At 46.2% G+C, this 288358-nt stretch overlaps 1 protein-coding gene across 1 annotated transcript; it reads left to right on the plus strand.

Annotated features, from left to right (window-relative positions):
- The first annotated feature begins 9377 nt into the window (after positions 1-9377).
- Positions 9378-194309, plus strand: CHMP4C (charged multivesicular body protein 4C). Its single transcript, XM_069621277.1, has 5 exons — positions 9378-9888; positions 61074-61251; positions 104454-104568; positions 174671-174779; positions 191598-194309. Exons 1-5 carry the CDS (start codon positions 9693-9695, stop codon positions 191660-191662), a joined length of 663 nt encoding a protein of 220 aa, XP_069477378.1. The 5' UTR covers positions 9378-9692; the 3' UTR covers positions 191663-194309.
- The last annotated feature ends 94049 nt before the right edge of the window (positions 194310-288358 follow it).

A 288358-nucleotide genomic window follows, 5' to 3' on the forward strand; every position in this document is an offset into this window, starting at 1 on the left:
AGAGTGGGAGCAATGGTAGTGAGAGGTAGGAGTGTGGTAGAGAAGCTGCGTAGACTAGTAAAGACTAGGGGTAAGAACAGAGAGGTAATAGTAGCAGAGGAAGCAAAGAGAAGGAATTGGGTAGGAGGAGTGGTAACATCAAAGGGTGGAGGTTGGAAGGCAGAGTGTGAGATGGAGGGGCAGTAGTACGTGGGAGGAGAACATCTTAGAGACTGTGTCAGGTAAGTGTGTGCGTTAGAGAAAAGAGTGACACCGGATGAAAGAAGGCACCACCCCTAACTACCTAGAACACTAATATGAATAGATCAGGGAACGTTAGACAATCCCTATAGAGTTATTCAGCAGTTTTAGGAAAAACACCAACGAGTAAGTCTGCGGAGAGACAGGCAGCTGCTACCGTTGGCGAGCACTAATATCCCTGTCAAGGATGCCTGGGCTATGCAGGATGTACATTGGTGCCAATTTCCCTTAGGAAAGACGATTTTTTTAGACCCATAGCGATTCTCTCTGTAGAGAGGAGAAATAAACATCTTTGGACTTGCTATCAGAGTCAGTTGTCACTAGTGGCTGGCACCCCATCACAGAAAAACCCAGTGGCACAACGACGATTGGGCAAATGGTGCCTTAGCCCCCCCTTCCCTGAAATTGTGGGTTATGTTGACTTGACCTGGCTCACCTACAGTGCAGCTGGCAAGCAAGACAGGACATAGACGATAAACAGTGATTGGGATGCATTGTTAACTAGGCCCTGGACTTACAAATGTAAAGCATTTCATTGGTAGCAACTACGTTAGCTCCTCTCCCAATATTTGAAGTGTTTGCCCCCTGAAATCCCCACCTGACATTTAAGTCTAGTTGCACCCCTGTAGAAACCCCAGACCAGAACCCTTTTATGTTGCTGAAAGTCACAATGACTGTCTCCCCCGACCCAACACATCATGAGATAGCTCCTTCCTTCATATCATCCCACACGTAAACTTGCAAATAAACCATCCGAAAAAAAGCTAGGTTTTCTTGCCCGTTGTGCTATAATTTGGGTGAGATTTGGAGAATTGTGAGGAGCCATACTGCCAAGGCCAGCAGTGTGCAAACATACACATAGTTGTAGCTACTTCCATTACTCTAAAAGCAGGCAATGTAGCTAAAACAAATGCCTAGCTTCTCCAGTTTATAATACTGCCATATAAAAGTATTCTGAAAATCACAGTTTGTGCAAGAAGACAATCAGGATGTGTACTAATATCTTTACGACTCCACAACTGGTGCTGTTACTCGTTTGAAATTGATAGTCTTTTGAAGGATATGTGGACATGATTTGTATTAAAGACCGTCATATTAAGGTTATTGAATAAGTTTTGGGAAATGATAACTGAGACATCTGACCGTCACCGGAAGGACTTTATTTTGTTGTTGCATAACTGCTTACCTACACTCTGGGAAAACAAAGGTGGAGACAGATGCAGATATCTGTGTGAAACGTGCTTCTTTCTGCTGCCTGTGACATAACACAGGTGCCGCCAGTTCAAACATTGGTAGGGTCCTGTGATGCGCAGTACCCCCAGATGTGCGATGAACAGACTGAAGTGACAGAAAATGATATACCTGGATTGATAGACTTTTACTGTGGAGTGCATAATTTACTAGTCACGTATAAGCCATCGGAAAAATATCTTTGAGAAGTGCAATACAGTACATGGTCGCTGTTATACATTAATATATAAATACTCTATTAAACCAGAAAGGATTCCGGCTTCTTGTGAATGCCCTATTAGGTCAACATCACTTCCATTCTTGGCAGATAAGGCACCGCGAGATAAACCGAATTGCTCCACCACTGGATCACATTTTTGTAAGGTGGCAAAGCTAGGATTTGAGCCCTGCTTGCAATGTAGGCACTTGACCATTTTATCAGCTCGTTAGTAAAATGTATGTTACGGATTGTTTCTCAAAGACTAAAATATTGCCCAGGATTTGAAAAATACACACATAACAAACGTGGCACGTCTATACTAATTTTAGAAATATGTGTGATCCCCTCAGACACTCATACTTTATATTTAATATGCAGCAATCTCCACCTTACACGTCTAATACTGTGCACAAGGTTTACTTCTACCGATCTCTCCTTATATTATACCATTTTCTGGTTAATGCATCCTAAGCAGACTAAGGCAGGGCTGTCACAGGGTGAGGTGAGGCCCGGGGCAAAACATTTGGTGAGGCCCCTTCATTTTTTGCACTTGGCCAGTGGCACCATAAATAAGTGAAGCGAGAAATCTCTACTTGAGTTTATTTATGGAAGAACTCGAATATGGTTTATTCTTATGACTGCAAATCAACTAAAGCAAAGCCATGTTTCTAGGCTGCTGCTGCTTTGGTCCTCGATGGTCTGGGGACTCCTGACAGTGATAGACTCCTGTGGACAGAGGCCTGGCCTGGCCTCCTGTATTGCTACTTCAGCCAAACATTTATTTACAGGCTTTAGCATCAGTGGACATATTCAGTTTGCACCATCCGAGTTTGAGTCTTCCTATCTATGCTTTACTAGCAGCTCCTTCTTAAAGCTGGGAGTTCCCCAGAAAGTTTCAGACTTGAATCTTTTAATGGATCATAGAGCCAGAATGTCCAGGGCATGGTTCCAGTTCATAGTTTGCGGCATTGAGGATTGTACTTGGGCAGCAATCATGGGGATGTGTCATTGAGGGTTTGTGAATGGGCATCTAAAGTTCTCTACCTGATAGGTCTTGGGGTAATGCAGGCAGCTCAGGGCCCCCTTAGTGTTAGGCAGAATTATATGCAGTACCCTTTGGGAACACCACACACAATTAAGACTACAAGTGACAGTACAAATTCACCTTTGGTACAAGCCTGTACTACACAGTTAAAGTGGTAAAGATGGCTGAGCAGCCAGACTTCTCTCAAGAGCAAGTGAGCAGTATCAAATAGTTACACAAAGGACAGAAATTACTATGATTCAAACAAACACTGACTCAAGGTTTCCAAGTAAAAGAATATACATGTATTTACTCTTTAGTTCGATAACATTTCACTATCATAGCAGTTTAAAAATCACAATCTTAATACACCACAACACTCCCAATAGGTTTCAGATAAGTTAAGCTCACAAAATGAAGTGGGAGCAAAATGGCACTCCAGCAATTTAAAAGGGAGGGAAAAACAACGTTAATAGAAATTGAACCACACCAACAGGTAAGTACTCAGGGCAATTGAGCAAGAGGAACTACAGTGATAGAATCAGGTCGAAAAGGCTTAGGGCCAAAGTCAATGGGTCAAAAGTCTTTTGCTCAAGATCACACAGTTCAGGGTAGTTCGCGGTAAAGTTCGGGCCACGGATTCCAGACAAGGTTGGTTGGTAGAAAAGTTAGTTCAAAGAGAAGAGAAGGACAAACCCTCGGATTGGAGAAAGATTTCACACACTTTCGCCGCGGTTTAACGAAACGAACAACCGGATTTGCACAGTACCTTAAAACGGAGAAGAAGCTGCAGCTGAGGCGGACGTTCCTGGTAGTTCCTGCAGGCTCACGGTTCCTGAAGCGACTGTCGGACTGACAAGAAGTAGGAAGACTGGAGGTTCCTGCACTACCCAGGGAAGAAACAAGCAGCAGAGCGAAACAGAGAATAAAAGGTGCGCTCCTTAAAACCCAAGCAAGGTCTGACCTTCCTGGCTATCCGGCCCACTATAGCTCTGTACAGCCAATTCGACCAGAGGAGGGGTCCTGGCTTGCAGTTTGGGCGAACTGGTTGGTCCCACCAGCTCAAGGAGAGAAGTTTCCTGGAGGATCTTCTCTGTCGTCGGATTCTGAAGATTCGGACCTGCAGCAGGGCTTCAACGGGCGGTTCAGTCGTTGTAGGGGTCCTCTTCCATCAGCTCCTCGTTGGTTCTTTCGTTCCAGTGGCGACTCTGCCTTTCCAGTCCCAGGAACCTGCTTTTTATGCAGTTTTCCCCCATTCACACAGCCTGACTGTCAATCACACAGCGGGGTGGCTGTCCTGGCAAGGACAGTCAACCAGCCAATCAAACAGGAGTGTGACTTGGGTTACCAAGGGAACCCATGCAGGGATCCTAAGACCCCTGCCTCACATCCTGCCTACCTAGAATTTCAGGCGCCTTAAGGAGGGCTTCTATGAAAAAGCCTGCGAAAAGACGGCGCACAAAGGGACCAAACTGGGTTTGGCACACAGAGTAAAACACGAGAAAGACTTTAACAAAAAGAAATGGCGACTAAACCCAGCCAGAGCCGAAATGAAATATATTTGGTGAAGAGGGTTTAAGTTCGAGGCTAATAAAATAGCCTAAAACAATACCATGGTTATATAAGATAACTGTGGTATGAAAAATAGGGTATTTACCACTGCCACCAGCCAAGTCTTGATGAAAAGGGAGCAAAACAGTGCTCCAAGAGAAACCGACAAAAAGGGATAAGAATTAACCCTTTCCAATACTCCATGGTTGTACTGGGTCTGTGATTTAAAGAGACTACATAAAGTTAATGGCAACTTTACATGTTTCTGGGAGACAGTCAGTCCTGGAAAAATTGAGTCAGTGGGAAGTCTAAAAAAGACAACCCTGTGTCGCTGCACTGAAGGTGCTGTGTAACACACATAAAAATGATGCTCATGGGGTAGGTGAGGCTCCAGAGCCCAAGATCACACAAATGGTAAAAACATACACAGCAGAACACATGTAAGAGTGGGAAAAAGGCTCACACTCTTACCCGGTGAAAAAAATAAATCCTAGAAATCCAGCAAAGCTGCTGAGGGACTCAGTAGGTAAGGGGAATTAGCCATTCTGGATAATTCTCCCTAACACTTAGCCGCTCTCATTTTACAGTAGGTTTTCCTTTTTTGCAGTTTGTTGGAGGCCATTATTGCTGTATGTAGGTTGGGGATTCGAAGTCAATGTTTCATGTAAACAGGACATCCAGGGTGTGGCCATCTGTGTATGGGTTTTTGAACACACACTAATCTAACATGTGAAATTAAACACCCTTGTGCCACGCCTCCCACCGGGACCCAGGTAATGGATGCTTCTACCCTTAACCACAGCGTACAAAAAAAAACATTCCTCAGGGATGTAACCAGCAGGCTAGAAAAACCAATACCACCCAGGGTAGGGTTGGGAGCGGTAGGGTGATGGTGTATCCCTAAACAGAGGCCAATAGTCTGATTGATGTGCTTGGAACAGCAACTCATTCCCCCCAAGAATCTTCTCTGTAATTGCTTTTATATTAATCCCATACTCTATGGTAACACCCCCGGCAGAGAGTCCAGTGTAGGTGTGCTTCTAGCTGTAGCTACCTCTGGGGTGTGACTGTCTACATCGGACCGATGAATGTTCCCCAGAAGTGTAAGACACCTACAAGACCTTCTTAATGAAAGGTAGTGTGCAGCTGCTTTCCTTGTTCAGTTGCAGCTGGTCCAATGTGTGTAAAGCAGGACCCGAGTCCTAAAATAGCAAAAAATGACCCATTTTTGCATTTGATGGCATTACCTGGTATGCGAGTGGTGCTCTCTGGGGCAACACGAAAATGGCCTGGCAGGGTTGAAGCGTGCCTGACAATTTTTCGGGGGTAGTGTAAACCTGCCATTGCAATATGTGCTTGACAGTGGTAATGTGAAACTGGCATGGCAGATATTGGACGGAAAACTAGAATTTGGAACTCCAATGTATGCTCGTCTGTGAAATAATGAAACTGGAATGGAAATGTTGCAAGTGGCAGATCTCTGGCATCAGCTTGATGAATTGTAGTATTAGCAGAGCCCTTGATGGGCTTTTAGGTTTTATTCATACTCGATCAGAAGGGCCTGAAAAACTTAAATCTTCATGAGAAAATTCTGCTCTAAACAAATATTTGGGCTTGATTTTTTCAATATTTTCTGGAGAGGGAGCCCTCTTCCCCCACATCTCAATCCTATCCTGTTATCAAGTTTAGGCAGTGAAAGTCAAATGCCGAGGCACAAGGATATGCAGAGAGTATATTTTCTGTTAGTGGCTTTTATAGCCCTTACATTGCCCTGAAGTAGCTTCAAAGCGCTAAAGATAAAGATTAGAGCGGGAAGGGGAGTCGAATTTTACTGCACATAGGCAAAATATGTACACACACGGGAAATTACAAACACTTTTGGCCTATTTACAAGTTTGGAAAAAATGCTAGCCTCACAGACTGCGCTCATGCAAACATGATATGCAACAATGTATTGATTCCATACATTGTTATCTCAACAATAAGAATTGCTCTTATAAAATGATTGCTGTATCAATAATTATTATTGTCTTTACGCCCTGAAGACGGCCTAGTCAGGCTGAAACACGTGTTGGCGTGACAAAGTTCTTTTCATGAATGTATATTTGACTTTTGTTGAGATAACAATGTATGGAATTAATACAACTGCCTATTGTTGTGGCGTGACAAAGTTCTTTTCATGAATGTATAATTGACTTTTGATGAGATAATGTATGGAATCAATACAATTGCCTATTGTTGTATCTAAATACAGGCAACTTATTTTACATACTCACAAAGTGTTTCTCATACTTATTTTCTAATCCAAAATCTTACCAATTAATACGACATTGTCGCATATCATGTTTGCATGAGTGCAGTCTGTGAGGCTAGCATTTTTTCCAAACACAGTTTCCAAATAGGTGATAGTGGAAAATACCAGCCTAACCAAACGGCTGCAGCCACCCCTATACTGCACTTATCAACCAAGGTTCTTTTTACGTTAGCGGTGTGCATCTACAACCTCCCCATGGCCACTTTTTCCACAAAACTTAATATTCTATTTACAAGTTTGACTGTATTTTCAGAGGAAATAGCCCAACATTTAAATACCGTTACTGCCTCAATTGTGGAAAATCTGCGAGATTACAAATTGTGGGTTGGCTGTTTTAATTGGCAGTGGGGGCCGGAGTTACCTCCAGCTCTTGGCTGGAGGTAAATGAGGTAACCCTCACCAGCGAACTTGTCATTTGCCGGTCCGGGAAAAGTGTGGGTCATGGAATTACAGCACTTTTATCAGCACTTTTCCCGGACCAGCAAACTTATGACCCCCACAGACTCGTCTATGAATGAAGGCAATACACAGAGGTAGAAAATCTCTGCATGCATGCACAGACAAGGGACAGATTTGAGGATACAACATAAACACACAGGTAAACACACTGCCACACTGACACTTGAACATACAAGCAATCAGGCGCATGCATATACAGGCGTGCAGGGTAGCCAGATACATGAATACACAAGCACCCAGTCACTAACCTGCTGCTGCATGCAGTGCACCTGCATGCATGCGGACACACACACACACCTACATGACCTAAGATCACTTACATACTGATCTGCAGACACATGAAAGAACACAGGCGTGTACACAGACAGCCTCTTAATAGCCGGCCTCCCGCGATGGCCCCATGCTCCAGTACAAAGCACGATAAACAGGCTGACATCAGCTGACTTCTTGCTCTTGTTTTGATGAACTATGCACGATTGAGATCATGGGTGGGGTGGAGGAGTCAGACTGACTGATGGGGGACAGGGAGATGAAGAGGGACATGGCCCATGCCCTGGGGAGTATAGGAGGCCAGGAACTATTGTCAGTGGCCAACTCCGAGCTAAAACACTGTATTCGCATTGCAAGTCAGATACGCATTGATAAAGTTCGAATTTACAGCAGATTAGGTCAGACTGACAGGGGCCTCACCTCAACCTGGTCCTGGACTCGTCTGGTTGGTCACGGCACGGGTGTGGTCTTTCCTGGACTCCTGCTGGCACACTGGTTCTCCTCCTCCTTTCTGTCTCTGTGCGTGGCTGAGAGGCCCTCTCCAGCCCAGCACCAGTCATGTCGCTGTCTGCAGCACCTGTTGTCAGCTAGTGTGTGTCAGGGCAGCAGGGTCAGAGGCAAATATAGGGGCGGCCCGGCGCCGGGCAGTGTGAGGGCTGGGCTGGTGGCGGCTCGGAGTCCCGCGGCGCCGCATTTTCATTGGCCATTGTTGCTTTCAACTTTGCAAAGTGGCTTGCAACAAATGTGTTGCTAGCTTCCAATGCAAAGTTAAAAACCAACTTTCATGTGCATGATCCACGGCGGGCGGCCGCGGCAGTGAGGCCAGGCCAGCCAGCCTGTTTTTGTGTGTGATTCACACCTTGAAAATAAACACGTCTTCAGTGCACGTTTTGGGACAGACCCACACGAATCTTTGTTTTCTCTTGTGCATGACACCTGACACACACGCAGCTGCACGAGGCCGCCCCTGAGCGCGAGGCCCGAGGCAGTTTGCCCCCCTGCCTTCCCTTGTGATGGCCCTGGACTGAGGTCCTGCTGTCCCTGTGCGCAACTTAATGCACCTTAACTTGGACATGGTTAACGTCGTGCTCTGAGACTACTACGGTGATGAGCTGGCGCAATATTAAAAACCTAATAATAATAATATGTTAATCAAAACGAGTTGTACCTTTGTTGTTGCCATTCTGAAAGGAAGACTACAAGAAGTAGTATGTATGCAGGGTAATGTGAATTTAACTGTACTTTCAACAAACAAACTGAAAAACACACAACAGAAGAAATTGTGTGATACTGTCACTTGCTCGTAGTCATTGTTGTTTTGCAGAATGTAAAAACGTGACGTTCCTAAAACATGTTATATGAGAAGACATCATAGAAATAAAAAGTGTAAAACGTGTGTGGGGTTATTGCACTTTCTAATTAATTGTTTGCTTTGAGACAATGCACATTCTTGGGTAGCTAATGGTGGCTGTGTGGGAGCCCTCAGGTGCCAATGCAGCAATTGGTTATTACAACTCAAACATGAATACTTATCAGGCAGGCTTAAATGTCCACAAATCTGCTGTGCCTGCTAACATTAGCCACTAAGGGATTATTCTTTAGAGCCACTGATAGCAAAGCGAGGAGTTACAAGGGTACTTGCGAGACCCCCATTCCAGATGCAGGGGGGTATTTGTAGTCGTGGATACAAAAAAGTTGTAGTTCCTAAAATATATATCTTTCATGCAAATTGTAATAAAAGTCAAAAAATGAAACCCTCGAAAAACGTGTTTTCTTGGCCAAGATTTAAGGGTTGGGGACTTGCAGTTGGAGTGAACCAAAACCTCCAGAAAATTCCTAAATTGAGATGAGATCTCTGGCAAAAGGTATTAACGGTTGAGAAATTGTGCGTCTTGGTGGACTAAACCACGTAGATAGCACCCTAAAATGACGTCGTAAGTCATAAAATACGGAGAGTTGACAGGTCTGTGCTGCATGTTATTGTTTCCACACAGTGGGATACGCCCTGCGTACGTCTTCCTTCCACTTCTATTCTTAGGGAGTTTCAAGCAAGTCTCTTCTGCGTCACAGTCATTAGACCTGTTTATGGGCGCTGCTGCCGCTGGTGGGCTCCGCCCCCTGGCTTTCGTCTGGTACGTGTATGTACTGCCTTTTAACTGGGGCGACCGAACACACCTGAGGGGGGAGGGCCAAGGACTGGGTAGGGGGCGTGGCGCGGAGTGGAGGCCAGTTCCTCACAGAAACCTTAGAGGAGGAGTTGGTCAGGTTTCACCTGTTGCCAAGTCGGAGTGTCACTTGTGCACCCTGAAAGCGGTCACACTTCCGCCTTGTTCACGGACTGTTGTGTTTTTTTTATTGATCGCTGCCCGGCATATCGGTAAACCATGAGTAAGATCGCCAAGTTGTTTGGTGGCGGCTCGAGTTCATCCCGGGGGAAGCGAGGGGGTCCCACCCCGCAGGAGGCGCTGTCCCGTCTGCGGGAGACCGAGGAGATGCTGGGCAAGAAGCAAGAGTACCTTGAAAAGAAGATAGAGCAGGAACTAGCTACAGCTAAGAAGCACGGCACCAAGAACAAACGAGGTAACATGAGCCCCAGCAGGCAGAGGGGAACTCTGCATATGTGTCTACTCTATGGGCGGGGCGAAACAGCTAGGTAACGTGACCACCAGGAAGTGGTGCTGGATAGGTAATGAGACTCTAGGCCGGGAGTATTCTTGAGTTACAAATTGGAGCCCGACCTTCTTGTGATAACATATTAAAAGGATAATTTGTGTACACTGGAATTGTTCCCATGCTTTACTTTGTTGTCGGCGCCGAAAGGCTATTTAGTTTGCGGAGTGCTCAATATAATTTTAAAAAAATAATAATGGGTGACCCGAATTTTATTAAGAATAAAACCCTCCCAGGTTTGGAAATGTAGCATTCTTCCCCAAAGAACGTTTGTAAACCACAGCACCACTCTAACTTCCCGTAAACATACAATGAAGGACACAATGCTTTTTCTGTTGGAACTGCCAGCATGGTAATGTTGTTATGTGTTGTGTGGGGGGCTGGCTTTGTTGGCTCCTAGTTCTTTATGCAAGTTCGGCTGCCATGTACAATAATACTGATTTTCCATACTAACACTATAGAAAGTCAAGATTCTATTAAAGACACTGAGGTGAAGGATTATGCTTTCTTTCTTTACTTTAAACGCGAGCAGCATTAACCATTAAAATATATATAATTCACACCTAAAAAACATTTCCCAAGAAGGCTCGGGTTATGCTTGTTCAAAGCGTACTCGCCACCAATGTCGACATCTGTCTATCAGTCCAAAGTAAAATTGCTTGACTCTTTTGACCAGTTCGCTGCTTTTAAGATGTCCTCTAACCTAGCTCTTATGTTATATGCTTTTGATGCCATAGCTCCTCTAATTGAATGAACCCATAAGTTCCAATGTCAATGCCCGCCTGAAGCATACCCCATTTAACCCATCTGGCTAGGGTTGCCACCGCTACAGCCTTGAAAGGTTTCCTTAGTGCGATAAACATTTTCATTACCCCTGCGGAATGTTACCTGTCAGCCCACGATAAGCATTCAAACACAAGACCGGACATAACTTGGTTTGGTCTGGGAAAGCTGATTAGGTAACTATTCTGATACCTGTCCTAGTTCTCTTGTTAACAGAAAATGTGACCCCCCGATGGGCTAAAAGATCTGTCTACTTCGAGTGCTTTCACATCTGACACTTTTTTTACAAGATATGAGGCAAAGCAGTGTAGTGAGCTTTGCTGATTTTGCTTTTCTTGTTGGGTGTTCATTGTCCGACCAGTTGTTGAACAAATTCAGGAGCATATTCATGTCCCATGTTTGTGTGTTTGGGGAACAGCGGTCTCAAGTCTTACTCCTCTAAGGAGTCTGCATACCAGGGGGTATTCACCTACTGCCACATTATCAGTCTTGGGATGACCAGCAGATAGGGCTGATCTAAGAACATGTTCACCGTTTGTATGCTTTGCCTTGTGCTGGCAAAGCCGCTAGAAAATTCACTATCTGAATTACATTTGATCTAGTAGGATGTATGTGTCGTTCCACACACCAGCTACTCCAATGTGCCCAGGCCAATACGTAGGCCTTCCTTGTACCTGGTTCCCAAGCTTCCTCAATGAATTTCTCAGCATCTGTCCTGACTTCTGCCAGGCTCCCCGGAAATGTGTTCCTGGCTCAGCAGGTGACTCTCACCCACTGGATTCTGAATCAATTCTCTGAATTGGGGAAAGTGGTTTGTCAATTGACAATTAGAGAAGGTCCGTGAACCATACCTGATTCCTGCTGTCTGGGATCACAAATATTCTTTTTATTTTGTTTTGTTATATTTAAAATGGTTTTGTATGCATTGCAAACTTTACATTTGTAAGTTACAATCAATTAATACCTGTCCTTTTTAAAAACTAATTTTTCATACGAATTAAACTATATTTAGTTGCAGCATTCAAGGTTCACTGTAGATTTGTCTTTTCTTATTCTAAGTTATTGTTTCATTTCATGATTGCTTCCCAGAATTGGATTATTCTACATATCATTTAACTTGTTGTTTCCTAAAACAATGTGTCCAACGTTCATGTAAATCTAATGGTATTGAATATTGTGGAAGCATGGTTGCAGATTTTTCCTATTTTTTTTCTTTTACCGCCTGGCATTCCATGGAAAAAGAGATAAGGGATTATTTCTGATCTTGTTGCCTGAGGAATCTACAGGTTGCTTGTTCTGTATTTGTTTGGTACTCCTCAAGTATTCTCGGGTTGCAAGAATGTTTAATCTCAGTCTTAGAAAGGTGTCTCTAATATGGCGATCTGGGAAAAGGAGTAGATATGAAGGGAGCTCATTCAAGTTTCTTTATTCCAAATCGGGATGTATGTTCATTTGATATTTCGATTTTTCTGCCGATGTTTGTATCCATTCGTTAAATTGGATTCTTAGCTTTGCTTTGCCTGGACAGTTGATTAGTAGTTCAGGAGTAATCTCTGCATTCCTCATTAATTGTCCACAAGTGCCCCCCCGCCCATTTAGTTATAGCCTCATTTATTATGTGGGGTTTTTCACATAGTATGTCCATTGCTGGAATCTTGTCTGTAGTGAGTATCTTTCTATATAGATTAAGATTCTTCCAAATTACTATTTTTCCTAGTGATTGTAGTGTTAACTCTTATCTTATCCTTACAATAGAGTATGCCGCCGGGAATGATAGAATTTTCCTCCAGAAAATAGCTTCTAGTTTTGGCCAAGATTGTGAAGGGATGTTCAGTACAGTTTCACTTCCGTATGTTAGCATGGCAACAACTGTTTGCCGATAGAAGGTCATCACAGGCTTCAATGTGAACTTCCCATATTTTCAGTGAATTACTAGTCCTTGCCGTGCTAGGGATTGTGCTTTTATTTTCAAGTGTTCGGCCCATTTCGTATCTATTTCTGATTGATTTATCCATTCACCCAAGTATTTTAATGCGTTGACTGGCTGGATTTTTCTCCTTTTATGAATATTGCTAATTATTTTTTCAGTGGGTTTGGTCGATGTGTTAACGCCATCACTTCCGTTTTATTTTTAAGCTATTTCTTTCTGTATATTGGACCAGCGCTGTTACTCTTTTCTGGAGACCACTTTCTGTCTTGTCTAAAAGGACAATATCATCCACTAAGAGCATATAAGGAATTTTGACGTTGTTCAATTTTGGTGGATCTCCAATTGTGGCCACATCAGTTGCCAATATATCTGTGGGCAATTGCATGATCTCAATGTGTCCTTTTTAGTTTGTTGATTCACAGAATCGAACGTTTGCTGTAAATCCACATAGATCGCGTATGAGCAAGCCTTCAGTCTAAATGCTTCATGTTTAGCATATTTAGAAGTATCAGATTTACATTTTGTGGCAACATTCTTAGTGAATTCAATTTGACGCGTGTGAGAAGCCCAGGGAGAAACCTTTTTTGAATGACTCCTGCAAATATTTTGCCCAGTGGATCAAGCAGGGCAATAGGACCACCGTTTACAGGAAGGTTTCTATTGCCGTGCTTGTGGATGGGGAATTAAGATTGCGGTTTCCCATGTCTTAGGTATTTCTGCGTGAGTACTTGCAGATTTGAATAGGTGATGGCAAATGTCTGTCTACTGTTCAGGGTTCTTCTTCATTATTAAATTACTTAGGCATTCGGGCAATGGGGCTCTTGAGCTATTTAGATGTAGACTTTGATTTAAGATGTCAAGACAGTCCCATCTAAATTCCCATGACAAACGTTGGGTTTACTCTTCTTCTTTCTTAGTTTAGTTTCCACTACAGTACAAGTTTGGGAAGTGTTCTGTCCACTCTTCTTCCATTACACCAGAGATATAATGGTTAGTCTAGTTTTATTCTATCCATAATATTTGTATCCTCAAATGAGCCCTTCAGTGTTGTTAACTGTGTGTCATCCTCAGTCTGTAGGAGCTGTTGACAGATTCCAACGTCGGTATTTCAATCATTTGGGTTTCCTCATGTATTAGCTTCCAAATCATTGATTCTTTGTAATGGTCACTTTGTTCTGTTGGTACTTCTATCCTAATCTTTGTAATCAAGTAAGGCTGCTGATCCATTAACATACCAGGTTCGTTTAATTTTTGTTTCATCTGTACCAAGACTATTGAGTATCATATTTAGTTTTTCCATATTCTTGCTTTTTGATGTTGGGTTACCTTCTGGGATTTCTTGGCCATCTGTAGTAAATAGATGGATATTCAAGTCCCCACATATTATGATTTCATAATTATTAGGTGCCACCTGTAGTTCATCAATATGTGTTAAGACTGTATCAATGAAGGACGCTTCTTATATACCAACTATGCTCCAATATAGGTTTATTAGGGCTATTCGTCCATCATTTATTGGTTTGGTAGAATTAGTTTTTGGTATGTGTTCTTCAACATTGTGATTTGAATAAATGGGTTCAGATTATATTATCGATGATTCTGATATTATTCTCCGCCTTAATAATAGTTAACACTCCAACTGATGGATGACCCCTCGTTCTTATAATTGCAGGGTTTATCAAGGTTTGATATCCTTCGCAGGTTGGTTGTGTTGTTGGCCACGTTTCCTGTAAGCATATCAGATCAAAGGTTTGAAGGTTGCAATTATTATATTTAAATAGGTGATTTGCATCACGAATATTAAGTGTTGCGTGCTGTCTCCTGCCCGGAGTCCCTGTTCTCTGAATCTTTGTGAATTGGGGAAAAGTGTATTCTCTCTACAGACCCCACTTCTGTAGAAATGCGTCGGTTGCTTCCACTTCTAGATCCGGCCTCCAGCTGAAGAAGCATTTTTAGTTGCGCATTCAACCTGGATGCAAAAAGATTTGTCTTGCATGGTCCCCTCATCTCCATTAGTGTTAGAAATACTGTTCTGTCTAGTTGCCAGTCGCTGGCATCTCTCGGGTGTCTCGAATTCCAGTCTGCCACCTTGTTTTGAAGACCTGGGAGATCTTCGGCTGTGATGCTCATCTTGTTCTTTACGCACATGTGCCAGAAATCTTTTGCTGTTTCTGCCAGCAACTTGGACTTCGCCCAGCCTGTTTATCTCGCATACTGGAGAGACGTTTTCCATTTTCAGTAGTAAGCAACAGTTCACCTTGTCCTGGGTCCAACACCTTACTGCGAAGGACCCTGCCATCGGGCCTAGACAATTGATTTGGAGCTCTAGCTCCATCCCTGACCACCTGCCCCCTTGCCCCCTGTTATGCTAACGGCGCTGATGCTAGACCGAATGGGAGGAATCTGAATTGCCACTTCTGACCTCCCCACCAGAATTCAAGGAACTTCTGATGTTCCTTCGGGATTGGGCTCGTTAAGTAGGCATCTTTGAGGTCTATCCTCACTAGCCAATCCCCTGCTTGTAACATGTCTCTCAAGAGATGGATACACTCCACCTTGGAATGTCTGTATATGATGAATTTGTTCAAACTTCTCAATTTTATCCCTGGCCTCTGTTTGTTTTTGCCCTTTACCAAGCACATATTGCTTACAAACCCGATCGAAGAATCGGACACTAGTGTGATGGCACCCTTTCTCTCTAGGTCTATTTCTTTGTCTAGTAACGTTTCGCCTTTCCTGCTTAATCTTGTAGGTCTTGGGTACTGTATCTTGGCAGAATTCTAGTTGGAAGCCCTGTACCGTTTGTTCGACCCATGCATCTCCTGATAACTCTCACCACATTTCTGAGAATAGTGCAGTCACCACCCTTCGCTATTATTGGGATCCCTGTATCTGCTGGTTTCCTCTGTACTTGTGTGATCAGTCTTGCTTGTGTTTGCCTGCTGGCCTGTTACTGCCTCTGCCTCTGCCTCTACCCCTTCCTCTCGACTGAAAGAAGGGATTGGGTTTGTGCTCTTCCTGGCTTCTTCAGGCATTCCTGCTATTGTAGCTGGACCTGTATGAGAAATGGCAGCTGACCAGAGCGCCCCCGTCTTCTGCCAGCCCTTTTTTTTTAATGATGCTTGTGCTGTAAGTATTTGTGAGCTTTGCCATGTCCTTAATGAAGTCATCCCCAAAGAGTTTATCTTTACTGCTTGACGTTGATTCAGCTGTGGCCAGTTCATTCATTTTGGGGTCTATTTTGACTAGGCTAGGCCTCCGTCTTTCTGTTGTCAGCGCATTGTTAGCATTGCAGAGTAGGCATATTGCCCACTGTGGCTCTCCGGGTCCACTTTCTGTTCTGGCTGTTTCGCCTCTTCCGCCATCTGTCAGAGTTTTGTTTATACGGCCTCGGACATCAAGGAGTTTATCCTGGCGGGATCTATCTATGCCCTTCTTGATGTCCCTGCCATATCATGCCATCCATGAAGGACAACATTTTATTTTTTGAAAAAACTTTTTCTTCAGCGATTTCTAGCGTTTTCGCCATATCTTCTGGCACTTTGGGCCTGGAGCATTCTGCCCAGAGCTTGCTCCTGGCCTCTTTCGACAGAGTATTTCGAAATCCACCTCTTTATATAATTGGCAATCTTGGTGGGGGGCTCCCACTCTGCCGACCTGGGAAGCATGAGAGAGTCTGGGTTGAATACCTCGCCCGTCTCTTCTTCATCCTCCCTTTTGTCTGTCCCTTTTGTTGGCAGCCTTACCCTTAATAGGAAGGCTCTGGGATGATATATCACGCTACTCGGAGATTTCTTCAGCCGTCTCGTCCCACTCTTCCTCATCCAAGTATTCCGAACTGGACTCTTCCTCTGTATATCCTTTGCCTCTGCTTACCCATGATGTCACTCTTCTCTTGCCACCTCTTTTTCTGTGCGACGTGCCCGGGGGACCGGGAGGTTGGCTGCTGTGGGCCTTTCAGGCTTTTTTTCTTGCACCTCCTTGATATCTCTCTGGGGCTTCCAATCATGCACCCAGTACTCTCTGTACTGCTTGCCCCTTGTTGGACATTGTGCACTTACTGCTAGTATGGGGTTCCTCCTAGTCCTCACTGGAGCTGTGCATTATTGGAAACTGGTGGACACTGGTGGGTCTCTACAGGGTTCCTGGGCTTATACCCATTGTAAAACAGCTTATGTGGGCCTGGGTTGGCGTAACCCGATGCAGTTTTGCTTTGGTCTGATTCTGTCTACAGTGCTTTGCACTTGGCAATGTTCGTAGCTGCTGCCTTCCCTGCCTTTACTGCAGGTCTGTGAATCTTGACACTATTCATGTCAGTTATCTCATAACCACTAGGTAGCGCTGTGCTGGAACACTGCAGTCTGAATTGCGTTACATAGTGTTGATGGCAGTCCCTCACTGTGTCTCGCGCTGATGCGTGTGCCAATGAAATTCTGTTTTTGTAAACAAAAGTGCTCTGCACCTCGCTTTCCCTGCTACCGAGGACGGGTGGCTCGTGCGGAAATGAGACAGGTCGGCGCCAGATGGTTACAGTCGAGCCCCTGTGTCTCAGTGAGAGCTCTGCCTCCTCCGATCATAATTGTCGCCAGGCCCCTGCAGGGGTCTGTTGCGATTGTTCCTAATGGGCACACGGATATGCTAATCTAGATGCCCCCGCGCTGTGAAAAGCTAAATCTATTTGTTCCTGCGTGTGCGCTGACACTAAAACATTTCAGTTAAACTCATCCACTCGTACCCATTTTAGAACAAGCTAATATTACTTAACTGCTGCCCGAGCAGCAAAGAAAGAGGAAGGCCAAGCGAGGGGAGAAGATGATATTGGAGTAGCAGTGAGAGGATTGGCTAAGGATGCTACATGTTCTCAAAATTGGATTACAATTTCTGGGGAAATGTAGTTTTTTTAATTGTGTGTCGATATAATTTTCTTATTATTTGAACGGTTTATCATAAACTTTTACCAAAAGAAAAACGTGACATCATAATCATCAATGTCCATAAAACAATATCTTAAAGTCCATTTTATCTCTCATTGTCTATTGCTGTTTTTCGCAACTCTGATCTCCCACATTTTTACCACCTATTACACTGGTCACTCAAAATTGGGATAATTCTCAAAGTAAATTTCTTATCATCTCCACTTACAATGTGTGGCCATCGTTGCTGATCATCAAGTTCTGCTCTCCTAGGTGGAATCGTATTTCTAAATTATATCATTTTTCATCAACGGCTGGGCAGGACATAACATTTGAATCGTCTGTTTGGTCCTTTACTAAACAAAATCTACAGAATGTCATTGATTCTGGAAGTTTTTTTGTTTTCGTCAAAACCTCACGTCTTGGTAGTAAATTGAGGCAAAGCCGTAAAAGGGTATCTCTTATTGATTTATCTGGGAATTTGTGCAGGTATTGAGGCAATTGGTTTAGAGCACGCACTTAAGAGCAAGTTGGAATCTTGCCTTTTTTCAATGGTTAGAATCTAGTCATTACATTGCAGTCTTTTCTTTGCAGTCTTTTCTTTGCATGTTGTGGTCGAAGAACTAACATCTTTCGAAATACACTTTTTTTTTTTTTTTTTTTCCTCCATTATTTGGTTACATGAGGTCTTCCACATGTTCAGAAAAAGTTTTGATGAGGATTCTTTTTGCCTCAGAATATCAATTGTTGGAATCTCGTCTGTGATTAGCATCTTCCTATGAATGTGATTTCCACTTCTTAATGGATTCAGGAGGTTGTAGAGCCAATTCAGATCGTATTCTTGCAATTGGATATGCAGGGGGCAAGGACAGGATCTTGCGCCAGACCAAGCCTTCTAGGTAGTTCGTCAGTCATTTGGGGGTATTCAACATGGTTTCACACACACAGCTTAGAATTGCTGTTATTGTCTGCCTGTAGAAGGTAACAGTAGGTTATTTTTTAAAAAATGTTTTAATTTGATTTAGTTGATACACAACTTTTCAAATATTTACAAGAATGCACAGTAATACAAAAAAATAAGAAAAGACAAGGAATAAAATACCAGGGGTACAAAAGATGCACAAATTAAAGAGAACCATAGGATAAAAACAAAATATTTTACATTTCATGTACCTTCCAGATAATTTAAACAGAATATCAAGAGATAAAATTACCAAACACACATCACAAACCAATAGGACCCCATACAAAAATTGCAGCAGCCGAGCCGGCAATTTGAGTCACCTAATAATTGCCGGCTTAGATGTCCTTATTTAAGGAGGCCACAACAGGCAGAACCATTCTTAAATATTGGACAATAGCTATCTGTACTTTTTCTCTTGAGGTCGAAAACATAATTTGCCATTTATGATCAGTCGAAGTGCGAGTGTGGAAGGTGATAATATTCTTAAAATATCTTTTTCGCACCATCATTAGAGACGGACAGTCTACTAGCAGATGTTGCAGAGTTTCTTTTTGGTGAACATCAATACAATATCTGCAGTAGTTTTGTTCCTGAGGGATCAGTTTCCGTCGAGATAATACATCTCTCGTATCCCATAGATTAAATCTAAACCTTTGGAATTCGGATCGTATAGCTGGAGAAGGGCATTTCAGCAGGTACTGAGCAATGATACCATAGGGTTTGACACCAAACACCCAAACATTAAAGTCTTTATAGTGCAAGCACTTCGCTAAAGTCCCCGCCCAATCGGTGCAGTAAATCTTTACTTTAGCGCGGTCAGGGTTCTGGAGTAACAGCTGTATTGTTACATGTGCCTCATATCATATGGCTAAATACACACTTCAGCCATTTCATTGGATATGTATTGCATGATTTTAACCAGGCAGAGGCGAAAACTTCTAGAACTGTCCCATTATTTATACCAAACAGGCACTTCCGAGGTAGGGGCACACTGTCTCCACCTTGCCTGTGCATACAAAGACACTAACCCCAACTCGTAACGTACCATAGCGATCGGAGTCGCATTAGGTAAGCTTAAGATCACCTTCCAATACTTAGCAAAAATTGCCCATGGGAAGCCCTAGAGGCTAACGCCATGCTCTCAACACCATACAATAAAATCGGGACGACTTTCATTTTTATAAAAGTCTTCTGCATGTTTCAAGGAGAATTTTCCAAATTTTTTAAATGATAATTCTAGACTGTGAGGTCAATTGAAGTAATTTACTCTGAACCATTGCTCTTAGGTCACCCTTAGATTGCCTGTTTTGAGATTTCTATCCCCAAATATTTATATTCAGACACCTTTTCCAACTTGATGTCTTGTATCGACCATGAATATGTAAAGGGGGGGCCTCCTTTTGCTTCCCAACTTAGGGTAACAGGCGATTGGTTATTAATGTTAGTAAATCACAAGTAATCTGTTTTCACAAGCATATTTCCCTAGCCTTACAAGCAACCGCTGGAGACCTTGTGGAGTCTGTGACAATAAGACAAGGTTGTCTGCGTATAACAGATACGGGATCTGCTGTGCACAGAACCTAGGAGAGTCACCATTACAATGTAGAAATTAATTCCCAAGATCTAAAATAAAGAAGTTAAACAAAAACGCGGCCAGCGCACAGCCCTGTTTCAAGCCACGTAATGTTTCAATTTCTGGTGACAGCTTCCCATCTAAGCTCATGTGAACCTGCATCGATGTGTTAGAGTGATACAAAATGATCAGGAACAGTAGAGAGGTAGGGCACTCATACGCTTTCAGTTTCTTAAACAGCAGATCGCGATCGACCGAATCAAATGCTGCCTTGAAATCTATAAAGCCCATGTATAGGGGTTGAGAACTCTCTAACTGCTGTGCCTGGAGCAGATTGAGTATCATTATGTTAGGAATTGTTCCTAAGCCCTTTACAAAACCAGATTGTAATGGATCAACCAATTTTTTTGACGTCACCCAAGCTTGTAGTTCTTTCAGAATTAGCCGACAATATAGTTTTCCTGGCACATCGAGCAGCGAGATTGGCCTATAGCTGCTCGGTTCTAGTCTATCCCCCTTTTTAAAAATGGGGATAGTAATCTCTTGCGTCCACGAGCTTGGGAGGCTCTGAGATACATTTATAAACTTAAAGATTTTTTTAAAGGACCATTGCCCATACTTTAGGAAATTTTTTTTAACTCGAAGTTTGACAGACCATCCGGACCACAAGCCTTTGAGTTAGAGGCAGTAACAATCAGATATGTCGTCCAATTCAAATGTCAAGTGAAAGGGCGCCAAGGGCCTAGTGACTTCGCTAATGGTCATAGGGGAAGGGCAGGCATAAAGATGGGAGAAATAATCAATCCATTTCTGAGTAGACACTACATTCACCTTTAAGCTTATCTGGGAACCTGTGGTTGCATGATTTATAGTTGACCACGTTTTCGCTGTGTTCTTGCTCGCTAAGGTTACCAGCATACTAGCCCCATCCTCCTTATAAAGGATTGCACAATGTCTTCTGACCCAATTTCTATACCCCGTTTTCACTCTCGTGGTCAGCGTTTTCCTGATCAGGAGAGATGCATTACGGGCTACTCTAAGATCAGAGCGGAGTCTTGTTTTCATTTCTTTTACATCCTTATCGAAGACATGAAGATGTAACAATGGTTGCTTCGATTTGGTGCCTTGTTTTCGGGCACTTGCATTAGATCTGGATGTTCCTTCATATCATTTCTTAACAACACAGTGTAATCATGGTGGTCTTTCTCCAATAAACGATCAAGGATGGTTACTTCATTCTCTGACCATCATAGTTTTTTCCCACCCGCATACACTGTACAGATTGAATCCTTATATTTATTCACTTTTGAACTATTTAGCGGTCCCCATCTCCATTGGGTTTCCAATTTATTATGATCGCTAGCCTCGGTTTTTATCACACAAGTTCATTACAGCAGGCCACAGATCCATACTTACATAGATATAATCAAGAACCGATTTGCTGTCACCTTTTTGCCATGTCGGGCCGGTGGTATATCGGCTTGGAAGGCTCCATTAAGGATTATCAGATCTCTATCTACAAAGGAGTCCCATCTTTTCCATCTATATTTTTATTTTTGCTTCCCTCCATACTCACAGTTTAAACTTAAATTGCCCGCGATTACAATTCCTCTTATCTTTGGGTCCAACACCACAAGATCTAGAATATTATTCAGGTCTTTAAAAAAGGAGTCATCCGACATGGCAATGGGGTTCCAGTATATATTCACAAGAGCATATACCTCTATACCAGCCGTTAATTTCGCCAATATCATGTAGCTATTAGGAATGGCCCAAAGCCCAGAGCTTAAGCCTCTGCCCCTTTTCACGGCTATCACAACTCCTGACATTGGGCAACCCATTTGAGGTTTCACTGCGGGGTTCAGATGTAGTTCATGATTATCCCATATTGGGACATCTGTAAGCCATGTCTCCTGTAGAAATGCAATATCATATTTACACAGCTCATTCTGGTCATTATTTATGAGGTGGGAAAAACCCCTGGTGTTCCAGCTTACCATTGACAACAACTCCTCCCGCCCCCCATCCTCACACTAGTTCTGTCCAGGAGCCTTAGACCTCGAGCCATGGGGAGGACAATCATGTGTTGTATCCGATATCGGCTCAACCACAAATCCCGATGCAAACAACTCATCCTTAGCCTGCCAGGTTATATTTTGCACCACTCTAGATTTGAACCACAGAATTACTGAATTCAAATTAGTTCGAACAGGGAACTCCATTAATGACAAGTCCGAAGAGACTATATCCTGCAGTTGGCGGATCTCTGAGAAAATTGCCATCACCGCCCTCCTATTAAGATTGTACTGCGTGCAGGGAGGACTTTTGCATGATCGCCTCAGGGGGAACGATGTGGGCAAATTTCTCATAGGCGGTTTAAGTTGGGTACTTTTCATCTGCTTTCCCCTAGCCTGCAGGGGCGTTTCATCTATATGAGAGTGGGGACCCTGCAATCTCTTAAGGGCACTTTCGATCAGAGCGATAATCGGCCCCGTTATTTGTGTAAGATCCCCAATGTTATCTTTCTGGACCGGGTTGCGTAGGGGTTGGTCTGCCAGGCCAGACAGTTGAGGGAGATTTGCTTCCACGGTCCTAACAAGGACACTGGGGGAAGCTCTTATCTGACTTATCAGATTACCCGGTTGAAATGGCTCAACTCCCACAGCTCTTTCCAAGGCCAGTCTACTTTTCCCACTGTCGGCCTTTTCCAATACACTCACCACACTCGTGTAAGAAGATTCCATTCAACACTACAGCTAAGTCAATGCCTAGTCTGGGATACTGAATGGAAACCCTTATTGATATATCTTTATGTCCAGTTCATGAGTTCTGGATGACTACCCCTATATAACACCCCTCTCTTAGAATCCCCCTGACCCCACTGAGCCAAGAAGTAGTTCTGTTTTGCAAGTTTAAAAGGTTTATTTGAGAATGTAAACAATATATATATCACACTTTATAATAAATTAATAATTGAATATCACTCTTAATCTGAGCAGTAATCAATAATGGATAGTCTGGCACTAGCACACTTCTTTATAATCAATGATGAGTGGGTATAGGATGGATAAGATAGCAACAATACTTTTATGGTTTCAAATAGATGCAATGTGGGATGAAAATGCAGTACAGAAAATACTCAATATGATTTCAACAAAACAATGTAATCACTTTTCTCTGGCAATCCACTCCCCCCCCCCCCCTTATGCAATGTAAGGAAATGAAGAGTAGCACACAGTTCTCAGACATGCAATGAAATGTAATTCAGTTCACCCCAGCAAGCTTAGACTACGGATAGAAGTTGAAACACAGGCCCAAAATGCTTTTAAATGTGCTGGCAATGAAGTGAGGAATATGCTAAAAATGGTTTTAATTCCCTTTAGGAGGTTCATGGTGAATGAAAGATACTTGGGATGAGCTCAGGCTCCCTTTAACAATGCTCTAGGAGTAACTAGCAGGTTAAACGAATTTTTGGCAAAGGAAAGCAAGGAAGCTGCTGTTTTCACACGTGGCTGGATTTTTAACCAAATCGCGAATTGCGGCAAAATTCGCGAATGCATGAATCACGATTACGGCAAAAGTATAAAGAGTAGCACGTCGGTTCTAAGATTCTAAGCTTTCAGAGGAAAGTTAAACCAAGTTTCTAGCCCAAACGGTTCCAAAGATATGAACGATTTTGTAAAGGTCGTTTTTCAAATTTAAAGTAACTCAAATTGACAGGTGACAGCTTTTAAAAATGACATGTGACAGCTATGCGGCTGCAGAATTGACAAGTGACAGTTAGGAGGCAGTTCTACTTAGATTAAATAGATTGAATTATATCACTGGAAACTAAGAGATTTGGTTTCACACCGTCTTAGCTGTATTCACAATGTATTTGGAAGGTCTAGGTCTCACGGAGTCAAGATGGCTTCGGTTCTGGTTTCGCCCCGGACGGTCTCTGCGCACAGCGTCTTGTCTCTGCTCTGCTGGTCTGGTCTGACGCTGCTCCTGGCCCGGCTCCTGGATCTCTGGGTACAGCGTCTGTGCACAGCTCCTGGATCTTTCTGCACAGCTTTCTCTGGACACAGCGCTGATCTGCACGGCTCCTGGATTCTGCTACCGCTGTTAGGTTTGCTGGATGCTGAGGCCTGCTGAGAAGAGTTCTCAGTTTGTGGGTTTAGGCCCTTGCTTTGAGTTCTGAATCAAGTTCTTTGGAGTTTTAAAGTCTAAGTGTTGGATCTGGTATCTTCTGGATGTTGTGTGGTCCGGCAGAGCGCGTTGCAGCAACTGGATTTGAATGTCTCTACCTGTCCCAGCAGTCTCTTTTTATGTGTTTTGAAAGTGGGTGTGTGCCTGGGCCTAGCTAAGCCTGCCCCTTTCTACTTGTCATTGGCCCAATTCTCCCCTCTCCCATGATTGGGGGAAGGAAATGTGAGTCGGAGTGATGCTGTAGGTTTTATCGGTTAGAGGATCCTCCCCTGGTCAGTTTGCCCACAAATCTATATTTGATTCAAATACATATTACACAGATACACAGTTGTTTAAAATTACATGCACCCATCACATATCACATGAGGTATACTCTGTTCAAACTCTGCTCTTCCTGGGGGCTTGCATTCAGAAATGGCAACATTTTGCGCTTTTTAACTGGTTTTGCAATATCGGACATTAACCCAAATTTACACACATGTGCGCAAGGAGTATGGACATTAATTGATGTGTCAGATTTTTAACATGCAGACATTTGGAGTGAGACCCTATTTTCCCCTAGCAGCCCCCCAGATCATACCACCAGGTCCTAAAACCTCTTAAAATGTGGGCAGGAAAATCACAAGAATTATAGTATCATTTAGATAATTTTGACAAGTCCGCACCATGAGTTATACATCTTTCTTAAAATCATATTCTGGCCAACAGGGGTGTGTCTTCCCAGGTCACATGGTGGAGAAACCAGTCTATCCACTTTCTTTAAGCTCAGCCTGTACTCAGAGGGGCTGCCCCTCCCCGTTTCTGCCAAGAGGAAGCCACTTTACGACCTCCCCTATAAACCATCTACCTGAGTCAAGGAAGGGCTTTGTTCAAAAGGAAGCCATTTACGACCACCCTAATGTTAGAATGTTAGAATGTCCACACTTAGATGGAATTATGAATGTCAGCATGTCCACACTTAGATGGAATTGTGAATGTTAGCATGTCCCCACTTAGATAGAATTGTGAATGTTAGCATGTCCACTCGTAGATAGAATTGTGAAAGTTAGCATGTCCACTCTTAGTTAGAATTGTGAATGTTAGCATGTCCCCACTTAGATGGAATTGTGAATGTCAGCATGTCCACACTTAGATGGAATTGTGAATGTCAACATGTCCACACTTAGATGGAATTGTGAATGTTAGAATGTCCACACTTAGATGGAATTATGAATGTTAGCATGTCCACTCTTAGATGGAATTGTGAATGTTAGCATGTCCCCACTTAGAATTGTGAATGTTAGCATGTCCACTCGTAGATAGAATTGCGAACGTTAGCATGTCCACTCTTAGATAGAATTGTGAATGTTAGCATGTCCCCACTTAGATGGAATTGTGAATGTCAGCATGTCCACACTTAGATGGAATTGTGAATGTTAGAATGTCCACACTTAGATGGAATTATGAATGTTAGCATGTCCACTCTTAGATGGAATTGTGAATGTTAGCATGTCCCCACTTAGATAGAATTGTGAATGTCAGCATGTCCACACTTAGATGGAATTGTGAATGTTAGCATGTCCACACTCAGATGGAATTGTGAATGTTAGCATGTCCACTCGTAGATAGAATTGTGAACGTTAGCATGTCCACTCTTAGATAGAATTGTGAATGTTAGCATGTCCCCACTTAGATGGAATTGTGAATGTCAGCATGTCCACACTTAGATGGAATTGTGAATGTTAGAATGTCCACTCGTAGATAGAATTGTGAACGTTAGCATGTCCACTCTTAGATAGAATTGTGAATGTTAGCATGTCCCCACTTAGATGGAATTGTGAATGTCAGCATGTCCACACTTAGATGGAATTGTGAATGTTAGAATGTCCACACTTAGATGGAATTACGAATGTTAGCATGTCCACTCTTAGATGGAATTGTGAATGTTAGCATGTCCCCACTTAGATAGAATTGTGAATGTCAGCATGTCCACACTTAGATGGAATTGTGAATGTTAGAATGTCCACACTTAGATGGAATTATGAATGTTAGCATGTCCACACTTAGATGGAATTGTGAATGTTAGCATGTCCACACTTAGATGGAATTATGAATGTTAGCATGTCCACTCTTAGATGGAATTGTGAATATTGGCCTGCGTCGCATCTAGATAGAAATGTGATTGTTAGCACGTGAAAGTTGCACTAGAAAGTGTGCCCTATAGCCTCTCCGTGAATTTAGAAATGTGCCCAACATCCACGCTGGTAAATCGAATTTAGAAGTGTGCCCAAGACCCTCTGTGAAAGTTGCATTTAGAAGTATGCCCAATAACCTCGCTGTGAATTTAGTAGTGTTCCCAATAGCCACTCTGTGAAAGTTGCATTTAGAAGTGTTCCCAATAGCATCGGTGAAAGTTGATTATAGAAGTGTATCCAATAGACACTCTGGAAAGCTGCATTTAGAAGTGTGCCCAATAGCCTCTCCAGAAAATTGAATTTAGAAGTGTGCCCAATAGCCTCTCTGGTAAATTGAATTTAGAAGTGTGCCCAATAAACCTCTCTGTGGAAAAGTGTATTTAGAAGTTCGCCCAGTAGCTTTGCTATGGAAAATTGAATCTAGAAGTTCGCCCAGTACCCTCTCTGGGAAAGTTGCATTTAGAAGTGTGCTCATTGAAAGAGCATATAACCCATCATATCACACCACCACGCTTACTCTCTCCTTACATCACCACTCAACTAGAACACAGAGATACTATGACACCATTCGGTATATCTGTTCTCATACCAACATCCGCCGCTTACTCCACATCATTCTATGTAAACACTGCTGGTATCACACCCCCAGCCAGGCGTTTTCCTCAGGCCTAACGCAGCCACATCCGTTCCGGATAAATCCTGCCAGAACGAACACATTCTCCTGATCTCTAAACCACCACATCTACCGCTAAGAAGCAGCTATTACACGAGTACCGCACGAGCTGCACACATACCCGGTGCTCACACGCACCTTTTTGACTCTCCGTTCTCTCTCTACTGATCTGAACTTCGGTTCCCAAGGGCGTTCAACCTACCAGCGCCTTCAGACCATACCAATGGTATATAAGGCGCTATATAAGTGCAAAATAACAATAACAATAACAATAACAATAACTAATAAACCATCTGCCTGGGCCCAGGACAGGCCTTTGGTCAACTCCCTGTAGCTGCTCCACCCCTAATCTAATCAGAGAGGTGACAACTCCTTTTGGCAAGGGGAAGAGTGGCTGAGCAGGTTTTAACTCCTGTGGGGGTAGATGTCAGGCAGAATTCAGTTTCATTAAGCCAGGTTTCAGCTAAATGTCACTTTTTGTCCCCCAGTTTAAATCACTTACGATTTTTACAAACACATTAAATAATTACTACTTTCAAGTCATTTCAGAATATAGTTTTACATTGTAACCACCTCTTAGCAAGTCTTTCCTTGGTCTGGTTTTGTTTCATTTGTTCAGTTTTACACAAAAGTCTGGTGGTTTTAAAACGCCGGCTTTCTGATAGTGGTGAGTACTGGTAATGCAACCATTTTTGGGATTTAAGAAAATGAATTCCCCACAGTTCTAGGTTGCTTTTGGCAATCAGCATTGCCATTCCCAATGGTTTCAGGCTGCTGTGTGGGTAGCCCAATGGTGGTTTTAGGCAGTGCCCTTCTGTGCCCATAACATCGGCAAAAAATGGGTGGCAGCCTATTCTTCATGCATTTCCCTGTGCATTTTCTGGGAAGCTCTGGCCATCATGATGTTTTCAATGCCAGTAATGCACAGTTTTTTTTTTTGGTAGGGCTCGGATGCATGGGTAAAAACATCCCACACTCGGTTTATCAGGTGGCAATAGTATAGTATGTGATGCTTTCGCCATATACTCATCTACTGCTTTCCTGATCTCTGCGCGATGTCCGATGAGTGCAAGATCCTTAGCTTCCAACTCTAACGAAGGTTTAAATTGGGGAATTACCGAGTTGGCTTCCCGGGGAATTGACTTTTCCTCTTCATTGTCCGACATTACAAACTCCCCCACTAGAACGTCTAAGGGCGGATAGTCCAAGGCTTGGAGGGGATGAAAATTTAGAGTCCCATTTTTAAGAACAAGAGCTCAAGCTAAGTATTTTTGTTTAATAGCCTCGGATGCAGCTATGGTGGTGCGTTTAGGCAGTGAAATTACCTTAAAGAAATGTTTGACTGACGATTTTCCTATCGTCTTAGGGGTCTGTTGGTTTTTTGGTAATTTTTTTCTCAGGTATTTTTGGGGTCTGTTTTCCTTGCTTACCTTTTTGCTTATCGAGGGATATAACTACTTCAGGCGTTTTAGCTTTCAGCTGTTCCCCCAGGGTTTCCTCTGAGGAGGATTGTAGCATTTTTAAGCTATCTCTCCTGCATTATTTTCAGCAAGTATGTCTGTTTGAGCCGCTACAGTGATCATTTAAGGTTTCAATTCCCTTGCTGCAACCGAGAAATCCCAGATTTTAGCTAAGGCAGCCTCATTAAGGACTTTCCCTTTCATAATTTTTTCCATCCGTTTACTCTGGAGGGTTAATTTCTGTTCACATGATAACAAAGTACTTGACATTGTGGTTGAAGCAAGGTTCATGGCCTGTAAAGCAATCCCCCAACCATTTTCCGAATGCAAAACTACCACAGACGTGTTCATACTCTGGTTGTGGGTTGACAGAGTTGTCACTTCCTGTTCATCATTAATGGTATTGGATTCTCTTACAGACATTACTGACTCATTTGCCCAACCTTGTTCCTCGCTCCTAGAGTGGGTTGCACTTATAGAACTCTCTGAAAACATTACCGGGGAGGCTGATAAGTTCGAAGGGAAGAAATTGTTTGAGAATACAGAATCGTTTGCCTCCAGATCTATCACAACAATGTCAACTTTCTGTACCTCGGAGGTAGTGGGTTTGCAGGGTCCATGAGCCAGGGCGTCAGTTGCCGGTATTGATTCCAATAGGGCCGTATCCGATATGGAGCAATCCTTCAACGGCCACTCGTTTGGCGGCTTCTTCAATTGGTCCTGTGTTTGCAAATTGTCGGGGTTGTCACTTAATATGTTATTAGAGCCAAAAAAGTTACCACCCCCACCACCATCCTTCTCCAAAGGTTTTGGGGCCATGGTCCCAGACTGTGCCCGAAAGGCAGATAGGGACCCATTGCAGAATTTTTGTATATCTGTATTCCCTTGATACCGGGTCTCTTGAGCCTCTCCGCCTCGGGGTAGAACAAGACAGGCCAGCATCACCCTGTTTTGTAGCCCCCCAGTATTCGTACTCTTTAGGGGGCTCCGTGCCGGCATGCCCGATTTTAAAGATATGCGCATACTGGATGACCTGATCCAATCAGCCAAGAACTAATCTAGTTGGGGCTAGTGTCTCTCCCTCCCCCCCACCTCCCCTCGTCAGGGGCGAGCACGTTTAAATAGCCTCTCCCAGCAGTGTGTAACAAAATGCCTGCTGGATGTTGAAGTCTGTTTGATTCCAATAGCTCTAATCTCAATTCCAGATCGAGAAGCTGCTCAAAGGGAACCTGCAGCAAAGCGGGACTTACAAGGGCCTTCCCGGGTGAGTCTTTCTATTGTCCTCCAAGCATGACAGCTATCGGGTCAAAGGCTTTCACGCCCACAGTCCCAAAAATAGCTGCTGACATGTCGGACAGCTGAGCCCCGTGGCTTCAATACACCACAGGTACGGCACGGCACAGCAGAGTTCTAACAGGCAAACTACGAGATACTGTGGAAACTAACTCCAGGCCCTAAACCACCGTGGGATGGCTAGCACCCGGGCCCAGGGTGGCTGTAAGCTGTATACCACGTAGGCCACGGCCCTAACTCTTCAGGCAGGTGGCAGGAGGTAGGGGACTACCCAGGCCTTGACGCAGGGGGTTCTCTCCTCAACTCACCCGTTGCTCCCACTCCCACACTGCAGACTGGCCAGCGGCAGTGCTGTGGGTAATCACCGGCAGTCACTCGGATGCACCGAGCAGTTGTACGCCGGACCTGCCGAGCTGCTGGAAGCCTCTCTCTCTCTCTCGTCACTCGCCTCTCAGCTTGCTCGCTCATTCAAAAATCAAAGGAAAGCACTCTCTGACGCAGGGTAGCGTGTCAAGCCGCACCTCCAACTCACGAACCAAACCACAGAGGCCGCTTCCGACACTCCTCCTCCGGTAGGTTGTAATGAATAAGATCCATATTTTTGATGTATGCTCCTTGCCTGACGAGCCAAGGAAAGAGCCTATGATTTAATTTGTTCTATCCATTCGTTTTCTGCCTGCAATTGATTCAATAACCTACCCAAGTATTTAACTGTATTTGTTTGGTTAATTCCTTTCCTTCTTGGATGATCAAAAGAGATCTTTTTTCTTATTTGGTAGGCGTGTTTTTGTTTTATTTATCTGCAGATCATTATCTGATGCATAGGTTTCCAGCTGTCTGTCTTTTTTTTGTAGCCCGACTTGTGTACAATCGAGGAGGCGTAAATCGTCGTCATACATCACATATGCTATTGGAGAGTTATTCAGCCTTGATATTCTGCAGTCCCCTGTATAAAGGTTGAATAAGGTTGCAGCGAGAGGACGACCTTGTTTGTGTCCACTCCAAGTATGAATTTCTTCAGCCAGAAAACGTTCTTGTGACAGTCTAATTCTTACTGTTGTGTTTGTATAGAAAGATTTGCTCGAGTATTTCATTTGGACATTATAGTTATATACTAATGGTTAATGCTGCTTGAGTTTAAGAAAGAAAGCATTATCCGAGCCTCCGGTCTCGACATAGAATTGCGTTTTAAGGAGGAGTGTGGCTACAGTTGAATTATCTTTTGACATTTCGGAAGGGAGACAGTCAATATACGAACAGTCAATATATGAATTGGCGGCCTTGAAGTTGATATAGCATTACTCATATTAGCACCTCTTAATATAGCATAAAGTCTGGAGAAAGAATGTTTGCATGGATATAAATAAATGAATGTGTCCAACTGAGGTTTTCCAAAATGAAAAAGGTTGTCCCCAGTTGTTGTTTGGAGGTCTATAGTTCCACCTCCCACCTTAACCAACAACGCAACTCGAGCTCCAACATGAAACACTACCATAGAACGTACACCACCCTAATACATGTGTTTCGCATTTGTTGTAACACCACACCATCACAAATATAGTCTATACCCTTCTTTTTTTTTTTTCTTTTTTAACCACGACACCGCCAACCATGCAATGTATTGCATCAACCTAGAGCCTACAATAAACATTGGCCCAGAAATTATTTTGAATGCAAACACCAGAGAGCCCTGTCTTTTCAGATCTGCACACATCACTGAAACAAATCATGTCCTGCTCTTTCTGCTGTGAGGAACTCATGGTGACAACAAGTAAGACGGACACAAATGATCACAGTTCAAGGGTGTTTATTGAACAATGATAAATGGTATGCGCGTTGGAGAAACGCCTAATCTAAACCCAACTCTAAAATGGGGACAGTTGTCGACCATCAAATGAAAAATAAGGCAGTCCTAGTGGTGGTGTATCAACCAAAAAGGGTTCTAGACTAAGAAACCTATTGCCAAGCTTCACAACTAATACAAAAAAGGGGTGTGAGAATTCTTATGAAAAGAAAGAAGTGTTCTTAAATAATAAGCCAGGATGCAGTTTCCAGGGTCTTCCTTCCCCACGTTTTGGCCACAGGGTAAGGTGGAATTGGTGTAGCACAGTACAGTCTCTGGCTTTTCTAGCACGAGACAACGGTTCTAATCGCAGTTCTCAGGACCATCGCGGGCCAAGTCTCGTTCCCTTAGAAAGGCTCTTGCCTTCAGGCATGAGGTGTTTAAACCATAAGTCAAGAGGTTCCTTCAACCAAATGATTTGTTTCCAAAGTTCAACAAGGGTGATGGTTTCACCCCCGTGAGTCCCCCTCTTCTGGGCTGACCTTTTCTCAATTTGCATTTCTTTGCGTCTCTTATTCTTTTCTCCTTAAACCTTCGGTGATAGCTTAACTCCTTGGATCTCCCTAATTTGGGTTCGGACCGCTTTTGACTGCTAGCCCTTGGGCGACGGTTTCACCCCTGGATCTCCCCCACTCGGACCTCTCTCGACTGCCAGTGAGTTTTTAGCTTCACCCCAGATCTCCCTCGTCTGGACTCGGATCCTTCGGTCTTTTCTACCGGTTTCAAATGTTTGTGGGATTCACTTCCCTTGCTTTCATGCCAATTTACGAATCAGTCTTTCAAATGTACGGGGCTTTTCCTCGACCCTCGTGTAGGACCACCTTCAGTTTCTTTGGTGGCCTTCCTATGGCTTTCTGGTACTTGTAGTTTCTCTCTTATATGGGGCTCGACCAGAGTCTCTTGAATTATCACCCTTGTGATGCCGTTTCCCTCTGTACCCGGTCTCCTCTTCACACTTAACAGTTCATTCAAGGTTCATCAGCTTTGTTTAAAAAGTTGCCACTTGGCGGTTCATACTCCACACAGTCCGGGTTTTATCGACTCACTTTATCAACATAGGCTTGCCCTGCATACCGTTGACATCTGCAGCATAACACTCGGCTGTTGTCCACAGTCTCAGATTCCCCTCGACGAAGGTTCTGCGGGTCTGGGACAAAAGGGCAAGGTCACTTCTTCTTCGCCACCCTCTCTCTTTCCGCATGCCTCTTCTCCTTCTTTTGAACTGCTGCTTGGTAGCCGTCTCGTCGTGCTGTCTGCTGTACTTGCCTTCCTCGGACTGTGCTCTCTGGCTCCACTTTTTTTATCCCAGTAGGGAAGGAAAAGGGTTGTCGGTATGTATGATTCTGATCAATTGCCTGACTTTGCCTGACCTGGTTTTGGGACATGTCAGGTGCCGCTCTAGTGTTAGTCCGTTGTGTTGTGCGGAAGTGTTTGCGGTGGAAAAGGGGTAAGGGTTTAGTGGTTCGGAATATCCTACATGAGAGGATGGGGTAAAGGTGTTAAAGGAAGGGGGATAGCGTGTCTCACCCGTCAGCATCCCACTCCCCGAGGAACCCCCCCTTCCAGGTGATCCTCCCTCACTGATCCACCCCCAGGAACTGGATCCAATAGCGATGGCCGGGTCCTGTCCACCTGGATGACAGGTCCTCGAGGTTTAGGTAGGGAGACACCTTCAGGTTTCTCACACTGCTCCTTTGTTAGTTCCTTACCCCTCCTCTTGGAGATACTTAGGTGCTAAGGATCCATTAATCTGGAAAAGGTTGTGCTGTACAAGCCTTGCTAACGCAGCATAACTGCTAAGATTGTGACTCCTTTTTTTAGTTGGCTATTAGGTGGTGCTGAAAGCACTACCTTTTAAGCCGACTATTGTCATTTGAAATAAGAGCGTTAACATAAGAGCTTGAAATAGGGGATTTCAATGGGATTCCCTAATGCTTTTCAATGCCAGATGACATATTCGGATGGATTTGTGTTTGGCTATATGTCCCACCCATTTAACCTGTCTCTAAGTCAAATCTATATGATTTCCTTTTTGTTTTAGTTTTTTCCTCCCATTCTTTCAGTCAAATGTATATAATTTTTTTCCTTCCATTCCCACCCATCTTCCCCTCAAACCACACCCCTTTTTGCACTCTTTGCATGCACTTGTAGTGTGTGCAGAATGAGTCGACCATTTTCATTTCTAAAATGGCAGGTGCCATTACAATGTAATATATTTGGTTTTCTACTGTTGGATATGTGTTTTGTAAAATGGCTTTCAAATTGTCCATGTACTGATTTGAGGGTGGTGGTCTAATTCTTGTGATGTAAACACGACCTGATGTTAGTGATGTCAGTATAATGTGATTGGATCCGTGGGCACACACACACAGTCTTATCAGGCAGTCTTATGTTTCAAATGGCCGTCACCCGAATCTGAGCCCTGGGTTTGATGGTCCTAGGCTGTTAGAAGAGTTCTGCACCACCGCCGCCGCCGCCCACGAGAGCAGAATGCGTACTGTACCCGATGCTGTAGATCTCCAGTGGTCTCCTGTCAATTGAAGCCAGCTTCAGTTAATGGGACAGGTCCATTTTCTACACATCTTTAATTAGTAATAATCGCAATTCCAAAGCCACATTAATAGAAACCAGCAATCCCGTTCCCATGAGGATTACTTCAACTCTAATATTCTCCCTGCATGAGCCAATTGTCTCTTTCCCCGCAGTTTGAGTAGCGCAGTCGGTCATACAAAAGCTACACTGAGAGCATACATTGTACGTTAAGCTCCCCTCCCCTGCGTGAGCGCTGGCAGTCTTTTATGGAAATGGTTTACTTCGCCTCACTTGTTCTCATCACCTGGACATTTCTCAAGATATCGTCAGAATCTTCCTTGCCAAACCTTGACACACTTGTGCATGTGGGTTCAAGTATGGCAGTTGTTAAAAACTCAGAGCATCAGTGGAAAATGGTATTCCAAGGTAGGCTGTTACGCCCTTTGAATGTTCAGTATACAGTGTGGGCCACTGGTTTCACTTAACGGGGCCGAACGCTGCTTTAATTTAACAATGCACTTATTCACTGTCAGCGCCTCAATGGACCTGTTGCATTGGTGCAGTGTTTGCCTTAAATGTCGATTTAACAACACAGGCTGGATTTGCATAATAGCAGTTTAGCCGCCTGGGAGAACCTTTGCAGGCATAGTTGCAATCGCTGCATCTGCTTCAAAGGCGGCATGTGCTCTTCAGGCCTGCTTCAGACAAGGCACAGGAGGACACACATGAGGCAATTCACAGGCTCTGGACACATTCTCAGGCAATTGGAGCAGCCCACGTTTCAGTTCAGGACCTTCAGCCAACATTCCCAAGTGCCTTAAGCATTGACCTCTCGCATCTCCCTCCGCACATCTACATTTGTAATGGGCCATTCATCCCAGGCTGGAACACTTACTCTTGAAGCAATGCACACAATATGCACCGGGTCATCTATGCCCTAAAAAAAAGTGGGCCTTTTTATATTCTTTTTTTAAAATCATTTTTATATATATTTTTTTTGTTTTTTTTTAGACCGTTATTTTGCTTAACATTAACTTATCGTCTTGTGGGCACTTCAGGGTGCTATTACAGTCCGCTTGGAGCAGGTGGAAATCCCAGTGGTGTGTGCCTGGTGGTTTGGCAGATATTACATCAGGAATCCTGGTGGTGGCGGCCACTGGTGGGTGAATCTTTAGGGTGCTTGGATCGCTGTCACGCGCGTGCAGCGGCTGTGGGCGTCGCAGGTCAATTATGACTGGAGTGACTCTGAATATAACTGCTTCAAGCACTTTCGGGGCGAGCAATACCTGCGCCCTTGAAGAGGTTGGAGAGCGCTACAATGTCTGGCATCTTTCCCCCCGGATGTGGGGGGGGGGGTGTGGGGGGAGGGGTCTTTCCTGCCTATGAAGTGATTGGACCTGAAATATCTAGCCAGAATTTTATTTTGCACTAAGGCTGCTATATCTTCTTGTTGCTCTCTGCCTCCCAGTGTTGCATATCCTCACTGCTCATCCAGGAACATGTCTAGGGATTTTAGGGTTCTGGGGAAAGACTTACATTTGAACCCCAAACCAAATAATTGAAGGACTCAATGAATCTCTTGTCACTTCCCCTTCCTACTTCGTTGCAACCATAATCCATGCACTGGCATGCTCCCCTTGTAGCGATTTTAAAATAATCACTGAAGCAGCTTTCTAGTCCTCTCTCCCCCCCCCCCCCCCCAAGCCCTTCATCGATGTACACTGGCATCAGAGTAATAAACTAGTGCCATGCACGCCAATCTTAGAAAGTCTTGGTTGACGATCGGATGCTCAGCCAAGTAAAAACTTCCCCCGATTTGGTATATTGTATCTCGCATTCCCGCGCCCCCTGTTCCACACACAATTGCAGCTTCAAGCTGTTTATCGCTGCCCCTCTAACTTGTGCAGAACACACATCTGTTTTACCGACCACCTTCTCTTCCCTCTGCCATGGGGATGCTGGAATACTGATGCTTGGGTAACTAAGTGTATTGGCATTTCCCACGTACCAGCGGAAAAATACAGGCACACTTTAATGTCTGCTGAGTTGATACTGACCTGTTTAGTGTCCTGGTATCCCCTGTGCGGGGGTGAACGATGGCAGCACCCATGTTGAGGCATGGAGGATGCAAATGCACAATCACATTTCCTGTTTCTCTAATGTACAGACAAGAAATGTGTGTACAGCAGGCCGTCACCCTTTCATTAGTCCCTTAAAGTCCTATAGCCTTGGGTACACATACAGCGGCATCAGACAGATTGTGAGTGCATGGAGAGCAGTGTGAGAAACCTGAGGGTATTCTCCCAGTAGGACTTCGAGTATCCCTTATTCAGCTGGATATATATTAGCATACATGCCAACATTCTGATAAAGATCTGCAGACTTATTCAAAAATAGTAATTAGCATTATGATGTCATCATAGGAAACTGTCACGTCAAGCATTAGCAACACAGTCAGTATAATTTTCAAATGTAATACATTGGCCGTCATTAACCGTTTGGTGGTATTCCAGTTGTAAATCCACCGGAATACTGCCAAACGGAATTACCTTTACCGCCACTTGGTCTGGCAGATTTTCCACGGATTAAAAGTGATGGTAGGCGGAGTTGGACCTCCTTTTTTGGAGTTTGCAGGACTCCATGGGGATTTCGGCACTGCCGATTTTTCGACGAATGTTGAATGCTCCACTCGAAGGTCCAAACTCTTTTTACCACTCTGCCATACTCTTAATGAGAGACATTGACTTTTCATCCCCCAAGCCTAGGTAGTCTGACTGCTTGCTATTCCTCACGTTCACCGAATGGCATTTCTCCTTTTTTTTACCACTATTTTCTTTTCTTTTTACCGCAAATCTATATGTAGTAAATTGAGGTATGGTGTGTGTATATACAGGCGGTTGGAGGCAGAAGTAGAGGTGCAGGGGTTCTACCTCTTTCCCTTCCCCGCATAAAAAGCAGTAAAATCAGCAAAAAATGCATTGAAGTGACATTTGGTGGAACAAATATTAGGAAACCTAATAAATCAGTGTGACAAACCTTATTTCACTTCTCAATCCATTCCAGTGCCACTGAATGCGTGGCCAAAACCCACAAAGCGGGGCGGGGGGCGATGGAGGATGAGCACCAAGTCCAGCATCCAAGGCGGAGCAGGTGAGCTGCTCGCCGAGAGGACAAGCAGATGGGTCCTTCGCAACCAAGGAATCCGGAGGCTGGGGAGTCCGAGCACAAATGAGCTGCAGATGAAATCTGGGTCAGGCACACCAGCGTCACAGGGACAGTGCTGCGCACGGCCACCACTGCAGACAGCAGCAAAGACTTTACTCTGATTTCGCCCAAGGTGCAATCCTCGTCTTAAAAGAGAGCCTTGTGTCATAGTCACTATTATATATAGTTCCCTAATATATAACGGTTTGTATCACCCTCTATTGGTTTCATTCTCTCATTTTTTTCTGGAAGATTAAATGCCCTCGTGCATTTATTTCTTGGTCTTGATGTACGGCTCTTTGAGGCTTGATTCATAGAAACCACAAGGATATGGCCCTCTTTGGCTTGATGTGGCGCCTGTAGCGGTGTCGCGGTACAACAGCAATGCCATGCTGGCTAGCCATTGACAAGCTATCCCCTCTCGCCTCTCTGTTCTGGGTGGATTTTGAGGCTGCAGTCATTGTTGTCGTGCCCCTCCTCCTGCCACAGGTGGTGCACGTAGGTTCCAGGGGTTAACCTTTCCCTCCCTTGAGTCCGAGTATCTTGCTTCCAGCCAGCCTTAATTTTTGCTCTTACTCTCTCTACAGTACACTTAAAGCCCCGAACATGCATTGAGCAAGGATCTCCCGCTCCCTTCCCCACTGCTGCTGAATCGGACTGAGCAATCCCCCTTCAGTGTCTCCCGCTCATTTATAATTTTTTTTTTCATGACAACATTTTATTATGTTTTACATATGAACATGACATTAACAACAACACAATAGCTAATGATTGCTATATTTCATTGGAATAAGTTCATAGGGATGACGAGGGATCAGCTGATGATATCTAGTGCTCCATTGTCCAATACAATACCCATTCTTGATAGTTAAGCAGACTGCTGCACATATGTAGAGTGTCTACCGTTGATGTCTGTGGTTTGGTTAATAAAGGGGACTGCTTTGTAGCCATCTAGTGATTGGTGGCCTTCTGGATAACGCCGGGAATCTGGATGCATATTCCATGAATGGGTCCCAAATGTTCATGGTCTTGTTAAAAGTATTAGATCGGATTGCGGTCACCTTTTCGGCCACCGTGATGTCTCAACACTTGGACCACCATAGAGCTACTTAGGGGCCGTCTTCATTTTTCCATAAGGGGGCCATAGTAATTTTTGCTGCAAGGAGTAAGTGCGTGCACAAGCGGGGGATGTGCCCCGAAATTGGTAGTGCCCCCTCCCCGTGTCCTCTAGTAGGATAATTCCCGGGTCCCAGGTTATGGTAAGACCAGTAATGTCCTTGATGTGTTTAATTATCTCCCTCCAATATGCCTCTGCTTTTGGGCAGGTCCATGAAATAGGGATTCAGGGGCGGGACAGCCGCGTCAGCAGCAGTCAGAAAGATTCGGGTTAACTCTGTTGATCTGGACTGGGGTCACATAATACTTATAGCAGAGCTTGTAGCCTCCCTCCCTGTTTGTAATGCATTGTGAGCTTTTATGCAATCTGGCCCAGATCTAAACCCATTCCTCTACCTCTATTTCGCGACCCAAGTCCTTCTCCCACTCGATCATGTATCTTTCTTTTTTCGTGAGGTCAGCCCTATCCAGAAGACGGTACAGGGCAGAGATTCTGCTTCTTTTTGTTGGGCTTGTGAGGGAGGCCTCTAAAGCTGTCAGCTCTCTGGCGCATTTCTCTCAATCCGCCTTGTGGGACAGCCAGTGCCTTATTTGGGTATAATGGAATCTCTCCCGCTCATCTACCCCAAACTTTTTTTTGCACCTTTCAAATGAGCTGGGGTAACCCTTGTAAAGACCGGTAGGGGGTGTGAGGCACAGCAGACCCCAGCCAAGATTCTCTATTACGGTAGCAATGGACGAGCAATCAAGGCCTAGCTTCTCAGGAGATGATGCAGGCTGGTTCGTAAGTACAGTGTAGTCCCCAAACCCCCAGAAAGGAATGTCCACACACTGTATTACTGAAAACACAGTCTTTATATAATTAATATTCAAAGGTATGTACACGATCACAAAAACGCACTTTGTACTTGGAAGTCAATAATGATAAATATATACACATCTAGAGTGGTACCACTAATGTTATCAAATCTCATTAAAGTGCATCAACTGTACGGTTAAAATGTCACACAGATCAATAACGAGTAAACCAGCAATAGAGATGGGCAGGAACGTAAGATGGTTGAAACAATAGGCAGAATGCTGGCCCCGTTACCTAGAAACAGTTCTGTGTGGAGATCCCTCTCCCCCCCCCCCCCCCCCAACCTGGGCAACCTGTAAATAAAGATATATAGCACAAGCCCAGTCCAAATGTTCAATATTCTTACTTCTTCCTGTTAAGGTTTTACCCCCCCCCCCCCAATGGGCCTGGTGGAGTACAGTTCTCCGACGATGCGCCGACCGATCCTCCTTGAGTGCCTCCCTTTCAGGCGGGAGCCACGGATCGTTAAGGGGTGTCGGGGGAACTTTGTCGGGGAATCGACGGCCCTTCTTGAGTGCCCTCCCTTTAAGGCAGGAGTCACAGGTCGTCGAACGTCCGACGGTTAACAGGGTGAACTACGGCAAGGAAGTGGCAGCTTCGTTCCTAGCGGTGCTCGTCGGCGACAGAGCGTTGGCGTCCTGCAAGGAAGAGGCGTGCGGGGCACCTCGGTGACAACAGTTCTGGACCGCAAAGAGATGAAGAACTGTGGCCCAGCAAGGGCGTCGAGTCGTCGGCGTCTCTGCGGTCTGTAGGTGGCAGGAAACCCACCGGTGGATGCTCCTCGGCGCGTCGACGGTCGGGCCTTCTCCAGCGGGAGACAAGCGGGTGACGATGCAGACGAGAGCGTCCGATGATCAATTGAAGTTCTTAGGCAAACTGGAGCACGGGGGCTCCAGTCGGCGACAGCCGTCATAGACAGTGGGGGACAACAGTCAAAATGCTTCTCCTTGGAGTTCCGCAGCAGTCCCCGTATCGGGTCGGCAGCCTGTCGAAGGTCTGTCTACCAGGGAGCGTTGGCAAAGATCAGCTGTGCATGATGGTCCCTCGTAGCTCGGGAAGAGGGTGCCTTACCAGGTCCTCTCTGGGTCAGTACTTGGAGGCACAGCAGCTTTCAGATTGTGAAGGAGAGCAACAGCAATTCTTCTCATCCAGCAGGGCTTCAAGGTCAAGCGTCAGTTAATCCAGTTACTCATCGTAGTGGACTTCAGCTTCTGAACACGATTCCTAGCAGTGAGAGGTCCCCAGATATACTGTTGATCTCCCATTCATTCCGCTGGGTCACGCTCAAGCATCCAATCACGACTACGGGCATTCATGCAGGCAGGCAGCCAATCAGGCACACAAGGTATTCAGGCCATTCACTTCTCTCCAGACACTCGCAACAAGTTATGTGTATTGGGTCAAGTACCGAGCCATTCAAAACTCCAAGCTGCATTCATACCGGTTTCGGGCAGGGGTGTCTCAGTCATTGTGTCAACCACCAGATACTAGACACCCACAACACAGAATGCATATTCGTCACACATTCTATTCACCCAGGTCCCACCCACAGGAGGTACCCACAACATACATCACCGGGAAGGCTCCAGCTAGTCTGACTGGGCCTTCACAACACCATATATGGCACTTCCATCCAACAGCCAGTCAGGGGGAAGGGACAGAGTCAGGGCTTCCCAGGACTTTGGGAAAACAAGGTAATGGGTAATAGAAAGCAAGAGGCCACCTGGGCCATCTTGTTTTCCATCCGGAATCAACTGATCCCAATGGCAGGGCCGGGGTATCCCAAAATTGAGGATACTCTGCGCACCTGTCAAATTCAGCATGGAGCTGCCACCAGCCCATACCCTGCTCTGTGGGCCACCCACAGGTGCCCAAAAACATACACTAGGGGTACAGGGTTGTACCCCCACCCATGGGTGCCATAAGGGGATGCCATAAGGGGATCCCACGGGTCCGTTCACCAAACCAAAAGAAAGAGAGCTGCACCGCCAGGAGTCCCACATGAACTCCTGCGCGGAAAACAGGACAGAACACACGATAAAAAGCAGTAAAGGACAAGGATACGGAGGCCCTGTCCCTCCGATGCATTTCCAGCATCACAACCCTCCTCCATAAAGTCGCCCATTTTGAGTAGGCCTCCCTCCTTCCAAGATTGGAAGCTAATGGGGCACCAACCTGGCAAAAATTCTAGGTTATTCCAGACAGGGTTTAGGGGGCCCAGAGTGCCCCCAATACCCCATTTCCGAGCTGCTGTCTTCCAGCTTCGGACAATTGTGGCCGTGGCGGAGAGGGGTCCTTTATTCATTTTCGCTTGCTTTTCTGGCAGGTGCGGACGATCCGCCGGGTTGCCCTGGCTCCAGGCCGCCTCGATCTGCGTCCATTTCGGCGCATCCTCTTCTTGCACCCAGAAGAATGCGTGCGATAATTGGGCTGCTAGAGTATATCTAGCTATGTCCAGCACTCCCAACCCTCCCTGGTTTCTGTCCCGGGTCATTATTCGCTTGTTAATGCGAGGCTTCTCCCCCCCCCCCCCCCCCCTCCCCCCTTCCCTGCCCCCAGACAAATCCCAATAGTTTCTTTTGCATGTCCACCAGTACCGGGCCCGGGATACGGGTCGGCAATGCTGTGCAGAAGTATAGCCACCTAGGGAGTAAATTTTCATTTTTATGGCTACAATTCGCCCGAAACATGAATTTCCTGAGAAGACCAGTTTTTTAAAGTCTTTCTTAAAGTTCGCAATGAGTTGTGGGAAGTTGGCCTCATATAAACGGGATGTGTATCTCTAGATATTCAATTGCTTCCTTCGCCCATGGAATCAGCATTAGGGGGCTGAGGGCGGCTCTCTCTTGATCGGGGACATTGATTGCCAGGGCTGATGATTTGTCTAGGTTAATTTTGAACCCTGAACTTTCCAAAATCATAAATTTCCTTCAGAGGGATTCAAGGGATGATGCCAAGTTTGACACTGTTATTAATACGTCGTCTGCATATAGTGCGATTTTATACTCCCGGCTTCCCACCTTGATCCCCTCAATCCTATTGTTCTGCCTGACTTTGGTTGCGAAGGGCTCCATTGATAGAGGGAAAATCGGAGGAGAGAGTGGGCACCCCTGTCTCGTCCCTCTTGATATCTGTATTGCCTTAGATCTCCTACCATTGATTCGCAGCTGTGTCGTGGGGATTTTGTAATTGGCCATTACCCATGTGATGAAATTAAAATTCGGACCAAATCTGAAGTGCTCTAAAGTTGCACGAAAGTACCCCCAATCCACCAGATCAAATGCTTTATGAGCATCTAATGATATTACGGCCATTCCAACCCCAGATCTATGTGCATGCTCGATGTGTATTCTCTGGATGTTATCATGAGTCCCTCTCACCGGCACAAACCCTGTTTGGTCATTGTCAATAAGGCCTGGTAAGACTGCTCCCAGCCTGCCCGCTAGCATTTCAGCAAAAATCTTACCATCATTGTTCATAAGCGTGATCGGGCGATGAGAGGTGGCCAGTTCAGGTGCCTTCCCGGGCTTGTGCAACAGGACAGTTGGTGACTCAGCCATTGACCCGGCGACCGAGCCCGAGACCAGAAAGGAGTTGAATAATGTCACCGGCTGAGGGACTAGGAGCCTGGAATATTTCTTCTAGAAGGCTGCAGATAAGCCAATTTGGCCAGGAGTCGTGGATTTTATGGACCTGATGGCTTCGATTATTTCCTCTGCGGAGATGGGTGCTTCAAGGTGCTCCAGCCGCATCGGGCTCTGCTTGGGTATTGACTGAAAATATTTTGGCAGATCGTCCAGTGCCGTTGGAGAACCATTCATAATGTCAGTGTGATGTCTCGACAGGTCGTCGATTTTATCCGCCTCATTGTAAAGGATTTTCCCATCCGCACCGGCTATTGCTATTGCTAGGATATTATTTCTGCTTCGAATTTTTTGCAGTTTTTGCACTAGCACTTTGTTTGCTTTATTCCCTTTCATGTAATAAAACTGCCCTGTGAAGGCTAAGGATTTGGCAGTCCGATCTGCGCAGTGCATTTCCAAGGCTGTTTTGGCCTTTCTTAGTTCTCTCTCCGTTTTTCTGGAATAGCGCCTTTTCAGATCGGTCTCCAATTGGTTCACCTTCTCCTCCAACCTATATGCCGCTATGGCCGAGACCCTTCGTTGTTCAGCCCCTGCGCTGATCAGAGCGCCTCTAACAACTGCCTTCATTGCATCGCAGATAATGTTGTTAGGGGATGTCCCAGTCATATTTTCATTAAAGTAGTTGACTGTTGTGGTCTAAACTTCCATGTTGATGCATTCATCCAGTAACAGAGAGTCATTCAGTCTCCAGTGTTTTTGGGCTGGATGTTTTTGCCCCGATATAGCTAATTTTCCAGTCACTGGGGCATGATCCGAGATCATGCAGATGTGTATTGATGTTGCATCCAAGCATGGATAAAGGGCCCCTGAGACCAATAGGGATCAATTCTCAAAGCCTTTATGTACCTGGGGAATAATGGGTGTAGTCTCTTGAAGTTCCGTTGAAGAGCCTCCTGGCATCTACGGTTTCCATTTCCCTTAAAAGCTTGGCTAGTGATAGTGCTTGTGTAAAGTCAGCTTTAGTGGGTCGAAGAGTCTTATCCATTTGGGGATTTGGCATCGAATTGAAGTCCCCGCCCATGATGAGGTGCCCTTCTTGGAATGCTAAAATAGTTGAGATTAGGTTTGTGATGAAGTTGGATTGGGCGGAGTTGGGACCATATATTGAAGCAATGGTGATGGGGAGCTCCTCGAACAGCCCCTTGAGCAGGAGGAAGCGCCCCTCTGGATCTCTTTTTATTGTAATTTTTGTTAGTGGGACTTTGTCGCTCAGAAGTACGGCCACTCCTCTTTTCTTCTGACCAGAAGAGGCAGAGTATGCTTTTTTGTACCTGTTAAATCTGACTCTGCGTTCATATGTTTGCAGCAAATGAGTTTCGTGGAGGCATACAGTGTCCCCGGATAATTGCCCTAGCCTGTGTTCGACAGATTTCCGCTTCCTTGGCGAGTTAAGTCCCTGCACATTCCACGATAGGATTGTTATTTCGCTAATGTCAGCCATAGTCTCCTAGTCCAATTTTGGCTGAGCTAGGACTTATGCCCGCCGACTGATCCTGCTCGTTCCCTTCCAAGATTCCCTCATTGCGATCGTGATGCTTCAATGGTGTTGCTGGTATGTCGTTAAGTAAGATTAAACACTGGGCCGAGCAAACAGAACTCCAAGGCCCAGGGCATGTGTTTGCCTTTCGGTAAACCCTTCCCTCACCCCCACACCCTTTGAAATGAACATGTAGGAAAAATGACATCCTACTGCCACTGGGAAACTGGTGGCACCAATGCGCTCATCATGGCCAACAGGGCCGCCGAACGAGATGTAAATTAGCGCTGAAACAGTATGCCCCCACTGCCAGGTCATTGATCGCTGGACTGTGATAACAGTTAGATCAGATGTGAGGCTCTCTCCTTCTTCAGAGCGAGTAGATCCATCCGTCGCGCTCATCGTATATCCACTCATTCCATTAGCTGATTTCTGTGACCCGCCGACCTTAACGGGTCTTTGAGTTGATCATCCCGAATTGGTGTTTTTCCCGGATGGGCCTCGAGGCCTGCGCCGTCGGGTTGTCTTCGACCATGGTCCGTCAGTGGTTTTGCTGTGCTGAGCTTGGGATGATGCTTCGGAGTCCGAGCCCCCCCTGGCCTTCCAATGCCCATAAACTTGTCAGCTTCTTTTGGTGACTGGATCTGTTTCTGAACTCCTTCCCATATGAACCTGACCGAGGTTGGAAAGACCCAGTGATATGCAATCTTTTTACCCCAGAGCCATTCCGTGAAGATTCGCAAGGATCTTCGCTTATGAAGCGTGGAGTTCGCCAGATCCTGATAAAGCGATATTGTGGAACCTTGAAATGTTATTTGGCCCATTTGTCTTGCTTCATGCATTATTTCTTTCTTGACTTGGTAGAAATGAACCCTTACCAGAACATCTGGGGGATGGTTGGATGCCGATCTCGGGGACTGAGCTGTGTATCCGATCTAGCTCCAGAGGGGCCCCATCCGGTAGGGTTATGATAAACCTGAGCAGCACCGAGACATAACTTCTTAGTTCTGTATCTGGTATAGATGATGGAATCTCCCTGATGCGAATATTATTTCTTTCTGACCGATTCTCTGCATCTTCTTGTTTAGCCTGTAGGAGGTCACATCTCGCTTCCAGAGCTTTAATTCTGTCTCTATCCAGCTCATCTTCGAACCGCTGATCACATACCTCTGATTCGAGCTCGGCCGTTCTCCTCTCCACCTCCACTACTCTTTTGTCCAAGGAGTTTATTTTCTTCGTCACCTCCTCTGTACTCTTTTGAATTTCTTTTGCCAGCGCAGTAAGTAGCTCCTGCAAGTCGGCCTTGGTTACCATTTGTGACGGGATAGAAGCTAATGTTGCAGTGGTATGGGCGTCCTCGCTGGAGAGACCTTCAAACGCTCCCCCCCCCTTTTTGAGCTCTCTGTCGAGGCGCCAGCCATTAATGCTGCAATGTCTGTTTGTTTAGATATCTTCCCATTTCTGGCCATTTCCTGCTCACAACTACTTCCTGCTCTTCCCCCCCCCCCTTAAGAATGTGTTAGCTTACTTGGCCTCCCATCGGATGCAGGGGCCGGGTACGCCTCTATGTTCGCAATATTGCTGGTTAGGGACTTTACTTGATGGGCTACCAGTGCAGAGGTGTATTCAAATGATCCCGCTCCTTGGTCTGTAGTAAGAGGATGGCCGTGACTGTATCCCTCCCTCTTTAGTGCTCTGTGCCAGTGGAGACACTAGAGTAGCGTTTGACAGCCTTATGGCTCTAAAGTTGCAGAGGCGTCGGTGTGTATAAACGCGGGCCAGGTTGCTCGATTAATTGCACCAGAAGCACACGGGGCACTGCTTCTCTATCCAGATTTCCCCCCCCCCCCCCCACTGCTGTAGCTGGTCTCTCAGACCCCGTAGTGGGATTATGTGTAGGGGTTCCACTTAATTCAGTGTCCCTCACTGTCCCACTTCTCACCTGCTATCAGCCGGACTGCAGGTCTGATGGTAGTCTATCTCCGGCGCAGCGAGTGCTCTGATGAATTATCCGCGATTGCCAGCAGCTTGAGCATATGAGCCTGCAAGCTCCTCGCTGCCCTGAGTCCCAACTCGGGGACCGCACCGCCTCACCCGAACCTCCCCTGCACGCTCCGAGACGAAAGCCCACCAGACGTGAGCAAGCAAAGCTCGGAGGAGCAACGTGCCCAAGCACCGCGGATGCAATGTACGCCAATAAGCCCCGGATCGCGAAGCGGATGGGACACCCACAGCTCGTTGAAGAATGCCTCTCTCGCCTCTCCGTTGCCCGCCAAGTCCAGGGAGCATAAATAAATGTCGGAGACCGGTCCCGGGGAGGAGTCTCACCAAGCGACCCGGGATCGGGCACCATAAATCCTTCTCTGCATGGCTGCAGGGCTCCGCTGCGCTCCTCCTCACGTGTGAGACCGGGCAAGCCCAGCTGCAATCCCCCCGGGACCCACTCTTAAACTACGGGCAGGCGATGGCATACATCAGGGCAGCACGGGCTGATCAGCTCCAGTTCGTTCGGCAGCTTGCGCTGGCGGTTATCAGACGCCTGCACCTCCCCCACATCGCAGCTTCGCGTAGATTGGAGGTTCGGCCGCCAATTTGCCGCAGAGCGATTGCCGGATCCGAAACTGGGTCCAAATTCAGAGATTCGATCACTGTTCCAGGAATCACTCGCTGTGTAGCTGCTGCGGGCCTTCCTCCACGCGGTGTCTAATTTTCGTTGAAAACCGGAGGCTAGGAATGGCGTATTCGCATATTGCGCACCGGGCCAGGCAGGAGCTCCTAAGAAGACATGCCGCTCCAAGCCAAGCCCTCCCTCCTCTCGCTCATTTCTTTCACTCCTTTCTTTCACTTTTTTTCTTTTTTTATTTTCCCTCTAGTACTTACCGCCTGCTTGCATCTTTGCCCTGCTCTTTGAGGCAGCTCCTCCTTCTCTTCTCCTTATCATTCTGCTCCTCCTGCATATCATGTGATGTTCTTTCTCCTTCTGGGCTTTCAACGCAGTAATTCCAATTTGTTAACCATTGCAATGAAGAAGTGCTCGTAAAATTCTACGTTTGTAGAGGAACCCTACGCTATCTGAAAGAAAATGGAAGATCTTTGTGCTGTGGGTACCATAGTTTGCTGCCTGACGGGGCCAATTGGAGACCTTTTTTAAGTAAATTTAATTGTATCGGGAGAATAGTGGTCCCCTGCCTCAAGTGACAGAAGCATTTCAAAAATGTTTTTTTTTTTAAACGTTTGTATTAACTTTTTCCAACAAACAATACAAACCAAACTTACAGTGCAAAAAAGAAAAATAATCAAATGTACATTGCTGCGTCCAGGTCCACTGCTTCTCCCGTTCCCACCCCCCACCAAGCCTAATCCCCTCCCTTTCCATTGCTACATCCTGCAAAAGGGGTTCCTCTCCTACGATACTCGTTGGATCCCGGTTGCTTAATTCTTCATACATGGGCCCAAATAGTTCAGCTATCAGTTGCCTCCAGCCTAATAAGGTTCCTGCCTCTTCTCACCCCCCCCCACCTTTACACATTTCCTGCCACACCGTAGTTTCCGCCTCTGCTCATTGTTGTAGATCTTTCCACCACGTTTCCAGTCTTGGTTTATAACATGCCTTCCATCCCATAGCAATTCTTCTCTTTGCAAGAACATACGCCAGATCTTTCAGCTTGCTTACGTGCTAAGTTTACGTGGCCTGGGGAATCCACCTATCAGGTAAGCCCATGCTGTATCCACCCCCATTTTTATCCCTTTTTCATCCATTTTCTGTGCTATTTTCCCCCCCAGAATTTCTCTATTACTGGACATGACCAAAACATGTGCACCATTGCTGCATTTTCTTCATTACATTTGGGGCATGATTGACGTCCTGCGTTTTTGAATTTGGCTATTCCTTGGGGTGTCATTTACGCCCTGTGAGTTATATATAATTGTATCTGTTGTAATCTGGCGTTTCTTGACACTTTTCTATGATATCCTTGAGCTCGCTCCCAAATCCCATCACTCATCGGGGCCCCCACCTCTTCTTCCCATTGCAGCCTAAGTTGCACCACCTTCTTTCCCACTTTGGTCATTATCATCTCTATCGTGTCTATGGTGGGGTTCGGTTCCTCTGCTAGTGCTACTTCTGACCAGGTCTCTTTAATTCGCCGCACCACCCCATGATAAGCGATATACTGTCCCGCATGCAACCCTGTGTCCTCCACCAGCCCCTCAAAATCCTGATTATTCCCCTCCTGCCACGCATCACCCATTGTAGCTATTCCCACTGGTTCCCAGTGCTTTCTAATCATTAGTCTGGGTCGTCTTTCTTTTCCGGCCACAGCGACCAATGGGATCTGCGGGGAGCATGGGGTTGGGTTCTCCATTAGCTGACAGGCTTTCCGCCATATCTCCCACCCGAGCATCATCATCCTCCTCGGGCGTCCTTCCATCTCCAACTTGGGCAACCATATCACCTCTTCTAAAAAGAATGGGGCACAGTCCATTTGGAACAATCTGGATTCTGAAGTCGGCTCGTCGGAGAGCCATTTAGCTACATATTGTAGTTGGCTTGCTATATAGTAAGTTTCATAGTTTGGTAGTTTTATGCCCCCTTTCTCATATGGATTCTGTAGCTTCCATAGGGCCATCTGTTCCTTGTCCCGTGCCATAGGAATTCTCTGCATATGCGGTCTAACCTGGCTAAGAATCTTCTAGGTATCGGGTATGGAAGTGCAACAGTCTGGCAATACCACCAGTTTAAGCATTGCTCCCCATCCCATCATTGCCAAGGGGAGCTTTGCCCAAAACTTCATACTATACTCTATTTTCTTAACTGTTCCCTCCGTATTATGTTTCTGTTCCACTTCTACCGTATGGTATATATCTACCCCAAGATATCTGAAAGTGTTAACCTCCCATGGTATCTGCAGGGTTGGCAGCTGCTCTGACGGGATCCCCCTGTACCCGCCCAGTGGAAACACACAGGACTTTTCGGGGTTCACAGCTATGCAGAGAGCTTCACAAATCGCTCCATCACCTCCAATATGTATTGGAGGTTCGCTTCCGGATAGCATAGATACAACATGTCATCAGCATACAGGGAGATTGGATGCGGGTCCCCTCCCATGGTGATGCCTATTACGTCGTACTGCTGCCTCACATATATTGCCACGGGCTCTAAGGCCAGAATGTACAGCATAGGGGACCATGGGCATCCCTGCCTAGTGCCTCTACTTAGTTGCTATCTCTCTGATATTATAGCTCCTGTCTTGACCCTGGCTAATGGTGCGCTGTATAACAGCTTAGCCCATTTAAGATATCCCGGTCCTATACCATAATTGGCCACGGCCGCAATCAGCCAGGGCCATTTGACCGAGTCAAATGCCTTTATCGCATCTAGCGATACTATCGCCATCTCACTCGCGTCGTCTTTCGCATATTCAATGACTCGGTGAAGACGCCTGAGGTTGTGATATATTCCTATTGGGGACATAGCCTGTCTGCTCAGGGTGTATTAGCTTATTGATGACCCTCTTCAGTCTGTTTGCCAAAACCGCAGTTAATATTTTGCTGTCTTGATTTAACATTGACAAGGGCCTGTAAGAGCTGCAATCACTTCCAGGCTTATTAGGTTTGGGAAGTGGTATAATAACCGCTTCTCGCAGGGACTCCGGTAGTTTCCCTGCCTCGTATGCTTCGTTCAGCATCTCTAAGAGTGGGAGGGTGGGGGAGAGATTACCTCGTTTCCGTATGTTTTATAGAATTCACTTGGGAGTCCATCAATCCCCAGGGTCTTACTAGTAGGCAGTTGCCTCACTACCTCCTCCAGTTCCTCTAGGGTAATTGGTACATCTAGCTCTTCCCTCTCTTCCGCACTAATCTGCGGTAATCCAATATCTCCTAGCATTGCTCCTATTTCTTGGCTGTTGCTTCCATCCTCGTCTCCGTACAGGAGCCTATAATATTCTACAAATTCCTGGTTAACCCCCTCTTGAGTGTCTACTATGCTGCCATCATTCTTCGCTATCGTTCTGATTGTGGGTCTAGGGGTCTCGTTTTTATATAGCCATGCCAGCACTCTCCCTGGTTTATCCCCTCCTGCATGCTGTCTCTCTATATACTTTTTGTAGTTGAGGTTACACAATCTTTCGCAGTATCCCGACAATTTCTGTTGCAGTTCGAGTACTACCTCAGCGTCTTCTTTGGTATTACCTCCCCTTTCCAACACTATTTCTAGCTCCGTTTCCACTTCTTTTAGTTCGGTCAAGATCCCACCTTGTAATCCTTTGGACTTAGCTATGGCTATCCCCCTCACCACCACCTTGAAGGCTTCCCAGAGAGTGCCCGCTATCTTTACGCTGCCAGTGTTTATCACAAAATAACTTATTATTTCCTCTCTCATGTCCTCCCTATATACATTGTATTTCAGCGCCATTGCTCGCAGGCGTCATGTCTGTATCCTTGCTCTCGGGGGGCTGAAATTGCCATACTATCATCAGCGGCGAGTGGTCAGAAAGGACCCTCGCCGTGTACTCTGCTTGCGCCATTTCTACCATTAGTTCATGTGTAACAAACACATGGTCTAGTAGCCTAGTATATAGGTTCTGAGGGGCTGCGTAGTGTGAGTATTGTCTATCCTGCGGATGGCGAGACATCCATGCGTCGTCCAACCCAAAATCTACTAATAGTGACTGCAATGTCCTCGCAGCTGGTGTGGGTCTATCTAGCTTGGTATCTGATCTATCTATTTTTGGATTCAGTACACAATTGAAGTCCCCCTCACCCCCCCCCATGCTCCCACTGAGTTTGCCATATAGGGTTCTGAAGTATGCCGCCGTATCCTGATTTGGGGCATAGGTATTTACAATGCTTATCTCTCTGTTCTCCACCAGCCCTTTCATTATCCCCATCCTCCCGTCTGGCTCCGCTGTAGATTGTAATAGCTGGAACGGGGCATGCAGTGCCACCCAAATAATTACCCCTCTGGCATAGGCTGAATATGCTGCCCCACGACAGTCCCCCTCCACTTCTTCTGTATAATTTCCAGCTTTTCCTGCGTTAAATGGGTCTCTTGTAGCAAGGCTATGTCAATTTTCTGCATGCGCAGGTACATCATGACCTTGTTTCTTTTCAAATAACTATTGAGTCCCGTAACGTTCCAGGAAATTGTTGTGGGAATCTCCTGAGATTGGTGTTGCGTATCAGGCTTATAAGTAGTCTTGGGTACCTGAGAATGCTGCGTGAATATGAATAAAGAGCACTCTTGTTCCAAGTTTTTGACAATGGGGTTTTATTGTTGCTCGAGGTCCCGACACGTGTTTCGACCCCACAAGAGTCTTTATTGAAGCAAGGTTTGTGTTTCTACATGGCCGATACGTTTACAGGCCTCAAGCCTTACCTAAAACTGAATAGTTTGATCGGACGACGACTGCGGCAGAGACAGACCGAGGCTAATGGGCCTCCTGAGATCACTATTCAGTGTTACATTATAAGAACCGCCTACAGGCCTCAATCATTACCTATCGGGCCATTTAGAGACACAAACCTTGCCTTGCTAAAGACCCTTGTGGGGTCGGAACACGTGTCTGCACCTCAAGTAACAATAAAAACCCAATGACAAACACCAGAGTGCTCTTTATTCATTGTGACACAGCATTCTCAAGTATCTAAGACTACTTATAAGCCCGATACGCAGCGCCGATCTCCAGAGATTCCCACAACAATTTCCTTGCTCAATTAATTTGGGGCATTTGAGCACTGTCCTATGGGAATCTTACAACTGGCATCTCAACATATCATTACAAATCAGGCCAGTTCAGCGTGGTATTATGTTCCTTGTGCTCTCACCACTTTTATAATAGTTATTTTATAAGTCATGGCCTTAGTAGTCATTTCTGCTTGAGCAGAAGTGGGTTTTGTACAGAATATTTGCACCGTTATATGATTTTGCAGAGATTTTCAGAAGGGAAGGGTACCCAATGTTTCTCAAGCACAATAGAAGTGACCACTGCAACTGCATTGTATGTCACCCATAAACCAACAGCACGGTTGAGCAATTTAATCAACTGATGGTATATAGGGGGCACTAAGTTCAGAAAAAGATTGGAAACCGGCGGTTATCCACATTATAATAGTGAAACACAGATTCACACTCCTTTCAACTACTGGTGTTTCACCATTTGAAATTCTCAGAAGCAGAAAACCAGATGCCAGAGTGTGCCTTCCCATGGCTTGGGAGGTCCAATAAGCCACTAGTGTATCTAAAAGAAGTAAAACAAATTATGGATGGGCAATTAAATAATAAAGGAATTTATTTTATATCTGTAGCCAACAAAGGATATTTGATATGCATTATATGCACTAGCAAAGACTCTAAAAGAGCATGTGCAGCTTTGAAAAATAATACAAAACCTACACGGGGAAGTTGGAACAACAGATGGTAGAGTGTGTCAAATGGGCCGAGTACGTATAACAAACTCGGAGGAAAAGGAAGTGTAGAATCACTACTTCCGAGTAGTAAACTTAGGAGTGCACAAGACCTGGAGAAACAAATGGAAAAAACATACAAGAGAGTATGTTCCTTTGACAAGATACGTGTATTTTGCAGGACGTGAACGCCTGACTGCTCAGAAGTTTAAGTACATTTAAAGGCGTCGGCTCCTCTACCTCAATACCAAGCAATTTCATAGCAGCCATTCCCGTACATACCTGAAGACGCATCTCAAACCACATCCACATCCTGCCTGCCCTGCACCACAATCCAATCTTGTAAATTCACTGACTTGTCACTCCACTGCTTGTTACACTCTGTAGAGAGGGTGGAGATGTGCTACAATGAGTTTGAGAACGAATGGGAGGGAGAGTGTGGTTGCAGGCAAGCTATACAGATGGACCAAATTGATGTGAAATAAATCTTTGTATACAGACTAACGAGAGTCTTTATTTCATACTCAGTTTTATTGTTTAAACAATTACTAAACGTCGCAATGAGGATAAAAAAAAAGTTACAGCATCTTTATAAATATATATTATAAAGGAGTTACCCTCTACTTAACAATTCCGGATGGGGGATGCAATCATTTTTTTTTACATGCATTTTAAAAAAAGAAAAAAGGGGGAAAAATCATGAAACTAAATGGAACTTTAAATTCAAATCTTGATAGCCAATAAATGGCAATAAACCTAAGAATGCATGTAATGACAAATTTGTGACTGGTTCAATTATTTGATTGAAATGCTTAATAAGGAATATTGCACGTGCATTTAAGGTAAATGTGAAATATAGAACCAAAAGGTCAATTATATTCTAATATGCCACAATGTCAATAAACGCATTGAGGGTGGATGGGACCTTATTTCTAGGCAATTCAGTTTTGTGTGTCCCATGCAAAAGGCAGAGAGTCATTTAACTTATTGTCACCCGCATAAATACTGCATTCTACGTTTTTATTGGTAAGTAGCATTAACGGTTTCTAGCATAACAGTTTCTAACCTACGAGTCTTGCAAACTTGATTTGACCACGGAGCATAGAGCAGTTTTGCAGCCCCTTTCCAACAGGAACTTCTGGTTTTAGGAACCGGGGCAACAAACCAAATGCCTAGTTTCCTGATTTCGATGTGGGCAAATACTGAATCATCCTCACAATGTGTCACCTACCCTGTTTTTATTTTCCAACAGACTGCTGTGTGAAGTGTGTTTTAGTCCGTGAGGTTTTTGCAACTCAATGGAAGATGCGGGATTGCCAGCATCATTAATCATGCAACATTCTCTTGTTGCCTATTGAGCTGGTTTTCAGTCCTTTTCATGATGCTTAGCATCTACAAAGGAATGTCTGAACACTCAATCTCTTGTATAATTAATTTGCTACCATTGCAAGAACAGGGAATTGTAAATTAATTGCTCCAGTAGTTGGACCTTACTTGTGGAATTATCATATAATAATCTGACCCCTAACCCTTCAAAAACTGCTATTTTGAAATTTGGCACCAAACAGAATAGCAAGGGATATCGATGGGAGATCATGAAAACGCAAATCCCTAGTTCCACTAGTGCGATTTATTTGGGTTACAATCTTTCAGCTCAAAACTCAAAGTTTGGACAGACTTAATTAAAAATAATACTCGCCCATTACTGTCACAACTAAAAATGATTTACTCAAAATTTTGTAAATTCTCATTAACACCAATGATTGATTTCCTGAAGTTAAAAATAGAAAGTGACATCTTCTATTCTCTTGACATGTGTTTGTTTGTGACATGAGTGCAACCTTAGATTGTATCCAGGGGTCATTGATAAAAAAGTGCTATGAACTACATGTCCGTTCCAAATGCAGTGATTCGTCACGAGTTTGGGCTTGTGGCATTATCTGGACGCTGGAAATGGCGACAATTATGTTGCTATGTAAAAATGCATTTTCCTCCAAAAAACTCATTATACGAAGATTTGCTGAATTCCCCTAATTTGGTATTGAGAAAAGGAGGCCAATCTAAAATGGAACATCTACTGAACACTTTATGCATCTCAATTGAAGATGTCCATCAGCGTCCAGGTTATGCCAAAAAGAAGCTCTTTGAACAGGACTGGCGGTTGACAATAGAAAGAATATCTTCCTATAAAATGTATAGGGAGTATGGTGCATTCATCAAACAACGCATGCCAAGATTTGATCATGTTGTTTTATTTCCATGTAATCGTACTAGAAAAGCTTACATATGGTATAGAATGAACCTTAGAATGCTAAATGGAGCAACAAAGATGAACCCAAACAAATTAAATGTCATTTTCCCTCATGCATCGAGCCCTTTGAAACTAAAACATCTTATTCTTGAATGCCCTCATTTCAAAGCAATGCAAACTAACTGTCTGATGAAATTTGTAAACATTGATTTTAAGGACTGTTTGCAACTTCTATGGGCCCGGCCCGTATGATGCAAGGTATGCATAAACCCCTGATTTTCGAATTGGTTAGCCTGTGTAAGCATATTGAAAAAGAGCTTCTTAGCTTTAATAACTAAAAGATATCCATGGCGTGTTGTGATAACTTTTTTTATTTTTTATCTGTAATAATGAATGTAAAAATTTTATTGTTTTTAAGATGTTTTTTGGTAATTGAACCATAAACAAATAAAAAAAATTTCATATAATACGTTTTTATATAGTGCTTGTTGCCTTACCCCTTGCGTTTTAAGTGCTCTTATATTCGGCTTTGTCACCACCTAACGTCAGATGGCTGAGTTTGTTTGGTCGCATGTCATATCTATGATCGTAGGTTGCTCCAAGGTAAAGTTTCTTCAATGTTTATTTTGTAGTTGCCAGAAGAGAGCTGAGCATCGATCAAGGCATCGATCCTAAATGTAACCCTTTGCATTTCTTCATGCGCACTTTCATCAATTTCCTCCAAAAAGAGCTGCAGTTTATCCGTTTTCATCTCTATTGCAAATACCACAGTTGCGTTTAAAGTTTGGCCCTTGCCATATCTGGAGACTTTGAACTCTGTCAGGGGGTTTTGAGCAGTAAACCCCAATAAATACTGCGTTTTCTTTTTGCTGTTCACAGTTGGCAGAAGTGCATGATTGTTAGATGGAACTCTTGTATCCTTTGCCACAAAGCCTAATTAATGACGCACTAGGCCAGATTGTTCTTGCCGATTTTAAAAACAACTAGTTTGGGACAGAGGGATGGAAAAAAAAGAAATTTGATGAGCAGAACTTAAAAAGAAGCTTTTGGGTATCCGGCATAAACCAGTGAGCAGGAGCTACCTCAGAGGAACACGGTACAAGTGTAGAACGTGCCACAAATCTAATGTCACTCACAAGCTGCAAAACTATAAATATTTCACCATAGTCCAACATTTTTGAAACTTAGTATATTGATGTCCTATTGCTTCTTTTGTCACATTCTGGCATGTGGCAATGTGAGAACCACAAATAGTCCAGACATGTCAAATGGGTATAGAATCTTTATTTGCAACCAAGGAGATCGCCATTGACGCTTCACCAATTCCACATTCATCAAAGGCTTTCGCTCCTAAGGAAGCTGTTCGTCTGGACTTGCAAATATCTCTCATTTTCTATGTCAAATTCGGAAAAGGGTAAAATGCCTATAAGGGTTTTACGTGATATACGTGATATTGCTTTTGGGAGGTAATCTCCTTGTTCCACTAGATTCCCTCCTTATAGTAGACCACACCGAAGACCCATATGCACCCATTGCTAATGCTATGTGGCCAAAGAATCCAGCAAGGAGGTGCTCGAGGTTCGTTTTAGGTTTTGCATATCGAAGCTAGTCAAAAAGTTACGTTATCCACACTTTTATCTCCACTTTCTTTCAAATTGGTCAATCTCTACAGATTTCCAATGGGGGCAGAACTCCTCAAATTGTTATTTTGGTGCTAACTAACAGGCGGGACATTAGCTGGGAAAATTCTTCACTTTCTGTATGAGGCACAATAATCGAATTGGAGTAAATTAAGTCGTTGGTGCTCTTTGCATTTCAAGGCATTCTAGTGAATGCCCCTGCTTTATCAACATGCATATGCTCTTTTACAGAGTAGAGCTGAAGATGCTGAAATAAAATGTTCCCCACTCTATTGCTGGCTCTTGAACAGTGGAAAAAGCCAGACTAATCAAGTGCACTTCATTCCCAATCACAATAAAGTGGATCATTGTGGGAGGGTATAGCATATAACGGTAAAACATTACAGTAACTCTTGATCCTGAGTTGCTTTCCACTACAATGATCCGCCTCAGGACGGGAAGCAGAGAGACAGTTGCTCCAACAAAGACCACTGTGTTTCAGCAAAGTATCTAGTCCTCCGTTCCACTGACTTTTCGTACGTGGGCAACCCCCTTGCACAGTCATAGAATAATTTTGAAATTCAAAAATGGGTGCCATGGTCCTCCTGTAGGCGCATATTTGGGAATAGTTTTGAGAACTAATTCAAAAGACGGTAACCTGCATCATTCTGTACATTATGTATGCCTGATAAATTCCAGGAAACCAGAGCAAATCCTCGGAACAATTCAAATACACTCACTTCTTCCTTTGCAGGACTCGTAACCAATTCTATTTCAGTTCCTGCCAAACACTATGGTCGGCGGAACTGGGTGAGCAAGGTATTGCTTAACAATTTGGCTCTGCTTACCTATATAAAAAGGTTACCCTTTCTCTACTCCTTCTCCCCTCCCCCTTGAGCCTTTAATCCGAACATCTCGCACAGTGCCTCCTTGGAAGTGAAATCTCCATTTCACTGCCCTTTTAAAAACTACCAAAAACAATGGAGCAGAAGTAAACAGTAAAACATCCACTTTAATATATTTCTGCATAAAGATCAAAACGTTATCGAAAGACGGTAATTAGTCTATGGCTCTGTAGCTTTCTTGGCCCACCAAACGTCACTGTAATCTGATCACCTGTTAATCCTTGGGGGGGAGGGTGGGAGGGAGCACTTGAGCTAATGATTCCAGTACTTGTCTCTGGTTCAGTGTTGAATGTACAGACAGGTTCTCACTAAATTTGAATATGATTCGAGAACACTGCAAGTTTACTCGAGGATATCAAATGCCAAATCGAGCCCAGGTTCACAGACCTGTTTTTTTTCTTTCTCTCATAGCATTATTCTTAATGGGAATCATTTGACCATCCTTATCAGTCCTGTGGTCTGCTCTTAAAGTAAGGTACCCCTCTTTGCCCCTCCCTCCTGGTGCTAAGGCAGGCATAACCCACATGCTTGCCTTTTGCACTGCTATTTATGCTCTAGGGACTTAAAAATCAAATTTGCAATGTCTGTGTTTTTCATGTTATTGGACACCTGATATGTACCTTATGACATGCGTGTTGTCAATCCCTGCTCATCGCGTATGCAGAAATATCCCTTGGTTTCTCTGGCTCTCATACAGTTTAGCAGGAAGAACTAAGGTAAGGGAACATGTGGATTGTTTCTTTTAGCCCAGATACATTTGACTTCTAAAGCGTTCATCCTTGTTCTTGCAAATAGACCTCTTTCTTCTGCAATAGCAGTTACATTATTCTGCTGAGCATATTTGCATTTCCTGGTTTTCTTGCCACACAACCTGTCGATCTGTTTAATATAGATCCAAAATATATTTGACATCAATCCTTCACATCAAATTGCTGCAAAATACTTTAGATACTGTTCACCTCTAGGGGATTATAATTCGATCCACGTTATTTTTGATGTTCCTCCATTTATCCTAATATGCATGACTTCTATGATTCTATTGAGTGCTACCAGGCTTGTACCTACGTAGTCCAATTAAGGACTCGCTCATTTACTGGAGCTGTATATTTTCCAAGGAAACCTTCTAGAGGTTACTGTTTTTAATCTCTTGTCCACCCTACCCCGAAACATACCAGATTGGCCTCGGGTGGAGAAGTGATAACAAGTGTCACACTTGCATGCAGTGATTTGTTAAATAAAACACTGGAATGCAGTATGAGCTATGTAATCGGAGGTAATGTTGTGCTATCTTAAAGGAGACATTCACATTAATGACAACACTCTAGGAGGGTAACCAATGCCTGTATGCAGTCTGTCACCTTGGGCAACAGCTTTGAGTTCTTTCCGCACTGCTTGTGTGTTAAAGCGGTGCCCACGAGTACAGGAGAGCACATGCACGTCTACCTATGCCTTTGGCTATGAACGGTTGGGTTCTATAGATGGAAAAGCTTGACGGAACGGGAACTATTAAATGGGGGGGGGGGGGGGGGTTGGGGAGGGGGTTGGATCTGTGGCTCCTCTGGTAGCAAGGTCCTGGACTGGGCAACCGGGAAATTCGTGAGGGTGGTAAGTTCCTTTATGCGGATGGCAATGGTGGTGTGAGAGATTCGATGCTTCTTCGGCTGAGTTTGGGCCCTTCTGGGATTTATCTGCCCAATTTAGCCCCATCCACCCTTCTCATGGACTGCAGTTATAATGGCAGCAGGGGAGTCTTGCAGTACAGAATGGATGTACAGCCTTCATACCAGCTTACATGTTCTAAATTGGGCGTTCTGGCTGCTTTCCTGAACAGAGTGACGCTAAAGTGTACTTAATTGACTGTTTGTGGAGTGTTGCAGTGTCGCCTTCCGTCTACCGGATGGCCCTTGTCGGCCTTGTACTGAGAGACATGACCGGTTTTGTAATTTTTTTCAATTGCATAATATAACATGGCATACCATAAGGTGTTAGTACAACAAAACCACCACTATGCCCAAAAATTGAAAGATGGATAAAATGAGCAAAGCATCCTTAAAAACAAATGTCCTTCAGTAATATAATTAACATTTGGAAGGAGGAATTGGAATAAAATAAACAGATGGAAAGTAGTGGAAGTCCAAACCGGAGGAAGAAGGGTCGCCCCACACCTGCCCATCTCGCGCACAAACACGTCCACAAACACTTCCAGGCACGCATGCACATAAATGCCGCCAGACCCCCTTCACCCCCCACCCCCCCCGCACCCCCCCACTCCCCATCCCTCTTGTTCCAGGTTGCAGTTGGGCACGGAAAGTGAGGGTTCTTGAAGAGCACAAGTGAAAAGGAAAACCACCCCTGATAACACTGCCCCATTCCAACCTGATGGAAATAGCTCGTGGCTTTCATCTAAGACATGTGAAATGCCACCTATAGGAGAACATTTGGGGACCTAGCCTGTTCTGCTGAAAAAGCCCGAGTGTGAGAGTTTCACAGTGACACTGGCTTCCAAGGATTTAAAAAACCAAGATGCAGGTCCTTTTTTAAAAGGATACAAGTGTGCAAGAGGAGCATGATTTGTTTAAAATGTATTGTAAAGTGCTGCATATCGTACTGCTTTGGTGAGGCGTACTAGATTATTCAAATGGGTTTAAGTTGCCATGGCCTAAATGGGGGAACAAGGGTACATATAAGGTGGTATGGGGGCTTGATTTTTTTTTTTGTTTTTTTTTTGTCGCAAGTGGCACATTTCTACATCCGAATGAGGGATGCAGAGTTAAGATGACTACACCAGAGCCATTGAATACCCCATCCCACAAACCATGTCTGGTCCAATCCTTCTGCTACCCATCTCCTTTTACAGCCCATTATTTACCTCTGATCATTTACTGCCACAACTTCAACATTTTATTATAAAACTACTTAGAACAACTGCAGTTCATTAAACGTCCAGTTGTTTGTTTATTAACTGAAGTTTCGACTTCAAAAATGTGTTTAACCCCTTAAGTGCTGAGCTTTATGCAAGTCTATGCAAAGAGGACAAGCATACACGTCCTTGGCACTCCACATGGAGTAGTTGAGGGAGTCCTTTTTTTGTTTTCTTTTACCAAGGACAATTTTCGTGCTACCCCAGAATCTCAGGTACGTAGGAAAATGTTCTTGGCCCGACGCAATTTGTACCCTGCTCTACGAGAATCCACTCCAGAAACTGACGTATTGGGACATGTTTATTCTTGCTGCCCATTAAACAGCATGAGGCCAACTAATAATGCATTTTTGTTGCTTCCACAGCTGCTTTGCAAGCCCTGAAGCGAAAGAAGAGGTACGAGAAACAGTTGGTGCAAATTGATGGAACGCTTTCAACAATTGAATTCCAGAGAGAAGCACTGGAAAACTCCCATACCAACACTGAGGTTTTGAAGAACATGGGATATGCTGCCAAAGCTATGAAAGCGGTTCATGAAAATATGTATGTATTTTATTTTCTACAACACTGTATTTTACAAACTGTGCAAAGCCTGTGTCCAAAAGTAAAATTATCCTTTGCAAATTCTCTGGAGTATCCGGCATCATCCAATGAGCAGGTGTGATCTTTGGGGAAACTAGAGAGAGGACACTAGAGAGAGTACGCAGCATTCTTGTCTTTGTTTATACACCTTGCCAAATTATTTTGTTGGCATCTGTTGTTTTGGGGAGTCCATAAGTTGGCCCTAGCTGTTGGTGTCAAGTTAACCAGGCTCTTCTAAGCTGCAAGTATAAAGAACTTTCTGCCTCTGTAATGGTAAATCAAACTGAAATAGCAATAATTGAAAGAACTACAGTACTTCCTGTGAAGCATGTAGTTATTGAGTGGCTTGTATAAATATGTGAAAGGTATTGGCAGACTGCTTTGGCCTAGCAGCCTTGCTTTTAAAAGAAACCAGCTTTTTGCTTCCCTGAAAAGATGTTGAACATTGATACTGGGCCAATGATTTGAACAGCTTTTTGCTTCTGAAAGATATTATGCTAATGTGGGGAGTTGGCAGATGAGGAAAACGGAAGGCTGGAAGGGAGACGTCCCATTTTCCCTTGCTCTATTTTAAAGCCTCTAAATTGGATTTATGGCTGTTTTGAGGCATTTGAGTCCCCAAAGGACTCTGGGTATTGGCTTTTGAGATGAACTATTGATTTTGACTGAGCTGTATGGGGAATATGTTTACATTTCCACCCAATGCAAATCTGCTCACTGCCTAGGAACAGATTTTATTCTTAATTGGCTAATTCTGGCACCGTGGTTGATTCCAATTGACGTTTGACTCTTTTTGAAGCAGTTTGTCCTACTTTCCTGCTTTTCTGATAAAAATAAAAGACCATGGTGATTTTAATAGGTGGTTTTTGCTATTTTCTTTCTTGCAATTTTTCTGCCAAGTGTAAACTACGCCAGGCCTCTCTCACTGCTCTGACTGCTCTTGCACAGCTCTCACTCACTAATCCCTTTTGCTCTGGCTCCTCTCTTGCTCTGGCTCCTCTCTTGCTCTGGCTCCTCTCTTGCTCTGGCGCCTCCCTTGCTCTGCTGCCTCTCTTGCTCTTGCCCTCCCTCCGCTCTTGCGCTCTCTCCCTCCCTCTCTCGCTACCGCATTCTCTTACAATCACAGCTCTGCACTTCATTAGGTACCACTCTCACACACAATACCTCACCTACACTCCTATCCAGCTGTTCCATAGAACTCTCATCGCTCCCCTCCGCCTTCTGTTCTCGGTCCACTTGAATGCCTCCTGACGCCACATACATTCTGCAGCTGTCACATGCCTTTTATAACCCCACGTCTTCCTGTGTTTTTTTTTTTTCACCCCCAAATCCCCAACTATCTGCGCGCTCCACTAGACTATGGGGCCCCGTCTGTGTTCTCCCTGGGGTGAGTCACTGAATTGCAAAGGCACAACAACACCTTTTAGCCATGCCCCCTTATTCTCTGTAGTGGTCCCAGCTTGATCCTAGTTCGGAGCTTTGCGAGGAAGTTGCAGTGAGGGTTGCATCTTTCCCCTGATCGGCACTGGGTTTTTGGAGTCCTCCTGGAAGGTGGTGGTCGCTTTTTTTTTTTTTTTTTTCAGCTGCCCACTGAACTAGTTAGTTTTGGCAGTGGATTTTGGCCCTAGATGTTCTGAAAAGAAACCGAGAACTCTGGCCAGAATGGAGAGTGCATGGCATTGGGTGACCAAAAGTGCCACTGGTGAACATATTCAGAGGGCGTTCAAGGGGAATTTCAGGAACTGTATCTCCTCTGCCCCCCCCCCCAAACTCCGTCGCCCCACCTCTGGGGTAGGAAAGACTCTGGCATTTGCTCTGTGAGGGTCATGAACCCCCACCCTTGCAAAGCAATCCTTATAGTGGACTTGGCCTAAGCAACATAGGTCTTAGCTGGCTCAATACAGTGGTGAATCATCTTGCATTGGTCTTTTTTAATCTTCAGTGCCCGAGTAGTAACTTGTTTGAGTCAAATGAATTGCAAAGTGATGTGATTAGCTATATTGGCAACGCGTGTTTATAAGTCAAGTTTAGTTAGGTGGGAATTTGTAGTGGGCCGAGCTGACTGACTGCATAATCAATGCACAGTTAGACACATAAGCGCTTGCTAATTAGGGAAGGAATCGGCAAATGAAGGTCAAGTTGATCAGACAAAGTCAGAGGGCTGGTATATGGAGCGCCTAAATGGGCATTTGTAAATAATGATCCAGTGCTGTTCCATCTTTTAGGGGAATTCAGTCAAAAGACTTTAAAAAAAAATAAAAAAAATAAAAGAAATTCATGGTTTGCTCGCTTCTTTTGGTAAAACAATTACATTTCAGAATGTTGAATAGTCAGGAGGTTTTGGGGTCTTGCAAGCTCTATAGCACAGACGATTGCAGCTATCATTATGTTGGAAAATAACGTGCATGCAATACTTCTAGTTCAACACAGAGCAATCGCATACCTTGTAGGGAGTTACATTCTGAACGTTTGAAAAAGCAAGTTTTGACAATGAATATCTCGGCTACTGATCTTAATTTTTCTTTCATTATGGCAAACGTTCTGTTTGAGTTGGTGAACATTCATTAAATGTATCATTTCGAAAAGCGTTTTAGTATGTTTACATCTAGAAGAGTCCTGAAAGTGCGGACGCTTCCCAGTGACCTGCTCTTGACATCCATAATTCAGTGTTATTCACATATTTTGAAAAGAATATTCATTCATACGAAGAAATAATGTTCTCCACGTTCTATGCTTGGCCACTCTGTGGATGGGGTGGTAATACCATGAATAGTGCTTTGAGATTTTTTTATTATCTGACGAAGATTTTCTAAGTGATTACATGTTAAAGTTGTATAAGGCCTCAAAATGTGTGCTCACAACTATCCGTTGACCTGTGATCATGGACTATAGGCAAGTAAGAAATGAGTGCTATGCAGATGAGAACTGAGGGAGGGTGCTGAAGCAGCATTTGTATTCCTGGCTAGAGGTTTGGAAGTTTAACGTTTTACCAGTGGTGTTATATTTGAGCGCTAACTGCATAGCATAATGATTCCTCCTCGTCTCCCAACAAGATATCTACAAGCAACCCGTGGGGGGAGTAGATTTCTCAGGTTAGGTGGGGGGAGTTGACGGTGTGTTGACCTAGTTGTTGGGCAGTGCTTCTTGTTATTTTTGGTAAATTGCAGAGGTATGGGAGCACCGAGGTGTTGCCCAGATGGGTCTTGAATTCTTTACTGAAAGACTTCTGTTACGTGCAAGTCTTGTTTGGGAGGTTATCGTAGTGTGAGGGGTCAGAAATGTGAGGCAATAAAATCTTTTGTAGAGGTTTGTCATAAGATACCATTTTATTAACTTAAATGGGTTTGACAAATGCCTCACTATCCCTATACTAACAAGGATTTCCCTGCCTTTCAAAGTAACTAAAGGAAACATCCTACCAAAGGAATCTGCCCCTCTCACTTTTTCATTTCCCAATTTAAAAGGTAATGGATGGCAAATTCAAATAAAATATAATTTATATTCCGTATACCTTTTGCTGACTGAGGAATCCGAGGGCGTCCTCGCTTCTTTTGCCAACATATCCTCCTCCCAGGTGGCTATGGGAAGGCTGTCCCGATCGGATCCTGATCCTGGGGGGTGGATATGCGGTGGAAGGATCACCTGGGTGGGGGAGACTTTGGAAGTGGGTATGAGGCACCCTTGGGTGAGACCTGATCTCTCCCCTTTCCCTTTTCTAATGAGTCCAGTGTCCCCCAGGCCTTTGTAGGTTACAACCAGTTCCAACCCTATCTTTACACAAATCATCTCCCAGTAAACACCAGTCAGGTACTGGGACGAGGAAGAGAAACACACATACATCCTCTCTTTATTGATTCTTGCGCACACTAACACCACTTTGGTACTGGGACGAGGAAGATACAACAAAGATTGACAACAGACTACAGAGCTAATCCTGCGCAGTCTAGTTGCTGAGTACCTAATCAAGCTGGCAGGATATTTCTAGGCCAGTACTGGAAGAAGAGCAGGGACATGAACGAGAGAGCAGCCGTTTGGAAGCGAAACCCTGAGAAATCCAGAGAAACTGAGAGGTATGCAGATCAAGCGCAGCAGGAAGTGTGGTGGAAAGTAGGCCGGAGCGAGAAAGCTGTGCCGAGAAAAACTGGTGCTTCCCTCTGACTAGGAGAGGATGGGTGAGAACCTTAGGAGCACCGCCGAACGAACCGAGAAGGGGCTGGCAGAGTCACATAGGCAGTGAGGTGCATCGGATATACTGGCGGGCGAGAGAGAGGCTGTCCATGAAGCTGCAGGATGGCCAGCAGGACAGTCAGCCCCACACCATATGTCGGACATGCCAAGCGACACTGGTGAGTCTGCCCAGGAGCGCTGGGAGGCCGCGCGGGGCGTATTGACATGGGTTTCAGTGGGGAATTCACCATATGACAAACTGATAAAAGAGGACTGTATTTATGTGAAATTGCTTACTTAAAATTTGGGGATCATTCCGAATAAATACAACCACGAATTAATGAACTGTGATAAAACCAGAGGAAACGTGAATACCAGTGAAGTGAACTGGTTATGAACTAACATGAGAAGTTATGTGAAACCAAGGCAAACAAGCAAGTATAAGTCAATAATTGTGAACATTGCCAAGAGGCAAACTAGCATTGCCAACGGTCAAGCAGACATTATTGCATATTAATGAAAGAAATTATCATTAACAACAAACTTGAAACCGGGAATGTTTCCTAGCAGGAGTGTACTAGGAAGCTTATGATGTCTTGTGCAAAAGAACTATAGCAGTAACTGAGTCTCCTAGCCGGAGAGTATACTGGGAAGCCTATTCTGACCTTTGCAAGTGAAAGCTGCTAAACAAGTGAAGGATGACAAAACAAGCAATACTAAAGCTTCAAGGGCACTTGAAAGGACAGTAAGTTGAGCCTTATTGTGAAGCTGAAACTGTGCAAGATACCTGTGAAGCACATACATGTAAGGTATGTCGGTTGCGTGAGCTGTAATGGGTGGACCGTGTGGTCCCCCAATTGCGCCTAGACTGAATACACCCACCTAAGGAAAAGTCACTTTGGGATTGAATAAACGAAAACCTGTGTGAATTGAAATTGAGGAATTGCACTTTATAAATGATAACCAAACCCGAAGAGCTGGGAAGCATTCCAAGGAATTGGTGCATTGGAAGACTTGAAAGCTTGGGGAAAGGGAAACCCCCCTTCCCATGTGATGCTGACATCCCTACACATTGTATACATTAGATGTGAGGGAAAGTATAGGTTTTGGACACAGACATTTGCTTTGGACTTTGACACAGACTATCATTGGTTTCATTTAGGTAGGAAAATCCCACTTTCGCATTGGGCAAGTTAGGCCTCTCTCCAACACTCCTTTTAGTTAATAAATGTTTATATCCCAAACTATTTTCAGTTATCTGTGTCTACTTCATGATGCCTTCCCATACCTGTTTCTCCTTGTAACCTTGGTGAAACCCCCTTCCCTAGATTCGACAGGATTTTTATGCCATTGTTAAGAATTGTTTTTTTCCATCTTGTAACAAATAATGAAGTTCCACTTGTTCCAAGAAAGTCTCTTACTCTGAATTGAATCATCAGCTCCAAATATCGAACCAGTCTTTATCTCTGCACTGCAGGGTTGTTGCTAGGTCTGGAAAAGATCAGGGGCTAAGCTAATGTGTGGACTGGCGGGACTTGGGGCTAGCTAGCATTTTGGTTGTAGCACCTGAGCTTCTATCCGGGGCTACATAAAAGACTATAGCCCCCTCACCCGTCCCCCCCCCCACCCCTAGCAACGTCTCTGCTCCACTGGTATTTGAGAGTTTAACACAAAACCCTTTCAAATAAGGATAATTCCACAGTTAATCTGTATCAACAAAAGATTCTCTATCGGGATGACTCCACAACAATTCCCAACATCTTTTAGCGGTCCAGCCACATCCTCTTCACAGAATTCAACCACAGTATAGTACATACATTTCTACTGGGCCACTTACCTGCCAGGTCTAGCACTACGCTAAAGTCCTTTCCATACTCGCCTGCCAGGTCTAAGTACTTCTAACAGAGCGGGGCAGGTCCTCGTTGTCCTGATCGCCCTGCGCCTCATTCGACAGGTCAGGATCCTTCTGAACTGTGTCAGGCACTGCCTTGTCCACTGGGGACAATGGGGGCAATGGCGGAAGGGTCGGCGGAGGCACCATAGGCAAGGGCGGCGCCGGCGGAGCCACCGGCGGAGCGGGTGGGCATATCTCCCTAAAAAGCCCCTTGAAATATTCCCTCATGCGGTCGGTACGCATGAGCGTCTTTTGCCGACCCCACAGGCAACGAAACATTGTGCGGAAGGGGCATCCAAGTGTCCCAGTCGTAAACTGGGCGAAAAGGATGCGCACAAGTAATTTTATGTTCACCCGCAGAATCAAGCCCTACACCTGAGGCCGATGGCGTAGTTGTAGGAGAAGCGCCCAAAATGGCCGCCATCGTCGTGGTGGGATTGGCCGCCATTTTGCCATCACCTGAGGGGAACTGCGGCACGTGAGGAAGTGAGGCACGGGTCCCCATCGATGGATCAGGGGTCTTAACTTTAGCCTTTACGTAAGGAACCTCGACCGAGTCGGTACTATGAGGCTTGTAATGTTTCTGCGACATATCAATAGCCAAATTAGCCTTCCCTTACGCTGCCGTTAAAGGAAGAACTTTCCTTCTTTGCCCCCTCAACAGTTCTGGCGTCGCCACAAGAGCGGGAACGGTGAGAAACAACTTTCACCGATCAGGCCTCTCAGAAATGTTGGTAACTTTAGACCCAGGTCCGGTAACAGCCTTACAAACGCGGGCCTCCAACATCCGTTTGGTAACACCAAGGCTTCGGGGCGCACCCTGGTTTTATTTTTGAGGGAAGCCGATAAAGAGGCCTCAGAGCTAGCTCCGGTACCCTACGACTAGTAGAACTGGGTCTGCAAACAGCCCCCACAGAAGGGGCCTTGGAGTGTACTCCGGTATCCACAGGCCCCTTACGGAGACCCTCAGAGAAAACTCTGGTACAATTTTTAGGCCCAGGAGGCACCTCAGGGCAATCCCTGGTGACAGAGTGACTAACGCTCCTCCTGGCTCGGGAAGAGCCCGGAAAGGTATCTCCCGGCCGGGGTGCTATAAAAAGTAAAGAACTTACCGGGCGTTTCTTCTTTTCGTCGATAAAAGCTTGAAAATGCAAGGGAGGGGCACGTCGAAACACCTCCCAGCGCTCCAACCGACGTTGAAGTGCCCAGACCGAAAGGGAGTCCCAACGGTGGTCCGGACCCAAAAACTGGAGACAAAGAGGATTGGGGTCCGCCCTCGCGAAGCCTCGGTGACATGATGAACAATCTGGAAAGTCTAGTTTGAAGGTAATAGGCAGACTAGTACACGATCACTAGAGAGGGGGAAAAAAGGGAAGAAAATCTTCTGCGGATGCAAGTGCGTCCAGTCCCGAACAAGCGGAGAAAAGGACCGATGGGCGATGCATGGGGCAGAGCCCAGATGGATGGGGTTACGGCCGCATGCTGGGCCCCGCACAGAAAGAGAGGAAGGACTAAAAATGTTTTGCAAAATCTTTGGATGCTTTTTACAAAGTGCTCAGGTCCCGTCCCACAGGACGGAGGAATGTCCCATAAGTATGGAGAAAAGGGGACGGTACGTAGGAGTATGATGGAATATATTAATTGGCTAGCAGGGTATGAAACATGTGTGGTTTCTGGATCAAGTGTTTCTTGGTGGTGTGGGTATCAAAATGGGAAAGAGGACAATCCTATGGCCTGACCAGATAATGGGAAATTTGGTGATTTTGCCTTCTTCCAGAGATCATGTTGAAGGGCAGCATCCAAGCCGTGTCTCGTTAGAACAATATTTTGGATTTCCAGGTGTAGGTCTTTGCATTGGTCAAGGAATTCATCAGATGAGCTGATGGAGTTATTAAATATTAATTTCCTTTGGACCCAGTGGTTTGTTTGCCATGGCAGATGGTACAGCTGTTAGGGTCTGTTTTATCAATGTTGGAGGAGGGTGTGGGGGACCAGGAGGGGGGGGGAGAAGACTTTGCCGAACCATGTTTCAGTGATGAGACGTATGCCCTGTTCTCTTTTGGCTATGAGGGAATGGATGTTGTGGAACTGTTTAATGGCTGATCTAGCATCGATGATGCAGCAGAGCAATGCATGTGCCGCATCATTCCCTTGGCTGGTCTGTTAATGGCTACGGGCTCAGTCCTTCTGGGCTCTTGAGTATTCTCTGGGTAGCAATGATTGTAGCAATGAACCTCTAAGAGGGGTATGTTGAATAACCTGCATCATATTGACTCCTTGCACTACTTGACAGGTATGCAAAGCGGTTTCCGAGCTTGTACACACCTACTTTGAAGAATGGGTAGTGTGTGCCTGAATTGTGGAATAGTGCCAGGCTAGCTCTAGGAAGGGTAGACTCTTATTGTGCAGATGGGCACTTTATATCACTCAAGTATAGGTGATAAGTTGTTCTGCTGTTTTATTTACTTAAGGGTGACCTTTTTGTGAATGTGAAAGGCTTTGATGGAGGTTAATGGAATGGGTCCTTTCATCACAATTCTCAATCTTGTAAGCTTTACAAACACCTGGGTGTGAGTGAGGCTGATAGTTCATGCTAACACTATAAAAACAGCAGATGGCAAGAAATGGCTGTCCCTTTCCTCCACAATCTCCTGTACCATCTGAAGCAGACGAGGTTCAGTATGTGATCAGAGCAGTATTGGAAAAAAATATCAAATGGAGCAAAATCTCACGTAATAACAATTTCATGGTTTAAAATCAAGAACAAATGGTGAACTTCATCGGGCAGTAATTTTTATAAAAATAAAAACTGAACATTGCAGTAAAAATAGTAATTTGCCTGGTTGGGTTCATGAGGCACTTTTGATATACTAGCTGATAGTTTGCTCCTGGCCCTTACACTGATTGATAAAATAGGAAGATAATTTCTTAGCTAAGATATTGTGCGGTTAATAGACAGATGACTTTTTGCAAGGCACAGATGCTCCTATTCAGCTTGGGCTCCTCCATTTCTGTTTCTTGGGGAACGCAGAGCTGGAGGTGATCACGCTACATAGATATGTTACCCTTCACTCTTTCATGCAGTAAGCATGATATATGCCCAAATATCACCACAAGAAAGCAGTAATGTTGGGCCCACTAAAGTAGCATTTTGTTGCAGGGTTGGGTAGTTAAATCATTCCATTTAATCAAGCCTATGAGGTTACCCTTGTGATCTTGCTGCTGCATGGTAGCCTTCTGTGGGAACTTGGTGATGCTGATCTTGATCCCAAAGCCTGTTAGGCTGTGTGTGATGTCTCTCCATCAGCTTCATGTGTGCCATTTTGGTTGGAAGAAGGTATTCTTCCATTTGAGCTAGAAATTGATTGATGGACTGGATGAAAAAGTTAGCCAGGGAATAAATAAGCTGGTAGTCAGTGTATTTTAGTAATAGGGCAAGCCTGCTTGACAGCTAGAACCTTAAATGTGCCAGTAAACTGTACACAAAAATGAAGACATCTACTTGAACATTAAACTGTTTGGTTCAAATGTGAGAGAATGAAATGCAGAATTTCCTAAACTCTTAACATTTAAACATTGCTAAAGGAGTTTGGAGGTGATTTCCCCCCCCCCTTTTTGTTTCTCCTCCGGTCTTCCACCTTAATTTTAAGAATAGAATGTTTAATGAAACAATCATGACAGGACACTTTCTGCTCAAATGTGGTCCATTCAATAGTACTTGGGCTTAATGAAATGTGAATACATGCAACATTAAACTGTATTTGTTTGAGTCCTCCGATCTTCAGTAGTAGATTGATACTGGAAATAACCAAGATTCGTACTGGGTATGATACCGATCCTAAGAGCCCTGATGCGAATATTACGCATATTCTTCCAGAGCGCTCTTCTTAGGAACAATCATCCAGAACTCTGCCCCTAAGAATACAGAGACTCATTCAGAACTTTGCTCCTGATAATTTTGAGACTGTCAGATCTCTTCTCTGAGTTGGTGTGCAAAGTATAACAAGCTCACATTGTAGATTACAACCAATCCCTCAAAGCCACAATTGGGTCTATGTTCACAATTTCAATACCCAGATTCCTTTGAGTTCTCCTCCTAATAGTAAAAACCTCATTACCTATACTAATACCTGTACTCTGTGCCGCTCCAGAAAATGCCAGTGCCTTGCAGAGTGCTTGCTGCCCATAATGCCCACACTAACTAACCCGAAGTTCTAATCCTGATATCACTTAGTCTTCTGCAGTACTTTGCTTCTAAAAATATTAAGACCCCCTCAAGCTCTTGTAGGTGTGGACCTTCAGCTCCGCCCCTTAACACAAATTAGGCCCGCCTCTAAAATTAGTAAGTGCGCCTTTTGTCCATAAAGCTAGTTTATTGTACAACAGCCGGGAGAGAGGCTTGGATGACATCTAAGTGTCAGACTAATCCTGGGCTCTCTGAACCACACAAAGAGCACATGTTCTATACTGTTTACAACTGTTAATACACTCCCCCAGATAGCGTTACAAAATCATCCCTCAAAACATGATTGGTTGCCCTGTAGAGAGAAATCTAAAACCCACACAGTTCATTGGACACAGACATTGGAACACAATCCCCTAACATGTATAATTACAAGGTTTACATTTTCAACACCCCTCTTCCCAAAAGCCTCTCTATATTTTGGTGGCAGCCTTGCCTCTTAGTTACAAAATAACAGAATTCATATTGATGATGCACACAGACATACCCCAAAAAAATACCTAAGCACATGAAGACGAGAGAAAGACGTAAATTCCCCTTTGACCTACTTGTATTTGCTAACCACATTGCCCAGTCCTGTCCGGTGTCCGATTTTTATTATTTTTTTTTTATGACTCTTACATGGCTGACCTTTTCCTACTAACATGAGTTCCACCAACTCTTTAACAACACAATTAATCTCCTAAAATGTATTACTACTGGTCTCCTCAAGTGCCCCAGGAGAGCCACCTGCTTCAAACAACCCCACGATTTCACAAGATGCCAGTATCTTACAACAATGAGCTCTCAAGTTCACCGGAGATCATATCTCCGCTTGCCCTCCAACACTTGAGCCATCTGCAAACTGACTGCAACCACCCCGTTAACCAGCTTATGAAACCTGTTCCCTGACTGCTGACGGTCCTTTCAAACCTTTGTCATGATGGCAAAAATCACCCTTCTGATTAATCCAGCATGCAGAGACCCTTGATACACAGAGCAATCGCACCTCATATATTTCATATCTTTTACTACATTCGGAAAACACTTCCCATACAGGTCTCCCTTATTTGTGCATTTTATACCTATTATGATCTTCATCTCATGACCGCCATTCATACAGTTAAGCTTCACGTGCACATATTAATCGCCTGCTTTACCTGAATGTGAAGGGGCCCTCCGTGTGACAGTGTTTCATCATTGTTTCTGCGTGCATGTAAATCTACAATTACCTCTACATAAAATAACACAAGGTAACCTAAATGTAACACTTATCAAATTTACCATAAATATTGTAACATTTGTAGCAATTTGCAAAAGTGACAGAAATGACGACGTGTCATTTCCCCCCCCCCCCCCCCCCCCCCCACTCCCCCAGTCAGTGGTATGGTGCTCAAAGTCCGGTTTTTCCAATTGCCCAACACTCTTCCCCTTAAATGCACTGATTTAGAACTCTTCCCCTCATAACACCAAAGACGTACACTGAGCTCCGATCCTAATGCTAACTAGACAGACTGGAAGCTCCGTTCCTGTGAATGCAAAACCTAATTGGGATCCAGCTTTTGGATATTGCACCAGTTTGGTTAGAGCTTTGCATTGGATAACTAATGTTTTGCTCCATTTATGATAAGGGCCATGTTGGGTCTTGTCTCTCCCTTGCCCTGCATGAATGTTAGTGAGATGGAATGCTCACCTGTGGAATGTTGTGGTGCGAGTGTCCCTGAGTGTTCTATGAATGTCAGTTGGTGGATGACGCCCTCTGAGAGTGTGGGAGCCGGTAGATGTTTCCTATTCCTTCCTTATTACATACCTTTTATGTTTTTAGTTCACTTCCTCACCTGAGGTGTCAGGACTTGTCCTTCACATCTTTACACTGGTGACGAGCTGGCTTGAAGGGAAGGGCCAGGAACCTGCAGTGGTTGTCCAAGGGCGCAGCTCCTAGAAGAAGACAAGGAAGAGTTCACACTGGAGGAGAAGCTTCCACCGCCCCATCCCGCCCTGAAGGCAAGCTGACACTGGCGAGGGCAGTACTGGTTGACTGGGGGCAGCAAGGGGCGAAACCTGGTTGTAGGGGGCAGCAAAAGGGCCCTTTAAGCTGCTTGGACCGTCCTATGTGAGCCGGGCACTTCTGGCGGCTGAAGAAGCCTAGGAGAGATGTATCTAGTGGTCTTAAAACGCCTGGCAGAGACCTATTGAGACATATAAGCCTAGGAGTGGAGCACTGTTTCGGCCGAGAGGCCTGGGAGAGAGACTCGGGCGGCAGGAGAAGGATGTGAGCTGCTTTGCCTGTTTTCAGACTGGTTCAGCGACTGTCCCTGTGAGGTACTTGGGGGCTTGGGGCTGACCTGTTACCAGTCACCAAAGGCTGTGATAGCCTGGGAAGAACGTTATGGAGCTGATCTGCAGGTGTCATCTGTAGCCAGTAATAATTAAGTTGGCTGCCATGGAGCATCAGAGGATTTGTGTGGCAATCGGAGTATCTTGGAAGTCGGCGTTCTTGTGCAGCGGGGTACAGTAGTCTGAGTACTGGAGAAGCTGGGGAAACGGCATTGGGAAACGCACGTTGGTGAGGAGTGAGAGCTACATGCTCTTGTCTGTAGTTCCTATGATGACGTCGGCCTCTGGAGTAACGGACGTCATGTCCTCACGCCAATTGGAGGTCCCTTCCTCTAACATCCTACTGTATGCCAAACACGAAAGGAAAAGGTTGTTTTCAGAGCTGGTGCTTGAAGGGGGCGACTGCATGATGATGATGGAGGAGCTAGGCCATATCCAGACAAAAGGAGACAGCAGCTATTGAGGAATGTGCTGCAGTGGTTTTCGGGGCCAATACAGAGAGGTGTGGAGTTCAGCCTCTGGAAACCTCCAGTTCAGGAAACCAGTCAAGTTGGCCTGGGAAACCAACAATCTGCAAGCACGCCAGAAGGCTGCATAAAGAGGTATTGTTGTGAAGATACAGTTTTGTGCCCTTCATGCAATTCAGCCAAGGATGAAGCACTTGCTCATCGGGGTGAGCTTTGGGGCTTTTGCCATGGGTGTGGGTCTCGGTTGGGGAAATCCGGAGGACGGGTACCTCATGGTACTGGACAAGCTAGACACGGATTTCGTGGAATTTTTCAGGAAATTGGAATTCTGGTCCCACAAGCAGTGATGTTAGTTTGGATTCCTGTTCAATGCCTCACTGTTAGCATTATTCTTTTTTGAGGTCCGTTGTTATGCAAGGCCTGTAGTTGTATTTCTGCATTGGGAATATCTGTACATTGAACTTTATACCCTGAGTGGATGTTTTAAAGTGAGATGTGCTGAGTGACTCCGGGTGGTGGCTCCCATGTTTGTAAGACGTGCCCTAATGTTAGAAAGTGTTTGCTCAATTAATTTTTGACTCCACAGGACTATCTATATTATGGACTTTAAAGTTAAGGCTTGGACTTCTGAAGGTAGCCTTCCACCGCTAACCTGTTAACAGTATTATCTTTTCCATCTAATTTCTAAGGAGGCCTTTTTGTGTGTGCGTTTGTAAAATCTGGCTTGTGGCATAGCAAACCATTTAAGGGGGTGGGGGGGACATTTTTTTGGGGGGGGAGGGGGGAGGTGTGTGTGTGTAGGTGTGGGTGTAGGTGTGTGTGTGGGTGTAGGTGTGTGTGTAGGTGTGTGTAGGTGTGGTGTCGTGTCCGCTTGTGGGCCTGACCTCTTGGTGGAGCAGTGTCTGCAGCGCAGTTGTGCTTGACCTAGCCACGGGGTGTCGGAAAATTGCCACTTTCAGAGCTGGAAGGGGGGGGTGTCAAGGACCCGTGCATGTTCTATTTGGGGCGTTGGACACCCTTCGGGTTACCTGCTTGTACCTTTTTGGATACGCTTTTTTGGGGCGCCCAGTACCCTTGAAGGGGGCAGTCTGTCTTCTAGAGGTTTTGGTGTTGGTTGTAATTTGTGACTGTTGTTTCAGTGCACTGTAGTTGGTTGGTGGTGCGATGAGTAGAGGGTTGTGAGTTATGGTGTTGGGCTGGTTCCCTTGATTGGAGTGTCTCTCTGCAGGGCCACCATGCATAGACTGGGGTTGTATTGGCTAAGTTGGCCTGTTCTTGCTGCAGGAATTTGAGAGAATATTGGTTTTGTGGGAGCATGGCTCCTTGTTCCTATGGCGGAATGGAGTGCAAGGTTGTGGGAGCTTTTGCTTTGTGTCTGCATGGGATTTGGAGTGTTGGTGGATATGTAGACTTCAGGTCTCTGTCTCAGATGGTTTCCCAGTGTGCTCTTTTCCGCACCCCCTTTCCTGTGTCTGTGTTGATGAGGGGGGGGTGTTGCGTCTTGTCTCCCTTGCCCTGGTCGTGCATGAATGCTAGTGAGATGGAATGCCTGCTGGAATGCTCACCTGTGGAATGTTGTGGTGCGAGTGTCCCCGAGTGTTCTATGAATGTCAGTTGGTGGGTGAGACCCTGTGTGAGTGTGATTTGGTGGATGTTTCCTATACTTTCCTTATTCCTCACCTTGGACTTACCTTATGTTTTCACCTTGTCATCTTGGAACTGAAGTAAAGTAGTTCACTTCCCCACCTGAGGTGTCCAGACTTTGCTTTCACATCTTTACACGCCAGCTTTGCAAAGAATTCTGCTCTTGATAATGTTCAAACTCATTCAGAGTTTTATTGCAGGACTCCTTCTTGGCTCCGTTTCTGGCAAAATGAATTTCGATCAAAGCCTTGTCCTATAAAAACGGATTTCCACTGACTTCAACTCCTGTTCATGTACACGCCCTATCAAAGTGCTGCTTTATTTTAAAGATATTGAAGTTTTAATACCCGAATGTACACAAACTCGCCCCAAGCTCTGCTGAATGAAACCCAGTAAATTCTCTGAAATATCCAGTTTTTGTGATTAGAGTAGAAGCAGTGCTGCTTGCACATTGCTAACTAAACCTTTGTGGTTGGTTTTTGAGATAGCCCGGAGGCACACTTGGACTTGAGATGTTCTATGGGCTAGTGTCTGTTATGGGTATGGGCAGCACTTGAGGTTGGCCTGGGTTGGGCTGAAATGTTAGTCATCTGTGCTCCAGCCTGGACTGGGTTGCTTGTGTCTGCTTTAGACTTGGATAGGTTCTTGGTAAGGCTGGTTTGTGGGCAGGTGGACACCTTTTTGGCATGCCAATGTGACACAAATGGCTGAGCTCCTCATATGACTGGACACTGGTTGGTGTATGGCTCAGGCCTAGAGTGATCTCTGTGCAAACAATGAAACGGAGATGGACTAGACAATTTGTTCTATGGACCTGGGATGGGTGTGGCTAAAAACAGTTACTTTGGCTGTGTTCTGAGCTTGTGAGGACTATGGCCAAAAGTGGTATCTGGTTTCATGCTGGGCTGAAATCGAAGAAATAATGTTCTCTGATCTGGGTGGTTAAGGCAGCCCCAAGGCTGGACACATGGCTGAACCCATGAATAGGCCCCTAGCATGGTTAGTTTCTGGTCCTGCTTTGCCCAGCACACCAGGCCGAACCCTGGGTAGGTAGGCAAGTCTGGTTTGGGATTGGCATGGCTGAGCTCTGGACAAAGATGCTTATCTGGGATGTGCTATGCTCTTGACAAGTGTAGACTCTAGGATGGACTCCATGTGGTGATGGATTGGGCTGTGGCTACAGCTTTGGCTATGCTCTGGACTTGGATAAACTATGGGCCAACTTGCTATCATTTCTCTGTGCTATGCTGGCATCCAGATATGATTGGGCAGGGATCTAAAAAGGGTACCTGAAGATGTTGGCAGTGTTTTGAGCAGAGCTGCTGTTCAGGTTCGGTTGGTTTGTGGCCTTGTCCCCACCCTGGACTCAGACAGAGACCGGTCATGGATTCCAATCTGAGCAGAACTGAGCTTCAAGCAAGGCACTAGTCTGAGCTCTAGGACCCACTGACCTTCTGGGTTGGCTCTTGCAACTCTCTCATTGGGCACGTTTTTTGAACCAGTCTCTGCAAGGCTAGGTTTAGGGCCAGTGGCCGGGTTTGTCTCTGCATAGAGTTGATTTGTGAAAGATTGCTCTGCAAAAGTGGCTGGCTGCCGTGAGAGCTCGACTGTGGACATAGCTTTGCTCCGCTCAAAGCATGGGCTAAGAGTGTGACAATGGTAGAAGATGCCCCTAAAGCAGACTGCTGTATGGATGTTTATTTTTGGTTTTATTTTTTATATTTTGATTAAATCTAACTTGGTGGAATGCTGAGGAGTTTTTTTTGTTTTTTTTAATAAAATAAGCTGCTAATTTTAAGCACGCACCTTGATTAACCATGAAATTAGTAGCAGGCTAATGGTGCTGAATTGTGCTAGATGTCGTATTCTGCTAGGTCTAAACTGGATTTAATAAAAACTTTGAGGACCCCATACCAGTGAGGCAATTCATGTCCAGCACCGGTCTGTCTGCAAACCGCTGTGTTCTGCAGCTTGTGAGCATGATGTGCAGCGAGAACACCCGCCTACATACGACCTCTCTCTCTCTGGTCCAAGTTAAGTCTTATAGAGCTGCTTTATAGAGGCACTGGCAGTTCAGGAAACCACCCAGGCTTCCGATATAGGCCTTCTCCCTTTGTGAAATGCAGGCACTTCGAATATCATTGTTGGTTCACTGTGGTGTGTGGGAGGCAGGATAGTGTTGCATTGCCAACGGCAGGGCGTTGGTTCAGTCGCTACTTGTAATAAACCTGCGGTTCTTTTGCAGGAGGAGGTAGTAGTAGTAGTAGCTTGGACAGTTCCCACTGGGTAAACAATCTTTAGTTAAGTGAAATAAAATAAACGGTCAGTGCAATAAACTGTATGCTGCCATCTGCACTATGCTGGTAGTCTCCAAAACTAAACGCTGCGTGTGCGACAAGATGCCTGTGGCCAGTCAGAACTACCTTATTGCCATTTTGAAGATTCATTTGCTGTTGGATAATAGTTAAATTCGGGACTGGGACAACCCCTACTGCTGTGTACAGATGGAGAATGACGAGTGGTCTAAATAATGAATTATTCTGCTTCTGTATATGTCCTTTCTTGGGCACCACTGTGCATAGGTTATGATGTTACTGCCTTATTACATTCATCGTAACAGCTAGATCTAAAATGCACATCTGTTAAATAAGGGGTTTGATGAAGAAGTGATGCGTGTACCTTTTTCACTAATGGTCAATTTGCCCTGCTGCGTTTCCCTGGTTGGGGGTTCCTTCTGTGGTGCGCGCTATCAAATCTCCCAATCGTATCCTGTGACTGGAGCATGTTTAATTGCTTACTCCTCTGAGGACGTGGAACCTGCTGATGAATTTGTACAGTGATATGTTATTTTGAGTTGCAAATGTTACTGGGGATAATCTGCACCGACTGTACTAGCTTTATCTTTTTGATTATCTACAGCACAGTTGGGCATTTTCATCGAATGCGAGATTTGTTTGTGAATATATGTGTAATGCAACTATTATTCCTAAGTGCTTTACCTTTTTAAACCAACCAATGTTTAGAGTGATTATTTTTGCATTTTTATTTTACTCTTTGAAATTAACTATATATAAGCTGGCTAATATTTTTAAAATTGTTAGTAACACAAGGGTGGTGTAAGCAGGATATTGGAATTTAACAAAAGAAAATGTAAATTGACGTACGTTGCACCGCTGCTCCAACCTTGTAAAAGGCATAACTGATCCATGTGAGTGGGTAGGTGCAGGTGTCTGCTCACTGCAGTGGGACTCATTTAAGAATTGCTAAGAAACCCCCCATTCGAGCCAAATATAAGATCCTAAGAGCAAGATAGGATTTTAAGAAGGCAGTAAAAGATCGGAAGCTAGAACTACAGAGGGAACAATGTTTCATGTTGGAACAGCCCACCCTTTCTTCTGACATTGGCGAGGTTGTGGCAAAAGGAATACATTTGGCACCAGTTATTTCAAAGACACCAGAAGCAATTGTTTTGAAGAGCTAGGTACATCATTTAACTAACTTGCAGAATAAAGATCAAACCTGAGCGTAAGGGATTATGGCGCAGGGAAGACCTATGTATAGCTGTGTAGATGCGGACCGGGATCGTGTGCCCATCTCGTTCACTGAAGTAAAAGCCGCATTGTCTTCCATGGCTAATGGGAAGGCGCTGGGCTCAGACTCTGTTCCAATTTGAACTTTTAAACCTTAAGCCGGAAGTCAGGACTGCAATTCTCGATGTATCATTCAATGCCCTGCTTGCAGTTGAGTTTGTCCTACTAGTTGAAAGAAGCAAAACTAGTCTCATTCTTTAAAAAAGGGAGACTCAAATAATCTCCCGTATTGAAAGGTCAGCAAAACTGTTTGAGAGAAATGTATTCTCCACTGCCCGAATTGTATCCCCAGTACTCTGCCATACCTCCAATATGGCTTCAGGGAACGAAGGAAGGCTGTGGACAAAGTATTGACTGATTCTAGAGAAGTACGTAAACGGAAATCGGTCCGGGATTTACTTGGGTTTTATGGACCTCTCCTCCACGTGTGTTAACTGAGATAAACTTCGGCTTTTCCCATGTGAAGGTGGAATGCCCTCTACATTTCTACTTTGTTTAATTGAATTGCATAGAGATTTAGCGGCCTCTTTGGCAACAAAGGCCAATAATCATCTACATTTTAACCTATATAATGTGGTGCAATAGGGCTGTGTCTTGGCCCAACTGTTATTTTAATATTTAGTCAATTCTTTATTCATAAAATTATGTCAATTAACATCTGACATTACAAAAATGTGGCGTGCAAAGATTTCTGCCCTGGCTTATGGAGACGACGCAGTTTTATTGCCATAACACACCGCATTGCAAACATTGAGTGGGTACAAATCCTACCTGGAGGAAAGGGATCTTAATTGAATGTATCGAATCAAATTTACGCATCATGGCTAGGCTGAATGGTGCCCTTGTAAACGGGAGAAGAATTGATGTGCAATTAGGGGTCACTGTGGCCACGTTTTGTTTCTGTTAAAAGCAACTGGTGTTCATTAATTTTTAACTATAATGTACTTGCCCCAGAACTTCCCGACCCTCCCAATTCACTGAGAATTCACCCTTAATTATACTCCAGATTTGACTGCTCTTAGTCCAATTTTCTACTGGCCCCGATTATGGGAGAATGAAATCTAAACTTAACAGTTTCTTCAAGACGTGGCATACTCTGACGTGTGCTCACGCTCTTCCTGGCTGGCCTACATCAAAAGGGAATTGTTAAACTAGATTTCCCTTCACTCAATACATTTATATGATATGGCATTTATAACGCGCCTATACACAAGTGTTTCAAGGCACGACAAGGCAAGGGAGGGGAGGGGAAACCTAGGGAGGACAAAACAAAGATCTTCTAGGCTTAGTCACATTCAGTGAGCGGGGAGGGAGAGGTGATGGGGGCTGGGGGGGGGGATCAGGGGGAGGATGGAGAAGTGCAGGACAAGGAGTCTGGAAACAACAAGTAGTGCAGCCAACAGGTGGTAAGTGCTAGTGTTAGGGCAGACAAGTGTCAATAAGTGCCGGAGAGGGGACTGTAGGGTTACAGATACAGGCCACAAGTGCATGGGTGCCAAGAGGCAGTGCGGGTTTGCAGCTGGACAGGCGGCTGGGCCCAAATTCAGAGGGTTGCCACGTGACCAGTGCGTGTATTGGACAGATCAACAGGGGAGAGAAAGAGAGAAGGCAGAAGCAAAGAGAAAGGTCTTGAGGTATTTCGGTTCCGCTCATGTTTCAGAGAGGTTGAGAGGCCGTTCCAGAGGGAGGCACCAGCCGAAGAAAGAGATCTTCCCCCAAATTGCTACTTGGCGAAGCAACTGACCCTCAAGGAGTTGGAGGTGGAAGAGCGAAGAGCTTGAGAAGGAAGATATTATGGTAGAGGGAGTTGGAGGTATTGCTGCCCCAGGCCCCAGAAATCCTTCTGTACTATGCAGAGGGTCTTGCACTTGATCCTTGCCGCCACTGGGAGCCAATGAATAGATTTCAGCGCTTGAGAGCTACGGTCCCTGGGCTTGAGGCCAAGGACCAGTTTCACAGTCCTGTTCTGGATCAGTTGTAGGGGACGGAGAGTAGAGGCAGGTAGATTTAGAAAGAGGCTGTTGCAGTAGTCCAGCCTATAGAGAACCAGAGCTCTGAAGACAATGAGCTTCTGGAAAGTGAGGAAAGGAAGAATACCTCTGAGGAGGTGCAGCTGGTAGTTTGAATTCTTAGAGACATCAGAGATGTGAGGAGAGAAGGAGAGCGTGGAATAGATGACCCCAAGGCTCTTAGCCTCACAGGTAAGAGCAGGAAGAGGGCCCAGAGTGGGCGGCCGGAGAGTGAGAGGAAAGGAAGTGCTGGTGAGGATCTCCATCTTACTGGCATTAAGGCAGAGATCATTCGCGGCACACCACTCCTGGATTGCGGACAGATAATCCGGAATGAGAGAGGGAAAAAAGGTGACTGAGGGGCACCTGAAGGCAAACATAGTGTCATCCGCATAGCACTGAATGTTGGAGCAGAGAGCAGCTATGCGGTGGGTGAGAGGTGCGAGGTGTTGGTTTAACAGCCAAGGAGAAAGATTAGACCCCTGGGGAACACCGCAGGTAGAGAGAGGGATAGAGGAGAGAAGGGGCCCAAGTTGGACCTTGGAGGGATGTACAGAGAGAAAGGTCAGCCAGGCCAGGGCCTCATCAGTGATACCCAGGTTATCGCGTAGCCGGTTGAGCAGGATGGCATGGTTGACGGTATCAAGAGCAGAAAAGAGATTGAGGAGGATGACAGAAGGTTGGTTAGTGTCAAGGGATGAGAGCAGGTCTTCACAGATGTTCAGGAGAGCAGGTTCCGTGCTTCTGGCTGCTCTGAAGCCAGACAGATGGTCATGGAGACAACCAACGGCTTTTCCAAGTGTTTGCCCAGAAATGGCGTAATGGAGATCGGGTGATAGTTAGCCGGATAAGAGGGGTCGGCTGAGGGTTTCTTATGACGAGGGTGCAAAAGGAAGCGCTTCAGGAGGGTTGTGGTGAAGAGTGGTTGCTGAAGTCGGGCAAGGCTGGAGCGAGGCTGTCAGAATAGTCCTTGATGGTTTTGGATGAACAGGGAAGAACCTTTTTTGATGACTTTCATTGATCGGACTTGTCTAGAAACCTCATTGGGGGTGAACAAAGGAATAAAAAGAGAAGGGAGGAGGACAGGTGGCCATAGGAAGGCCAGACGTAGAGGAAAACATATAGGAAGGAGGAGAGGAAGAGGGGGTGGACAAGATGTCGTAGGTTTTAGAGATGAAATGTGAAGCCAAGGCAGTGCAGAGGGCCTGGGAGGGAACAGGAGAGATAGCGTGGGCTACATTGACCCACTGAACAGAATTTCTCCAAAACCAAGCTGCGCTTCAGCAGAAACGGCAAAATGGTTGCGCTGGGTCCAGTGAGCACAATGGCCTCAAAACTGCATTTTGCAGTGACAAAAAGATGGCTGCACCATCCTCCCAAGCACATATTGGGCTGGATGGAACAAGGGGGCACATTGAGGAAGCTTGCCAGTGTGTTCTTACATATACATAAGAAATGGAGTGGAAAAAGCAGCACTGCTTTGCTGAAAACCCAAAGTCCCCATTGAAAAAAGGAAGCATTTCACCTTTAAAAATGATTCTCTGACTCCATCTTAATCTGTTCTCCCTCAAGCTACAAGGCCCTGCCATGCCCATTCATATCCCCATTGCGCTTCAGCAAAACCAAGCATGACCCCTGAATGACGGGCTCTGTCAAACCAAATCTGAAAAAGAAATCAACAAAGAAACCTCCCTTTTAGCCGCACAGGAAACGCGTTAATTTTTTAGTTATAAAGTGTCAAAGATCAGTAGTTCAAAGAAACTCCAGCTATCTGGGCTATGTCGTTTTCAGTGCATTTGTACTTCAAATAAACTACTGCCCGCAAGAAAATAACTATGGCTGCAAAACAGTGTGGGAATCCAGATGGAAAGTCAAATAACCGAATTTAAAAAGCAAAGTGCTAGCAGCTTGCACCACATGTGTAAAATGGGCTTTGCAAACTAAAGAAAAATAAATGGCAGTTTTAACAAAGTAAAATGTTGAATGAAAGATTGTCTGTGCCTAACAATGAGAAGGGATTGGTTTCTGGGAAACGCATATGGGCTGTCTATTCAACAGGCTTGTTTTTTATTTTTTATTCAGGACCAAATAAAAGAAAATAAAGGTTTAAAACTGTCTTGGCTAGATTTTGCAAGCTTCCAAAAACTGGTTATTCCAGTTGGCAGAGCGAAGGTTCCCCCCAAGAAAGAGAACCACCATAAACTCTCAGTAGATACCAACACCTCTGTGATATTTACTAGGTTGGACAGAATCTGGTCTGAACCCTCTGACAATGGAACTGCCAGGACAAGGAAGTGTGAAGTGGGGGAAGGGGCAATAAACCTTCAATCAAGCTGGGAAACCTCGCCTTACTCTGGAGGACAGTTGGTGGCATCTGAAAAATAGTCCAGTGACAGACCAAGAACTGGCATTTGCTTCCAAAGACTATTTATTAATAAAAATGTAAAGACTTTTATCTCTGCAGCAGGACTTTGTAAAACTGTGAAAATATTGCAGTTTAAAAGTGATTTTGCGGTTTATAATTTGAGACATTGTAGAATTCACTGAGACCTTGGGAACAGAAATGGCAAAGAATTGGGGATTATAAAGAAAGTATCCATGATGCCATTGCAAATTTTAATACTTGCCTCCCTTATGATAATCCACACATGTGTATAACGTTACAGAATTTTAGGCCAAATCTATCATACTCAAACAATGTCTCACAGATTGCAGGGTTGGACTGCAATACTCTGCATAATATAGGTAACCTGTTTAGGTAATTTGCTTAGAGACTTCAACTGTGTACATTTACCATTTGTGGCAAAATCAGATTTTAGCTAAAGTAACTGTGGGAGGTATTTGGACATGGTAAAACTCACATCATAAATCTGACACCAATCCAACCAGCTGAGAGCGAGGCGGGGACTATCACCCCTGACCAACTAAACACACATCTAGTCCCCTGGATTGAACTTCCCCAGCATATACTTTGATGATGTCACTATGCACTTTAAATAAGAGTCCCTGACAAGACTCTGGACACACTGAAGGTACTGCGCTGCGTTCCAGATCTGCTCCATCCATCTTGCGGATTCCAACTACAAGGCCTAAACATGTCACCCACGCCAGACAATAGAATTAACCTTAAAACAGCCTCCCTCTCTTACAAAGGGGCTATCCTCGAGGCCAAAAAAGAAGTGTATAACAGGATCATACAAGCACAATCCAATACTAAGGAACTCTTTAAGATCCTCAAGGAACTTGAGTCCCCAGTCGCCCCTCTTGATATGTGCACCCCTGATGTTGAATGGTGTTCCAATATACAAAAAGTACTATTAAACAAAATTGCCTCGCTCCAAGCTAAAATTAACACCAAAAAAGCCATCTCTCAGATTCAGCAGGTTACCCCCTATCCTTCAATACCACTCCCCTTAAGTACTCCTTCAAACCTTTCAGCTTCTCACCACTTTCCATTAAGGAAGTGGAAAACATCATGAAGCTAAAGCCCTCCAACTGCCAAGGTGACGCCTGCCCTGCGCCGATGGTAAAGGAAGCAGCGCCTGATCTCACCCCATTCATCACCTCCTTCATCAACTCTTCTTTTAAATCGGGCACAGTACCCGACAATCTCAAGGATGCGTGGGTCATCCCTCTAATTAAAAACCGAATCTAGACCCTAGCAATCCCACTAACTACAGGCCCATCACCACAGTGCCTTACCTTCTCAAAATTCTGGACCGTGCCGCGTATCTCCAGATCCAAGATTACCTTGACACTAACAACCTACTTGGGCTTAGGCAATCTGGCTTCCGTCCAAGACACGGTACTGAGACAGCCCTGATCGATTTTTAAAAACACAAATCGAGGATCTGAAAAACAAGGGCAAACAAGCGCTCCTACTCCTCCTTGACCTCTCTGCCGCCTGCGATCTGGTCGATCACCAAATCCTCTGCCAGTACCTGAAGATTGCTGCTCACTTCTCTGATGCAGCTACCTTATGGATTAGCTCCTTCCTGTCAAATAGGTCCATGAGGGTCTTCTCTCCCTTAGCCGATGCTGATGCATGTCCCATGCGGAGTCCCTCAAGGCTCTTGTGTATCACCCATGCTTTACAACATATTTACTAAACCGCTTTTTGATATTCTTGACCATCTGGGTGTCACCTACACCAATTATGCGGATGATACCAAGATACTCCTCCCCATCACTGGCGATTATGTAACTGATGTCAAAGCACTCAATGCAGTTTACACGGTCATCCAGGTTTGGATGGCTCACCACGGCTCTGCCTTAATGATGAGAAAACTGAGTTACTCATCCTAGGCTCTCACTCCAAACTCACAAAACTTGACCCTAAATACAATTCCTTCATCATTGATGGCAATGATATCAAGGTCACTAACATCACCGAAACTGTTGGGATTTACTTGGACTCCACTCTCTCTCTCAACAGACAAACCAATTCAGTAGTTTCAGCATCCTTGTATGCGTGAAAACTCATTACTGCTTGTCGCCCTTTTTTGACAATGGACAACTGCCTGATCCTTGCCAGAACCCTCATCATGTGTAAAATTGACTATTGCAACGCCCTTTACCTAGGGACGAGTCAAAGAAACCTTGTTAAACTTCAGGTCACCCAAAATAACGCCATTAGGGCTGCTCTTAACATACCCAGGCGCGCCCACATCTCATCAGGCGCAATTTACATTGGCTTCCCATTACATAGCGAATCGTCCTCAAAGCACTTGTTCTAAGCCACAAAGCACAGAATAACGCTGCACCTGCCTACTTGTCCACACGATTCACTCAACACACAGCTTCCAGACCCTTGATCTGCACAGGCGCACACACTAATCATTCCTAGCTTCAGACTGCCAGAGGCTCGAGCTTCCCAGTCCTTGCGGCAAAGCTTTGGAACACCCTACCCAATGATCTTAGGAATGTTCATCCCTCCAAGCCTTCAAAAATAGAACCAAACGGTGTCTTCACGAACAGGATGATGCACAGGCCTCCTATATGTAACCTTTGTGTTCCACTTGCTATCTGGTTACTCACTGTTTATACTGTATCTGCTAGCCGTTAGACTGGACCATGAGGTATAACAATACACATGGTGTCCTAACTAAATTTTTTTTGTATATATATTTTTGTATCCTCCTATGTAACACTTACTTGTAACTACCTTTCCAAACATGCGCCCTGATGCCCTTGGGGAGCTTGCGCAATACAAATAAACAAATACAAACCTAGCTGATTTTCTCCTAGCAAGGCCATTGATCCAGAACAAACCCACTAATCTCCCATTAACAAAAAGGGGAAAACTGTGGTACCTTTTGCATCCTGAAATCAGGCTGGCTTGCTGCCTACTACCTGCATGCCCACTGCAATCCTGCCATTCAGCAGTCCTTTGCTAGGAAAATTACCATCCAGTGACCCGAATTGCCCAGCTGTTCACTACCATTTTGCCGAGCTATCTTTTGCCAGACACGCCAGTCGTGTGGTGACCAGAACCTGTTGACTGTCCAAAAATCCCAAAACTAGAAAGTGGACTGTGAGTATAATCCCTAACCCTTAGAAATACATAGCCTATCTTGTCTTACCTTTGTCGTTATCCCACTCTTTAAGCAATCCTATCTTACCCTGATAACTTGTTAAACTCTGAAATGATCCTCGCATCCTGTCCTTAGTTTTTCAGTGCTAGCGCCATCTCTTTTCAATTTTTTCTTGTGTAATCCTAAACCATTAGTCTTATTTCGAGTGATCAGACTGGTTTCTGCCAGGGTTGGGCGCTGGGGTGACGGGGTTAAACTCACAAATCAACTTTGGATCTTACTGTGTCCATCTTTGGTGGTCTAGTCTGAATACTCTAGTTTAAAGTAAAACTGCTCTTGTCACAACTGATTTCCTTTCCTATTTCACGGCTTCATTTTACTCAAAGCGCACCTTTTTATATCTTGCATAACTCATCCAGTTTCATAGCTAGAGACCTTTTTTCAACTCTATAGTGTCCCTGTGATATATATCTATGCCCCAACCCAAAAACCGTACTCCAAATCAATTATTGAAAACCGTTTGGGTAATTTAAAGCAGGAATTGAGAAAATTGCAAGTTTTCCCACGTGTCATTTGGTTGCAGCATGCTCTTTCCACTCATTTTCGAATTGTATGCCTTTTGCTGATCCAATGCCTTGTGATTGCCAGTGATATAACATACATGCTATTGTGATAAAACATATGTATATTATAATTTAACCACACATTAATTATTTGTCATTTCCGAGTGTTATTTTAGGCCTTTGTTAAGGATTTTTAAAGTCCGGTTTTGCCTCTTATTCTGTGAGGGAAGGTCTGTCTTCTGTCTTCTGCCTTTTAATCCTGACTACCTGCTGCTTCTTTCTATTCGGTTATTTGCGGGTTGAGGGAACATTGCAGGGGGAAACCCTAACTTGGAGGCTATCTTTCCTAAAACCAAAAAGTGCTCCTATTCAATTGTTCTGTGTATGTTCTAGGAGAAGGGTAACCAAGGGTCTTGCTTCCATTTTCATTTCACCCCATTAGTGATTGCTTCCCCAAATAAAAAATTGCGTGATTTTTTGTTTAAAAATTGTTTTAATTTTTTTATTGCATTTCACAAACCAGCCTGGTTCATGGTCCATTGTGACCTAGGGTACTTTAAAAAGGGGGTGGGATACGAGTTGTTGTGTACCATCTCAAATTGAATCTGCATAAAATAAGGATAAAGGCATCTCGGCCGTGCGCTACATACTAGGCCGAGACCAAGGTGTGTCTCGCCAGATTGAAATCCTTAACAGTAGAGACTGCAGCAGGATTGTCCAGCTCCTTGTGGAGTTCCATTGAGTTGTTGGATGCCGCAGAGACGCGGGCTTCGATGTGAGCTCTCTTCTTAGAGTGGACAGAGTTGGTACTGCCTTTGAGGCAGGTGGCAGTCCAGTTTGTCAGAGGGTGCACATGATACCTGCCATTTCCTCTCAGCCACCCTACACTTTCGTTTAAGGGTGACTAGGTCTGAGTCGTACCATGAGTTGCACTTGGCTTTGGGCTTCAAGCGGATCCTCATGACAGGGGCAAGTACATTAAAAGTGTCAGAGATGGAAGAATGGAGGTTGGAAAGGGGGAGAGAAAGTGGCAACGAAAGCCTGAACTGACATGCTTCATGGGCTGGATGACTGAGAAGCTGGGTGGCAGTGCTGGAGTGGGCCAGATCGGAACATCCAAGAGGTGGGTGCCAAAATAAAACACCCCCACCTGAGGAACGACCTGCTGCCTCATGCAGGCAGCAGGGGGAGAGGTAACATCACTGCTGTGGTGCTGTGGTGAAGGTAAGCCCTCTGAAGGGCTTGGGGCTCATTTGGAGCATGCAAGGAGGCGGGTGCTGTAATTCTTTATTCTGGGCCTTTTATGCCGCTTCCCTCCCCTCCACCACCCCCCCCCCCTTCAAGAGTGCCTGGTGTGGCAGTAATTTAGCCCAGTGGGCCATTCGGTCCCTTTTGTGAAATTGCACCTCCATCACGGCCACTGTCTCTCTGGGCACTGAGTGCTAAGCTGCCTGCACTACCTTTAATCTGATTGGCCCCTGACATAAAGGCCCACCAACTAGGGCCCTGTCCAGAGTTGGCTGGAGCCCCCCCTACCACGCTGCACTCAGATCAAACGTTCTGTTTCCCTGCATTCCGGCACTATGAAAAATGTGCCTCTACTCTGCTCCGGTAAGCACATCAGACCATCTGCCCTGGACCACAACCCTCTGTCTCCTGCCTCCCTTGTCTCACAACCTGACCGCAAACTGTATCCAAACTCCCACTTGACATGTGTATTTAATGTACATCTCACTTCTACCTGCTTTCTGCTGCCTACTAGTGCCAAACCCATATTTCCTCCTTAAGAGCACCTTAAACATCTTACCCTCCATTGTGCTATATTAGTGCTCTTTGGCAAAATCAATTGTTGCAGCCTCCATTTTGTGCTGTGTATTCTGCAAATTTCGAATCTTGGAGGGTCTTTCAACCGGTGCACTGAATGTCTTCCCTGCACACCGCCTCCACTGTGCCTCCCCGGCGGTTAGGCCAGAATTCCTGTGCACTGTGCAGCTCTGTTCTGTCCCCCCACCCTCCACCCTGCTACTCCCATGGCACTCCATCTCTCTCATCTATTCTAGCTGCTATTTTATCACTTATCCTTCCTCTCTAGTGAAGTCTGGAAGAAGGAAACTGAAAAAAGCTCACCTGGACTCTAACCCAGGCCTTATTATCGTGGACACTTGCATCAACACCACTTCCAGCCAGACTTTCACAGGCATCCCCTTCACTATCCCCTCTCCTGATCAGTGGACCCCCCCCCCCCAAATCTGGTCTCCACTCTTTCTCCTCCTCACCCATTAATGGTGGCACTAGTTGGGAAGTCCTCCTTGCTCTCGCTGCTCTTCACTATCCTTCCTGAGGGCTACAAAATCCTCACCAAACGCATATCCAACAGGACTGGAGGTGGAGTGGCCCGGATTTTCCTTCAGTGGGTCCCTGCCCCCATCATTCCTACTCAACCCCTACTCCTGTTTTGAATGCCTCATCTGTAGGCTGGGAGTCTTGCCCCACTTTCTCTCACCCTCGCCACTATCTACAGACCCCCTGGCCCTAGCTCCCTCTTCCTCTCTGAATGGGCCGACCGTGCCTCATCTCTTTCAGCCTCTTCTTCTAAACTCCTCCTCCTTGGTGACTTCAACATCCACCTCAACTCTCTTGAATCATCCACCTCTCCGTTTCAGGTCCTCTGACTCCCTCTCACTATTCTTCCTTCCGGCCTGACTCGCTCTGCTGGCCACACTCTTGATGGCCTCATCACATACTTATCCGGTAACCACACCCCCACCCCACTTGGTCTGATCACTCTCTCCTTTCCTCCGATCTGTGACCCCTTGGCCTGCTATCCGAGCCACCCCCTGCACTGTCCGCCTCCTTCACCGTCATTCGACCGATGAAACAAGTGTCAGCTGCTGATTTTGCCTCCACCTTCATCTCCCCCTCTTCCCTGCTCTGGACTCATCCTCTGCCCTTGCTAATCTGCATCTTGCCATCTCCAATACTCTTGACATCCTTGCCCCTTCCATGAGGCTCTGTCTAAAACCTGCCACCAAGAACAGCTGTTACAACTCTGATCTAGCATCTCTGAAGCGCAAGCGCAGAGTTTTTGAATGGAACTGGCAGACATTCGGCTCATCCTCTGACAAACTGGCCTGCTACAAAGGCAATATAGCCTCTCTGCTCCAAAAAATTGGGCCCACATCTAACGCATCACTGAAGCCTCTAACCACATCGACAAACTTTTCAAAATGTACAAGGAACTTGCCAATCCGCTTGCAGTCTCCACATCTCTCCTTCCTTTCCAGGCCCTTTGTACTGCCTTAGCCTCCCACATCACATCCAAACGTCAGGACATCCTGTCCTCTCTCGCCCCCCCCCACCCCCCATATCCTCTCCCTCTCCCCTGGCCCCCCTTTCTCTCCTCCCTCCTGCCCATAATACTGGACGAGATCTCTAGGGACCACTCTATAAAGGCCCCCTCCACAGGTTCTCGCCTTCTCCTCCAGAACCATTATGGACATCCCCCCCCACTTTGTCCCTGCCCTTGCAGACCTCTGTAACCACTCCTTCGCCATTGGTTCTTTCCCTCTATCCCTCAAGCACTCCCTTGTGGACCCTCTCTTAAAAAAGCTTCCTGCTGACCCCTAACTATTGCCCTATCTCTATTACCCCCTTCCTGGGTAAACTCTTGGAAAAGTTGCCCCCACCCCTCCCCCCCAACTGATCCTTTACACTGATCTTGTCATTCATGACCTCCAATCTGTTTTATGGGCATCCAGAGGGATGGAAACTGCTTTCCTGAACACTTGTGAAACCTTGCTCGCAAATCTCGACTCGACTCTCCTGCTGTTCACATTGTCCTTGATCTCTCCTCTGCTTTTCACAGTCAACCATTCCATCCTCATAAAATGACTGTGTGGCACCTTCAGCATCACTGACCGGTGACTGGATTGGCTGACCCCTTTCCCCACTGACCACCCTTCCGAGCTGCATTTGGGCCCTTTCTCCTTCTTCACCACCCTTTCTACCTGTGGTGTCCCCCAGCGCTCTATCCTATCGCCTTTGCTCTTCAATATCTATCTTGCCCCTCTTGCTCATCTGATCTTCTCACTCTATCCTCATTTCCAGTGTTATGCCGATGATGCACAGCTTTATTCAAACTTCCCTCAACTTCCTCCTATTCTTCCTCTCTCATCCTTGACGGTCTGTCCGCCATTCAGGCATGGTGTTCAGCGAACGATCTGTCTTAATAAGACGGAGCTCCTCCCCATCGGGACACCTGTGCCCTCTTTTCCTCCTACCCTATGGCCTTCCTCTCTGGGCCCTCTATTCTCACAATCTAGTGAGGCCAAAAACCTTGGGTCATCTTCGACTCCGCCCTCTTCTTCACCCCCCACATCATGGACCTTAGCAAAAAGTCCCACTTCCAGCTCCACCTCCTCAGAGGCGTTCTTCCTTTTCTCACCTTCCCCAGAAGTTCAATGTCTCCAGAGCTCTGGTCCTTTACAGGCTGGACTACTGCAACAGCCTCTTTCTCAATCTCCCTCTCTCCGCCCCCTCCAGCTAATCCAGAATAAGGCTGCAAGATTTATCCCTGGCCTCAAATGACCGTACCTCTCCATCCTTAAAATCTGTCCACTGGCTACAAGGATAAAATTAAAGACCCTCTGCATCATCCACAAGGCCTTCTGGGGCCGGGACCACGTTATCTCCAACTTTCCCTCCCTAAATACTCCCCTGCTCAAACCCTACGCTCCTCTAATTCCAACTTTGTCAAATGCTTCTGTAAGCAGAGAGTGGGGGAACGATCTCTCTGCGCGGGTGGTGCCTCCCTTTGAAACAGCCTCCCTGCCCTTCTCAGATTTGAGCCGGCCCACCTTAACTTCAGGAAACTGCTCAAAACTCTGCTCTTTTCTACCTCTTTCCCTTCCTTGCTAATCACCCCACTGCTGCTGTGACCGGTGGCCTGATCCTCATGAACCTTGCAGGCTCTCAGGCCCTTCTCCCGTCATTACCTGCAGCCTCCACTGCATTGCCCTGCAGGCCACTGCCTAGTTGCTCCACATACCGCCCTTGAGAGCTGCCTTTACTAGGACTTAGCCTGAGGTGCTCCTCCTGGCTCCCCTCAGCACTTACCTCTTGCCCCCCCTCTAGCACTTGTCCACTCTTCTGCTCCCCTTTCCATCCCCCCTCACCCGCACTTCTCATCAATGCGCTTGCCAAGTTCCACAAGACCTAGTAGGATCACGACTGTAAATATATTATTGTTTGTTGTTTCTTGCCACTGTTATTTCCCCTGTTCCCTTCCCATTTAGCCTTGTGGCGCTTTGAAATACTATTCTGTTGTATAAATCACCTTACAAGTGATCAATTGAATAAAGAGATATGGAATCAATTTCTAACGTCCAGGGACAAAGCGAGTGAAGGAGAAGTCTCTCAAATCCACAGTGAAATATTCTTTCTTATTCAGGACATCTGACATGTAATTCATATTTGGATTGGATTGGCCGACAAAGCTAAGGGACAGAGCACTTTGTATCAAATTTAAAACAAACACACTCCCTTTAGCCGCATACAATAAACTGGGGCACTGGGCCTGGAAGTAACTGTAAATGCTGCTGTAGTAATGTTTTGAATTCATATTTAATTCCTTATTTTATTCTGCCCACTTAAAGGCATGGTCTAGTAAACAATTGTATTGTCCCTACAGGTCGGCCATGTTTTTTTAAGCCTAAGTGGCTCGATTTTAGAAAACTTTCCTATGGACCTTACCCGAGTTTTCGTCCATTAAACGCACGTGAAAACAGGCACCAGGGAGCCGCCATTTTGTGATAATCCTATCACTTACCGCATCGCCCTGGCTGACCTGCTTCTGCGGCACTAAATCAATTCCCCCGCCCCTGAGCCTGTCATCAGCAGACTCGTACCGCCCATTTCCCAATGCCAAAGCACGTCTTGTGTCAACATTCGCTGCGCTTCAGCTAATGACGTGTCGCCATGGAAATGGCAGGACGCCTCTTTCCTCAATAAGTATAAACAGACCGTTTCACAACACACAGCAGCAGATTTTCGATTCCATTCCTCTCTCTGTGTTACTTAGAGTATTTTGTGACTCGTTTCTGTGCTCTGGTCAGCTACCTTCGCCGCTTGTAGCCCATGTGAACACCTGTACCATCTCGGTAAATTATTTTACTTTGTTTACCACACAATGGCTACAATAATGCCCTACATGTACGAGCCTGAGTATACCGAGGAGGAACTACTGGAAAGGGAAGCACGCGAAAACGATGGGGATTCGGACGGCAGTTGGCAGGACGAATCAACAGATGAAGAGCCTGGGCCTAGTCACATGGATGGCGTCTCCACCTGGTGCACATGCAATCGGTGCGAGCTAATGCCAACCGAGGAGGAGAACTGCTGCTGCCGAGAAAACTCGGGATACCTGGCCTACATTTCGGAAGGTGAGCCACGACCGCAATGCATCACCGAGCTGCCGGACTTCAGGGCAGCCTGCCTCACACGGGCCGTGTTGAGAATAATGATGGTGCTTATGCACGAACTTCACGCAACTGTTCGTCCTCGTAATCCGAGTAACGAGTAAGTATACTCTGCTTGTCATGCCACTCCTATTTCATGTTCTTCTACTATATCCAAAATTACATCTACATATCATTGTAACGCATGTAAGTCGTTCAATAGTGTGCATTGTCTAGATAGCATTTCTCCGTGCAGAATTCCATTAGTTACAAGAATTGTCATTGACAACAAACGTTTATTAAACTTATCTTGGTCATTTGAAAACAGTTTGTTTCATTCCTTTTCACAGGTGGTACAGGCTGGTGGCCTATCGTTCCTTTACATGGTGGCTCCACGGGAGGCTTAGACACCGCATTCGAAGAGTGATACCCGCCTGTGCCGTTTGTGCCATTAGAGAAACGTTCCCGAGTGACAGCGGTCAGTACAGGGGATTTTCTCTCGCTGTGCTGCAACCTGACCTGTATAATCTTTAAAGTCTTGTATTTTTGTGTCATGAAAAAAAGATACAAAATAAAACACCACATATATTTTAACAAAGGTTGTTTCGATTTTTTTAAATGAATCAAGTGTGTCTCCATTCAAGGATGGACGTCAGACATCTGTGCTCCGAATGGGTGAATGTCTGGTCGCTGTGAAGCAGGGTGGTCACTATCTATCTATCTAAGCTAACATAACATATACTCGATAATGCATGCACTAAATAACACTTGTTCAAAGTCTTTCAGTAGGTTATGTCTCTATAAAAGTCACACATATATCTATACTAACAATTACCATTGGATTATACAGGCCTTAGGGTCTTGACCACTATAATACACTGGTTGAAGTGTGGGTCTGTGCTCACAAGAATCTCTGGTATGTGGCATTTGTTATTGATAAGCAACGATATACTATCAAAGGCGGTTCACGCCAGTGGATGAGCGCTGGCATGGGGGGCTGTCAGGGGCGCGAAAGGCCAAGGTGCCAAACTGCATGTACACTTCAAAAGGTATCCCACGCCAAGAGGCCATCGGTCACATGGCCTCCTCAGGCCCCGTGTCTCCAGCCAGGCCTCCCCTTGAAGCAGGCCACCCCCCTGCAATCCACATAAGTATGTCTCCATTCAGCAGTCTTCCTGTGCCTTATCTGCACGCCCCAGGCCCATCCATCCCCCCCCCCCTCTATGAAAGGCGGTTCGCACCCGGGGATGCGCGCTGTCAGGGGCGTGAAAGGCCAAGGTGCCAAACTGCATGTACACTTCAAAAGGTATCCCATGCCAAGGGGCCATTGCTCACATGGCCTCCTCAGACCCGTGTCTCCAGCCAGGCCTCCCCTTCAAGCAGGCCGCCCCCCTAAGACCACGACATACATACGTCATTCATTCACAAACACACCCCTGTTTCTAATACTTTATAAACCACTTGATATGTCTCATGAGAACATCTTTGTGCTTTGCAAGTCAACTCCTGAACGTGCTACCTGGCAACCACTGAGATCTACGCTAATCTTCCTCGTCGTCGTGCTATCCGTGAACTTCTGTGACCGCTTAGAGCAAACCCATCAGTGTGCTACCTGTGGCCACCCACCTATTCTCCTGAAACATACTGCTCTGCTTGCTGAATCCAACTGTTTGTTGGTCAAGGTAAGGCCATGTATCCTAGTCATATTTCGCAGATTTTTAAATTTCTATCTATTTGCGAGTAGAGTACACAATAGTGCTATGTTCATTGGTCTCATTGCTATTGACTTGAGTTTCCATTGCTATGCTATCAATAGATCTATTTATTTTCATCTGTGTCTGTTGACATCGAATTGCATCATTCGGGGGGGGTCCAGTCTATAATGTAAGCATGTTTCCTTCTCGTGCAAGACAGAACATCCAAGGGACGAGTCACATGTTCAGATATTAGTCACATCATTTATACATTTCTGCAATTTATGAAAATACTAAGCCGCACATAATGAACTGGTATAGTTCCTGCGACCAAAACAAACCTTGCATTGATCATTGTATGATTCATTTACTTTTGTATCAAAGCTGTCATGAAGCCTGCCCCCGGAAGACCAGAGCAGGCCCAGCAGCCCCGGAAGCAGGCATCATGCCACTTGGAGCATGCCCAAAAGCCCCAGTTAGGGGCTGTTTGGGTGCAGTCCTGGCGCCATGGGAGCCAGGCTCATTATTGATAACTTACCTGAAGCAGACCATGCTGCATACTCACCTGAGACAGACCATGCTCCATGAAGACTCAAGCCAAATGAGGCTTAGGAGGGACTATTTTACTGAAGGTACTATTTTGTTACTTGGGTGGGGCTGTGGAAGAATACTTACCTGGATCTTCTTCCAAGGCTATTTAAACCACTCCCGGACAGCCACATATGCTTCGCGTTATTCTGCTTGCTGCAGCGTAACGCTCACCGTGTTTTCAGCAGCTCCAGTCTTCAGCCACGCCCACTTCAGTTCTGGGACTCCTGAAACAAGAAGACAAGAAGGATAAAGGTTAGAACAGGAGTTTTAACTTTAATCCTTACCTGAATCCTGACCCATCTCACCACGGAGCTGAAAGACAGAAGTCTTTGAAGCATCGCTTCGCATTCCTACGGCGCCGCGCTGAACTCACCTGCTTGGCGGTACTTCAGCATTCCATCACGCTCTCTCCATCTCGCGGCCGCCCTCCGACACCTAAGGAGACAAAGACAGCAAGGTGAGCAAGGGGACTCTCTAAGGCTATACAAGCTACCCCCAAGGACTTACCTGATTTACCACGGGAGGTACTCACCTCATCTCGGGTCGGCGCAGTCAACTCTGCTTCATCGCCGTACCCTAGCCCCTAAGGGGAAAACCACAATAGACTTACCTAAATCTTACCGAGTGCCATTTGGAAATCTTCGAGTGGATTAATCGGCAACCTGCAAGGAATCAGACAGAGTGAAGAGCTGACATTTGAACTCTTATGAACAATTGGACTTTAGAGTCAATACTGGAACTCACCAATTCCTCTACACCAGTGAAGTAACTGGTCATCAACGCGCCCCTGCGGTCGACGCAGGATGGAGAGCTCATCCTTCCAAACCATCAGGTGAGACTAAGGAGGGGGCATCAAGAGTGATCTGTGGGAAGACAACGGGAGTGGGGAAGGTGGGTTGACACTCAATTCCATGGGTGATTAATTCCTCTTCTCCTTTGCAGAAGAATTTTCTTGCGAGCCAGACAAACTAGGCTGAGCGGGCCAGTCCAGTCAGTCATCTCGGCGCTACACGTCACACTGGTGGAAATAACAGCGGCCCAGTTCCGGTCGACGCCCCCGTGGGAACCAGGTGAGCGTAACAAAATCTTTATTCTTGAAGATTGTATAATAATGTCGATATTTACTTTTCACATTTATCAACATTGCCTGCCTGTTCGATTAGCGGTTGCCCTTCGAAGACTCATGCGAAATCTGAAGGCACTACAATGCATGTATTCCTGAAAACTGTTGATCGAATAAGAGAATGGGTCAGACATTGCGGATATCCACTGGATGAGCTGGAAAGTAGAGTCCAACAAGTCTTAAAGGACAAGAGGGGTGATCGATACCGCATCTGCAGCCGGCACTTTTCCTTGGACATGTACACAACATCTTGGGTAACAAAGAAGAATAAACGGCGAACGACAACGGAAATTGCTCAAACGCTATTCCCACTCTATTCGTCCACATTCCACCACCGGTGAGTCAAGTGTCCGGATTTAGCTTTAGGCCTTGCGGTAGTGTGTAGGTAGCCGAATGGATTAATTGATATTGTAGATGTTCTATCCCTTGTAATAATTTCGATATTGATATGAGTGTATAGTTTTTTGAATAATGACATTTATCAATATATTCTTTTTCGATTTCATAACCCACAAACGCAATGTATATAAATGGGAACAGGGAACTGTGCTGTATTGAGCATTTTTCAAGTATTCTGTCGCCTTACATGGCTATTTTTAATATTGGCATTTCATTATCAATCATTAATTTACCTTTACAACTCCTTGACTATCCCTTGAATCTGAAGCAAGCACATTCTATATCCTTGACGTGGCCGCAGTTATCAACCACTTCTAGCGCGTATCAGGTAATCTTACTAGGCTAATCCGCTACAGACTTGTTTTATGCATGTCAAGTAATAGTTTTATTCTATCGTGTAATTATTTTACCGAATGTTTGGTTAGTGCTTTCCAATTGATATACACCTTAGTTATCGTCCACTAGTGTTTGTTTTCAGTTATAGTTAGTGTTATCCATACTAATGAAAGTACTGTCTTTCAGGGAGATGCTGAAGCGTCCACCACATCTACAACATTTCTAGATGTTCTTCACCAGCAGGAGGTATGGATACTGACGGCTCCATCGAGCGTCATCATCAGAGCTGGAATTCTTGTCGTTTGATTGTTCTACACAATGTTTCATTCGTGGTTAGCCGTTGATATGTACCTGTGCTGTCGACCCCAGGTGTGTGTTATGTTTTCACTATTGTAATCCTCACTAATGCAAGTACCATGTTTCAGGCAGATGATGGAGCGTCAACCCCTGCACTTGATGCAGAGACTGACATTCAAGTAATTCCAGGTGAAGTGGAAGCGGGACCATGCGTATACGAATTGGCGCAACATCTTTCGGAAGTGCGCACTACATTTGCAACATCCATAGATATTCTTCAGCAGCACGAGGTATGGATACTGACAGCTCCATCATGCGTGATCATATAACGTGATTCCATTTGCTATACTTTCTTCCCTATTAACGCAAGTGCTGTGTTTCAGGGAGACGACGAAGCTTCCACTACAATCACAACATCCAATTTAGATGATGCAGATGTAAATAAATCGGACAAATAAGTCGATGAAATGTGATCATATTTAGATTTTCCTTGATTCTTTTAGACAATGCATTATTTGTGGTTATCTCTTAATATGTACCTGTGCCGTCGACCCCAAGTGTGTGTTATGTTTCCAAATTGAAAACCATACTAATGCAAGTACTGTGTTTCAGGGAGATGTTGATGCCTCCTCTCCAATACAACCATTCATGGCAGTCCATGCAGAGCCAGAGGTATGGATACTGACAGTTCCATCGAAATAGATCATCACTGGTCGAATACTTGTCGTTTGATTGTTGCACACAATGTTTAAATCGTGTTTGGCTATTGAGATGTACCTGTGTTTTATGCTAATAATATTTTTATACATAGTAATGAAAGTACTATGTTTCAGGGAGATGATGGAGCCTCATTCCGTGCTGTCTATGCGGATACAGAAAATATAGTCGTTGCAGCGCAAGAGTAAGGGAGGACATGCGGAAACGAATCGGAGCTACAGCGTGCAGATGTTGAAGGTCGAGTCAATAAAGTTGCAAAGAAAAAAAAACAAAAAAAGTTAGTTACAAACAGTTCATAATTTTAAAAAAATGTTTGTGCTGGGGACTATTATGTTTTTTTCCAGTCAATTCTACTACACTCCATCTTGTGTTTAAACTGAACATCCCTTTTCCAATCTCTCCTCCAGTTACCCGTGGGTGTCAGAACTATACATACACAGACAGTGAAGCGAATGAGAGATGTTGCTTGCCAGACCATGTACACTATGGAGGAACTATTAATTGAGGCGAGGCGTGTTCAGGCTCGAGATGCTCCTGTCCAATGGCCAGAACATGAATTAACTGTGTTTGGAGAATACAGCAAAGTTGCATTGGACCATTGCTACAGTGCGACCGCACCACCACAAGAAGATGTTATTGAATGTATTGAAGATAGCTCTGAAGTAGTTGCAGATCAATTTACACATTCTACACCCGCCAAAAATTTGCCACCCAAAAACCTGTCGACATTGTTGTGTTCTCCCATCAATGTTGAAGTAATAGATGTCAAAATGACAGAGAATGAACCAGCCGCAGCATCCATAGACGCATCAGAACTTGATATCAGCGATATTACTTTCCAATGTGTCAATCTCCACAACGTCACAGGCCGAAACAACGTTGACGCAGGATGACAGTCTAATGAAAGCGAGCAAATACATTGTATTCGACAGTTGTTTGATGGAAATTATAAGTATGCTGAAATGTGTGCATTCCGTTAGAGGGAAAGTACGTGGGAAGCCATTGATTAATGTGACTCGTCAAATAAAAGGCAGTAACGTCAAAATGAATGCCGCCTGTAGATTAAATCATAGGTTCTCATGGTCTGCACAAACGATGCTGGGAAAAATGCCAGCAGGCAATCTACTGTGTGCAGCTGCATCACTTTTTAGTGGCTCCAGTTTTAGAAAGTTAGAGGCTTTCTTTCAGTTTGTGGGACTCCATTTCATTTCTAAATCGCTGTACTACATATACCAACGTGATTATCTGTTTTCGGCCATTAGTGATACTTGGAAAATTGATCAATCGTCTCTAGCAAGTACATTCGAAGGCAAACGATTTCAGGCTAGCCGGCGATGGACAGTGCGACAGCCCTGGATTTTCTGCCAAGTACTGCACCTACCACTTTCAGGACATGGATAGTAAGAAAATTGTGAGTTCGGTGTTCGTGCAGATAACACAATGTACATCGTCAGTGGCCATGGAGAAACTAGGATTTATAAAATCGGTGGAATATCTACAATCAAGGGGAATGCACATCGACCTCATAGCCACGGACAGACACGTTTCAATTGCCAAGACAATGAGAGAGCAGTTTCCATATATTAATCATCAATTTGACGTATGGCATCTTGCTAAATCAATCAGTAAGATAATCTCGGCTGCAGGAAAAAAAAAAGGTTTTGAAAGTATTTTGCAGTGGTCACATTCTATCACCAACCATCTTTGGTGGAGCTCAAAAACTTGTGAAGGGTCAGTGGAAATACTACTTGAAAAATGGCGGTCACTGATGCACCACTGTACCAACGTTAACCGCTGGACAGAAAATCAACATTTAAACCAATGTGAACATGGCCCTTTGTCCCCAGAGGAGGCATGGAAGAAGTGGTTGATTCCATATTCACCGACACACAAAGCCATTGAGAAGATTGTTTTCGACAAAACTCTATCAAGAGATTTGAGAGGACTGACAGAATTCTGTCACACAGGAGATTTGGAGGTGTTCCACAATATGTGCCAAAAGTACAGGCCAAAGCGCTTGCATTTTAGCTTTCGGGGCATGAAACATTGCACTCTACTAGCGGTCTTGGCCCATAACAGCAATGTCGGACGTGAACAATCTAGGACTAGGGGTAAAGTAAGGATGCCTCGCTACACTAAGGTGTTTTCAAAACGAAGTAAGCAATGGGTGATCAAACCAGTCTATGATGAAATGCAGTTCGACTTTGTGAAAGGCCTTATTGTTGCTGTGTTAGAGAAGCACAGATGTGGAATTTTGGACGTTTCTGTGCAGAGCAGTGATCCATTGCCACCGAACATTGTGACTGTGCCATGCCCAGCCGAAGCACAGCTGGTTGTGAAGTACAAATCCGGTTTAAATAATTGCAATACGATTGTCTTTTTGTAAATAAATGTTATTGTACAGTGTACCTGTAACCCTAACCCCTACCTTCACCATCATGGGTGGCGAACAAGCTGGGTGTCATCTTTGAATTCTCTCTATTCACCTCATATATGTGTATGTATATATTTTTCTCATGTCTCATCTCATGTAAATGTAAATGCTGCGCACTGTTGCGCACTGTTAACGGAGGGGAGGCTTGCGTATTGCAAATAATAAAACAAACAATAAATCTCACTTTTAACTGAACTCCTGTGGTACTTTATACTTTCCCTGACCTTCCGCCAAAAATTAAATGTCTCAATTTGGGCTGCAAAGCTCGCAGACAACGGGGACAAAATTGGGGGACTTAGAACGCGCCAAGCTGGCCGTGGCATTTGGGAGAGAAGCCAGTTCGCATTTGCACATTGAGGCGCACTACATAGAGGGATTCTAAACTTCAAGTTCTCACAGATGCCTTTACTACGTGATGTTGCAAATAAAGAATGCGAAGGACAGCGGCTTTGATTTTCAGCTCGCGCCCAGATGAGGCCCAAAAGTCGCACCGGAAGTATAAGGGTCTATTGTTTTTTGACCTTGAGACAGGGACCATGCCGAAAGAACTACATTTGAAGGGGGTGCGCAATAACGTAAGACGATAAGGCAGAAAATTCAGAAACTAGACCGAGTTTCATTTTAGTTCAGTATACGAAAAATCGTTGTCAAGAGCACGGTCCATTTTACAGACTGCATTACGAAGAGACACAATGGAAATTTCAAATATAATGTGAGTAACTCTGTACACCGTTTTTATACCTGAATGAAGATTTAATGAATGGATGCATGAATAAATGAATTAATAAAGAGCTAGGAAAAGCAAGGAAAACGTGTTTGTAGTGGGCACATGGGCATGCAGGTCCACTGGTCTCACCGATCTCGGTCCTTGGCCCAGCCACTTTTCCCTGCACTGCCTTACCTGCACTACGGGACTGTCTCTGTATCCTTCAGCCCCTTCACCCGGCATTTACCTTGCACTTGCCACCAGCTGGCCCTATTATTTATCTTGTATTCGACTAACCATGTACAGCACTTTTACCCCCCCCTTTCCCCATGCGCAATCAGAAAGACACCTGGCCTAGTAGGATCGTTGTCTGTCTGCCCTTGTTCCCCACCTGCCTCGTCACGCCTTGAAACACTTGAGTATTACAAATGCCATATCATATATCATATCATTCCTCACGCATGTAGACTAACTGTTGTTTATCATTGTGTGTTGGCCTCGATTTATTTCGTTACTTTTCGCATTGATTTTAGAGCCGAACATACTCCATTGAACTATCCTTACAAGCAAATAGTTTCTGATCGGCTGTAATAAATAGAGTAATATTAATGAAGATCGGCTGGTGAGACTAATTATCATTTTTTTGTTTTCATAACAGGTTTTTTCTCCCCTTCTGCTACTGCCATCGGTTTGGGACACCAGCAGATGGTTTCTTCGTGAGACACCTGCAGCTTCGTGTGAACAACTGGAGCACACTGACAATTTTATGGGACGATCGCCAAAGGCCCACATGCCCTTACGCTGTACTAGTGGCTAGAAGCAACATATCAACCTTTATGATGGACTAGTGCCTAGTTGATCGAACAGCCTTGCGGTTCACCGTGCTTCCAAAGTGCTTCTTTTAACAAAAAGCAACACCCTGTGTGCCATTGCGGATACAGATGAACGAAAATAAATGGCTTTCAGAGTTCATATGGCAATTGCTGAATATTCTCTAAACATTTAATGTCAAATAAATGTACTTTACCAAATGTATCGTGTTGCTGTTTGATTTTAAAGTACAGTTTCATATTCCGAATTGTGGCGCGCTGTGTTGTGAGATGGTCTGTGTTGGTTTCCGGGTTCTGTGTGAAGTCGCGTAGAAGACTGGGCGCGTTTGCCTACGCAGCACAGTAACGTCACGGAGAGAGGCGGGGAATATGAATGTTTTGATAATGTCAGGCTCAGGGGCGGGGGAATTGATTTAGTGCCGCAAAAGCAGGTCAGCCAGGGCGATGCGGCAAGTGATAGGATTATCACAAAATGGCGGCTCCCTGGTGCCTGTTTTCACGTGCGTTTAATGGACGAAAACTCGGGTAAGGAAAGTTTTCTAAAATCGAGCCACTGAGGCTTAAAAAAACATGGCCGACCCGTAGGGACAATACAAATTTTTACTAGACCATGCCTTTAACGCAGCAGCAAGAAGGTATTTATTTCCTCTTATATATATGCTGGAATTAACTAGGTAGAGTTGACGTTGAGTTTCATATTTGCACCACCAGACCAGCACTCTGCAAATGTATCTTTCGCTACATCAAATACGCACCATAAGAGACACAATGTCAACCAATAACATGTTATAAATATACAGTATGAACCTGTTTTTAGGTTTGAAATGTGGTTTATTAATTCATGCAGATACATTTATTCGTTCTTGGAAATATTTTACTTTGCAGCTGATGATTTTAATGTTGTGTATATATATGTGTTTTGTACTTTCTTGGAATTTAGTTCACTTTCTGAAATAAAGATAAGTGACAGTGGGTAGAAAGTGAATGTTTTGTTACAAATTAAATCACCTGTTATGTTGGCATATTTTTGTCACATTCGTTTTATAAAAATGTTGACAAATTGAACTCTTAATATGGCTTGAAATGCATTGAAATATTAACTCCCCTGAGGTGGATAACCAGCCATGTTCCTAACCAGTGTGCTTCTTTTCCAGGGATATTGACAAAATCGATACATTGATGCAGGATATTACAGAGCAGCAAGAGGTTGCTCAGGAGATCTCGGATGCCATATCCCGACCAGCCGGATTTGGCGAAGAATTTGATGAGGTTTGCAAAGGGATGGGTGGAAATAAACTGTTTGGGAGCTCTTATTTTTTTTTTTGCAAAGTCAGTGGGAACACCGAAACTGTTTGCGTGTGTGTATTTGTATTGAGCAATGTTTACTTTCATAACGTAATTCTCGCCAATAAATGCATCAATCCCATGCCCTTCTTAACATCAGTGTTGTCAATTTTAACAATAAGGTCAGTTCAAGACAGCCTTGCAGAAGGCTGATATAGAGGGCATGCAGCTTCATCTCCGTTTACTTGGAATTTTTACAAAATCCAGCGCAGATAAGCAATTGTTCTGCTGAAGTATACATTTTATTTTATATTTAATCACACATTGGTTAGGCTTAGGTTGTTAATCTTACACAGTCTACGAAAGTATTAATTCATATTTCCTTTCATTACTTTCTTCACTGCACACTCATTCTCTCACACTAACCTGGCATGATAATTCTCTCACATGGTCTTACTCGCTCTTTCTACCCCTTACCTTTTTTCTGTGACTCTTTTCTTCTGCACATTCCCCCTCTCTCCTCTCCAATGTTGCTGTCTTTTGAAAGTGACGAACTAAGTTGTCTGGTCTAACCTGAAATAAATGAGCAAATATATTTGCCGGATTAGTTAGCCAAACTGTGGCAGAGATTTGTTTTAATTTTTTCATGCCTTCATTTTGGTTTTCCAAACATGTTGGTCATGAGTCCAATTGGCACCTGCTGGACTGAATTAAGTTGGGATGTCATTAGATGGCTAAAGACTAAACCTCTTATCTATTGACCTGCAGACTGCCACTGCCAAACAGTTTCTGCATTAACGTGAAGGAATGTGGTGGAAACAATTCTTTTTAAATCTGTAGCATATTGATAAGCATTAACCACCTAAAAACTATGCAGTAATTTTTTAGGTGAGCATTTGTCCATGAATGGCCAATATTTAAATCTGAAATCTATTCTGTAGTACTGTGGGTTAAGTAACATGATGTCCATAACTTTTACCCAGTGACAGTCTTGGTCACTTATAAGAAGTCACTTTACTCGGTATTCTCAAGATGCCATTTTTTTTTTAATGCTTCTATCTCCTTGTAGATTATTAGCACACTATACGTGCTTTACAAACGGTTCTCCCCAACAAGATCTCTGAAAATTATAGTATTACAGAAAAAGGGTGTCAGTGTGCCATATAGTGATGGATAATATTCTGATATGCTGTACAGTTTCATAGTATATCATATAGGTAATCTGTAAAAAGGATGGGCTCATGAAGGAGTGGCACAGACCACCCTAGACTAGAATGTGGTCCCATTCAATCACTGATCATGGAATGGGTATTACACAAAAAACTGTTTCTAATCACAATTCCTCAAAGCAGTTTTAGTACCCAAAAGCAGAGACGCCATCTTTGCGAGTATGTATAGTGGGGTTGAAGGGTCTATTCTCCTCCTTGGGTCTCGGAGCAGGAGTAGTGGTCTCCACTTACCCCACCTTCTATGTGAATGTCTGTTGAACTTGGTGTGGTACGGGCTGGGATGTTGTGGGTGAGTCATCGAAGTGATTTTGTCTTGGTCTGTCTGGGTGTTCAGTCTATAGTGTCTTCCTCTTGTGGCTATCTTTCAAGGTGTCATAAGGTATGTTGTGGGGTGCATTCCTTGGATTCTGTTCATGCTCGGTTGTTTGGTGGGGACAGAGGTTGGTCTCTTATCGTTGTTTTCGTTCTTGTGGGTTGTCCTCTAGTTACGCAGTGAAGAACCAGGATTTGAGCAGTTTCCTGAATACTAGGTGGTTTCTTGTGTTCCGTATATTCTTTGTAGGTCATTCCATGTTTTCGGTGCATGGTGAGAGAACAAGGATCCTCAGTTTTCTTTTGTTATAGGGTTTTGGTTCTAGGCGGATGTCGTTGCTTGATCTGAGCGTTCTTGTCGGCTGGTGTAGGCATAATTTGTGTCTCAGGAATTCTACGCCTTGTTTGTGTATAGCTGTGTGCGTGATGCACACGGATTTGAATTGTATTCAATGTTTTATTGGTAGCCAATGTAGTATTTTTAGCGCGGGTGTGATGTGTTCTCTTTGGGGTAATTTGAGAAGGAGTCTGGCTGCCGTTTTTTGTATGCATTGTTTATTTAGAAGTCGTTCAGGCATGCCCAGGTATAGGCTGTTGGCATTATCTACTCTGGACATGACCAGAGCGATGATGGTAAGAGTTTTGTTGGCGAGTGACAGGAACAGTAGTATCCTTTTTTGCCGCTCGAAGGAGAAATAAGCATTTCTAGAGTAGAGCGTTTTCTTGTGGTTCTAGGGTGAGGTTGTTGTCTTGTCCATCAGGACAGTTTTTTTTTTTTTTTTTTTTTTTTTTTTTTTTTACAAAAGACGATGGAGTTGGTGTCGTGCCGCGTTCTCTTGGCCAGGGGATGTAGTTGATGTCTCCTCCGTTTTTTATGATGATCATTCTCTGTTTTACCTGGCTTCATTTTGAGGTGGTTCATGTTCATCCAATTTGAATATTTCACGAAGGCAGATCTCTAGAGTTTTCTTCCCGAGTGTCTTGTATTTTGAAGCTTTTTTGTGTGTCGTCGGCGTAATTGTAGCAGTTGAGGCCATATCTTTTGATGATTTTGTTTAGTAGATATAGGTAGATGTTGAATAGGAGCGGGGAGAAAGATGATCCTTTTGGTACTCTGCATGTTGATTCTCTTAGGTTGGATTTAAAAGGTTGCATCCATACGGTTTCCGTTTGTTAGGAAGGATTTCATCCATAGTAGGGCGGTGTTTGTTGTTTCCAATCCTTCTAATCTCGTTATGAGGATGTCGTGGTTGACCGTGTTGAATGCTGCAGATAGGTCAAGAAGTAAGACTCATGTTTGTAAGTGTGCAGAGCCCACATGAGAGGCAGGAGACTATACCAGGCAGATGCAAGTTGTAAGCATGTTCATGTGAGAAACCCCCGGCAGGAAAGCATACCAGGCATTGTCAAGTTGATTAGTTTGTAATATACAGTACCCAAGGAAGTACTGATAAGGGGACATCAGAACTAGCAAAAGGTTGTGGAAACATTGAAGAGGAGAGAAAACCTGATAGCAGAGTACACCAGGTATCCTAACAAGATACAGAGTAACAGCCAAGTTGTTTTGGATACGAGTTGTTTTGTTGATAAAGAGAAACTTAAGGAACTGATATTCTTGAATATAAAAATCCAGGGGAAGGGAATCGCCCTCTGGAACAAGGAACTCTATCCTTCTAGAACTTTTTTTATGTTGGAGTTACGCATTTTGATCATTTGTACACTACTAAAAGCCAGACCTTTTCCCTTTTCACCTTTTTAAAGTTGATTTCTAGAATGTGACAGACAGAATAGTTCTTTGGACCTTCTGACATTGACAAACCCCCATTTTTTGTTTTAGGTAGAGATCCACCCTTTTAGAGCAGGGGCAAGGAGGCATTTCTCAACCCCCTTTTATTTTAATAAGTCTTTGACCAAAACCATGAAACCCCTGTGTCTGTGCCCCATTCCTGGCTCCTCACAATTGTTTGTACGCAATCTCTGGATTTGCGGGAGTAGAACAAATCATAGCTAATGCTTCAAGACCCTTATCTCGTTCTCGTGAAGGGACCCTCGTGTATGGAAACAAGGCACAATCACCACACACAAACTGATACGTCACACACAAGGTTGTATTCCCAAAATCTAGGGTTTATTGCAAAGCAAATAGTCTCAGTTGGCCAACTAGTTTCACGCCCTGCGACGTGTGTCTACCAGACCTCGGGGGACGCAAGAACCCCGGAGATCGTACAACAGTTACATATATTGTGAAAACAGAAAAATATGAGGCCTGGAAGCCCAAAGGAAACACACCAAACACTGGTTACAAAGGAACATACAAAGTTCTTTATTTTAAGCTCAAGCAGTGACAAAGTCAATGACAGATCGGATAGCCATCGGCCCTCAGTTTAACACAACAAATTTCACTGGGGTTCGATGTATTCAGTGAGAGACTGTACATTGGGACATTCAGGCTTTTATACATTTCTCCAGCCTTTTGTCCAACCCCTTCGCGGGTTAACCATTCCATGAATGTATTACTGGTCTAGGATCTCTGCCAGGTCAACTTTTAATATGTACATCAGTATGTGCCTAGATCAGTTCCGTTGATACAGGTAATCCATTTACGCACAGGTCAACAGAAGGACAAGGTCTCAGTTCACGACCCTAACAAGTGGCCTGCAGGCAAGTTACACGTTAACTGTACAGAGGTCATGACGACCAGATTCTGTTCGGAATGGCATCGTCCACCATTTTGATGTACAGGATGACTTTTACACATCAAGAGAACCTAAAATGGCGGCTTGATTCAAGATGGCGGCTTACATCAATTTCTAAGGTCAAGACCTTGCCGTAGAGAGTTATTCGCGTACAGTTTTAAGCAACTTGGCGTAGGCCAATATACATACAATCGTTACAATAGGAGGCATAATTTTAATATCCAGTTTGACAAACTCTCCTTTTGGCCTATGCCAAGTGCTAAGACTACTTCGGATCTCCTTGCAAGTAACTCCATAGGTCATCGTCCATACACCCTGAATAACTGTCAGAGACATCTAAGGCCATCAGGTCGTTCACTAAGATCTCTTTTAACACATACTACTTGGAAGTTTTATCCGGGGCATATACTTTATGTCCTATGTACCTATCGCCTGAGCACAACATCCCCCTAGCATCGAACATATACTAGGGAGACATTGGATAAAACAACAAAGGAATAGCAGAATTCCCAAAATGATCAGCAAGACTGAAAGCACCTTCCAACCTCAAGATCGCAAGAAATCCCAAAACCAAGCACTAAGATGCCAGTTCCCCTCGGGAACATGCACTTCTGAGCTAAGGACGTGCAGATTCTGAATTGCTTTGAAAATGGTTGGGGAGGCATCTGGTACGAAAACACAGCAAGCGGACCCCACTAATTTACATACTCCACCATGTTCAGCCAGAATGACATCTAATGCCATCCGGTTCTGGAGTGCTACTAATCGTATCGCTTTCTGCTCCAATGTCATGTTATAGAGTATATCTGTGGTCCGGTTGATGGTTCTCTCCAGTACTCTCGCTAGTCTCCCGATATCTTCGGAATTTGCTATATGCCCCCAAAATGGCACAACTGATTTTGCTACATCTCCCAGGATTTCTGCGGGAGTATCACCATTCTCGTCCCGCCATGGACGAGCCTTTCAAACTTCCAAAGTACTTGCTATGAACACCCCAGGTAACAGGATCCCTAAATAACAGGTTCCCTGCCAATCCCTGGGCAACCAAGGAAATGCTACATTACCGCAATCGAAATAGACAGGTTCGCCTACATACAAAGGTCTGTTTTCTCCAGTCAAATTTGCAACGTTGGCACAACCTTTAAAATCTCCCATTGACCGGGTGCCATTCCTCTGTATGCAGAAAGAAACTGAATCGGGGCTATGGTTAACAGAGTAAGAAGGAGGCACGGATCCTTATTGCCTATCAGAGCCATTTTAAAGGAAATCAAAGATTGGAAAGGACGAGATAGTCTATCAGAAGGCCTAATAGAAGCAACATTGAACTTACTCCTATTTGCGAAAAGCGAGCATCCCAGGGGAGTCGGAACACGTTTTTCAAATAATTAGTTGCATCAAAATTCCCTGAGATGCTAACATTCCATCAGCCAAAGAACAGTGCTCTAAGAGAGGCATAACAAGCAGTCATCAAAGGTAAGGGATGAATATACCAACCTAGCCCCTTATCCCCATGTTGCGGTAAATGCGGCAGACCCAGCAATTGGTTTTGTTAAAAATGGCATGTGTTGAATTCATAATCAACATCAAAGTATTGTTGTGATTGTGATACTTCGGTCTATGCTGAGTCCCTAGGTGACAGAGTATGCAAATGTACAAAGGAGTAAAAACAGTAGGTACAATTTCAGTTGGCAAAAGAGGCTCTAGAGGATAAATCTCCTCAACGTACCAGAATCCTAAAGCAGTTACTATAAAACCCCAAAATATCATCATCAAAACACAGAAATACGTTTTCGGGGCCCAGGCACATTGTCCAAGTTGGTCACCCCCTTATTTACAAGTCCAATACGAGTAGTAGCGGTGGCAGGCATCGTAGTCTTCGGATGGAAACCCCAATGTTCGTTGCTGGCGACCCACCCTTTTCCCCCCCCCAACCCCCTGGTCGCGCGGCTTCTTAGTCCTTCCCCAACCCTAGCCAACAGAATCCCCTTTCTGAAATTTGGGCAAAAGCAAGCCCTCGATGATCCTTACCTTCTTTGAATGCACAGTCGAACCGTGCCATAGGTCTATTTTCTCCGCCGAAGATTATATCTGGTGGTTCCCGATGCTGTTTGATCCGGAAATAAGGTAACGTCACTTCCTAAGGGAAGCAACGTATCTGGGGCAACGGAAGTTGCAGAATTCGGAGCAATGGTTTCCGGAAATGACTTTTCCAAAGAGTGTGGAGACAAAATGGAAGGTTCCCCAAGCCCCACGGGCTCAGAGAGATTCTCCGACTCACACTCAGTGCTATTTGCTGCTTCAGGATCATCGATTGCAGAGTTAGCGAGGGGTTCTGCTTCTTCTGTAAGGTGAGGAAGTTTCTTGACATGCGTCGCGTGTATCCAATTCTTCTTTCCAGCCACCCGCACTGCCGTTTGGGTGACGAACAAAACCTGCAATGGTCCCCGCCAGCGAGGCGCGAGGCAAGAAGACCGCTCGTATGCTCTCACCAGGACCCAGCTTCCAGGCCGGATGTTGTGACCTGGGCCCTCGTAGCGTACAGGTAAAGCTGATTGTACCTGATGATAAATGAAATACAGATTTTTAGTCAACTGGTTACAGTAGTCTGAAAGCAATACATTCTCAACACTCCTCAGTGCTTTAGGTTTCAGAAGACCCCAAATATTGGCAGGCCTCCCCATCACCACCTCAAATGGAGAGAGCCCAGTCTTAGTTTGAAGGGTAGTGCGTATGGCTAGTAACACAATCGGTAAGGCGTACGGCCATTTTAGTTTGGTGCCGGCACACTTCTTGGCAAGCTTGTTCTTTAGGATACTGTTATGTCTCTCTACCAACCCGGTACTTTGAGGATGTCTAGCCGAATGAAATCGCTTATCAATATGTAGTGCCGTACATATCTGTAAAATTACAGCAGCAACAAAATGTGGACCATTGTCCGACCAAATGACTCTTGGCAACCCAAATCGCGGAAAATACTCCTTTTATCATAATTTTCGCAGTGGTCATGGCTGTAGCATCTTTGACAGGGAAAGCCTCAACCCATTTACTAAAGGCACAAATGACCACAAGGACATATTTTAAGCTATTGCACCGCTCCATCTCAATAAAATCAAAATGAATCGCTTCAAACGGGACAGAAGGAGGCCCAAAGCTACCCTTTGGAGTTACTGTCCCCTTCCCCACATTGTGCTGTAGGCAAATCATGCAATTTTGGACATAATGCTGAGCAATTTTTTAAATCTTATCATTTACCCAGACTTTCCCTAACATTTTCGTGATCTGCTAAGCACACACGTGTAGGACCGAGTCCTATAGTAACCATCATGACTATGTAGGAATTAGGAAGCAACCATTTCCCTTCATCTGTGTCCACCCAACACCCATCATCTAATTTCACCAAGCCTTCAGCCCATTTCCTAGATTCTTCCATTGTGGCATCAGCTTGGATATCCCGCACAGACCCAATATCCTTGTCTATTACATAGACATCCCTACTTTCTCTTAGAGCATACATTTCTGTGCAAAGATCTGTGGCAGTTTGTCTGGCTATCTGATCAGCGAAAGCATTCCCTTTTCCTACATCATCTGTGATCTTGCGGTGCGCTGCGCATTTCATGATTGCTAACTGACTAGGGAGCGCGAGCACCGAGAGCAATTGTACTATCAGTACCATGCTGAATCTTGGTCCCATGTGAAGTTAAAAACCCTCTCTCTGACCAAAGTCTCCCAAAGTTGTGAACCACCCCAAAAGCATACTGACTGTCAGTATATATATTCACCATTAGCCCTTCGGAAAGCTCATAAGCTCGGGTTGGTGCTATAATCTCTGCAGCCTGCGCGGAGTTATGCGTTATTCGCTTGGTCTCTACAACCGTACTTAATGTAGTGACTTCATAAGCAGCTGTGGATGTACCAATCCGGAAGTTTGAAGCAGGAGCCATCGCAAAATAGCTCCCCTTGCGCATTATCCAAAGGAGTGTCCTTAAGATCAATTCTGTCCTTTGTTTCTTGTTCAGTAGTATACAGGCAGTCATGTGACTCATCACCGCAAACAGTATTTTGTGGGAAAGGTAGGAGTTCAGCCGGATTAAGAACACAACACCTCCTAATTTGGATGTGGGGAGCAAACAAGATCAATTCATATCTCGTCAATCGTGCGGAAGTGAGGTGTTGCGTTTGGGTTTTGTTCAATAGAACATTTACAGAGTGAGGCACCATCAGGGTTAAATCATGGCCTAGGACCATTCCCTCACTCTGCTTTACAGACGCGGCAGCAGCAGCAACCGTTCGCTAACATCTTGGCAAAGTGCATGCGACAGGATCAAGGGCGGAAGAGTAGTAACCGCACGGCCTATTCTTCCCTCCATGTTCCTGCGTTAATACAGCCAAAGCACATCCATCACATTCATGCACAAACAACACAAAGGCCTTGTTGTAATTTGGTGTACCCAAAACCGGTGCAGAGCATAATGCAGTCTTGAGAAGCTCAAATGATTGTTGATGTTCAGATTTCCACGGCAATGGCGAAGAAATGCCCTTCTTTGTCAAAGCCAACATCGGTTTTATCACTAGTGAAAAGTTCGGGATCCATAACCTACAGTAAGAAGCCATACCTATTAAGGCTCTGACTTCCTTCTGTGCATTTGGGACAGACATGCCAGAAATGTGTTTTATTCTTTCAGGTGTCAATCTTCTTCCCTCCTTTGACAGGAGGTAGCCTAAATAGGCGACCTCCTGGCAACAATATTGAAACTTTTTAAGCAAAGCTTTGTGACCATGCTTAGCTAGATGGATGAGCAACAATATAGTGCCTTCTTTACAAGAGCTCTCAGAATCTGCTGCTAAAAGCAAGTCGTCAATGTACTGAAGAAGCGTACAAGTAGGGGGTAATTCAAGAGTATCAAGCTGTTCTTTCAAGGCCCTACTATAAATGCTAGGACTCTCGGTGTAACCTTGAGGTGCATGAGTAAATGTGAACGAGAGTCCCCCTAAGGTGAACGCGAACAAATATCTACTGTCCTTGTGTATAGGAATACTGAAGAAAGCATTCTTCAGGTCCACAACACTGAAGTAAGTAGCCGTAGCTGGAATCATAGTTAATATCGTCGCAGCATCAGGCACAAATTGCGGAGCGCCAACTCTATTGATGGCACGCAAATCAATTATAAAACAAAACGGAATGGCATTATCGCCTTTTTTGTACACGGGTAAAATCGGACTATTGCACAAACTTCCTGCAATCTCCTCAATCACCCCACGATGCACAAAATCGGAAACAATGCTCTTCAAAGCTCGTTCACCTTCAACTGAGATCTTACGCTGCGGGATGCGTGGCAGCTAAATACCATGTTTCAAGACTATTGTAACAGGCTCAATCTGTAGAACACCGACATCATTGTCGTCAGTGGCCCACAAACACTCGGGACATTACTGAATTCTGGTGGCAAAGGTCTAGTCAAAAATTGTGAAACAGAAAATTGCTGTGGTGAAATCGTCAAACGCACTCCATCAGAAGAACAATTAATTACCGCATTTAATTCCTTCAACAGATTCAACCCCAACAAATTTTCTCCACAATTTGAAGTCAAAAGAAATGGACAGTGGTCTGAAAAGGGACCCAAAGAAATAGGTACCGGCGAAGAAACCGGACAAATGACTGGTGTGCCAGAAAACCCTACGGAGACATTGGTTTGCCCTGACAGTGGAATGTTTGGAACCCGAGAATGATCAATGGAGCACTTCTGTGCTCCAGTGTCTATCAAGAACTGATGTTTCCTATTTCCCACTACCATTTGAACGTAGGGACCTTTCTGATTAACGGGAATAGGTGTAGGTTCAAAATCCTGCTTCGGGCAATCCTAACGAAACAGAATATCAACAAACGGAAGCTCCTCAGAGAGGTAAGCAGCAGAAGGGTGATCGAATATTTTTCTAGTATCCACACTCGAAGTCTGATTGTCCTGTGAAAAAGGTTGCTGAGGATCCTGCGAAAAACTGACCTCTACCAGGGCCCCCCACTCCGGGGCGACCTCTGGGTCATCTACCCATACTCCCAAATGTGTTATTCAACCTCTGTCGAAGGATGGGGCATTGTGCACGCCAATGACCCTCCTGGCGACAATAGGCACACTGGTTAATGTTCACAGGACCCAAGGGCACGTTCCCTTGTGGAACATACTAACCTCTAATCTGCGAACTACCCCCTCTGGGGCCTCTAACAATTTGTTGTAACAATACTTTAGTCTTTAAGTCTCCTTTTCTCTTCTCGACTCTATCTTTTTCATTATTGATACGGTTCTCGTAGTACTGAGCCATGTGCAGTACTTCTGATTTGGATTTCGCCTGCCAAGCGCGCTCGGAAGACATAATCTGTGACTGGATGTGAGACAGCATCCACGCATGAATTTGTCCACAAATAACCTTTTCCCAGACTCTGCCTATATCCTGTCCACCGAAGTCCGAGAATACTTGCTTGAACCAATTAAAGAATTCGGTGGCACCCTCAGCTTTTCCTTGGACACAGGCCGTAAGCTTGTCCCAAATAATAATTTTTTCGGGAATTATAGTTTTTAATTTTGCAATGATTCTGTCAGGCAAAGTGAGTATCACCTGAGGCGGTCTCTCGCCAGCTGGCCTTTCCCCGTCAAGCCTAGTTATATTAGCCCACATATCTCCCAACCCAGGTGCATCATCTATTGTTCTAACCTGTTTCCACAAATCTATGGGCAGGAGTACAGGGAATAACAAGTCAATATCGCCTAGGGTGAACACTGAGGACTGCAAGACGGACTCTATCTCTTTATATAATCCTGTCGGATTTTTCCTAATGTCGGTAATAGACTGCCTAATAGTGTTCACTTCCTGTCGCGAAAACGGGACGTGAGCAAACTGTGATACATAATGTGCGGGAATGTCCACAGCAGCTAAACCTACTGCAACATTAGCGGCAATCTCAACTTTTGGGACAAATGTCGGAGGTACCTCTCTCATAGGCAACTGAGATATAGGCAACTCCGAACGCTTACTAAGCAACAGAGCTAAGTCGAGCACTAAAGCAGTCGAAGTGTCAAGTGAAAAAGCTCTTATAAATACCCAGTAACTCTATGGGACAACTAACCTTTTTTCTCACACATTCATCCTGCAAGTACTCTACCATTACCTGAATCACCTTCCTCTTCATTTCTAGCGTATATTGACTGTATGTGTCATATACTTCAACTGGAGTTATCGATAAATCTGAAATCCATCTAATCGCATCTTTTGTACAAATTTGCGCTTCCTCAGATGCCGATTTACGACACAGAAGAAATTGTTTCTGTACATACATACTCTCCTCTTCGTCATCCTCATTCCGTAACTTTTCCAAATCTCTCCTATACTCAAATACGCTCTCGACATGCTCATGTACTTTCTCCACAGTGTCTCTTGAAAGTGCTAGAGTATTCAGATCCCTCAGCCCTTGTGGGGGATCCACATTATTTAATTTACCCCACATTACGCATAAATGAATCCCTAAACCTTCAATGAAAACATTTTTCTCAGGAAAATTATCCATATTAGACAGTGTGGCAAAAACATTAGCTCAATCATCTCTCTCCATACAATGCTCAGCCCATGTGAGCAAATCCCTCTTCTTATCTGTAGGGACAGTATTACGAGTGACAACCTTCTACCCTGCACCGCGATCAACTATAGTCTGTACGGAACCACTCGGGAGTGGGGGTGCAGGGAGATTCAATGGAGGTGTTATTACTGGTGCAATGGGAAGAGGTGGTAGAGCAGGCGGAGGAACAACAGCTGGAAGAATAGGAACAACAGGTTGAGCAGGGAGAGCAGGAACAACAGCTGGAAGAGTCAAAGCAACAGGAAGAGGATCATACGGAGGTGGTGCAGAGGCACCAGGCCTTCGCTCGTTTAACAATTTGTCGAGAAACTCGTCGGAAACATGAAGGTCTTTAGAAGGATAGATTTTCTGAATACCGAGTGAGAAAGCCCTATCCATATTCCTAACCGACTCAAACTGTTTGTCCTGATCATATAACAACACCTTTTCAGCATTCGTTTTATGACGGCGCGCATGTTTTTCCCTACTCTTAAGCTGCTGCAACGCTTCTCTTTTCCAATTCTGCAGAACATCAAATGATGCGGGTCTGGCCTTTTTCTTTAACAAGACTGACTCTAAGTATTCAATACGAGGGATCTCAAAACTACCATTGATTGGCCACTGAAGTTGAGTCATGTCTGGTTTGTCTGTGCCAAATATCATTAAATACTACACTTTCGATGCCATGCTTACAATACATAGTACACGCCGGCGACCCCTCCTGTGGTGCCGGGCGGCTAAATTCCAAGGATTGTCGATCGCTGCGGAATAATGCCCTAAAGCAGCTAGACAATGTCCCAGGCATTTCTCAAATACTTGGTGTTACCTGGTTAATAATTGTGTCTGCAGATACAACGCGCCAAATTCAAATTGTCAGGGTTAAATTAAGAGTCGGGTCACGACTCACCTGACCAAACCTAAGGAGGACCGTACGGTTTATCAAAGAACTTACCTAACGAATTTTACCTTGTGTTTTGGCGATTTCGGCAAATCTGCCCGCCTCAAAAGTGGACCCTCGTCAAGATGCCGTCTCAGACCACACGGCTATCGTCCAAGGATCGGATCGTGCAGCGCTGTAGAGGTATCGCGTCTCGTTCAGTCGGGCCCGTAGTGTCAGACCGTCCGATCCCGGTCCGATAGCATGCGTCAACCTTAAATGGTCCGGCATCAATCTTGAGGGTCCCTATTCAGGCGGCAACTGTGAAAACAGAAAAATGAGGCCGGGAAGCCCAAAGGAAACACACCAAACACTGGTTACAAAAGAACATACAAAGTACTTTATTTTAAGCTCAAGCAGTGACAAAGTCAATGACAGATTGGATAGCTATCGGCCCTCAGTATAATGCAGCGAACTTCAACGGGGTTCGATGTATTCAGTGAGAGGCTGTACATTGGGACATTCAGGCTTTTATACATTTCTCCAGCCTTTTGTCCAACCCCTTCGCGGGTTAACCATTCCATGAATGTATTACTGGTCTACGGTCTCTGCCAGGTCAACTTTTAATATATACATCAGTATGCGCATAGATCAGTTCCGTTGATACAGGTAATCCATTTACACACAGGTCAACAGAAGGACAAGGTCTCAGTTTCACGACCCTAACAAGTGGCCTGTAGGCAAGTTATACATTAGCTGTACGGAGGTCATAACGACCAGATTCTGTTCGGAATGGCATCGTCCACCATTTTGATGTACAGGGTGACTTTTACACAGCAAGAAAACCTAAAATGGCGGCTTTACTCAAGATGGCACTTACATCAATTTCTAAGGTCATGACCTTGCCGTAGAGAGTTATTCGCGTACAGTTTTAAGCAACTTGGCGTAGGCCAATATACATACAATCGTTACAATAGGAGGCATAATGTAATATCCAATTTGACAATATACAGAATGAGCATCTTGTAATCGGTAGCGACATGCTCTATACCACCCCTAATACATTTCCTTTGAACTAAGCGTGATGATTGACAATGGTGACGAGTATGACACCTTCAAACATTAATTTAGTAACAGTCTGCAATTTTGTAAGCCCACAGACGCAAGTCTTTGTTTAAAGGAACACAATGCTTCTGTTTTCGCGAACAAGCTGCGCGTAAGGGAGAGACACATTCCAGGACTTGCTATCTCCTAGTTTCTATTTGTGTGCTGGGGGTCAACTTGCTTTCCAGAGCTCTACCGGGTTTAGGAAAGGGGGGCCGCAAAGAAGAGCATAATTCAAGTCATTTAATGCTCGCTCTAGCATTTCTACTGTGCTACCGAGACTGGCTGGCACCTGCTGTACTGATTAGAATGCCTTGCTGCTCACTCTTCAAGGATATGTGCGGGAGGAGACCGGGCATTTCTGTCTGAGTTACTGCGTTATGTTTCAACATGCCTCTCGCGGCCTTGCATTATGCACCAGTGAAGCAGAATAATATTTCAGCAAAGCAGTTTTACATGAAGCAAAAGGCAACGTTGGAGAAAACGAGAAGAAAACAAATTTCTTTTTTGCTACACCTTTCTAATACTAAACATGTGAGGCGGTTTGTCTTCGGCCAACAAAGTATATTGCTTTACGATCGAGCGGGTATCTACTCTACCTAGACTGACACTCGAGGCACTTTAATGAAGACTGATCTGGATACCCGGACAACATGTGTCCGTAACGAAAATGAACTACTTTGTATGGTTACCTTTTGCTCGTACTAATAAACAAAATGGGGGGTTCCAGTTGGAAACAAATGGCTGCATGTACTCTAGGTATCTGGTAATATTATCCCCATAAATATAGTCGCCGGGAAACAGCATAGGCAACATCATTTATGGGGACAATATGTCTGGTCATTGGGAGTGGGAGTTGCAGGGGTGTCCCCTGCAGGTTCCATATGGTAATATCGCCGCAAACAAACAGCGCCATTCTTGTATGGCGACATTTTTGCGGGGATACTATCACATGGAACCTTACTGGAACCTCGGCAGATATAGTTCTTATGTTCCCCGCTCCTCATGCTGTGCAGTTAGCTACACTGATTCAGCGTGTACTCTACTGAAGAACTTTAAAGTCCGATGTTTCTGCAGGGCCGCTGTTTGCATCCATTTATTATGTGATTGAGCTGAGAGCTCATCATTTTTCACTCCTCTTCATGGATGTATCTCTAACCTCCAATCTTCACTGCAGATGTTAAGAAACGAGATCAATGGAAATGCTTTGAGGGCCTTTGGAGGAAAAGATGACTAGAAATGCTATGTTTTCATTCTTTTATTTACAAAAGGTGGCTACTTCGACATATTCCCGTCAACACCATTAGCTCTGATCTATTGCTACCTACAATTGTAATCACATGGATAGGTATCATCTTGGGCAAGAATTACCATGTTTTCCCATATTGCAAATACATGTTTTCAGTTAATTTATTGTGTTAAATATGTACCTTTTTAAAAAAAACAATTAGCAATGGCCATGAAGATCACACTTGCAAAGTAAAATTGATCTCTAAAATTGTCATTTATTTGTGATTATAATATGGTACATGCAGTGAGATGTTTCAGAACACAAGGCTTGGGATCAATGGATGGCTAACTGGGGGTAGCGTAGCAGTTAATAATCTATTTATAAAGGTCTGTCTGATCACATGTGCTTTTGAGCAATGGTGATATGAGTTCGTACCCTAGGAAAGAGAGAAAGCAAGCAAATAGTCTCTTTAAAGGAAGCCCTGCCAGAAGATCAAAGTTCCAAGTATTTTTTTGAATTGACTTTTGGGCTAGGCTGTTCGAGAGCCGTGGACCCATAGCAGAGGGCCTCAACTTGCTCGTTAATTTCTATGTAGGATTTTAAACTCATTTGCCAGATGAGAGGAGTCCCTTCGGCTTGTTAGGATTGAGGTAGTTGATGACGTATTTAGATCCCTGGAGTATTTGAGATGTTGGGGGTCTACATAGGTTCTTGAATGTGATCTTGTGTTCCATGGTTAGCAAGTGGAGTGACTTCAGGGCAGGAGACGTGCACTCACTGGCTTGTAACCGCAGGATAATGCAGGCAAAACTGTTCTAGAGAAAGTGTGAGGGCTGAATCAATTGCTTGGAACAAATGCTTTAAAACCCATTGTAGCAGTCAAGTGGTGATGAAATCTGACCTTGTACTGCATCAATTTTGTGACTGAGCTCTTGTCAGCATGGGATTTTATTCAAAAAGTATAGTTGGATGTGGTTGGTTTTTTGGTGTGTGCATTGATCTGAAGAATGAAATATAGTTTGTTATCCAGGGTGATACCGCCCTTTTTACCTTAGTTTGTGTCATCCGAGTAGCCAGGGTGAATGAAAATGCTTAAATCTAAGAATTGAGGGGTCTAGTAACCCATGAGAAATACTTCAGATTGTCGCACATGGGTGGTTTGTGATCATTAGTTGGTGTGGTAATCGCTGGCGGGGGGTTTCATTATGATGGGAAGCTTGGTGTCCTTAACAAATGTGAGAAGGGTGGGTGAACTTCTCGATGAGAGCAAAGGATTTTCGGTTGGAGTTGTAAATCCACAGAGGAATGGTCGCACCTTTTGGAATTCCACAGAACAGTTTGAAGGATTTCATAAGTGTCCTAGTTAAGCATGTGATGAGCCTTTTTCCACTAACGCTCCCTGCGGGCCCAGCAATGATTTGCTGGCCCTGTGCAATGGTACAGCCTATCCAGGAGGATGTATGGTCCACCATGTCCAAGGCAGACGACTGGCCCAGTAGTAGGAAGACCATGGATTACTTCTTATCGAGAGCCATGAGGAGGGCTTCAATGTGCAGTGTTTATGATGGGTTGAGTGATTCTGGTCAGCCTGAAACCAAACTATTGGTCATGAGATAGCTCTTGGACCTTACTGTATTTTTGAAATTGAAGGATAGCAACAAGTATTTTGATAAACGTGGGAAGTTACCCACATAGCAATCACTGATTGGTCCATGGTAGTTGTATTAGAAAGAATGTGATGGTGGAAGTTGTGCGGAGTGTAACTCTGCACTAGGAAGCTGTTGCAGAGAAAGGTTGGCTAAGTGAGAGGCCAAGATGAAGATGTAATCCTTAACAATGAAGACTTGGTGTATAAAGGAGTCAGATTTTTGCCACTTCCTCTCAAACTTTCTACCATCTTTCTTTTTCAAGAGGGCTGTCTTTTAAGAAATGCTGTGGGAAGTTTATTACAGGTATTAGATTTTGTCATTGTAGGTGCAACGGTTTCTATAGTTTTTTCAAGTTCTTTGAACTTGAAAAATGTTAGAGGACTGGGTCAGGGGCATCCAAATGATCTTGAGAAAGTAGGTGATGGTCCTTGTGAGCCTGAAGGATTGTACGACTGGGGTTCTGAAGTTGTTAAAAACGTCAGAGAGGAAGCATGTGGTCTGACAAGGGCAGGGAGGTGTTGGTCTGACCAGGACATGAGTGTTGATGGAGTGGATGATGTGAGCTGTTGAGGTTGATTTTCGAGAGAATATATCAAGGGCAGGGCCGTTTATGTGCACAATGGTACAGATCCTTTGGGTGAAGTCCTATGCGGCACTGTTGGTACAACCATGTGCTTTTAAAGGAAACCCTGCCTTAAGATCAAAGTTTTAAGAATTTATTTTGATCAGCATCAGGTGTGTGGTTGCGGACCAAAACTTCCTCCTTGCCTCTACAGACTTGTGAGGTAACCATAAAGAACATTGACACCATCACATCATTTAAAAGCCTATTACTTACCCCATAATTGTTCCAGACTAATAACCTCTTTAATGAAGATGATCTGAGGGTCATGGTCCCTCCAACATACTTGCCATTACTAATCGAGAATAGACTCGCAAGAGCAGTTTCTCCTCCACAATGCAATTCCAAGACTTTGATCGGCTGCCACTGTCATCACTGAAAAATATACCAACACATTACCAACTACTGATATTCAGAAAATATTTGTTTAAAAGCGTTGATAATACAGATGCCTCCTTGGTTCGAAACACAAGACTGCTTACTGATGTTACAGATTCTGAAGTAAATAAAATTGTCTCGGACCAGTCTTTTTTTCATTAAAGGTATAGTACAACTCTTTCACACTGATGAAACTGATTTTAGTAGATGAAAATAATTGTATCAAAAGAATTGCACCCAGGCACAGAAGAATAATTCAACCCTGTGACCACTTGACCAGGATGACTAATTTGACTACAATGGAGTCCGATCAAATGATCTGTCAACACCCCACAACTAACTTCCATTTGCACCCTGAGAAAACCAATTATAGACTCCAAATATCTAGCCTTTCTTTTCCCTGACTGCACATTTGCAGACAAATCGTTCTATTCTGCAACTATTTCGCAGTATTCTGCCTTAACATAGCATTGACAGTGAAGATATTGGTATTGTGGAAAGAGTTGTGGAATCCTTTTGTGCACTTTTACTCCTTTTCCTCATTAGAATTTGTACTATCCCATTCTATAGGTCTACCATTGAAATGCCTCCTGAAAGGCAGAAAGAGCAGACAAGTTCCACTAGAAATTCTAATGTACAGCCTAATCTAACTTCTCAGGGTTGTTTGCTTCCTTGTCGCACGCACAATAGAAAACCTGTTAAAGAAGGAAGGAATAAAATTGAACAGTTAATCATTAATTTGGATTTACACAGTAAGGGGCAAATTACTTCCTCTTTACAACTAGACGGCCCAGAAGCCTCTTCGCCTTCCAACTAAAGTTGGCTTCCTATGACCCTGCAAATGCGGCTGATAAAGCTACCTTAGCAAGACATTTTCTCTTTTTCTCATGGAACTCACTGGGATTTACACACTTTACTGATAAAGGCAGCTCATTGGATGACCTGAGGAACTACAGTGTGGTTGCACTACAGGAAACTTGGCTGAGCAACACACTAAAGATAGGTGGCAGGCAAACTATTCTTTCTATGCAACTAAGGGACCTAAAGGAAGGCCCAGAGGAGGTATTGTCATTAGCATCTGCTATCATATTACCATCACCACTACCGCTATTAGATCAGATAGTGCTCGGGCTGCTGCACTAATTTGGAAGGAACCGGTGGGACCGCAACAGACACTCTTTTAGTGATTAATGTGTTTGACCCTCCTAACAATATTGGTAACCATTTGTACACCACCCTGAATGTAGATAAATTATTAGATCTGTACCATCAAACACTGATCATGATATGCAGTGATTTCTTACGCCGGAATTCCGGCAGACCATGCAATGCTAATATTTCATCTACTCCTGCTGAGTACTCTTCTGATAATAAAGGACTGCAATGAGCCAATTTATTATGGCTGCACGGTGTGGCGGATCAGAAGGACAGACTCTCCTTCCACTGGCTTGTTTATTAAAGAAAAGGATACATTGCTATCTTTCCTTGTACTATGAGGGATCCCTTCCTAACACAACGAAGGTGCTTGTCAGTCGCCAGTGTGTCTTAAAAGAATCTGTCCACCGTTTAAACTCAAACTAACCGTATCAGACCTACCACTAACCTAATCACTAAGGACAGGAGAATGACTCCCTTCTCCTGGTGGATTTACTTTTTGCGAACTTCAGTTCAGTAGGTTATATTCAAATATTCTTTGGTGGCTGCTTTTATCAATTCACACAGTTCATTCAGTACTTTCTTGGGTTTTCCTCTCTTCTCTTTGCTCATAGATTTCCATTTTGATTTCCTTTGGACTTTCTTTATCAATAATACTGTTCCTCTTTTTCCCTGGTAGGTTAATTAAATATTGGCAAGTCTCTCATTTTTGATACATTCTCAGGTTCTTGGTCTCTCTTCTTTATTTAGTCTTTCCTAATTGATCGCAGTATAAGCATCCCAATACTGATTCTCATACTTCTTGGTATTTACCTGACATTTTCCTCTCACTCACTGGGATGAGTATGAGTATTCCAATAATGATTCTCATTCACTTTTCTAGACATCAATGGGAAATGCTCCTCTCCTCTATTGGGACGAGTATGAACACTCCAATACTTATTTGCTCTTCCAGACCGTAGTTTGATGATACTCTTCTCCTTTACTGGGAAGTGTATGATCAGTCAAAGATCCTTATTTGCTCTTCTATTGTTCACTCTTCGACCTTGGTTGGTATGAGTATAATCTCTCCAAGATCTATTCTCATTTACTACTTTCTTGGTAAATGTTTTATCTTGGCTCGGACGAGTATGATTGCTCCTGTAATCCTTCTCATTTGTGTCGCTGTGTTTTAACATTAGTCTCTTTATTTGAACTGGAATGAGTATGAGCGTTTGAGTAATTCTTATTTTCTTCACTGCCTTTTGATATTATGGTCTCTTTATCTGCAGTAGGACGAGTATGAGCTTTCCAATAAGGTGTCTCCGTGGTTCTTCCCTGTTACCTGTAGCTGGTAGGATAATGTCACCGGGTTCTCCGTTCTCTCCTTGTGATCTCTTTGCTTTGTCTGGTTGGCCTCAGATGCTTACTTCACGTCTCTTCCTCTGTGCCACCATATTTGAAGGCAATCCAGTCTTTCAGTTACCAGTGTGTTCTGTGTTACTCAAGCAGTATTTGTTTATTGGAACACTGGTGCAACATGATTTTCTTGTGATCACGCCACCAGTCACCTTTTCGTTGCTTTTCCAGCTTCTAGGATGCAGCGCGTCCAACTTCGCTTCTCTCTTGTTGTGAGACGTTGCACGTCTGTCTGGCTCCTGCTCTCTCAAGTTTAGTACGTAGAGCGTCCAGCCTCTGCTCAGTACCGGCATACGAGCCAATTTGTAACTCTCAGGCTTATCTCGCTCGTCCCCAGGCTCCTACCCTTCATACACTACATAGATGTGGGACTTCCCCGGCGTAGTTTCATAGACCTTTTGTCTGTCTCCCATTGCTTTTCTTCTCCTCCACAGGTCATCTTCCTCGTCTCAGTTAATGTAGATTTCTTAGTTAAAGGAATACAGTTTCCTGTTGACAATAGCACATACTGATATTTTCTTCATATAAATCTTTATAGGACATATCTGAACAGGTGATGTTGGCATGTTATCCAGGGAGTTCCTCTCAGGAACGGGAGTCCTTGTCCCGAACAGGGGAGTCTCTTACAGTCTCTTAGTGGTGCCACTTACATCGACCCCTAGGAAGGGTATTGCATGGCGGCTCACCTCTATAGCCTCAGTGGTATGGGGGAGGCTTCCCCATTTGGGAGAAGGGACGCATTCCTGCAATTATTCACAATGGGCTAACCTTGTTGAATGGTCAGTGCCCTGATGACTTGCCCGAGCAGCTCCACTAGAGTAGTAGGGAAGCGGGCCTCTACCATTGACTAGGTCTTTGTATGTGTTGCCTTATTTCCCTTGATTGTCACATGATGGTGCAGATAGAGGAAAGTGTTTATTTTGCTTTGTACACATCCTGAGCACATACTAGACCCTACTGGTCTTGTTAGAATGAGCAAGGGGTTTAAATTGCATTTGCTGGAACTCTGATAATCTTGAAAGGGAAATAATGTTGCTATAACAGGACTCGGTACACTTATGCTAAATAGCCATCACAACTTTCTTAACACAGTTTTCTCCCAAGGCACGGAGGAATTCATTAAGAGCTTTGAGACTACATTATCGCAGGTTTTGAACTATTCGGTAAGTAAATTGAAATTAAGAGTTACCCTGCCCTACTTTTCATTCTTAAATCGCACCTCGGAATCGTTTTTGCTTTTATGAATTCCCTTATCAAACCTACGTGCATGGCTAAGCGCTATCGCTGCCATGAATTTGCCTGCCTCTGAGATTGCTCAGAGTATGGTCCAGGAGATCATACTCAGTTTGGACTTGTGGCATTCTTTGGCAACATGTGCCAATATGAAAAACAAACAGGCATTTTGGACTATTATTAACAACAAATCCGTTGGTACCATAATTGGTGAGGTCTCTCAGGCCAGCTGGATCCCCTATATCAACCGGACAATGGGGTTGAAGGATAACAAAAGTAATAACTCGAACAGCGGCAAATTCATTTGACCTACAGCGAGCTGATGGTCCCAACTTGAGCTTATCAAAAGCTGTAAACCCTCCCAGGCACGTGACATTGGAGGCATTTGTAATCTTCTGATGAGTGAATCCTCCCTTTATGGGAACATATTTTCCATTTACTTTTTATATAGATTAGTCGTACAAGAAAGTTTCCTTGCTCTTGGACAGTTAGTACTATCATGCCGTTTATAACAGCCTTCGAGATCAACATTGCAATTACAGAATACTCACAATGTTAGATGCGCCTGCTAAAATCTACGCTCGAGTCCTGCTGAATTAACTGAATCACTGAATAGATGCATCAAGCATTATTCTTTTATAATCCGATAGGCTTTCGTAAGAATCCCACTACTTTAGATAATATATTGGCTCTGGCCACTATTGTTGACTGCATGGAAAACCCGCAACCAGCCCATTTACATTGCCTGTATAGATTTTGATTATGTATTTGACATGTTAGTTGGGAGTAAACTCTGGTGTAAACTGCAGAACTGGAATATCCCTGGGGGTCTGTTAAACATACTTGTTGTCTTTGGTACCAATACAGAGTACTAATACGCCTGAACCAGGCGCGGTGACGGACTGGTGCAGACTGCGTGGGATTAAAACACAGCTGTCTTTTAGTCCCCACTCTTTTATTTGTATTTGGCAGCTTTAACTGATGCTCTGGTTACTGCTAAGGTTTGTTCCCCTAAAGTGAAATTGTAGGACATTGTCATCATGGACTGCACTCCGAATTTGCAAGCACAATTACCCTATTGAGAAGTTATGCGCTACAGATTGGCCTACAAATAAATACAGGCAATTCTAAGATTCTGGTTGTCCATTTGACCAAAACTAACTTTAATGGATTTAGGGGGTCTCTTAATAAGCGCACTCTGGACATGGTTAAAGAATACAAATACTTAGGGGTGACAATACGCTGATCTGATGCGTGCAACTGCAAAATCCTACAGCAAACTGTTGCACTTAGTTTTTTCTTACACACATGATGAATGGGCTGTTAATACTATTTCAAAATCTATTATGCCAAGATTCTCCCAATTGGTGCAGGAGTCTGGACCACTAGGAATCCTAAACAAATAGACGGTATCAAAAACAAACATATCAAAACTTGGCTTAAATTGCCACCCAACACTCTGAGGGGACTTAATTATTACTGGAAGTGTGCTAATGCTGCTCATGGGACCTTGCTTCATAAGATTGTCAAGGGCTATGCCTCCCGCATCTTAAGGGGTGTGAAAGGGTTGGACCCCATAATGCTTGCTCTGGTAATGAGGAAGAGGACGTTTTTCATATACAGGATTTAATTAATCATATAATGTTGTGAGTCGTTTTTTAAAATGATTTGCTCTCATGCTTATCAGACTGGGACAATGTACCACAAGATGTTCAAGGGTTTCTGTAGTTCTTTCCCCTTTACAAAAACGGCTCTTCCTCTGGCCCTTCTGCAGCCACCCCTCCTCCCTCCTTCTCTGCCTTTCCACTTTTTTCTGCTGACAAGGTTTCCAGACAAGTCCGATCTATGAAAGTTTCGTCTAAACAGGTTCACCCCTGTTCTTTCAAAACCATCAAGGACCACATCGGCTCCCTGGCTCCTGCCCTGGCTGATTTTTGCAACCACTCCTTCGCCTCTGGAGTCTTCCCTTCCCCCATCAAGCACTCCCTTGTGCACCCCCTCCTCAAGAAACCTTCTTCCGACCCTTCCTGCCCGGCTAACTATCGCCCAATCTCCATTACTCCCTTCCTGGGCAAGCTTCTGGAGAAACTGGCCATCTCCCAGCTTAACCTCCACGCTGAATCTGTTGGTAGTCTTCATGACCATCAATCTGGCTTCAGAGCTGCCAGAAGCACGGAAACTGCTCTCCTGAACATCCGTGAGGACCTGCTCTCGAACCTCGATTCCAACACTCCGTGTGTTCTCATTCTACTCGATCTCTCCTCTGCCTTTGACACTGTCAACCATGCCATCCTGCTCAACCGTCTCCGTGATAACCTGGGTATCACTGGTCAGGCTCTGGCGTGGCTGACCTCTTTCCTTTCCAATCGACCCTCCCAGGTCCAACTATGGTCCTTCCTCTCTGACATCTTTTTCTCCTCCTGTGGTGTTCCCCAGGGATCTAACCTCTCTCCCTGGCTTTTCAACCAGTATCTGGCACTCCTTGCCCTCTGCATCGCCGCTCTCTGCCCCAACTTCCAGTGCTACGCGGACGATACCCAGCTCATTTTCAGGCTACCCTCGGCCTCCTCCTCTCCTTCCCTCATCTCTGTCTGTATGCTATCCAGGAATGGTGTGCTGCCAATGACCTCTTCCTTAATGCCAGTAAGACTGAGATTCTACTTATCGGCACACCCACGCCCTCCTTCCCTGCAGCTCTCTGGCCGGCCTTCCTTGGCCCCCTTCCGGCAAGGCAAAAAACCTCAGGGTCATCTTCGACTCCATACTCTCCTTCTCTCCTCATATATCAGACGTCTCTAAGAAGTCACACTACCAGCTGCACCTCCTCAGAGGTATTCTTCCCTTCCTCTCCTTCCCCCAGAAGCTCACTGTCTCCCGAGCCCTGGTTCTCTCAAAGCTGGACTACTGTAACAGCCTCTATCTTAATCTGCCTGCCTCCACTCTCTGCCCTCTGCAACTCATCCAGAACAGAACTGTGAGACTTGTCCTTGGCCTCAAGCCCAGGGACCGTATCTCTCCAGGACTGAAATCTCTACACTGGCTCCCAGTGGCTGCGAGGATTAAGTTCAAAACCCTCTGCATTGTCCACAAGGCCTTCTGGGGCCTGGGGCCCAAATACCTTCAACTCTCTCTTCCTAAATATCTTCCTTCCCGAGCCCTCCGCTCATCCGTCTCTAACTCCCTCAGGGTCAGCCGCTTCTCGAAGCAACGAGCTGGGGGTAGATCTCTCTCTGCAGCAGGGACCTCCCTCTGGAACAGCCTTCCTGCCTCCCTGAAACTTGAGGAGAACCACCTCCGGTTCCGGAAGCACCTCAAAACCTTCCTCTTTGCTTCTGCTTTCTCTCTCCCTCTCCCCCGCTGAACAGCTTTAATTCTTCACTAAATCTGCTCTGAATCTGCAACTGGGCCACTCTCAGTGACCTAGGTCCAGGGCCTAGCCACTCTCCACTTGCACTGCCTCCCTGGCACCCCCCTGCACTGTGCAACTGTCACTGAATACTTACAGCCCCCCCTCCCCAGCACTTGTTCTGCATCTACCTTGCACTTGCCACCAGCTGGCCTTATTTATTATTTTTTACGCTACTTACCTTGTACTGAACTCCCCCCCCTCCCCCCTCCCCTTGCACTTTTTCCCTTCCCCCCACCCCTGCGCGATCTGAATGACACCTGGCCTAGTAGGATCGTTGTCTGTCTTCCCCTTGTTCCCCTGCCTCGTCACGCCTTGAAACACTTGTGTATAGGCGCGTTACAAATGCCATATCATGTTCATGTTCTCCTAGCAGCTTTGTCCATCAATGCATGGTCTGTATAGTGTGATACAAGTTCCATCAGAATCTTTGAAAATCCTTTCTTATTTTTGGACAAGGAAAAATCTTTAAATGCCCAGCTACCGAACCCAGTAACTTCTGTTCATTAGCGAGTTGTTTAATACTGGAAAGATTATGGAGTGAGTTGGTATTATTGCACCATATCATTTTCGTTCAGTGTTCTTTTGACAGGCTCACGACTATCTACCAATACAAATTCGGTAAGGCCACAAAGTTTAAGAAATGACTTGCAACATTGTTCGTAAAATACCAGTAACTTCACTTTCTTAACCTGGTTTTGTATATCTTGACAAAGGATATTTTCAATAGGTATTAAGAATCTACGGTACAAAGCGAGAACCCGCCAGGCACCCTTAGCTTTCAAAGATGTGATGCCTAATTCAAATTGAATAGCTACCGTTGAGACTGCATTTGGAATACCCAGCGCTCTACGCCAAATATAACCCTTGAGCTGTTCCAAGTATTCCAATGCCCATTCTCCCAGTAGTTCAACTCCATATAGAAGTTTTGGACCGCTTTCCCCAAATAGCCTCACCAATGGAAGACAAGAGAATTTACAATATCTTGTCTTTTTATATATAACATTTGTGCAATACGTTTATCAGCCTTTTCTCTCAAGAAATCCTTTTTCACAAGTTTATTCGAGTGATTCGTTACCATAAAACCCAGATAAATTAAGGTGTTAATCCTCTCAAGAGGGACGTCTTTCAATACCATTCTCTTAACTGGATTTTTCACCCCCTTTGAAATATAAGGGATTTAGACTTGCAGGAGATTATTTTTAAATCATTTTCATCTGCATATCTCATGAACGCATCAAGAAGCCTCTGAAGGCCTACTCCCTTACAGTCAGCCAAAATGAAAGTCTTTGTATGCAAGCCAATTGATTGCAAATCAGCCAAGTTTTGTGGATGCGAAAGATGCTCCTTCCCACTTATGTCTGACAGGTATAAGTGAAAAGGACAGAGTGCAAAAATGCAACCCTGTTTTAGGCCAGAGAGAGCACTCCTCCTCGGTTCAGGCGGACTTGTACATTTGTGTCCGATTGCAACAGATAAGTACATCCAGTAGTTCATCTAGAATGCCCCACGCATGTAGTTTTTGCCAGATTATATTACGGCTGACCAAGGCGAATGCTAAATCGATTGCTGCAAGGTGAATGCATTCATACGTTCCTGAATTTACTAAGCCTTGGAGACGATCTATAATAAACCCATTCAAGGTCACACCATGAAATCTTTGGAATCCTGCCTGATTTTCATTAAGTCTACATGACCTCATCCATACTTGCGGTGCTTTAATACTATAGACTCAAACACTTTACTGTCTGCGTCGAGAGTAGTGATGGGGCGGTAGGTTTTAGGATCCGACCTTAACCCCTTCTTGAATATTGGGATTATATGATGTACTCCATGTAGTATGGAAAATTACTTGTTTGCAAAATGGAGTCAGAAAGAAGCTTCAAGATAACTGCCTAAATTTTAGGGTTCCCCTTAAATAAACTGTTTGTCAAGCGGTTGGGACCAGGAGCTCTGGAGCTACTTGCTGTCATAATACACTAGTGAGTATCTTCTGTTTCAAAATTTTGTAGGCCTTTCCACCTATATTTTGAATCCATGGAACTCAACTCTGTTCCTGGTCACTCGAATGAAGATCAACTAGGTGTGCGATCCATTATGACTCAGACAGCATTTATTCTTTGTTCTACTTGACCCTTTGTTAATGCATTGACCAGTGACCAGAAGGGTTTCACTTTGGTTGCACGCAAACAATACTACTTCTGAGGCAGCCTGTAATAATTTTGCTTTGTAATTTCTTTTTTTGCCCCAATTCTTGTATTGTGTTTTAATTTTAAAAATGTGCGCGTTTTGATCAATGCTTTCAAGGAAAGTGTTTTTGATCTGCCGGACATTTAATCACATCAGTCTCTTCCGATCGGCAAGATCTTGATCATACTTATGACTTTTTTTGTGTATTCCCCCGGAAGGGCCTAAAGGTTTTTTCCCCATTAACTGTTTGGGTAATTACCTCCTCAAACAGCAAGTCAAACTTGTCATAGGTAAATGTGTTCAACTTCCACTCAAATGATGTGTTACATACTCTTGCCATCCTACTGTCTACGTTTTCTAAATTCCTATTACTCCATGTGATCCTGCGTTCAGCTATAAAGGCGGGGAAAAGAGCTCTTTACAACGCCGGGGTTTGATTTTAAATGTACTTTCCAGCATGTAATGGTCACTCCAGGTATTCTTCAGAATATTGAAAGAATCACATTTAGTAAATAAAGCCCTATCCACAAAGACGTAATGTAGTGTGGAGGAGGAAAACACATTATGCCAAGTTATACCACGCTCCAGATCACCTAGGACTGATCCATTCAGTTTGCGAAGTCTGATATTCCCAAGCACTTTCCCCCATTTTACCCCATTTGAGATATTAGTTTGTTTTTTGATATGTCAGCTAAGAATATCTGCGTTGTTCAAATTTTACTGAGCGACTACCTTTCCAGTATTTAAACAGTCCGAGTTAAAATCTCCCTGAACGATTATCTAGCCGGCTATGGGGCTTCCCCTCCACACTGATACATAGTCAGACACCGCAGTCAAACAGATATTCAAATCAGAAACTCCTGCGTGCCAGAAAACATTAAAGATTAAAAAAACTTGTTCAATACAGCCAACCCAGCAAGAAAACTCTAAGGCCTTCTCTAACATTAGTTACTTTGACATTGAAAAAATTAGTCTTGTTGTAACAGTATAATGAGGCCTACCAAGCTGATGTTTTTTGGCAGGCTGACAAAACACACTACCCATCCCAAGCAGGTTTTTTGATCAGCCAAGTTCCAGGAACACTATGTCATAAGCTTGTAACATAGACATCCGTTCTGGATTGTTAAACAATTAGGTGTGCCCTCTGGAATTCCAAGACAGAAATTTCAGTGATTCAATTGCTAGAGACAGTGACTATCCTCTGTGGTGTTACTTGGTTTATTAAGCATACCAGCTAACCATGACCAGTCGGTATCTGAAGGATCATTTGCCGTTGTGAACCTGCACATAGGATGTCTACTTCCCACTTCTTGAATATTTGCTTTTGGTTGATTATACCTGAATCATTAAAGAATTAGACTGGATCTTCATATGGTGTTACAGTGAAGCCTGCGTGCCCAGAGTAACAGCATCCCTCATTACCATTTGGTAGAGGGCCCTAGATTTGAAGGAAATTATCACCCTGTCAGTTCGCTCATGCTCTGCGAAGGACACCCTAGTAATGTCATTTTGTTCAAATTGCATTTAGATAGTGTGAGTACCCTGGATCTATTTAAGAGCAAAGTTCTATCGATTCTGGAATAAGTACATTCTGATATTAAAATCTGGATATTAATATTGATATTTTATTTGTATCGCGCTCGTACACAAGTGGTCAGAGTGCGTCGAGGCAAGGGAGGTGAACAAGGGAGAACATCTTACTAGGCCCAGTGACATTGAGAACACGCAGGTGCATGGGAGAGGGGAATGGGGAAAGTGCATGGGGGCAGGGAGAGAAGTGGAAAGTGCTGAGCAATGGAATAAAAATAAATAAAATGTAAAAAAGCAACAAACAGTGGTAGTGCAGCCAGCAAGTGGCAAGTGCTAGGTCTAAGGCAACAGACAGGGTGTGTCAGATAAGTGCAGAAAAGGGGGGGGACTGTATGGTTACAGATACAGACCCCAGTGCAAGGGATTGCCCGGAGGTGGTGCGGGTGGGTGGCAAGGTGAGCAGGTACCTGGACCCGAAAGTCAGAGGGTTAGCCAGGTGCACGGTGCCGAGACAAAGCAGATCAGCAGGGAAGAGGAGGTGCTTCTGGGGGAAGGAGAGGAAAGGCAGAATACCTCTGAGCAGGTGCAGTAGGAAGTTTGACTTTTTAGAGCCATCGGAGATGTGGGCAGAGAAGGAAATTGTGGAATCAAAGATGATCTGTTCTTAGCCCCGCAGGTGGGGGTAGGAGGAGGGCCAAAGGACGCCGGACAGAGAGTGACAGGAAAGGAAGGCAAAGGTGTGCCGATGAGGAGGATCTCGGTCTTGCTGACATTCGGGCAGAGATCGTTGACGGCACACCAATCCTTAATGGCAGATACGCAATCCGAGATGAGGAGGTGGCCGAGGGAAGCCTGAAAATGAGTTGAGTGTCATCCGCATAGCACTGAAAGTTGGAGCAGAAAATGGCAATGCGGTGGGTGAGAGTTGCCAGGTATTGGTTGAAAAGCAAGGGTGAGAGGTTAGACCCATGGGGAACACCGCAGCTAGAAAGGAGATGGATGGATGGATGGATGAAAGGAAGGACCCAAGTTGGATCTGGGAGGGTCAGAGGAAAGGGGTCAGCCAGGCCAGCGTCTGATCGGTGATACCCAGGTTTTCACGGAGACAGTTGAGCAGGATGGTATGGTTGACCGTGTGAAAGGCAGAAGCGAGATCGAGTAGGGGAGGACAGAGGAGATGTTAGAGTTAAGGTTGGAGAGCAGATCTTCACGGATGTTCAGTAGAGCAGTTTCTGTGAACCTGGCAGCTCTAAAGCCAGACTGATGGTCGTGGAGACAACCAAAAGAATCAGAGTGAAGGTTACGCTGTGAGATGGCCAGCTTTTCCAGGAGTTTGCCCAGAAGAGGAGTGATGGAGATTGGATGATAGGGCAAGAAGGGTCAGTTGTGGGTTTCTTAAGAGGGTGCACAAGTGTCATGGCCACAGGCCCCAGAACACAAAAACCACACCATCTAGTGATGGGGGCAATGGGTCACTTGACTCACTTATGTCCCTTTGGGACCTATAAACACAGGGGCCCTGGCTGGACTGTACTGGCGCCTTTGGCGCCATGCTCACATAGAGATGTGTGCTGGAACACTTTATTTCAGTGCAGGAGTACTTTTAGTTTACAAGAACTTTCCAGGAGCTGAAAGCCTTTATTCCAGAGAACATCCTCATGTGCTGACTCATTGGGTGAGGGCAGGCAGGCTGAACCTGGTGGGCGTGGCTTCAGAAGCTCAGCATCCTTAAGGCCGGTGCTTCGCCTTACTGTGCACTCGTGTGCAACGTGACGCTTCCCGCCGCTTGGACTAGTTTACTTATCTTTGGAAACCTGGCGTTCTCCTTCATACTCACCTCCAGGAAACCGGTGCTACATCGCTTCATCTGCAGACTCATCTCCTGACATCCAGTGACCTTGATCCCGACGCCGCAGCACTGCACTCCGCATCCACGAACTCGGACCCTGTGAAGAAGAAAGACTAGGTTCGAACATCCGTCCTAGGGCCGCGCCGCATTTGAACCCCGCATGCCCCCTAGTTAACAATTTACCAGCTACTGTGCAGCTGCAGCTTTGTTCCTCATTCCCTCCAGCTGTCGCCTCGAACTCTGCAGCTTCTGTCGGGCTGGCAACATCACCTGCAAGGGAAGAAAGCAAAAGAGCAAACCTCAAAAGTGGAACGGACAGCAATACAAGACAACAAACTTTACAATACAATAAAAACAGACGAGGAAAGATAAAGGCAAACAGGAACACTTGCCTGAAGTATAGTGACTTAGTCGCAGCAGGACTGGACTACGACGTGCAAGGGACCAGTGAAGTAACTCGGTCCAGATCATGCAAGCGCCCCTGCCAGAAGCAGCAGGAAGGAGTGCTTGCCAAGACTAATCAACAGGTGAGCTTTCCAGGGACAGCGCATCCCACAGGTACCACGGTTTGGGAGAAGGGGTCTGGAAGGGGTCAGGAGCACAAGCTGGCCTACTGACACCCCCTATTCTCCACGCAGGAGCAGTCCCAAGCAGCATCATTTATTACCACCAGTCACCACATAAGCGCAGAGGGCGAAGTCCGACCCGAGCCACCTCACCCCCCGGGAGGGCTGCAACCGTCCCCAAACGCCTCCGCAGAGACCAGGGGAGCGTAACAACATAAGAGTGCTTCAGAGGAGAAGGAGGTTCCTGAGGCGAAGGAGAGGTTTCAGAAATGAGGCAGGGCAGGAGTGAGGTTGTCAATGTGGTCCTTGATGGTTTTGGAGGAACAGGGAGCAGCCTGTTTTGACAACACTTTCATAGATCAGACTTTTCTAGAGACCTTGTCGGGGGGGGTGGGGAGGGAGAGTCAAGAACGAGAAAATGGGTGGAGTGGTGGCTGTAGAAGGGCCAGAGTTCACAGAATGGAAGGGAAGGGGAGGAGAGGAGATGAGAGGGGGGGGGGGACAGTACGAGAGGGTGGACAGGATATACTGGGTTTTAGAGATGAAGTGAGATGCAAGGGCCGTGCAAAGGGCCTGGGAGCGACAGGAGAGGTAGAGACTGCAGCAGGGTTGGCCAGCTCTGTGCAGATTTTAAGAGTTTGGCCGAGTTGTTAGATGCTGCAGAGACACAGGCTTGGATGTGGGCTCTTCTTAGTGTGGATAGAGAGTCGGTATTGCATTTGGAGATTGCTACTGGCTAGTTTGAGGATGAACAAGAAGCCCTCCATTTCCTCTCTGCCACCCTACACTTGCATTGAAGTGTAGCTAGGTCTGAGTGATACCAAGAATTGCACTTGGCTTTGGGCTTCAAACCGATCCCCATGATAGGGGCAAGAACATTCAGAGTATCGTAAATAGAGGAGCAGAACATAAACAGGGCTGTGTCTGGATGTGAGTCATCCAGAGGTGGAGGGGGGGAGAAGGTGGCGGTGAAAGCCTCAACTGACCCACGCTTCATGAGCCGGATGTCCGAGAAGGTAGGTGGCAGTATTGGGGTAGGCTTGGCCTGGGGGTGGTGGGGAGAGAGATGAGGAGAGATGAGGAGAGATGAGGAGAGAGGAGAGGAGAGAGTGATTGCTCCAGGAGAGAGGAGTGGTAAGAGGGATGGAGAGGGAGAGGTCCGAGGAGATCAAGTGTATGCCCTGCAGAGTGAGTCGTGCCAGAGGGGAGGATAGAAGGGGAGAGTGAATCCCAGAGGTCATGGAAGAGTACCGAGGGAGAACAATGAGAGACTATATCGATATTGAGGTCACAAAGGAGAAGTTGAGTGGTTGAGGCCAGGAGGGAGGAGGAGAGGTCACCCATTCAGAGAAATGAGGTGATCTGATCAGGAGGCCAGTAGATGGTAGCCACGGTAAGAGAGTGGCAAGGAAAGCGAGAAAGCCTGCAGACAAGGCATTTGAAAGAGTATGTCTGCGTGGGAATGATAGAGGCAGGAATCCACTCAGGAAAGATCAGGGCTGCACCCCCCCACCCCCCCTAGGACCGGGTGGATCTGGTTGCAGAGAGGATCTTGTAGCCATCGGGGAGGAGAGTGTCAAAGCTCGTGACAGAGCTGGCTGTGAACCATGTCTCAGTCAGACCGAGGACATCGAGGTCAAGTTCTTCCAAGAGGTGGCAGATGTCAGAGGAGTGTTTGACAGCAGAGCGAGAGTTGAGAGTGGCAAGATGAAGGTTGCCAGCCTTAAAAGCCTTTTGGGGAGGGGTACAAATCTGAGGTACGCCCTGCGGGGTGAAGGAGCCAGAGGTGGGGCAGATGAGGAGGGAGGAGAGGGCAAGGTAGCCAAGGGGGAGGAGAAGGAGACAGCAGGAGATGAAAGGAAATTGATGAGGCAAGGGAAGCACAGAGATCATATGAAGAGTCCATAGATCTGGCGAAGGAACGACAGAGGATGCCAGTGAGGGTCTGTCTGGAGGAAGTGCTGGAATAGGTGTCGGCGATAGGGGGACTAGGGTTGGAGGCCAAGATATCCTTTTTGAACTTCTTCCTACTAGACTTGGTGAGAAGGGAGGGATAGTCAATGGAGAAGCAGTTGGAGAAGATAGGAGAAACAGAAAGCGCCATTGGTGCCGTAGCAAGAAAAATGGGGGCGGGGCTGGAAAGCAGGTAGGAGTGGAACAAAAAGAAAAGTGAAGTCACTGGGCCAGCAAGTTGCATAGAGGCAACAATACAAGCAAAGTGCGGAGCGAGTTAGCAAAACACAGCAGGATTTGAAATGTACAATTTGGGTTCAGATGTTGGCAAAGGGTGTAAAAACACAATACACTTCAGAATGTAAACATGGGAGAAACAAGCAGAGAAGGACAGTAAAAAGTCAAGAGGGTAGGAGTGTGTCCAGAAGGAGGGAACTAACCCATAGTTGAGGAGGAGTGAATGTCATGGTAGTCCAGATTTCTTTAAAGAGTGCGGTAGCTGCAACATGTAAGTTCAGGTGCCGAAAATGACCCCAAGTAGCTGCCTGGTAGCAGACAGGGAGCAGACGGGGGCCACGAATTGGCCTTAGTATAACTGAGCCGGCACTTGCCTCCCGGTTGCTATGATTGGTCTATCTAGAACACTGCACTCAATAAGGGGGTGGAGTGGAACCCAGACAGGAACAGCTCACAAAGTTGAATGTGGAATGGCCATCTTGAAAAGGCCAAAGGACATGAGGCACACAGTGCAAGGCAGTCGCAATGAAATGGAAAAACCTAGAAAATGGGTTAAAAACAAAGAAATATTGCTTTTCACGCAATCGTTGGCCTGCTTGTACTGTAAACACAATTTTCATTCACAAAATGCAGAAATTCCCCCAACAGACGAAATGCACCCCCCAAATTGCGGGCTTACCCAGGCAAATGATTGGAAATCCTGATGTTGCTGGCAGGCAGGGCGAGAGCTGCAGGAGCAGATCAGCAGGGCTCTGTTTGTAGAGATGAGGCAGAAAAGAATGCAGGGCCTCGAAGTGGGACTTAGTATACTGAGCCGGCTCCCGCATCGCAGTTGCTATGATTGGTATATCTAGACCAGGGCAACCAATGGGAGGGGGAGTGGAGCCCAGACAGGAACAGCTCACAAAGTTGAATGTGGAATGGCCATCTTGCAGACTTCTAATGGGGACGATAATCTTTTGGAGCTTTCCCACGATTACTAGGTTTTGTCGTCTGCCCCCCCCTCCCGCTCCCCTTACCGTGGAGTAAGATTTATATTCTCCATAGTGATTGATGTATTCCGGGGATTTATTTCCACTATGATTTTGTTTCTTATACAAGTAATTATCAGTATCGGGGGCTAATGTGGTCTGGAGCAATCTAGGGCCTACTTTATCTTTGTTACCTCAAGAAATTGTTTCTTGGTCTGGGCCCTTTGCTCCTCTTAGTATGGACCTTATCTTGGTGGGGACTTCGTAGTGGGAGTGTACCCGTCATTTTGTTCCCTCGGGCACAGTTTTTCATAAAGATGGTCAAAAGAATTCATCTCTATTGGATGTGTGTGCAAGTTTCCAAGTAGTTCAATATGGAAGTAGTTCGATGCCGGCCTACTTTAGGTATCCCCTCAACCCGTATGAAAAGTACATGGACCCGCAATTCACCCAGGCTGCTTGCAGAAATGTTTGTGTTGGGCAGAGAGTTGGGTAGTTGTGTTCAATTTATTGATTGATTTTGAACCCAAGACATTTGTTTGGTAAACAGTCCCGATTAGGCACAAATCGTTCGATCAAATGTCGTTGGAATTATGCTTACCACTGGATTTTCCACTCTAGATAGTGGGCAAAGCATCATGGAGTCGGGATGTTAGAATAGTACCTACGTGACATCCATCGCTGCCGTAGTTACCCGTGGCTAGCTGCTGAACTGAACAGATTCGGATAAAGGCCTCATTTCTACGGTCTCCAAGGATATTTATAACCAACGGTGGTAGCAAACCTGGGTTGTTGGGCCGGTTGCTCCGATCTTCTGTGTCTGATTCCCACTGAATCCCTGTGGTTTTAGAAATGTTTCCTTTTGGAGCTACATTAGGTTTCATTGCACATGGGTCGACTTTGTTACCTCCGTGATCACGTTGGGCGTTTCATATTGCTTGTGAGCAGTATGAGACTTTGGTTGCATTACGCATTCAGGTGTCTTTGGTAACGTTCTGGGTTGTAGCCTGTGGTTCCTCTGACTCTTCAATGATGTTTTCTCCTTGGACGACTATGCCCTGAGAAGCAACTTGAAATGCCTCTTGCTCCTCAGAGAAGTTGTCAATGATCACAGTGTGTTGGATGATTTTTATTTTTTAAATTGAATCACCTTTTTATAGGAGCCCTAACAGATACTATAGCTAATATTCTGCTGCTTGGAGATTTTAACTATTGGTTTGAAAATGGAAACAACATACGTGTGAAATAATTGACTGATGCACTTGAGTTTGAGACCATGAGTTAGTCCAAAATCCTCCTGATGGCCACCTGCTGAATTAGTTCTTTGTATCCGATCATGGCGTCTTTTATGTGCATACGGGTTCAGATTACCTGTTGCTCACTGTTGGAATTCCCTTTTGGGTCCCTTCTATCAACCCTTCCATTCTGCAGAGGCATCATTGCACCCAAGTGACTAGGGTAGTAGATGTGACATCATACGTCACATGAACCTTGACCCATGTTGACCTCACAGGAAGTGATGTCAAGTAACCCTTGCTCACACTCACAGAAGGGACATTGTGGAGGTAAAAACATATTCATTCAGTTAGTAAAATAACAAAGTTGCTAAACCAGACAAGACTATTTTAGTTATCCTATTTTAACTAGGGTGTTTCCTTGATATGTTGTGGATGGTTTCAATATATGACGTGGGTACACCCAGCAGAAACCACATATGCCAGCGGTCAATGCCCTTATGCCATTACAGCCACATGTGGCCAGTTATTGGCATCTTATGGTAGTAATAGGCTCACACAGTAGCTATAGCTATTACATGCTTAACAAAGCCCCAAACGCCCAGGTGCTGCCATAAAACAGAAAGTGCAGTCCACTATATGCAAATGCTACCATTCTATGCCTGTTATAGCCTCACATGTCCTAATATTTAAGGTAGTCCGACATGTCCAGGTTCTGCCATCCTATGCCATGTGCAGTCTCAAGTCCTCAAATGTCAACTCATTCCTCTTAGTGTGTCCTATCCCTTGTTCGGTTACCATATGTAGTAGCTGCCTTGCAGATGTTGGCAAGCTATAGAAATGCCATCTGACAACAAATACTTCCTATTGTGGTCTCATCACATGCATGGTACAGCCTCACATGTGTATGTTCCCATTGTCTGGAAAGTGCAGCCTGAAATCCTCTAGCAACACCATTTCATGCTGGTAAATACTTCAGATGCATGGTAAAATCACCATATGTAACGTGCAAGCTCGCAGGTGCTGTCATAATATTATGAACATAGTATAAAATGCCTACAGAATACCATCACATTCAAGTTTGTCATGTATAGTAAGGCACAGACTTGCATGTCCACTTGGTGGGATAATCTGCCAAGTACAGCTCAGTTGTCCCTATATTGCCTTGTGTTAACCTAGGATTTGATGTAGTGCATCATGCTCGTCCCCCTGTTTCCAAGTCTTGTAGTACTATCTGTTAGATTGTCTCTAACACAAACAAGAAAATCAGAACCACTAACCTCTAGGTCTTCCTCATTTATATAAAAGCTGCACCAGTGGGACAAAAGCAGGATTGCAAGAACTCTGCAGCCCGGGTCAGATCTGAGGAGACTGGTCAGCACTTGCAGGATGCCAGGTGAAGTGAAGAGACCTCAAGTAGATGTATTAATACACTTGTGTTTCAGCTGCTGGTGCCATGATGTTTAACTTCTGAGCATTTGCAGACTGGGTGGAAGCTAAGCCCATTGACCCATGCTTCCGAGGAATTTTACTCCACACATGAAAACCAGTCTATCGAATGTCGCTCGCACATGCAGGGATTGTAAGGGCATTGCCCGGAGTACCAAAGGTAAAGTCCGGGTTAGAAGCAGCTACCCCTGGTTACCCCTAAATGACCTCCCGCTGATCGAGGAAAAAGGTAACCCTAATTCGATTGAGACCCATTCCAAAGCATGTCCTGCACCATTTTATATAACCAGCAGTTAACCATCACGCTGGTCTTTCACTTCACGGTTGACAAATATCCTTGAGGGTGTGGCCCCAACTTCAAGGGTCCTGTGCCGGTGACGCCCCCAAGCAGCAAATGGTTCCCAGCTGAACTTTAACTTTGTTGTAGTCTTCGTTCCCATTATGACCACACACTTTTAATATGCAAAATTTCACAGCCAATGAGAAAATGGTTCTTGGCTAAAGAATACTGTTTTTATGAATTTCTTCTTTGAGTAAAAGGAAGCATTAACTGTTTTTGAGGATGGTACATTGCCTCCGTCAAAGCCTCAACTAAGTTGATGGAGTATCTCTCCTGTTTGTATACAAAGATGGAGACTTGTTAGTGAAGCCTTTTGCAGATATACCAAACTCTGAAATATGTTTCCACCCTCATAAATCGTGTTGGAAAGGTTTGAAACCATTCCTCATCCCATTGACAAAACCACAATCCCGATCCATGTCCTTTTCCAAAAGATCCATATCCTTTTAAGGCCTTCATATCCATTGTATTTTGTGTTAAGAATATCACTCTTAATATTTGTCATGCCTCACCGTCCAGATTACTTGCAGACCAATGAAAGATAGCTAAAATAAAACCCTGGCTAAGGATACTGCTCTCGATCAAAGCAAGCCCTCCAATTTCAAGACGATATTGCGGGTGCTGCATCTGGCTAAGTTGCTTAATAGATTTGCAACAACTTAAATGCAATATTTTATAGAAAATACAGAAGTCATTGATCCAGCACAGACTGCTTTCCATCTATCAGAGCGCACAAGATTGTGAGAATGGCTATCTTCAATGAACTTGGGAGTCAGATGGCTATCAACTGGGTTTGGGTCCTAAACCTGCAGTGTCTTTGTATTCAGACAACTACCAGGACCTCCGTAAAAGGCCTCCATTGATAATGGTGTTCAAGTTCCATTCTGAGTTGGACAACGTCTTGGAGTGCCATTGGGAGCTATGATTTCTCCATTTGTGTTCAAGCCATATCTACATCCACTGATTACTTGAATCCATTCCTTTTTGACTTTTAGTTTTTATATATTTTTAAATTTTGTACATGTACTACTTGAATTATGGCAACTATGCCAATATTTTCGCTAAGCCTCGCACATGATTTTGATACTGGTGTCCAACTCTTTCAACATCGATGGCATCAAAACCAGAGTTACTCGCCTATGCAATGTAAAACACCTAGAATTCACATTTTTGGTCAGGCTGGATGGGCATCTGTCCGGTGACCTTCAGCTTGGTATATCGCATCAGCATTATGATGGTTGCCAAACTATCCTTGGTCCCGTCCTGTTTTCTTAAATGATTGAAATGACTCCTAAAATATTTTTATACAGTCCGTTGTCTACTATCGTTTTTGTAGCTTCACATGTCAATTCTTGCAAAAGCATTCATCTTGGCATAGCAATTAATGGTTCGTCTCCAACATCTGTGAAGTGTAGTGCCCGGCTTTCTCCCTAACAGCCCTAGATATGCTCCAGTTTCCCTTGTGATAAGATCTCTTCAGCCTGTAACCCACTAAGCATATTTCTGCTTGGAACTTCATCATGTTCCCCCTTTAAGTCAATTTAGGCAGATGCAAGCCAAATGGAATTATTACCTCAAGGGCAATTATTATTCGAAAAATGAATTTCCAGAGAAGGCAAATGGATGGTAATGGTTGGTTGTGACCTCTGATCTTTGGAATGTGTCTTCCGGAATCAATGTAACGTTTTTAAGTTTCAGGAAAGCCTTAATGACCTGGCTCTTTGCTAAAAGCAAACTGATCTCCCCTTGTCCCCATCCCCACCCCATGTTGGTTGGTTGGTATATAGCACCACAGTGGCCCGTGGGTTGAATGTACATACTCTGTAAAATACCTGCTTACACATATATATCTTGAAATGGAAGTTGATGCATTGTCCTTCTACTGTTATTAAAATTGTAAATCCCACAACAAATTGGACAGATGCACAGGTCCTTTGGTGTGCTAGTTCTGTCGGTTTTGTAAAATCCAGCTCTGTGCCAAATACTTTATAGTCCAAAACATCTGGAGACCCCTGCCTTAAACTCCTATGATTCCCAGTCATTGACTATGCTGGGTAAGGCTGTTGCAGACCCCTGCTTTAGGGCGATACTGAGGTTGCTTGCCAGTATTTCTGATTGGCTGCTTCCGTGGAGTAAATGCAGATCCATAGAGCACCTTTCTCAGTGGCCCAGTTTCAGCTCCCTTATTCCTATCCCTATTCTTCCCATATCCCCCTAAATGTCTGCATACTGTCCTGCAACTGTAGACTGATTCCCTGAATTGGATCCTTTGTTCCATACCAAGTGTTCAGTGTGGTAGTGTTTGAAACTTGATTATCACTGTCCAGTCACCAGCTCCCCTTTTGGGCATAAACAAATATTTTAGATACTTGGCGTATCCCTTCTTCCTGGCCCCCAGACCCAATACGATATAGAACAATGTTAAGCTTGGGCAGTGGTCCAGCAGCTCTCCCACCACCTTACATGCAACTTTTATTAACTTTTCCTAGAATACATTGATCTTTTGGCACTCCAGTGGCATTTGGTAGCTGTTCCTTTCTACTCCACATCCCTGGAAGCAGAAATGAGTTGGTCCCCCTTTCCATCCTAAACATCTATATTCTGGATTAATATGCTGTATTAGGGTTTTATATTTGATTAGACTCTACCTAGGAATGATCGCTGCTTCTCTTGAGGACATTAATTTCCAGCTCCAGTCTGCCTCCTCCAGTCTCCAGGTCAGTTTCTACCCATTTTAGTTTTCCCAGGGAATCTGCTGTCAAATGTACTATGACTTCTTTACTACTGAAACTAGCTTTAGCTTGTCACATCTGACTTCACTCCATTCAGGGATATCCGTCTTAACTCTTCATATCCTCCCCCTTACTACACTCCTAATCTACCACTGTAAGGAACTCATTGTGGCAACAAGTAAGACAGACACAAGTGATCACAGTTCAAGGGTGTTTATTGAGCAATGAATGCTGCATGCAGGTTGGAAAAAAGCCTATCCTAAACCTAAATCTAAGATTGGAGCAAGCGTTGACCATCAAATGAAAAATAAGGCAGTCCTAGCGGCGTTGTGTCAAATAAAAGGGTCTATACTAAGAAGCCTATTGCCAAACCTTACAACTAATACAAAAGAAGGGTGTGGAATAGTTCTCAAGAAAATAAAGTTTTCTCAAATAATATGTCAGGTTGCGGGAAGCTAGGTCTCCCTTCCCCACGTTTTGAGCATGGGGTAAGGTGGGATCGTGGAGCACAGCATACTCTCGAGCTTTCCCAGCACGAGATGACACTTCAGGTATGTGAGCCCTTGATAGCCAAATTCCGTTTCACTTGAAAGTTTCGAGGACCTGATGTCTTCAAAATAATAAAACAAAAGTTACTTCAACAAATGAAAGTTAATTTCTTGCATTCAATTAGGGTGAGAATTCTCCACCCTTGGGTCCTGCTCTTACGGGCGCTGACCCCTCTCAAATCATAACCTCCCTCGGTCGGGTTCACTATGGCTTTTTCTTCCTCACAAATCTTAATGTCTTTTTTCAGTATCCCTGGGATTCCGTTCCCTTGCGTTTTAACTGTTCTTAGATCAAAGTCTTTCGATTGTACAGGGATTTTGCTTGACCCAAAGTATGACCGCTTTGACCTATTTTGTGGCTCTCTTACAGCCTTCTGGTATTTGTTTTCCTCAGTTGGGGACTGACTAGACTCTTTTGATTTGGCCCCCACGTGGTGCCGTTTCCCTCTGCGGGTGGCGTTTCCCTCTGCAGGTGTGTGTGTGTGTGTAGGTGTGTAGGTGTAGGGGGGGGCAGTGGTTTTGAATGTCCTACGCGAGAGGCTGGAGAAAAGATGTCAAAGGAAGGGGGAAACTCTGACTCCCTCAGGACTCCCAGCCCCTATCCAGGTGATCCCCCTCACTGGTCCACCCCCAGGAAATTGATCCAATAGCGATGGCTGTTTCCTCGCCACCTGGATGACAGTTCCCCGGAGACTAGCTAGAGAGCCAACTTCAGGTTTCTCACATATCCTTTCTCCATGCGATGTAGCCAAATTGGTTTCACAGGGGAACCTGGAAAGAAAATCCATGTTTCCCTTGTCTTTTCCTTTCTGGTGTTACACCGTGAAACAATAGCGTTGTAAGTTTAGAGACCATTGCATGACCTGACGGTTGGACTCTTTGCGTTGGCTAATCCAGACTAAGGGCGAGTGATCAGTAACCAGAGAGAACCTTCTTCCCAATAGATAGTACCTGAGATGGATAATGGGCCACTTGATGGCTAGGGCCTCTATCTCCAACTTGCGACTGGTGTATAGTATGGGGTCTTCTGGTCCATCGCAAATTTGCGACCGGACGGCTCCTAACCTTGTAAGGGAGGCGTCTGTAACACAAACTCCTTCGAGAAGTCTACCTTTTAGTGTTGGGTTTTGGCATAGTGTTTGCTTTAGGATGTTGCATACCTCGTCGTTCTCGCTCTACTGAAGTTTCTGTGGTTCAGCATTTTTAAGTTTGTCTGTCAGCCGTGCCGTTTTATCTGAAAAGTTGGGGATAAACCTACAGTAATATCCTATTAACCCAAGGAAAGCTCGAAGGTCTCTTTTGGTCTTGGGAGTTGGAGTATCAAAGATGGCTTTTACCTTTTCATGTTGGGCTGTACAGTTCTGTTCCCTACGAAGAAGCCAAGATCTTTCACAGCGGATTGGGCTAATCTGCATTTAGTTGGATTTTGTTAGGCCAGCATTCCTAAGGTCTTTCATGATGGTATAAAGATGGAACAGATGATCTTCCCAGGCCTTACTATAAATGATATTGTCAATGTAAGCTCCACAAAAGTCAGGGTAGGGTTGTAGGATGTTATCCATAAGACGTTGGAACGTAGCTGGCGCACTGTGGAGGCCGAAAGGGAGGACTTTATACTGGAATAACCATAGGGTGTTGAAAACACAGTTTTTTTTCTTGTCTGGCCTATATACGGGGACTTACCAGTACCCCTTGGTTAAATCTAGGGTAGATAGATGGGTGGGTGTTCCTAGTTTATCAATTAGGTCATCGATGCGTGGCATGGGCTAGGCATCGAAGTCCGATATGGCATTAACTTGACAGAAGTTGCTGCAGAATCTCCAGGACCGGTCAGGTTTAGTGATCAACACTATAGGAGAGGACCATGGACTTGAGGAAGGTTCGATGATCTTAGCCTTCAACATTTTGTTGACTTCCTCGATCACTATCTGTTTATGGGCCTCTGGTAGATGATGGGGTTTTAGGTGCACTACTTTGCCTTTAGGTGTTCAAATATAATATGTACCTTTTACTCTTCCTGGTTTTTCCGAGAATACATCAGGGAATGAAACTATAACGTCTTTTAGATCTTCTCGTTGTTGGATAGAGTAGCTCAAAAGGAGAGAAACGTGGAAGCTTGTTTTATTTTTTTGTTCTCACTGCAAATAGTGCCCGTGAGATAATTCGGTCCCAGTCTTTCCTGTCCTTGTCTACCAATTTCTGTAGAATTAGTTTCAAGGTTTTATTGAATCTTTCTACTAGAACATCCATTTGTGGATGATAAGAAGTTCGCAAGGTGTTAATATGGAGTAGCTCTTTGACTTCGGCCATAAGCTTACTCATAAAATTCGAACCCTGGTCTGTTAGTATTTCTTTGGGAAAGCCCACCTAGACAAATACGGTAGAAGATGTTTCAGGATCTGCTGAGTGGTATTATTTCGCATTGGGAATGCCTCAGGGTATCGGAATCCATAATCCATGTTCACCAGGACATACTTGTTGCCAAATTTAGACTATTATGTCCATGCCAATTCGTGAAAAGTGTTGGCAACGGTTTGAAAGGGGAAGGTGATGGAATGTGCGGGTTGCTCTTTCGACCTATCTCGCATTAAAGTTATTATATCGGCGTGGATACCTGGCCAGTAAAACGTTGCACTAATCTGCACCTGGGTATCATTTTGGCCCAATTACTCCCCTGTGAGATGGCAATGTGCGATCTCTAGCACAACCTTTCGGTGACTTTTAGGTATTACCAGTTGTTTTTATTAACCCTTCAGGGGAGGTTTCTTTTCTGTAAGTAACCCTAGTTTTAAGAAGAAAAGGACTTTCCTTCCCTAGGCGGCAGCCTTCTTCAGGCGTTGCCTGTAAAACAGCTTCAGCAAGGGCTGATCATTTTGCTGGGCAAAGGCTAGGTCGGAATAGATAGTGGGTTCCTCTACTTTCCTTTTTTAATTTTTTTTTATTTAATTTTTTTTTTTTTTTTACTTTGCACAGTAACATCACATTCCATACAATCGACTTGCATATTACATTGGTTTACTTTGACATGTATATTCGAGCAATCACAATGCAGGCGTTATAGCGGCTTGTCTTGACTGGTTTCTGCATCACTTTTATTAAGCAGGTATTGCCTAAATCTTCCCCATGTCCTTCGGGCAGCTTGTTAAGTTTAAGGGTTTACAAGGTAGAATAGACTTCCTCTTTGGGTAAATGATATGTCTTGAGCAAATGACAGTCTCCCACCGAGGTGGGTGTCCTGCTTTTCCATCTCATCAGTATGGCGCACTTATTCATCAGCAGACCTAGATTGAGGAGTCTACGCTGGGTAGGATTCATTTTACATACAAAGCCTAGTAATCCTGACGGGTTTATAGTGATATTTTCGAATACCATTTTGTCGACAGTCAAAATGTCGAAAAAATAATGTAGACATTTTTTTTCGAATGTCCTTTTTTTTTTTTTTTTTTTTTTGTTCGAAATGGGGGGTTCCCCCCAACCCCTCTTTTTAACTATTTTTTTCTGTTTTAACCCTTTTTTTTACTTGTGGAACCCAAAAAAAGCATGTAAATAAAAAAATAAAGCATTCGAAGAAGAAAAAATTCGACAATATCTTTTCGACCTTTTTGGAATTCGACCAAATGTTTTCAACATTTTAACCTGACACCATCCTGACCCGGGTTCCCATGTCACAGGTTGATCAACCATTTCTTCTAGTGCTTCACACATTCGCCCTGTACTCGGTGAGCGCCCCGCAGGACCACAGCATATGAAGTAGGTCTGCATCAACGCTCCCACATCTCGGGCACTTTCCATCAGTCGTAACATATTTTTTCGTGAGACGTGCCAGGTGAGGTAGACTCTATTCAATATCTTGAAATGGATTAGTCTGTATCCAGAGTTGTAGCAGATTTACTTTAACCAGTACAGCTGCATCCAGTGCACCATAGATTGATACCCAGGTCTCTTTCCCATTCACCCTTCACATCTGGTGTCTGTGCCTTTCTAAATGATAGTGTCAGTTTGTATAATGTTGAGGCTTCTTCTTTGCCATGCCGGGAGTGAGTGCATATCTCGGGCTCGGGTGTGATAACGTTTCGCAAGGAAATCTATCGCACAGTATCGCCAGTGCCGAGCGCAGTCTAAGATATTGCAATTTCTGTAATGGGGTGTCCCCAAAATCTGCCTTGATGTCATCCCGGGTCATTTTCGTTTGCAGAGCAGGTGAGAGCAGCTTTGGTCCTCTGGGTCGTGTGTTTGCTTTAGAACTGTAATTACATCAACGCTTCAGCGCTGTGCTTTCTCCCTTCCCTCCCACCCTCCTGTGCCTCCATTTCCTGGATCCCTGTCACTCCCTCCTCCCGGCCCGCCCCAGCCCCTGATAGCCTACTTCCATGGTCTTTACTGACCCTTCCAGGGCAGCCCTCTGCCCTTGCAGCTCCTAGGCAAAGGCCAGCTCCAACAGTGGTGGCTCCATATCATGTCTGCAGGTGTCAGGAGGGGGAAGTGGGCAGCAAACCAGCAGCGACTAAGCAAGGTAGGAGTGGCCTGGGTTAGGAATAGAGCCTGCACTCTACCCTGACAACCCTGCTACATAAGTCTCTCAGACTTGGGTGTGTTTCTCTGGTATCTAAAAATAATTGCATTGTGAAAGTATTTAAAATTGCATTGTGAAACCTTGGCCTTTTCCCCTCATACAGGACTCAGACCGGGTGTGTTTTTCGCTGGTACCTAAACTACATTGGAAAGTAGTGCCATTCTGCAGTCTGACTTCTAGCAAACTCTCTACCACTGTCTGAGTGCCTGTCGTCTTGTCCAAATGTCTAGTATTGTCTCTTCTCTCTGTCTAGTCTGCTTGCGCCCCTCCCAGCGTCCTTCCCTAGTTTTCTCCCCCGCCCCTTCCTCTTACTTTCCTCTCCCCACCTACTCTATGGTGCTCTCTGTCTCTCCTATCTTTTCCAACTGCTTCTCTATCGACTATCCTGCTCTCCTCACTAAATCTGGTAGGAAGAAGTTTAAAAAGGACATCCTGGTCTCCAACCCAGGCCTCCCTATCGCTGACACCTATAACAGTGCCTCCTCTAGGCAAACCCTCACCAACATCCTTTGTCGTTCCCTCGCCAGACCTATGGACTCTTCATATGGTCTATTTGCTTTCTCCTGTCTCTGCATCTCCCATTAATGATGGCACCCGGTGGGAGGCCCTCCTGGCCTCCTTCGACTCCTCTAAGGTCATCATTAAAGTTTACCTGAATGGTACCGTCCTGGTCCAAGGCCCTCGGGCCCATCTTCTCGTCTTTGATAGATGCTTTCCGTGCCTCATCAACTTGCTTTGCTCTCCTCCTGTCCCCTCTTCCCTCCGCGGCTTCCTTGCCTCCCCTTGCTGTCTTCTCCTGCCTCTTCTACACCTCCGCAGGGCATACCTCTGATTTGTACCCCTCCCCGGAAGTCTTTCAAGGACAGCAACCTTCTCTATATTGCCATTCTAAACTCACTCAGCTTTCAAACACTCCTCTGACATCTGCCGCCTCCTGGAAGAACTTGACCTTGATGTCCTCGGTCTTACCGAGACATGGTTCACGGGCAGCTCTGTCACGAGCTTTAACACTCTCCTCCTTGATGGCTATAAGATCCTCTCCATGACCAGGTCCTTCCGTCCCGGAGGGGGTGTAGCCCTGATCTTCCCCGAGTGGATTCCTGCCTCTGTCATTCTGCAGGCTCTCTTTCGCTTAGCCAATCCCTCACTGTGGCTACCATCTATCGGCCACCCGGTCAGATCGCGTCCTTCCTCTCTGAGTGGGCAGACCTCTCCTCTTCCCTCCTGGTCTAGACCACTCAACTCCTCCTTCTTGGAGACTTCAACATCCACCTGGATGCTTGCTGTCCTTCCTCTGGACTCTTTCGTGACCTATGCGACTCGCTCTCGCTCTCTATTCTCCCCTCTGGCCCAACTCACTCTGCAGGGCACACTCTGAACGTTCTGATCTCCTCAGACCTTCCCCTTTCTATCCCACTCACCACTCCTCTCTCCTGGAGTGATCACTTTCTCCTTTCCTCCCAGCTAACCCTCTCTACCCCTCAGGCCAAACAACCTCCAACACTCCCACCCACCTTCTCGGTTATCCGACCCATGAAGCGCGTGTCAGTTGAGGCTTTCGGTGCCACATTCTCAACCCCTCCACCCCCCTTTGGCTGACTCACACCCTGACACAGCCCTTTCCATGCTCCACTCTGCTATATCTGATACACTTGATGCTCTTGGCCCTGTCATGAGGATCCGCTTGAAGCCCAAAGCAAAGCCAAGTGCAACTCCTGGTACGACTCCGACCTCGTCAACCTCAGACGCAATTGTAGGGTGGCTGAGAGGAAATGGCGTGCTTCTGGTACATCCTTTGACAAACTGGCCTGCCGCCTGCTCCAAAGGCAATACCGGCTCTGTCTGCACCAAGAAGAGCTCACATCCAAGCCTGTGTCTCTGCGGCAACTAACAACTCGGCCGCACTCTTTAAAATCTGCAATGAACTGGCCAATCCTGCTGCAGTCTCTACCTCTCCTGTCCCCTCCCAGGCCCTCTGCATGGCTCTGGCTTCTCATTTAATCTATAAAACTCAGGACATCCTGTCCTCTCTTCCTCTCCTCTTCCTCCCTCTACTCCCCTCTCTTCCTCTCGTCCTTCTGTGTCCATCCCCCCTTCTCTGCCTTTTCCCCTGTTCTCCCCTGACAAGGTTTCTAGACAAGTCCGATCTTTGAAAGTCTCGTCAAAACAGGTTCACCCCTGTTCCTCCAAAACCATCAAGGACCACATTGACACCCTGGCTCCTGCTCTGGCTGACGTCTGCAACCACTCCTTCGCCACTGGAGTCTCCCCCACCCCAATACCGCCCTGAAGCACTCCCTTGTGCACCCACATCTTAAGAAACCCTCTGCTGACCCTTCCCGCCTTGCTAACTATCGCCCAATCTCCATCACTCCTTTCCTGGGCAAACTCCTGGAAAATCTGGCCATCTCCAGCTTACTCTTCACACTGAATCTGTTGGTTGTCTCCATGACCATCAGTCTGGCTTCAGAGCTGCCAGAAGCACGGAACCTGCTCTCCTGAACAGCCGTGAGGACCTGCTCTCCAACCTCGATTCCAACACCCCCCGTGTCCTCATCTTACTTGATCTCTCTTCTGCCTTTGACACGGTTGACCATGCCATCCTGCTCAACCGTCTCCGTGATAACCTGGTTATCACTGATCAGGCCTTGGCTTGGCTGACCTCTTTTCTCTCTGATCGACCCTCCTAGGTCCAACTTGGGTTCCTCCTCGCCTCTCACCAGCTCTACCTGTGGTGTTCCACAGGTAGAGCTGGTGAGAGGCGAGGGGTCTAACATCTCTCCCTGGCTGTTCAACCAATACCTGGCACTTCTTGCCCACCGCATTGCCGCTCTCTGCCCCAATTTTCAGTGCTATGCGGACGACACTCAGCTCATTTTCAGGCTCCCCTCAGCCACCTCTTCTCCTTCTCTCATCTCTGACTGTCTGTCTGCTATCCAGGAGTGGTGTACTGGCAATAATCTGTGCCTTAATGCCAGTAAGACTGAGATTCTCCTCATCGGCACACCCGCTGCCTCCTTTCGTCTCTCTCTGGCCGGCCTCTCTTGGCCCTCTTCCTGCTCCTGTGGGGAAAAAAACCTTGGGGTCATCTTCGACTCCACACTCTCCTTCTCTCCTCGCATCTCGGATGTCTGTCACACTACCAGCTGCACCTCCTCAAAGGTATTCTTCCTTTCCTCTCCTTCCCCCAGAAGCTCACTGTCTCCAGATCTCTTGTTTTCTCTAGGCTGGACTACTGCAACAGCCTCTTTCTAAATCTGCCTTCCTCTACTCTCTGACCTCTACAATTCATTCAGAACAGGACTGCAAGACTTTTACTTTGCCTCAAGCCCAGGGATCGTATCTCTCCAGGACTGAAATCCCTGCACTGGCTCCCAGTGGCTTTGAGGATTAAGTTCAAAGCCCTCTTCATTGTCCACAAGGCCTTCTGGGGTCTGGGGCCTCAATACCTTCAACTCCCTCTTCCTAAATATCTTCCCTCTCAAGCTCTTCGCTCATCCTCCTCCAACTCCCTCAGGGTCAGTCGCTTCTCCAAGCAACGAGTTGGTGGTAGATTTCTTTCTTTGGCTGGGGCCTCCCTCTGGAACAGCCTCTCTGAAAATTGAGGAGAACCATTGCCGGTTCCGGAAGCACCTCAAGACCTTCCTCTTTGCCTCTGCTTTCTCTCCTCCTCTTCCCTGCTGAACTCCTGGCTGAGACTGAAACTGCACTGGTCACCTGGCTACCCTCTGCTCTCGAGCCCAGGTCCCTCCCCACCAGTTGCACACCTGCACTGCCCCCTGGCAACACTTGCACTCTGGGGCTGTTGCTGTTTCCCTACAGCCACCTACCAGCGCTTGACACCTGATGTCTGCACTTACCCTTACACCTGCCACCTGCTTTATACACTTATTATGTATTGTTCCCGTTTATTGTTTCTATTTATTACTGTTGTCCTATGTACTGCGCCCCCCTTCTTACCCTCACTTTCCCCCTCCCCCACCTCCCCTGCACTTACTGTTAGGGAGAATTCTCCAGAATGGCTAATTTCCCTTACCTACTGAGTCCCCCAACAGCTTTGCTGGATTTCTAGGATTAATTTTTTTCACCTGGTAAGAGTGTGAGCCTTTTTTCCCACTCTTACATGTGTTTTGCTGTGTGTGTTTTCATTTTTTGTGTGATCTTGAGCACTGGAGCCTCACCTACTCCATGGCCTCATATTTTTGTGTGTTACACAGCACCTTCAGTGCAGTGACAGGGTTGTCTTTGAGACTTCCCACCGGCTCATTTTTCTTGAGCTGACTACTGTCCCCCAGAAAAGGGTAAAGTTGCCATTCGCTTTACCTTAGTCACTTTTAACCACAGACCCAGTACACCCCATCTTACATGGAGTATTGGAAAGGGTTAACTCTTATCCCTTTTTGTCTGTACTACTTGGAGCATTGTTTTGCTCCCTTTACATTAAGATTTAGTGGCAGTGGTATCTACCCTAACTTTTCTACCACGATTATATTCTATAAACGTGGTAATGTTTTAGGCTATTATATTAGCCTCAAACATAAACCCGCTTGACCAAATAAATTTTATTTTGGCTCCGGCCGGGTTTATTCGCCATTTCTTTTTGTTAAAGTCTTTCTCGTGTTTTACTCTGCGCGCCAAACCAGGTTTGGTCCCTTTGTTCATCGCCTTCTCGCCGGCTTCTACACAGAACCCCTCCTTTAGGCGCCTGAGTCTGGGTAGGCAGGATGTGAGCGAGGGGTTTTAGGACCCCTGCCATGGGTTCCCTTGGTAACCCAAGTCGCACTCTTGTCTAATTGGCTAAGGGGACTGGCCTTGCCAGGCCAGCCACCCTGCTGCGTGATTGACAGCCAGGCTGTATGAATGGGGGAAATCTGCATAAAAGGTCTCTGGGACTGGAAGAGCTGAGTCGCCACTGGAACGAAAGAACCAATAAGGAACTGGAAGAAGAGGACCCCTACAACGACTGAACCGCCCGGTGAAGCCCTGCTGCAGGTCCGAATCTCCAGAATCCGATGACAGAGAAGATCCTCCAGGAAACCTCTTCCCTTGAGCTGGTGGGACCAACCAGTTCACCCAAACTGCAAGCCAGGAACCCTCCTCTGGTCGAATTCGCTGTACAGAGCTACAGTGGACCGGATAGCCAGGAAGGTCGGACCCTGCTTGGATTTTAAGGAGCCACCTTCCATTTGTTGCTTTGCTCTGCTGCTGGTTTCTTCCCTGGGTAGTGCAGGACCCTCCAATCTTCCTACTTTGGATCAGTCCAACAGTCACTTCAGGAACCGTGAGCCTGCAGGAATTAGCGTGCACACTTTCCACAATCAGTCGGAAGAAACTTCGGCTCAATAGATTCAAAGTATATTTTGTGGGTTTTTAATCCAAGTGACAATACTCCTGATGAAAGTTCTATATTAATTGATAAAGAACAGAAACATGTCGAGACAATACAATGGCTAATTATACAACCACTGTGAGAAGATAACTGTCTCGATAAGGACAATATTAGACCAGAACCTAAAAACCTTAGGCTCTCTGGAATACTATTGATCAAATTTACATTGAAGTTGATCTTACCTATGTGCTCACGGTTTGTCACCTTTTTAAAGTTTTATCAAGTGAAATTTGATGAATTTGTAATTTTTTATGTCTTTATTAAAATATTTAATGTGGCATAACTAACAGTTGATGTTTAATGATTATAATTGTTGTGTGAACTCTAGCTATCTATCTCTTATTTAATGAGTCTCTAACCCCCAGAATAAGATAGAGCGACCACCAGGGTGATCTTCTGGGAATCCCCCTTTATATATTGTATGGACCTTAAACGCCTGCCATAGAACAGCCTAATGGATTACTGACCCCTCATTGTTTTCGAAGAAATCTTTGACATGTTGTGACATACTAGTCCTAAACACAGGGTCTTGTAGGGCCGCTGCTTTGAACCGCCATGGTGCCCTCTGTGGGGACCCCTCTGGGATATTTATTGGAAGAGAAACCGGGGAGTGGCGTTCCCGGCAGTATCTTGACCTACATCACCAAGCCCAGCACCCTCTGGGAGACTAACCATAGGTCTATCCTGGAGTGCTTGTCATGAACTGATGAATAAAAGGTAAAGGCTCCCTGAGTTCCATGCAACGTTGCCAGGCGTCCCTCAAGCCCAGATCTGTACTGTGTATGAATTCTGCGTGCTGCACTAGTCGGTGATCTGGGAGTGGTTGATGTTCTGTCTAAGTCTACATCTAATATGCTATTGAAATCGCCACCACAAATTACTTGGCCGGTTGTGTATTTGGCACATTTCCGAAAGACCTCTGTATAGTATTCCGGGTCATCTATATTTGGACCATGTATATTAATCAATAATGTTTCAACTCTGCCTAACTTCATATATATTAATCAATAATGTTTTCCTAACTTCATATATATGAATCAATAATGTTTCAACGCTGCCTAAAATCCTGTGTACCACCACATATCTGCAGCAGGGGTCCCTTTCTGTTGCGTAATGAGTAAAAGGGAGTGATCTGTGAACTAGAATCAAAACCCACTGGGCACGTGTAGAGTAGGAGGTGTAGAAACTGTGCTCGCCCCTCCGGGAGCAAACTTGCCGGTTTGTTGATCCAGTAAGTGTTATCTGAGCACGTTGCCTGTTTACATACGCCATTATCGTCCTCATCTTCACAGGTATACCCAGACCGCTAACTTTCCAACTAAGCAACTTTATCCCGGTCACTCCCTTATCAACCATCTCTCGCGCGTTCTTGTATAGCTTTCATAATTCCTTGCAGTCTTCTGGCATGGCAGTAACCTGATGCAATCGACCTGTGCATTTTTCTTTAACTTTTTCATCCCAACTTCCCCCGTCAGCCACTGCCCTCCTAGTACCCCAAACTTTGACTATGCCTTGCCCACTTTCCCCAACCCTCCCGCACCCTTCCCAACTAAACTTTGCACTTGCATTGGGGGCGACCGGTGCCCTGGTGGGCAAGATTCCGGTTCATAGTATCTGAGTCTCCTTTAAACTACTTACTGTCGTTGCCAACACACATTCTGAATCACTTAGTCTACAGGGCAGTTATATTTTCCCCCGACAGCCCCCCAGAACATGCAGCACTGCTCCCCCAAGCACCATAAGTATCTACAAGCTTCGTTCTAGTTTCTATTCCACTTGCGGCGGACAGTGCTTGACCTGAAATGAAACGTACCAGTGGGAAATGCGGACCACAGAGTCCTTGCCAATTGGGCCAGAAGTCCCTCACACACCTTTTGCCGGTGCGTTCTGCAGGCTAACTCAGGTCATTATGAGAAACCTTGCTGCTCGCATAACTTGTAGTAACCCTAGTGCATAACATTTCCCCTCCCCGCCATGTGGTCCTCGTGCCGATGCAGAGAGCGCCTTAGCCGGTAGCTATCACATTCGTTACCAGGGTACAATGGAGATCTACTAGCACAGCAAGTTCAATGTGCTATATGATGATGTGGGTTACCTTGCATTCAATTTCCTTCATCTTCGGGTGACTGCTTGTCTGGTAGAGGGATGTTGGCTTCTACAAACGTGACTGCCTCCTCAGTAAACATGACGAAGTATGTTTTATTCTTAGATTGCATGCATAGCCTGGTAGGGTATAGCATTGCATAGGGTATCTTGCGTTCTCTCAGTAGTTTCTTCACTCCAATGAACGTATGTCTTTCCTGTTGGACTGCCAGGGTTTAGTCCGGAAAAGTGCGCATCATGCTGGACCCGATTTTCAGGTTCTGTTTCTCCCTCGCGGCCCTCAAGACCATGTCCCTATCCCTGTAGTTCAAGAGTCGTGCTATTCTCTGGCGGGGAAAGCACCCGGCTTGGGTCCTGCTGCAAGTCATCTGTGTGCCCGTTCAACCATGAACATTGAAGACCAGCCTGGGTCCCCCAATAGATTTTTCAGCAGTTCCTCAACCGCTAATTCCATGGGCCCTTTCAAGGCGTCCTCGCTAACCAGTAGGATGCATATATTATTTCGGCGTGATCTCGCCTCCAACTCTTTGCATTTTAATTTGACAATACCTAGGTCTTTTGCCATGTTTGTCGCCGTATTCTGTAGCGCTTGTATCGTGTCGTCTGCTGTGCCAATTCGCGTTTCTGCTTCTGTGATGCGCTGTGTGGCCTTTTCCAGCTGGGCTCTCATTGTTGTTACGTTGATATTGATGCAGTCTAGCTTATCTATGGATGCAAATCCTTGCTGCATTGAGATGAAGACACTTTGCAGATCCATGGGGGCTGGAGATGACATTGATGCCAGTGATTCCGGACTGGTATTTCCTTCACTGCTCACGGGGTTCGATTTGGTGGCAGGTTTTGTAAATTTGTCCATTGCACTGCTTTTCTTTGAGGCTGCTCCCCCTTAGGCATTATACTATGGCACTGTGCTCCTATCTTGTTTGTGACCTCCCCTGCTCTGTAATAAGGGGTCAGTCCGGGTTGTGTCCCGCAGGTTGCGGTCAGGGGGTATGTTCGCCGGTTGTGGCTGGTGTCCTAGCCTATCGTGCTCCGCATGATTGTTGCTTGTACTTGACGCTTCCTCTGCTTAGTTAATTTCTCTGCGATTCCTGTCTCGTCCCTGCATGCAGGTCCCTTGTTCGTGTGCCTACAGCCTTCTCTGTGTCTGTCCTCTTCTCCCCTCACCGCCAAATTGTGCACGACCACTGCCCCGGGTCCCCTCCAGTGATCTGTCCTCAGAATGTAACTAATGTCCCCCTGCGCAATAGTTATCGTGTTTCAGATCCACGTTCGTTAGTCTAAGCCCAGTTACATTTATCCTCCTAGTGACACCATTATATTGATAGGGGTAGATGCCGGTGGGTGATTTTCTGCAGATAAGTGTTGTGCAGTAACTTGCATCTGAGGGTTTGTGGGGGTCTTGGTCTGTACCTGCGGGAGGGACTGCAGTGCTTGTGCTCTGGAGAGGGAGCGTGTGGGCTAGCAGCGTGACGCCAGGTCGTTGGGGTGGCCGTAAACGTTTTATATTGATTTGTGCTCTTCGCTGTGGATCTCGCTTCCACTCCCCCCCACCCCCCAGCCCCCTTACCAAGCTTGCAGTGTGTCCTTCGTGCCGCATTCAGAGCAGTGAAAGGGGAAGTCGGGCAGGCATGTAGATGCTGTCTCGTTGCAGTGCCTCGTGTCTACCCTGATCTCACGCCGCTCTGCTCATTGGTTTCTTTCTGCGCCTGTCGCAAGGCATAGGCCTTCTTGGGCAGTAGCATGGATCCAGTGTCTATCTGTGCGGAGTGGTGAGTGGGCGACTTCCACAGCCACCTCCTTACGCCCGTGTTTGGTTGTTCTGTAATTCCGAATTTGTAGGCCCCTTTTCCTGGCTTGATGCCGGTTCTTTTTATAACTTGTTTTCTTATTCCGCTGACATGACCTTTGTCCTTAGTATGGTGCTGCCACCGACTCGGGACTAATTCATTGCGGTTGCTCCAGGTCCTCGTCTAGGCTTCCGCCCTCGGAGTTGTAGACGCCCTCTGAGGACTGTTAGATTTGCAGCTGGAGGCGCTCTCCACGGCCGCTTTACATCTCCGCGCCCAGGGCGCCTCTAGTTTTTGGCCATGCCTCGCTCGATCACCTCATGTACCTTTCTCACTTAATAAAGTGGAGAATCGGACACAATTTCTGCCAATATTGCGTCCAGAACCCCAGCTCGCCACCAAAGCTCACACGGGTGCTTGCACCCGGCAACGTATTCAACAGCGCCCCATCTACTTTACTTTCTTCGATGGTAGGGGATTTATCAGTTTCACCAAAGCCTAAGTTACCTCTGTTGGTTCTGGTTCACTTTCTTGGAATTGAGGGAACATAGCTCTTTCCAAAATTCCCTGTGCAATTTGGTCTCCCCGACGTACCACAGAAGGGACTTTGCCATGATTCTGTAAGAGTACCTTCATGTCTCCTCGGAAATCAAAATCAATAACGCCCGCTAAGACGTCTATCCAGATTTTGGGGCTAATCGTATGTAACACCCTGGAGTGGGAAACAAAACTAAATCCATAGGAATCATTCCTTTTATCCCAGGGGGAATAATAGCTTCCCTACTGCTACAGATATCAAACCCTATTGATTCCTTGGTGGCAATGGAAGGGTTGGAGGCTCCCTGACTAAGCTTTTGAAATGGTAGGGTTCCCCAGTTTGTTTCAATCGAGTCCCATCCCATACCTGACCCCATATGTAAGGAATTTATGGTGGCAAGAAGTAAGACCAACGCAAGTAATCACAGTTCAAGGGTGTTTATTGTTCAGAATGCTGGATGCAGGTTGGAGAAACACCTATTCTAAATCTATGATGGGAGCAAGCGTCGACCATCAAATGAAAAATGAGGCAGTCCTAGTGGCCTTGTCAAATAAAAGGGCCTATACTAAGAAACCTATTGCTAAACCTTAGAACTAATACAAAAGAAGGGTGTGGGATAGTTCTCAAGAAAAGAAAGAAGTGTTCTCAAATAATAGGCCAGGATGTGGTAGCCTGGGGTCTCCCTTCACAACGTTTTTAGCATGGAGGTAAGGTGGGAATCGTGGAGCACAGCACACTCTCGAGCTTACCCAGCACGAGATGACAGTTCAGCTTTCAGATATCGGGAGCGTTGATGGCTTTGTCTTGTTTTACTTGAAAGTCTCTTGCCTTCGAGGACCTGAAATCTTCAAAATAATAAAAAAACTAAAGTTCCTTCAACAAATGAGTTTGTTTCTTGCTTTCACTTGGGATGAGGATTCTCCACCCTTGGGTCGCCCTCTTCTGGGCACTGACCACTGTCGAATCCTACCCTCCCTTGGATTTTCCTTCTTCACAAATCTTAATGTCTTTTTGAACAGTGGACATCCCTCGGTCGGGTTCACTCTTGCTGTCTCTTTTACACAAGTCAATATTGCTCGGATTCACTTCCCTTGCTTTCCAACTGTTCTTAGATCAAAGTATTTAGATTGTACAGGGATTTTGCTTGACCCTCAGTATGCCCACTTCGACCTATTTCGGTGGCTCTCCTACGGCCTTCTGGTATCTGTTTCGCTCAGATGGGGGATCGTCCAGAGTCTTTTGAGTTAGCAACCACATGGTGCCCGTTCCTCCCCCCCAACCCCCTGCAGCCAGTCTCCCCCTTAACCGTTTATACAGTTCATTCACAGTTCATCGAACTTGGTTCAAACTTGCCACTTTGTGATTCTCAATTAACACAGCCTGGTTCTTATCGGTTCTCCCCTCGACTCACCGGCTGTGATGAACCGCCGCTTTACTCTTCATTGAGAGTCAAGGCTGGTACCACTGGTGCTGGAGCTTCCCTCGCTCCTGCTTATCGGCGTAGGCTTGCTCTGTGTACCGTTGACATCTGCTGCAAAACATTTGTGCTATTGTTTGTGGTCTTGGGCTCTCTTCCAGGAAGGTTCAGTGGGCCTGGGACAAAAAAGGCAAGGTCACTTCTCTCCTCGCCGCCCTCTCAATTCCTGCCGCCTTCCTCCTTCTCCTGAACTGTCGCGCCTGATTAGCCGTCTCGTTGTGCTGTCTGCTGTTAGGGAGAATTCTCTGTAAAGGCTAATTTCCCAAACCTAGTGAGTCCCCCAGCAGCTTTGCTGGATTTTTGGGGTTTATTTTTTTCTCCTGCTAAGAGTGAGACTCTTTTACTCCCACTCTTAGACATGATTTGAGGTGTTCCTTTGTCTTTCCATGTGTTTTATGGGCTATGGGGTCTTTTACTCCATAGGGTCTCATGTGTTTTTGATCTGGATTACACAGCACCCTCCGTGCCGTAACCCAGGGGTGTCGTAGCGACCCCGCAACATAGACTCCATACCCTGGCACTGACTACTGTCTCCCAGGGCATGTAAAGTCACCATTGGCTTTACTAGTCCCAAATTATGAACAGAAACCGGTACAAACCATCATATTGTGGACGTACTGGTCGGGGCAATTCAATTGCCCCGGGGTCTGTTGTTCGAGGGGGCACGTTTCCGTCCCCCCTGATCGAGTTTTGGCTGGTGGCAGTGGCTACTACTTTTTATATTCGACCGCAAATATATCTCTTTGGGATTTTCCCATTGTTCGAGGTTACCAACTTTAATTATTTAATTCTTATAGCCTCGAACATACCGCTGGTTTATTTATTTAATATTAATTTACCGGTTGGTATTTTTTGCCAGAACTCGATTCTAAAATGGCGTTTGTTCTCTTCTGTGACTCCAACCCAAGTCGAGCCCTTTGTTCCACATTTTGGCGGGATTTTCCACAGAAGCCTCCAAAAGTGGTGCCACTCTGTCTGGGTACCACAGGGGATGTGGGAGGGGGTTTAGGCACCCTGGACTGAGTTGCCTTGGCAACTCAAGTCGCACTCTTGTGTGATTGGCCCGGCTCACCACTTAGCATGTTTGATTGACAGCTAGGCTGAATGAATGGGGGTTTGCTGCATAAAAGCAGGGCTTTGGGGACTGGAACTTCAGAAGTCGCCACAGGACCTAAGAATCCGAGGAGGGAGAAGCTGAGCCGACCTGCAACGACGACACCACCGGTGGAGCCCCTGCTGAACCGTCTCACCACTTTTCCCAACGACAGAGGAGATCTCCAGTCCGGAGCGTCTTCTTCCTTTGACTGGTGGGGATAACCAGCTTTGCCTTCTTTTCACCTTCCTGGAGCATCTCGTGGCCACCTTGCCCGTGCCAAGCACCTCGGCAACCGGAATACCACAGCTTACCACTACCGCGAAAAGAAGGGTAGTACCTTTTAAACGAAGAACTCTGCGGCTGGTTTCTTCCCTGGCAGTGCAACGACCTTCATCTTTCCTCCACGGCGAGACCTCCTCTTCCTCTGGACGAAACACCGACTTGCACCCGCTGCCAGGAACAACTGCCCCCTCTGGAGCTTCCTTCACACTTAAGGTACTGTGTCCCGCTTGGCTTCCCTTGCGACAGATCGTTCAGGGTGACAGTAAAGCCTCAACTTTCTAACCTGGGCTGGCCTGGGACAACCTAGCTAACTTTTCCTGACTTTAATTTCATTCTTTGTGTGCAAACTATCTACAAGACTCTTTGGGCATAACCCCACTGTGTGAACCTGGACCCCTTCTGTTTGCTCTCTCCAAGAGTGGGCCTTGCAATTGACTTCCTTGCTCTCCAGTAGAACTCTGCCTATCCTGCCTTACTGTGGTTCTTTTGAAAGTATTGAAATTTGTGTGCTTCCATAACTCTGCCTTTTTCCCTCCCTTTTTAATAACTTATTAGAGTGCCATCTTATGTTAAGCGCTCACCTCTGTCTGAAAAAAGTGGTGTTTTTCACTAAGACTTGTCTAATAAGAAATTAGGGTTGTATGTATATAAAAGTGACTGTGTGCTGAATTTACTTTTCTCTTTGTGCTAGTGTAATTTACAAGTGTGTCTTTAAATAAATAATTCTATACTTTTACACCAGAGCTCTGGTCAGTGTTTGTTTGTGCTACTGTATCTCTGTACCTATTGTGTATACTCTATATACTGCCCAACTCTTCTTGAGGGAAGTCTGACTGCTCCGCCACAGCTACCAAGTGAATCTGTGTGGTACATACTGCTACCAAGTGGGTTTACTGCCTAACACCTGTAGTCTTAAGTATTTTGCAGTGGTCCCTAAGGGAACAGCACAGTTTTCTGCCTAACATCTGCCATGCTCGTACTGTGCTCTCTGGCTCCACTTTTTATCCCTGTGGGGAAGGTAAAGGGCTGTCAGGTGTGTGATTCTGGTCAATTGCCTGACTTTGCCTGACCCTTATGTTGGTATATGCCCACCCAGATGCTTGCCTCCAGAAACTGCTTGCACAAGTAGATTGCTAGAGGCTTGAGTCCCAGCCAATACAGCATGGGGGCAGTGGGCACCCTTGTCTGGTGCCCCTTTGTATGTCCCAGACTGACACTTCCCTCCTGGATTTGACCGTAGCAACTAATGTTCTCTGAAACCAAATTCGACAAATACTGCGAACAGCCACTCCCACTATACTGAATCAAACGCCTTTATTGCATCTAGTGATATTAATGCATATTTTTCCTGTGTAGCTACAGTCTGTGCCAGTACATGTTGTAGGCGGTGCAGATTCATGGCCATGTTACGACCCGGGATGAAGCCATTCTGGTCCCCATGTACCAGGTCCCCGATAACCCTGGACATTCTTTTGACTAATATGTTGTCAGTATTTTGACGTCATAATTTTATATCACTAATGGGCAATATGAATCGCATTCATTGGTTGCTTTCCCTGGTTTGGGTATCGGAACTATCAGTGTTTCTCTCATGCTTTCCAGCAATTCACCCTTTTTGTACGCTTCCTTAAACACTTCAAGCAGGACTGGGGTTAAGACTAGTTCATACATTTTGTAAAACTCTGGTGCCCATCACTCCCAGGGGTCTTGCTAGTGACCAATGACCTAATAGCCTCGCTTATTTCTTCAGCTGATATGCCTTGTTCCAGGATCTCAAATTGCGGTTTTCCCATTCTAGGCAGCCCTACTTCTCAGAGTGTGCCCTGTATGTCATCTTGGGGTACCAGTTCTTCATGTCCATACAGGTATAATACATTTCTGAAAATGTGCCATTGATTACTTGCTGCGCATTGTGCAGTGTCCCTGCCTCATCCTTAAATTGTGTCATGGGTGTTCCCTCCTGCATAACCATGACGGCAGTCTTCCTGGCCTGTCCCCCTCTGTGTGCGCCCTGGCCATTTTCACAGTAAAATCGAATTTTGCCAACCTCTCCCAGGCCTCTAACAATTCGCTAGTCCCAACCTTCCAACACTTAACTCAATATGACTCCTTGGATCTCATATCTGACATAGTGGATTCCTCTGCTGTATTCTCCACACCCTCTCCAACCATTCATTTCACCATCTGTTTGCACTGCACTCATGCCCCTCCCTCATCTAGCACCAAACATAAATTCAAGGCTGACTCTGGCCAAGTCAGCCCCCTCCCACCCCGCAATTGCTTTCTCATCCACTTGCTAATTCCATTGATGCTGCATTTTCCTGCCTGCTGATTGAAATGCAACCATGAACCCAGTTAGCCATCCAACCAATGAGAATAACCTTCCATTGCTGCTTAGACCTCTGGCAGAAAGGTAGATCCCCTTAATCTCCTTTCAGCCTAGAAAGGCGCTCTCCTTACCACCAATCGCAAAATCTCCACACCCTGTACAACAGAGGGCCTGGTAGGAACCTCGGCCGCCCTCAAAGCAACATTGCATACAGATGACACCCCCCAACCCCCACATCCATCCTCCAGACCCTCCCCGCAGAAGCTCTTCTCTACTTCTTGGAGATCAACAGCTCCCAAACTCAAGGCACCTTTCCATCGACCCTAAAGACAGGCCAAATCCTCTCTCTACTAAAGCAACACACTCTGGATCCCAACAACCTAGGTAACTATTGCTGCATCACCCATCTTTCCTTCGTAGGTATGATCGGGAAAGTGGTACCTGCCCAACTGTAGCAACACATTGACACCAACAATTTCCTCCAAACTTACCTATCCGGGTTCGGACCCAGATGCAGCACGGAGATGGCAACCATACAGGTGGTCAACGATGCCCTCAGCATCCAAGATGACGGCCACCCCTGCCTCCTGGTTCTACTTGACCTCTCGGCTGCTTTTTACACAGTAGACTACCAAGTGCTCAAGGACACCCTACATCAACGCATAGGGATCAGCGACCTTGTCCTACGCTGGTTCAAGTCCTACCTTGCCAACCACCAGCTTTATGTTCAGATGGACTCCTCTATATCGTCAATGTTACCAGTCACCCATGGAGTCCCACAGGGTTCCATCATCTACATAGTGATCTTCAATCTATACATGGAGCCGCGGGGAGCCATCCTAGCCATTCACAACATCCGCCAACGACACACAGCTATACCTCAAGATCAACTACTTGTAACGCTCACCTGATTCTCGCAGAGGCACCGGTCTTGACTGGGTGAATGCCGTATCTTCAAAGGTGATGTGTAACACACGGTTGGCTCTTTGGGCTGGACCTCTGTGCACTGTATGTCTGACTCGAAGAGTAAGATGTCTGCAGATAGAAAATATGGGATTAATGAACTGGGGTTATTGGGTGCCTCTCTCCTCTTCCCTTTCTCTTCTCCTGTAGAACCCCAAAGGTTAACGCCCTCACCTTAGGTAAGTGAACGCCGAGCTCTCCATCTGCCTCGGGGCAGGGTGCCGTAACCAGTTTCTTCACTGGATAAGGGTGCAGGCCTCTTGACCTCAGAGGATTGCTGTCCGTCGTTAACTGCACGAACGGTAAGTTCTGGGCACTTCAAATGTCTTAAAAGTCTTTTGTAATGATATCTCTTGTTTTGCAGGGTTCCGGCGATGGCGGATGGCGGGCTGATGAGAGTTGAGGATCGAACCCGCGTGAGGAATAGAAGCGCCTGGAAGCACGTAAGTAAGCACTTGTAGCCTGCTTCACGATGCGCACTAACTGTCCCTTTTATCTTGCAGGTACAAGTTCGGAGCTTTAGAGAAGCTGAAGGGTGCTGGAATACCCACTGGATTCGGCGTGGGAAGGAGTAATGGCACGTGAGTAATAAAGTTGCCCAATGTCTTTAAACGTACCTTCTTTTGTCTTTCAGATGCGGGATGCAGCGCCGAAGGCCTCCGGAGCGTGCGAAGAGCTGGTAAGCTTTTGTCTTTCAGATGCCGGAATGCAGTGCGAAGACCTCCGGAGCATGCGAAGAGTAGGTAAGCCTTTGTCTTTCAGATGCCGGAATGCAGCGCGAGGCGTTGGTGACAGCCGATGGACCAGGTAAGAGATGCGCTGCCACTGAAGACCGTAGTGCTAACCTGTTCTTTCTTTGTCTTTACAGGTGCTGCTGAAGACTGGATTCCAGGATGGTAAGCCTTTGTTCCCTTAGGCCCAGGATCAGAAGCAGAAGACAAGATGAGCGTTCTGCTGCAGAGAATGCAGAATAACGCAAAGCAAGATTCATCCATCGGGTGTGGTTTAAATAGCCTCCTGTAGTGCTTAGGTGTCTCCTTCCACAGCCACGCCTAGGTAAGAAAAGAGTTCCTGCTTTCCAGAAGAGTTACAGTGTTCTGAACCTAGGGAGTGGCTCCTGCCCCACCCAACAGGAAAAGTAGTCCGAAACAGAAGAGGATCAGGGGTTCAACTGGCAGGTAAGTAAGCAGCATGGTCTGCTGCAGGTAAGTCCACCCAAGCATTATGAGCCCGGCGCTTCCAGCGCTGGGGCTGGACATCTTTATGAGCCTGGTGCCACTGGCGCCAGGACAGGGTCCAAAAGGTCCCAATTGGGACTGGCTGGCACTCGGAACCGGGGTTATGGGTCTGCTTCCAAGGGAGTCGGGCAAGTCCTGATCTTTTGGAAGCAGAGATCATGACACTACTATCACGGAGATCCACAAGCTCAAAACCTGCCTCTCGCTGATCCAATCTTGGATGTCCAGTTCATACTTGAAGCTCAACCCCTCCAACTCACCAACACCGAACACCCAAACATACAGACCTGGCTATCGACCATGATCCCGGAGGGCTTCACACCCGAGCTCACCTCCTGCGCCAAATCCCTCAGATTCTACATCAGCAAACACCTCTCCTTCAAGACAGACATAGCTAAGAAAAATCACAAAGCTTGGTATCAGCTCTCCCTCGTGTGGAATGTCCAGCCCTTCCTCCCTCCGGGCAACTTTCGATCCACCTGTTCAAGCACTGGTCCTATCCCACCTGGATGGGGACAATGCCCTCCTCAAAGGCCTCCCGTCATCCTCCTTTGTCCCTCTGAGGAGTGGCAGCATGCCTCATCAAGGGTCTACGCAGATTCAGCCACATCACCCCGGTCCTCATCGGCTCCCGCTGCACGCAGGAATCGCCTTCAAGTCTTGCTGCATCATTTATAAAGCAGTCGCCCAGCTACTTTGCATAGAAACTCGGCATCTCTGACGGACCTTGCAACCAGATGCCAGGACACGTGAAGGCTTGAAATCCGCCACTGCAAAAGGGAAAGGACTAGAAAACAAGTCTTCTCTCCTTATGCCCCAAGACTTTGGAACCTCTTCCCCATCAGCATCCGACTCGCTCCCCCCACACCTAAAATTCTGAAAACTCTAGGCCCACCTTTTCAAGGAGTCCCTCGTTCTCAACACCTAGGCCATCACATCATCCCCTGACTTGCTAGACTACGTCCGCCTCTCTTTTCCCCGCCACCGTGTACAGCTGTAGTCCTCCTCTGTATCCTGCCCCCCCACTGTATATCTGTTCTGTTGTATACCTCTGTAGTGTTCAGTTGCTTCTCCAAGCTAGGTCTGTGCTCAACAGATACCATTAATAATCCTACTACACTGCCCCAATTTCCTCTCCGCTCACCCCCATGCAAAACTATTTATGACCCTCGCACCATTCACCCCATTCCCCTAAGAACTAGTCTATCCTCCTGCCTCTCCCAATATCTTGTCCACCCTTCTATCTCTCCCACCCCCTCATTCTTCCCACCCTCTGTTCACTCATTCTACACCTTCCCCCATTGCCGCCTCTTTCCCCATCCGAACTGCCTTTTCACTCTTGCAACCCATTCTTTGCACCATTTGATCCCTTTGCACCTCAGACTAGCAAAGAAATTGCCCCCATCATCTCTACCCAGCTCTCTGCCCTATTCAGCTTCTCTACCGACCTCTTTTTGGACTGCTCAAAAGAAATCCTTCATTCTACAGATCTGTCCCTACCCCACCCTACTCCTACACAACCACTCCAAAACCTTTTCTTTATTCGCATTGTCCACTATATCGATGTGCACTCACTTTTGTGACCCTCTCCAATTTAGCTTCCTGTATAAACTTTGCACCAAGACTGCTTTTACCCGCGTCCATACCTTCTTAACCACTGCCCACCCTTCTCCCTCGCATCCATCCTTCTCCTCCTCCTCCTCCTACTACAACTCTTTGCAGCTTCCAACACTGATCACCCCTTCTTCTCTCCCCCTAGCTCTCTTTTCCCCTCCATCCTAACTCTCCTACCTTGGCTTAAAAATGCTGCTATCTAGTGGATTGCCTCCCATTTCTCACCCTTCTTTTTCTCTATCCAATGAACTCTTAAGACTGCCTCTTCCACACCCCTCCCAATGTATGTTTCCCCACGGATTGATCAGTACTAGGTCTGCTAATCTTCGCCCTTTACAGGACCCTGGTCACACTTGTATCTTCCTTTGGCTTTAAATGGCACCCCTTCACTGATGATACCCTGACCTTCTTCTTTTCCCCTATATAATAGCCATTCCTCTTTCTCTCTGCCTGCAGTGCCAACCCCATGGCGTTTATGATTCCATTTTGATAGCGACATGAAGCTCCTCGAGTTCATTTCACTCCATCACCACAGCCAGCCACCCTAGGGGAATCCATGGATCTCTGTGCTCTTTCTGCTAGGAACCGGTTGGAGCGAACGCTGGAGTTAATGGAGCTTTGCAACCATCGTTCTAGGAACAGTTTCAGGGTTTGCCCTTCTTTTTGAAGGCCCACAAAACTTATATTGAACCATCTTGAACGGTCTTAAGCATTTTCTATCCTCCCCTCCAGCTTTACCGTCATGGTCACACATCCAGCTTTTTTAGTTCTGGACATTAGCTCGTTCTGAAAGCACTACATATAAGCCAACACTATTGTCAATGGAGGTGAAGATGGAGGACACATGAGGAGGAATACACAGCTTGTGGGCGTTTGGTTATTTACCCACCCATTGACTGCCCCTGGCAATGCTGATCCCTGAGGCCATTTCCACCAACTACCTGCCCAAATCAGATCCTGCTGGGATCTCTTTGAGCCAGCTTTATCATGCAGTAGCATCAGACTTTGTTCTGTGAAGGGCGTGCAAGTATTAATGCAAACCAGAATTCTGAGAGTTAAAAGCTTTTACACCAGTAGTGCATTCAAAGCCCCACTTAAGTCATCTTAACCAAGTGCCCTTTCAGCCACTTGTTATAAACCTTGTTTGTAGTTGCAGCTGAGGTCCTGTTCAAAACAAGCCATAGTCATGTTTATGCGTGCACATGTATACCAAATGTAAAACAGAACTGGTTTATTTGCTGTTGGGATTACATGTTTAAAAACTGAAAAAAGAGACATTTGCTTTGCTGGTGTGTGATGGTACACCTGCTGGAAGGGCAGGCCAGGCAACAAAGATAGCCTCATTCAATCTGCGTTCCCAAAAGGACTTATTTAGTGTCTGTACATGCCGTTGTTTATTTTCAGTTTGCCGTTGGTGCCAATACAGATGTGTTTTGAAGCACATTTTTTCTTATGGACCCAACCATGAAATGCAGAAGAATAATCGCGGGGACTGGGACATGTTGTTTAGGAACAATAGATGCGCGCTCTGAGAAATACTAGCAACCATATCGTAGCTGAGAAATACTGCCACCCATCTCATAGGAACGTGCAGAATGACGACTGCAAATAACTCCAAGGCCTGGCCTAAAACCTACCGATCTGAGCAGAACACTCTGAATCAAAGTCCTCATTCAACCAGCTTCAATGTGCTCTTTTTTTTTTTAAACCACGTTCTCGTGGTGTTCGCCACCGCTGTGGCTTCACTGGCATGTGAACACATTTAGCTATTATGCCAATGCAGTGTTGCTCATTTTATCTTGACTGTGGAACCAGTGGTTGGGGCTGGGCGAAATTGTTAAATTCCGTTCCACCTGCCGCAGAAGCGACATCTTGAAGATTTCGATCCGTTTCACTGAATCTGCCATTCCGCCACCCCTGCGTATCAAAAACCGTGGCGCAAAGTTTCTTGTGCTACTGTGCAAAATTAGTACGAATTGAACAAAAGCTGTGTGAAGTTCCTTCTGCTGCTGGACGAACCTGTGCTGTCACTTAAAAATGATATGGTGAAAGGTATATCCTCATCCATCCACCCACCCTTCCCTCTCGCATCAGTCCAAGACACACACATGCTTCTCAGTACCCACATTATCCTCACCTCCCCCCCCCCCCCGCACTCCTTCCCATCATCCCTGCCCTCTTTCCATGCCCTCTTTCCATTGCCTAGTGTCTCTCTCGGTCTCTTAAATCACATCCAACAGCCCTTCTGTCACATGTCTGGCGACCCACTTCCTCCATCCCACAAGACCAGCCCTTCTAGTCCCACAGCTCAACATACCACACTCCCTTCAGAAACCAGTTCACATCTCGCCCCAATTCACCAGCACACATCCCACAGCAACCAAACCCACCCTGCAATCATACACCAGATCTTTTCACTCCTCAAAATGCGAAACAGTGACTCTGTTCGCCATCCTAACATAGCTTCCCAGGTCGCCCCCAGTGCACCACAAACTCCCGTTTGAGGTCACTTTTAAAAAAAGCCTGCTTTTTTCCGCCTTGGAGAGGCCAGAAAAAACGGTTGGGAATAGGCATTCATCTGGGTTTTTCACTGCCTGAACCTCCAATTCGTATTTTGTAAGAGACCAAAAACCCCTGAATTTCTTTTAAAGATTATCCAAATACTGCGACAGCCTAAGTTGCCATAGCTTTACTCCTATTGATATTTTATTTCTATCACGCTCGTACACAAGTGTTTCAGAGCGCGACAAGGCAAGGGAGGGGAACAGGGGAGAACAAAACAACGATCTTAAGAGGCCCAGTGACATTGAGAACGCGCAGGTGCATGGGAGAGGGAGAGGGGAAAAAGTGGAGTGTGTGGAGCAAAGGTCAAACGGATAAAAAAATAAAGGCAACCAACAGTGGTAGTGCAGCCAGCAATTGGCAAGTGCTGGGTTTAAGGCAGCAGATTGGGTAGGTCGAATAAGTATCGGAAGAAAAAGGGGGGTGGCTGTATGGGTACAGATACAGAGCCCAGTGCAGGGGTGTCCCGGAGGCAGTGCGGCAGGGTGGCAGGGTGAGCAGGTACCTGGGCCCAAAGGACAGAGGGTGGCCAGTTGCATGGTGCCAAGAGGGAACAGATCAGCAGGGGAGAGGGGGAGCGAAGGCAGAAGAAAAGAGGTGCTTCCGGAACCGGAGATAGTTCTCAAGTTTTAGAGTGGCAGGCAAGCTGTTCCTTAGGGAGGCCCCAGCCGAAGACCGAGATCTACCCCCAGCTCGGTCTTTGAAAAACGACTGACCCTGAGGGAGTTAAAGGTAGAGGACCGAAGAGCTCGAGAGGGGAGGTATTTGCGGAATGATAGCTGAAGGTATGTTGGACCCAGGCCCCAGAAAGCCTTGTGAACAATGCAAAGGGTTTTGAATGTAATCCTTGCATCCACTGGGAGCCAATGGAGAGATTTCAGAGCTGGAGAGATACGATCCCAGGGCTTGAGGCCAAGGACGAATCTCACAGTCCTGAATTAGTTGCAGAGGGTGGAAAGTAGAAGGAGGTAGATTTAGAAAGAGGCTGATGCAATATTCCAACCTAGAGGGAACAAGATCTTGCGAGACCATGAGCCTGGGGGAAGGAGAGGAAAGGCAAGTACCTCTGAGGAGTTGCAGTAGGAAGTTTGACTTGTTAGAGACAGAGATGTGGGCAGAGAAGGAAAGTGTGGCGTAAAAGATGACCCCGAGGTTCTTAGCCTTGCAGGTGGGGGTAGGAAGAGGACCAAGGGAGGCCAGCCACAGAGTGAGGGGAAAGGATGGTGAAGGTGTGCCGATGAGGAGGATCTCTGTCCTGCTGGCAGACAAAGCTCATTGGCGGCACGCCAATCTTGAATGGCAGTTAGGCAATCAGAGATGAGAGAGGGAGAGGAGGTGGCCGAGGGCTGCCTGAAAAATGAGGTGCCGTTAGCGTAGCACTTGAAATTTTAGCAGAAAGTGGCAATGCAGTGTCAGAGAGTTGCCAGGTATTGGTTGAAAAGCCAGGGCGGGAGGTTAGACCCTTGGGGAACACCACAGGTAGAGAGGAAGATAGATGATAGGAAGGACCCATATTGGACCTGGGAGGGTCGATCAGAGAGGAAAAAGGTCAGCCAGGCCAGAATACCCAGGTTATCACAGAGACGGTTGAGCAGGATGGTATGGTTGACCGTGTCGAAGGCAGAAGAGAGATCGAGGAGGATGAGGACAGAGTGAATGTTAGAGTCAAGGTTGGAGAGCAGATCATCACAGATGTTTAGGAGAGTAGTTTCCGTGCTTCCGGCAGCTCTGAAGCCAGACTGGTGGTCATGGAGACAGCCAACAGAATTTGAATGAAGGTTAAACTGAGATGGCCAACTTTTCCAGGAGTTTGCCGAGAAAGGGAGTAATAGAAATTGTGCGATAGTTAGCTGGACTAGAAGGATCAGCTGTGGGTTTTTTGAGAAGAGGATGCACAAGGGAGTGCTTCAGGGGGATGCAAAGGATCCTGAGGCAAAGGAGTGGTTGCAAAAACCAGCAAGGGCTGGAGCGAGGGTGTCAATGTTGTCCTTGATGGTTTTAGAGGAACAGGGATAAACCTGTTTTGATGAGGCTTATCATAGATCGGACTTGTCTAGCGACCCCATCAGGGCAGAAAAGAGGAAAGGACGAGAAGGAAGGAGGGTGGGGGGGTGACTGAAGGAGGGTCAGCAAGCACAGACAGGAGAGGAGGGGACAGCAGAAGATGAGGAAATTGAAATTGGTCCTATCATCAACTTGCACACCATTTCATATGGCACTATCCAGCAACATAGAAATGGGCATACTAAATTCTTGTGGGTAGCTTGCCTGGGTCCATCTAACACATAGATGGTAGCACACTGATGGTGCAAGAGATATTGGCGAATGTACCCCGCCAGGGAATAAAGATCACTACTACTAAATCCACTATGCTGCTGCCACTGCTTTTTCACGTTTGAGCTTATTCCTGGTGTTTGATCTGATGGGCAGCTCGTGACCTGAATATTTGCTTCCCTAACAGTCATGCGTCTCGTATTGTAGAGGAATACTGGCTCTGTCAGCCACAAACCTTACCTCTCCCCACCACTATATGCATCTGGTGTCTTCTGGACCTTTGAGGGGACTGCCTGGCTTGGCATGGTTTCCCTTCAGAATGCGATTTGCCTTTAGAACATTCTGCCCCGGAGATTATGCTGCCATGCTTTTCACACGTCTCCTCCATGGGCGCGTGTTCTACTGTGGGGGCCTAAGCAGCAGATTTGTCTTTTTCAAATGCGTTGGATGAGGTGTTTTGGTATTCGAAACTGAGATTGGACGGATACCCTGGCGAGTTCATATTCGTTTTCCTTTTCCTTTCCCACTCTTGTCCTCTTAAACAAAACGAAATGTCATTAAGGCATCAGTGATGCTGGGTGACGGCTGAGCATATGCACCCTCTTTTAGAGTGCTATGTTAACCATCATCATGCAGTAAGTCCCAGTTTCACGAAAAGTGGGACCAGCATCTCTAGTCGTGAAGGTCATTTTACAATGCCTTTCTTGTCCTATGGTAAGTCTTTGGGGAGGTCAAATATATGACCAGAATTGGTGAATATGGTGTCACTAATTGACAGCATCTTTGGTGCAGCTCGGCTGAATATTGCTGTGCTTTGTAAACCTTGCTCGGTAGCACAGGAACATGTTTTGGCTTGTATAATCTGACATGAGGCATTGCAGCTGCCTGGAAGCTAGGGGAATACAGTGTTATGTGCCAGGGGAGGCTGGCATTTGACATTTCAACCTCTCGCAATTCGCCATGGGGTGGGGAGAAAACATTCAAATTGTACAGCCATGTTCTGACAATGGTATCCTTAGGGGTATAGCATGTGGTCAGATGCACCAGAGCCACATTGGAGGTCGTGGAGGTTTGAAAATGGGGCTCCTTTTATTGTTATCCCATAGCTGCAAATCAGTGGGCACTGTAATCCTATTGGTGCAGGTAGGTGCAGGCACTGTCACACCAGCACGCTCATACCAAGCTGCCGGAGAATGAGATGGTTACACATGTAAATCTCAGAAATGCACTTACTCTGGAATAGTGTTGAATGGAATACATTTATTTTATTCGAATATAGGAATGAACCTGGTAATAAGATGAGCAAATAAGGTTGTGTTGTTTAAATGCTGCTTAATTGTAAAATGCTTTTTTTTTCCATTTTCAGGATGAGTTGCTGGCTGAATTGGAGGAGCTGGAGCAAGAAGAACTGAACAGGCATATGGAAAATGTCCGACTGCCCAGCGTTCCATCCACACCACTGCCATCCAAACCAGGTATACAATGTATTTTTTAAAAATTATTGAATGAGAGTGAGGGGAAGTGCGTTTATCAATCATTTAACGAAGAGCAAAGCTCTGGTTTACAGGTTAGACTCCCACTCTTCATTCACCCTCTGTTTTTCAAAATAGCAACGGAATTTTCCAGAATCCTAAACAATGTAGTCATTTCACAACTCTTGGTTTTGAAGTGGACTATATTTGCTCGTTTGTCAAATATGCTACAGAAGGTTTTACAAAATGTCGTGCTCCCGTCCACTCCCTCCTGGTTGCTGCCTTGATCAATGTGTGCAGTTTCTCTGCTTTAACTTGGAGCTCATTTCTACACTCCATATTTTAGTAAGGAAAAAAAATCTGTTTAAAGTTGCAAGATTTTCAATGTTTTATTACTTGATTAAACATTTTTCTTATTTAACAATTTTGTTTTTCAGCTTTTACAGTTAACATGTAATCAATATGGTGATACAGAAAGCAAATGCGACTTTGTCATTGGAGTCAACTTCAGAGACTATAAGATCATATTTATGGAGAATTCTTGATTTGATTTTAGTGTTGTCCAAGCCTGCACAGGATATCTGAAAATGTTGCTTGCCGTCTGCTAAATGCCACTAGTTTAGTCTGCGTTAGCAAATTACTGAGCCACCAGCAAGATGGTGGTTATGGTTCAAACGAGACAGATATGATCAACACCTTAAGTGGGTTGATATGTACGCATCAGTTTGGAGTTGACCTTATTGGAAAATAAATTGAGGTTCATGTACAGGCTTTCTAAGGAAGATATTGTTCAATGTTGTTTACAAATGATGACTCGCCCGTGACTTTGCCAGAGAAAATGTAGGTCCAATGATTGGTCAACTCAAAGACCTATTGTTAGAGAGAATTCTCTGAAATCTGCTAATTCACCTCTACCTTGGAGACCCCCAGCTCTTTTTGCTGGACTTTAGGACTTTCTATTTCTAACCTGGAGAGAGCAAGACCTTTTTCCCACTCTCTCATGTAATTGTCTGTGATTTGGACTGTTTCTTTTCACTTTGGAGTCACTAACTCCATAGGCATCCTCTTTGCATTGTCACACAGCACCTTCAGTGCAGTGGCACAGGGAAGCCTATTGGATTCCCCAAAGTTTTTAATACCTTCTCTTGGTGAAACTTTCCAAAAGCAGTGAAGTAAAATTGACTTTACTTACAATTTAACTTTCTAGACCCAGCACACACTATCTTACAATAGGGATCTGGAGGGGTTACTTAGTATCTGCTTTGTCTAGTTTCTCATGCAACATTGTTACCCTTTCTACAATTAATTGCTGGTGGCAGTGGTTTATTTTTTACTACCATTGTGGGTTTTTACCGTGGGCTGCTATTGCAGCTGCAGTAAGACACCCATGGGTGCCCATTTTGTCAAAATGGTAAGGGCTTCTTTTTTCACCCTTTCTTGTTGGAAAGGTCCTTCTTGAGAATTCTGCGCGCCAAACTAGATTTGGTCCTTTTGTTCGTTTTGTCTTTGTCGGGATTCACTGGTAAAGCCTGCCTCAGGCTCCAGCGTGTCTGGCAGGGACAGGAAGTGAGGGAGGTGCCGAATCCCCTTGATTACAGGAATGCACCCAAAGGTGATTTGCTGGCTGGCTGTCCTTGGAGGACAGCCACCCTGCTGTGAGTGACAGCTACGCTGCAAATGAATGGGAGAAACCTGCATGAAAGGCGAGGCTTTAGGCTTGGAAGGCAGAGTCGACCACTGGGCGAAGGAATCCGAAGAAGAACTTGGAAGAGAAGCCTGCTGCAACTCCTGGACCGTTGGTTTGCCAGGTGAAGCCCTGCTGCTGGTCTGAAGCTCTTAATTCGCCTCAACTAGAGAAGCCCTGCAACAGACGACTTCTTCCCTTGGGTTCGTGGGACCAATCAACCCCAAAGTAACCTCGTCTGGACATCCTCTCGGAGCTGGCTGTACTTCCATTGCTGCTGCAGGAACCAAAGTGCCAGGGTGAGGAACACCTAACCAAGTGCATGCTTTTAAGTCGGACCCAAGCTCCAGGAAGAACCTCTGGATTCCCTTGAAGCAGGACTGAACAAGCCTGAGCCACCTCAACAGAATGCTGGGCCCCAGATGAGAGGAAAGTCTAGAGTCGTATCAGAGACCGCGTGGTGCTATTTGCTATAGACGCAATGAGCTGAAACCGCGAAGTGCCGCTGAATTGAAGCTTGCCCGTTGCTGCTGCCGACCTTCCATTCGTAGTGCAAGAGTCCCCAGACATCCTCCCTCTTGTCCCCACGACTGAGGCCCAGGAACAACAGAATCTGCAGAGCTTCACAGGAACAGAAGCCAGCTGGAACCATTGCTTCTAACCAAAGGTACTGTAAAGTTAAGAGGACTTAACTTTTGTTGTGTAGCCTTACTTGTTGTCAGTTGAGACTTGTCCTGGTTGCCCTTGCAGCTTTCACCCCTCACAAGCCTCCCAGCTTGAGGCCCTCCAGTGATTTAATTTCTACAAACTTTTCTAAAAACATTGTGCAAGACTTTTTACTTACCTGCAAGATCTCCAGCTCCCCTAGACTTTGCTCAACTAACATTGGCTGTCCTGGCTCCCTGACACTCTTCTTACCTCTGACTTTGTGCTTTTGCCTTTCCCACAGGAAAGGGTGAATTTACTTTACATTAGAGGGTTCAAAAGTATGGATTATTTGTTAACCTTTGTTTTATTCCCCTATCTAACGTTTTCACCAAACTCAGTATTGCTCTAAATGTACCAGTGATACATCAATGTCCAGTGTAATAGCTATTCAAGTCACCTCTGGGTGTATGAAGTGTCTGTGTGCCATCCCCAATGGGTATCATCTGATTAGAGAAACTTAAGAGTGTGTTTTGAAGTATATTTTAAAGTGTTACATGTTTTTCTCCCTTCTGAAGAATGCTTCTATAACTGACAGTTAAATACATTAATAATTGTTTAAGCAAGAAACCTTGAGTGTAAGAGTTTATTTGAATACCCCTACTGCTCACATTGACCCCTCTTGAGATGAGCCTGGCTGCTCAGCCACACTGTGTAGTACAGACTTGTACCAAAGGTTGGGTTACCTATTGCCAGGAGAACAAGGTTGATGTAGTCTCCCAAAGGGTACTGCTCACAATCTTGGCTAACGCCCATTATTGGACCTACACTTTCTCTGGCGAAGTTGTGGGTAAGGCTGTCTCACACAGCAGGTAACTGAGACTGGATTTTGACAACTATTCTCATTATCAGGCAGTAAATTCTAGCGCCCTCCTCCATTGACTGTATGGGACAGGGTGGTCCACCAGCCGTGGGTGCCGCCGCTCCCCCGAGTTTCAGGCAGCACAGCCCTTGGTGTGCTTTATTTGCAAGGGGGACTGTGCTGCCTGCCTCCGATAAGGGGTGTGTCCCCCGCTATGCATTGTATGTTTTTTGTTATGGAGCCCTTTCGGCTCCATAGCAAATGTAGCACATAATATTGGGAGATGGCCCTGTTGCCTCTCATTATTGTGCTCGCAGCATAGGCATGCTAACTGACGGGAGCCCTCTCCTGTCACTGTGTGTTTACATTGCGGAGAGCCATCCAGTCCTCCACATGGCAGTGCAGGCACGACTGGAGGATGCATGAAGTGTTTTAAAAAAAAATGTAATGTGTATATATGGATTGTATGCCTGCATGTATGTTTGTGCTTTTATGAATTTGTGAATGCAAGGAGTTGTAGAAATGGTGTGTGACTGCGTGGGTGAAAGTGTTTGTATGCGTCAGCCCCACCCCTAAACATTTGGCATTCTTTTTTGCTTTACCCTTTATGCAAAATACTATGCAGCAAGGGTAAAGCAAACATGCTAAGTGAAGTGTATTATAGGGCTAGACTGGCCTCCATTTAATGTAGGCCAGTCTAGCCCCATAATAACACTTATATTTGCTTTACCCTTTATTCAGAGCAACTGCATCAAGGGCAAAGCAACCATGAAAAGTGTTGTCACTGACCTACACTAAATGTACGCCATTCTAGACCGGTAATTCTGTTCTTCTGGGTTTTACCCTTGATGCACACTTGCTTCCATGCCATGAACAGTTGGATTCAGGATTGTTTTGATTACATTATCCCTTGTTGATCTGATCATCTCCCCTATAGTTTTGTCTTTCCTGCCTTATCAATGATGCTCACAACGTCAGTAGATATATGCAGTAGTTGTCGGTGACATTAGAATTTAGGCAATGCAGTAGATCACTTCTTATTCACCACCAGTCCCATTTCTTGTGTTCGCAGTCTCACTACTGGGCGAATGATTTAACATTTCATTCTCACTATTTAACAGATCATTCTGGGTTTGGGTGCTTTCCATTTATACTACATAGAAATGTCTGCTTCAATAAGAGCATAGATCCTTTCAGGATGAACCAAAGGCACAAATGCAATCTTTTTCTGATTTAATTGGAGAGGCCTAGGGTTGACCATGCGAAACGTGTCTGTCTCTGAGATGTGAGGGATTTCAAAGAAATGAATGGGCCGAGTCTGAGCACGTTGAAAACTGGTTTTATCGAGTGGTTGCACGACATATGTTACTAGCCCATTCAGTCCTGGTTTATTATTTGTGTTGTAGGAATTGCATGCAGAACTACAAATCCCACAACGGTCAGGAGAAAAAAAAGGGACTAGATGAGCTACTAATCAATACCAAACGTCATCTGAACTACAGCACACCCAGAAAAACGCAACATGGACCTCAGAATGGCCTGTTTATTATTACATGTTCTCGTCTCTCACAAAAGCAATGTTACTAATGTGATGGCTTTTCCTCAAGTAGCTTTTTCACCTATTGCATTTTCCTTGAGTTGCTGTAGTTGACGTCTTATGTTTGCTCTCGGCCTGTCACTCCTAAATATTAATCCCTCACTAATACATCTTCATCCAAACATTCAGCCCAACCATTTACCCCCTCCACCCTTAGCCCATCACTCCTTCTCTACAACCCATCCCCCTTGCTCTTTACCTTCTACCATTCACCCCAACCAAACACGTCCAACCTTTTGCCCCTGACGCTTAAACATGAACACTTCACCCATGGCACATTACGCCTAACTAGTCACCCTTCAACATTAAAAATTCATTCTAGTCCTTTGCCCGTCACACCTCCATACTTAACCTCCACTCTTCGCATTTTATCTGTGCTATGCAAAGGTACTTTGAGAAATATTGTCAAGGAAAAGGTTAGTCGAGGATGAGCCCTTCATGAATGTGCTAAAAAGAAAGGACTCACAATTGAGCTGTTCTGCAAAAGTCTAGCTGGTTTCTGACATTTCAGAAATTCAATACCTCTGCTGCATTTTGATTCAATTTGCACTATCATTAATACACATTTCAAAGGCATTGCACAAAACACACAACACATGCATGCATGCATGCACGCCAGGACCTGTTGCATATGTCGAAATGTGCATTGCCCATCTCTCATGAATCACTGTACTGTTTAATGTATGCAAGCCAGCGCTGCAGGGTTGGCCTGTTACCGTAGATCTATAAAAAGGCTTGCCAATAAATCGCACAGGAGCCACACCCATACCCATCTATTTTTCCCAATAACACCATGCACATTTTTCAATGAGCCTGTCTTTTGCTTTAACACTATATTGAAAAGCAGGTCTCGATAGCATAACCCCTTCAGTCTTTTGAAAACGTGTTTGTAGGTAGAGTGCAGTTTTTGATGCGGACACTCGTCTGTGGGTTAGGTAGTGTTCATTTCTTTATTTAGCATTTATTTCGGCGCACAAAACCCTGAGGCATCTAGGCGCTAGTAACAGAAGGTGCATACATGGTAGGTGCAGATATACAGACTAGAAAAGCTACTCCTCTTGTTACGGTGAGCTACATCAGGTTGAATACATAAGACATGGTAGGCAAACATCAGACATGCGTATGACATGGTAAGAGCCGAAATACAGACTGGGGAGCTACATCAGGTTGTGTACATAGAATATAGTGAGAGCATGTAGCAGTTCAGTAGAGGTGGTTGGTGCAAGTGCGAGGAGTAGATCAGGTATAGTCAGTCACTTCTGCTAGGTTGTGAAGAAGGGTGTGCAGGCTGGTAGAGCCACGCTTCGTGGTGCAGAGGCTACATCCGACGTGCAGACGGTTGTAACCCGGGTAAAGCTGGGCGAGTTCAACATAGTGCAGGCTTCAGAGAGGTATCAGATGCGCGTGGACGATTGCGGTACAGATTGTATCAATACTGAGCCATTTAGAGCCGGATGGGTAACAGCGCGGCTCATGGTAGTGGAGGTCCGAAACTGAAGAGACAAAATGCAAGAATTAGGGGTTTGTCGGTCTGGCTTTGGGAAGCCGCCTGGTGATTTCGGGCTGCGTCGGTTTGGGAGCGCAAGTGCAAACGGGGTTAACATGAGCAGCCCGAGACATGCTTTGCTTAGCACATGTAGTAGGTCTCAGCCCCCAAATTGAGCAAGGGAACAACAAGGTAGAAAGGTCTGCCTCTTAAAACTATTACCAGACGTAGATGGCTTATTGTACTGCTAGGTGCTCGGGAGAGGCAGGGCAGGGTTAGGCATCCTACGGCAACTCTGGCTGAGACCAGCAGAGACAAATGAGCATTGCCTTAACTTCAGGCATTTTCTTCTTCTTGTTAAGATGACTCCAGAAATCTGAAGTCAGCGATTTCCATCTATTAAGATGATGTTCGCCATCAGCCAATGATCGCCACTAAATCTCATCCCACTTCCGAGTCTCCCGCACAAACTGAAGCAAGAACCTACACCGTTCATTCACCACCCCTCTTTTCCAACTGTACAGATCAGATAACCCATGTACAACTACCCCAATGCCACTCATCCGGACTCTGAGTAATTCCCGCTGTAAATCAAACCTCACAGTCCAACATATGAGGCGCAGTCTCTGGGCACCCGCAAACCTCACACACTGCTGATGTAACTCTAATCATCAAACACTTCCATCCCGCCAACCCCGCATGACCCATCCTAAGGTGATTCAAAATAGTTTCCTCTCTTCGTGTCAACTCTACCCCACCCCCCCTCAAATGCCCGAACCCGCACTTCCCTGCACACTGCATACAACTGCCATCCTTTTTTTAACTCTTATCCAATTGATCCTGCCACATAATTTCTCCACGCACCATCACCTGTATTTCAGCCACACTCAATGGAACTTTCACATCTACATCCCCCCACAACGTGGCCCCATACGCAGCCCGATCCACCAACTCATTACCCAAGACCCCACAATGAGTTGGAACCCAAGCTAACTCCACCATGGTACCTCCAGAAACACACTCTTCTAATCGCTGTCTAATGAGCACAACTATATCCCTCCTATCACAATTCCCCTCCTTGATAGCCAACAACACACTCATCAAATCCACAAACACCACCACCCTAGTCAACTGTTTCCCTATAATACGAAGTACTGCCATATTAATAGCCATTAACTCCACCGTGCAGAAGTATACATCATCCGACAACCTAGCCACCCAAAACTCCTCATACGCATGAAAATAGCAAGCCATACCAACCCTGTTCCTCTCCGGATCCCTGGAACCATCCGTATATACTTGAGCGCCAACTTTCCCCTCCACATACTGTACCGCCAATCTCTTTATCACCCCTCTATCACCACCCTTCTTGGTCACCACCTTGGCCAGATCCAAACCGACAATTGGATCATGCTGCATCCAAATCAGTCCTACAACCCTATCCACATCTTCCACCATACACAACCCCCTCCACCCCCAATCATTTCACCAGCCTGTCCGCATGGAATCCAAAAGTCCCCCCTTTCCTCTCTCAACTCCCACTCTTGTAAGCATGCATTCAATTAACCTCCAGACACTTCTTCACAGGATGCCACTCACTGAGGAACTTACAACGCAGCCAATACCTAGCACTCGACTCCTCCCTTCTCAAATCCATTGGCAACATACCTGCCAACACTTGCACGGCCTCTGTGGGGGATAAACGAACCTTCCCAATTCTCATTGCCCTTGCCTGGACACCACCCAACACATTAAGCGGAGTCCTACTATAAATGCACTGCAGCTGAACTCCGAACTCCAACAAACTCCTGGCCAACCCCACATACAACATCCTCTGCCCTCCACCCCACTCCTGACCCGACACCGCCTTCAACAAATTAAGACGCTCTTTACACTTTGTCACCGTCTTTTCCACTTGCAACTTTTGTGACAGGCGCTGATCCAAGAGCACACCAAGATACTGGAATGCCGTCACCCGAACCAAGTCATCCCCGCTATACTTGAGATCCAAACTGACACCACTACGTCGTCTGTTGAACAACATACACACCGTTTTAGAGGAGGGCACCTTAAAGCCCCCATCCTGACACCACCTTTCCATTACCTCCAAAGCCTCTTGCAACTTTCCTTGATCACTCCTCCCACCTTACCCCTAACTCAAATCACTCCATCTGCATATAATCCCACCTGACAACCACACTCCCGAACTCTCTCTATAAGGCCATCCACCGCTACAAGAAACAAAATAGAGCTGATAACACTACCCTGGGGCGTCCCATTTTCCATCAAAAACTCTCGGGACAACACGTCCCCAACACGCACCCGAAACACCCTATTCATCAGAAAATCCTTATTCCCCTCAACACCTTTCTTTCGCAACACAAATAGCAACCTGTCACTCCACACCTTATCATACGCCTTCTCCATATCAACAAAGATTGCCCTCACCATTTCCCGACAGGACAATGCCTCCTCCACATCTGTTGCCAATGCCACAACTGCATCCATCACGGATCTAGATTTACGAAACTCATGCTGATACACTCAGTCGCTGTTCCGACTCCAGAAAGTGCACCAGGCGGCCACACACAATTTTTTCCATCACCTTGTATAACACTGATGTCAGAGCAATGGGTCGATAGGACCCGCACAAACCATCCGACTTCCCGAATATCAGAATCGGCAGGATAACGGCCCTCTTCCACCCACTAGGTAATGTGCGGTGATCCCACACAACATTAAACAGCCGCAACACCTCGAACAAGCAAACATCCGGCAAGTGCTGCAAATAAATATGCCGTACCCCATCCTCCCCCGGACTTGAATCCCGTCGGCCCCTTAGCACAGCCCGCAACTCACTCAAAGTGAAGGACCTGTCCATACTGGATGTCCATTTGTCTACAACATTCTGCGCACCCTGATTAACTGCCATGACCTCTGCCATTTTCCGTCTGGACACCAGAGAATAATTTTCCGTGCTGTGCACATCCGCCAAATATTTTCCCAATGCCTCTGCTTTATCACCATCATCCACCATGTCACACCCCGCATCTGCAATCCCGGAAATCCGAGTTCCGCCTCTCGCCTGCCCGGACATATGCCGAAACCTTGCCCACACCTTTGACAAACATGTATCACTAGAGAGAGAGTACTACACAAATTCCTCCAGTACATCTGCTTATGTCAGGCCTTTTCTTAAGGCCGGCTGGGTCGCATCGTTAGTGATGATGTGGGCACTAGCCCATCGAGATCCTGTGTCCCGGGCAGTCTGGAGCATGCTGGAGGCTCTGAAATGGCAGCAGCCATCTTTGCAGGGACCACAGTATATAATGCAGTAATGGGGGGTGGCAACAGGAGAACTTCTCAATGCAACCATGGTGCTGGTCCCAAGGTAGAATAAGGGACCGGCAGAGACAAATGAGCTGTTTGAAAGTTCATGATTCAGTTTGAAAGTTTTAAGGATAGTGTTTTATTTTTTTTTTTTGGGACATTGCGTTTCGGTTAGAAACCTGGCCAATCCTACAAGCAGGTTCCTTTCAATTGATTGAAAGTAACTAGGGATACAATTCTGCATGGACAGTAGGGGAGAGATATTTACAGGTCAATAACAGTAAATTAAGTTGTGATCGGGAGGATATGCAGATGGAATAAACGCTATAGGAAAAAGATATTTACTCGTACGTCCCGTCCCCTTTCCTCCATACTTGTGGGACATCTCTCCGTCTTGTGGGACGGGACCAGAGCACTTTGCAAAAAGCATCAACATTTTTTTCAAAAATGTGTCCCTCCTCTCTTTCCTGCGCGGGGCCCGGCACGCGGCCATAACCCCGCCCACCTTGGCTCCGCCCCGCGCATCGCTCATCAATCCTTTTCCCCGCTCGATCGGGGCCGGACGCTCTTGCATCCTCGGAAGATTTTCTTCCCTTTTCCCTCTCTGGCTCTCGCTAGCGTTCGTTTACTAGTCTGTCTATGTCTTTCAAATTAGACTTTCCAGATTGTTCGTGTCACTGGCGCTTCGCGAGGGTGGATCCCCATCCTCTTTGTTTAGAGTGTTTGGGTCCGGAACTTTGTTGGGACTCCTGTTTTTACTGTGACTCACTTTTGGTCCGGGCACTTCAACGTCGGTTGGAGCGGTGGGAGGAGGTGTTCCGACGAACTCCTCCTTTGCATTTTCAGGCGTTCATCGACAAGAAGAAAAAATGCCTGGTAAGTTCCTTACTTATCAGAGCACCCCGACCGGGGGATACCTTCCTGGGTTCCTCTCGGTCCGGGAGGGGCGTTGATCACTCTGTTACCGGGGTTCGCCTAATAATTCTACTGTAATTTTCTCCGAGGGTCTCCGTAAGGGGCCTGTGAACACCGGAGTATGCTCTGAGGCCCCTCCTGTGGGGGCTGTTTGTAGACCCAGTTCTACTGAGTCGTGGGGTACCAGAGTTCGCTCTGAGGCCACTCTGTCGGCTTCCCTCAAAAACAAAACCGGGGTGCACCCCGAGGCCTTGGCTGGGCTTGTAGTTACCGAACGGATATTCGAGGCCCGCGCAGAAAAGGCTTTTACTGGGCCTGGGTCCGAGGTCCCTCGTACAGAGGCTAAAGCTACCAACAGTTCTGAGAGGCTGGTCAAGGCTTTGTCGGTGAAAGCGCACCGTTACCGCTCTTGTGGTCACACCAGATCTGTTGAGGGGGCAAAGAAGCAAAGTTCTTCTTTTACTGGCAGTGCCAAGGTCCTTCCTTCGAAGGCTCAGTTGGCGATTGGTATGTCACAAATACATTCCAGGCCTCATAGTACCGGCTCGGCTGAGGTTCCTTATGTTAAGGTTAAGATTAAGACCACTGATCCATCAACGGGGACCCCTGCCTCACTTCCTCACGTGCCGCAGTTCCCCTCAGATGAGGACAAAATGGCACATGTTCCGCCAAGACCACAGCGGCCATTTTAAGTGCTACCCCTACAACTAAGCCATCGGCTTCTGGTGTAGGGCTCGGTCTCTTGGGTGAACCTAAGGTCCCTTGTGCGCATCCTTACCGGCCGGTTTATGATTGGAACGCCTGGATACCCCTTCCGCACAATGTTTCGTTGCCCGTGGGGGCGGCTTCTTTGATTTATGTGTATACGTCGGTGGAGGGGCCGGTGTGGCACCCTTCCCTGTTAAGTCCCTGGATTTGTCCACCTCATGAGAGGCCTCCTCCGGTCCCGAAACAATCTCCTGAAGATGCCTTTTTCGGTAAATTTCAAGCGCTTATGCGCACCGACCCCATGAGGGAATATTTCAAAGGGCTTTTCAAGGTTATATGACCACCGGCGCCTCTGGCTCCACCTGTTCCTCCGGTGGTTCCGCCGGCGCCTCCCTTGCCCGTGGTGCCCCCCCCGCTCTCCTGCCTTTGCCTCCATTGTCCCTCGTGGACAAGGCAGTGCCTGACGCGGCTCAGCAGGATCCTGACCTGTCAGATGACCCTCAAGGCGATCAGGACAACGAGGACCTTCCCCGCTCTATCAGAGCCTTTCATGACCGGTACTGGACATGAGTTTCTTAGATGTTCCGGTGCCCGAGGAACGCGTTGGAGGGCGTGCTTTCTGGGGCGTTCACCCGGTCTCCTTTGGAGCGTACCGGCCTGTTCCTGCAGAAGGACGTTCTGGCCGAGGTCCAAAGAGTCTGGGAAAAGCCACACTCGGGACTTTTTGTCAATAAAAAGATTGATTTGAGATACAGGCTGCATTCTTCGGAAGAGTTGGCCCTGTCGTCTTGTCCGCCTCCCTCCTCCACAGTGGTGGCTGCAGCCACCTTGCAGTCCAGGCCTGCAGCATCCTCTTCCACGACGGCTACTCGGGTTCTGGGAAAGGAGGACAAGCTCCTCGACTCCCTCGGGAGGAAAATCTTTGCCAACTCGGCCTTGCAGCTCAGGCAGGCCAACGCCGAATTGATATTGGCGGGAGCTAACATGCGGATGTGTAAAGGTCTGTCGGAGTTTGAGGAGCATATCCCGGTTGAGAAGCTGGAAGATTTCAAAGGAGGCCTTTCCGATGCCAGGGTCTTGGCCCAGGATCTCCTGGAGGCTGCGGCTCATCACGTAGACACCTCGGCTGGGGGCCTGATGCTTGGGGTTGATACCTCACGGCAGGCGTGGCTGCATGCCACTAAATTCTAAGGAAGTGCAAGACAAGGTGTTGGACCTTCCATTCAATGGTAAGGAGCTACTGATGTAGAGCTCACCAAATCCAAGGATAGCACTCAGACGGCTAAATCATTGTCTGTTCTGGTTAAAGCTCCTTTCAAATCCCAGAGACCGTTGTCGCAAAGTCGACCTTCCTCTGGGTTTAGGGGCTTCCTCGACCGCAAATCTCGCAGAGTGGATACTCCTGCGGGGAATAACCGCCGTAGACAACAGCGTATGCGTGATGTCTCACGCTCCTGAGCCTCCTCATCAGGTTCCGGTGGCACCGCCACCGATAAACGAGCTAAATGAGGGTTTCCTGCGCTCGCACGACACCCCAGTGGGAGGACGCATTGCGTCTCATTGGAAGGCGTGGCAGACCATCCCAGAAGACAGATGGGTCTTGTCAGTCGCTCGAGCGGGCTTCTGCTTAACTTTACCCCCTATCCCACCCCTCAACCCTCCTTTTCAGTTGTCGGGCTCACCCTCCCTCAAGGCCGAGGTTCAGAAACTTCTGGACCTCAGAGCTGTCGAACCCGGTCCCCTTGGGGAGCGAGGGGAGGGCTTCAACTCCCGGCTGTTTACGGTGCCCAAACCCAACCAGGCTGGCCTGCGCACCATCCTAGACCTTTCCCAGTTCAATCTTTTCCTACCCCAAGAGAAATTCAAGATGATCACGCCCGGTCAGATTCGCTCCTCTTTGCAGATGGGCGATTGGTTCAGCATGGTGGATCTTCAGGATGCGTACATGCATATCCTGATTTGGAATCCACACAGGAGATACCTCCGCTTCTCTTTGGGAGAGGAGCACTTCCAGTTTCGGGTGCTTCCTTTTGAGCTCGGCGCCGCGTGTCTTCACGAAGATGATGTCGGTGATTGCGGCCTATCTTCGTCTCCAGGGTATCCATGTGTATCCTTATTTGGACGACTGGCTCTTACGCAGCCCTGGTCTAGCAGCGGGCAACCTCCAGTCTCTCCTTCAGCTCCTGTTCCATCTTGGGCTGTCGGCGAACTGGCGGAAATCTTCCATGACGGTCTCACAGGACCTGATCTTCCTGGGTTTTCATTGGAACACGATCGACTGCAGAGTGTATCTGACCGGAGACAGAATGGTGGATCTGTTGGCCACGTGTCAGATGTTTGGGGAGTCGGAGAGCATGTCGGCCTTGTGGTTCCAGAGGCTTCTGGGCCTCATGGCCTCGTGTGTACTGGCTCTTCCTCTTGCTCATCTCAAAATGAGACGGACCCAGATGGCTCTTTGGGATTCATGGCGTCAGGCAGTGGATCCGGATGCCATGCGGATAATGATTCCATGAGAGTGGACCCGGATTGGTGGTCATCTCTCAGCAATCTGTCTGGGGGCGTGGGGTTTCAGGACCCGGTCCCCACGGTGACCATCACGACAGACTCCTCCCTCCTCGGGTGGGGTGCGACGTTAGATCTTCTTCAGGTCTCGGACCTCTGGTCGCCTCGGGACCAGCTCCTGCACATAAATCATTTGGAGCTTCTGGCGATCTTCCTAGCGCTCGGGGTGTTCAGACCGCTCATTGTCAACAAGGTGGTCCGCATAAGAACGGACAATGTGGTATCAATGTATTACATAAACAAGCAAGGGGGAGCAAAGTCCCCCCCCCCGTGGACCTGTCCATCCAGATTTGGGAGTGGGCCGTGCTTCATGGTGTCTGGCTGCTTGCAGTGCACATCCCGGGCCAGCTGAATGTCACAGCGGATGCCCTCAGCCGGCGGACAGTGGTCAGCTATGAGTGGGAGTTGAAGGCGGAGGTCCTCTCATGGATTTTCTCGCGTTGGGGCACACCGGAGATGGACCTCTTCGCTACGGCGGTAAACAAGAAGCTTCCTCAGTATGCCTCCAGAGGGGGGCTGGGAGCCTCTTCTCTGGGGGATGCTCTCGAGATTCCATGGCACAACATGAGAGCTTACGCCTTCCCACCTCTGCCTCTAGTTCATCAAGCAATTTGGAAGTTGAAGAACTCTGTGAACTGTTCCCTTCTACACTGTGGTGGCCAGCCAGGTTTTGGGTCTCAGAACTTCAACACCTGTCGGTGTATCCGCCGATCAGGTTACCAGTAACTCCCGATCGTCTTCACCAAGGGGAACAACGGATGTGGCACTCCTCCCCAAAATAGCTCAGCTTGGCGGCATGGTGTCTGAATTCAAGTCTTTAGAGCATCTGAGTTTGTCTGCTGGATAACATGCGCATTATCCAGGCAACCAGGAAACCCTCGACCAGATCTCAATACAGGAGTAAATGGCTGAGGTTCTGTCATTGTTGTTTGGAGAAGAAGTTGGATCCGAGGGTGGCCACGATTGACGCGGTGCTGTCCTTCGTGTCCTCCCTAGCAGAGTCAGGGGTTCAAGTTCTGTCATGCAGGACTTACCTCTCAGCGGTTTCCGCTTACCTTTCTACAGACCTGTGTTCTTATTCTCTAACCCAGTGGTGAAGAGGCATTTTGCTGGCTTGACACGCCTCTACCCTCCAGTTTGTAATCCGCACCCGCCATGGGACCTAAATGTAGTCCTGACGGCGCTGTGCCGTAAACCCTTTGAACCAATGGCTACGGTAGACCTCAAGTACTTGTCTTGGAAAGTGTCCTTTCTGGTCGCCGTTATGTCAGCGAGGAGAGTGAGTGAGTGAGTGAGCTCCAGGGATTGTCGGTGGAGCATCCTTTCTTGGTCTTTCACAAGGACAAGGTAGTCCTTCGGACAAACCCGGCTTTCCTACCGAAGGTAGTGACCGAATTCCATCTGAATCAGTCGATCTCCCTTCCGGTCTTTTTTCCGAACCCTGCCTCAGAGGATGAAAGAGTTCTACACTGTCTTGATGTTTGAAGAGCTCTTAAGTTCTACCTGGACAGGACTTCCGAGCTTAGGAGTTCTTCTCAACTTTTTGTGACCTACGGTAACCCGCAGGGCAAGCCGGCGTCTAAGGCAACTATTTCCAGGTGGTTTGCCGCCTGCATCACGGAGTCTTTCACCGTCCAAAGGCTGAAACCTCCTAAAGGTATCCATGCACACCTGGTGCGGGGCAAGGCAGCCGCGGTTGCTTTTCAGAAATATGTTCCCTGGGAGTCCATCGCTAGGGCAGCTACTTGGGCCTCCCCATCTGCTTTCTGGAAGCATTACTGGCTCGACATGAGCTCTAGAGCTGACGCTCAGTTTGGTCAGGCTGTGCTGAAGAACCTGTTTCAGTAAGGGGTATTTCCATCCACCCTTAGTTCCTGTAAGGAGTGCTTGGGAATCTCCCACAAGTATGGAGGAAAGGGGACGGGACGTAGGAGTATTACCAGGTTACTCACCGTAGTGACCACCTTACTCCTAGTCCATAATCCCCTTTCCTCCATACGCCCACCCGCCGTCCCCTCTAATAAGGTTCCTCTGTTATTGCTAATGGGTCTTTGACCCGGTGATAGAAAAGGACTGATGGGCGGAGGGACACGTTTTTTAAAAGAATTTGGATGCTTTTTACAAAGTGCTCCTGTCGCACAGGACGGAGAGATGTCCCTCAAGTATGGAGGAAAGGGGCCTATGGACTAGGAGTAAGGTGGTCACTATGGTGAGTAACCTGTTAAGTCTAGGCCATGCTTAATAGCTCAAGAAATACGAGAATTTACCTGATCCTGGCACTTTATATTTTTGTAAAGAGTGGAGAAGATGAAGATGAATTGGATCTCCATTCCAAACAATAACCTGTTTTTCTAGACATTAAGCACACCATTTTATTGCATCTAAGCGTTCTTTTAATGATTTATTAATTTAAATTGTTTTCTGCAACAGCAAAAAAGAACCTACGTTTCTTGGCGTTGTCATTTGGTAATTGGTGGAACACTATAGACTGGTGAATGGAGGCACTGGTAACTTGAAAGATTGGGCTCAGTATTGCAGAAGATGTACTTGGTTGCTTTTCTGTTGTAAAAGTGGGGGGAAATGTGACTGTGCACAGATATGGTTTTCCTATAGTGCATTGCCTACTACGTAAGCAGTTTAAGAGCATGTGCTGGGCTAAACGTCACATTCTCCACTGTGGTTCAAAGTGAGGTTGCATACTGATATATCTGTAGAACTTCATTGCATTGTTTCCGTATGTCCTGAAACGTGTGTACATCTTGGTAATTTTGGCATCCATTTCCTTCTTCCTACCCCACCCACTTTCCTTGGATGCATTACAGATATTTTTCAGAACACATCCACTCGTGCTCACGTTGCCAGAATTTGCCTCTGATTCTCTATCCAGTCAATGCTGCAGATTCAGTGTTGGCAGCGCCTCAATGGCTTTCTCAAGCCAATTGAAGAGTTTCATGTGCTTCCACTTATACATTGTTATTGCAACCATTTCACAGTGTTATTTGTTAACGGTTCTTTTGTTTTTTTTTTTACAGCTACTTCGAGGAGGAGAGCGGATGACGAGGATGATCTGAAGAACTTGGCAGCATGGGCGTCTTAATCCTGGATAAAAATTGCGTTATCGTGAACTGCATTGTAGAAACTTTTTGTGAAGTTTATGCACCGTCTTAAACACATGGTTAGGTTTCAGAGATTCCGTTTGCTTGTCTTTCTGCAAGAGCTGTGCAAACGCAGCATGTTAAATCTCATGGTCGTCAACATCTAGGAGTTTAAGGCATCTTCAGTAACCTTGCATTTCTTTACTTCTGCAAACAAAACTTTAAAAAGCCATCTTGAATTCCTTGCGGTTGCAACAAATGTTTTACCATGATAAACCATCCATGAGTAACCCCATTCTTAAATCAAACTTTCTGCTTTATATTTCCGGGTGTTCCAAGTGAAACCGCACCTTTCTTTGCCAGTATTTGGGCCCAATTTACCTCAAACTCGAAACCCCTTCAGACATAACTGCAGTAGAGAATCTGGCCATTCTGACAACATTTCCTTCAGCTTAAATGTTACGCATAGTGCACACTGCGCTAAATTGGGAAGTGTTTTCCTGCCCACAATTTGCTCTTTTAACAAATGTGCCTTTGGTACCCATAACCTATAGAGAATATCGTACATAAGGACCATTCATTTATAAAAGCTAAGATGTTCTTCCAAATGCATGCTTCACCAACAAATGTGTCAGAAGCCAGCTTCAAAGACCTGTTGAGCTCAAAGGATCACAAGAACATCCTCTTTGCCTGGATGAAGGAGCCTCTGGCACTCACAGAAAACGGAATGCAATTTGGACATGCTTAACAATACATGATGTGGGAAATTCACTGTTACTAGCCATGGAACATTACTAGACCAAGGTTTGTTTTCTGCTGGGAGACAGTTTTCTCTGGATAATCAAAACTAATATAATGTATGATTGTATTGTCGTACATTGTTCCTAAGTTTTCTTTGGTTCAGTCACAAAATGTAATATTTAAGGGAGTAATGCTAATAGTTGTTCCAATTCATGATTTGTGAATGCATATTTTAACGTACAGTCTCTTGAAAGGTGTAAATGATCAAATTTGGCATAGATTCTGTTCACTGAACGGTTGTCTAAAACGTTTTTTTATTGTTAAAGTACAAAGTTGGGATCTTCTCCATTGAACGTTCCATTTGCATGGGCATTTCAAAATTGTAGGCAATTTAATCTTCTAGTAATTCCGTTTTCAGAAGGGCACAGTACTCGCTCTTCATCCTTTTACTTGTTCAACTGTTCAAACACTTGTGGCTGCTCATACCAAATGTGAGGTAACTCTCAATTCCACAATTGGCTTCCGTCAGGCTTTTGTTTCATCTTTTCTTTAAAGGTTCAATGGTGCACTATCCTATATCATGAAACCCTGAATTCAGACCATGCTGTAATAGTCTGGAGTGGTCAATAACATGGGGCTAGAACCACAAGAAATAACTAGAAGGGCTGTATGCTTTTAAAGTTGTGAATAGATATTTATTTTAAAATGCACACCATTGCAGCAAGCAGAACTGAAACAAATTACAGCAAATCGTGTCCGTTTTTCCAATGTGCGCCTATGACCCTTGGGGACCAGAAGTCCCTACCGGACTTGTAATATCAGGTTTGCAGCATTTCTGAATACGAGTGAAAACCAAACGTGTTTTTTCCAATTACATACTTTGAGTGCAAGGGAGTTCAGACTTCTTCCTGTGTGACCTAATCTCTGAGGAAAGCGTCAACTGTTTATTGGTCAACTTCAACATGTCCTGCTATAACCGGCTTTTGATTTGGGAGTGTATTAATTAATGGGTATTTATTTGACAAGGCTTAATTGCCAGTGCTCATTTTAGCTAAATTCTGATCAGTCATGTTTCTCATTTCTGTTAATATTTGCGTATATTCGGTGCTCTGAAATTCAAGATAAAAGTAATCTTGTCTCCAGTTGAGTGCCTGTGCTTCACCCAACCTTGTTGTTCTTCCTGTTTATTGTATGTACAAAGTGGGCCACATAAAACAGAATTGAATTATGGGAAAAGTGATGCAATGCTTTGTTGACATTGGGTAATGTATATGTTGCTTGCAGATCTTTTTATTGGCTTAGGAAATCGTCATCCAAAATGTTTTACTCAAATAGTTTTTGATGTCCCCATCAAGAGGCCGAACAGGTTCGTTGTATCTGGATTGCTTGTTGTAGAGGATGGCATGACTAGGCCACTTTGTGAAATCTGTGCCCTTCATAGAGAGAGCTTTGGGAACAAGTGTACTCTGGTTGTTCATCCAACCAACATATCTGTGCCAGTCACTTTAATAGGTCATACAAATATGAATAACTACATCTTTGTATGGATTTGAGTTTCACCATACACTACGTATTTTTCCCCTACTGTTAGTTCATGGGAAACACATTGCATATGTTGAATGATTGTTTTGCGTTTCTGGGCTTGATATTTGATGATTTACTTTAAAGGCTTTACCAATTGGTTATGTGAAGGTTTTCCTGAGATTTTAGTAGTTTACAGAAGTTGTAAATGTCCCATTTGCTTATGGTATAGCCTTTATTTAATCATGCAGGGTGCTCCCCCCCTTTTAAAAATAAAATTCTAGTCCAAGTACTAAAATGGTGTTTTTGGGAAACAAAATACAACCGAGATCGAAAATTCTGTATGGCCAGTGATTGGAATTAAACATGAACATGATTTTTTAACAATGTAATTTGTCAGAGTGCTTTGTTTGTGTATGTTAATGATTCCAATCGGGCGTCACACACTGGACCAGGACACTTGGTCTTTGCCTCGGATGTGGTGCTCAATAGGAATGCTTTTTATTTAATTTCAACAAATTCAAATTGAGCCGGTACCTCACCCGTCTCGCACCCCCTTTTTACAAATGCCCCGGGTCACAATGGACCATGAACCAGGCCGGTAGGTGAAAATACAGTATTTATTTTTAAAATTCACAAATGTTGCTATTGGGCAGCAATCACCAATGGGGTGATAATGACAACGAAACTGAAGCAATGCATTTAGTTGACCTTCTAGTATAACCTATCCAAAGCACAAATTGAATAGGAGGGCTTTCTGAATTAGGATAGATAGCACCGAAGTTAAGGTTTTCCCTCTGCAATGTTCCCTCAACCCACAAAAAATCAGATTCTGAGTGGATAGAAAGAGGCAGCAGGTATTCAGGGATAAGAGCCAGCAATCCATCAAAATCCAACCTTCCCTCACAAAATAAGATTTTGCAAAGGCCTAAATTGACACTCGGATTTTGACAAATAATTAATTGTATGTGTGCTTAAATAAGGCTATACTTATGTTTTATCACAGTATTAGGGATGTCGTATCACTAACAACCACCAGGCAAAGTATCACAAAAGCATACAGTTCACAAAACAGATTGAAATTGAAAACCCAGTGCAGCCGAATTCACACATGGAAAAGTTGCATTTTCTCTAGTTTGCAGTTTTAAATGGCAAAACTTTTTTTTTTGTTCAATTAAAACTGGTGAAAAACACTGAATCGGAATGTGGGTTTTGGGCAGGGTGATAGATGTACCGCACAGGGACAATGCAGAAGTGAAAAGAGGGCTATAGATGAAGAATTGATAGAGATTTGGAAGATAGACTAAGGTTCGTTTTTAGGAAAATAAAGTAGTTCAAAAGAGAAAATCTGTTTTAAAAATGAAAGGCAAAGTTTACTTCAACTAATTTATCTAGACTATATTGTTAAAGAAACCCACAGTACGTTCAAAGATTAATTCGCAACGTCAACTATTTTCACGCCGGGTTCTGATCTATGTGGGAATTAATTTGGATTACTCCAAATATTACTAATGAGTTACAAGATGAGGTGAATGAAAGCATTGTGCTAACGCTAGGAAACAAGAACAGGGTGCACAGAAAATTAAAACAGTCTATACAAGTTATCAGGGTATGGATTGGGTTGCTTAGAGAGTGGCACAAAGACAAAAGTCAAGATGGGGCAGACTATGTGTTTATAGGATGGGGGATACTCGCAGTCCGCTCTTAAATTTGGGATTAGGAACAGTCAACCAGGTTCTGGACTCCAGGGCTCGGGTCACCAGGTAGCGGCAGACTCTCCTAGCAGAACAGGTGGGCCTGTCTGGTCCCTGGATAATCGGGACAGCTGGATGGCAGGGTTGCAGCGGGCATGCAGTTAGAGGGCAAACAGCCAGGCTGGTCTCAGGATGCTTCCCAAAAGAATACCACAGATTTTCCCTTTGGTAATTGGGCTTTTTAGTGGGATTTCTGGATTGAGGCCTTGCTGGGATGGTCAGCAATGCTTTGGCCTTGCTGGGATCTGGAATCGGCTATGCTTTGGCCCTGCAGTGGGATCTGGAATCTGGCAAGATGAATGTAGAAGATCAGGAACGCAGGCGCAGGAAATTCAGGAAAGAGTGTGTGTCCAGAGTTCTGTCAGCCACCCTTTTTATAGAGCATGGTGACATCATAGAATTATATGGTAGGGCAGGCTTAGCCAAGCACGCCTATACACAACTGGATTGGTCAGGGGTGATAGTTACCGCCTTCCTCTCAGCTGGTTGGGGTTCAAGGGCATGTCAGATTTATCAGGTGAGTTTTACAATGTCCAGAACCTCCCACAGTTACTTTAGCTAAAATCCAGTTTTGCCATAATTGGCACATTTGTACAGTTGGGGCATCTTAACAAATTACATAAGCGGTTTACATATTTTATGCAGAACATGCCAGTCCAACTAATAATTTTTAGTTTGGAATATTCGGCCTAAAATTCTATAACTTTATACATGTGTATGGATTATCATTGGGCATATCAGTATTGATTTTCACATTGGCATCAGGTACACTTTCTGTGGAATACCCAATTCTCTGCCATTTCTGTTCCAAAAGTGGCAGTGAAGGCTACAACGTATTAAATTAAAACCCACAAAATTATATTAAAACTATCTTTTACATTCCTGCAAATTTCTGTTGCAAAAATAACCCTCTTAAAAGTTTCTTAATAAATCAGTCTTTTGAAACAAATGAGCATCCTTTGTCCTTCACTGGAACCTTTTTTTTCTCTTCAGCCCAGTGTGGGGATGGGGTTTCCCAGTCTGATTGAAGGTTTTTTGGCCCCCCTCCACTTCACAGGCTGGTGTCCCAGAAGTTCCATTGTAAGAGGACTCGGCCCAGACAGGTCTCTCAAGGTAGCAATTAGCACTTGTGTGTTCTAGCATCTTCTGTGAGGGGCCTTCTGTTGCTGGCAACCCCCAAACAGAAACCTGTTTGGGGCTGATTTCCCCCATGTAGCCAATGCAATTTTAATTCCATATTTTATTTATTTTTGTTATAAATCAGAATAAAGCCTGTTGAATAAGATCTACCAAGGGTGGGGCCTTATCCAACATACACTTTTATACAAGTATTTTTCTTTATTTGCAAAAGTACATTTAAACATGTGATGATGGCTGACATTTTCTTTGCAAATTCGGCAATTTGTTTCAACACAGATGCACTGAAATTGACATAGGCCCATAGAGCCAGGGCCTCTTTGACCCATTGATCTTTGATATTTTGTAGCCCCAAAAGTAAGGCATTTCCTGTGCAGCTGAAGTTAAACTTCTTTTGATATCTTCAGAGCTGAACAGCCTGTCATTCCGGGATACTGCTCTTGTCTGCTGGAGCAAAATGTAAATGTGAATGGGCATTGCAGGGTCTCATTAATAAAAGTAGTGTGATGAGAAACAGAGGAAAAAGAGCATCAGCGCGGCATAATTTTTAAATGTGAATATTTCCCTTTTTCAAATGGGATCATTTGGGCTTGCAACAAATCAGTGCTGCTTTTTCACTCTTCTTTTGTACCTGTAAGATCACACTGGCAGTCTTTCTCAGTGTGTCCCCTTGTTCCATCCTGCCCAATATGTGCTTGGCAAGATGGTGCAGCCATCTTTTTTGTAGTTGCAGAACGCAGTTTTGCTGTGAGGCAGTGGTGCTCACAGGAGCCAGCGCAGCCATTTTGTTGCTTCTGCTGAAGTGCAGCTTGGTTATGGAAGGCAGTACAGCTGAGTGGGTAAATATATCCCACAAATTCTCCCCTACCCCCTGACTCTTCTGAGATTCCTTGTCGAGGGAGAGTAGGGCAAAGTGGGTTTCATTGGTAGGGCAAAACAGGGTTCATCAGGTGGAGTCCTGCCGTCTTCAGGGAGCGGTACTCCACGATCCTCCTGTTGTCTCTCGTTGTAGGGTGAAGCGACATCCGCATCTTCCCCTTAGATCTTTCTTTGTGTTGTGGAGCTACATCCCAGCTTTTCCTTTGTTCTTTCCTTTTCTGGTCCCCGGGGAGGAGGTCCTTGGTGATGAATGGGCGGAACCAGTACAACTCTATTACATAAATCGGAACCGGTTACTACATTTTCCCACTGACTGCCCTCCAAGAAGGTTGACAGCAGTGGGACACACATACATTCAATAATGACAGTATTTAGACAATAAAGGTAATTGATCACTCACAAGACCCAGATAACTATGGATTTGGCTTGAATTTTGGGGAATCCCTCTCATCAGAACAATGAAGAAAAATACTCCCTGTTAAATAGTTATACCTCTAAACCTATCGGTTCCCTTCTGGTTCTTCTTTGTCTGGTTCTCATTCTCCAGATGTCTCCTATTTGCTTGAAAGTGTGCCAAGGGTGACCACTTTTTAACTGATTAATATGGACCCATTTCTAGTCTGTCAGGTCTCCTTTGGGGATGCAAATTCTGTAGGCGACAGGTGAAATTTTATCTACAATTTCAAAAGGTTTCCTTTGGAAATTGTACAAGTAGACCCTGTCTCCTACTTGGTATTTCTTTTTGGTAGTTTTTAAGTCGTACACTCAAGTACTGTCGGCTGTTATCTACGCTGCATCTACGCCTTTTCTACATTGGACCAACTGCATTACCCTAACTGGGTATTGGACTCTGGACTTCACTGTGAACTTAAATACTACTATAACTACGTTTATACAATGCTAATTTCCTTTTCTTTGTACTCCTTCTCTTCTAGCCACGCCCCTTCTTTGTCGTGCCTTTTTATACACGACTTCGCGTGAATCAGCGCGCACGCACCACAGCAAGTACACTCAAGTACTGTCGGCTGTCTGCTGTGCCGCGGTGCAGCTGTGTGGCTGCGTCACTCTGCGTTGCCTCTGAGCTTTCCAGTGCTCTCCTTCCCCAGAGGTAAACTCCCTCTAACGCCTCTCCACCTTTCTGTCTCTGCTGAGACTTGGCATTTGCCATGTGGCGACTTCATTTGCTCTCTTCCTCTTTAGTTCTCCTGTCTCTGTGCTGCCCCTAAACTGTGTTCTTTATGATCCCTTACATAAACTAAACACTTTCTGCTACTTTGTGATCCTGCTCAGTCCCTAACACCAAATCCGCTTGCTCGGAACCAAAGTTTGTATCGAAGTACTTTAAATACTCTTTCACGGAGCAATCATAGAAGCAACACGAGTGGAGCCCCTGAGCAGCGGTTACTCTCTTCCATCGCTTTGCTGCCATGCCGCCTCTGTTGAGCGTTGGCGTTTATGTGGGTGGCGACTTAATCGCCCTGTTCCTTGAGTCAACTATCTCCACCGCTTCCCTGCTCTTCTGTCCTTCTTGTGACATACCCCTGCTGTACAGTGATTCTATTGCTCTGTTTCTTACTTTCCTCCTTTTCCAACTCCCATGCAGACTTGTTTTCATTTTCTCTTCGTTTTCCGCTGCGGCCCAGTAGCTCTCTCCTTTCTGTTGCTTCTTTCCTGTTGGAGGGCCGTGGCTTTTTGCTGTCACCAAGCAATATGATGTCCATGGTTTCCTATTCAATTTAATTAGTCCCTAGCGCCTTGTACTACTGCTCTGCTGCTAATATAAATTCTGATGATCCAGAATCAGATAATTTACTAAAATTGCCATCGACTGAGCAAGCAATCAACAAGCACTAAAAATGCAACTCTCTATGAGGGAGAATCTGTAACCTGACTGAAACGACCCTTAAGTGATCTAAGCCCATTTCAACCACTTCTAATAATTTACTTTAAAAAATGTTCAGATGAACCTCAGGTATGCCGCTTCCACCTCTCTGTTATGCTCCTCGATTTCCTGTCCATATACGCCCTGGACTTCATCTCTCAGCAATTGCTAGCAGCGCGGACGTCCCGGGACAATTATCCACGATTACTGCTTCAACCTTAACTCGTCCCCTTTCGTCCAAATTTCAGGTAACCTCAGACTCAAATAACACTCTTCTGAACAAAATTGGGAAGCAAACTTCCTTGGTTTGTCTGACAAAACCATACAGGAGTGTTATGAAAACCATCCTTCCCCCTTTGATGAACATGCTTTTTCTACCCCTTGCTTCATTCCCGAGACCCATTTTAACTTTGCTCATGAAGCAACCTCTTCACCACAATCAATCTTATACTCTGAGGTGCTAAATGGAATGAATAAAGGGTCTCTAAACCGCGCCTTCCACTCTGTGGAAGTGGTGGGGGGAAAACGAGGAAAAAAAATGAAACTGTTATTCTCCTTCCTCCTTCTCCACTTGCTCAATCAACTGAAAATATGACAAAAGTGGTCTGTATGCCCCCCTCTGAAATGCCTAAAAAGGTTGCAATCAACAAACTTCCTGAATCCAGGCTTTCTAATTCTCCAGACCTATTTCCTAGGACTACCGGACTCTGTGATATCAGATAATTCAGAAGTCCCCTCCTTTGCCAAACCTACTCCTCGCCCCTCTTTTGGCTTCTCTTCAGTCCCTAATTTAGCCTTGGAATCAGCCCTTACTGCCATAAATACTTCGATCTTTACACTTACTAAGCTTTTTGAACTACTTGACTCACGTGCTAGCTCTCGGGCCTTAACATTAATTCATATCATTAGCAAAATTGATTGGCTTGCATTAAACCTCTCGCCATCACAGAAACCTGAAGGGAATGCAAATGTTCTCCTTACTCCTGCCGTGAGTGACGTCACATCTGAAGGTCCGTACCCTGAAAATGAGAAACATCTGACCAGATTGGTTCACAATCCTCCGGTCATCCCCTCTGAATCTGAGGAAGCTATTTGTCCCGAATATGATTCAAATCCTCCACCTGAGGAAGCAATGTGTGCCGAATCTCATCCAAATTTTATATCTCCTACTGAGAAAATTCCTGTATGAGATTTTTAATCGCCCCTCTCAGAACAAAAGGCGAAAGCACAAAAGAAATAACAAGACTAAAACCCTTCAAGTCTCAAACGATGCATCCGAACCTTCGTCTGAAAATCCTCAAATAAAAAAAAAGAATCAAATTCTAACAAAAAAAAAAAACGTTTGTAGCTAATGTCACCCTTCCATCTCAACATGAACCCCCTTCTGCTCCGACCCATGCGGTGAATGCTGAAGACGTTCTATCGAAAGATCTCATCCCGGGTCCGGGCCTTAATTCGTCTGGTGTGCCGCCACTCAAAGGTAAGGATGGTGATTCTATAATACCATGTATAAAGCCTGTTCTATCAATAAGTGCAGCTGAAGTTCCAATCACCGATTTGTCCAATGAAGAACTCATGAACTTATCTGTCTACTCAAACAATGACATCTCCATTTTAGAAACTGTCCATTAAAGTTTGCACCACAACCAAGCACGCCCACCATCACGGAATCCAACTTTGTGTCGTTTTAGACCACGACACAAATCCGTTTACTACCTTGAAGCAAAAGAGAAAAAAAATTGTAAAAAGAGCTCCCTTCTCTAAAGATTCTCCACAAAGATCTCAAGGCCTAACTGAGACGGATAAATCTAGCCGTGTAATCCCTCCTGAAAATCTAAACACTGAAGACTCCTCTAACTTAACAATTGTTGAGGATATACCTGCTACTATTTGCCCCGACAAAGAAACCAAACATGAGGAGGAGTGGTTATCAAGAGTCGTTTCAAACGAAATTTTGAGGCTCACCCTGATTGATGGACTCTATTCGGATTCAAATCATCGGATATTCAGTGTCTCCAGCCCATCAAGACATTGTTGAAATCCAAATACCGTCTCTAATTGTTAAAAATTATGTATGGGATCAAAGACGGCTACTTTTCCAAAAAGGTCTCCTACTTGAACCCATACCTATTCCGATCTCCAATTCGGACCTTCATCAAATGCATGAACCTAAAAACAATTCCAGGCACAGCCTGTCTTAAATCCATTGTGCAGCAACTGTAATACAAACTCAAAAAATCTACCTCCACCCCAACAATCAAAATGGGCGTGGTTATCTGATGCCTTGAAATTGAGAATTGTTAGCCACGCAATACACCGCAACGTCGGTGCACTATGATTTCTTGGAACACCCATGGCTTCTCGCACTTAATCAATTCTAAATCACAAACACTCAATAAATATGATGTAGTCTTATTACAAGAGACGTGGATGACTCTGACACCTGTCTGGCTTGAGCACCAACTGTTAGCAATCACTGCATCTAAACCAGCTAAGGGCAGACCAGCAGCGGGTCTTCTTGTAGCAGTGAGAATCGACTCACAGCTATCTATTACTTTGTGGAAGAGTCCAGATCCTGGAATCCAACCAGTACTAATTACAACCTTTAATCAGGATCGTCCTTTCTTTCCAAAGACGGTAATTATAACTATATACTGGAACCCAGCCTCTATGACCTCTACCAAATTTTCTGATAACATCGAGTCAATACTTGATCAGACCCTTCTTGAGCCAGATATTGCCAACGTAATAATTGCTGGCGATTTCAATATGAAGCTATTAAACTTCACTGACCAGCAATCCAATTCGAGATCAGGAATCTGGTTATCACTAATGAAAATTAGAAATTTTTAAATGATAAATGGCACTTTCCGTAATGATATACCTCCAAGACCAACTTGGACTAGAGGTAATTCGCAGTCCACTCTTGACTATGTCTTTATTTCTTATGATTCAACCAAAATAATATCAAACTTTCAAATCATTCCAACCACAACGAGTGATCATCACATTGTAGAACTATCATGGAGACCTCATAGCAAACAAAACTTAGAGTATTACAAAGTATCACTCCAAACAAATAATGTGAATACACGCATTCAGTGGACCTCCTTTTGTATCAACTATCTACAACAACTCTTATATGAAAACCAAGATGCTGTAGATAAAATCTACTATAACGACTCAATCCAACTTATTATTCAATCAACGACACAACATAGGAAACCAAGTTTCGCTCACAAACATAGATGGAATCTGGACATAGCCGATCTCAGAAGAAAATTAAGGTGTGACATAAGACTGTTACCTCTACATAACAATCAGAACCTTAAACAAACAGAACAAATACAGGAACCAAATTAAGCAAATAACAGCAACAATAAAACAAAATAATGCTAAAACAATGCTAAAGGCCCTCCTGTCTAAAAAGTCAGGAGAAATATGGAAAGTAATAAATAGAACTGAACCAACAGCTCAAAAATCCATGATCCTAAATGGCATTGATCAGACGACATGGATGAAATATTATGAGAAACTCTTGCTCAAATCGGAGGAGGACTTTGTTACCAAGAAATCCGCTAGCTCGGATATCAAAGGCCTGTATTTCGATATTCTTGATATAATTATAATAATTAAGAAACTAAACTCGCGAGCTCCCGGTGCTGACATAACTAACGCAATCCTAAAAGAAAACCCGGAAGCCTGGGCTGATGTCTTGCATTTTATTTTTAAAAATATTCTAAGCGAAAATAAATCCCCCCCATCATGGCAGGAAGCAATTATAATTCCGGTCTTTAAATCAGGCGACCAGATTAGACCCAATGAACTATCGCCCAATTGCTCTTTTAGATGTGCCGGGAAAAATCCTAGCAAGACTTGTGGTTAGAGACTTTACAAAATGGCTTTATGAGTGGGATTTAATGGATCCATATCAATCTGGTTTTGTTCCAGGCATTGGCACTTCCTTAAATCTATTTATTATCCCTGCACTTAAATCACAAGTTATTCAAAAGAAACAACCAATATATCTTGCTTTAGTGGACTTTAAACAAGCATTTGACTCTATTTCTCGGCCCCTGCTATGGGAAAAACTTTGAAATGCTAAATGACCCCCCCCCCCTATATGTTTTATCTGATTTGAGTTTTTTACTCTAATACGAGCATAAAAGTCTAACTCGCAACCAACGGACTTTTGTCAAATTCAATAAGAACAAACGCTGGGCTGAAACAGGGCTGCCCATTCGCCTCAATCCTTTTTAACTTTTATATCTATGATTTTTTTTTTTTTTATTAATCGAGGTGCAGTCCTTTTCTCCCACTCTAGGGTCGCTGCTTATTCCCTATCTATTATATGCAGATGATATGGTACTTTTTGATAAAACACCAATAGGCCTCCAGAGGAAATTAACCACTCTCGAACTATGCTGAAATAAACAAACTTGAAATCAATACCAAAAAAATGAATTTTTTAATTTTCCACCACTCAGCAAAAACAAAAACAAAAATATTGACTTCAATTGGTTTATCATGAAATATCCTCTTGATAAAATAAATCAATACAAATATCTAGGAGTTGATATCAACTCGGATGTAGCGGATAAACCGTATAAAGAACTCGTAAATAGAATGAAACTTCTAGCGATCCAAGTCAAAGCACTGCAAAGGAAGTACGGTCAGTTCTTTTTGATCCCAGCTCGTATGTTCTATCTGCAGAAAGCAGTTCCCATAATTACATATGGAAATTAGACTAAAATTATGGCCAGGCAAGTAAATTGGGACCTCCTAGAGGGTCTATACTGGAAAGCAATATTGCCGGTCCCTATAAGCACTCCAATAGTCATCATTCGTTATGAACTGGGGCTGTCTTCCCTATCCGTGGCTGTCTCCTGGTTAACAATATCATTATATCAAAAGGCGCTTCTTGCCACTGATTCCTCTAAAAATGTATTTCCATCTGTTAAAGATTTATTGAATCTGTAAAAAAGAATTTGCTATCAGTTTGGTCACGACAATGTAAAAAACTTCTTTCTGATGCAGACATCTCTCTAAAAGAACTTCTTGAATTTCCAGTCAAAACTAAACTTAAGTTGCTTAGACATGATTGGATTAATACGAGAGAAAAGTGTCTTGATTATTCAGATTTTAAAGCAGACCCTTTATGGTCAAAGCTTTGAATGACATTCCGAAATATATTTGCACATTTCCTGATAGATCTTATGCAGACATTTTCTTACGCTTTAGGCTTAATTTATTACCAACTAAAATTAAACTTGCACAATATTCAAAAGAAATAATGATAAGTTCTGTCTGTAGATTTTGCAATATATATAAGCATAAGGAATCCACCTTCCATTTAATTTCAGAATGTCCTCCTCTGATTGACCCAAGGATAAAACATTTCTTTACATTTTTTAAGAATAGTGTTGTAGACCAAAGACCAACTATGGAATGAGGTATTTAATATATCAAAGGATTCATTAATTGTAGCTACTGTTCGCTTCTATAATGAAATGAATTTGGAGAAAACTCGGTAATTACTCATGGAAATGTAAAACCTACTCATTGGCTGTATTTTGATTGACTGTATTTTAGTAATCTTATTGTGTTTTTAAGATTGGTCATACTTTTCTTTTTCTCTTTTAAATATGTTTAACTATTTTAATTAATGAAATGCCTGTTTCTAATATATTTGAATATAATAATGTATGTAACTTTAGATGTGACGTATTGAAAAAGTTGATCTTTCAACTAAAACAATTTCAATAAAAAAAGAAAAAATTAAGTCGTATTGAGTCTTCATTCCTTCTGCAGATTTTTTCCAGATTCCGCTGAGCGTACGCAAACGCATGTTGAAGGTGTTTTCTTAGATTCTGAACATACTCATGTGTTTTGGAGGTGTTTATCAGTGTCTGCTCTTGTGTTCTACAGATCAGATGCTGAGGTAGCACCATCCTTCGCCAAGTCATCTTGGTCCCAAAAGAAGGTGAAGTTCTGATGCCCATCAGGACAAGCGGTAATCAGATGTCCCAGCTTGGCCCAGAATCTGCCACAAACTTTTTTAAATGCTCACAATTATCTTGTTGTACCTCTCAACTACCCCACTACAGGACAGCTGTGTGCAATGTGAATTTTTCTTTTTACCCCAAGTATCTCTCACATCTTTATCATCACTTAGCTGGTGAAGTGACTTCCTCGGTCTGACTCAATCCTTTGGGGTAGGTCAAAACGCGAGATGATGTGGTTGAACATCAGGGCAGCTGATGTTTCTGCCTTGCAATTTGGGGCTGGGAGACATTCCACCCATTTGGTAAACAAGCATGTTACTGTTAACATGTACTTGTTCCCCCTTGAGGAGCAAATCACGGGCCCGATGAAATCTACCTGTAAATCTGACCAAGGCAGTGTCATCCCCCCTCTTCTGGAGGGGAGCTTGGTGTGCGAGTGAAGTTGGCTGAAATTGGGCACACACAAGACAACCCTTCAAGTATTGGTCGAGGTCCTGCCCCATTTGTAGCCAGTATGCAACCTCTCAGAAGATTTCTATAGTGTGAAACCCCCGATGACCGGCTGTGGCCGCGTCATGGCCGTTGCTTAGCATCAGGCTTCGGAATGAGGTAGGAACCACCGACTGGTCATAGCCAGATATGGATCTCCTTACCAACAAGCTGTCTTGGATTTCGAACATTTTGGGACACTTCATAAACACACCCTGAGGTCCTCTTTCCCAATGTAATCCGTATCCGTCAAAGGAAAGTTCTCGGGGTCCTCAATGTGTTGATAACCTTTCCCAATAATTGGTTCCCCTTTCTGTGCCATGATTAAATCAGCATCTGGGGTCTCCTTACTCCACTGAGCAGTTGAGTTCATTGTGAGCATTTGTCTGGGACCTAGTGATAGCTTTGACCTGGATTTCCCCCAACAGGGACTCGTTATCTAGGAGATCCCCCTGGATGGCTCTGGTTTTGGGCAGCTGATCAGCTAGGTCGTTTCCAGTTTTTTGTCTGGCCCCTCTATTCTGGAATGACCCTTGATTTTCTTCCAATAGATGGTCATCCCACTAGAGGGGACCAGATCATCAATATTTTGTATTGGCTTGCCATGAGAGGTTTGTTATAAGCACATAGCATGTCTCTGGTTTTCCAATTAACCAGATGCTCCAAGAATCCGCTCCGGAAATAATCTGAGTCAGTGATTATGACCAGTTCGTGGAGTTGGTGTTGGACGGCAGTGAGGATGGCCTGATTAACTGCCATCAACTCTGCCACCTGACTACTCCGGGGACTGATTGTGTACCCAGCGGAGGGTTCCAGGTCATCATTCACCCACGCATTCCCAAGGCTGGCCACCAGTTCCTTTTCCCCGTTGTTGTCAACATGGTAGGAGCACCCGTCCGCATAAACTGTGGGCATTCCCTGGCACTTGTCTTCTTCATTGACTTTGTGCGGGGAATTCAGGTAGGCCTCCATGTTGTCCTGGGTTTTAAGACTTTCGTCCTAGAGACGTTTTCTCTGGCACAATCATGCAAGTCAGCCAGACCTTGCGCGAGGGGACTCTTCTTGTTTTGGCCATACCTGACCTCCACAGGAAAGCCTTGCATTGACAGAATCCAGGAACTAATTCTGGAATTACTCACATTTCCGGCCTGGATTCTGTCACTTTGGAGGTATTGCAAAGGCTGGTGTGAAGTCTCCACTATGATGTGTTCCCCCTGGATGAACGGGCGGTAATTCTTCAATGCCCACGCCGTTGCCAGGAGTGCCTTCTCACGATCGTAGAATTTTTCCTCACAGAGGATAAAGTCTTACTTGCATAGGAGATGTCTTTATTGACCTTGTCATGCTTTTGATATAATACGGCTGTCAAGCATGTATTCGAGAACCCTGTCTCCAAGAAGAGCTCCTTGTTTTTGACAGGGTAAGCTAGACAAGGCACGTGTGAGAGGCTTCTTTTGAGTTGCTTTACTGCCTCGGCTTGTTCTGGATGCCACTCCCACTTCTCCCCCCACCCCTTCAACAGATGGATCAGGGCTCTTGTGATCTCTGCGTAATCCTCAATGAACTTCTGACTGTAATTTGTCAGTCCAAGGAGGCTTCTTAGCTCACGCAGAGTTGTGGGGTCTTTTAGTTTTAGGAGTGCTTCCACTTTCCTCTCCTGGGGACAGAGACCCTCAGGAGTTATTTCATGTCCCAAGAAGTTGACACAGGTTCTGCACCACTGTGCCTTTTGAAAGGATAGTTTTGCTCTGGCAACCCTCCACTGGGTCAGAAAATAACGGGTTTCCACTATATGTTCCTCCACAGTTGAGCTTTTTATCAGGGCATCATCTACATAGGCCAGTTTACCCCTTTCACCCAAGTTGGGCATGGCCTTATGTAGGAAGATGTTGAATTTGTTGCCAGAGTTTGTATCCGAAGGGAGTCTGGGTCCACGTGTACTGCTGCCCCCCGAAGGTAAAAGCCAGCTTGTATTGGTCCTCCCTACTGACGGGCACGGTCCAGTACCCATTTGTCAGGTCAATAGCAGTATATACCTTGACCCCTGGATCTGGGCCAGCCCCTGATCAAGGTAGGGAAGAGGCAATCGGGACATGTGGACCAGTTTATTTAGCTCCCTAAGGTCTGCACAGAGTCTCCATTGGCCATTTGGTTTTAAAATCCCCAGCACTGGATTATTAAAGGTGCTGTGGACTGGACGAAATATCACACAGGACGCAAGGTTTTTGATGATTTCCATCAGGGACTCCATGGATGCGAGAGGCAAGCGACATTGCTTCACAAACACAGGAGTCCTTCTAGGGTCCGTGGGAATTGTTGTAGTATGGATCTTGGTGCGACCACAGTCATACAAGTCCACAGCAAAGAGATCTTGAAAATCAAAGAACACTTGTTTCAACTTTTGCTTTTGCTCCGGAGACTGACAGGTATCAGCTAGGTTGACCCACTTTTCAACCATTTGCCTGAAGCCTGGGAAGACTTCCGATTTTGCTATCTCAGCGGCCTCCTCTAGCTGGGTGGAGAGGTCTCTGGTTAGAGTGTGGACTTGGACAGAGGGTGCCAGGTAGGAGAGGCAATCATCGTGGAGCTGGAATATGACTTCATCCTGCCTGATGTCACAAGTAACCTCTACCTCCCTGTAAGGGCAGGAAGAGTACACAAAGAAATTCCCCCCTTGCCGGGTGAAGATCCTGCCTGGTGGTATGTCCTTGTCAAAGCAGTCATTGGGGATTGGTCCTATCGGTTCATTTCCTAGATCCATGGAAAAATTTCGGTCATCAACCGCCATTCCAATAATGGTGCCTGTGCCCAGAGTGATACTCCTAGGGTCGCTGTTATCCATCAATATTGGAATGGTATTGTGTTCTACATTGACTAATGGTGTTGGGTTTAACCCCAACCCCTGCTGTTGGAGATGTGTATTGAGGTGTACATATGCATCTGGATTTTGCAGTTTGTCCTTTTTTCATTCAAGTGGGAATAGTCGTGTCCATCCTGGGATGGTGTTCTCCTCTCCAATTTGAACTTTAACTGCATACAGCAGCAATTTGGCTGTCCGAAATGCTTTTTCTGAATCACCAAAATCCATGGGATTTCCCCCTTGCGGGACCAGACTTTGTAATTTATCAGGTCCAAATTAATGGAAAACCGATAGAGAATGTCACTGCCTAAATAGAATGCAGCGTGGACATCTTGCACGGCCCAACAATTATGTTCTGTGCTTTTGTCACCTATAGAAATGTTTAACATACAACTGCTAAGCAGATGTTTGGAACAGGGAATTTCCAGGCCCCATACCCACTGATAAACAGACTCAAAAGCGGGCAGGGTCTGGTCTTTTGGGAGTTTCCTGAATAATACTTCGCTGATGAAGCTTTCTTCGCTAAAGTCAACTTGGGTGAGAACAGACTCCTTCCCCTCATTTAAATGAATCTGGAAGAAGAGCTGTTCGCCCTTCTTCTGAATGCCATCTACGCTTTGTGCTGGTTTGTCATGAATTATGACTATAGAATTGGGCTTTTCAGATTGTGAATCGGTATAACATTTCAATGTATTTCTTTCCAGTGTGGAATGCCACTTAAAACTGGAAGGAAAGTTGATTTTTCAGGAATGGAGAGGAGTTCTCATCATTAGTTTGTTGTCCTACAGCAATCACAGTCACGTCAGGTACTTGATTGTTCTGGAAATTAAACTCAATATGATCAGATTTTTGTGCAACCATGTGGCATGTGCCATTTAAACTAACATGGTTGACAATTTTCATTTAAATTTTATTGGCCTGTTAGTCTGAGTCCAGAGGACCTTGTTCACACAGTCTATTAGGGGGGACAACCTGCGCAGGATGTCATTCCCTAGTAGACTGGGTGTGCCCTCTGGAGTCATGACTCTGACCGGGTGTTTCACTTTGTGTCGCCCAATTTTTATTTCCAAATCCGCTCTCCCCTCGACAGGAATTTCATTCCCGTCGAAGGTTTGGAGTTGTCCAGAAAGAAGGGTGAGGGGGATCTGGTATCTTGCCCCCCCCCCCACCTTCCTGAATTTAGCTGATCAAGGGCCCTTTTTGACAGAAGTGGCTTGGGATCCAGTGTCCACCAGTGCCGAAAATGTACATTGCCCTTGCCCTTGGGCATAAAATCTACCCTCCTTCTCCTCAAGTGGGCAAAGGTAATGTGCATTTTGGGCAAGCTGGGTGGTCATTTTCTTTATTTGGACAATTTTCTGTGTCAGAGTCTGGGGATCTGTAATAAAAATGTGACATCCTGAAATAGTGGAGATTTTGGAATCCTCTGTTTCCCTTAGCTCTGTGCTGCCCCCGCTTACTGGGTGGCAGTCACTACAACCAGTTTGTGGGGGGGATCCCTCCATTACTATTTTTCTCAAGATGACAATTCTGGGGTTCAGGAATGGGTGACTCTGCGTCAGTCCCCACACCCGCCCAGTCTTCATTTAGATCTCTTGGGACCCATTTTTCTTTGGAAGGTGTCTTCCCCCCACCCCTGAAGAAGATTGATTTCCAATAATTCTCTAAGGATTCTTCCCCTTCAAATTGGAGGACACTAACTTCCTCCCCAAAAAGGGACTTTTTGAGGTCTTTATTTCTCCTACCCACCCTCCTTTCCCTGGGTTGCAGATTTTCAGGCACAGGAGATTTTTGTTCCGGTTCCGGGTTGTCCAGGGGCTTTTCACTGGTGAGGAAGGAAGCTTCCTCTAGGGCTTTACACCCCTCCCTTACCCCTGTGCCTCCTCCTCTGGAACCGGTAAATTGTCGGGATTCTCTCCCCGTCATTGTTCTGGGGTGCCAGACCCTTGGTTTGTGGGGTTCTGAGCCGCCATGTTCATCTGAGGGTTTTGTTGAGCCCTCAACATGTGACCCAGATCCTGGGTGAGTTTCTGGATCTGGCGCTCCAGTTGGGACATCCGTTCAGGCTGGTATGGGGGGGTCTTTGCTCATATCTTGGTTGTTCACGGGAAGGGTAACTATCCCTTCTCCCGTAGTACCCTGGACTTTGTGGGTTTTGGTAGCCCTGCCCCTTGGCCTCCGCTCTCTTGGATTGGGTTGTCTGGGCTCCTGAAACCGGGGAGAGAAAGGAGGGTTGCCCTGCAGGTTGGGGATTTGAGGGTACTGGGGAAAGAAACTTAACCCGGGATTTGGTGAATTACTGCCCTCCTGAGGGAAGTTAGGAGGGACGTTTTCCTGGGTGAGTACTTACCTGGTGGGAAGCCTCCCCCTCACCCCCCCTTAGGCTGGAGAAGTCCATGCATACCCCAAGATAGGCCGGTTGCCCTTGTACCTGAGACTTATATACTCGGGAGAATTAGGGGTCCCATAAGTGGGATTACCTCCCTGATTGCCACCTGTTTGTGATTGGCCTGAAGGCCTTCTTGGCCTCTGGTTTTGCTGGTTTGGGATTGGTGCATTGTTAGGCTCCCCAGTTCTAGGTCTAAAATGGGGGCAACCTTCACCTCCGCTACCTTAGCAGCAGCAGCAGGGCTGTTGGCTGGTTTGTGGTCTGATTTTTATTTTCTGCAGGTTTTTGGACTTGGGTCACCTGCTATATTACCCAGTTCAGAGATACTTTGGGAGCGCATGAAAAAAGGTGGTTATAATCTCCCTGCTATCCGTGTGCACCCTCCTAATGGTTTGTGCAAAGGTGCGTTTTAACTCCTGCATAACTTCTTGTGGGGCCTGATCTTCCCTGCACTGCAAATTGTAGGCCGCTTTGCAAGCCTCTTGGGGGTTTCTGTGGGCAGAAAAGTGTTTCAAGATGGCCGCCTGGTTGGTGGACCATCTTGAATGGTTCTGATCTTCCAGTCCAGCAAAGAACCTGGAGTACTTTGGAGAGGACGTCCACTTAGCATACTCTATGCAGTTCTGGTTGTCTTTAAGGTGCAAAGTGTCCATTTGCTCATAGAGTTCCAAATGTTCCCAGACAGAATATTTGGAGTGTTTGTGGTATGGGGTTATGAAACTCCTAATGGCCTTAATCTGCCTAATGGGGTCTTTCGCCATAACTCTCTGTAGTTTATTTGCCTTCTTTGGCCTTGTCACCCGAGTCCACTTTCCCACAGAGGCGCTACTGTTGGAGGACTCCTCCTGTACTTCTAGGTGCTCCCTGATTCTTTGAGCTTGGGAGGGGCTCGCAGAATGATGGGGCCTAGTTTCTACTCCCCTGCGGCGCACTGGAGAGTAGTCTCTTGACCCCTCCCTGCTTCCAGGATTGGCAGAATATCACCCCTACTGCCCTAATTGGGTGGAGGTCTTAAAAATGCTCTTTTTGGGCCTCATTTAGTTCGGTCTTTCTACAAATAGAACCAACTGTTCCCTTGGAAGGTAGATCTAATTCCCTGACTTTCCCCTCATAGGAGACTTCCTGGTCAGAGACATCAACCTTAATGCTTTGGTATCTATACTGGGATGCCCGTCCATCAATTTATGGGGGGCACTGTCCTGTCTGATCCATCATACTAAACCTATTTAATTCCACCGGCCACGTGGTTTCTGGTCCATGTCAACCAGTAGATGGGAAGTCCGCAGTGTTCAATGTATTAAATGGGTTTGAGTCCCTTAACACCGAGGTCGTCATAATATCATCATGGTTGCCCTGTCCTCCTGTTCGGGGGGTTCCCTCCAGTTTGTATTAGATCTAGAATACGCTTTCTCCAACCTTGCTAGTTTTTCCTTCTCAGCCCCTATCTATTGATAATAGGAAAAGATCAGAGCCTTTTGCTCGGCTATCAGGGTTTTACTGGCCTCTATGACCCGCTCTTGAGCTGCCACTTGTTTGTGGAGTCCATCATTCTCCTCACCGAGAACCTCATTATCTCTTTGTGCTGCCTGTATAGTTTGGGCACCCTGAGCCAATTTTTGTTGTAGGAGGTGAGCCTCCCTTTTCTGCACATTTAGAGCCTCTATGGCCTGCTCTAACTAGAGTTCCATTTGTCTCCTATGTCCCATTAATTTATCATATTCTTCTTTTAGGCCAGTCAGTCCCTGAAGGTCTGACTCCCTTCTCTCCAGATTGGTTTTTAAATTATACATTTCCTGATGAAGGGCCTCTTTCTCCTGATACAGAGCACCCCTTTGCTCAGCCAGCTCATCCCTTTTTTGTGTTATGGCGCCTAATTTCTGTCGCTCTTCATCACATTCTGCTTGGGAGTGGGGGTCTCATAATTAATTTATTATTTTCCTCTTCCAATTTTTGTTTATCTGATCTTGTAGAGTAACTATCTGCTCTGCGCAGACTCTTATTATAGTTTATTTGTTGATTTAACTTTTGTTGACTGTCTTGCAGAAAGTCAACCTTTTCCCTATACTCCTCTTTCAATGCATCTAATTGAGTCTCTTGGTCTACATTATTCTGCTGTTGGAGAACCAAGTCCTCTTTTAGCTTTTGAATATAATTTCCAGATTCTGCCTCAGAATCTTGGCTCTTTTTCAATTTTTGTTCCGCTAATTTCAGTTCAGTCTGGATTTGAGCTAAAAGTTTGGATTGATTTTGTGCAAGAGTTGTATTTTCCTCATGATTTTGCTGCATCAGATATGAAGATACATATAGGCCGTAATTATAACCATTTTAATATGCTGCTCTTTAATTTTCGGAGTCATTTATAACTCGCTCAAAGCTTGGTGTAATAGGCCACCGTCCTGCCATATGTCCATGTCTATGGCAGTGGCCTGTTGCGCCATTTCTTCTAGCCAAACTTTTGCATCTTGTTCTGGTGATTTCCCCCCTGACAAATAATTTTTGCAGAAGGTGCTCCCTAGCTATATTGATCCCTACAGTGGCCATTTTGGAAAGTATTCTTTCTTTATTAATTAATTTGGAATGGTGATCTGTATTCTATTGCTTTTTGGCTATTTTAGGGTTGATTTAGCTTTCATTTTATACACAGGCCTGGTACTTAGGATTTTTGTTTTGGGGAGGCGCTTCTACAGTGTAACGCAGTGTTCCAACCACACAGTCATACTACGTTGAAGGTTAGTCTGCTGTGTTAGGCTGTCATGGGTGAATCAAACTCAATCCCGAACGAGCCCCCAGTTTAAGGATTCCAATCGGCGTCACACACTGGACCAGGACACTTGGTCTTAGCCTGGGATGTGGTGCTCAATAGGAATGCTTTTTCTTTTATTTCAACAGATTCAAATTGAGCCGGTACCTGACCCGTCTCACACCCCCTTTTACAAATACCCTGTCACAATGGACCATGAACCAGGCCAGTTGGTGAAAATACAGTATTTATTTATTTTTTCAATTCACAAAAATCGCATACATTTTACTATTGGGCAGCAAGCACCAATGGGGTGATAATGACAACGGAAATGGAAGCAATGCACTTAGTTAACATTCTAGTATATCATATCCAAAGCACAAATTAATAGGAGCGCTTTTTGAATCAGGATATATAGGACCCAAGTTAAGGTTTCCCCCTGCAATGATCCCTCAACCCACCAATAATCTAATTGAAATGAAATTGACATAGGCCCAGTGAGCCAGGGCCTCTTTGATGCATTGATCTTTGATATTTTGTAGCCCCAAAAGTAAAGCGTTTCCTATGCAGCTGAAGTAAAGCTTCTTTTGATCTCTTCAGAGCTGAACAACAGCCTGTCATTCAGGGATACTGCTCTTGTCTGCTGGAGCAAGATGTGAATGGGCATGGCAGGGTCTCATTAATAAAAGTAGTGTGAGGAGGAACAGTGGAAAAAGAGCATCAGTGCAGCATCATTTTTCAATGTAAATATTTCCCTTTTTCAAATGGGAACTTTTGGGCTTGCAGCAAAGCACTTCTGCTTTTTCACTCCTCTTCTTTTGTACCTGTGTGATGCTGGAAATGCATCAGAGGGACGGGGCCTCTGAATCCTTGTCCTTTACTGCTTTTTATTGTGTGTTCTGTTGTGTTTTCTGCCCAGGAGTCCATGTGGGACTCCTGGCAGTGCAGCTCTCTTTTGGTTTGGTGAACAGACCCATGGGATACCCTTATGGCACCCATGGGTAGGGGTACAACCCTGTGACCCTAGTGTATGTTTTTGGGCACCTGTGGGTGGCCCACAGAGCAGGGTATGGGCTAGTGGCAGCTCCATGCTGAATTTGACAGGTGCTCTGGGTGTCCTCCATTTTGGGATACCCAGGCCCTGCCATTGGGATCAGTTGATTCCTGATAGGAAACGAGATGGCCCCTGTGGCCTCTTGCCTTCTATTGCCTGTTACCTTGTTTTTGTTTTCCCAAGTCCTGGGAAGCCCTGACTCTGTCCCTTCCCCCTGACTGGCTGTTGGGTGGAAGTTCCATATATGGTGTTGTTGTGAAGGCCCAGCTAGACTGACTGGAGCCTTCCCAGTGACTGTATGTTGTGGGTACCTCCTGTGGGTGGGACCTGGGTGAATGGAGTGTATGACCAATATACACTCCTTGTTGTGGTTGTCTGGTTTCTGGCATGAGAGACAAAGACTGAGACAGCCCTGCCCGAAACTGGCCTGAATGCAGTGTGTAGTGTTGAATGGCTGGGTACTTGTCCCAATCCACATTCCTTGTTGTGAGTGTCTGAAAGGGAGGAGTGTGGCCTGAATGCACTGTGTGCCTGATTGGCTGACTGACTGCATGAATGTCCTTCTGTATGATTGGCTGCTGAGTGTGTGCCAGCAGTATGGATGTGAGACAGAATAGTATATCTGGGGACCTCTCACCACTGGTAATTGTTCAGAAGCTGAGTCTCCACTCTAGGAGTAACTGGAACTGCTGATCCTCGACGCCCAGCTGGAAGAAGAAGACTTGCTGTTGCACTTGCTTCGACCGATCTGAAAGCTGCCGAATTCGTCGAGGACTGACCCGAGAGAGGACCTGGTAAGGCGCCCTCTTCCCGTGCTCCGAGGGATCATCGAGCACCGCTACATCTTCGCCGAAGCGCCCTGGAAGTCAGACCCTCAAAAGGCTGCCGACCCGAGACGGGACCGCCAAGGAGATCGAAGTGAAGCACCCGGACATCGCCGCCGTCGAAGTCCATTGCCGTCAACCAGGGTTCGCAGGTCTGTGTAACCGCTGGAGGCCCGTCGAAGTTGTGTTGCCCAGCCGTGGGAACCACTTGACGCCGTGCCGCCGACGACCGGAGCCGTCTGCTGCTTGCCTAAGAACATTTGAATCGAAGGACTCCCTCGTCCGCACCGTCGACCGCTTTATCCTGCCGGAGAAAGTCAAAGACGACCAACGCGCCGACGAGAAACCTGCCGGTGGGTTTCCCGCCACCCGAAGACCACAAAGACTCGAACGACTCAACGCCCTTGCTGGGCCCCCGTCTTCACAATCTTTGCAGTCCAGAACAATTGTCATCGAGGTGCCCCGCACGCCTCTGCCTTGCAGGACGCCAACGCTCCGTCATCGACGAGCACCGCTTGGATCGAAGCTGCCGCCTCATCGACACCGTTCTACCCTGTTTGTTGTCGGACGTTCGACGCCCCGTGTCTCCCGCTTGAAAGGGAAGGCATTCAAGAAGGACCGTCGATTCCCCGCCACCGATCGCAGAGTTCCTCGATGCTTCTCGACGATCCGCGACTCCCGCTTGAAAGAGGGTCGCTCAAGAAGGATCTGTCGACGCCTCTTCGAAGAACTCGACTCCACCAGGCACATTGGGGGGGTAAAAACATTATAGGAGGGAATAAGACTTGCAGAACAATATATGGACTGGGCTTGTGCTATATCTTTATTTTACAGGTTGCCCAGGTGGGGGGATCTCCACACAGAACTGTGTCTAGTGGTAGGGGCCAGTATTCTGCCTATTGCTCAACCATCTTATTTTCTCTCCTCTCTCTATTGCTGGTTTCACTCTATTGATCTGTGTGACATTGTTACAATATTGTTGATGCACTTTAATGAGATCTAATACAAAGGGTGGTACCACTTTAGAATTGTATATATGTGCCATTGTTGATTTTCCTAAGTACAAAGTGAGCTATTATGATAAGTGTACATAACCTTGAATATTGATTATGTAAAGACTGTGTTCTAACCAATACAGTGTGTGGACATTCCTTTGTGGGGGCTTGGGGACTACACTGTACTTAAGAACCAGCCTGCATCACCTCCTGAGAAGCTAGGCCTTGATTGCTCGACCATAGCTACCGAATAGAGAATCTAGGCTGGGGTCCTCTGTGCCTCCTCTCTACCATATAGAGAGCAGAAGTACAGACCACCCCTACCAGTCTTTACACTGGTGGCAGCGGTGCGATGCTTATGGTTTTAAGAATCAGTGTATAACCGTGCCACTTACAAAATATCTGCACTTTATTAAATTAAGGTTTAGTTGTGTACAAGATAACTGCATTACGAACAATGGAGTCTATTGCAAATGGCAAATTGACTCGGATGAGCTTGGAGGCTCTCCAGAGTGCTTGTGAAGCCAGGGAGTTAGAATTTGTGGATAAGTCTAGGGCTAAGCTGATAGCTGCCCTGGTGGACTACCAGACTGATGGTGAAACTCTTGATGAGGGGGGGGAATGCAACCAATGAGGACTCTGCCCCTGGGGTTTCTGCTGAATCTGTTTCTGGGAATGCCGCCATTCCTGCTGCCTCTGTTCCAAACCCCAGCATTTCCTTGGAGCTGTAGTTATTAAGGATGAAATTGGCCTTTGAATACCGCAAGTTGGAAATAGATGCTGAACCTAAGAAAGAGGAGTTGGCTCAACAAGTGGAGCTCAAGAATAGGGATCTTGAACTCAGAAATAAGGACCTTGAACTCAAGAGCCAGGACACTGAATGTCAGAGAATCCAGCTAGAGAAAGCTAGAGTGGAGACTTCAGCTAAAACCAGTGAGAGTGTCAGGTCCCCAGCCACCAAGTTTATGAAAGATTTGGTTGGTGTATTTGTGGAGGGTTCAGATATCCTCCAATGGATTGAAGCGTTTGAAATGGCTTGTGCGATTCATGATGTTGATAAGAGATTGGGCTAAGTGTTTGTTAAGCAGAGTGCCTCAAACTGGATATGACTGTATTCTGAAGCTGAGTGTGGAAGAAAGGGGTCAGTATAAGTGTATGAAGTCTGCTTTGATTGCCAAGTTTGGCAAGACACCTACCCAATACCTTAAAAAGTTCAGGGATTTTAAGAAAAGAGAGAATGTGTCTTGGGTTGACTGGGTGAGTGCTGCGCACATGAACATGATGGGGTGGATTGATGGATACAAGGTTAAGACTTTTGTTGAATTGTCCCACCTCTTGTTTTTTGAGCATTTTTCTGAAGCCTGTTCACCAGAGCTGCCTCAGTATGTGGCTGACCAGAACATTTTGGACCCCTTTAAGCTGGCTAGGTTGGCCGACAAGTGGGTCTCCCACCGGGTGTCCCCTAAGGACTCCAGTGGGAAGGACAAGGACAAAGAAAAGGGGGCCTCTCAGAAAGCTGAGGAGTCCCACAAGCAGTCACAGTCGGGTAAACCTAAACCTTCCTCTCCCAAGACCCAACAATCTAGTGGGGATAAGTAATCTGTGGGTGGGAATAAGAGTAGTGGCCCACCTGCTGCAAAGCAGGCTCCCAGTGGTTCCAGTACCGTACCCCGCACTCCTGGCACTTGTTGGGACTGTGGGGCTCTGGATCACAGAAGGGGTGACTCCAAGTGTAAAGGTAAGGCACTTGGAGTACAGGCTGTCAGCCTGACCTACCCTTACCCCGTGTCTGAGGTGGAGGCCACTGTCCTCCCCTCCTCTACCGGGATCACATTTGGTGCTCCGGTAGAGATTTCCTTAGTGTCCCTTGGGGCCTGGGACCAGTATGCAGAAGTACTGGCGACTATCCCACAGAACACCCGTAGGTTTTTGAGAAGTGTCCTCTTGAATGGCCAGCCTTCTACTGGTTTGAGAGACACTGGGACAAGCATGACAGTGGTGGACAGGACACTGCTCAAGCCAGAGGACTATGTAGGTGCTCCTCTGAGAACCACCTGGTTGGCTGGTGGGCCTCCCAAAGTATCGCCTGTAGCCTTAGTCACACTCATGATTGGAGACAAGCCAGCAAAGCTTCCTGTCCTGGTTCAGGACAATGTCCCTGCTAACATTCTGTTAGGAAATAATCTAGTAGAGTTGGGGTTGATCGCGGATGGTCTTCCCATGACTGCTGCTGCAGTCACTAGGTCACAGGTGACACCGGGTCAGGCTGTGAGTCAGGTACCCGAGCCAAAGGCGAGGCCTAAGGCAAGAAGAAGGAAGACCAAGAAGGCCACCTCTGTGGAGGGAACACCTTCTCTTCCTGCTGTTCCGACAGCACCCATTGGTATCCTTGCTCCGGACGGGCTGGGTCCAGTGGAAAACCCAAACTCAACTCCTGTGGGAGAAAAGACAGAAGACTCTCCTGTGGGAGAGGTTCTCAACCCGGAGGATCATCCTGACCTTCAATGCTTGTTAGTTGAAGGGGGACCCTCCCGGGCAGACTTCTGTAAGGGACAGAGAGAGTGCCACTCTCTCGAGGGACTGAGGAAACAGGCCCTGTCCCAGGCACAAGGAGAAGTGCCTAGGACATTCCGGATTTATTGGGAGGGTGAGCTCCTTGTTAGTGAGCCCACTAAGCCTGAACCTGGTGCCCTCAAGAGCTTGGTGGTACCCCAGGTTTACAGGCCCTTCCTACTGCAGTTGGCGCATGAGGTGCCCTTGGCTGGTCATCTTGGGACCAAGAAGACTAAGCAGAGGCTATCTGCCCATTTCTACTGGCCACGGATGGGAGTAGAGGTGAAGTCCCACTGCAGGACCTGCCCAACTTGTCAGTTGTCTGGCAAGACTGGAGGCAGGGTCATTGCCCCACTGCAGCCATTGCCAGTGGTTGGCACACCATTTGAGAGGGTGGGCATCAACATTGTCGGTCCCCTTGACCCTCCCACTTCAGGTGGACATCGGTTCATCCTGGTCTTGGTAGATAATGCCACCAGGTACCCTGAGGCAATACCCCTTCGGACTGTTACTGCCAAGGTGGTTGCCAGGGCTCTCCTGGGCATTTTCACCCATGTTGGATTCCCCAAGGAGGTTGTCTCTGACAGAGGATCCAACTTCATGTCTAGTTACATGAAAACCATGTGGAAAGAGTGCGGGGTAACCTACAAGTTCTCCACCTCTTACCACCCCCAGACCAATGGTCTGGTTGAGAGATTTAATAAAACTCTCAAGAGCATGCTAGGGGCTTTGGAAGAACCCCTAAGGAGGAAATGATCTCCTCCTGCCATGCCTGCTGTTTGCTTACAGAGAGGTACCTCAAGAGGGTGTTGGTTTCAGCCCCTTTAAGTTACTCTTTGGACATCCCGTGAGGGGGCTCCTCGCCTTGATCAGAGAAGGCTTGGAAGCCACCCCTCCAGGTCCTGCCAAGCAAGTGGGAGACTGTGTTAGGCCTCAGACGGAGGATGACACAGATGATGGGTCAGGCAACAGCAAATCTCAAGGCCAGCCAGGAATTGAATAAGTACTGGCATGACCTTAAAGCCTTGCAAGTGGATTGGACTCCGGGACAGGAAATCCTTGTGATGGAGCCTACCAAGCCTAGAGCTTTGGCAGACAAGTGGACTGGACCCTTCAGGATCATCTCCAAGATGGGCGAAGTCAATTATCTGGTTGACATGGGAGCCTCTGGGGTAGCCCCTCAGGTATTCCATGTCAACAGGCTCAAGCCTTTCCACCGGCGAGCAGAAGTCTCATATCTCTTGCTAGCTTCAGGGCAAGAAGAGTATGAGAGTGAGCCCCTTCCTAATTTGCTGCATAGCAACCCTCAGGATGGCTCAGTGGAGGGAGTACATCTCTCTCCGGATTTGACAACAGAGCAACAGAGGGCCTGTAGGGCTTTGCTCCAACAGTATGTCTCTCTGTTTTCACTGACGCCAGGCCTTACACCGTGGTGTAGGCATGAAATTGACACTGGTGACAATGTGCCTGTCAAAAGCAGGTGCTACCGTATGTCAGATACCGTCAAGAACCACATCCAGGCTGAGGTCGCCAAGATGTTGGATCTGGGTGTTATTGAACCCTCAACCAGTCCCTGGTCCAGTCCAGTGGTCCTTGTCCCCAAGGCAAGTTCCCAGGTGGGTACCAAGGATTGGAGGTTCTGTGTGGACTACCGAGGAGTCAATGCCATCACCAAAACTGACGCGCACCCATTGCCCAGGGCTGATGAGCTCGTGGACACCATAGGTGCTGCCAAATTTGTGAGCACCTTTGACCTTACCTCAGGCTATTGGCAAATAGCCCTGACGGACCATGCCAAGGAAAAGACAGCCTTCTCAACACCTGAGGGACTCTACCAGTTTAGGGTCATGCCTTTTGGGTTGAAGAATGCCCCTGCCACCTTCCAGAGATTGGTCAACCATGCGCTCAGTGGGCTGGAAGCCTTTTGTGTGGCTTACTTAGACGACATTGCTGTCTACAGTTCCACCTGGGAAGAGCATTTGACACATCTGGATAAGGTGTTGCAGGCCTTGAAAAGGGCTAACCTCACTATCAAGGCCACCAAGTGCCAGATAGCTCAGGGGAAAGTTGCCTATCTTGGTCATGAGGTAGGAGGGGGTCAAATCCAACCTCTCTCCAGTAAAGTACAGGATGTACAGAACTGGAAGACTCCCACTACTCAAACCCAGGTGAGAGCCTTTTTGGGCCTCACTGGGTACTATCGCAATTTCATGGCAGACTATGGAACCATAGCTGCACCCCTGACAGCTATAACTTCACCCAAACAGCCTAGGAAGGTGAATTGGACCGAAGACTGTCAGAGGGCCTTTGATGGCTTGAAAGAAAGTCTGTGTAGGGCACCTGTGTTGTGTGCGCCTGACTACAGCCGACCCTTTATCGTCCAGACGGATGCCTGCGACACCGGAATTGGAGCTGTCTTGTCCCAGTTAGATGACAAAGGGAGAGAACATCCTATCATATTCATCAGTAGACAACTCAAGGGTAGAGAACTTAGGTGGGCTACTGCTGAAAAGGAGTGTTTTAGCATAGTTTGGAGCCTCAGGCGTTTTAGGCCCTACCTTACGGGGTCTACCTTCAAGGTCCAAACAGATCATAAGCCCCTGAAGTGGCTTATGCAGATGAAGGGTGAGAATCCGAAACTGCTCAGGTGGTCCATTAGCCTGCAAGGGTTAGACTTCACCATAGAGCACAGACCAGGGAAGATTCACGATAATGCAGATGGCCTTTCCAGAAGGTATGTTGACCGTCTGGATGAGGGTGTCTATCCCGTGGGAGATTAGACACCCTCCACCTCAGTCTGGGGGGGGGCGACTGTGATGCTGGGAATGCATCAGAGGGACAGGGCCTCTGAATCCTTGTCCTTTACTGCTTTTTATCGTGTGTTCTGTTGTGTTTTCTGCCCAGGAGTCCATGTGGGACTCCTGGCAGTGCAGCTCTCATTTGGTTTGGTGAACAGACCCATGGGATACCCTTATGGCACCCATGGGTAGGGGTACAACCCTGTGCCCCTAGTATATGTTTTTGGGCACCTGTGGGTGGCCCACAGAGCAGGGTATGGGCTGGTGGCAGCTCCATGCTGAATTTGACAGGTGCTCTGGGTGTCCTCCATTTTGGGATACCCAGGCCCTGCCATTGGGATCAGTTGATTCCTGATAGGAAACAAGATGGCCCCTGTGGCCTCTTGCCTTCTATTGCCTGTTACCTTGTTTTCCCAAAGTCCTGGGAAGCCCTGACTCTGTCCCTTCCCCCTGACTGGCTGTTGGGTGGAAGTTCCATATATGGTGTTGTTGTGAAGGCCCAGCTAGACTGACTGGAGCCTTCCCAGTGACTGTATGTTGTGGGTACCTCCTGTGGGTGGGACCTGGGTGAATAGAGTGTATGACCAATATACACTCCTTGTTGTGGTTGTCTGGTTTCTGGCATGAGAGACAAAGACTGAGACAGCCCTGCCCGAAACTGGCCTGAATGCATTGTGTAGTGTTGAATGGCTGGGTACTTGTCCCAATCCACATTCCTTGTTGTGAGTGTCTGAAAGGGAGGAGTGTGGCCTGAATGCACTGTGTGCCTGATTGGCTGACTGACTGCATGAATGCCCTTCTGTATGATTGGCTGCTGAGTGTGTGCCAGCAGTATGGATGAGAGACAGAATAGTATATCTGGGGACCTCTCACCACTGGTAATTGTGCAGAAGCGTTCAGAAGCTGAGTCTCCACTCTAAGAGTAACTGGAATTGCTGATCCTCGACGCCCAGCTGGAAGAAGAAGACTTGCTGTTGCACTTGCTTCGACCGATCTGAAAGCTGCCGAATTCTTCGAGGACTGACCCGAGAGAGGACCTGGTAAGGCGCCCTCTTCCCGTGCTCCAAGGGATCATCGAGCACCGCTACATCTTCGTCGAAGCGCCCTGGAAGTCAGACCCTGGAAAGGCTGCCGACCCGAGACGGGACCGCCGAGGAGATCGAAGTGAAGCACCCGGACATCGCCGCCGTCGAAGTCCATTGCCGTCAACCAGGGTTCGCAGGTCTGTGTAACCGCTGGAGGCCCGTCGAAGTTGTGTTGCCCAGCCGTGGGAACCACTTGACGCCGTGCCGCCGATGACCGGAGCCGTCCGCTCCTTGCCTAAGAACATTTGAATCGAAGGACTCCCTCGTCCGCACCGTCGACAGCTTTATCCTGCCGGAGCAAGTCGAGGACGACCAACGCGCCGACGAGAAACCTGCTGCTGGGTTTCCCGCCACCGAAAGACCACAAAGACTCGAACGACTCGACGCCCTTGCTGGGCCCCCGTCTTCACAATCTTTGCAGTCCAGAACAATTGTCATCGAGGTGCCCCGCACGCCTCTGCCTTGCAGGACGCCAACGCTCCGTCGTCGACAAGCACCACTTGGATCGAAGCTGCCGCCTCATCGATGCTGTTCTACCCTGTTTGTTGTCGGACGTTCGACGCCCCGTGTCTCCCGCTTGAAAGGGAAGGCATTCAAGAAGGGCCGTTGATTCCCCGCCGCCGAACGCCGAGTTCTCTCGACGATCCGCGACTCCCGCTTGAAAGGGGGTCGCTCAAGAAGGATCTGTTGACGCCTCTTTGAAGAACTTGACTCCACCAGGTACATTGGGGGGGTAAAAACATTACAGGAGGGAATAAGACTTGCAGAACAATATATGGACTGGGCTTGTGCTATATCTTTATTTTACAGGTTGCCCAGGTGGGGGGGATCTCCACACAGAACTGTGTCTAGTGGTAGGGGCCAGTATTCTGCCTATTGCTCAACCATCTTATTTTCTCTCCTCTCTCTATTGCTGGTTTCACTCTATTGATCTGTGTGACATTGTTACAGTATTGTTGATGCACTTTAATGAGATCTAATACAAAGGGTGGTACCCCTTTAGAATTGTATATATTTGCCATTGTTGATTTTCCGAAGTACAAAGTGAGTTATTATGATAAGTGTACATAACCTTGAATATTGATTATATAAAGACTGTGTTCTAACCAATACAGTGTGTGGACATTCCTTTGTGGGGGCTTGGGGACTACACTGTACTTAAGAACCAGCCTGCATCACCTCCTGAGAAGCTAGGCTTTGATTGCTCGACCATAGCTATCGAATAGAGAATCTAGGCTGGGGTCCTCTGTGCCTCCCCTCTACCATATAGAGAGCAGAAGTACAGACCACCCCCTACCAGTCTTTACAACCTGTAAGAACACAATGGCAGGCTTTCTCAGTGTGCCCCCTTGTTCCATTCTGCCCAATATGTCCTTGGCAAGATGGTGCAGCTATCTTTTTGTAGTTGCAAAACAGTTTTGCCGTGAGGCAGTGGTGTTCACAGGAGCCAGTGCAGCCATTTTGCTGCTTCTGCTGAAAATGCAGCTTGGTTATGGAAGGGAGTACAGCTGAGTGGGTAAATATATCCCACAGGTATTGTGACAGAAATGTGTATATCGCAAAAGGTGTTGGCTGTGGGAGAATCCTGCTACTTAGTACTTCTGAAAGTCGAAGTTCATAGAACAGACCCAGCCTAAAATGTGAAGGGTTATCAGTCTGCTTCTCTGATTTGGCCCTTCTGAAAGAGCCAACAATTTAGCCAAAGAATTTAGTTTTCTGAAAATATCTGGAAACCCCATTTGTGTTTTTGTTTTTTCTGCCTCCATTTTGACATCAAGGCAGTGTGCCACACAAATGACCATGAAACCAAGAGTACCCATTTGCCTCCTCATGCTTGTTCATATGTGGGTGTTGTTGGCAGGCTGACTGACAGGCAATCCTATTTTCTGCCTCTTTTAAACGTTTGAGCAAATGAGGATTCTACTGTGGTGCAAAAACACACACGTCTAAAAAGCAAAGGGGAGGGAACCGGTCAGTGGAGGATATATCTGGGTGATATGATTTGTAAACGTGGAAGTTCTCCAGCATGGGCCTGGCATGGATTCACATGCTCATGAATATTCCCCCGTCATCAGGCCGGCAATCCTCGGTAAAAGAAAAAACAGTTTCACTTTTGTTTACAAACTGTCTTTCTCCTATAAACCAATCACTGAACTCTGGGTCATACTGCCCCAGCCAATGACTGCCCTCTCCCTAAGCCTCCCTTCTGGTAGCCATCTTCAGATTTTTGCCTCACGTTCAAGTGTTGGGAGTCCTCGTGTGTTGCTCTTAGAGCTTTTCTGCGTTTTTGCGCTTTTTACTAGGAAATTCCTATTTTCTTTTTCGATAGAGCCTGTGTGCACTTTCATTTCTTCGTTCGGCAAGCGGGGATCCATTTGTCGATGCCTTTCAGCGCCTGTCAAGGGCAGAATCGGAGTTTTTTTCTTCGAAGAATCCAGGTCAGCAGGCCTATACCGCACGCCAGACCATGTCAGAGGAGAAGGACGGGGGGGGGGGTCCCGCTTCAAGCTCTGCACCAGCTGCAGTTTGAGGAATGTGTTTGTGAAGGACAAGCATTCCCAGTGCCTCTATTGTCTCCACCTGGCCCACAAGGAGGAGGATTGCGAGATCTGTCGTGGCTTTATCAAGCGCACCATCTCTACGATCGGCACAGCGGATGGGCAGTGCGGCTCAACGCCAAGGCCTGTACCGCATGTGGTTCACAGGTCCATGCCTCGCCCAGATCCGGCCAGTCAGAGTGGGCTCTTCTAAGTCCTGTGAGGGTGCTCCATCTGTGGGGGCTCAAGACCAGGCCAAGCAGCGCAAGTCTGTTTCCATTGAGGTCGCCGCACAAGCGGGGCACGCTCATCTTCTCAATCGGCCTCAATCTCCAGCCATAGCTCCAGTTCTTAAAGGAAGTGAGCTACCCCTGGGGAGTTGCGGGAGAAACCGGAGAAGGCCAAGCCAAAGGGTATGGTGTGGACCTGCCCGTGAAGGCCCAGGTGATCCAGGCTAAATCGTCCTAGACTATAGAGTTGTTGGCGGCTGCCCTTTTCGAAGACGAAAGGGGCTGACATGGTCCAGGGTGCCCCAACAGTGGCCGGAGTGGCTCTTCCTCCCAGTCGGGAGGCTTCAGCCAAGCCAGTGGAAGAGACTCTGGAGAAGAGGATGCCATCCCCAAGGCTGAGACCTACCCCTCAGAAAACAAAAAAGGGGGGCATAGGGGGGTGGAAGTGCTCCAAGTCATGGATATTTCTTCTTCCAACGAAGAGGACGTGGTTTCTGTCCACATGATCCCGGAGGATGTTTGGGACAATGACGGAAACAAGGAGGAGGTTGCCGAGGGGGGGTGATGATGATGGCGTGAACACCGATGGGGACAACGATGTAGGCGCTGGGCCCAGCAAGCCTGCTCCCCGACACCTCCCAGGGATTTGTCATGGGACATTCTTTTGACTCTCCACACGCTCACTGTAGTGTCCGTGATACAGAAGAGGATGCAGACGGCACCACCTGCACTGGCCCTTTTAACACTGGACCCACCACCACCAAAGAAAAGCAAGTGGCACCCTACGCCACCTCACTAGCCGCCCTATGTGCATCCCCCCACCCCCCCTAGGGATATGGTGACGACGGACACAGACAGCGGTGACATCTCCCTGCCTCCGAGGGATACTTCCCCAGATGAAGTGGGTTCGTTCCAATCCATGGTCGCCTGCGCATCAGAACTCTTCCAGCTAACACCGGAGGAGGTGATGAATGAGTGCTTCCTTTATGAATGCTGGGAGGCAAAAAGGAAAACGGTTCTTGCAGTGCCTCTCCTGGACAACGTCTTTGATGAGGGCCTGGCTCTGCTAAAAAACCCACCTCAGCCCCAGCGAAAACAGACCGACTGGAGAAGAAATACTGGGTGCCGGTGTCTGCACCCAAGTGCTGCACGGAAGAAGTCGTCCAACCAGTCAGCCTCCGTTCCCCCAGACAACGAGGGGAAGATGTTGGACGCTGTGGGTAGGAAGGTCATGTCCTCAGCGGCTATGATGGTCAAGGCGGTGAACGCTTTAGAGATTTTGGCCAGATATGACCTGGAGTTATGGTAGAAGATGGCCCCACTACTGGAATTCCTCCCCAAAGACAAACTGTTTGAGGCATTGGAGATCCTCCAGGACGACGGGGTGGTGTCAGACCACACCATCACTGTGGCCCTGGACATTGCGGACACAGGGTTCCGCCAAATGGGGGACGGGGTCTGTCTCCGTCAGCGCATCTGGTTGAAGGCCACCAACTTTAGGAGGATCCTGCTCTTACCACCAAGGCTCCCGTTCCAAGACCCAGGAGGCCTACAGGGGTCATTCCAAAGCCTTGGGAGGTGGCCGCTGTCATCGCTCCCAAGGCAGCAGGCAGGCCCCCAAGCGGGATTGAACTGGCCAAGACATCGAGCCCCCACCCATGCACCCAGGCTTCGTCAGCGTGTGGGAAAACATCTCCACTGATCGATGGGTGCTGAATGTTCTCGCCCACGGGCACACTTTGGAATTACAGCAAAGTGTCTGCGGATACCACCTATGGCTCAGCAGGAACAACACATCCCTCAGCTGTGGCAGGAGGTTCGGGCCATGGTAAAAAAGGGGGCGATAGAGCTGGTCCCAAGCGGCTCCGCAGTTTACTCCAGATACTTCTTAGTAAAAAAGACTGGGGGCTGCAGGCCCTTTCTCAACCTACGACGACTATCAAGTACATCAAGTCCCAAAAATTCAGGATGCTCATGTTGCAGCACATGCTTGGCCAACTGGAGGAGGGAAATGCCTGTTGTTGCTGGATCTGGAGGACGCCTACTTCCACGTCCCCATTCATGAGAAACATTGCAAGGTCCTACACTTCGTCGTACAGGGAAAGCACTACCAGTCCAAGGCCTTTCCCTTCGGACTGAAGTCTGCGCAGTGCCTGGCACCAGTGGTAGCCCATCTGTGCCTACAAGGGATACATGTGTAACCACACCTCGATGACTGGCATATCTATGCCAAGTTGAGGCAGATCACTGTCGATCAAACGGAGAGGACAGTCCGTCTGCTGAGGAATTTGGGGTTCTCCGTAAACTATCCGAAGTTCTGCTTGATTCCATCGCAAGACGCTCTGTTCCTGTGGTCCAGGCTCAACACAGTCTCCTGCCTGGCAGCTCCCTCGGAAGACAGGATGGCATCCACTCTGGGCAACGTGCGATGGCTGTTAGCACTGAAGATCGCCCCACAGTGAGGACCATCAAGTCACTTCTCGGCATGATATCGTCGTGTATCTACCTGATCAGACTTTGCAGGTTGCGTATGCGACCCCTTCAGGAGTTCCTGGACGCTCGTTTGATCCAGGTGTCCGGAAGCTTTGCAGAGAAGATTGTCCTTGATGAGAGTAACGTCGAGAGATAAGGTCGTGGGGCGTGCGCTCCAACATCACCGGGGGCACGGATTTCCAGAGTCTTCCTTACCAGGAGACGGTCACCACAGACACTTCCCTGGAAGGCTGGGGAGCATACTCTGGACTTCTCCACCCCAGAGGCCTGTGGTTCCCGGAGGAGAAGGGTCTCCACAACAATGTCCTGGAACTGCGAGCAGTGTTCTGAGCCCTCAAGTCATTCCTTCCATCCCTCAAGGGCAAGGTGGTGATGGTCTTCACATCAGGAAGCGGGGGGGGGGGGGGGGGGGTCAGATCCCCAGCGCTCTCCAGGGAGGTGCAGGATTTGTGGCACTGGGCTGTCGCCCAGAACATGTTTCTCATTCCTTTTCACCTGGCGGGGGTCAAGAACACAGTCACTGACTCCCTCAGCAGGGAGCTGCGCTCCTGCCACGAGGGGGAACTTCGCCAGGATCAAGTGGACAGTCTCTTCCTCAAGTGGGGCAGAACTCAGATTGACATATTAGCGAGGGCGACGAACTCCAAATGCCAGAGATTTGCCAATGGGTTCCACCCGCCGAAGAGCATGGGGGATGCGTTCTCCTTCCCGTCAGGCCTGTTCCTGTACGTGTTTCCTCCGTTGCCCCTCCTGCTGCGAGTCATCAATAGACTCAAACAGTGCCGGTGCAGGATGATCCTTGTCGCCCGGCATGGTCAAGGCAGATTTGGTACCCGGACCTTCTCAGCCTGTCAACGTCACCACCAGTGGCCCCGGATCTGCTCACCAGAGAAGGAGGTGCAATCCGACATCACGATCCAGGATCGCTGAAGGCTTGGCTCCTGCACCCTTAGTTTGGTGGGTTCGAGCTTCCGGCGGACTGCAGGGAGGTCCTTCCCAGGGCCAGATCGTTGTCGACTGTCTTTCATGCCTTGAAACACTTCTGTATAGGCGCGTTATAAATGCCATATCATATCATATATCAAGTGCTACAGCTTTGTGACGTGGTGCTGGACACAGATCAATCCTCTTAGGGTCACAGCCGCACAGATCCTTCCGTACTTTTTGTCCTTGGCCAAGACGGGGCTGGCACACGCCTCCAAGGTGCATCTGGCGGCTATCTCCCGCTACACCAGGTCTCCGGGAGGGTCTTCTCTTTGGTCACACCGTCTGGTCAAGGAGTACCTTAAAGGACTGTTCCGATCGTTCCCGCCTGTGAAGGTGTGTGCCCTTGCGTGGGAGCTCAACATGGTTCTGACAAGGCTCATGGGGGGGGGGCCCCTTTGAGCCTATGCATCAAGCCCCTCTCGTACCTTTCGTGGAAGATGGGTTTCCTTGTGGCCATCACCTCTGCCAGCAGAGTAGGTGAGATCCAGACCCTGTCCTGCAAGCAGCCTTATCTGACTTTCCACGATATGAGGGTTGTGCTGCGGATGCACCCCTCCTTTATGCCGAAGGTTCAGTCGGAATTGCATCTCAACTAACCTTTGGTGTTGCCTGTGTTTTTTCCGACACCTTAGTCGCCGGCTGATAGGACTTTGCACTTGCTGGATGTGGCAGGTGCACTGAAGTTCTATGTGGCTCGCACAAAGTTTCCGGAAGACCTTGCAGCTTTTTGTGAACTTTGGTCTGTGAACCATGGGAAGGCCTTGCCCAAGGCTTCGATGTCCAGGTGGCTCTCCGGCTGCATCATTCATTGTCACCGGTTGGCAAACTGACTGCTGCCTGGCCGTCCGAGAACCCATTCTACCAGAGTGATTTCTGCAAAGACGGTGTTCCTGTCTGGTGTGCCCCTGCTGGACATCTGCAGGGCTGCTACGTGGAGGTCCACGCACACCTTCACGAGAGTCTACTGCATCGACAGGGATTCCAGAGAGGAGTCCAGAGTCGCCCAAGCAGTGCCACGCAACCTGTTCGCTTGAAGGTGAGCCTGTGCTGGAGGGAATGGTATTGCTTCTGTTGAGCTTTGCCACCTCCCGTGGTTGTGTATTGTTGTACTGCTATGTATTCTTTATTCATGAGCATGTGAATCCAGGCCAGACCCCATGCTGGAGAAGGAATAAGTTACTTACCTGTAACTGTTGTTCTCCAGCATGGGTCTGGCATGGATTCACATGCGAACCCTCCCTCCTACCCCTCTGCGCCTCTTCTTGGTCATACTGCCACTTTACATGCTACCAAATTTGAAGCTGGCTGCCAAAGGGGGGTTTTAGGGAAAGGGCAGTCATTGGTGCTGGGCAGTATGATCCAGAGCTCAGTGATTGGTTTATCTTTTACTGAGCATTCCCGGCCTGACGATGGGGAATATTTGAGCATGAGAATCCATGCCAGACCCATGCTGGAGAACAACAGTTACAGGTAAGTAACTGGTTCCATCCCCTCACTACAGAATGTAGTTAAAGAAAGATACAGAGTATCTCTACATTTGCTACAAAAAAGACCCGTACTGTAAAAGCTTGAACAAACATATATAAAATTTAATAATGCTTCATACAAAAACTGTAGTTTCTCAAAGGTAGGGCTACATAGATGGCCGTATTTGATCATAAAATCAATATGAAAATGCTATGCGAAATAAATCACTGACACCACACCCAGTGACACAGTGCTTGACCATATGCTGAACAAGAGCATACAAATTAACAAACCTGTTACTTGGGGCAGTACATTTACCATCAGTTGTGCACCCACTTCTGCAACCACCAAAAGCAGTTTATCCAACACCTAGTGTGGAACTGCTCTATGAATGACCGAACATGTTTCTGTTCTTCTCATTGGGAACATTCTTCAGGGGTGTAACCATGAATACATTAATTTGTGATGCCAATGTATTGGACTTGGTGGAGTCTGTGGCGTGTTTGGAAGCCGTAGTCTGTCTTGCCTTCCCGGCACACTTGTGTGAGCGGCCCGGAAGAAGCTGTCGTATTTGAAAAATAATCTGTAGTGCCCACTGTGAAATTCAAGAGGGCAGAGCATCTGGAATGACATAGAGGATCTTGCTGAAGTGAAGAATCCAAGTGCTAAAACTTGGAAAACCAGATGGGGAACCGGGGAGTGCTGCCTGTTTCCAAAAGTGCAGAGCATGTGCAGTGGAGATTCAAGTAGGGGAATAATTACGGGAGCTCCAATTTTGAGGCGGAAGTAAATGATTCCTGTGTCACTCCATGGCTTGGGCAGGTATTCAGTATGTGCCTGGATTCAGAGGGTTCCATGTACCAGTAGTTGATGCCCCTCATTCAATCTCTGGACCGCAAAAACACACGCAATAGCTTTTTGCAACATTCAGCATGTGTTTTTTATATTGCACTTGGTACTTGTCTTCTGCCAGTCTGTAAGTGCCTCCAATGTTTTCAGAGATGGGGATGTGGGGAAGGCTCTTATTGATGACGTGATAAGGTTCATACTGGTTAAGGAGCGGAGGGGCTAGGATTTGAACCCTGGTTCTAATTTTGCCAACTAAGCCATTATAGTACAACCTCTCTGTATAACTTAATTTGTTGCTTGATGGAGCAGTTTTTGTAAAAAGGATTAATGGATCCTCTTGTGTATAACCAGTGCAGTGGAAGGATACGAACCGTGGTAATAGTATCCCTACATCTACTGTAATGGCACATTCTTGCTGATATGTATTCTAGTCATCTGTTGTGCAGAGGCACTAGAGTACAATGTGTTTCCCTAGTCATTGAACCCAGCAGCAACACTGGGTCCCATCTCAAAAGGTTTCGAGCAGTCTGCAAGAGGTAAGCATGTACATATGACTGGTGAGTCCTCACCCCAGCCTCCAAAACCAGTCCCTGTAAGAAAACTATGAAATGAAGAAAGAAGACCCCAACCATAGCGCACATTTCAAATAAGCTGTCACAGCATAGAGACAGAATTGTAATTGAAAATATTAGTATTCAGGTTATTATTTGTGTTTGTATATTAGTTGCCTGGGGGCACTGAAATGTAAGCACCAAAATACATTTAGAAAGCAAGGTCAATTCCAAAAGGTTTTAGCCGAGTTTGGTATTGAACCCATTTCCTTGACCCCTGAAATGAATGCTTTTGTAACTTCACAACTAGTGCTTTGACGAAGCATAAACGTGCTTCAACGCATCCTCATTTGTCAAATGTGCTTCAACGCATCTTCATTCGTCACAGTGTACTCGGCTGCAAGTGACAATGTAGTAAGTTACAAAGTGACAATCCCTTTCCAGCATTTCCTTGGTGTACACTGCCCACTTCCGTCCTGCTGGAAAGACATTCAGCACTGTTCTTGTGCACTATTACCTAATTATAGCACACCTGTAGGAGGCTGCACACACTTATGTCTCTTGTTGTCCCACCCCTCCTCCCTGCTGTCCATGCACCCTATACTTTAATTCTCTCACCTTTCTGACTGCTTTCAACAGAGTGACACATTAACACTTGACTGTAAGCTCCTCCCCTGCCATTGACTTTAGTAAGGGCTCTTTAACAGGACCCTAGTTATGGGGAGAATTGTGCGTCAGACTCCATAGTCTTTGCCCCTTGCATCTGGTTCTGGTTGCTCTTTGAAAGGGATAAACATTGCAGCACTCCTGCCCCAAATACACTGAAGTTGTTGTGATTGGCAATTTACACTGAACAAACTGAACTCTGAATACTCGACCTTCACTATCAATCGCATCCCTAGCCCAGTCTCGCCCTCAGTAAAACCCCTGAGAGTCTACCTAGATGTATCGCTCACACGACAAGTCAATGCTATTGCCTCCACAGCTACATACACCACAAAACTCCTGACTGCCCTTCCTAATGCCAGATAGTTGCCTGACAATCGCCTGCGCCGTGGTGGGTGCCAGACTAGACTATTGCAATGCATTATTCCCTTGCACCTCTTCCCACAACCTAAAAAAACTGCAAGTCATTCAAAATAATGCCTTAAGAGCTGCCCTAAACCTCCCCAAAACCGAACACATATCAGCTGCCCGCAGGAAGGTACATTGGCTCCCCATCCGGGAAATGATTATTTTCAAGCCCCTATTTCAGCGCCACTATACCTCTCCCAAAGATTCTCCCATCCACTATCAACCAGGCCCGTTAGAACCCCCTATGCACAGACTAGTGCAACCCTCCTTCCAACGCGCCAAAGCAGGTGGCTCTAGCTTCCCTGTCGTTGCAGCCAAGCAATGGAACTCCCTCCCACTCAACCTCGGGTCAGAAGACGCTTACTGCGCTTTCTGCAAAGGCCTCAAAACCTGGCTACTCAATTAAATCTAGCATTATCTATGTGTGGTTTATACCTTTTCTCAATTATATGCAACAGAATCATTGTATCTATGCAACCTGTAACCACTGCAATATGTATGCTCCATCTATACTACCGATCTATATCCAATTTTGTATTTCAAGCCATCACTGTAACTTGTAACCGCCTTCTGGCCCCAGTGGCCTCTGTGTAACCTATTCACCACAGCGCCCTGATGGCTTGTGCGCGCGCTATGCAAACATAAATAAATGAATACTCTGTAATGAGTGTTTGGTGGCTTTGCCAGCCGGTGTGTGTGGTCACAGATGGAATTGGTCTCGGGGGTGGCCAGACATTTCCACGTATGTTCAGTACCACATTAAAAATGTATATAATCACTGAGGCATTGTACTGTATCAGGGGTCGCTTCGTAGCACTCGCCAAACAATTACAAAAGTAGTCAGAAAGTGTATGCCAGTGCAAAAAGTACTGAAAATGTATTCAGGGCCTCAGAGGCAGCTGGGACGGCAGATTCAAACAGAACGTGGAACAGAACTGCATTAAAAGGTGCTGTCAAAGAACCGACCTCTAAGTTAAATCTTTTATAAACAGTAAAAAAATTGGCATTTATTATCGTGTGCCAAAAATAAAATCTCCCCACTCAGAAATGGTTGGTTCTTGCATTTCTAAAGATCTGTATACATTACGCTGGATCATTGGGTCCATGAATCTTCCCAGACTGCCCTCAATTACAATGATGTAATGTCACAATCCACCCCCAACTCCCCCAACACAAAATTATATGTTTGAAACATTTGTGACGACCAGCATAACTTTATTATCCATCCCTGGTCTCCTCTTCCCATCTCCCATCGGAATGGCTACCCACCACCACCACCACATCAGATCCTTGACCCACGGATGTGCTTTTAAATGATTGTTGCATATTACATTCTAACCCTCTTTCCACAGAAAAATGGTCTGCAGGCGATTTGAAACTGCTGTGGGATGTGCCGTCCTCACTAGAAAATCACATTTCATAAATGAATTTGAATTATAAAATGGTCATATATTCCTCTTCGACTGGCAAACCCTGTGTGCTGTAATCCATTCACCTTGAAAAATAAACTCTGTGATTCTGGGTACACTTGGCGAGAGATTACATGCTCTGTGCTAAAGAACCACCTGCAGTGGCCTTTTCTGTGAACAAAATGGTCTCGCGTTAAAAACAAAGCAGGCTTTTGTGGCCCATCTACCATGCTTCATTCTATCACTAAGTTTAATTATACTTATCTGTGCCTCCAGTATTTATGGATTCGTTTTATTAAGCTTTTAATTTCGCATATATGAGAGAGGGCCTTCCCCCTCCCCTTTTAGAGTGCTACTCTCAGCTGATAAGTGCTGGACTTGCATTTCTATTACATTATTCCCCCCTTTTATTAATTTATTAATAATTAAATCTTATTTTTGGGCCTCCGCCCCTTTTTTTAGCCACTTCATCTTTATGGCTCCATATCGTCTCTAACCGGGTCATGTCTCCCCCAGTCTCTTCCAAGCCGTTCAGGTCTTCTCCAACCCAGACACACGCTGTCCCATCTTTTAGGCATTGGATCCGATACTGGTGATAATTCTCGATATCAGCATGCTGTGTAAACACCCAACCGTCAGGATCCTCCCCTTCATTCCCCCCCCCCTACTTTCTTCCTGCTTTTCATTTTAATGTTATTTTTATCAGTAGTGAAGGGTAACATCAAATGTTATTTTTGTTTTATTAAAATATATTTTAAGAGTGTCCTTAATAACGCAGAAGGTGATGACAAGCAGGACAGGCACAGTCACTCTAAATAGTCCAGAAAACCAGATGGGAACCCATGCAAATACTCTGTCGAACCAGTCTTTTGCTTGCACTCCATTAACCTTGCTTGTCATCTTTCCCAGGAGTGTCCTTAGCTCCTGTATAGCTTCACTCATTCCATTTGAGGCCCCCCAACAGCTTGACCCAAATTGGGTACACACGCCTCCTTCTATGGCTGTTAATAGGTACAGGACAAAGTGATTCTGAAGGGCCACCAATCACAATGCCCTCATCTCTTCTTTAATTGCATTCAGTCCCTTTGCGGTTGAATTATTTATTTGCAATAGCTTGTAGTGACTGAGCTGCAGCCATTTTGCATTAGCTGCAGCCTGCACTCCTGGAAGTAGCAAAGAGGCAAAGAAGGTAGATGCTGAGAAAAACATGCAGTACCCATCTGAGATAGCAGCAAAATTGTCTGAACTTTTCCTGGAGAAGTACTTATTCTCTTTTCCTTCTCCTCACCATTTTTCTTTGCTCACTTTGATGTGCCATATTCCCCTGCAGCGCGATCTTTATTGCTATTTAGAGGCACCACAAGTGCAGGGCTGTGTTAGGTGATGAGGACACACGCTCCATTACAGTCTGGCGGAAGCTGGGCATATGCTCTGGATCCACAAGCACAACACGGGTCCATGAGTGCAGATGTCCCCTGTGCCAGCGTCTCATTCTGCAAAACGTTGGTGCAGCTTGAATTGGCTCCCAGTAAGATCGACCCATTTGACCTGAAACACAAAGGGACTCATGTAAAGCTCCTTATTTCAACAGTTTGATGTTTTTCATGTAACCAAGTTAAGGCATGAACATACTTTCCATTAACTTTGGCTGCCCCATTTTGCTCAAACCCCACCAGTCCTTCAGCATGGCATTGCATTATTCCCCCCTCCCATTTGTTCTCCGACCACACTTCTCCCTCTATCTGCATCAGCGGTCTAACCTGACACCAAGGGACTCTTTTTATTATTTTATTTGTATTTATTTATTTATATATTTTTTATTTTCCTTCTTTAGTTGTTGTGAGAAACCTGAGGCATTTCTCCCAGGCTATTCCCGGGGATCCTTTATTCAGGAGGGCCATTGCTCTTGGAGCTCAACCCTGGGGGCAGACTAGCAAAGGAGGATCACCTGGGCAGTGGGTCCTTGGGACCTATGGGAGACACGACCTCAGGCGAGACATGGTATTCCTCCCGTTCCGATGGTATACCGTTGTTTCATCAATAGTTCTTTTTACCACTGCCTGCAGAATTATGAAAAAAAGGTCATCGAAATTATAGGGTGGTGGGAAGGGGCCAATAAGAGTTTGGGGGGTTGTGAACAGTTAAAAATTAGGTGCAGAAACAGGGGTTTGGGGCTTTACCCCAACCCCAAAAAACGTTTTGATGACCTTTTCCGTATTTGTGTACTTGTAAAAAAAAGGCAGTCCTTAAAAATGACTGTCGATGAAAGAACTTCAAACTGTCCCGATACACCCCTACCTGGCATCCCCTCAGTTGTCCTGGGATATTGTCAGCAGAGTTCCATCATACCCCAGTACCTTTCTGAAGGGGAAAAGGAGAAAACGACCTGGAAAATTAAAATAGTCTATAAAATCACAAGAACCCAATAGAAAATCCATTCACCCACAACAATACATTTACCCCCTTCCTCCTGTCAAAATCCTACATGGGTTTTCCATAATCTCATCCGGAAAAACCTACAACTCCCACAATCCCTACTTCCATTTTGCAAGTCCAATTACTGGGACCAAGAAGAGGCAGATGGGAGTCATGAGGATTACCCATAGGAAGCAATTGATTCCTATGGGCAGTCTCCATGTTGTCCTGATAATGAGGTCAGGCACAGTCAGGCAGGGAGGGACAACTACTCACACCTGACTCCAAATAACTCTAGCTGTGAGTATAAAAGCAGCAGCCAGAAACAGCATTTTGAGCGAGCTGGGGATGCTGAACGAACCGTGAAGACCAGAAGAAGTCAGCAGATGGAGCAGCTGGGAGAACCTTGGGAAGCCAGAAGGGGGATGGACTGCCAAGAAACTGAAGCCTGTGAGTACCAACAGGGCTACAGTGTGTCAGGGGAACCGTGCCCCAGGGAACAAAAACACCAGCTAAACTTTCTGGTAGTGTTTAAACCAGTACTTGGTCCCTGGGTGAGATCCAGAAACCCAGGTAGTTGAGGGGCAGGTGCTGGGACCCTGACCGTGATCCATGGGCAGAGCCCGGATGATGGAGACCAAATTGTGAATATTGAAAAAAGAGGTCTGAACCCGGATGAGGGGGACCCGGAGTCCGAGTCCAAACCCGAAGGAGGGAGACCAATCATGAACTTATTAATGAGAGAGTCTTGACAAAGGAAATTAAATTTTGTTTTGTTTTTGCTACATCAGACCCTCTGCAGTAAGAGACTTTGAATGGCAAAGAGGCTATGGCACAGAAGGTCCAGATACCGAGATATTGAACTGTACGAGTAACAAAAGGAACTACAAGTGCCAGCAGTCACTGGGAAAGAAGGTAATACTGTGTGTTTTGTTTCAAGGTGGAGGAAGCCTGTGTTTTGGCAAGAGACATTTCTTTTGAAAATCCTTTTTGTTTCTTAAAAACATTGCCAGAGTGGTGCAAGACTGTATCCTCATGCCAAATAAGCCAGAGTGTGCACGAAGCTTGAGCGCGATGCCTTGTCCTGTGCTGAAAGTGTGGGGAAGGGAAGCCAACTGCTCAACTGTCCTGACATTTGAACACTTTTCCTTTTTTTGCATACACTATTGTCCCACACCATTTTGTATTTAGAAGTAAGGATTGGCAATAGGTTTATTAGCATAGGCCCTTTCATTTTGACAGACTCGACTAGGACTGCGTTAGGATGGTCATAGCTTGTTCCCATCCGTAGATTTAGGTTTAGATAGGCATTTAACCAACACTTTGAAATTGAATAAACACCCTCGAACTGTCTCTCATTTGTATCGGTCTTCATGGATGATACCAAGCCATTCCTTACATTGTGCATTGGATTCTTATATGAACCTCTATTTCTAATTCTGCCTCCTTAAATTTTCTAACTTTATATTCTGATTTTGGAGCATTCGCGTTAATTGCACATAATTATCCTCCTAAACATTTTCCCTCTTCATCCACCCAGTGAACCGCTACTTTGTTTCCATGGAACAAACTTCGAGTTCCACGAAGAGAAGGCTGCATCAGGCATCGTGGCCCCGGACTTAAGGATGGAGCAGCTTATTTAGCAGAGCTTCTGAAGCCACGCCCACCAGGTTCAGCTTGCCTGCTACACCCGATGAGTCAGCACAAGACCAGGCATAGGGAGCCACACCCGATGAATCAGCACATGAGGATGTTCTCTGGAATAAAGGCTTTCAGCTCCTGAAAGTTCTTGTAAAGTAAAAGCACTCCAGAACTGAAATAAAGAGTTCCTGCTCACATCTCTATATGAGCCTGGCACCAAAAGCACCAGGACTGAGTCCAGCCAGGGCCCCTGTGTTTATGGGTCCCAAAGGGATATAAGTGAGTCAAGTGACCCATTGCCCCCATCACTAGATGGTGTGGTTTTTGTGTTCTGGGGCCTGTGGCCATGACAATAGTTTGTCTGATCCCCAGGAGAGTTGTAATTTCCTTAATTCATTAGCGAAGTGCTGGCCATTGTCGGAGCGAATTTCATCTGGAATTCCTCACCTCAGGAACACCTCCCTCACCAGGAATTTTGCTGCTCAGTGGGCATAGTCATGGTCACAGGGATCTGCCTCAAGCCAACGTGAGAATGGACACACCACTACTAGCAGGTACATGTATGAAGTACACTGCTCTTGCATATCTAGGTAATCTATATGCAAGTAATGGAAGGGGCCCTCGGTTGTGGCAAAGTTCCCTGTACCCCTCTTAATGTATGACCTGGTAGGTACTTCTGGTACACAATACAATTGCTTGCGTACTCGGAAACATATTCATACAGATTTGGCACAAACCAGTCTTCACTAATCCCTGCAGCCACATGCTCTTTCGATACGTGGGAACGATAGTGAAGCTGTTCCAATGCCAATTGTAACAATTTTCCTGACATGACAACCTTTCCTGTGCTATCATGTCCCCAAACCAGATCAGGCGGAGACAGAGAGCACCCACTCCTCTTCCACAGATCTTATTCAGCATCTGATGCTTCCCCTTGCAGCTCAATTATTTGGAACATTGGAATTGCATTAAAACTCTTTGGCAATGAATCCCTCTCTTTGCTCACTTTCAGTACTGTTATTAAGGAATCTTTTCTTCCTCGCCAGGGTACAGCACATGTGATTCCCTCTGGCAGATATGCTGCTTCTTTTGCTGCTTTGTCTGCTCTTTCGTTTCCCAATGGAATACAATCTTGCCCTCCTGTATGGGATTTTCACTTTATTAATGCTAATTCTACTGGGATTAGTATAATTTCCAACAGTTCTCTCGACAATGCTGCATGTTGAACAGACGTGCCGGCCCTTCTTTTAAACCCCCATCCTTTCCCATCTTGCTAGTTCTGAGTTTACTGTAGAGGTGACATAAGCTGAATCTGAAAAAAATGTTCACTGGTTGGCCTTGAGACCTGTTTAGTGCTTCAATTAGAGCCACTAATTCAGCTGCTTGTGCAGAGTAATGATTCAGTAATCATGTTTATGAGTACACTATTAAATCCTCCCCCTTTCTGTATTTCCCTTCCATACCCCACTACTGCACACCCTGAGTGCCTCTGTCCCGTAGTTTGGTGAATGCTGGAACTCCCGTCAATGAAGACCATGTTACCCCACCCCCTTCGCTCACTTCTTCCTTAACTATGGGGGTTACCTTTACTCCTGTCAATGCATGCTACACAGTTATGCATATAGTCTGCAATCTTTGCTGGGTTTATTGTTCTGCACCTCACCACTTCTATTGCTGAGTTGGTTAGTTTTACCTCATACCCTGAAGACCTTTGGGTAGTCTGTGTTGATTTTGTTTTCTCCACTATAGCAAATAATGCATGTTCCATGTACAGACCTACTGGGCACCCCATGGTTATTGTGGAAGCCTTTTCTGTTGCAAATGTAGCAGCAGCAAGTGTCTGCTCACATGGGAAGTGTCCCTGCATCACTGCATCAAATGACCCACTGTAATATGTGAGTGGCTTGTGTCCCTGATCCATTTTCTATGTCACTCCTGCTGTCATTACTTTTACATCTGAATATGAGAACAGGTGAAATCTGTCCTTGTTATTGGGAGTTGCTATCACTGGTCCATGTGCTAGGTCATTTTTCAACTCAACATTCTCGCCATTTTGGCTATCCATTTTGTGTGTTTTATTTTTCTGTGCTTCTTTTAGTGATTACATCAATGGCCTGGTGTCCATGGAGTAATCAAAAACCCAGGCTATGCAATAGCTGCATAAACTCAACAATTGCTTCATCTCATTCACTGTTTTTGGTTGTGGGCTTTTTTGTATGGCATCTACTCTTTCTGGTATTTATTTTCTCCCATCTGCTGACGCAATCTGACCCAAGTACACCACTTCTTTTTGACAGTATTGGAACTTCTCCCTGTGCACCTTGCATTCTTTGTTAGCTAGGAGTGTCAGAGTCCTTTCGACGCTCTTCTTCTGTTGTGCTACACACTAATAAGTCAGTCAATGTATTGTATGACTCTGTTAAAGATGCTTGTACCTTTGCAGTACCCCTGAGGCATTCTAGTACGTTCGAACTGTGTCCCGTGATATGTAAAGGCAGTGAGATACCTGGAGTCTGGGTGTAGTGCAATGGAGAAAAAAAGCATTCTTTAAGTCAACCACTGCAAACATTGGTTATAGGGTTTGGAACCAATTAATTTTCTGCCTCAATTATGTCATTCGGAGAGTGTAAATCCTGTATAAAACCACACGCCCGTCCCTTTGCTTTCTTAATCGGATAGATAGCAGTTTTGCAAGGTGATGAACTCACCTGTATTACACCTTGCTGCCATAGGGCATGCAATGTCTCCTATATGCCCTCATCTGCTTCTCTTGATAAGGGGTAATGTTGTACTCATGACAATTGTGCTCCTTTTAACTTAATGTGTACTGCCCCTTTAAGTATTCCCATATCATGGGGTCCTGTTGTCCACAAGCTCTTGGACACTTTTTCCAAATCTCCCTCTAAATAGTGGGCTTTCTGTTTTGCAATCTGCATCATTTGGGGCACTGCTCTTTCTGTTATACGAACTGGGCAAGGTAGGCTAAGCTCAAACTCTACCTCACCTTCATTTTCTTTTGTTTGCAAACAACTGTGTGTCACCTATTCCTGTCAGTTTAAGATCAATACATAATATTGATTGCCATTCCATGTTGTTGTTATCAGTAGCAACCAGTATATTCATGTCTGTCCATACTACTTCCTTCAAGTACAGTAGAGTCTGTGTTCCTAAGCTAACTGAGGAGGGAGACTGAGGCCTGAACAAAAACTCATTGGACAACCGGAACACCTTCCCCACAATCCCTGGCAACCATCTCAGCAACATGTACACTCTATATACAAACACCTCTATGTGTGTGGGTATTCCTCTCATTGCACTGTGTGCATGGTATGCCTGAAATGATACTGCCACCCGGGCTGGGTACAATCCCGGTGTGGAGCACACCATCCCTTTTTCTGAAAATGATGTTGTGGCATTCATTTTGCTAAGTAAATATCTCCCTGGAATGTTGATAGGAGTGTCTTTTGAATACAGCAAAGGTGTTTTGTCAGGAACTTTCAGAACCGTCCCCGAAAAGCCTTCTGTGCTCAAACCTTTGTTAGATAATGGATATCCTTCTTCCTTGATGCATGATCTGGTTGCCCCAGTATCTATAAGAAAGGAAAATCCCCTCTGTCCTATCTGAACTGCTACCTCCGGTTCCTCCTCAGGGTCTTCAATCACTGCTAGAACAGGACACACTTGCACTGTGCTGGTGCGCGAATAACGCTCACTGTACCTTGAGTTCCTGCCATTTCCCCATTTTGTACCTGTATTTGGCATTTGGTAGTAATTCCCTGTGTCTGTATCTGCATTTGTTGCTGCTGTGGTATTACCTGTAGTTGGTCTGTAGTCTGTGGCATGTATGACTGCTGTTGTTGTGGTATGACCTGCATCTGTTGAGGTGTCACCTGCATGTATGCCTGCTGTTGCTGCCCTCCCTGTACAACTAGTGGGCCTTTTTCATACGACAAGTCCAGAATTCCCACATGCGGAACATTGTACTCCAAAACATGGAGTCATTCCTCTGTATCCCATTTCCCTTCCACCTGTGTAGTATCCTCTCCCTGCCTGATACAGTCCCATATATGCTCCAGCCCCACCTGCCTGCATAACCCCAGGCTGCTGCATGGTTGTGAATGTGGGTTGCTTTGGCATCAGTACTGTCCCCCAATAATGGTTGGGCAGCACCTTTGTATCCTCTTGGTGGCATCATTGCAGCCACTGGAAGCCCCCCTTGCTGTGCCTAAGGACCCACCACTGGCCCTATGGGTACTGCTTCCTCTATGTGTATTTTCGCCAGTTTTTTTCAGAACAACTTTGTTTTCTACCTTCATTGCATTATCCTCTATTTCCTTATCCTTCTCCTGTTTTTTTCTTGCAAAAGTGCACAACTATCACCTGTATCTCAGGCCACCCTTTGCCTCAATTCCAACTATTTCTTTCTAAAGAGACAAGTACATCTGCAGGGAGCCCCCTGACTAGGATATGGTAAAACAAAGGTATTTTTTTTGTCCCATGACTGCTTGTTTTCCTTTGCCCACATTTCCTGTATGGATTGTATGCATTCTGTGGGGTCATCATCAGGCTTCATTTTGCCAGCCAGTTTAGATCGCATGTCTGACATGTCTGGATAGAGTCCCATCAGAGCCTTCCAAACATATGCTCGATAATTGTTGAAGGGCTCCCATGTATATTAGAGCGTAATTTTACCCCATCGTATCCGGCCTTCAGCCATATTTTGTCACTTCTCTCCCCAGCCAACATTGTCAACACATTCTTTTTTATATCTCCCACGGCCAATAGGATTCCTGCCGTCTTACTCAAAAACATAAATTCACTTGTTCGCCCCGGCCATCAACAGAGCTAAATTGTAAACTAGATTTTCTCTGTCGATTGTCTGCCATGGTATATAATGAACCTTGCCCCTTGCTTTCTGTCAAAGTGGCATTTGTGTGCATGCCCTGTGTTTATTACTGCATTGTGGTCTTTTTGCTACCACTATTCTGGTTTTCCTGCTGCAAAGTCCGTTTTCCCAGTAGCCCAATGATTCTTCCCTTTCCTCCTCTTCTCCTTTCCCTGTCGCTTATCTGTCAAAGGGTGCGTGTCAGTTTTGTTCTCACCCTGATTGCTGTCAGCGCTGTCTTCCCAGTTTGATATGGTCTGCCTTGTCAGTTTCACTATGGTCTGAGTCCTGTCCCCACTTGTCTATCTTAAATTTGATGCGTCCTGCTGTCCAGCCCTGTCAATTTGTTCTCTTCTTCCTTTCTCCTCCATTTCCCTTTCCATGGCTTTTTCTGCCTCCCTGAACACAGTCAAGTTGTTGCTGGGCACTGTTTGTCATTTAAATATTTCCTCTTTCCGTCCTTGCTGATGACGTTTGTGCTGCTCCCGTCTTGCTTTTCAAGTGTGCCTTCCTTGTCTTGACGCACTCGTTTAGGATTTGTATACCCTGCAGCTGGTTTTAATAATGTGTAAGTTGCATAGGGCAGTGGCGCAATTCCCTGCTCCTCCACCTCTTCCCCTTCTCTGTTTCTCTTTCTCCTTTGGGTTTAGCTCCTTTATATGTAGCTGCTAAGTATGAGTAAATACTTTCTATATTGAACGTTCCCTCTCATGGCCACTGTGTTGTGCACCCACACAAAATGGTACTTTGATATTTTATCGCAAGATTGGGCCAATGTCCTACACTCATGGTTAAACGGGGCATCCATCCAGTAGGACATCATCGCATCCGCCTTACCTTTTTCTTTCTTACCTTCTTCATTCCCCTCACAAAATTAAAAACTTCTCTTTTATTGTTTTATTTCAGCACAACCCCACTCACTCAATGTTTAAACTTACCACTTTGCTTGATCACCCTACTTTCGTCCACTCTGGCCTTCTCCACAGGCCCGCCCTTTCACAACTCACACTTGCAGTGGCCTTCTCCAAGGGCCTGCCTTGTTAAATCGTATTGGTATAGAAGTGACCTTCTCCACAGGCCCACCACCTTAACAATAAAGCTCTTTATTAGTGAGTTGGAAAACATTTTTACTTTTCTCCTTGCTCAACCATATCAGCAACTCATGCCACGCAGTTTGCGCTATGTATACGTTAATTGGGCTCTGTCTCTTTTGCCCCTCCACAGCCACATAAAATTAACACAACAATCACTTTTCACAACACTGAAAAATTAACTGCTGCTACTAACAAACACGTGCGTGCATATGGCCAAATAAGCTCTTCCCCAAGAAAAAAAATTAAGCAACTACCAATTACCTGCTCTACGTGCAACTCTTGTCTAACAAGGTCCACCCCTTACTATGCAACTCTCTGCTCTAATGCAGATGTGCCACTGTCTACTTGCACCCTATCATTACGATTAGCACGGTTAATCGCCCTTGCTACCACTAACAAGGGTGCTTCCTATACACCGTAAAAATAGTCCCTCCTGCCGCTGACGCTTTCATGCACAGGACCCCTGTATCCTTTTAGGAGATTCTCCACTTCTTTCGAACTTGAAGTCTTACTTTAAAGGCCTGCTCTTTTGGTGTGAAGGCAGAGCCAGACTAGGTGGACTTTTGGGAAGTGGTGCCCATGGACCTCTCTTGAGTGCTTTATACTGGCCAACGGATGCTATCCTGCACTCCTCCGGGAAGATGGCTGGAATTCCTGACGCCTTGGTCGAACGGCAAAGATATCTCGCTGGGGCCTCCAAACATGTATCTCGGTTTGCCTCATAGCACTCACCAGAAATATTACAAAGGTAGTCAGAAAGGAGTGTACGCCATTGCAAGAAGTAACACAATTTTATTCAGGGCCCCAGACGCAGCTAGGACAGAAAATTCAAACAGAACTGCATGAAAAGGCGCTGTCAATGAACCGCCCTCTAAGTTAAATCTTTTATAGACTGTAAAAGAATTAGCATTTATGGTCGTGCGATATAGAAAAAAATCCCCCCACACAGAAATTATTGGTTCTTTCACTTTGGACTCCTGTAGATCTGTATACATTACGCTGGATCATTGGGTCCATGAACCTTCCCACACCGACCTGAATTACAATTATGTTAAGTCACAATCCACCCCCAATTTCCAGAACACAAAATTATATGTTTGAAACATTTGAGACGGCCAGGGCAACTTTATTATTCTGCCCTGGTCGCCAGTTCCTGTCTCCCATGGGAATGGCTACCCACCATGACATCATCCGAGTATTGACCCACGGACATACTTTTAAATGATTGTTGCATATTGTGAACATTCTAACCCTCTTCCCAGGGTAAAATTGTCTGTGGACGATTTGAAACTACCGTGGGACGTGCTGGCTTCACTAGAAAATCCCATTTCATATATGATTTTGAATTATAACATTTTCATATATTCCTTTTTCACTGGCAAACCCTGTGTGCTCTAATCAGTTCACCTCGAAAAATAACCTCTGTGCTTCACCAGTACAATACTCAGTACAGTGCTATCCCTAAGGTGGTCAGAGTGCGCTTGGTACTGATTGACTATTGTATCTATAGTTTGGTAATAGATCTTACAATTCCTGAATAGCTGCTATCAGAGTTACAGTAAGGCTCTTCTCCTGCCTCTTCGGTAATGCAGATTACCGAGTGGTAGAAACATGTGTTGGCAGTAGCTATGAACTGGAAGTGAAAAATATTTTTGACCAATTAAAATGTGTGTACTCACTAAGAATCTGCTAACTAATGCTTGGCAAAGAAGTCTGTTCTTTTGTATCATGTACAAATCTATTATAGAAAGCTAAATAGAATAAGCGCAAACAGGTTACAGACAATAATCTGCTTCTCAGTAGACTTGGCGAGAGATTGCATGCTCTGTGCTAATGAACCACCTGCAGTGGCCTTTGCCGCAAATGAAATGCTCTCACACGTTAAAATCAAAGCAGGCTTTTGGGGCCTATTTACCACGCTTCATTCTATCACCGAGTTTAATTATACTTACCTGTGCCTCAGGATTTATGGATTCGTTTTATGAAGCTTTTAATTTTGTATTTTTGAGGAAGTGCCCCCTCCCCTTTTAGAGTGCTACTCTCTCAGCTGATAAGTGCGTTCCTTCATACTGCGCTGGACTTGCATTTTTATTACAGTACATTCACTACATGGAAATAATGATGCAGGTAGAAAAAGACAATGCAGTCTATAATTATTCAAAGTCTGCTGTGGGGCAGATGGCAGCTTTTGCTTCGAAAGACAAGATGATTGTTATAGGTCAGATCCAGTGGTCGAAGGGAGCGGGAGCGGTGCTCCTGTACTTTTTAAAATGACCTTTTACAGCCCCTATAATTTTATTTTAAAAAGAAACCGTTCCGGAATGGTTAACAGTGTAGGAGGAAGTTGAAGCTTGCACTTCCAGTGCACTGCACTGCACTGAACATTCCCTTAAACAGCAGGTGCAAGTGTTTGGGGGGTGTATGGTGTGTGGGAGTGGACGTAGTGATGGGGTTTGTGGGGAGTGGGTGCAGGCCAGCAGGGAACATAGTTCCATTACTTCTTTTTGTACACTTTGACCACTGGTCAGATCTGGAGCATGCATGATGGGCCTATAGCTTATCTGGTGGGCAGCAGGTGGCTCGCGCTGCTTTCAGTCTCATGTATCATAGAGGATTCCATTGTGGAAGGGGGAGTGAAGAGAGAGCATGAGAGAGTGGATAATAGTTCTGCAGCAATCAAATAAAAAGTATATAAAAATATCTGCTGTTTTACATGTGAAGTGCTGTTGCAGAGCAGATGCCACATAATAACATGAACATGGTGCAGAACAGCATACCTGCCGGGGGGCGGGAGGATAGCTCTGGTGCCATATGTTGTGTCCTGGAAGCAAGACAATGCAGAGCAACACAGGTTGGAATCCCATGTTTAGAGACTTGTCTCTGGCAATTAGCGTGTTACGAAAGATTAATACCCAAAATGATCAAAAACACACACTGACGGGGTGGCGCTGTGGAGCAGCCCAAGATGGCTGCTTAGCCTTTGAGCTCTGTGTGGGCTTGGCGGACATCTGCCTGCATCTGCGGCCATAACGTACGATTTGCTCCCATATCTGCAGGGCTGCTGCCCGTCATCATTGTGCTGCTCTCGTAGAAATCCCGGCTCTCCTCCGACCCTGGAAACCCCATAATGAGCCTCCTGCTGATACGGCCCTCGCCCTCGCGGGGGCCGCAGCGCTGGCCTGACTCCCGCCCCCTCCTTTCGGCAGCCCGGCATGCGATGCAGAGGTGCGAGGCATGACCCGGCTCCTGTGCGCCCTATCCATCCCTCCGGGTGCCCCGCTGGGCGGACTGCGGCCCGATCGGGGCCCCGTGGCCAACTGCGGCTGCCCCCCCTGGGCGAGCCGCTTCATCAGAGACCTGCTGCTGGGGCCGTTGCAGGAGCGCGCCCCGGCCCCCACTCTACATCCGGCTGTGGGCCTCCGCCGCTGTCCCCTGCGGGGTGGTTGGGCCCCGGACTAGTGGGGAGCGCTGCTCCTTCGAGGTGAGGAGCAGTGGGGGGGCCCTGTTCTGTGTGGCTGGGACGCCTGCATTCTTTTGCCCCTGCTGCTAGCCTCTCGCCCTCCAGAGTCCTTGGGGCTACGGCGCTCCCCGTGATTGCCCAGCGGATCCTGTCTCATGCACCCTGGGGAGGGTAGCACGTGGAGCTCATCTTGGAGGACTTGTACCAGGCCCGTGTGCCCCACGGCGCGGGCTCTGTCTGTGGCGCTCATCTCCCAACCGTGTATCATCGTGGAAACTGACCTCCTGGCCCCCACTTTGAGACTATTGTATGGTGACTGGGCTTCTGGTGGGGTGGCTGTTGGCGGGTCAGATCCCGCTCTTTCACTGGTACTGGGGTGCGGCCCCCATGATTCGACCTCTACAGCGGCTGGCCCTGCGTTCCCGGAACCTTCTCTCTGACTGGCCCTGGGGGCTGCTCCACGCTAACATCTCAGCTAAGGTCGGCCCGCCCGTGCCCCTACCGGGTCCTGCCTCCATCTCAGCTGGGGAAACACCGACATCTACTCTCTGTCCTGGGGACCACGCTCTTTCCCTTGGTGACCGCGCCATCGGCCTGTGTAGCCCCTGGAGCCAAAACAACAATGCCAAACAAGATCAAGGGGACCCATGGATAGATTCGCCAAAGCTGTCCCGAGGGGAGAGGTGGAACAGGACTCGCCCATACAGGAGGAACTGGAGGTTGACCATCACCCCACTTCCGCACCCCCTGATCTGACTACACTCATGGAATTGATGGCCAAAAACTTTGCTTCTTTTCACGAGAAATTAGATGACATCAACGCTAATGTCGCCTCTTTAAAAACGCGGGGGGATCAGGCGGGGACCAGAATTACCGACGCTGAAAATCGGATATCTACTAATGAGGACGAAATACATGCGCTGCAGGACACTGTTGCTTCTTTGTCGCGTGATATGTGTAGTGTGAGAGCGAAGTGTGACGATCTCAAATCGCGCTCTTGCAGAAATAATCTACGTATTATAGGAGTCCCTGAAAATGCTCTTAAGGGGGCGCATGAAAGATGCTGTGGAATCCCTACTTGAGGATCTTTTGGGCAACCCAGCCCTGTCCCCATACTTTACCGTTGAGTGCGCTCACCACGCTCTGTCACCGAGACCCAAGCCGGGCGACATCCCTAGACCCATTATAGCCAGGATTCTCAACTATCGGGACAGAGACCATATCCTCCACCTGTCGCGGGAGAAGGGAGACCTGCGTCTTGAATCACATACGCTAAGGATCTTCCCAGACTTCTCAACAGCGGTACAGCAGGAGAGGCGCCAGTTCATCGGAGTCAAGAAGCTGCTTAGAGAACAAAATGTTCCTTATGCTATCCTATTCCCAGCACACCTCAAAATCGCACATAATGGAAAATTATATTTCTTTACTGTCCCGGAGGAGGCGGTGAAATTCATTGAGGTGCACCTGCCACTTCCCAACCCAACAGGGGCCCTTGCCAATGAGGGGTGAGTCGGCGAAACACAAACCGGAAGCTATTTCTCTATCCAGTGAATCCTAGAGTCGAAACATGTATATGGCAACAACGTACTGCAAACCCATCGAACCAGGCTCCCCCAGCGCCCGACCGAACTGAAACTAGATTCGAATACGGCAGATAATGCTCTCCCTGCTTCACGGGGCGCCGTACTGAATTTGACCCATAGACTCTTCCTCAACTTTGTTTCGTCCGCAAAGTTCAGCTGGTTATGGAGTCCTGTCTTGAGATCCGCCTGTCGCAGAATTTACCCCTGACAGCATTGCTGTCCTACATGGTACTCTAAGAGCCGCCCACAAGGCAACAGCACACCTAACTGCAATTGCAATGTTCTTGGTTTATTGGTTGTCACTGCTTGTGTGCCCCTGTTGGGCACGGAAAGGGCCGTATCCCTGTTGGATCTCGCCCCCCGTCCTCTACCTCTTGGGGAGAGTCGGATTATTTGGTGACACCTACACAGGGGGCTGGGTGATCTACACTGCAAGTTGGGGGTGGGCAGCGAGGGTGGGGGGTGGCATGATTGGGGAAATGTTATAGGAAAAGGCAGAGGCGGGCTGGCAGACCGCGTCACACGGGGTCAGTCGTATCCGAGATGGCTCAGTCTCGTATTTGAATTACGGCAACAGTGGTGGGATGTACATTGAAACTTCTGAGAGGCACACAACTGTGTCATTTACGAGCACTCCGAGATTGGGGGACCAGCTGACTCCAGAGTTAGTGGCACACATTGATGGCCATGCGCGCGGGTGTCACCTAGTCGGCGAGTGCTCTCCGTGGGCTCCTGGTTTAGGGGTATTATTATTTAGAGCACTAAGATGCCGGTAACCTGGAATGTCCGGGGCCTAAGTAATTATACCAAGGGTCGCAAGATCATGTCATACGCAGGAAGGCACGGCTGCAAGGTACTGCTCCTGCAGGAGACACACTCCACTGGTCCACTGGCCAGGAGCATTGCGCCTACCTCGAGACCCCACAGATACTTTACTTCTTATTCCACGCGTGCCAGAGGAGTATTGACATTGATCCACAAGTCACTTAAGATTGTCCTCCAGAAGAGCTACATAGACCCTGGAGGGAGATACATTGTGCTGCACTGCGCCATTGCCAATAGAGATTACCTGCTGGTTAATACCTATGGCCCCAATGTCGATTCCCCCGAATTTATTGACCAGGTGGTGTCCATACTGCTAGGTTATGTTGGAGTACAAATCATCTGGGGTGGGGATATGAACTTTATTTTGGACACCACCTTGGATAGGACTGGCATGGCCCCCAAACCCCCAACAGGCGCAGCGCACAGACTTCTGACCCACTGCAAGACACTTGACATCCATGATGCATGGAGAGCGCTACATCCGCTAACGCGGGAATACACTTATTATTCGTCAGTGCACGACATTTCCTCCAGGATCGATGTATTCCTATTATTGGGCCCTATACTAGGCAGGGTTTCCGAAACATGTATACTTGCACGCACACTATCTGACCACTCACCGATTCTTCTGTCCGTTGAGTTGGCAATTCCGGCCCCCACCATAAACACATGGCGCTTTAAATCGGCCGCCTTACAGGACATTGTCTTCAGGCCAGACATACTCGCAGATATTCACTCCTACTTTGAGAACAACTCACCACAGGACACCACCCTGGGGATCCGCTGGGACGCCTTCAAAGTCTTCATTAGGGGGGCGTCCATTTCTAGGGAGTCGGGGGTCCTCAAATCCATAAGAGGCACCCTGTCCCGGACTGAAACTAAGCTACGAGACCTGGAGCGAGACCATCCGGCCTCTGTTGACCCTGGCATCCTCTCCCAGATCAGTGAGGAACTCAAGACTTTCAATGAGCAGGCCAACAGGGAAGTGCAGTATTTTAGTCGGCCACAGGCTGCATGGAAATACGGCAAGGGAGATAGAACTGGCAAAACATTGGCATCCTTGGCGAGGGGGGAGTGGGGCCAATCCCAAATTACCTGTGTTAAGGATAGTCCGGGGACGACCCAGTGGTCCGACCAACATATACTCGAGGTTTTCACTAGCTTCTACGCCTCTAGCTTCTACGCCGAACTATACTCTCAACCCCCCGAACATAGTGAAACCCAGATGCTTGAGTTCTTAGAACAGATTCCCACCACTATCATCTCCACAGCGACGAGAGACCAGTTGGACTCCCCCATTACATTAGATGAGATAATAGAGGCCATATCCAGTCCCCCAAAGGGGAAAGCGCCGGGCCCTGACGGGTTAACGGCAGAATTCTTCCAGGAGCATGTGGCCATATTGGCCCCCGAATTGCTTGAGGTGTGGAATGAGTCTCTCCCACTGGGATCCCTCCCCCCGTCTCTACGCGAGGCCGTTATTACGGTCCTACTCAAGTCTGGTAAACCAGGCGATGACTGCGGTTCGTATCGGCCCCTCTCACTCATTAACTTGGATACGAAAATCTTTGCCAAGGTGATCGCTAATTGCTTCCTACCCATTATGCCATACATGGTGCACGAGGACCAATCTGGCTTTGTCCCCGGAAGATCCACATCACACAATATTAGGAGGCTCCTTAACGTCATGGCTCGTATCAATCGTGTGTGCAGTTGCGGTCACCTTAGATGCACAAAGGGCCTTTGATATGGTGTCCTGGAAGTACATGTGGCTTGTCCTGGAGACCATGGGCATCAGACCCGGGATGATCGCATACATCAGACTATTGTACACTTCCCAATTGGCAGGGTTCGTGTCAACTCCCAAACGTCCGCCTTGTTCCCTCTCGTTCGAGGTACCCGCCAGGGCTGCCCGTTTTCCCCACTCCTGTTTGCTCTGGCTATTGAGCCTATGGCGGACTTCGTCAGGGAACACCACGCGCACAAAGGGATACGACTCCAGGGTACCCCCGAGATTATCTCACTCTACGCTGATGTCGTCCTGCTGTTTATCAGAAACCCGGATCTCCACCTTGACCCTATTCTCCGGGACATCACTCGTATCGGAACATACTCAGGCTTCACTATCAACTACACCAAATCCAAACTTTTCCCCCTCATGCGCTCCACGCTCCAGCCGGCCACGGAATACCCGCTCCGCTGGTCCCCTAACAGGATTAAATATCTGGGAATCCAGGTGTCTTTGACCAAAGAAGCTCTCTTAACTAACAATTACTTAGCCGTAGCTGAACTGGCTGAAACCAAGATTGCGCGTTGGCGCTCTCTCCCGTTGTCACTAGCTGGGAGGTTATCACTGGTTAAGATGATTCTGCTTCCCAAATTGTTGTACACATTCACAAATGTTCCCATATGGCCTGGCAAGAAGTACTTGCAGACCTGCACAGGCTGTGCGCACAGTTGCTGTGGCACTCCGGTGCAGTGCGGAAGAAGTGGGGTGCTATGACTCTTCCCTATGACAGAGGCGGGTTCACGGCTCCTGACCTGTTGCGATACTGGACCACAGCGCAGGCACAGTTTTCCACCTATTGGTACCCTGGGCCCCCCCCTCGTCCACACGTTAAGCTTGAAATCCTTGCTGCCTCCGGCGCCAATATTATGACCCTAATTTTACATCGGCGGTATGAGCCAGACTCACCCATAGATCCAGTCCAGACCACCTTATCGGCCTGGAGGCGGATATTTGCCACAGGCACTGAGGAACGCCCATATTACAAGTGGCTCCCTGCCTGGCGGCTCCCCGGGATGGAACCCACGAACGATATAGCCCTGGCGCGACACTGGCAGACCCTGGGACATCTAGCCCTAACCGATTTCTACCCGGATGGGGTGTTTATAACGCCACAGACTTGGAAGCTGGGCCACTCGGGTTCACCGATGGAAATGCTGCAATACTATAGACTCCGGGCAGCGTTCCGTGACGCCTCGCCTGAGTTCCCCAACGAACCTCCCGACCATCCTGCAATTTCTTACATCGCCAACTCCGGTGGGGCCCGCGGGGTGGTCTCATCATTATACAAACTCCTTCTCACAACTGCCACACCACCGCCCTCTAGGGCGTGGGATGACTGGGCCTCTGAACTAGGGGTGGACCTTACAGACCAATTATGGGGTAAAATGTGCTCCCACACCTACAGGGTATCCCTGAACTTTCGATACCGCACAATACAGTATAAACTGCTGAATAGGCTATACTATACCCCGTGCAGACTCTCCAGGTTCGCCCACTCTGACATACGGCTCTGCCCCCGCTGTGGCGCGGAGGATGCAGGCCATCTCCACATGTTTTGGGACTGTCCTCGACTAGCCCCATTCTGGGATGAGATCCTGAAAACACTGTCTGAAATCTGTGATACGTTGATTGAGCCCGACCCGTTGGGTGTGTTGTTTGGAGCGTGGGGAGATGAATTGGCCAGAGGGGAGGCTAAACTCTTGAATGTATGCTGTATAATTGCTAAAAAATGTGTCCTTCAGAATTGGAAGTGTGCTGCTCCTCCTACCTTCCAGAAATGGCTGAATCTATTGACCTGGTCCCGAAACTGTGAGGAAGATTATATTAGTACCCTCCCGGCCCGATCCCGGCCTAAAAACATTTGGACTGCCTTCAACAGTTACCTTAACGGCCTTGATGCCCATCCTTCGGTAGACAGCTCACCCTAGTTGTTACTGCTATGTACCGCGTCACCTGAAACGCTGAAATGTTGCTCTCAACTTGTGACTATTTCTCACTGTTTATGAGCATCCCTGTACGCAGTAGTTTTTATTACATTGTTATTTCATATCTGACCTGATGTGTGTGTGTATGTCATCTGCCGCTGCCAGCAAAAATAAAAGTTAAAAAAAAAAAAAACACACTGACATTTAGGAGGGACTTTCTTGTCACTACACTAATCCTGGATCTACAACGTTCTTCAGGTGTTTTTGGCTACAGCTCTATCAGCCTTTGGCAGCATGGTCAGTGGTGAGGAGGGTTGCAGTCAAAAACATCTGTAGAGGTGCCAGTTGCAGACCTACATTTGTGTCGCTATGATATTTTATTACAATACGGTCCATGCAAGAGTTGCATCCAATTTCTTTGTTTACATGGAATCCTTTTTGGGATTCCTGAGCTGGGATCTGCAAAATATAAAGTTATGTGTGTATGTGTTTGAACGTATAGAGCGCATATCCACAAGGGAACTGGGCAAAAAAGATTGCATCTGGCGCAGATGTTAAATCGGCACAGAAACAGAAATCCAGCATTGCCTACTATATTTGGATGAAAAGGTGAGTTTTCGTTTTTTTTCTAAAGTCCAAAAAGGACTTTGTGTTATGAAATTTGTGGGGTCGAGCATTCCATGCTCTTGGTTCTGCATAAGAAAAACATCTGTCACCCCAAAAACCAAGATCTGTTTTGACAAATGCAAACAGTGTTCTGGGTGATAGGCCGAGAATTTTGACACGAAATATCTCGGGGCAGTCCTTTGAATACACCAAAAGACCAAACTGAGGGTCTTACACAGCACCCTCTGTTGTACAGACAACCAGTGGGGATCCCTTAGAGGTTGCGAAATGTGTGAGCGGCGTGACAATGAAAAAAATCAAACTGACAGCTGAGTTCTGTGCAAACACTGGATTTGCTTCTTCAGAATTCCTATTAGCAGTACATTACAATAGTCGAGCCTCGAAATAACCAGGGCGCCGACCATCAAGGGACGATCTTTAAGTGAGATCAATGGTAATAGCGGTTTTACCAATCTAAGTTGTAATATACAGATTTCACTGTATCATTGATCTGCACGTTGCAGCTTAAATTTGCCCACCAGGTACAACCGAGGTGTTTTTACTTTTGAAGCAAATGATGTAGAGGCCTCAAATAGCTCGGGACAGGACAAATGTGATAATGTTTTTGCCTGTTTTTCTTAGGGACAAACAAGAGGATCTCTGTTTTGTTTGGGTTGAGCTGGAGCTTGTTGGCAACCATCCAGCTCTTGATTTTACTGGCACATGCAAGCACTCTCTGTGTGGCTTCCATGGGTTCATTTAGCCGCACATAAATCTGCATGTCGTCGGCATGAGAATGATAGAATAATCCAAATACGTTTCCAGCAAAGGGCGAATATAAATGTTAAAAAGCAGCGTTGACAGTAAAGAGCCCTGTGGGAGTCCATATTTAACTACCAAAAAGTCTGAGATAACGGTCCCCAATTTCACCTGTTGGAATTGGTCATTTAGAAAACAGGTGAATCATTGCAGTGAAGCATTGGAAACCTGAGCCGTAGCAGAGAGTCTTGAGATGAGTATCTCAAGCTACTGTATCAAATGCAGCCGAGAGGTCCAACTTTACTAGCATGCTTATGTCACCCTCATCGGCTGCCTTTAGAATGTCATCCCAGACTGACAGTAGTGCCACCTCAGTCCCAACACCTAGTCTGAAACCAGATTGGTACAAATCCAGGATGCCCTGGTCCTCCAAGAAAGCCTGTAATTGAATCGTAACAATCTTCTCCAGAATCTTGGATAACCAGGATAGGCAGGTGAAAATTGGAGAGTACCTTAGAATCTAGTGTATTTTCTTTCAACAAGGGTGTAATGTAGGACCTTTTTAATTCTTTTGGACTTAAAGAAGCATTTACAATAGCCAACACGGGTGCGCTTAAAACTTCCACATGTCGGTGGCGCTGTGGAGCAGTCCAAGATGGCTGCCTAGCCTCTCAGCTCCGTGCGGCGCAGGCTTTAATCCTTGAACATCTGCGGTCCTACTTGCTATATGACTCCTGATATTTCGCCGAGGCACTGTGCACACCCGTGGCTGTGCTCTAAGAATTTGGGACCGTTTCAACCTTCGGGAACCCAGCTGCGACCCCTGGGAGCTGCTGGCCGGGTGCGGACCTCGCAGGCGCACGGCCGTCGGCCCCCTCCGCTGGGATCACCTTCCTGGACCCGCGCCGAGACGGCCGGAGGAGTGGCCCCGGCCCCCCTCCCTTCGTACATCACCGAGGATCCCGGGGCGCACCGCGGGAGCCCGAGACTGCTGGCCGAGGGTACTCCCTGGTGCCGAGCCGTGGCGGACATAGCCCTGTTCTGGACCTGCGCTGGAGCACGCCCTCCACTCTTGCCCCCCTCCGGAGAAGCCCTCATCGGGCTGTCCGTGGCCCCATATTTACTGCACAGTCGTTTTCCACCCTGACGGGGGACTCAGGTGAGGAGTGGGGGGGTGGTGCGTGCGGCGTTCCCCCCTCCTCCCTGCGGCTGCCCATTCCACGTGCGCCTGTGTGCGCTGCCTTCATTGTGGACCCGGCAGCACCTCTTCAGCTATACTTGGGCCCCACTACATACCAGCCTGCCAAGTGTGGGGCTCGCCCTTACAAACTAACTGAGGCCAGACCACCTTACAATCTGCAACCGCCCAGGGGCGACACCCACCCTAAACCACCTTGCTGCTGAGCTTGGCTGCGCGGCTGGGGCAGGGGCATCGAGTGAGGGCCCAGCTAAGACCTACACCTACTCGCTTCATCGCCCTCCCCCCGCCGGCGCCCCTCTCCAGCTTCCAGACCTACGCCGACCAAATGCCAGCCAGATCTAAGAGCGCTACCCACGGGGGTACCATGGACAAGTTCACCAAAACGGTCCCTCGAGCTGAGTCAGACCAAGCGTCATCCTCGCCTGACCCGGGCCCTCACCACGGTGTCACACCGCCTGATCTCACCACTTTAATGGAATCCATGGCCAAAAACTTTGCCGCTTTTCACGAAAAGCTCGACGACATCAATGCGAATGTTGCCTCACTTAAGACTCAAATGGACCAGGCGGGATCCAGGATCACCGAGGCCGAGAATAGAATTTCGCTCAACGAAGATGGAATCCACGCGCTCCAAGACACTGTGGCTTCCCTGTCGCGGGAAATGAAAAATGTCAAGGCGAAATGTGACGATTTTTGGAGTCTCACTCCCGCAGAAACAACTTGTGCATTCTCGGGGTTCCTGAGAACGCCCTTAAGGGGCGAATGGAGGATGATGTTGAAAAACTACTTAAAGACCTGCTAGACAATCCTGATCTTTCACCGTATTTCACTGTGGAGCGAGCCCATCAGGCCCTATCGCCTCGCCCTAGACCGGGCGACATTCCCACGCCCATTATCGCTAAGATACAAAATTATCGCGACAAGGACCTCATCCTCCACCTGTCCCGGAAGAAGGGAGACCTACGATTTGAGGCCCACACTATAAGAATCTTCCCTGACTTTTCAATTGCGGTGCAGCAGGAGAGGCGCCAATTCCTCGGCGTGAAGAAACTGCTCAGGGAGCTCAACATCCCCTACGCTATTCTGTCCCCAGCGAGGCTGAAAATTACCTACAAGGGCAAGCTATATTTCTTCACAGTCCCGGTCAAGGCGGTGAAATTCATCGAATTGCAGATACAGCTACAGGGCCAAGGAACGACCCCCCAGCGGTGACTGATCATGAACAGTACGGCCCGGAATGTCGCATCATGTCCACTGATCCTTATTTTTCGATGTGTTAATGGCAACCAGTCATCGTTCACTCTGCAGATATGGCCTCCTATCACGTATATTGGGTTGCGGGCTGGCTCCTAGACAAATTACACTCTCCCTACTCCTCTTAGTGCCTGCGGCCAGCCCTGCGTCCCTCCTTCTCCTACTTCGCTGCCTAGCCTGAGGGCGCCCTCTGGGTTCAGAGGCCGATCACAAGATCCGTCTACCGCAGTAACATCACTGGGACGGCAATGCTGCCCCACATCATGCTTAAGCTGCCGGCCGCACGGCACTAGCGCTCTCCGCTGCAATTGCAATGTTTGTTTTCATTTGGTTACTCCTTATGTTTTGCCCCTGTTGGGCGGGAAAGTGGACTGTTCCACGATGGATGGGGTTGTGTTTAAAGTTAAATGCATGGTAGAGAGATGCAGAACGTCAGCGCACTACACCTATGCCGGTGGTGAACGCAGACTACGACATGTGAATGTACACTACTGCAGGGATGTCCTTGAAACACTTGTGTATAGGCGCGTTACAAATGCCATATCATATCATATCATAATGTGACACCATGGCTCTTAATATAATGACATGGAATATCCGCGGACTGAGCAACTTCACCAAAGCCCGCAAGATAACTGCCTATGCCCAGAGGCATGGCGTTAAGATTCTCCTTCTTCAAGAAACTGACGCCCTGGGGCGCTTGGTGACATACCTCGCCCTGACATGGGGCAACAACAGGTACTACACGAAATACTCAACCCAGTCCAGGGGGGTACTGACATTAATCCACAAATCAGTCCAGTTCTCATTGCGCACCAGCCATATTGACCCCCAGGGTAGATTTGTAATACTTCACTGCTTGCTCGCCAACATGGAATGCCTCCTTGTTAATACATACGCCCCTAATTTTGACGCTCCAGAATTCTTCGACGCCATCATCAGCATATTTCTAAGTACGTTGGTATTCCGGTCCTATGGGGGGTGATATGAACTTAATCCTAGATGGCGACCTAGACAGATCCGGTACCTCCCGCAGAGCCCCATCACGCGCGGCTCATAGGCTCCTGGCACACATGAACACACTTGGTTTTACAGATGTATGGAGAGCCCTCAACCTACGGTATAGAGAGTACACTTTTTACTCATCGGTGCACGATAGCCATTCCAGGGTAGATCTCTTTCTCATATCAGGCTGCATGCTGGGCAGGGTCACGGAGTCCAACATACTACCGCGCACACTATCGGATCACTCACCGATGACACTACGCATAACACTGGGACAGGACCGCCCCCCCCCCCTGCTCCTCTTGGAGATTCAAGGCTGAGGCCTTATGGGACATAGTCTTCAAGGCGGATATACTGGCTGATATTAACACCTTCTTTGACTGCAACAACAGGCAGGATACCTCTGTGTGCGATGGGAGGCATTCAAGGTCTTCATTAGAGGGATGTGCATTTCTAGAGAAGCCGGTGTTCTCAAAGCTATCAAAAGTAGCCTGCAACGGTCTGAGGCAAAACTAAAGGAACTTGAGAAAGAATATGCTGCTGCCCCTTCCCCAACCATGCTGGCACAGATCAGAGCGGAATTGGAAGCATTTGAGTCCCACGCCCAAAGGGAGGTCCAGTATTATGCCCGTCCCGTAGTGGCCAGGAAATATGGAGAGGGTGACAGACCGAGGAGGACGCTGTCCAGGCTGGTCCGCACGGAGGGGGCAAGACTCGCATTGACTGTGTCAAAATAAATGCAGACGGCACCCTCTGCTGGTCTGACCAGGACATTCTCGCAACGTTCACTGCGTTTTACACAACTCTATACGGCCCCCAGCAGGAACATAGTTTACAAGGCACGGATGCCTTGCTGGACCAAATACCCATGACCCTCCTCTCCCGCACCACTAGCGACCAGCTTGAAGCTCCATTCACCCTTGACGAGATAACCACAGTCATCTCGAACTGCCCGATGGGCAAGGCTCCTGGCCCGGACAGTCTCACCGCCGAGTTCTATCAAGAGCATGTAGCAATTCTGGCACCCAGACTCTTGGAGGTTTGGAATGAGGCACTAAGCCTACACACCCTACCCCAATCCATGCGTGAGGCACTCATAATCATGCTTCCCAAACCTGGCAAACCGCTGGACAAATGCGGCTCTTACAGACCCCTCTCTTTGATCAACACCAACATGAAAATATTCACCAAGATTATTGCCAACAGATTCCTCCCTATAATGACACACTTAGTCCATCCCGATCAAAGTGGTTTTGTGCCCGGCAGGTCCACAGCGCTCAATATCCGCCACTTGTTTAACGTCCTGGCCAGAATTGACCCCAATGCAAATGCAGTAGCGGTCACCCTTGATGCCCAGAAGGCATTCGATATGGTGTCGGGGCGGTACTCGATAAAATGGGAATTGGCCCTTGCATGATGTTGTATATCAAGCTGCTCTACACAAACCCCATAGCCAGAGTCCTGGTCAACACCAGGACCTCGGCCCCCTTCGCCCTCCACAGAGGTACCCGCCAGGGCTGCCCGTTCTCCCCGATACTTTTTGCACTTGCCATCGAACCCATGGCTGACAGCGTCAGGGACAAACACACACGTAGAGGTGTACGTCTGCGCGACGCCCCAGAGATCATCTCGCTGCATGCGGACGATGTGCTACTTTATATCAGGGACCCGTCCACCCACCTGGACCCGGTCATACGGGACATTACCAAAATTGGCACCTTTTCAGGCTTTTCCATTAACTATGCCAAATCTGACATTTTCCTACTCACACCGACCACAACACAGCCATCATGGACTCCCCCTTCGCTGGTTACCAAAGGGCATCAGATACCTCGGGGTGCAAGTATCCCTCACCAAGTCTTCACTACTGGCCGACAATTACGGGGCTGTAGCGCAGCTAGCCGAAGCTCAACTGTTGAGATGGCGTAACCTCCCGCTCTCCTTGTCGGGCAGGCTGGCCCTAATTAAAATGATAACTGTCCCCAAATTGCTCTACGTCTTCGTCAATGTGCCGATCTGGCTTGGAAGGCGATACTTCAGAAATCTGCACTCTCTCTGCGCTCAATTTTTGTGGCATTCCGGTGCAGTCCGGAAGAAGTGGCAGCATATGACCTGTCCATACGAGGAAGGGGGCTTCACCGCGCCTGACTTCACAAAATACTGGACTGCTGCACAGGCCCAACACGCCACATACTGGTACACGTTCACTGACCCCCCCCACATGTGAAGCTCGAGAAGCTAGCTGGCGATGGGATTAACACCCTCTCTCTTATACTCCACCACACATTTCACACTGATGCCCAGGCCGACCCCATGGCGGCCACAATCATGGCGTGGAAACAAATACTACACTCACAACCCGGCCTTCACCCGTATTATAAATGGTTGCCCATTTGGCAATTCCCAGGCCTCACCCCCACACATGATAAACTTCTAATGAAACACTAGGAAGACCTGGGATATCGGGCCTTGACCGATTTCTATCCCGATGGGAAGTTCATCACTCTGCAAACATGGCGTCGGGGCCACTCTGGTACTGCGCTAGAGCTACTGCAATATTTCAGGCTGAGAGCAGTGTTTCGAGCCTACTGGCCCTCATACCCTGATGAGCCCCCAGACGCACCGGAGATACACTATATATCTAACTCAGCCGCGGCTAGAGGGATCGTGTCTTCCCTATATAAAATGCAGATGACCAACCCCACAGAGTTGCCAAGTGCGGCGCGCAAGCTATGGAGCGACGAATTGGGACACCCTATCACTGACGCAATATGGAAGAAGATGTGTGTACACACCCGCGCCACTTCCTTTAATGCCAGATACAGATGCATACAATATAAGCTCCTAAATCGCCTGTACTACACTCCGCACAGACTGGATAAGTTTACACGCACTCAGGCTCACCCCTGCCCTAGATGTAAATCTTTAGATGCAGATCATATGCACATGTTTTGGTCCTGTGATGCATTGGGTCCATACTGGAAGGCCATAATAGACACCCTCACTGAAATCACAGCGCTCCCCATCTCCCCAGAACCATTAGCTGTATTGTTTGGCCTCTGGGATAGCCCTGAATTGGGGAAAATGTCCAGGTTTCTGAATGTCACTACCATAGTGGCCAAAAAATGCATATTGCAATGTTTGAAACGCCGCTTCCCCCCCCCCCCCCATATGAAATGTAGCTGAGGGCCCTCACCTGGACTCAAACGTGCAAAGAGGACTACATCAACATGCTCCCGCAAACCTCCCGTCCCAAGAATGTGTGGTCAGAATTTTTTTTTACCTACCTGAATAACAATGATGATCTAGAACTGTTGTCTTCCCCCCCCTCTTGGTGAGGTGAATTAGTCCTTCCTTGAGCCTTATATGTCTGCTCGATTGGGCATCTGCCCCCGCTTGTATCTACCATGCAATTTGTAGTCGCTCATGTACCTGCTACCATATTCACCGTGTACATCTTGCTGATTGTTCTTTCGCTATGCCAATAAAGAAAGTTTAAAAAAGAAAAAAAAATACTTCCACATGTCTTCTAACCAGATATGCAGGAATCTGGTCATAATTGTGGTTAGTGGGTTTTAATTTAGACATAAGGTTGCTAATCATGTCCAATTCCACAGGTTTGAAATCAAACTTTGGACATGTCCAATCTGGCACAAACCTTGTGTTGGTATTCAGATGGATACTGGATCCTGGCAAAGTTTCTAAGTCTATATTGGCTCTAATCAGGTCAATCTTTTCTGTGAAGAAAGTATTAAATTCATTGGCCAACGATAAAGAAGCAGTAACCTGCAGAACAATACATGGAGGACAAGTAAAGTTTTTTACAGTTTCAAATAGTCTCTTTGGTCTATTTGTTTTTGAAGACAGTCTACTTTGGCTTTTGTTTTTGTGTAATGCTGCTTTAACCTCAAAAAGGTCTACGGAGGATCTGGTTTTTAGTCATAATTCTTCCCTACTACGATATTCCTTTTTATTTTTTTTTATTTTATTTCTTCTTCCTCAATCAATCATTATTCCTACTGCTAGGTTTACTAGTTCGAGTAATAGGGGCCAACTTGTCACAGTTCATTTGTAAACAGGTCATGAGATTTGTATATAGTTCAGCGAGTCGGTTAAACAGGCCGAAAAACCATTCAATAAATCAGGGCTACTAATGGTGTCCATTTTTCTTTTACTACGTGTAAGCTTGGTGCTATAGCTGGTGCCTTTTTCATGTTGTTTTAACTCATTTGGAATGGCACATTTGACCAAAACATTTTCCGACCATGATACTGGAATGTCCTTGTGATTTATACTGTCTTGCCTCTGAACATAACTATGTCCAGACAGTGACCTCCTGCGTGACCTCCTGCGTGAGATACAGCTTCAGTCAATAGGGAAAAACCATGAGAGCGCATGATATCCTTGAGCTGCAAATATTCAGGATTATCTAACACATTGCACCAGATATTAAAGTCAGCCAAAATAATTATGTTTTGGTAGTGTAGAGCTTCAGCACCCAAATAACTGTCAAGCCCTTGTAAAAAGGAGCCAATTTGGCCTGGGGGTCTAAAACACAACAACAAATGAAAGGAGCAGTTATGGGATGTATGTTATGACTGTGTGTTGTAACAGATTTTATAACATGGCACACTCCAGCCAGGGACTTCTTCCACTGACACTGAAGGTGGCGCACAATAAAAACAGCATTTTATTTTTATTTGAATCCTGGGTTCTTTCTTGAGAAGGCACCCAACCTGTCTCACACCCACCTTGACAAATACCCCGCGTTGCAATGGACCACGTACCACGCTGGTGTGTAACAATGAAATATTTATTTATTTTTACAATTCAAATGAAAAATCAGAGCAAAACAAAATTTAGGGCAGCAACCACCACGGTGTGGCCATACAAATGCAAAACCATATAACACTGTTAATTCAGCTTCTAACTAGCGCAATCTGCCCCTGGGAAGGAGTACATGAGATGCCCCCACATCCATTTGGGGTGGGGGAGAGAGCTACCAGAAAACATTGGAATGGCCCCCGAATGCATGGAGCAGTATGTTTTGCCCACCCTGGGGGCAGATGGGCACATTATGTGCCCATCTGCCCCCAGGAAAAGGGCACAACCAAAACAAATTAGAACTTGTTTAGGGTGGGTGTGGGGAGGGGCACTAAGCGACCATGGATGCTTTTAGTGGAAAGGGAGGGGTGCCCACCGGTGTCTTCTTTTTGGAAATGCATGGGATTCCCCGTTTTCCTTGGTGGCTTCCCACAATCCCGATAAAGTCTGAAATTTGGTGGGAAAAAACACAATTTTCACTTTGTCATGGATTGGGGTAATAATTCTGGGGCGATTCGCGCAAGCAGACCTCTTTGGATTACCACGGGTGTCTTTGTTCTGGAAATGCATGGGGTTCCCTGTTTTCCTTGGTGCCTTCGACACCCTAGGCCCAAATCTGTAGGTTGTCCACATGAGTAAAATCTGATCTGCCGAAAGGCTTGAGGTTACCAGTGGGTTAGCATTTTCCCTTTGCGCCCAGGTAGGTGCACCCACACATGTGAGGTACCATTTTCATTGGGTAGGGGTCCACTTGTCGAGCGGTGAAAAGGAACCTATACAGCCCTCACATCTAGTCATCCCTGTGTTCCTGGTAAACCACAAGCAACCGTCGAAAATACATGACTTGGAGGCATACATTGATAGTGGGGCTGTGGGAACTTACATGGACCAAGATCTGGCTACCCGGATAGGATAGGGAGTACTCGCCAAAACTAATCAACAGGTGAGCTTTCCAGGGACAGCGCATCCCACGGTTTTGGGAGAAGGGGTCTGGAAGGGGATCAGGCGCACAAGCTGGCATACTCACGCACCCTATTCTCCACGCAGGAGCAGTCCCAAGCAACATCACCTATTACCACCAGTCACCACATAAGCGCAGAGGGCGAAGTTGGACCCGAGTGACCTCAACCCCGGGAGGACTGCAACCGTGCCCCAACGCCTCCGCAGAGAACAGGTGAGCGTAACAGAACGCCAGTTGGCCCGATTACTGTGAGAGTTACGGGCAGAAGTTCATGCCTCAAGACAGGAAACCAATGCCCTAGGGAGGGATCGAATTGTGAACCAGGAGTGGACAGATGAACTAGCAAGGCAAATGCTCCAGGCAAAGGCAGGCCAGGCCCCACTGCTGAGGTTTGCCCCTCTTGCCACATCTCCACAGCCCACGCCATTACAGGTGGTTCTTCCAGGGAGGGGTTCCCCTAGCCCCACCAGAACACTTCATAGGCGACCCGAATAAGTACACCATCTTTATGAATCAATGTCGCCTACATTTCTTGTGCAGACCTGGGGCATTCCCCAACGATCAAGCGAGAGTGGCATTTGTACTCTCATATTTGGGAGGTAGTGCAGTGGACTGGTCAATACACTTGGTAAACCAGGATGATCCTTTGCTTCGAGACTTCCAGGGTTTCCAGCGTGAAATGGAGAAACTATTTGCACAGCATAGTCAAGGGCGGGCTCTGAACAATGAACTGTTATCACTACGGCAGGGTAATCAAGACTTACTAACATATATCACTTCCTTCAATCGTCTGATAGCACAAATTAACTGGCCAGAGGAGAAAAGAACTATGCTCTTTTACTGAGGCTTGCGAGGGGAGCTTAATGACGTATTAGCCCAAGATGTGCTGAATACATCGACCTGACAGTGCAGCTTAATCACAGATTGCAGGATCGGAAGATGGATTGGGCCAAGGCCAAGGGACGGTCGGTCTATGTGCGACCCCGTGAGAATCAAACCAAATAACACTATCAGTCCGAGCCAATGCAAATCGGAGGCTTGCAGAGCCCACTCACCAAGGCAGACAGGGAGAAAAGGAGACAGCAGCAGCTTCATTTGTACTGTGGTAAGGCAGGTCACTATCTCCGAGAATGCCCGGTGAAACCACCCAGGAAAGCAGATGGAGCAACTTATAAGGGTGAAGAAGAACAGGACTCGGGGAAACGCCAACGCCCGGCAAGCGTAGGGTTCCACTTGTCGAGCGGTGAAAAGGAACCTATACAGACCTCACATCTAGTCATCCCTGTGCTCCTGGTAAAGCACAAGCAACCATCGCAAATACATGCCTTGGAGGCATACATTGACAGTGGGGCTATGGGAAATTACATGGACCAAGATCTGGCTACCCGGATAGGCCTTCCTCTCCGACAGAAGCAGGTTTCGGAAAACGTCACAGCAGTTGATGGATCTCAGCTATCATCCAGCCCAGTGACGCATTACACCGAGAAGGTCACGCTTCTGTGTCAGGACGGTCATCAAGAGGACATCACCTTCGATCTCATCAGCGCTCCTCAGTTCCAGATGATATTGGGGATGCCCTGGCTGGAGACTCACAATCCAAGGATTGACTGGCGTAAACGAGTTCTGACCTTTCCCCAAGACTGTGCCGACACCTGTTATAGCAAGGGATTCTCATTAAAAGGTCTTACCAACCCAGGTTCGTTGAAGAAAGAAACCATATTGGTCCTCACCAGTTCACTACCACCTGAATACCTGTATTACCAAGATGTCTTTCAAAAAGAGCAAGCAAACGCCCTACCTCTGCATAGACCGTATGACTGCCAAATTGATCTGGTACCTGGAGCTCAAGTTCCCTGCAGCCGGATTTATGCCCTAACAGAACAGGAAAACCAGCATCTAAAAACCTACCTCGATCCGTATCTGGCAAATGGCTTCATTCGTCCGTCCAAGTCCCCTGCATACTCGCCCCTCTTTTTTGTGCCTAAAAAGTAGGGAGACCTGAGAACTTGCATTGACTACAGAGCACGTCACCAGATCACAATAAAAAAACGCTAAACGTTACCGCTTATCCCGACCTCTAGGATCAAGTCAAAAATGCTCAGATACATACAAAACTAGACTTACGAGGGGCCTACCATCTAGTAAGAGTCAAAAAAGGAGACGAGAGGAAGACTTCCTTTCGCATGAAATATGGCCTTTATAAGTATCAGGTTATGCCCTTTGGCTATGTAATGCCCCGGCAGCGTTCCAATTTTTCATGAATGATGTGCTCCACGAACTGTTGGACGTCTGCGCTCTTGTCTATATTGATAACATTCTTATCTATTTGTCCACCAAGGAGGACCACTTCAACCATGTCCGGGCAGTTTTGGAGAAACTGCGGCAACACCGGCTATATGCCAAATTGAAGAAATGCTTCTTTCATGTGACAGAGGTAGAATTCCTCTGCTTTATTCTCACACCACGGGGTGTATGCATGGACACGCGCAAGGTAGACGCTATCCTTAACTGGCCCTCACCGACATCCATAAAGGGAGTACAGAGTGTGCTTAGGTTCGCCAACTTTTATCGCCGGTTCATTCCCGGGTTCTCCCAGATCGTCCACCCAATCACCTCTTTACTACGGAAAAATAAACAATGTAATTGGTCCGCAAAGGCAGAGAAAGCCTTCCAGGAGCTAAAACAAGCATTTACCACAGCACCAATTCTATGGCATCCTTGACCAGAACTACATACATGGTTGAAACTGATGCTTCCAACATAGCAATGGGAGCAGTCATGTCACGAGACCCCGAAAAAGGTCAGTTGCATCCCGTGGCATTCTGGTCTCGCAAGTTTTCAGCCCCTGAATTGAATTATGCAATCACTGATAAAGAACTGCTAGCAATTAAGGCAGCGTTCAAAGCCTGGAGCCATTATCTTCTTGGAGCTAGACCTACAGTCACCATTGTCACGGATCATTGCAATCTACAATATCTGAAGGCCGCCAAAGTGCAATCATCACGCCAACTCTGCTGGGCTCTCTTCTTTGCGGAATACGACTTCGTCATCACCTATAGACCCGGAGTACGCAATGGAAAAGCAGACGCCCTGTGTCGCATGAGTGAGGGAGAAGAGGCATTCACTACACCAGACCCTGTGGCCATCATCCCTGAAGGACGAATCCAAGGCATGATTGCCACAACCACCACTCTAGACAACTTAAAATCTGACCTGCAAGACTTGATGAGTCCACCAGCGCAACAGGAATGGCTAGGGAAGGGAGACTGGTATACGATCGTGGACAACCTACAATACAACCAAGGACGATTGTACATCCCGGATATGAAATGACAATCAAATCATCGCAAACTATCAAGATTCATTAGTAGAAGGGCACCCGGGAATAGCCAAAACCCAAGCTAAAATAAAGAAGAATTACTGGTGGCCAACTTGGCGAAAGGACATTGTCCAGTTCATCGCAACCTGTGCACAACACAAGTCCCAAAAACAAAGTCCTGCAGGTCTGCTATGTCCTCTAGAAGTATCCCCAGCACCTTGGCATATGCTATCAATGGATTTTATTACAGACCTTCCCTCCTGTAACGGACACAATACCATCTTAGTCGTCGTAGATCTGTTTTTCAAAATGGCCCACTTTATTCCCCATAAAGATCTGCCAACTGCTTCTACTCTGGCTACCGTGTTTTGGGAACAGATCGTCCGGCTACACGGGTTCCCATCAATATTGATTTCAGACCGCGGAACTCAGTTTGTCTCTGCATTCTGGAAAAGGTGTTGTAAAATTGCCAAAGTCGACCTCCAGTTATCTGCAAGCCATCACCCCGAAACCTACGGCCAGACTGAACGGACTAACCAGACCCTCGAGCAATACATAAGGTGTATGCTGCAACAAACCGAGGATACGTGGAAGGACATACTTTGGTTAGGAGAATACACATACAACAACTCCATTCACACCAGTACAGGACAAAGCCCATTCTACATAGTGTACGGTCGACATCCACGGACATCCATTTTCAACCCACTCGAATCATTAGAAATGCCGGCTGTAACGACCTTACACAAAACCATCACCCAGGTTTTTAAGGAAGCAGAAGAGCATCTTGCCAGAGCCAAAGAGAAACAGAAGCAGAAGTACTTTGCGGATTGACACTGAAGGGAAGCTCCCAACTACCAAGACGGAGACAAGGTTTGGTTAGCATCCAAAAACATTCCTCTGAAAGGACCACAGGCGTTCCGTCCCAGATATCTGGGACCCTACACTATGAAGGCTGTGATCAACCCTGCAGCAATGAAATTAGAATTACCGGCCCACATGCGGATCCACCCGGTGTTTCATGTCTCCCTCCTAAAACCATTGAGACCAGGTACGCGGATTGATACTCCACCAGATCCCGAAATAGTTGAAGGAGAACCAGAATACAAAGTTAAAAGGATCCTAGACTCTAAGATGGTCCGGCCCAAGTTATACTACCTAATATACTGGAAAGGTTATGGACCCCAAGATCGGATCTGGGAACCCAGTGAGCATGTCCACGCTCCACGATTAATCAGGCATTTCCACTGCAATAACCCCACTAAACCAGGGCCAGGGGGGAAACCACCCATGAGAGGGGCCTTGAGGGGGGAGTGCTGTCATGGCCACAGTCCCCAGAACACAAAAACCACACCACCTAGTGATGAGGACAATGGGTCACTTGACTCACTTATGTCCCTTTGGGACCCATAAACACAGGGGTCCAGGCTGGACTCAGTCCTGGTACCTTTGGCGCCAGGCTCATATAGAGATGTGAGCAGGAACACTTTATTTCAGTGCAGGAGTGCTTTTACTTTATTTCAGTGCAGGAGTGCTTTTATTTTATAAGAACTGTCCAGGAGTTGAAAGCCTTTATTCCAGAGAACATCCCCATGTGCTGACTCATCGGGTGTGGCTCCCTAGGCCTGGTCTTCATATGCTGACTCATCGGGTGTGGCAGGCAGGTTGAACCTGGTGGGCGTGGCTTCAGAAGCTCAGCTACATAAGCTTCCCGATCCTTAAGGCCGGTGCTTCGCGTTACTGTGCACTTGCGTGCAACATGACGCTCACCGCCCCTTGGACCAGTGTACTTACCATTGAAACAAGGCGTTCTCCTGCATACTCACCTCCAGGAAACCGGTGCTTCATTGCTTCATCTGCAGACTCATCTCCTGACATCCAGTGATCTTGATCCCGACGCCGCAGCACTGCACTCTGCATCCACGAACTCGGACCCTGTGAAGAAGAAGAAAGATTAGGTTAGAACATCTGTCCTAGGACCGCGTCGCATTTGAACCCCGCGTGCCACCTAGTTAACAACTTACCTGCTACTGCACTGCTGCATCTTCATTCCTCATTCCCTCCGGCTGCCGCCTCAAGCTCTGCAGCTTCTTCCGGGACGGCAACATCACCTGCGAGGGAAGAAAGCAAAAGAGTAAACATCAAAAGTGGAACGGACAGCAATATAAGACAACAAACTTTACAATACACTAAAAAAAGAAGAGGAAATACAAAGGCAAACAGGAACACTTACCTGAAGAATAGTGACTTACTCGCAGCAGGACTGGACTACCACGTGCAAGGGACCAGTGAAGGAACTCGGTCCAGATCATACAAGCGCCACTGCCAGAAGCAGCAGGACAGAGTGCTCGCCAAAACTAATCAACAGGTGAGCTTTCCACGTACAGCACATCCCACAGGTACCACGGTTTGGAGAAGGGGTCTGGAAGGGGAACAGGCGCACAAGCTGGCATACTCACGCCCCCTATTCTCCACGCAGGAGCAGTCCCGAGCAGCATCACCTATTACCACCAGTCACCACATAAGCGCAGAGGGTGAAGTCAGACCCGACAACCTCACCCCCGAGAGGGCTGCAACCATGCCCCAACACCTCCGCAAAGACCAGGTGAGCGTAACAGCACCTTACCGTGGTTTTCCTCACTTTTACATATGCAAAATCAGGCAGCAGTGTGCTAATCTTATCCGTTGCAGCATCGCCCTAAGCGTAAGTGCCCTTTCGACACTAAATCATAGTCCCCGCCCCTGAAGCTGACATCACCATTCCTAGCGATATTCTCCGCCTATATCCGTGACGCTACTGTGCAGCGTAGCGAAACACTGCCAATCATCCCCTACGTCCACACGTCAGTTGACACAGAACACGGAATATCAACACACATCCTTTCACAGCACATTGTGTCGCAATTCTAAATACAAAACACTATCTTTAAAGGAAGCCACACTACTCTGCAATTTAGAATGTGCTTTATTTCACAATAAATGCTCCGAGAACATCTGCCGATTTCCATATTCAACCAAATTTTTTGTTTCTTTGGGTATACGCTCGTTGGATGGAGGCACTGTGATTCGCTAGGCTTCGGCATCAGCTTGTTGCTACACCACCGTAAATGATGTCACGGTACTCCTTATTGCCGGTACCGCAAAAGGGCATATGGGCCCGGGGCGATCATCCCAAAACAGCGTGATGGTCATCCAACCATTGAGGTGTATCATCAACTGCCGGCTGAAGAAACCATCAATTGGTATCTGGAAATTATGACATTCGCAGTAGGGCAGGATGTGGCTGTGTAGAAAACATAACAGAAATGTGTCTCAGTATCCGTTCTTAATTCTATTCTAATCGATCCATTCCTTATGCACTGTGTGAAAACTAAGAATGAACACAAATGAGACACAATGCAAACACAGAGAAAACAATGTGCAATGTTGGAGTCAACGATGTGATTGAGAGGTTAGTGCTATGCAGTGTGTTTAGCTCGCAATGGGAGGCCGATGCGGAAGTTGACTGAAGAATTTGAATAACACATAGGGGGTCATTACGACCCTGGCTGCAGGGGGTTAACAGTGCTGGTAGAGCTGCCGGCCCCGTTAGCCCCCTACCGCCTCATTACGAGGTCTTCTCGCGGGACCCGCTAAGGACACCTGGTTTTACCCGCGAGCAGACCAGGATGCAAACAACGGGCCCGTCATTAAAGGGCCCATTGTTTGCATCCTCCTCATTCCCATTGAGCCCTATGGGGGCTCGAATGGGAATGGGGATGTACAGGGTCTGGGTTCCTGGAATGGGGAAATACCGGGCCCTCCAAGGTCGGAATGGCCCGGTATTTCCCCATTCCAGGAACCCGGACCCGGAATGGGGGTAGCCATGCCGCTATTTGCAGCATGGCTACCTCCAGGGTCATAATGACCCCCATAGACAGCATTTTAACGTAACATTAGCCTAGATTTGGGCGTTGGTGGAACCTGTGCAAACACAGACATGGGGCCTCATTACGACCCAGGCGGTAAGTTACCGCCTGGGCCGTGACTTTACCACCATGGCGTAAACTACGTTTACGCCATGGTGGTAGGCGGACTTACCGCCCCATTCCGACCTAGGCGGGGCGGTAAGTCCCCAATCCCCATTTACCCTTCCCCATTCCCATTTTTGCCCCATAGGGCATAATGGGAGTGGGGAAGGCGTTAATTACGCCACCGTAAATTACGGTGGCGTAATTAACTCCATGGTCCCTTAGCGCCATGGATTTTAACACCTGCTAAAAGCAGGTGTTAAAAGCGCCATAGCGCTAAGGGACCTCGTAATTGGCGGTAAGGGGTCGGCGCAGCTAACGCTGGCGTACACCCCTTACCGCCAGGGTCGTAATGAGGCCCATGGACTTCATGCATTTCGGTGCTGGACTGCCCACATGTCATGGGACAAATACAAGTACACACCGGTTGTTTCTGAGTCTCCTCACCAATTTCCAAAACCAACAAGACATTGCAATGTTAGCCAGCCATCCATACTGGTCATAAAATTAAACCTTGACTCCTTTGTCTACAAATTCGTCTACAGTAAAACTTACATAATAATCGGCATTTTCCATTCTCTTGGCGTAACGCAGAGTGTCTGTTCAGATCAACGATTTTTCTTCAAATGAAATGTTACTTCGTCCAGTTTTGGAATGCTGACCCGTATCATGTTTGACGTTTTTACATACCTCACTCCATTCCTTTCCTTTCCTTATGAATCCTCCCTTTATTTCCAAGGACAAAAAAACAATATGGGTTTATGCCTAGCTTGCTTTTGGTAAATGGAAGCGACAAATTAACTCGACATGACGCAAGGGAGTAGACAGCTCAAGGCATTGACCTTGAGGCCCACAGCATCGATTCCCACGTGCACCACTGCAGCATTAGGAATATTTATGAAAAACAAACAAATTGTTTGCTTGCATACACCAATGCCGTGTAAAATTTGCAGAGATTTACTCATTTTATGAAAGCACTCAGAATTCATAATCCACCTGTCAGCTGAGCATGTCTCCAGTTTTCTGCTAGCGAGCTCTGCGCACAGGGAGCACCAACAGCCCCCACCTTTGCAAAGGCTGCGCACAGTGAATAGTGACTGCCCCCCACCTTTTTCCTCCAGCGCCTGTTTCAGACTAGCCTATTTGTCACGGTTGGTCCACCGCAAAGTGTTATAATTCAAACAGTGTATTGGTTTTGCTTCCACTCATAAGGTCTTTGAAGAGCAGTACCCCTGTACACCCACCCCTGTAATCATTTGGAAATGGAATGTGTTTGATATAATGTTTTACAGGGTGGCAGAGTTATTGGTATGCTGAATCTCTATGAAGACTTTATTCTTCTCAATGTCACTCTCCTAGTGTCATTCCCTTATGGATGTGTACAATTATTATTATATTTTGTCTTTTGGGGACCTTGCGCCTTCAGACCCTACCCCCGCACCACCTCAAAATCACCTCCCATATACCTAATATGGAGTGCTCAAACTGGCACCTCTTGCAAAAGAAATTGACAAACAGGGTACATCTGGAAAGACATTTTTTGTATGCTTTATTTGGACAATTTATACTTTTTTAAATGCTGAAACTCGTAGTGTGAGACGCATAAAATTTCAGGGCTTGCACCACATCAAAGAAGTGCAAGGAGCATTCCGCTGGAGAGGAAGGGGAACCAAAAAAGACAGTCAACACCACAGGTTTCTGAAAGGGGAACGAAGGTCAGGTTTGTGCGAATAACCACTTTGGATTTATAAAAAACCAAATGGGGAGGCTTGCATGAGAGAGCTTGGATTTCCCCATACATCTAGCAGAGGTGATTGTAACCAACAGAGCAGTCTTCTAGGACAATAACTTTAGAGAGGACTTGTGCATAGGCTCAAAAGGGGACACCATAAGTTTGGAGAGAACAACGTTCAATTCCCCACCTGAAGCAGGCACTCTAACATGACAGAAGGAAAGGAGCAGTCCCATGAGAAATTCTTAAGTGAGTCTGTGAGACCAAAGAGAAGGCATTCCAGGGGAACGAGTCAACCTGGAAATGGCTGCAAGGTGCACTTTGACGTAGGAATGAGCCGGACCAACCCAGGCTAAAGACAAAAAGGTAAGGCAAGGGGTCTTGAGCTTGTACGCAGAAGGGGTAGAGTCCCTGGCCAGGGAGAAACTCTTCCACTTGCTCTTGTAGTGTAGTAGACCCATGCCCTGGCGAGAACATCCCAACATTCCGGGGGCATAGGGATATATCAAAGAACTAGCAATGCAGCAGCCAGGCCGTCAGAATGAGAGAGGGCAGACCCCTGGACAGAAGGGTGAAGAGTGGAGGCAGTTTGATGGGGTGAGCCGACAAGAGACTGAGCAGATCTGAGAATCGAAATCATCTCGGCCAAGTCAGGGTCCCCAAGATCAGTCTGCAGGGATGCAGTCTAAAAACATTGAGTACTCGAGGGATGAGATAAATTGGGGGGAAAAGCATAAAGAAAAATCCCATCTCATGGGAACATGAAAGTTTCCTCCTCCCTGCGTGATGGAACCTGCTCGTAAAGGCCACACACTTCATGTTCGCCTGGGTAGCAAAGAGGTCGACGTCCGGATTTCCCCAGCTGAGGAACATGCAGTGAACTTGACTTTGAAGAAGTTCCCACTCGTGGCTGAATCGCAGTTCCCTGCGGAGGGAATTTGCCAAAGTGTTGTGTATCCCTGGTAGGTGGAATGGAATGAGGAGCATCCTGTGGGCTAGAACCCATGATATGATATAATAGGTTATTTATAACACGCTTAATACCCAGAGGTTTCTAAGCACTGACCAGGGATCAAACCTGTGTTGCTCTGTCATCTTGATTCCAAGGCGAGCATGTTGCTGCCGAGCTATCCCCCCTGAGTACATAGAGCCTTAGCTTCTGTTGACAGAACAGTGGAATGGGTGTCGTCTTGTTTGCAAATGTAAAACATGGTGGTCGTGTTGTCAGTGAAAACTTGGCCCAATCAACCCTGAAGTTGTGGACGGAGGAATTTCAGGGCCCAGAACAAAACACGCAACTCTTGGATATTGATGTGAAGCCTTTTCTCCTCCTGTCAGCAGGGACCTCTGGCATGGAAACATCCCATATGCGCTCCCCAGCTCACTTGGGATGCGTCTGTCATGACTGTGACTTGATGGTCCGGTAGTCAAATGGACACACCCCAACAAGATAGGAGCAGAGCATCCAGCAGTATACAGCGTAGCATAAAGGACGTGCTACAACAATTTGTTTCGGGAGGATAACTCAGGAGCAACATGCTTGCCTTGGAAGCAAGACGACGCAGAGCAACACAGGTTCAACCCTTGGGTCCACGCTTAGAAACCTCTGGGTGCTAAGCGCGTTATAAGTAACTAATTATAATAATAATCCTGTCATCCCGAGTGCAAGAGATTTGCTTCCAGCTGGCATTGAGAAATTCCTGTAGAGGGCTTATCCGAAGTTGACAGTGCTGATCAGGGGGAATGCAGGATGACTATCATCCATAACAGGGATTTCAGTTTGAAGACTGACGTAGCCATTTTCCATAAAAGCAGGAGGGCCTTTACAAGGATGGAATTCACTATGTCGTCTGATGGGGGTAGCGACACAAGGCAGCATGTCCAGATGAGATACCAGCAACCAAGTGCTCTGAGATGGAGTCAAGCATGGCTTTGCATAACGGACAGAGAATCCTAGCCATGACAAGTAAAGTATTGTCACTTCTGTATGTTGAAGAACTAGAGGGAGAAACTCAGCCCTGGCGAACCAGTAGTCGAGATACAGATAAATGTAGATCCCCGAACGATGGATGTGAGCCACAGCCAGGGCGAGGCATTTGGTAAACTCCGTTGGTGCAGATTTTAGGCTGGAGGGCAAAGCCTTGTACTGGAAGTGTCGTTACGTGACATTGAACCGTGGAAAACGCCTGTGGTGTTGATGAATTGGGATATGAAAATACACGTCTTCCAGGTCCAGCGATGAAAGGAAATCTCACTCCTCTAGGCTTAAGATGTGCTGGAGCGTAACCATGCTAAAGGTTTGAGACCAAAGGAATTTTCTGAGGACACGCAGCTCTATGTATTGCCAGCAGCTGGATTTGTTCTTGACGAGAAAGTACCTTAAATAGACAACTTGGCCTTGCTGATGGACCCGACAGGTTTGAACGCTCCTTTTGAAGGGAGGGACTATACTTGGCATAGAACTAACGTCAGGTGCTTCACAACCGTTGACAAGGGAAGAATGGAGGGCGGATGCCCAATTAATTCCAATGTGTGACTGCGCTGGATTAAGGACAACATCCATTCATCTGTGGTGACCCATTCGTCTGTGGTGATGGAGCGCCACTGTTTGACAAAACTGGAGATCCACCCTCCCACTGGGAGTGAAAGTGGAGGGGCGGGGTCAGAGCCTGATCAGATCTGTTTGGAAGATTGGCCTCTGCTGCGAGACAAACTGCAGCAGCGTGGAGTCCCTCTGTGGATCTGGGACTTCCACTTGTAGCTGTCTGAGGCAGATAGGAGGGTCTGTAGTCACGTGATGCCTGGGAAAAGCGCCCCTTGCCGGAGTGAAAGGACCAATGCCATTGCTGGAGCATACCAAGGGAACAAGCTGTATCAGTATCGACCTTGATGACCTGAAGTGTATCACCGACCTTTTTACTGAAAAGGTACTCTCTGTCGAAAGGCATATCCAATTCCTTACACTGAACCTCTTGGTGGAAATTAGTGGCCTTGAGCCACCCCTTGATGGCATAGGACTGCCCCTTCACCCATCTGCCTGAAACCAGTGTCTGCAATATTGACTGCCACAGATATAGCGTGGTCTGATGCGGCTGCACCTTCACGAAGTGGTGCAAATGTTTCTTCTTTTTTATCGTCTCGCAGAAAGTCCAGAAGGGGGCCCACCTTATACCATAACTCCTTGACATAGCAGGACAGAATAGCTTTGGAATGAGCTGCCGTGATGGTGGTTGTGGCAGTGTATATTACACGCTTCCCAAAGGAATCCAGTTGCCTTCCCCCCCTTGTCGGGCTGGACTTTGCAAGGAAAAGATGCATTTGCAAAGTGTTTTCAGGCCGCAGCAGGGACAACTGAATCTGGGCTGGACTGCATATGCAGACACTTAGGAATGAAATCAGACACCTTATACTTCTTTTCAAATCTATCCTTGATAGGGGTAGTGCAAGGGTTTTTCATGGTCAAATGCCCTGGAGGACGGGTATGGCGACCACAGATTTGGGTTCCCTTCGCTAATAGAGGAAACCTTCCTTTTTCTGCTCTTCCGGTACACAATCTAACAGTTTTGCAGCCCCTTGACATGAGGGTGTCGCAGGAGCCAATCTCATCAGTGGAGAATCTCTGAGCGGAAGATTCTCACGTTCACCATCCCCTTGTACCATATCATCGAATTCATCAGTGCTATTCATAGGAGTAGACGCACCAACCTGAGAGGTGTCCTCCACAGATTGTTTGCCGTCAGATTAGCAGGCAGTGGAACAGTCGGTGTGGGGATGTGTGAGGAGCATCCAATCAGTGGGCAATGAACTTGCAGGAAGATTCTGACTAGTAGGAAGAGACTAAATGAGTAGGCAATCTGTTGTCATTCAGGGACCTGAGTCTGCAGTGTCGACAAAATGTAATCAAAGCCCAAAGGCATGACCACAAATCATCCAGCAGGGGGGGCAGTCTGCTACTTTCCATGTTGCTGCGATTGAAGCTCTGGCCACTAAGAGCAGAACTCGAATGATCAATATATTTGATCTACGTTTGGGTGCATTTTGCCCCCGGAAACCCCCCAAGAGGCAAATTAGACTACTCCACCTCCCCCTTCGGGATGGCTTCTCCGGTTATACTATTAATTGTGTGTACCACCTTCACCAAGTACCTCTGGAGCATTTTTTTTATTTTATTTATTTATTTATATATATACAGGAGGAACAATAGTCTTTTGATCACAAAAGAACATACAAAAGATAAGAAATCCAATTTGACCGAAAGTAGTCCGATTCTTACAATGGGGTGAGTTTGAGGGACATTTTGACCAGGTTGTGGAGGGGAGTAAATGGAACAGTCATTGTGGACAATACATAAGTGGACATAAACAGAATAAGGACAACCAACATTGGACATGTTTAAGTGCAGGTAGGCGGTACGGCCAGCTGTGCTCGGGACGTGACCATGATGGGTAAAGTGCTAGAATGGAGACAGAGGCAGTGAGCAACAGAGGCATGTTAGAGGAGAGGAAAAAATGTTAGCTAGCAGACAGATGAGAGGTAGGTTAAGAGGGTAACTCGGAGGCGAGGAGGTGGGCTTTTAGTTTGGTTTTGAACAAATCCATATGGACTACTTCTCGGATGTCCGGGGGAAGAGAATTCCATGCAAATGTAGCAAGAAGAGATAAAGAGTGGGAGCAAGGGGAAGCACAGGGAGGGCGAGGAACCACAAAGGCAGTTGAGGAGGCAGATCAGAGATTACAAGAAGGTTTATAGAGTTGGGTAGAGGAGGATAGATACATTGGTGCATTACCGTGGATATTTTTGTGAACCAGGAGAGGAAATTTAAATCTGTCCCTGTTTTGCATCATCAGCCATCCAGCCTGGTGACGGTAAGAGGAAGTAAGTGTGAAGTGAGGGAGTTGAAAGTGATTACTGGTAGCGAAGTTAATAATCTTGTTGAGAGGACCAAAAGCATAGTTGGGGAGACCAAAGAGGATGCTAGCAAAGTAGCCCAGTTTAGAGACGACAACAGTGGTTAAGAGATGCTTGGCAGTGTTGAAAAGAGGAGATTAGTTCCCCAAGAGCAGAAGTTAAGCGTGTAATGAGGAGGAGACCCAAGACACAGCCTTGTGGAACACCAAAAGTTAAAGGAGTGAGTTGAGAGGTGTTGTTGCTCCAGGAGACAGAGACATTGCGAGGTGCAAATTAGGATTCAATCCAGACCAGGGCTCAATCGCGAATCCCAAGAAGAAAGAGTATTAAGGTGACCAGAGTGATTGACCATGTCAAAGGCAGCAGACAGGTCAAGGATAGAGGATAGGTTTTTGTGCTTAACAGGGGCAATAAAGTTAAACACATTCATGAGAGCAGTTTCCATAGAGTGACAGGAGCATAAACCTGCTTGTAGGGGGTCTCGAAGGTTGTGGATATCTAAGAAATTGGAAAGACGTTCGAACACAACCCTTTCTAGCACTGTAGAGTAGTGCGGAAGAGACACGTGGCGAAAGTTAGCCGGTAGGTTCGGGTCAGCCCCTTACTTTTTCCAGAGAGGGATGACCATGGCTGTTTTGAAAACGGAGGGAAAGCAAGCCCTGTCGAAGGACAGGTTGAAGAGGTCAGAGGCCACTATTGCAGCAATAGGCTTGACTAGCTGAGGAGCAAGAAGGTCTGATGGGGCACAAGAGGGATTAGCCTTCATCAATAGAGATAGCACTTTGTCAGTATTAGAGTGACAAAAGTGGGAGATGGAGGCAGAGGATGATGGTATAGTAGGCAGAGTGTAACATGTTGGTGGAGGGAGTTTGAGGCAGGTCAGGAGAGAGTCTCTAATTTTGGTAATTTTTGCAGCAAAGTATTCAGGTAGGTCATTAGCTGTAAGAGTGGAGTTGATGGTCATGGACTGAGGAGGAGTTATGAATGAGTTGAGGGTGTTCTGCAGCCAGCGATGATGGTTGGAGTGAGAGTCAATGACCATTAGGTAGAATTCCCTTTTAGCACCATCAAGAGTGGACTTGAGAAGCTCAGGGCAGAGAGGTAGAGTTGCAGGTCCTCAAGGGAGTGGATACGCCTCCATTTGCGCAGTAGCTGATGCCTGTCTGTACAGAGAGAGCGTATGAATGGGAGCAAGCTTGGGGCATTGACACCAGATGTGCATGTAGGTTCCCATGCCACCATATCCCCATCAGCATCATCCATCTCCACCTCCTAGCTCTATGTGTTTCAGTCTCTCTGGGGTAAGATAGTCTCTTGCTAGGATCTTGAACCCCTTCTCAGAGTATTGCACATTGGAGGTTGAGGTACGTATCTCCTTCCAGACCACCCACCAAATCCCCTGGACGTTCCCTGCCCAGTTCTCTATGCCATGCATGGACATATGAGGGCATTTCCTTATTAATTTTCACCAGTAGACACATACAAATGAGAGACAGTCCCCGTTGTTTCTTCAGAAGACAACTGTGGCAAATTCTGTAAGCAGCCAATTGGCCGCCTTCCTATTATGTGGCTGTAATGCCCAGTGCCTCAGCTGCCAATATTGATAGAGCTCCTTCTCACCCACCACAAAGGTCTCCTTACATGAATTGAACATTCTAATGTAATCATTGTGAAAGAGATGGGCCAGGTACTCGCACCCTCCTTCCCTCCATTTTGCAAATGAGACTCCAACATACTCTGGGCAGAAGTGCAAGTTAAAATGGATATGGATGCACGACGAGGCCCAGTATCATAACTGAACTGTCCCAAGCAAGCACAGCAGCCCTGGAGGATGGACATTCATGCATACTTAAGAGCCTCCACTCCTTTGTTAGCCTGCGCATATATCAGGGACCTGCCCGAGAACTCTTCTTCTAAATGCTGCCAAACTTCAGTTCTAAGGGGGTTTACCCATTCATGAATAGCTCTAAACTGCACCGGCAGGAAATAATTTGGAATATTCGGGAGAGCCAACCCCTCCTTTAGCTTTGCTTTTATACAGGGTAGAGCTTGCTACTCTCGCCCTCCCATTCTGCCAATTAAACACCAAGATTGGAATCGGCAGGGCCTGAAAGTTAAATGGCATCCGCAGAAGTATATTAATCTTAATTGAGTGGATCTTACCAAACACACCGCACGACCTAAGATCCTCCCTTATCGCTTTAAACAGCTCAGGGTAATTTGCTATATACAAATCTGTGTTCTTCGAAGTCAAATGAATCCCCAAATACTTCAGAGAATTTATAGCCCAGCAGAAGGGTGCAGCGCTTTTTTCATATGTTCCAGCGATTCTCTGTCCAAATTAATATTCAAGGCTTCGCACTTCTCGAGAATTACCTTGAAGCCAGATACTTCGCTGAATTTCCCTAGGAGACGCAGGAGTGTGGGTATCAAGATCTCGGCATTCGCAAGGGTTATAATAAGGTATTCTGCAAGCAGAGCGAATTTCTGGGCTTTGCAATTATATGGAATGCTTCTAATTCCTTCTTACAATATTAATCTAATTGCCAAGGGTTTCACTGCCAGGGCAGATAATGATGGTGAAAGGGGGCAGCCCTGTCTGGTTTCCCTCAACCAATCAAACACTGTAGATAGATAGCGTTTGGCCGCCACTTTCGCCCTGGGCAATGAGTATAAGGAAAACACTCCCCATTTAAAATTCTTCCCCAGATAGCACCTTTCTAAGAAATGGCCACTCCACGCGGTCGAACACCTTCTTAGCATCGAGTTTCAGCAATATGGTGGGGGTAAGTGTCCTATGTAATCCAGGATAGGCGTCCCCAACCACGTAGACCCAGGGGAGTAACAGAACAATTAGCGAAAGAGAAAGGGGGGGTCACGTAAATCAAACCTTTGAGCAAATCAACAGGATAAATTGCTCTCTATGCAGGAGCTCAATGAGGGGATAGACCAGGTCAAGGAGAGTATAAAATCAATCCATCTTTAATGTACACATATCCAATAACATTACACATGATGCTGAAATCACAATAAAAACAGCATAAAAACACAGTTAATAATGGACATTTCCAATTAAAGTGCATATTAGCCTAATAAGTGTCCTATAATGTAAAGTGAACACACTGTGCATAGAATAATTCTGAAACATATTGCACCAGAGGACGGCTCCAATCTCAAATTGATGCCCAGTATATATTCAAAATCAAAATTATATAACCAAAGTAAGGCAAAAAAAAAAACAAAAAAGACAAAGAAAGAAAGAAAAAGGATAAAGAAAAATAAACAAAAAATTATATATATGTATACAGAGGGCACCATCCCCCGCAGGTCAAGACAGTCAATGTTTCCTGCGAAGTTAGTAGGTTGTCCCCAATCAAAAGTACATTTTATAGTAAGCTGACAAGTTAGAGATGCATCAGTATGAACTGAAACAGATGCAATACTTGTCTCCAATCTGACCACAATAGTCTATCCCCTCATTGAGCTCCTGCATACAGAGGAATTTATCCTGTTGATTTACGTGACCCCACTTTCTCTTTCGCTAATTGGTAAGTGTCCTATGGGCAATGTCAGTGAAGTCTGTAGTTTTCCTCACATTGGGGGTCGTTCCGAGGTTGGAGGTAAGGGAAAAATGATGCCGGTAAAGGATTACTGGCATCGCTTACCGCTCTGGGCTATTCCGACCTGCCAACCCGCTATTAGCAGCACCATAAATAACAGTGCCTCTAATAGCGGCATGGGTGCGGGCACGCGGCCCATCATACCGGCAATAGCGGCATGCCGCTAAAGGGAGTAAATCACAAGTCAGGCGGACAAGTAAATAACGGCATCATGAAGGCGCAAATAGTGGATACCGGCATGCTGTAAAAACCGGCATCGCGAACCAACCGTAAAATGCTATGTGCAGTGTTCCCAACTGCCAGAGGTGCACACAATCAGCACAGGTGGAGGCAATGGAGTCTGGGCCTGCACAAAAGGAGCCCACCCACACCCCTTTCCACACCAAGATAATTCTAATACTGGTATCAATACCTGACCTGGAGGATATGCTTGCATTGCAACACCATCAACAACAACAACAACAGCAACAACAGCAGGCACCACAGAGGAGACGCAGCAGGAGAAGGAGGGTGAGACAGGCCCAGCATGCCCCACCAGTGCAGCCAGCGTAACCACGCAGGCAGCCCCCAATCCCTCGCATCAGAGCCAGCCCTTTTAACCCAACCCCAGAGCAGAACCACACCCTGTACCGTCTGGACCGGGACTCCATCACCACCATCGTGGACATGATACACAATGGCATTGTCAGCCTCATTGAAATAGGCACCAACATCCCCCCTCTATTGAAGGTAGTGACTGTGCTCCACTTCCTTTCCACAGACACCTACCAGCACACAATGGGGCACATACATCGCATATCACCACCCTTATTTTCTCGCATTCTGAAACAAGTGCTGGATGCCCTTCTCAAGCACACAAGGGACTTCATATCCCTACCATGGACTCCCCAGGAGATCATTGAAACAAAAGTTGGCTTCCATGCACTGACAGGCATGCCAAATTGTATAGGTGCCCTTGACTGCACCCACGTGGAGTTGGTGGTCCCCCATGCCATGGAGGTGGTGTACCGCAACTGCAAGCAATATCACCCCATCAAAGTGCAGATGGTATGCAACACCACCAAGAACATCACACATCTGTGCCCGATATCCCGGATCAACCACAGGAATGCTGCATGTCACCATAGGAAAAATCAGCGCTGAATGCCTAATATTGCAGAGCCTACTGCCAACGCTCCCAATCAGAAAATCCTACAGAACACAACACATCACAAAATGGACACGAACACAGCTGTATGCGTACACAATGCATGAGCTACAAGACGGCAGAGCACACTGTGTATCATCTTGAAGATGCAACCCACATCATTATTCCATGGCACAGGACACATTGAGGGCCTGAAAATGGCATGCATACAACCAGGAACATGTGCATGTGACCAACGATAATCGTCCAGCATGTGTGACTAGTACAGCTGTCCATCATGAATCGACTGACATATACCTTTTTTCTTCCTCCCATGCAGGTGACAGTGGCTATCCCTTGATGACGTGGCTCCTCACCCCTGCCTGATAACCCACAGAACAGGCACGAGGAGGACTACTATCGATCCCACACCTGTACCCGTGTGGTCATTGAGCAGACCTTTGGCCTGTTGAGGGCATAGTTTTGCTGCCTTAGCTCATCGGGTGGGGCACTCCTCTACAGGCATGAGAAGGTGGCCAAGATCATCATGGCATGTGTCATGCTGCATGACATGTGTATCAGACGCAACGTCCCCCTGACATTGAACTGCAACCACCTGGTGATGATGAAGTGGATGAAGAAGAAGTGGCTGCACATCATTGCGGTGCCGATGCACAGGAGGGACGTGCTGTGCATCAGTCAGTGATTGCACATCATTACTGCCACACATGGCTGCAGAGGGTGACATGATAGTTGGACAGAGGGCACTGGGTGTGGGGGTACATGTACACTATGCACTGTATGTGAATAAATGATACATGCGCAATGATGGATGTCCACACAGGTCTTTCTTTTGACACAACGGGTGTATTGAAAATCCCAATGCACTAAACCTCCACCACCATCACCACACTCCCCCTCCCCCCACAACTCCCCCACATACTCTCACCCCCTCCCCCCAAAACTCCCCCACACACCCTCACCCCCACCCCCCCACAACTCCCCCACACATGTCCCAACAAGTGTCTAATGCCTTCATCAGGCTGGCCAGTCTACTTTTTGGCACTCCCTGGACCTGGTGGCGGCATGTCCGGCCGGCGCAGGGTGCGCAACGGCCTGTGGAGTGGGCTTGTCTGGGTAGAGCTGGAGGACGATGGTGTGGCTGCCTGCTCCATCTGGGGTGCTGGACGTTCACACTCCATAGCATCAGCGATGCGCCGAGGACCTGCCGCAGGGCGGATACCTCCTCACACAGTCTGGTAGTATTGTCAGCAAATATCTTTCCCAGGGAGGCGGTATTGTATGCTTGTATGCAATTATCCTGCGATGGGAGGCAGTGTTCTCACGCCACCCAAGCCTTGATTGTGCATTGTCATCCACAAACTGACACACAAGGTCAATCAGCTCCTCATGCCGCTGTGGCCCCGCCGGTTCACCTGTGGAGGTGGACGGTGCTTGGCTCTCATGTTCGGCTTCAATGCGCTCCACTATGGGACTCATGGACCCTTGATTTAACCCCCCCCCCCAGACTGCTCCGGGGTAGTGCCCTGGTCAGACTCCAATGATGTGACTTGGGGGGATGGTAGTGGACTGGGTGTGTGGGGCAGTTCGGAGGAATCCTCCTCCACAGGCACCCACACCTCTTCCTGTGCCTCCTCCTCAGCCGGGGATGCTGTGGCTGCTACCTCCCCAATCGAACTGGACTCTGCCGAGTGTGGAGCCCCAGCTCTGTCCTGTGGCAGTGCAACAGGTGTTGGCGCTTCTGTCTCAACGGCCCTTGGCAGCACCGGTGCCCTGGCGACTTGAGGTGGTTTCAGTGGTGGTGCACATTGGGCCTTGGGTTGGCCCTTTGAGGTGGAAGGCCTGTTGGCCTCATCCTGGGCCCTCTTCCGGGGTGTGGTTTGCTGTTGGGGGAGTCCTGCGCATCACTGTCATGGTCTGAGCCTGTGGGGGTCGAAGAGAGGGACAGCATGAGTGATGGTTTGATAGGCATCATGCATAAATTTGTACCATTGATCATCTACACAATCGAGGGTAATAGGCATTTGAGTTTGGATGATCACGTTGCTTGCTACATGGGTGGGTGATGCAGGTATACGTCGGGGTCACTTATGTTGGGGCAGACGTATGGTATGTGACATGCATATTTGTTGGGGCTTGCATGCAGTGTGACTTATGGCATTTACATCTTTGTGTGGTATGTGTCAGGTACGGCATTGCCTTGCTGCAGGCAACTGCATGTGTCTGTGCTGTGTCCGACAACTTTGCTAGGAATGTGTGTGTGTTGGCCCATGGCTTGCCTCTTTGAACAGACATATTGGTGGACTTTCATCAGACTCTGCATTATAGTGTTTTCTTAGGACACTCACCTCCATCCGCCGATGTTGTCGCGCCACACTCCATGTCTCCGACACCTTCTATTCCCTCCATGCCGATCAGGCTAGCACAGATGTTCTCCCATGGGTACAGCTTAATGGGGGAGCTTACTCCTCCGCCAGTTGACATTGCCTTGATAGAGAGTATGTTGCAGACTCGCAGCCGCAAGTCGTCCCACCGCTTCCTGCAGTCCTTGATAGTGCGGAGGGTGTTGCCGACTGCGCTTACTTTCTGCGCCACAAGTGCCCAGATCTCATTTTTCCGTATAATGGCCTCCCTCTTCATGCTCTGCGCAAACACAACGTCTGCATGTTCTTGCAGGGTATTAGCTAGCATGGTCAGCTCATGTTCATTGAAGCGCTCCTTGCGCTGGCGGGAGGCACCCTTCTTCACGGCCTTAGGCATTGTGGTATGTTGTAGGATTAGTTTTCACGAACAGCAGTATCCAACAGGTCCTGGCTGCTGAGAATGGCAATGGATTGTGTTTTTAAAGATGGCCACCGTGCTCCTTCCCGTTCCTGTGCGATGATGCTACTTCCAGTTCCGCTTATTTACAGTCACCGTTATTAGCGGTGACCGCTAATGCCGCCTTGGTTCATTCCGGTAGTGCAATCTGTGCTATACATGATGCAGCTAAGGGCCTTTTTCAGGCCTTTTACGGCATGGCAGTGATGCCCTTACTGGCATGGCGCAAAGCTTGTGCCTGTGAGGTCATAATAGCCCTCTATTAGTGGGCTCATGACTACACAGACATGCTATTTGCTCCATGCCGGTAAGGACAGTTACCTCCAAACTCGGAATGACCCCCATTGTCTGAGCCCTGTCTCCCCCCACCCCCATAAATCCTGCTTGCCCAGCTCCTACTAAATGGAGAAGTACCTTATCCAATCTGCCTGCCAGTATTTTGGTGCATATTTGTATATCCACATTCAGGGCTGGGATGTAATGATAAGACGTACAAAGGGTGGAGTCTTTTCCAGTCTTGGGAATCACCATAACCTTGTACTTTGCCATAGTTCCTGACAACACTCCCTGTGAGAGCAACATGTTGAATAGGCTATGGAGGGGAGTCACCAAGAAATTTAAAAATAGTTTAAAAAATATTAGCAGAGAGCCCAACCCAACCCATGAGCACAACCTCCTTCATTGAGGAAACCGCTTTAACTATTTCCTCCTTTGTAATCTCACTGTTAAGTAGCTCTGGCTGCTCAGCGAGAGAAGGGACATTCAGCTAGAATTTCACACACCTAGAGTTCTTTTCAGATAGGAAGAATACTTGTGAGACCTCGACCTATTTAAAAAGAGAGTAGGCTCTAGGGGTCTGCTCTCCCTGAGAAAAGCATGAGTTTGGACAGAGTTTGAATCAGAGGCTCCAGCACCTTAGACCAGCCAAGCCACCAACCTTCTGTGATTGTCCTTCAGCGTGTTGGCAGAGGAGAACTGACAAATGGAGCAGTCATTGACTTCGTGGTCCAGGTAGAGACAGCAAAGAGAGTCATTGTGAAGATCTTCAATATGCACATTCTTCAAATGACAGGTGGAACAGGCCTTGAAAAGGCTTTTCTTTCTCGAGTCTGCCATAGTGTCAACAGACGATAGCTGAGAAAGCCCCTGGAGGAAACGAGTAGCTGTCACTAACCACCAACAGATGGCAAGGAAGTACATTTCCCAAAATGCAAAAAACAAAGAAATGGTAATCAAATTGTTGAAAAATTAAGAGCATTTTTGAGGACTCCCAAAAATGAATGGGCAATAAAAAAAAGTTCTAAAAATGGCCTCCAGGGGTGGAGCTAAGTGCTGTCTATTGGCTTTGAAGCAATATGACCCAAAATGAATGATAGAGCACTGAAGTGACAGCAGTTTTAAAATATAAATGTAAACTGCTTTAATGTTACTGAGGATTCCCTGCCGTCAGGCTGGGAATATTCAAACAGCATGTGAATCTACAAAAGATTCACTACTGTTATACATTTTATTCAGTAGCACAAGACCACCATTAGACATCATCACTTGAAACGTCTTAAAATCAAGTCATGCTGGTTTGTTGTGCCAAATAAATATAACTACTTTTCAAGAG

Source organism: Ambystoma mexicanum, chromosome 5q (genome assembly GCF_040938575.1).
Source record: "Ambystoma mexicanum isolate Mex_15411 chromosome 5q, UKY_AmexF1_1, whole genome shotgun sequence".
Taxonomy (NCBI): Eukaryota; Metazoa; Chordata; class Amphibia; order Caudata; family Ambystomatidae; genus Ambystoma; species Ambystoma mexicanum.

Excerpts from the sequence above, each read along its gene's own strand:
- CHMP4C (XM_069621277.1), top strand. The coding sequence starts at position 9,693 with ATGAGTAAGATCGCCAAGTTGTTTGGTGGCGGCTCGAGTTCATCCCGG. Across the intron at positions 9,889-61,073 it reads CGGCACCAAGAACAAACGAG|CTGCTTTGCAAGCCCTGAAG; the intron begins GTAACATGAGCC and ends TTGCTTCCACAG. Across the intron at positions 61,252-104,453 it reads AAAGCGGTTCATGAAAATAT|GGATATTGACAAAATCGATA; the intron begins GTATGTATTTTA and ends CTTCTTTTCCAG.